This window comes from Lepisosteus platostomus, chromosome 4, assembly GCF_059453375.1.
Source record: "Lepisosteus platostomus isolate fLepPlt1 chromosome 4, fLepPlt1.hap1, whole genome shotgun sequence".
NCBI lineage: Eukaryota > Metazoa > Chordata > Actinopteri > Semionotiformes > Lepisosteidae > Lepisosteus > Lepisosteus platostomus.
This window is the reverse complement of record NC_142614.1, coordinates 27,556,847-27,845,204: the sequence shown is the minus strand read 5'-3', so window position 1 is coordinate 27,845,204 and position 288,358 is coordinate 27,556,847. Positions and strand designations below refer to the sequence as shown.

The window sequence follows — 288,358 nt, the reverse complement described above, 5'->3', positions numbered from 1 at the left end:
ATTGAAAATGTGAAAATGTTCAATAAAATGTTGGCATTGTCAGTCTTCGAGTGCTGATGTGGTCAAACCCCCCTTCACCCCTTATCTATTGAGGCCCCTCCAGGATTCTATCCAAGAACCCTCAAAGTAACATACTGTACTTAGTACAGAAGAACTGCGCAAAATGGATTTGATGGCAGCAGTAGGTTTTGCTGGTCTCTGTACTTCCTCTAACTCTTCTTAATCCCTTTTGTTAAAGTGCAAGCTAATTTTTGCTAATCAGTGACTTGTCTGAAGACAGAGATCAACAAGAAAGAGTCTTGCAGGAGAAGAAGACAAGCAGAGAGAAAGATTGTTACATCTGAGATGCTGCATGGTGCTTTGAGTAACCACTCATTTATATAACATATATGACAGAGAGAACAATATCTGAGTAATATTGTACAGTATTCAGAAATATGAAAAAAGATTAAAGGACAATTGAATACTTAAAAGAATAGAAAAACCATGAACTGGCAAATTATTTACAGTGAGAGAAGAGAAACTTTATTTTATTTTATTTTTGAAAGAATAATACAAATATTAGCTTACACTTACAGTATATAGCGCTTTTCTGGACACTCCACTCAAAGTGCTTTACAGGTAATGAGGATCCCCTCCACCACCACCACCACCATTGTGCAGCATCCACCTGGATGATGTAATGGGAGCCATAGTGCACCAGAACTCTCACCACACACCAGCTCTCAGTGGGGAGGAGAACAGAGTGATGAAGCCAAGTCGTAGATGGGGATTATTAGGAAACCATGATTGGTAAAGGCCAGCAGGATAGCCAGGATGATGAGGTACACCCCTACTCTTTCCAAGAAACACCCTGGGATTTTTAATGACCTCGGTTTTACATCTCATCTGAAGGATGGCGCCTTTTTACAGTATAGTGTCCCCGTCACTATACTGGGGCATTAGGACCCACATAGACTGCAGGGTGACCACCCCCTGCTGGCCCCACTAACACCTCTTCCAGCAGCAACCTACGTTTTTTCCAGAACGTCTCCATTCAGTTACTGACCAGGCTCACACCTGCTTAGCATCAGTGGGTTGCCAGTTGTGAATTGCAGGGTGACATGGCTGCTGGCCATAACATTATGTTGTTAATTTTCGAGAAGGAATGATATTGGGACAGACTAGCTACACTCAATATTTAGATGGGGAAACCTAGTGAGTTAGAAGCTCAAAGTGAGCTACTGTAGGTGTCATTTTATTTTATTTTTACATATTCTTGTTTTATATAATGAACACCATTTTAATTACACTACAGTCTTGTGATGTGTCTGTCTCAGTTTCCGCTAGATGACCACACCCTTCACTGCACCACGTGATTCTGGGAATTTCTGGAAGTGTAATAATAGATGCTTCACATATATACTACGTCAGGGCAGAACAATTCTAATCTTTTAAGGCTGGTGTGTGTACGCAGGCTTTCTAGGTCTCTTTTAAACAGAAGCACCTGAAGAGCTTGAAAGTAGTCCTTTCAAGCCAACAATGAGATGATTTAGATCATTAAGAGCTGAGTTGGAATGGAAACATACAAACCCTCCTTTTTTTCCCCACTGTGCTATTTTTATTTTTCTTACCTACTGTATATAAGAAATTTCTAAACAATTACATTTGTTATTACTCATCACTGAAACTTTCCTAAATCTTCTTCTATTAACCTAATTACAGTACATTCTGGTTGATGATAAGTACCTCTGTGCATCCTCAGGCAATCTCCTATTAAAATGTAATTAATAATCTATTTACACAAAGATCTGTATTATCTTAATACTGTAGACAAAGAAAAGTTTCTGTCCCAGCAATGAATACTGCAGGACTCTGTTTCATACATTTCTCAGTGCAGATACTTCTGCTTTTACTGCTACTCTTTGCAAGCTATTTATGAATCCTACATTTAAACATTTAAACTATTCAGATTGTAATGTAACAATAACATGCAACATGTAACATGTGCTGTAACAATACTTTTTGGGGGGTTAGACATTAGTAGGCTGTAAGGTTTTCTGTCAAGAAAAACATATCACTAAGAGATTTGCTCGATATGTAGTAGAAAGATTAAATTTATCAAACATTTCCACTGTTTTAAAATTTTAAAAAGTATGGACATGTCTTAAGGCTAAATTGTCAGAGGAAGAAAAATATGTATTTGGGGACAGAAACAGAAATACTGTACCTCACCAGAGACAGATTTCCATCGTAACCTTTCTAAGCCTGTAGGATAATCTCAACATTCATAATGTACGTGAGACACAGAAATAGACCACAGGTTTAATTGCATTAGTGTACTGTATATGCTACTGAAAACATTCTGTAACTGAGAAGCAATACAGTAGCACTCACTACATTACAGTAAAGATACTGTATACTGCTTCAAAACAACTGCTTCACTTTTTTCCTATTGTAAGTGTTTTGGGGACTTTTTACTTGTATGTATTTAGCTGCTTCTTTTGAATACGAAAACAAAACAAAAATAAGTTTCAGGAAAATAATATGAAAAATGTGGTAAGTGTCAAAGACCTGAAATTGTTTGGTCTGTGGTCAGCGTGGGTTTTCATGATCTGTGAAATACTGTAAGTGTAAAGGAAAGAAAATGTGTAATATTGCATGAGATTCTGAACTCTGGCCTGTCAGCAGTTCAGAACAGGAAACAACAGTGGTTAGTGACACTGTTCAGTAGTGCAAAATCCAGGTCAAATAAAAACATAATAAAGTTTGCAAATGAAAGGAAACTATTCATCCCATCTAGCTCATTTGGTTTCTAGAAGCTCTGGTTCCTCCTCTGGTTCGTGTTTCACTGTTGAATCTGAAGTCCTAGAAAACATTGACTTTGTCAAAGCCTTTTAGGATTTTTAATATTTGAATCTGGTCTTGTCTTTGTTATCCATGTTCAAAGTTAAAAGGATTTAGATCCTTTAGGCAGTCAGACAGATAACTCTCTAATTTAGATATAATTAATGCCTCTGTCATTCTATATATAATAGAATACAGACATAAAATGTTGCTAAATAATTCCCTAATTCCACCTCTTTACCCTTTTGCAAACACTTACTCCATTTTCTATTTACATATGGGATACTAAACACGGACAACCATTTAAAGACATTTTTTTTTAATTGACCAAGAATATGATCTTTCATTTTTTCTTAGTGCAGTTGGCAAAAAAAACACCCCACTCTGGTGATTTATTTGATGTGTCCATTCATTTAATGCATTTAACATTTATTTTTCATTTTCTGCCAGTTCTTTGTTACTATTTCTTATGTCTTCCTTGTTGGCGATTCAGGTTAGGTACTGTATAATGCCAAGTATTTATGGAAGGCTTAAAATCAATAGCAATATTGGTATCATTACCTTATAGCAGTTGACTGCAATGCACCAGTGCTGGTGTAGAAGATGCAATCATCTACATATTGAAAGGGCCTACTCACACCTGGACAAGGCTGGCAACACTGTGAGTATGACGTTTTTCGACTTCTCCAGTGCTATACTATCCAGCCCTTACTGCTAGGGAGGAAGCTGGAGGAGATGCAAGTGTGTGGCTCCATGATCTACCGCCTATCTGACAGGTTTGTGAGACCACAGTTTGTTAGACTTCAGAACTGTGTGTCTGAACAGGTAGCGAGTAACACAGGGGCTCCTCAGGGGACAGTTCTTTCTCTGTTCCTCTTCACCCTCTATACTTCTCAACTCAAAGTCGTGTCACCTGCAGAAGTTCTCAGACGACTCTGCAATTGTGGGATGTATCAAGGGTGGACAGGAGGAAGAGTACAGAGAACTGGTCAGCAGCTTTGTGGAGTGGTGTGGGGAGAACTACCTGCAATTGAATGTGGCAAAGACGAAGGAGTTGGTGATAGATTTCAGGAGGAAAAGGATGAAACCTACTCCTGTCTACATCCATGGGAGTGGCGAGGAGATAGTGGACTCATGCAGTACAAGTACCTGGGAGTACACATCGACGATAGACTGGAATGGTCTAAGAACATCGATGCCATCTACAAGAAGTGTCAGAGCCGACTTTACTTCTTGAGGAGGCTCAGGTCCTTCAATGTGTGTAGTAAGATGCTACATACTGTATGTTCTATCAGTCGGTGGTGGCGAGCGCCATTTTCTACACGGTGGTATGCTGGGGCTCTGGGATTAGAGCAAGGGATGCTAACAGGCTGAACAAACTCATCTAAAGAGCAAGCTCTGTCATTGGGTCTGGCCTGGACCCCCTGGAGGTAATGGCTGAGAGGAGAATGGTGTCCAAACTAGAGGCCATCATGGACAAAGTCTCCCATACCCTCTATGACATGCTTGTGAGAATGAAGAGCACGTTCAGCAATAGGCTGATCCAACCAAGGTGCAACAGGGAGCGCTACAGAAGGCCATTCTTGCCTTCTGCCATAAGACTGTACAACTCATCCACTTTGTGTCTGGGCAGGGGCATAATTGACATTGACCTGTTTTTGGACTAAACAGTAGACTAAACAGCATCCATCTCTGCGTCATGGGGATATTTCGATTTGCAGGCTTGCGAAAGTACCATTAACCAGTGAGTCCTGTCGAAGCCTTGGCCATAAGGGAGCAACTTGCATTGGACGTAAAGTGTAATATAGTTTCTTAAATGCCATTTCATATCTCTATAAATTAGTTTTTATGAAATTCTGCAACTTTCATCCAGTTATTTTCTATAGAATATGAATCTACACTTCTCAATACATTATTCTGTGGTCACTATTGGCTCCCTTTATTTGAAACTGTTCTTATTGTTTATAAAACTCATATCAAAATAAATAAGTACTAACCTTTCTGTGCACCTTTTAATATTATGCACAACAGGAGTCATTAGCCATGTATCCATCTGACTTTAACAGCATGCCCTCATGATCATCCTTTCCATTCCTTCCTTAACTATGATCAAAGCTGAAATCCCCAGTTATAACACCCCGTCTTATTGCCTATAGTCATAAATATTTTGTTTAACAAACATTTATTTAGCATTTGAATGGTGGTGTTGGCTATCCTTTTAAATATTTCTTTATGGGTTTATCCCATACTAACTCTGAAACATATGGTATGTCTATTTTGAGCTCCTGTACCTGCAGGGCATTTTTCATATATAGTACTACATCATCTGACAGTGACACTATTTTACACTATCTGGGCTGTATTCCCAGGACAATGAATACAGTACCTATTAAGTATATACCCATAATTTCTCTTTGAACCATTTCTTTTCTTTAGTGTCTCTTTAACACTGTAATAAAGTGCCAATTCAATAGTCTGTTGAATTGGCACAAACTATTTTACCATTGGCTTTCTTGAAATGTCTTCTTGTGTTTTCAACCTGTTTCTCCTGCCTCTTCATGTAACTTGTAGTTTTTAAACTGGATAACTGAGTTCCACAGATTATTAACTACAAGATTTGCTTTGGTGAAATCTATTATAGTGAGAGGTGAAATTTTAAATTAAAAAAACTATTTTAGTTTACCCGCAAATGTTTTTCTTTCTTCTATATAATAATATGACATGTTTAGAGTATCAAAATGTTTGTTTCACTACACAGTTTCCCCTTTCTTTAAGACAAAAGGTATTCTTTGTAGCATTAGTTCAGCTGTAATGTGCAGTATCTTGTGACTTGAACTTGAACTTGAACTTGAACTAACTTTATTGCCATATGTAACCGATACATGTACTGATACAATGGAATTCTTACTTACATAAAGTCTCTCGATTGTAAAACAAGTGTAAAAAAAACAAAGTGCAAACAGTGCATCAAGTCAATATACAAACAGCAGACAATGTACAAGTAAACATGTAGACAGTTTGAATGTAAACAATATAGACGTGTAAACAATGACTGGAGAAATCATGATGAGGTAGATGGTAATGGTGTAGGTGTGGTCCGAGGGGGATGGCTAAATGTGTTTGCCAATCTCACTGCTTGTGGATAGAAGCTATTGAAGAATTTAGTGGTAAGTGTCCGTATGCTCTTATATCTCTTGCCTGAGGGCAGTGGGGTGAAGAGCTCATGCCCGGGGTGGTGACTGTCCTATGTGATGGCCAGAATTCTACCATGGCAGCGGTCCTCATAGAGCTGTTTAGTCTCGGTAAGACCACAGCCGATGATCTTCTGGTTCATATTGACCATTCTCTGCAGTGCCTTTCTTTTTCGAGAAGAGGTGTTGCCATACCACACGGTGATCCCGTTGGTGAGGATGCTCTCGATGGTGCAGCGGTAGAAGATCACCAACACAGGTATTGGCATCCCCCATCGCTTGAGGCACCTCAAGAAATAAAGGCGCTGCTGAGCCTTCTTCATGATAGAGTCAGTGTGCACAGTCCAGGTTAGATCTTTAGAGATGTGAATTCCCAAAAACCTAAAGCTGGTGACTGTTTCCACTTCCGTTCCATCAATACTGAGTGGGCTGTGAGTGTGTGGCCTGTGTCTCCGAAAGTCCGCTATTAGCTCTTTTGTTTTCTTTACGTTCGAGTCCAGGTTATTGCTATGACACCACCTAAGCAGCTGTACGACTTCATCCCTGTAAGTGGACTCGTCATTATCACTGATCAGTCCTATTATAGTGGTGTCATCTGCAAACTTAATGATGCGGTTGTTGCTGTGTCTTGCTGTGCAGTCGTGAGTGACAGCAGCACTTGAGGCAGACACAGTGGCCTATAATTCTAGGAGCAAGCAATTTTTTACTAAGACTCAACCAAGACTCAACCAACCAATTCAGCAGCCATATCACCCTGCAACTCACAACTGGCAACCCACTGAAGCTAAGTAGGTGTGAGCCTGGTCAGTACCTGGATGAGAGACCTCCTGGGAAAAATTAAGGTTGCTGCTGGAAGAGGTGTTAGTGGGGCCAGCAGGGGGCACTCACCCTGTGGTCCACGTGGGTCCTAATGCCCCAGTATAGTGATGGGGACACTATACTGTAAACAGGTGCCGTCCTTCGGATGAGACGTAAAACCGAGGTCCTGACTCTCTGTGGTCATTAAAAATCCCAGGGCGCTTCTCGAAAAGAGTAGGGGTGTAACCCCGGCGTCCTGCTCAAATTTCCCATTGGCCCTAACCAATCATGGCCTCCTAATAATCCCCATCTATGAATTGGCTTCATTACTCTCTGCTCTCCTCCCCACTAATAGCTGATGTGTGGTGAGCGTTCTGGCGCACTATGGCTGCCGTTGCATCATCCAGGTGGATGCTGCACATTGGTGGTGGTGGAGGGGAGACCCCATTACCTGTAAAGCGCTTTGAGTGGAGTGTCCAGAAAAAGCGCTATATAAGTATAAGCAATTATTATAATTATTATAATTGCACTTAAGTCAATAAATCAGCCTTCTTAGAAGATCAAGAAAGAAGACAGGGTTAAAAGATCACACAGAAACATGAATTAAAGAAAGAAGAGGAAGAGAGAAGAGAAAGACGAGAGAAGAAATATGATACTGATTTTCTATCTGTGGTATCCACCAGACTAAAGTGTGTGATGATTTTTTTTTAATTAAAATTTGAGACAGGTTACAAAGACAGGTATTAGCTAGAGTATATAACAATAATAGAGACTGTCTATACATAGCATGCATCTTATCCATCCCTTTTTCTTACTGCTACCAACCCAGAATCACAAGGGGCTGGAGCCTATCTCAGCAAGAAACAGGCACAAGGAGGGATACACCCCAGTCAATCACAGAGCACATTCAAACACTGACACACCATGACCAATTTCCCCAGAGGCTACTTACAGTAACCCTTCAGTATCTTTGGACTGAGAAAACCCACATGAACATAGGGAGAATATGCAAATTCCATGCAGATAGCACCCCAGGTCTAAGATTGAACCCAGGATTCCAGCACTGTAAGGCAGCACAGCTAGCCGGAGCTACCATGTCACCCGAATATATATTAGCAGCATGCAAATAGAACCAACCAAATTAGAATTCTCTGACCTACTTGACATGTTCCAGTGATATAAAATAGTAAATTAAATTATTTTGGCAAATTAACTGCAAAGGTCGGATCTTCTTTATGTTACTAGGCAACAATGAAATGAATTAAATGCTATGTGACATGTCACCCTTTAAGAGGCACTTTATATAGCACTGTACTGCAGGCACTGAAGAACTGTTTGAGGGAAACATGGCCACTTCTGCCAAAACATTTCAGTACTGCAAAAGAAACTTGACTTGAGGACTGTGTTGATGTGTACATCAAGCAAAAAGCTCAAATCTTTCATTTATTTTGAGAAACCATCCATCAGTTTTCAGGCCCACTCTCCTGGTGAGAGTCTCAGCTATCAAGAATGAACTGTATTTAATTTTTTTAATCTAAAAAAAAACATAAAATACTTAAAATTAAAAACTACATAATTCAAATACAATATGCTTTATAGGAGATTCAAAATAATAAGGTATTGTGTAACCAGATGAACAGCTCTAATAAACTTATAAAAGAATGATTTTGACATTGGTTTGGTGATCTGTTTTAACACAGAATTATATTTCCTTTAGGGAAAAAAATAACTTTCTAGTTTTGTTATTTCTTGACAAACCAACACTAGATGTTCAGTTAATAAAATGTTTAATTTTACATTGCTGGCAATAAAAATAAATATTCATTAAATCTCATTAAAAAGGTTCTGCTTCTTTTGTACATTACAGTTTAATTTATGCCACTGTGGTATAATAAAACATATTTCTTTTATTTCAGTTTTTAATTCATTTTTTCATGTTACTGTTGTTGTTTCCATTTTTCAGTAATATTTCACTCCTTGCTCAAATGAAACTCAGATAACTTTATTATACAGTAGCTAGTTGTGAAGCAATTTCAAATCATGTTTGCTTGTTTTCTCATAAAACAGCAATAAAATCGAATAAGCAACTATTGAAGCTGCCACTGTTCTGTGTGTAAAGTATATACTATAGGTAAGTGTGTAGGGAAAAATAAATACACATTCTGCATTTGTTGCAGTTACAGTCACAAAAGCTCTAGTGAACAAAATAACCATTTGCAGCAATGACAAATGTGACTATATAATCTTGAATTGAAAATTATGGGATGTGTAAGTTTTATTAATATATTTTATTAATAAGTATCATCCATCTGTAGATATCTCCAATGTATCATTATTGTGCAAATACAATTTTTGCAACCTACAGAATTTGATTTACAATGTCTTACATCTGTCATTTCAAATATGTACAATTAGCACCATCTTATTTGATATCCTAATGTTCGGATTCACAGTTTCCATCATCTGAGGCTCAGCTTTTTTTTGATACACCCCAGCTTTAAACAGGAAGCAAGAACAGACTTTCATTTGTTTCTATTCTTAACAAGGGTTTATACATTCATGATGTGTTCAAAAGGCCCTAAATATCTCACAGAATTCAACCTCCAATATAATTCAAACTACAAACTATAGCCTGACAGTTAAAAGAAGTGATTGTGAAGTAAAATACTATAAACTGTATATAATGAATATACAGCACTTCAATATCAAAAAGCCAGCAGAGGCATAAGGAATGTGCAGCACATGATAAATAATGAGTTCTGAACCGAGGACTGAACCCATATTTCAGACTTGCTATTGCACGGACTGTTTGACAAGGCAGAAAATGTGCTCACTGTATCTGCAGACAAGCTGGAGAAGAGAATGATATTGATCTGTAATCTTTTGTGCAATTTTGGATTCACTTTTATCCTTCCATTCATGAGAAGATACCAGGCAACACACCCTGCACGGCTGTGTGACCTTCCATGTAAAAACAGGACACTTCAGGCTACAATAACAATTACACAACTTTCTCATCATCATAAACACCAAACAGAATGATCTCTTCAGGCATTTATAATATTTAATTTCCATTAATGTTCAACAACCACTTATTCCATTTACAGGTTAATAGTGCAATACTGCAAGTAATTGGGGCAAAGCAGGATATGCTCTGTACAGGATACTAATCCTATATAGAATGCACATGCATGCATTCATACACACAAAAAAGGCAATTCACAAGACAATTTAAGCAGAATGTTTTTGACAGTGGGAGGAACTTGGAGTATCCTTAGACAATGCCCACAGCCATTGGCAGAACAAATAAACATCACACAAATGGTGCCCCAGGCCAGCATCAAACCCAGGACCCAAGAGCCGTGCAGCACTCGTTTTTTGCACACGTTTTCTGTGCAAATATATTACCCCTCTTCCAAAGCAGTCACATGGTGTTATATTACAAATGACATGCAGTACCCATGTTGTTTAAATATTTCTTATAATAAATGTGTATGCACACAACATTTTTATAGGTGAAAGAAGTGAAGTCAGGAAACACAGCAAAAAAAGATCAAAAGCTAAAACGTGTTGATTGGACGAGTATTCACCCTCTGAGTCAAGACATGGTGGAGGCACCTTTGGCAGCAGTTACAACAGATACTGTAAGTCCAGAAAATTCATCTTTCATTCTTGAATTCATTCTCTTCATTCTCTCCTAGCAAATTTAAAATCGTGATTTTTCAAAGGATTCATTTGTAATTACAATGATATGAATGATATTGCATTTTGTATGATATATTGTATATGTATAATATTGCATGTTGCATTCCCAGACTCCCCTGTCATTTGTTCCTTTGCTCTTAAGCTTAATATCTTAAGCTTAATATTTCATAGCAGTATTCTGTAAGGACCAATATTTTTGCCAATATTTTAACCCAAATCATTCTTACTTTGAACTTTAGAAGGAAAGCATTTACAACGTCTGATCCTTTCAGTGTAGATGCAGTAATACTAGTTCCTATCTGCTACGCTACAGCTGCTGCTGAGTAGTGTTGCAGTGAGTTGACTGGTCAAGACCCAAGCACAAAACTTTGGGGATCTTCGAGATTGAGAACTGTCTGTGGAGAAGAAGGTGAGGAGACCACCAAGAGAGGAACTGTCTGGATAATAGGCAGCTCGGTTCACCAGGGAAGCAAAAAAGCAGTGAGTGTTCTGGTCGCCCTTGGCAACAGCCGGACACAAGCTGCTCTCAGTACAAGCATGATGGTGTCAACAGTCGTTTCCTCTGAACACAGGCTTAATAATACACCTTCCCCTTGCTTTATGGATCTAATTTGTTCCAAAAAGTTGTCCAAATAGCAAAATTCAGAATAGCAAATTGGCAATTGCCATTATTCCTTATGGGGAAAATTCCAGTTTGTTCTGTAATCCCCCAAAAGTCATCACATGAAATTTTAGCCACAACATATAGTAAAGTAATGAGAACTAAAAAATAATTTACAAATTAAAAAACTATAAAACTGCCTTAATATGCCTTACGCTGGAGCTACAGTAAGCATGGAGCTCAGTTGTGGTGTCTGAGGCTATCGATCCAGTTTAACAAAACTTTTTCCAAGTTTTTCAAACACTAGACATCTAGCTCTGGAAATACATGATCACACCACCAGCTACACTTTCAACACTTTGATTTTTTGTTTATTTTGAAATATGGTATGTACTGTAGATGAAGCTAAATTCATAGCTGAACAAATCTCTTTGGTTCTCCGACATTCTTCAATTCTTCTTTAAACTTATTTCACACTTAAGGGTATTGATTTTCTTTTCTTTTGTGCCTTAGTAATACGACCAGACATGACCTCTTCCTTTTTTTTTTCTCTTTGGGACTCATGATTACAAAATCTCAGAAATAGCACTGCAGCAGTTAGTTGATTATGGATGTTTTCAAACAAGCAGTAGACTGGGAGAGGAGTTTGGGACACTCCAAGTTGTTTTCTTCCTTCGCTGCACGTCATCTGCTGGATGTAGTCCGCAAGTTTTTATTTATCTGCACGATGGTGTAGAGACATCATTTCATAGTACATCAAACACTCTCCTATCCTTTCCACACATTTTTGCTGGCATGTTACTGTTATGCTCATAAATAGGACCACATGTACCACATCAAAAAGAAGGGTCAAAGTATAGTAGAAAAGATGATGATATTGCCTTGCCAAACTAGTGTGCGATATGCCGAATTAACATGTTATGTTTCATTTATAAGGTTATTTCCAATTTACTGTATTTTCCATTATCACGTTCCATTTTCAACAGTAAAAAGGTGATCAAAAATTATTTTGCTACATGGTGCAATTATTCACATTAATTATATTATAAAATTATTATGTCAGTACAGTGTGGGTATAAGCCCATGTTAATAAGAAGAAGACAAGCATTTCTTTACATTTATTTACTGTAATTCTTTCCATCTCAAGGGATCCCAAATCACTTTTCACCATTTGAATGAATTAAGTTGGCTAAACAGTACAAGTGCAGAGTGTATTTTATCCAGGACACGAGGTGACTACTCCTACTCTAATGAACAGTGTCATTATCAGTATCTCAATTTAATGTCACAGGCCTCCTATCCCAGTACTGCCTAGCATAGTTTCTGAGATTTGAGAAGATGACTTTCTCAGATGCACGTTTGCAGTTAATCCTCTGACTGAAAATTGGGAACAAAACAACATGATTCCTAAATCTTTGTCAAATTAACTTTTACACCTTCTGAAAGGAGTAATACATTACTGTGATTTCCAGCAAATAGCACTCAAGCTGATCACGATTTCCTGACCTCAGGCTGGTTGTATAAGTTTTTTGAGACAAGGAAATTAAACAAATTACATTTTCAACAGTTTCAAATGGCAACAGGGCACTGGATTTCATGGGAAGTACAGAAAATATGATAAAACACATCTCCTCAATCTCTTTCAGTCCCAAGACAGCATTCTCTTATCAAGGGCTGTTTTTGTTCTCAGAAGCTAATCCAGTTCTGTTCAAGAGGGTTTGTTTAGTCTCTGCCATTTTTCTGTTTTCTCTGTGTACATTTCTGATGAAAAACTAAACTTGCTCACTGGTTAACTTTGTTCCTTTTTATTGCAAGGATAGTCCATTGCAAACGTCAGCTTAAAATGAAAGAAAATGTAATCCCTCTTCTTCAGTATAATTCAAAGTTAACTTTAAAAGGTGATATGAACTTCATCTCTTTTGTACAGTATTTTACATGTATACAAAGGTTTCTGAGTTACTGAAAATTAGCCTAAGAAAGAGCATAATTTCAAAAATAGGCTAGGTAGACAGGGGTTTAGCCTCTTGTAAATGCTTTTCATTCTGCCAGGTGGCTTCAGCTCTGTAAGGCAGGAGACATCTGCTCTAATATTGTGAAATCCTGAAAATAGCCTTAGTAGATGGACAGTCAGAGCCAGCTGGTTCAGATAATCAATCAAGTCAATCCAGAGACCAGGCATAACTGCAACTTTATACGCTACTAAGCCACAGTAACTATGGCAACTGTGGAAGTTCACCAATACAAATATTGGCCAGACATGGAGTTAGGATTTCCCAAAACTGGATAGAAACTTGATGCTACATATTTGACTAAGATTTATGGGCTGACTGAATTTGCATTTACATAGAGTTCTCGGCCAAGTCATATGGTGCATCTCTTAGGCATACTGTACAATTATCTTATATTCACCTGTTGCTTGCTCATATTTAACTTCTACAGGTTTTAATATTAGTTGTTGTTTATTTAAAACATTGACATTTTTATTTTTCTAAATATCACTGAAAGGATTCATAGTGTATGTTGTGTTATTTCTTTTGGCTCTCAGGAGCATTTACTGTACCACATCAAAGGGGAGGCCTTTACTTGGCAGGGTTGCTGTGTTATACAGTACAGATGCAGCCATTCAAAGTGCGCGGTACAGACACCGCAGTACAGATACCGCAGGTATGATGACACGCGATACCGCGGTACGTGATTGGTTGACCGACAGGGGCACTCGTGGTCCGTTGGTCTGTCGTAGAAAGTATTACTGTAAACGTCGTTACTGTGCCCGTTGTAAATATTGAATTTTACCACTGAAGGGAAATCTTAGTAGCTGAGCATAAAAAGAATAGGAGCATACTGTAACGCGTGTGAAGGCCATAAACTATATTAATTTTGGAACGTAAACATACAGTATATGGCTGGTCTTGGTACTTTAAAGAAAAAAATACACACCAGTATTCCATTTCTCCCTAAACATTGTAAGCTTCGAAGTCTTTAACTAACGTGATACCGGAGTCAACAAGCATACATTTAGAATTTGATTAAAAGGGAATATAATATGGAATCGCGTATCTAAAGAATTTAATAACGGTATGATTATATCCGTGTACTGCGGCAGGTCTGTGTAGGGCTGTTTCGCCTGCCTGATCATGCGAGCTGTCTTGTAGCCTACTGGTCTAGGTGCGTGACTACCAACTGGCAGGTTGTGTGTTCGAATCCAGCTGGTGCTGGACTCTTATTTTAACAAACATTTCTTCGAAAAAATAGGTAAGCGATATTATGGACAATCAATTGACTTTTATATTTCAAAATATCGCAACATGATCGATATTTGCGATATTTTGAACATATCTTCCCTTCTGACAGCGGTTCCTGCTTCTATTGTGTGTGTGTGTGCAACAGTAAATTTTTATAGAGAAATGGAGGCTGGACAGTATGCGTTACAATATAAACATTTATATTGATTTAAATCGTGTTCTGATTTAAATCGCAAACGCGTGTTTAATTATGTGTTTTTTAATCATGATCAGGCTAATGCATTTCTACATTTTCTGTATGAACCAGCTTAGAGGTTCATACAGAAAAACAGCTTGTGTTTAAATTGAGTGTAAGGTAATTTATGCTTCTAAAGTCATGGTCAGTATTGTTGTACTGTGCTGTACTGTGTCACATTATTTTATAGCGTTTTTATTGCGTTATTAAATCCGGTGGCGCTGTGTTAGTTTCCTGACTCACATGATTTAAACTGCGACACTGATCATTCATCTCTAAATAAACTTTATTTTATATAGCGTTTTAAGCCAATAGGTAATTAGATTGCTCATAAACCTAATCACTTTTTCTACATAAACACAGCGTGATTGCTCTCTGAAAATGCTTTTCCTTTATTTTTAAAGTAGGCTCAGATTTCAACTATAGATCGTATTATTATAAACTTTCTTGGAAAAATGTATTTTATGTAAACCATGTTTGCTATTAATTCATTTAGGGCTAAAATACGTTCATTGTCTTCTAATCGAGTTGACATTGGAAGCCTGCCACACCCGGACCGTTAAACCATTGCATTAGGACGTCAAAGCCCATTGAGCCAGTATTGGCTTTAGTATCCCCCCCTTCTCCCCTCAATTCAATTCAATTCAAGGTGTTTTATTTGCATGACAGATGGGTACAAGCAGTGTTGGGTACTGTATGTATATTGTAACGCTTACGGCAGACAGGCACTGTGTAGGAGCCGACGCACCAGAGCAGCGCCTGCAATTTTTATATTTCTAACTTAGTTTTTAAAATTAGTCAAGCAATACGAAGCATCTCCTTTTACTTAGTGCCTGAGCATACTGCAACGCGTGTGAAGCCCATAAACGATATTAATTTTGGAACTTAAACATACAGTATATGGCTGGTCTCGGTACTTTAAAGAAAACATACACACCAGTATTCCATTTCTCCCTAAACATTTTAAGCATCGAAGTCTTTAATTAACGCGATACCGGAGTCAACAAGCATACTTTTAGAACTTGATTAAAAGGGAATATAATATGGAATCGCGTATCTCCAGAATTTAAAGACCAGACAATCGCAAACTCGTTTTCAATAAAATTATTTTATTCATTCAGCAGTTTGTGAGAGGGACATCCAGCAGGGAGAGATACACACACCGGTTTTCATTGACAACATTGTTTTTTTTTCAATTCCTCTTGTCTAACAGGAATGTTTTGTTTGTGGACAGACTGTTAGACAAGAGGAAAAGACCGCCTCCTCCTACGAAGCATTTCGTTGATCCGATCACGAATTCTTTTCCAGTCGTACGCAGCAAGGGTTGAGAATCTCCGATTCACCATCGTACTAATGGTTTCCCGGAGATTGCAAGGCACTTTTGCCTCTGGACCCATCGAAATTTACAGACGTGGTCCACCCCCAGTAAATTTCAAAAGTCACAAGATTTCGAAACACGAGGGCGGCGTAGCTCTTGCTTTCCCGTCTATGCCGATGCACTGCAAGTACAACCCCCCCTCCATCTCCTGGGTGATGGGTAGCAGTTGGACATCTGGGAGAATTATTCGTCCCACTGGCATCTGTGAATTCCGCTGTGCTTCCTGGGGGGAGATAGCCGGCGGGGACAGCATCAACAGATTCCTGCGCGGTGGTGAACTGAGAGGCCGGGATGGAGTGTCCTGAGGCGGTGTGTGCTCTGCGGGGGGCAGAGCTTCCGCCAGGCATTGCAACCTGTGCGGCGGGGAGAGGCACTTTTCGGGAGACAGCTGCTCAACTGTTTGACTGCTGGAACATACTGTCTCCTTCCTCTGCATTTTCAGGAGTGTCTCTAGCCTCCCAATCCTCCCCAGTAATGCATCATACTGCTCCCGCTGCTGCCGAAATGTCTCCATACAGGTGCTGCTTCTACAGGTTGGCACCCTGGCCAGTGGCCGAGAGCAGAGACCCACGGCCTGTGGCAAAATAACATAATTCATGTAAGAAATACAGTCACACAGTAGTATTCATCAGTCGCGGAACAGAAGTCAAAATAAACTTTTCTTTTTTTCCGTCTTACCGCTTTCTTTTTTACTGTCCTGGTGGTAGATCGTTTCGCCCGTGCGGTGTTTTCTTGAAGAACAGGCTACGAAGAAATAATTATCATTGAATTTAAAATTCAAAACGGCAATAATACCTTGTAATATGCGCTGTAATCTCGTATTTCAGATTAAGTCTGCTGTATTTGCTTACCCTTCGCTCTTTGGAAGCTGGGGCGGCAGAAGCACCCCGTCTCTTCCCGTAAAAGGTCTTGGTCTCCATACTGTACTATGGTCGCTGTAGTGCAGGTTCGCAGTTTTTTTTTTTGTGATGGGAGCTCACCCAATCCCTTGGTGTCTTTTATGCTATATTCACATGTACGGCTAGAGTGTGTTCATTGTCTTCCAATGAAAGGCGGGTGTCTTTTGCCGAAGTCGGGAGACATTGGGGGCTTGCCACACCCGGACTGTTAAACCAACGCATTAGCACGTCAAAGCGCATTGAGGACCCGGGCGCAATAGTTGTTTTGTCCCTTGATTTACTGATCTGCATTAATTAAATCTTGTCAGTCAGGTCTTTTTTTCTCTATTTCAATTGTCGTTTACACATGCACGACTTTAAAAGCTAGCAAGACAGGTTTCGATTCACATTAGCTGGCGAGCCTTGTTAAAAAAAACAATGACAATGTAACATGCCACTGTTTGTTCATGAACAAAGTTATACTGAGACTTCCTTAGATACGCGATTAAAAAATAAATAAAAATTTGAATCTCCTGCGGAACACATTCCATAAGAATCAGCGGTTCTACAACATATATCGCCTTTTAAGGTGGCTTCTCAAAACGCTTTACGGGATAAAAACAACCAGAACAGCAGCAACAACAATATTGTATTTCATTGCACTTTGAAAACCAAGTAATAACTTAACTCAGTACGTGCAAACGTTTTGTATGTTGCTGTCTTGAATGCCTGCGTACCCATAAGTATCTTATTTGCCTTGAGGCCTGTCTACAGTATATTTGTCCCCCTATCTCCCTCAATTCAATTCAATTCAAGGTGTTTTATTTGCATGACAGATGGGTACCATTCTTGTTGGGAATGTATACTTTGATATTTACACCCGGCGCGTCACCGAGGGAGCGTCTGCATTTATAACTTAGTTTTTATAATTAGTCAAGCAATATGAAGCATCTCCTTTAGCTTTTAAGTCCCTTACGGTTTTTTCGTATTATATTCCCTATTAATCAAACTCTAAGAGTATGTATCGGCTTGTCAGTCAGGTCTTTTTTTCTCTATTTCAATTGTCGTTTACACATGCACGACTTTAAAAGCTAGCAAGACAGGTTTCGATTCACATTAGCTGGCGAGCCTTGTTAAAAAAAAACAATGACAATGTAACATGCCACTGTTTGTTCATGAACAGTTATACTGAGACTTCCTTAGATACGCGATTAAAAAATAAATAAAAATTTGAATCTCCTGCGGAACACATTCCATAAGAATCAGCGGTTCTACAACATATATCGCCTTTAAAGGTGGCTTCTCAAAACGCTTTACGGGATAAAAACAACCAGAACAGCAGCAACAACAATATTGTATTTCATTGCACTTTGAAAATTGCATTTGAGCACGGTTTTTGACTTTCTTAAAATTGCATTTTGGGCGCGGACAGCACATACAAGGGTTAATGAACTGCGCCAAGAAATTTAAAATAGTTTTCTTTAGGTGTGAGGGTAGGAGTGGACCGCAGCAGGCATAATCAGCAAACCAGGAAAACAAAGAACAGGACAGGTGAGATGTGTATCCAGAAAGTGAGTGATCAGAAAAAGGAAATGGTGTAACGCCCAGGTTTTGTGCTAATGCGTTGGTTTAACGGTCCGGGTGTGGCAGGCTTCCAATGTCAACTCGACTCGATTAGAAGACAATGAACGTATTTTAGCCCTAAATGAATTAATAGCAAACATGGTTTACATAAAATACATTTTTCCAAGAAAGTTTATAATAATACGATCTATAGTTGAAATCTGAGCCTACTTTAAAAATAAAGGAAAAGCATTTTCAGAGAGCAATCACGCTGTGTTTATGTAGAAAAAGTGATTAGGTTTATGAGCAATCTAATTACCTATTGGCTTAAAACGCTATATAAAATAAAGTTTATTTAGAGATGAATGATCAGTGTCGCAGTTTAAATCATGTGAGTCAGGAAACTAACACAGCGCCACCGGATTTAATAACGCAATAAAAACACTATAAAATAATGTGACACAGTACAGCACAGTACAACAATACTGACCATGACTTTAGAAGCATAAATTACCTTACACTCAATTTAAACACAAGCTGTCTTTCTGTATGAACCTCTAAGCTGGTTCATACAGAAAATGTAGAAATGCATTAGCCTGATCATGATTAAAAAACACATAATTAAACACGCGTTTGCGATTTAAATCAGAACACGATTTAAATCAATATAAATGTTTATATTGTAACGCATACTGTCCAGCCTCCATTCCTCTATAAAAATTTACTGTTGCACACACACACACAATAGAAGCAGGAACCGCTGTCAGAAGGAAAGATATGTTCAAAATATCGCAAATATCGATCATGTTGCGATATTTTGAAATATAAAAGTCAATTGATTGTCCATAATATCGCTTACCTATTTTTTCGAAGAAATGTTTGTTAAAATAAGAGTCCAGCACCAGCTGGATTCAAACACACAACCTGCCAGTTGGTAGTCACGCACCTAGACCAGTAGGCTACAAGACAGCTCACATGATCAGGCAGGCGAAACAGCCCTACACAGACCTGCCGCAGTACACGGATATAATCATACCGTTATTAAATTCTTTAGATACGCGATTCCATATTATATTCCCTTTTAATCAAATTCTAAAAGTATGCTTGTTGACTCCGGTATCACGTTAGTTAAAGACTTCGAAGCTTACAATGTTTAGGGAGAAATGGAATACCGGTGTGTATTTTTCCTTGTGATATTTTAAGCTCTAGTTGAATGATAGGTGTCGCATTTTAAATCATTTTCGTAGCTAGAAATTATGAAACGCCCTGTTAAAAGCAAGGGAGTTTTTATGCCCCGTTGAAGTAAAACAAGATGCCTGACAAAGTATGGCTTGGACAGATTCCAAGTGCTTGTACAAATGTGCTAAAGAAATTATACTTTGAGTATACAGCTTGTCCAAAGTCATCCATTATTAATACTATTAGTAATATCTTCAGTAAAGGCTTTGATGCATAAATATTTCTGATAAAGGTAGGTTGTGTACTTCTGTCCAACTGAGCAATCTTGCTTTCATAATATATACCAACATTTTAATGACTGATGATTAACATGCTGTAATACACAGTTCAAAATTAAAGGCTCAAATGCTGTACATGAGAGGTTAAGCTCCCCCTGGCGGTTTTACAAGGCGACGCCGGATAGTTAGTCACGTGACACACGTGACACGCGTGATACCGCGTGATACTGTGACACGCCCACCGGGGTATGCCGTGAAATACCTCACCCATTTTGAATGGCTGCATCTGTACATAGGGGGTTTGGACTCGTGATGAAGTTCATTGAATGCATGCTCATTTTGATCAAACCAGTCTTAGTACTTGGTATAAAATCTGTCTCTTTTCAGGCATTGGCGATATTTGTCTTAAAGCCTTCACAATAAGTACAGTATGAACTACTCTTTGCACATTGCTTCTTCTATGTTTGAACAAACGGATACAATGGTGACAAGTCTTCTCAGAACTTCTGATTTTGTGACTCACTTTGTGATTCCTGGTAATGACACTGAAAAAGTCGAGCAGACTTGCAAGTGTTTGGATCATGGATGCTGCCAGGATGCTTGATTTTTTTTCTGGTCTCATTGTGCTGCTACCCGCCATCTACCAGTGAAAAAGCTGAGATATTTCAGGTGGTACATTTTCTTTCACCTGTTCTCATATTGAATCTGGTTTGCTGAGTGCGGAAGATGCAGGGATCCTAACAGGCCTTCATGATACCTGAAGTGGCTCCTGGACCCTTCTGTAATTCAGCCGGCTGAGGTCGACCCTACATTGCTCAGTGCCCAGGTTCCATGACAACAATGAGGGGATGGTCTTCGGAGCCCAAATTCAGCTTTATATTATATTCATTCACAGTATTTAAAACAGAAACACAAAAGTCTAAAAATTTTTCAAAATATGTTTAAGGTTATTTCTTTATGTGTAAAAAAGATGCGAAGTCTATGTTTCTGGGTTATAGTGGGACGTGTTCGCACCCACTTGAACACCCTCCATTGGAAGGGCAAAGAACTGGCTTGTAACACACAGTTGGGAGGTCATACACACCTCCTTCGAGTCATCCAATCAGCACATTCTAATGCAACAGAAGCCATAGGAGTGGAATTTAACCAAGTGTTTTCGAAAGGTGACCTTGACCCAATTTAGCTAAATTTAGCAAAATATATTCCCCAAAACATGCAATCACACAATATGCCCTTGAGTTTTTATTAGATGTTTTTCAGCTGTGTCTATTTTAGCAAAAAGGAAAATAGATAAAAAACATTTCTAAGAATGACTTAAATTAAAACACAGACAAAAATAAACAGTTGGGCAAATAACTATACATCTAAAAATAATATAAATGAAATAATGGTCATCCCACTCAGCTATTAAGTCATAGTTTATATCTGAAAATGTAAGAACTAAAACTTAATTATTAGGTTATAGTAATCATGTTTTTTTTATAAAGGATTGCTTGATGAACATCCTTTGCAGTATTGTGCTGTCTCAGGACTTTCCAAATAAACTGTGAGCTCTGAATCTCCAGAAGTCAGTTAAACATAGGTTTTGACCCAACTTCAGTAATCAGGAAATAAATTAAATGGATTTATTCATCTTGATTTAACTGACATATTGGTTACCATATGAGTTTGATCAGACTTTACTTTTACTTCTAATCCGTGACATTACAATAACATCTCTCTCACTGGCAAATCACAGCTTTAGGAATGCAAAATGAAAATAAAATACATTAATTAACTATTTTTAGCCATATTACAGTGAAATTCTTTTTTTTGTTTTGGTCAGTAAGTACTGCAATGCAAGAAAAACAAGTGTGTGTTAAATAAAGGCAAAGAGCAGAGGTGAACCTTAGATCGCATGTTCGATTTTAATCACAAATCAAATTACCTAGAAAGTAGTCAGACTCACTCAGATAACCCTGTATGTGAAATAGAAAATAATTCAATATTCTCTGCATAAAATCAAAATTGAACTAATCTAACTGTAATCAACTTCTTAAACATGAACCATACTGTACCATGTCTTCAACATTCAATTGTTTCTCAATATAAATTCCTAGCTGTTGCTAGTGTTTCACAAAATTTGAGAAACTATGGTAAGTGCCATATAAGGACATTTTACAAGGCACAAAAAATGGAGATGTAGTGTTCATGTATTTTTAGTAAAAAAGTAAGTGTGTAATGTGGTCATTACTGTTCTCCTGTAAGCTTGTGAGGTAATGTGGTAAATGACGTGGATACACCTACTGATCAGCAGGCAGTGCTCTGACATTAGTGAGGTTAAGGGCATTGCTGTATTATACACTGGATTTACCTTACTCGTTGAAGTATACTTTGGCTCTTCTAACTGTGGTCATGACGTTGGCTGCAGATGCCCACATGTAATAGGTAATCACTACTGGAATCTGTGTCTGAAAAGCAGCTTTCTATTGGCTTCAGTAAAAGAAGCTTCAGAGCCCAATAGGTCCATGCATGTCGCAAGGTCTACATCTGTGAGTTATAATGTGGTATTACCATAAATAATCTTCTTATGAGATTAGTACAATCTGGATTTATCATATCCTAGTTTCTGAGTGGTCATGAATGAAAATCCAGCCATAAACTGAAAGTTAAACTGAGATGTGGTGACATAATTATTATGTTCAGTTAATCCCTATCATCTGTTTTTTGTTATTGCTAATTTAATATAAGTTAATATACTCCATTAACCTTTCCTGCTTTTCCATATAAGTCCAGCGTTTTTGCTTCTTGAGAATACAAAGCTTGGAATTGTGTTTGATCTAGTAATCTTCTATGGAGTCCTTTCAGCTTACCTAAAAATTATGAATAACATTACGTTTTCTTGCTTTTGAATCTGAGCTGACCCTATGCTCTAATTTGATCATTACCTGGGAGTGCACATCAATGATAGACTGGAATGGTCTAAGAACATCTAGGCCATTTACGAGAAGTGTAAGAGCCGACTTTACTTCTTGAGGAGGCTCAGGTCCTTCAATGTATGTAGTAAGATGCTTCATACAGTATGTTCTATCAGTTGGTGGTGGCAAGCGCCATTTTCTAAGAAGTGGTATGCTGGGGCTCTGGGATTAGAGCAAGGGATTCTAACAGGCTTAACAAGCTCATCAGGAGAGCAAGCTCTGTCATTGGGTCTGGCCTGGACCCCCTGGAGGTAGTGGCTGAGAGGAGAATGGTGTCCAAACTATAGGCCATCATGGACAATGTCTCCCATCCCCTCTATGACATGCATGTAGAAATGAAGAGCACGTTCAGCAATAGACTGATCTATCCACGGTGCGACAGGGAGCACTACAGGAGGTCATTCTTGCCTTCTGCTATAAGACTGTACAACGCATCCACCTTGCGTCTGGGCAGAGGCAACATTGACAGTGACCTGTTTCTGGACTGAACAGTAAACTGATACATCTGTTCTTTTTCTTTTTCCGGTTTACAACCGTTTTTGGGCAATATACTGTATGCCAGGGACCTGTGCAATACATTTATATTTAATAATAATAATAATAACAATTGCTGACACATATAGCACTTTTCTGGACTTTTCCACTCAAAGCGCTTTACAGGTAATGGGGACTCCCCTCCACCACCACCAATGTGCAGCATCCACCTTGATGATGCGACGGCAGCCATAGTGAGTTATGAAGCCAATTCATAGATGGGGATTATTAGGAGGCCATGATTGGTAAGGCCCAATGGGAAATTTGGCCAGGATGCCAGGGTTACACCCCTACTCTTTTTCGAGAAACACCCTGGGATTTTTAATGACCACAGAGAGTCAGGACCTTGGTTTTACATCTCATCCAAAGGATGGCGCCTGTTTACAGTATAGTGTCCCTGTCACTTTACTGGGGCATTAGGACCCACATGGACCGCAGGGTGAACACCCCCTGCTGGCCCCACTAACACCTCTTCCAGCAGCAACCTTAGTTATTTATATTTATATTGTGCAATACGACTTTTTTATGTACTGTTCTGTTCTGGTTTGTTCTTTGTGTGTTCTGGTTGTATTGTATTATTATTGTATCATTCGTTACACTGTTGCTGTGTTGTCTGTGTTAAGCTGCTGTTGCACTGCAATTTCCTTCACGGGATCAATAAAGTATCTATTTGAAGAAAACGGAAAATCTTCACTTAGCCTTACTCATTTTACACTTTTAGGCTGCAGAGACAACAAAGCGCAGAAACCCAGCCAAACTGGTGAAGTTTTTTGCATTCTTTCACAGTGCAATAAGTAGTTTTAATTCTTTATTTCACAGTTGTTTAAATAAATAGGGATGTTTCCCTGTATCATTGATTTATTTGGCATTATGTAATCAACTGGTCAACAACAAAATCCCCTTTGAGCCAGGAATGTAGTTTTAAAGTTATCTAAAATCATTAGATTTCGGTCTGCATTTGAATGTGCACTTTCTTCACATTCTGCTTGCATTTTGACTGTTCATCTACCTGTTGGCTTCTACACCATCTAAGATGTAGATGTAGATACAGTAGGTACATTGGATGTTGAAGTGTTACTTAAAGAACCTCAATGTACCTCAGAGCACCTTTAGGTATCCCAAGGGGGCTGTTACGATCCCTGTCTCCCGGCTTACTTCATCAGTCTACCTATCAGTTTTCTTATTCACCACCACACCCCCGTTTCATCCTATACTTAAACACCTGTCTTTTCCTACCTCATCGCTCAGTATTGGTTTTCCTTTCGAGCTTCCTAGTTGCGCTACTCCTTCTTCTGCTTTGTGTTATTCTTGGTTTTCGGATTATGGTTTTTCCCCCTTTGACGACGGTTTTTCGGATCACGGCTTGGCTTCGGTACTCACGCTCTGTTTTGGATCTTTGGCTTCCCCTGGACTCTTGGATTGCTCTATTGTCTATGGTTTCGGATCACGGTTTGGCTTCGGTAACTCGTTCCCTGTTTGGATCTCTGGCTTCCCCTGGACTCTCGGCTTGTTTCTTCGACTACGGCTTTCTTTGGATCGCGGCTAGGCTTTATCAGCTCCTGCAAGTGGGTTCATTCACTGGTTTCGGTTTCTCTTACCGAATCCCTAACAGAATACTGAGCCATTTAACATTGACCCAGCGGAGCAAGAGGAGATTCGCTCGGTTTTGGATCAGCACTGGCAAGCCTTACTCCAGCTACAGGCTTCCGTCCAACAGATTTCTGCGCACCTGTCGGCAATGCAGCCTACCGGCAAACAAGAAAGCAATGCTGGAGCTGCCGCTTCGGATCCGCCCCCGCCAGCTCCTACACCTGCCCCTCGACCTCTTCCACTTACTCCACCTGATAGGTTTGACGGCAACCCTAAGAGATGTCGGGGCTTCTTAGCACAGTGTGCGCTGGTTTTCAGGCTGCATTCCAAAACTTTTTTTTCTCCTCAGGACAAAATCGCCTTTTTTAGTTTCACTGTTAACCGGCCGTGCTTTGGAATGGGCTACTGCCCTGCTAGATCATGGGGCCCCCGAAGTTCAGGATTATGATCTCTTTTTAGGAAAATTTTAGGGGGTTTTTGGTCGTCCCTTAGTTGGTCAAGACTCTGACTTCCGCCTCTCCTCCATCCGCCAGGGCCGCAGGTCTGCACAAGATTATGCCATAGATTTTCGAGTAGCCGCAGCGGAGACTCACTGGGATGATGAGGTCCTTATTTTTCTTTTTCGTCAAGGACTTTGTGAAGAAATAAAGGACCGCCTGGTAAATATGCTGCAGTTGGACAGAACCTTGGAGGAAGTAATTTCCCAGGTGTTGGAATTAGAGCTTAGAATTCGTCAGAGGACTACAGAAAGATCTCAGACACCAATACTAGAGGCTCCTTGGCCATCACCTACCAGAACTTTACATCCCTGAAGAAAAAGAGAGACGCCAACAAGAGGGTCGCTGCATGTACTGTGGAAACTTAGGACACTTTAAAGCTGACTGCCCTGCTTCGTACTCATCTTTGAGGCGCCGCCTACCTTCTCAAGATCCTAAGGTGAGTGAGATAACGTAATCCCCTCAGTTTTCCTCAGGATTTTCTATTCTATCTACACTTCTCTGGGGTAATAAACAGATGCCTCTTCTAGCTTTTATTGACTCAGGGGCGGCAGGAAACTTTATAGACGCCGCCATCGCTCAAAATTGAAACTTACCCTTGACCTTGGTGACTCCACCTCTTCGTGTTCAATCTATTGATGGTTCCCCAGTATCTCCAGGACTTATTAGGTTGCAAACTGAAATTATAAGATTACAGATTGGTGCCACCCATGTGGAAGACATCTGGTTTTATCTCCTTGAGACCCCAACACATCCCCTTGTACTAGGCTTTCCTTGGCTACAACAGCATGACCCTAACATTTCATGGTCCCGTAAAGAAATTTTAACTTGGGGACCCCGATGTATTAGGAACTGCTGTCATCTACCCCTAAGAATTGCACTCACGGCGACGTCCCCTTCTGGTGTTCTTACCATACCCCCTCAATATTCTGATCTACAGGAAGCATTTAATGAGCAGCAGGCCTTGGCCCTCCCACCTCATCAACCATATGATTGTGCCATTGACCTTTTGCCAGGTACTATCCCTCCTAAAGGTCGTATATTTCCACTCTCCAATTCTGAATCTGAGGCCCTGAAAGTATACATACAAGATTCTCTGAAGGCTGGACTTATACATCCATCCACTTCACCTGCATGTGCCAGTTTTTTTTTTGTGGAAAAGAAGGATGGTGGGCTCCGTCCCTGCATTGATTATTGTGGCCTCAACGAGATCACAATCAAGAATCTGTACCCTTTGCCTCTAATTCCAGCAGCACTTGAGTCTGTGCATGGGGCCAAGATCTTCACCAAACTGGATTTACGAGGGGCGTATAATCTAATCCGCATTCGGGAAGGGGATGAGTGGAAGACGGCATTCATGACTACCCATGGACATTACGAATATTTGGTCATGCCTTTTGGTTTGGTTAATGCCCCAGCAGTGTTTCAGACTTTTATTAATGACATTTTTCGTGATCTGCTACAAAGATTTATCTTGGTGTATTTGGATGACATTCTAATTTTTTCTAATTCCTTCCAGGATCATGTTCTCCATGTCAAAGAAGTACTCTCCCGGCTCATTAGGAATAAACTTCATGTCAGACTGGAGAAGTGCACCTTCCATGCTTCTAAGATTCATTTTCTAGGTTACATCATCTCTCCAGAGGGGGTGGAAATGGATTCGAATAAAGTCTCCGCAATTACTGATTGGTCCACACCCAAGAATCTCAAACACATACAACGATTTCTCGGCTTTGCTAACTTTTACAGGAGGTTTATTAGAAACTTCAGCTCTGTGGTCGCTCCAATAACCTCTTTAACTCGAAAAGGACCAAGACAAGGTAAATGGACCCCTCAAGCAGAAGAGGCATTTCAGCGCCTAAAACACCTATTCACAACAGCCCCCATCCTAAAACACCCTGATCCTTCCTTGCCTTTTGTTGTCGAATTGGACGCTTCTGGCCATGGTGTGGGTGCTGTTCTCTCTCAACTTCATGTAGAAAAACAGATTCTTCACCCCTGTGCCTTCTTCTCTAAGAAGCTATCCCCTGCACAGATGAACTATGACTTTGGTAAGCGCGAGCTCTTGGCCATTAAGTTGGCATTGGAGGAATAGAGGCACTGGCTAGAGGGTGCTCATCATCCATTTTTGATTTACACTGATCACAGGATTCCAACGTACCTTGGATTTCATCTCAAGAGACTTCTGGTGGCCAACTATGGCCAAAGATGTCAAGGAGTATGTCCAGTCCTGCTCTATCTGTTCTCAAATGAAGTCTTCTCGGATGAGGGCGGCAGGACTTCTTCAACCCTTACCCATCCCTGACCGTCCTTGGACCCACCTCTCAATTGATTTTATTACTGACCTTCCACCTAGCCAAGGACACACGACTATTATGGTAGTGGTAGATCGCTTCTCCAAATCTGCTCATTTTATTCCCCTGCCTTCTTTACTTACGGCTCGAGAACTAGCAGAATTGTTCGTACTGCATATCTTCCGTCTGCATAGCATCCATAAAGATATTGTCTCAGATAGGGGCCCTCAGTTTGTCTCCCGATTTTGGAAGGCCTTGTGTAAGTCTCTGGGCACTTCAGTTTCACTTACTTCAGCTTATCACCCTCAGGCCAACGGTCAGACGGAACGCATGAATCAAGAACTGCTGACCTACTTACGGACCTATATCTACTCCACCCATGATAATTGGGTGTCCTTGCTTCCATGGGCAGAATATGCACACAATTCGTTGTATACTGCATCTACTGGCATGTCTCCCTTTAAGTGTGCCTTAGGTTATCAGCCTCCTCTTCTCCCAGACTCCCATCCCGACACAGAGGTCCCATCTGTTCAGGACTATATCGCAAACCTGCAGACCTTCTGGAGAAAGGCCAAAGCCACCCTTCTTCGCACCGCAGCTCAGCAGATGAAGGTGACTGATCGGCGCCGTCGAATCCCACCCAGATTTCGACGTGGTCAATTTGTTTGGTTGTCTACCCGTAACCTTCCTCTAAAGCAACCTTCTGGCAAGCTTGCTCCCAGGTACATTGGTCCTTTTCGTGTCCTCACCCAGATTACCCCAGTAATTTATCGGCTGGCCTTGCCTCCTACCCTTCGTATCCACCCTACTTTCCATGTTTCCCTCCTTAAGCCCTTTCACAGATCCACCCTATCTAAACCACAACAAAAACCCCCACCACCTCGAGTAATTGATGGACTCCCTGCCTACACTGTCAATAAAATCCTGGATTCCCGATGGTCTCGTGGATCCCTGCAATATCTAGTTGATTGGGAAGGCTACGGTCCAGAGGAGCATTCGTGGGTTCCGGAGAAGAATATTCTGGATCCCAACCTAATCCGAGACTTCCACCTCAACTTCCCTGATTGTCCCGCTAGGGCGTCAGGAGCCGCCCATAGAGGGGTGGGTAATGTTACGATCCCTGCCTCCCGGCAACGGAAGAGGCAGAAGAAGGCGTAGCCTTACTTCATCACTCTACCTATCAGTTTTCTTATTCACCACCACACCCCCGTTTCATCCTATACTTAAACACCTGTCTTTTCCTACCTCATCGCTCAGTATTGGTTTTCCTTTCGAGCTTCCTAGTTGCGCTACTCCTTCTGCTTTGTGTTATTCTTGGTTTTCGGATTTGACGACGGTTTTTCGAATCACGGCTTGGCTTCGGTACTCACGCTCTGTTTTGGATCTCTGGCTTCCCCTGGACTCTCGGATTGCTCTATTGTCTACGGTTTCGGATCACGGTTTGGCTTCGGTAACTCGTTCCCTGTTTGGATCTCTGGCTTCCCCTGGACTCTCGGCTTGTTTCTTCGACTACGGCTTTCTTTGGATCGCGGCTAGGCTTTATCAGCTCCTGCAAGTGGGTTCATTCACTGGTTTCGGTTTCTCTTACCGAATCCCTAACAGGGGCATCTGAAATGTTGCGAGACCATATAACACAATGTAATACTGTAAAGGCAAGGAATGCTGTGTGATACATGTTTTACAATGGCATAATGCCTACTTTCTAATGATGTGTTTTCCGTACTGCAACACTGAGAAATGAAAATCTATAGACATCAGCAATTTTACTGACATTTTTATTGGAATTCTGCGTCTAGAATACTAATTGACCAAATTGCTAGTATAAGTCCATGATAAACATAAGAATAGTCAATGACAGATTAATAATTTAATAATAAGCAACATTATATTTTGTATCTCATAAGCTAAGGTTTTTGCCCAAATTCAAACACATACAGTGTATTCGCCTTTTCTCAAAACGTATTGCAGGATTGTGCATTATTTACAATGAATTATTTGAACAAACAATTGAAAATGACAGTCTATTGGATTTATTTAGAAATAGAAGAATATATTAAGAAAGCTAAACACATAGTACTGATGCTTTTAGTTACCGCCCACACTAATGTCTTTGTTAGTGTAATAGATCTGCTGACAGTAAACATGTTTGTGAAATGCTCAAAGACATTTGACTGATCAATAAAATCGGCTCTAGATCTGAACTTGTACTTAATGCTGTATAGGGTACTCTGCATGGAGTATTGTAGGTGTAAGGTAAATTGGACTAGTACCTTACTATGTGTTACAGGGCCTTCAGAATATTCAAATCAGGATTACAAAATCAGTTACAATCAAACGTCTGTCAAAAAAAATAGTTTCATCATAGCCTTTAATGTTTCTAATGTAAACTAGCCAGGGAGTTTATTAATGTAAATATAAATACTTCCCGTCAATAGTGACAGGAAAATTAGATTTACTCCCTAATGAAGAAATTAACATACTGTACAGTATCCTCTAAAAGATAATGCCAATTAGTTACAAAGCCAGAGGTTATTAGTTTGATGTTACTAAAAAATTACTAAAACGTTCATTGGTGTTTTGGAAAATATTTTAAAGATGCTTCCAAAGAGAACCTTAGATATCATCTAGCTTTGCAGTCCAGAAGAAAAAACAACAACAAATAAACAAGGACTCTGTACTAATGAAATATTAGGATAAAAGCAGTCAGAACTCACCAGTTATACAATAGGTCTGGTACAATGTTTCTCAAAATTAATGCAGTCATACATTGGGTGGATGATTAAAATTAATATGGATATTGCTTATAAATTGAATGTATTGTGAATAAAATGAATATTGCTTTCATATGATAATAGCTAGGATTTTTATTTGGCATTAGTCTCATTTTGTTGTTTATACTGGTTAAAGACTAAATATTATATGTATCACCTGACACTTGTTCATATTATTGTGTCTGTATACAGTATATACGACAAAACATAAAACCATGCTGTGTCAAATTCTCTACCATTGTCTATTCCAACCAATACAGGGGCAGGGGGAGTTGGTTTATGAATTGAACAGACTGTACATTGTATCAAGAACTTCCTGTATTGACTTTAGAGCTGTCACTGTCACTGTCAACAGGCCTTGGAATCCTATGAACATTAGAAAAAACAGTAAATAGTGTTATGCAATTTTAAAGAGTTTATTGACCTTAGCAAGAACGTTGTGTGCACTTCTGAACAATTCCTAGTATTCAACCCCTTGTGCTCAGATTTCAAGTGAGATTCACTGTACTGCAAGCCCTGTGTTTCTGAGGAACAAATTTTACTGCAACACACACACAAAAAAAAACTACACAATTCTGCACAATTGTTTATATACAGTGTGGAAGGTTAATATGCCTATGGTGTTCAAAATGTTTATTTTTAAGGTAAAATTAATAATTTTCAACAACATGGCTCCATTGAAACAATATTAAAAATTAAATTTAATACATTAAAAATAGCTATTTAGGTGTAAAAAACTGCCTAAACTATAGCTGATTTTATTTAGACTAACAAATTAAAAAATACCTAAATATTTTAGTATTGTAGCTCGTTACCACCCTTAAATCTTGCAAAGTTGTGTAATTTGGTATAAAATGGGATCCTACTGTATGTTATTACCAGATATTTTAGTGCAAATCAAAAACTTGTGAAGCACATGTTCCACTTTCTCATTTGCACCAAAATCCAAGTGTACTGTATGTCAAATAGGCCATAAAATAAAAGTATTTTGATTTGTCCAATTGTACTCTTATATTACAAATAGATTATCATTTTTAACATCTGGTAGCTGTGTCACTAGTCAATATAAAGTGAATTGATTATCTAGATTCCATATATAATTCACATATTTTTTCTGCTTGCAATTAAACCCAGCAGTTGCAATAAGGCTCCTATTAAACCTCCTATTTTTAAATGCAGAACAATAAAAATAAAAAAAAGAACCATTCTAATTTGCTTCTGAATTTTGTATTCATTAAATTAGAAAATTAAAATAAATCCCCTCATAACTACAAACTCAAAATAATATTCCTTCAGCTGTATAACACTATTATTGACTGGTATTACAGCATGGAAATTTCAAAATCTACAAAGGCTTTAAAAGAAAAAAACACATACTACCCCATGTGAAAATCTAAAGGACACAATGTTCTGTTAATGAGGTACAATGTTTAAATTGGCATTGATTTCCCACAACTTACCTCTAAGCATACCGACTGCTTGCTTTGCTGAAGGTTACCAATATTAAATTAAAAATCTCATTTATCTCCCTCAGGGAATATTAAAACACACGAGAACATTAACTGCCATCTGTGACAACGAAAACTCAGAAAATATTTTCTTTTTAACTATATGGTCACACTTAGGTTGATCATTAGAAAAGAATAACTTCATAAAATACAATGTATTTGTAATAAGATCATTCAAGATGCATTGTTTAAGAGATGCAATTATTTTTACTTGATTAAAAATAAGTTTCCCTGTGTGTGTTGATATCTACATATTAAGATGCTGTATTGATTCCAACCAAGCAAGAAGAGAGGCTTGAGTAACACTATTTCTATATACAGGACGGTGTTTCAGGCCAAATCTGAGGTATTGCAACAGCTGTCCTAAATGTTAAAGAGTCACTGTTCTTCTGTTTCCTTAACCATCTGGACACTAAGACAGCACATATATTCTAACACCCAGACATCTGTTGTATATTTAGATCAATAAGCAGTCAAAATTGGATTATTCTCTACTTTGTCATTCCTCTGCTTGTTACAAAGACAAATACATAGTCATCAAGGGAGCAAACCATTCAGGGGCACAGGCATAGATGTAAAACATAAACAAAATATACCGAGGTGTAATAAAAATGCATTCTGTGAGAGAAATCATTTTTAATGACTTAATGAAGAGTCCACATGGCAAACTTCTTGGCTCTTTTTACTGTATGGATGCATACGTCCATACACAACTATAGATTGGTTTTAATGTGACACATGTGACAAAAACTATCCAGGGACAAACAGGAGTGACCAAATATGCCTAAAGTGTATATGTGAAGCTGAAGCCTTGACCAGTGCAGACATCTGACAAATACATGTGGGAGAGCTGTACAATGCTGCAGCAAAGCTGAAAGGCCTGCAACAACCCTGTAATTCACCTTTGAACACAACAACAAAGTACTGTATTTGTTCCACAGATTTTCAGCTTGGGTCATATTCAATCACCATGAAGGCTAATCCAGCTCATGATCATTGCATGCATAAAAGAAAGCTTGTGTAACCAGTGGTTGTGTGGTTGTGTGTCTTAGAAAATGAGATGTATTTTTCTCCCAGTTAGTAATAACTGTGGAAGGAGGACTGGTGACAACATGTTGTCAGCATAGCACTGGGTTGTGAGATTACCCTGTACAAAAACAAGTTCTGACTGTCACTCTTTCTCTCCTTCTCTGCTTAACCAAACTGGTTCAACAGCACACACTAATTGTTCCCCCTGTCATCAACAGATAAGGCTTAAGCAATGTTCTTATTAAGCCCCACGCAATTAACCACAGAAAATGATGTCAACCGTACTCCATTGCCCAACAAAACTGAACAAATAAATGTTGATGAGTAAGGATTTGAACATTGCATGGTCATTTATTTTAATTAGGTCATTTAGAGTCCTGATGACAGCATTCTCTTCAGCTCTCAGTCTTAGCTCTGGCTCAATGTTTCCAGTAACAAAGGTGAGGAAGATGAATGTTCTGATGTATTCTTGTTAGGGTGACACATGAGGTACCAAGGTGGGGATAATAGCCATATTTTATTATCAGTTTTTATATTTTCAAGGAAAGGCATAGTACAAAATAACATCATCTTGACATCAACAATAATATTTTCTTCATTTTTTAACCAATAATCACAATTGGAGATTATTAGGAGGCCATGATTGGCAAGGGCCAATGGGAAATTTGGCCAGGACGTTGGGGTTACAACCCTACTCTTTTCAAGAAACGCCCTGGGATTTTTAATGAGCAGAGAGTCAGGACCTCGGTTTTACATCTCATCTGAAGGACGGCACCTTTTTACAGTATAGTGTCCCCATCACTATATTAGGGCATTAGGACCCACACAGACCACAAAGTGAGCACCCCCTACTGGCCCCTCTAATACCTCTTCCAGCAGCAACCTTAGTTTTTTGGAGTACTGTAGGTCTCCCATCCAGGTACTGAGCAGGTGCACACCTGCAGGGTGATACGGCTGCTTGTGGCTGCTAGATCTGTTAATTTTAGCTGACTAGTTTCTAAAGTTATTGAAAAGACCAGATACACAAGGCAGCAATTGGACAATATTCTCAAAAACTAACATGATACCATCAGAATAAAGTGAGATGCAATGTTGCAAATTTCTAATGCTGGTAGATACTGTAAGTATCAGATCAATGGAGTGCTTGTGCGAAAGGATCCAATTAAATGGAAAACAGCAGTGGGGAGAGAGGGACCCATGCAGAGCTGTGGAGAACATTTTGTACTTAAGAGCACCATCAAAGAGAGAGTTGTAAATAAAATGTCCACCATATTAATGAACTCAGTCTCTAAACCCTCATGTTCTAATGATAACCAGAAATAGTCCTTTCAATATTTAAAGTAAGAATTGCTTCTGGAGTTTCTGTATCACTGGAAACATGTATAATAGGAAGGAGAGGATGCTATCTGTCACCAGCTGGCTTCTGATTAATCCCATTTGATGAGTAAAACTAAGTCTGTTTTTCTATTTTTCTATGCAAGAGCACTTTGTCTTAGAGTGCAGTGTCTGAATTTATTAGGTAGTGAAAGCTACGCATGGATTGGGGTCCTTTATTTTTTTTGTTTACAATTAAATAATGATAGTATTGACATCTCTTGTGAAAGAGCCCCTATCTACAGCACTCAGCATCATCTGAAGTAGAGAGGGTCCCTGCTGATCCAAAAAGGTAAGAAAAATCGTGGGAGCCATACCATTAATCCCATGTATTTTGCTTTTGTTCATGACTGCAAAACACAAGCAGTGAAATCCGTGCACACAGAGCACCAGACACACTCTCTAAGAGACATACATTTCATACTATGATGTGGAATTTCAGGGCTATAACGTCAAATCTTTTACAGATGGTTTAAGCTCTCACCAAGCATCAAGCCCAAGATGTAAATCTGCACAGAGCAACAGGTGCACGGTCCTGTGAGAGGGCATTCACATTGTATCACCCAAAATGTATTCAGTGACGTCCAGTAAGTGATCAAATCCATCCGTGCATATTGACTAAACATCTTACATGCAATGCAACAAAACATTTAATTCTCTCTTCTGCACCAGTCTTTACTCTCAAAACAGTAATTAAAGAAATTTGACAGAACAAAATAAAAGCACATCACACGGTAGTGGAGTGGAAAAAGCAAAACGAGATATGCGCAATGGCAGCATCTCAGTAGGAAAGGACAAGTAGAAACTGATTCTGCAAAGAAAAGTAGAAAGGAAGAAAACAGTTTTGACTATGGAATGTTCTTTAGGTGAGACACACTTTAAGATAGTCCATCTTAGTAAGGCCTGGCCCCCACTGCAGAAAGACTTTTTTGTGTGGTTGCTGTTGGCTGAGAATCATCTGCGAAGAATCTGAGATCATGTCTATCAACCACTATCAGATGGGAATTGTGGGAACCCTATAACATTACAGTACCTGTAGATCTGTATATTATAATGTGATCTGTCCTCAACATAAATTAGGTAGTTCAGACAACGTTGTTAACATCTCTTTTAGCCTGATGTGTTCTACTTACCCAATGTAACCTCACTCAAAAACAATATTAATCAGATCAGCGTGCCTCAGATTCTTCATTTTTACTTGTTGGATTTGAAGTAGTACCAAGGTTTCTACTGGACTTTTATATCCCCTTTCCTAAGTTTATTCCAAGTAAAATATCCTATTCTGTTCATACTTTAAAAAAAACATGAACCTCATCCATCAAAGTATACTTATCCATAAATTGCTAAATGAAATATCCTGCTCCATCTCTTCACATCTGCAAGTTAGTCTTTGTAAAGGATTTCAAAAGGAAAAACACCTTTGGCCTTTATAATCCAAAAGTCATTTTGTCACAATTGTAACCTGCTGAAAGTTTACACTTCCTTATACCCTGAGGTCTGTATCTTATTGATCTTCAACAGTTTCCTCTTTTGTTCAGAATTCATAGCCTCAAACTACATCCAGTATATTTCTCAAGGATCCCAGACATTTTAAATAATGATAGTTAATAAAGTTTAGAAAACATGCAATGTATATAAAATATTACACAATCAATCCATGTATCACTTAGAAACATAATATTGAGGTGTAATAATAATTCAATACACATGTACAACAAAAGCACCAATGGTGCAAATTCATTTTATATTCTGTGTACACTGCCATGTGCAGTCTGATCTTTGGATTGTTAAATTATTTCAGATGTAATTGTTAACAGTATCTAGGTACTGTACTGCATTTTATTAGCACAATTTTCTAACTACATTTTCCAAAACACTGAGTCACTGTTCATTACCACAGAGACATTGTTTTTGTTACTTAGTGGAAAACATAATTTCAAGTTGGTTATTTCCAGTCAGCCTATTAAAAGCAGACTTAGTACAGCCAATTAACAGGAAAATGGCATGATGACATCCTGGTGAAGCCTGCTTCCATGTATATCTTAATGTTTTGTACGTTTACACCCTGTTTTATTGGAACCGTGAGATATTATCACTGAGCCATGGATTTCATGTAAAGTGCACAACTGTGATGTAACAAGAGCCATAAGAGATTTTTCCACTGAAAATTGACTTAAAAGGCAGTTAAATTCCATAACCCCAGAACGTCTTTTCTTCACAATAAATAAAGTATATGCAGGGTTATCAAAGAAGTACCCAAAATTCCCAAAATTGTGAAAAAACAAAACAAATATTCAATCAAAGTAACTTCTTCTATCAAGAATGACTTCAATTATGGCTATATTTTACTTTAAGTACATTTATGGTACTGTACACCAATATAGACCAAAGAACTGTCAACAGAATTAAATAGTATGTGCAGATATTCAAAAGCAAAAGGCCACTAAAAGTTTTGCCAAGCTCTATTTAAAACTCAATAAACACACCACTAGCGATTCCAAAAAAGGTAGATCATAAATGATTTATTCCACTGGTGCACACATGTAAATAAATCATACACTGGATACATCAACTTAGTCAAACAAACAGTATGCACCATTTTGGGTTTCAGTTCTGGGTTTAGGCCCCAAGGAAATAGAGCCTCTCACCTGCGTTGTCTTTATAACTGCTTGCACTGAATCAAAGGTCCAGAGAAGGGTGTTACCACAGTATAATTGTGCTTATTCCTCATATTTTTTTCTATAAACCAGCATAGTTGAATACTCCTTTAAGTGTGCAATTTTCACTTAACAGAAATAATCTGATCTATACTGTATGTACAGTATTCATAGTGATGGGCTTTGATTACTGGGGATATAATGTCTTATTTTATGCAATTGTTTTTTGTCACGGACGTCCAAAGGGACTAACCGTGGGGAGCAGGAGAGCGGAAAAAGACCCATATGCGTAGCGGCGAGACGGGAAAAAGGCCCGGGCTCATTAGTGCAAAGAGTTCAGGAATGGCGTATAGAAACCTATGCCCTCAGGGAGCTGACGTGGGGCGCCCTGGTGCTAGGCGGGTCTCAGGACATCCGAACATCAATGCTGAGCGAGGACAGAGTGCAAGACCCGGAAATATATAGCCCAAGGGAAAGAGAGGGACAGGAAGGACAGCAGACCGGAAACTAGGGACAGGACAGAGAAGGAGCGCCCTCTGGCTGCAGAGGGCGTGACATTTTTCAAATAAGAAACTTTAAATCAGTGGTCCCCAACCTTTGTCATGGTAACCTACATACAGTAGCTACTTCTTTTCATTACACTCCACCTTAATTACAGTGTCACAAATGACCCACTGAGCAAACGGGAAGATGAACCTCATGCGGTGCCTTAGGGGGTCTAGAGATGAGGGTAAAGTTCTGAGGGCAAGGCGAGAGGCGAGGTCCAAGTCAAGTTCCGAGGTTAGTAACAAAAGTTTTCCAATCCAGAAGAGGGTAATGCAGAAGTCGTAGTTAAAAGGCAGTTCCGTGATTCAAATGGTGAAGGTCAACAAGAAGGCTTCCAATCCAAAAGGGCAAGGCAGTAGACATGGTCGAAGGAAGGTTCATCGCAAAGAGAGAATAGGATACAGAAACAAAGGCAGAGTAGGAGCTCCAAAGATCAACCAATACCAGGCAAAGAGCAGAGGGTTCTGAAGGGTTTAAGTATTGTGCGAGGAAGAGGGTGCATTGATTGATGGAATGTCGTGGTTGGCTGATTTGCAGGAGCGGTGTCATTTGGCAGAAGCGTTCAGAGCTGGAGAGTAATTAGCATGGGTGCGTTCCGTGTTAGAATGTGGTAGGCAGAGGGCATGACATACAATAGGTTCACATAATTATGTTAATTGTCTGATGTTCACCATCTTCAGACTCAAGCATCAAATAAATCTGACGTTAATTACTGTATATATTCGGACTGCTGACAACAGTTATTGAAAAAAAAATTGAACTGAAACTAGAAAAAAACAGCAGTAAGTGCTTTCTTGCATTTAATGTATTTGAATGGGATTGTTTTATGAATATTTATAGCCTGTCATACATTTCAAGAAACAATGACAATAGTGTTATTTAGTTCATAATAATAAGTGCACCAAAGGTGAACCAAACACCACTATACTATAGGTGAACCAAATACTATAGGCAATACATTTGCTGTATTTTGCAATAACAGAAATGATGTAATCAGAGGTGAAATATTACTTTTGAAGAAATCTGTGTAATTGTTAATCTGTTAACATGATCTGATCATTGGCAGATCAAGCATGTGTTATTCACCAATATTTATCCCAGAAAAGATCTTAAGTGTAAAGATTTAAAAAGATTTAAAAATTTAATTGAAAAAGGCATTTAAAAAAAACTTTCAGTTGATTACAATTTTAAAGTGCCATGTCTCCGATGAACTGATGATTTCAGTATGATGATTAAATAACACAAGCAGAAGATACAACCTGATTGGGGGACAAACTAGCAAATCACCTGACACATTTGAGTAAAGTAATAGCCTAACTGCTTAAATGTCTAACATATTAAATGTCTTCTTTAGTTCATATCTGGCCAACCAAAATACTACATCTAGCTTTGTGGAATACTATTTGTTTAAGTTTAGAGATTAAATACAATATTAACTATGTATTCCAATACAAAATAATATAATAATAATAACAAAATCACTTTATTAACTCTTTACAATTTCTTGCATTAGGGATTATCTTTTCATATTCCCCAGATTGCTCTCCATGAGACAGATAGGGAGAGAACCTGGGGTCAGAGTGCAAGGTCTACCATTGTAAGGCGCCCCTGGAGCAGTTGGGGTAAATAAAGGGCCTTGCTCAGGAGCCCAATGGAGTAGGATTCCTCTGCCAGCTGCTGGATTTAAACCGGCAACCTTCTAGCCACAGACGCAGATCCTTAGCCACAGAGCCACTGCTCCGCCCAAGATAATGACAATGAATGTATTACACATTAAATTGTATTTAAATGCCAAATTAAGGGCCAAAAAGGGCTAAATTGAGGTTTATGTTTTATAAGCGCTTCACCAGCAAAGAGAAACTATTGCGCTTTGTTCATGACACCGTAGCATTAGCACATCTGCACCTTCACTTTCTAATTGAAAACACGTCTTTGCCCTTATCACAACTCATAGGCTGCTATGAGCAAAGGCCAATACATGTCTGAGGATTTAAGAAAGGTCTGGAAACATCTGGGTGCTTGTCTCTAAGAAAAGTGTGTAATAGATTATCTTACTGGGTTGGAAATCAGGTCTAAAACCAGTATTTGAATCATGCAAATATGACCTGTATTGATTTTAAGTCGTCTGGACCATATTGTTACAAAAATCTTACAGTTATGATTCCATTTTCTTATCAGTTGCAATTGATTGATGAGGACACCTTAATTTTTCAAGAAGGTGTTCAAAGATAGCTTTGCATTGTATGATGCAAACAGAGTATCAACTACAGTACACCGTTTCCATAGAAATCCAGCCTAATGTAAAAATGTCTAGAATGTGGACCTTAATCAGTTTTACTGATACAGTTTAAGATTTATTTTAATCCATTTTTCAGACTGTTGTATGTGAGGTTTTTTTCTGCAATAACTGAACTCTCCATGGATTACCAGTGATTATTGTGCTCTGATAAGATACAGGATCTCTTACGCAAGCCCACCAGCTGTGGGAAATGAATGTAGGGAATGTGTTTATATAATAGGGCAGTGGTGTGGTATTTTCCACTAATACTAAAGAGTCTCTGTACATTGAGAAACTCCATCTTAGAACTATTAACTATTCACATAACATTTAAACACTATAGACACTGGACAGTATAGATTGTTTTTACACAAAACCTTAAGATATAGAAACTGAATTTTCATATATTTCAGATCACTATGCACTTAAACAGGGTACAGTTCTTGCAGTTCTGCAATTTAACAGCAGAAAACAACACAGAGTCCACACAGTCCCTCTTTTTATATTCACTCATGTATCAGAAATATTTATACCTCAGCTTTAGTCATACATTATATCAAGACACTTTGCAACAACACAAATACATGTATGTGAGGTATGTAATATAGTAAATTGAAAAGATTAAAATGCTACTGTAGTGTTGGAAAGTGCTGAACAACCTGCATGTTGTGCAACAGGGCAGAAAATATGAGTGTAGTCCTCCAGTGAATTAGCTTAATACTGGGCTCTGATAGAAAGCCACAATTCCAACTGACAAGTGTTGTGTAAGGGTATAGGGGGTTAACAGTTCAACAATTTAGTCAGGATCCAAACCATTCAAGTCCTTACAATTGAGCAGCAGTAATTTCAGTTTTCCTGGAGACCTGCATCAGAATAAGAGCTGCAAAGGTGCAAGCAGAGCTTTATTCCTCAATAATAATAATAATAATAATAATAATAATAATAATAATAATAATTGCTTATACTTATATAGCGCTTTTCTGGACACTCCACTCAAAGCGCTTTACAGGTAATGGGGACTCCCCTCCACCACCACCAATGTGCAGCATCCACCTGGATGATGCGACGGCAGCCATAGTGCGCCAGAACGCTCACCACACATCAGCTATCCGTGGGGAGGAGAGCAGAGTAATGTAGCCAATTCATAGATGGGGATTATTAGAAGGCCATGATTGGTAAGGACCAATGGGAAATTTGGCCAGGACGCCCCTACTCTTTTCAAGAAACGCCCTGGGATTTTTAATGACCACAGAGAGTCAGGACCTCGGTTTTACGTCTCATCCGAAGGACGGCACCTGTTTACAGTATAGTGTCCCCATCACTATACTGGGGCATTAGGACCCACACGGACCGCAGGGTGAGCACCCCCTGCTGGCCCCACTAACACCTCTTCCAGCAGCAACCTTAGTGGGTTGCCAGTTGTGAGTTGCAGGGTGATATGAGAAAACACAACATTTCAACTGTATCATCTTCTACAAATCTGTGATAAATTTCATTCCATATGTTGGTTTGCACCAACTTTCATACAAGGGGTGGTAGCTAAGTGTGTTATTTTCCATTTTAAAAAAATACATTGTTGTAAAACATTTGAAAGTTAAAAATCTCTTTTGGGATTATTTATAACTGGCATTAAGAAAAATCAACAGGATTACCATCCAGAATATTACATACATTATAGGGGTGATCCATCCATGGTCTGATCTACAGTTCAATAAGGTAATAGAACTTTTAATATATTGGAAAAACTAATAAAGTGTATCTGAGATCTGTCTGGTAATGATGTTAGATATCATCCTTGCACTATTAGAGAACTGATGAAGAACATTTTAGTGAAATAGCTCTAGTGAAGAGCTATTGAGGAGCTACAGTATGTTGACTCTTGATGTTGAGGTTTCATACGCTGGAAAAAAGATCCTAGCACCTCTGGGAGGAGTTAAGAAGTAAATACCGAAATGTTTTAAGAGACATAAGAGTCTGAAAGTGGAGCAGAATAAAAGAAAAGACCAGTATACTTCAGATTGTCTTTAATAGTCTGCCACTCTTTTCTTGGAGATTTTGAATATTTCACTTCCTGCTGTAAACCTGAAATGGTTTTTAAAATGCAAATATGCAAATGTGAGACACTTAGATACCTTTGCTATCTCATGAAAAAAAAATAGCTTCAGCAGGAAATGTTGCTAAACTCACATCTCAGAATATGCCATCACATTTCTTTGCTTTAATGCTGAATTACCATATAGAGCATCATTTCAAAATAATTCAATTCAATTTATTTTTATATAGCACTTTTCACAACAAGGTTGCCCCAAGGTGCTTAACGATGCAAGTAACCACACATTTTGTGAATACAGAACCAAGACCAGAAGACAACGGAGGAGAAGAACCAAAAACTCCTTCGTAAGGAAAAAAAACCTCTAGGGGTCCAAAGTCAACTGGCTGCCCAACCCCTTTGAGGATGCTAACATTATATAATTAAAAAAGGAAATAAATGAATGGGGGTATTAATGTATCCATCCATCATGTCTTCTGTGTGTCAGTACTCCATGATGATCTCTGTAGAGCAGCAAAATCCTCCTAAATTATAGCTATATCCACGATGTCCCTCTTGGATCCATGGCGGTGATGCAGCGCGGGCCTGTGGGGAGGAGAATAGGATAGTTTGGTCAGAACAGATGTATCTACTTGGTGGGCCCACATAGTTGCAGCAGGCTATATTGTAAGGTGTGCGTAGGCTAGGCTGAAGTAATAGGTCTTCAGTCTGGATTTGAATACTGAGATTGACTCGGCATCCCGTATATGGGCTTGGAGACTGTTCCATAAGCTAGGGGCCCTGTAACTAAGGGCTTTACCGCCAACAGTTTTTTTATTAATGTGTGGAACATGAAGAAGACCTACATTCTGTGATCTAAGCAGGTGACTTGGATGGTATACAGAACATTAATGAGTTCCATTAGCTAGACAGTTGCCTGACCTCTGAGAGCCTTGTATGTAAGTAGAAGGGTTTTGAAGTCCGCCCTGTGCCTGACAGGAAGCCAATGAAGTGAGCTAAGTATGGGGGTTATTTGGTTGTACTTTCTGCTCCTAGTAACAATTCTAGCTGCTGCATTCTGAATTCGCTGTAAGGTGTTGAAAGAGTGGTGGGTGTTCCCTGATAGTAGGGCATTGCAGTAGTCTAACCTGCTGAATACAAGAGCATGTATTAATTTCTCTGTGTCTTGAGTGGAGAGATACTGCCTTAGTTTTGCAATATTTCTTAACTATAGGAAGCATGTTTTCGATACTGCTTTAACATGAGAGTTAAATGAGAGTCTTGTGTCTAATATGTGTCTAATTGTATCTAATATGACTCCTAGGTTACGTCCTGTGTCTTTGAGACAGATTTTGAAATCCTCTCAGTTAAGTGCTGAAGTTATAGTAGTCCTATCGGTATTGTTGCCTCCAAACAACAGAACCTCAGTTTTATCAGAGTTAAGTAACAAAATGTTTTCACACATCCAAGTCTTTACTTCATTAATGCAATTAACTAAAGTGATAATAGAAGAGTTGTCACTAGGTGTAAACAAAATGTATACAGTATTTGAGTGTCATCAGCATATGAATGAAAGTTAATATTATGTTTTTGTATTATCCTACCTAGCGGCAGCATGTAGAGAGAGAATAATATTGGTCCCAGCACTGATCCCTGTGGTACCCCAAATTGAACTGGTGACATTGACGAAGCAGTACAATTATTAGATATTTGAACACAATGAAAACAATTAGTTAAATACGAAGTAAACTACTTAAGGACGGTTCCACATAAGCCAACCTCAAACTCAAGCCTGTGTAACAAAACAGAGTGGTCAACCGTGTCAAAGGCAGCACTAAGATCTATAAGCACAAGCACTGTTACATTCCCTGCGTCAGTAGCTAACAGAATATCATTTATAAATGGAGGTTTTAATGAAAGTTAGGGAGAAATGAAGGCAGCCGAGCTCATTCGACACAGCTGCTGCAATTCTCACTAATCCTGACGTAAGCAAGCGGTCTCCATATATATCAAACGTCACCCTCTCCTCTTCCTCGTTCGTTTACTGCATGGTTCATTTCCGCCTAGCTCGAATCCGTGCTCCCTTCTCATGGATCTGCAAATCCACTGCTCCGATGAAGACCTTTTCTGCAGCGCAGGAGACTCTCCTACCCCTCTCGTCCAGTCCTCCCCTCCCGCTCCCCTCACCTCCGTCTCATCGCCTCCATCATCCGCCGTGCCACATCAGCGCCGCTCATCTTCCAGCCAGTCCTCACAAGATCCAACTCCTTGCCGAAGACCAGTTCCGCCGTCGTAGTCCCTCTCTCATCCAGACCCAGCCTTCCCGTTCCTCCACTGCAAAGTCTCCAAATAACCCCCGCTTCTCCCAAGGATGTCCCGCTGCTGCGCTTCACGCACATCTGCTCCCCCTTCTCCTGGATCATCTCTCGCGATTTCCAACTGGACCGTAGCAAGCCTTCAGAGGATACTTTGAAAACATGGCGTCCGTTTTAAAAGAAATGCTTCCAAAAAAGCTCTGTTTTCCCTGTACTTAACCGCAGTCTACAGAAAGGAAACATCAGCTACACAGCTTCCCCAGGCGCCCTCTGATGACATCACCCGCGACACCGCCACTCATCCCAACGTAAGGACCCCTGGGCCGCCCGCGCCTCTGCCTGTCGTGTCTTCTGTGTTGTCTTGTCCTGATATATCTGTGTCTGTGTCTCTTCCCCAACAAATCCATACCTCTGCTGAAAAACTGCACCTAGCCTTTTCCACCCAGCCTCCTTCCCTAAACTCCTTGCTGCCGAGTCTAAGGCCCCAGGCTCACGTCCCTCCCCCACCCCTTTTTCTGCTTAATCTAATTTCTGCACTCTCCTCTGTCTCTACCTCTGGCGTCCAACACGGCTCAAGCTCCGCCGGCTTGGTGCCTTCGGCCCCGGTTTCTTTTCTTTTGGCCCCTGCTGCTGTCTCCACGGCCCAAAGGCCATCCAGTAAACGACCCCCAGCTCAGCCAACAGGCGGCCCTTGCCCTCCCCCACCCCCTGGCATCCAAGACATCTCGGCAGCCTTCTTAGTCCTTCACGCAGCCTTCGCCCCTGCTTCAATTCCTCCTCAACAGTCTTCAGCTTCCATATCCCAAGCCACCGAGCTTCAGGCCCCAGATCCGTCTAACCCCTCCTACCACAATCTGCTTTCTGCTCTGCTTCCCTCCTCATCTTCTCCCATCCCCGGTGTCCAACACGGCTTCAGTCATCCCATGCCTTCGGCCCTGGATTCCAATCTCCCCTTTACTAAGGACTTTTCTCTCCGAACAGCCGTTCCTCTCCCAGCTCCTCCTAATGCACTAAAGTTTAGTCCTCCTCTCATTCCCTTTTCACTCCGGCAGCAAATTCTACAAGGTGGGGACATCAATCTAGCTCACCTTCTCTCTTCCTCCACTTACAACTCTGATTCTAGAACAGTCGACTGCTGCTTGATTTCCGTTACTCTCAAATCTTCCGACCCTCACCCTGCTTCAGTCCTTTGAATTTCCGACTTCTGCTTGGCTTTCGGCATTTTTCACGACATCATGTGCTCCGCCTTTCCCGAACGTCGTCAGGAACTCTACGATTACATGCACATCATCCTCGATCTATCTGTCAGTTTCGAAGGCTCCCTGTTCTACGATTACCACAAGCAGTTCTCGGCCAAGGCCGCTGCCCACCTACTCCATTGGAACCAGTGCACCTACTGGGGAGCCCTCTACATTGAGCTTTACTGCCGCACTTTCGCCGGCGTCAGAGCTCTTTCCTGCGACTTCTGTTCCTCTTGGACACATTCATCAAATCTTTGCCCAGATACTGTCCGCAAGCTCAACCCTGACTCCACCCATTCTCCTCCACAGCATCAATTCTCCCGCCAGGTCTTCTTCAAACTTTCCTGGTCCAAAGACGTTCGCGGTCGCCCTATCGTGATGATCAGAGGCCAACAAATTTGCAACAACTTCAATTCCTCGACATGTACCTCTTCCCTTTGTCATTTCCTTCACATTTGCAGCTTCTGCGGCGAAGCTCACGCTCGCTCTGCCTGCCCCCGCCGGCCCTTCCATGCTCGCTCCACCTTCAGCGTTCCCAAATGACTACTGGCTTTTCTGTCTACCCCAATCAGTATCCCCGCTCTTGCTTCCGAACTGCTCCGTCACCCCCACCCCTCTTCCACCCACATCTTACTCGAAGGCCTTCCCTTTGGATTCTCACCAGGCCCGTGCACACTTCCTTCTTCCCCCGACTTTTGCAAAAATTTGCAATCTGCGACCGCCGATCCCCAGTCCGTTGATTCCATGCTAGTGTAGCGGCAATGCTTGTTAATATGACGGAATTAAGTGTTGCTGTGCTTTCCCGAATGAGGCCCCATCTCTCTCTTCATCTCTGTGGTGCAGCCATAGAGAAACTATTCATGCAGGCTGATTTAAAGATGTTTTTTTTTATAAGGGACAGCTCCCAAAGGGGGATGCACTTAGCTAAGCCTGGCTATCATGATCAATGGTCATCATTGGCGCCTATCTGTCTAGGGAGTGCCAGATGGACATCTGGACTGCATTCCTAGGTGTCAGGAGTAAGTTCCTCCAGGTAAAAACAGGCAACACAGAGCTCCAGGAGAACTAAAAGGTGAACTATTCCAGTAGGAGAATTCTAAGGAGAATTCCAGGGGTGCGAGACAATTCCAGGGCAGGACGGCCCAGGAGCAGAAGGCTCCCAAGGGCAGGACATTCTCGCAGCGCGCCTCCTGACCATCCTGAGACTCAGCCCGGACAACCACGGAACGGCCAGCCTGTCCGAGTGCCAGAACTTTCCTCTGTTCTAAGAGTCTAGAGCGGAGGTTGCCAGAGAGTAACCCGAGGATCCACCCGAGGTTAGCATCAGCAGCAAGCCTCGTGAACAGGTCTTAACTGTGGACAGCTGAATCACTATTCAGAACTAGCGCTTCATCAGGAACGAACCGGTCTTCTTCCTGACCTGCTGGAACCCAAAGTCATCTTTTCTCCTGTGCACAAACTGTGCTAGTTAAAGCCAACACTAACTAGCCGGTCAGTGAGCATCTGCAGCGCACCGTCGCAAGCCGCACGGCACAGCCTGGCACGGAGCCAGAGAGCCCGCAGGAGATCTGAATCCCCAGAGATTGGATGAGTATTCAACTTCAATGCATTACAGCTCGAGAATTCAATTGTTATCCCAACCAGTTGATATCAATTTAATTCCTAAGAGTTATGTACTTGTTTTGAGTATCTAATGTAGAAGTTATAACCAAATTCATTTACGAAACGGTCTAAATGAATGATATACTGAACGTCCTCTTGATATATGTAACTCTTCGTAACTGATTGAATATATATCTTTTGTATTCTGATAACCCTCTCGATAAGATCTGTTAGGTTTATATGCATATTTTATGTATTAATAAATGTATCCTCGTGTATTAGTACCCGTGTGTGTGTGCGTTGTTTGAGTTATATCGCATGGTTGGATTCTAAGGCCATCAAAAGAATCATTTTGTGATTTACGACTACAATTAATAATTGTCCCCGTAAATGCCCAAACCCTACATAACTGGTGCCTTCAGAGAGCACAGTACACTAGCATCTGAAGTCGAGGATGGTTTCATGATCAGCCCACTTGACTTTCCCCTTTCCCCGCATACCGCATCAATCCCATCGGTATAGTGGTCCGTAAGTATTGCGGTAAAAAACGCCTTATGATTGACTTGTCAGCCCCTCATAACTCCCGCATGCTAAGTCTCAATAGCCTTATTCCCAGCTCAGACTTCTCCCTCCACTATGCCACAATTGACCACGCGATTTCTCTCATCAAAATTGAAGGTCCGGGTGCCTGGCTCGCTAAGGTCGACATCTCCAGTGCCTTTAAAGTTATGCCTCTTGACCCAGACTTCTGGCACCTCTTCGGAGTTCATTGGCGGAACAAGTTCTTCTTCGCAGTCCACCTTACTTTCGGATGTAGGAGTAGCCCAAAAATTTCCGATACCTTAGCCAAAGCTCTCTGCTGGATCCTCTTGAATAACTATAGGCTTCCTTTTCTCTTCCACCTTCTCGACGATTTCCTTACCATAGATTTTCCTCACACCCCACCTGCAAGAGCCTCCTCCACACTTATTTCCGTTTTTAGGAAACTAGGGGTACCTCTCGTCACGGACAAAACAACCGCCCCCTCTCATATAATCCAATTCCTCGGGATCACCCTCAATTCCATCAATTTCTCCGCCTCCCTGCCTCGCGACAAGATCGACAGGATCCAGACGTATATCTCTACCTATTCTTCCGCCAAATCTTGCACAAAGAGGGAACTTCTCTCTCTGCTCGGCCACCTCAATTACGCCATGCGTATCATTCCTCAAGGACGGTCGTTCATCTCCTACTTTCTCAACCTCGCCTCTTCCGTGCCCTCTCTTTACCACCACGTAAGCCTTTCATCTGACTGCAAATCGGAGCTCAGGCTTTGCCAGCTTTTCTTGGCCAACTGGAATGGCATATCTCTCTTCTACGATGACCTCCTCTCCGACGCAGAGGATATCCAGCTTTTCACAGACGCAGCCCCCTCAGTCGGTTTCAGAGGCTATTACAAAGGCCAATAGTTTGCGGCCCCTTGGCCTCCCGAATTCTCTTCAATCCCTCTCGCCGACCAGTCATCGGCCTTGTTCAAAATATTTCCAATTGTCGTTGCCGCTGTCACGCCCTCTGCAGCCAGAGGGCGCTCCTTCTCTGTCCTGTCCCTAGTTTCCGGTCTGCTGTCCTTCCTGTCCCTCTCTTTCCCTTGGGCTATATATTTCCGGGTCTTGCACTCTGTCCTCGCTCAGCATTGACGTTCGGATGTCCTGAGACCCGCCTAGCACCAGGGCGCCCCACGTCCGCTCCCTGAGGGCATAGGTTTCTATACGGCATTCCTGAACTCTTTGCACTAATGAGCCCGGGCCTTTTTCCCGTCTCGCCGCTACGCATATGGGTCTTTTTCCGCTCTCCTGCTCCCCACGGTTAGTCCCTTTGGACGTCCGTGACAGAATGCTGAGCCACCTACTGACCCCGCGAGCGGTGCTTTTTTTTTTGTCTTGCCGCAGTTTTTTTTTCTTGTTCTCTGGGCTGTTTTTTTTTTTCAGTTCCTCTATTCTAATCACTGGATATCACTCCGATCTTCCGTGCCTGTGAGCGGGTCCTGTACCTGGCTTTCCTCGGGTAGATCACTCCGATATCAGTGATTGAATGTTGAGCTGGCTTGCCTATTCTTATTACTGGATATCACTCCGAGCTTCTGTGTCTGGAGCGGGTTCTCGTGCCTGGCTCTTCCTGGTCTAGCTCTCTCCGATATCGGTAATAGAATGGTAAGCTTCTTGCCGTTCCTCCATGCCTTTCGCTGGATATCACTCCGGGCATCTGTGTCTGTGAGCGGGCTTCGGTCTGGCTTTCCTCAGGTTGTCCACTCCGATATCAGCGTTAGTATGCGAACGTGCCCATTTGCCGTTCCTCCATTCTTCTGCTGGATATCACTCCGGGCATCTGTGTCTGTGAGCGGACTTCGGTCTGGCTTTCCTCAGGTTGTCCACTCCGATATCGGCGTTAGAATGTGAACGTGCCATTTGCCCAGTCTGCGGTATTTTTCCCCGGGGTTTTTGTGTTTTTTTTTCTTGTTTTTTGCCTTTTGTTTTGATTTTTTTTTCTTCCTCGTTTCCCCTCCTTTTTGTTCCCCCCTGCTCCCTGTGTCTCGGAACTTTGGTTCCTACCTGTTTTTGGTTCCTATATGTTTTTTGTGGTTTGTCTCCCTGGCCTTTCCCAGGTTTTTGTCTGTTGTGTTTGTGCTTGTGTACTTTTTTGTTTTAAGTCTCCGGAGGTCTTCTCTACCCCCCCTTCCTCCTCCCAATAAAGGTTTATACCCCGGAGGAAGGGGTAGCTCTCAGCCGTGGATTCCCGGAGGTTTCCTTTCAGTTAAATGAGGTTTTTCCTCCCCCCAGTGCTGTGCAGCTCATTTGTTTGTATGGGCGTCGGGAGCCGCCCATGAAGGGGGGGTACTGTCACGCCCTCTGCAGCCAGAGGGCGCTCCTTCTCTGTCCTGTCCCTAGTTTCCGGTCTGCTGTCCTTCCTGTCCCTCTCTTTCCCTTGGGCTATATATTTCCGGGTCTTGCACTCTGTCCTCGCTCAGCATTGATGTTCGGATTTCCTGAGACCAGCCTAGCACCAGGGCGCCCCACGTCCGCTCCCTGAGGGCATAGGTTTCTATACGGCATTCCTGAACTCTTTGCACTAATGAGCCCGGGCCTTTTTCCCGTCTCGCCGCTACGCATATGGGTCTTTTTCCGCTCTCCTGCTCCCCACGGTTAGTCCCTTTGGACGTCCGTGACAGCCGCTTCTCTTTGGGGCCACAACTGGAAACAAAAATCTGTCCTCATCCATTCGGACAACTATGCAATAGTTCATATAATCAACAAAGGAAGGTCTTCATCCCAATCTATCATGAAATTTCTCCGCCGCCTTAAATGGATTTTTCTCACACATCAATTCATCCTCGTAGCTGCTTACATTCCAGGCCACCTTAATGAGATATCTGACTCTATCTCTCGCTTTCAATTTCAGAAATTCAGGAACTTGGCACCAGATGCAAGACCGAACCCATGCACAATACCTCCCTATTCGGAACTCACGTTCCTCTGAATCATCCTTTCCATCACTATGTCCAGCTGGCCCAGCAAACTACTCTCAATTCTTACTGGACCGCCTGGAAGGGCTTCCAATCCTTCCACCTCTCCACAAACGTAAAATTCCCTTCTTTCGATATTCTCACCGTATCATCCTTCATTTGCTATTGTAGAAACTCACTCAAGGTACGAGCATCCACCACCAAAGTATACCTGTGCGGCATCCACTTCTTCCATAAACTCCTTTTCGGCACGACCTGTCCATCCCTTATCCACCCTCAAATTACTCTCCTTCTTAAAGGCTTTCTGCGGCTTAAAAAACCACTTCCGAACCAACGCGCACCACTTACCTCGGACATCCTTGAATCCTGCATCTACGTTCTCAGGTCGGGTTACCACTCACCCTGGGTCGACCGCACTCTTGAATCTTTATTCTTGTTACCCTTCTTCAGCTTCCTAAGATGCTCTGAAATTACCGCTGCTTCCACATCGTTTGATCCTTCTTCTCAACCCTGCTTATCCGACATCTCCATCTTATCTTCCGATACACTGACCTTCTATCTCAAGAAAAGCAAAACCAACCAACTCGGGTCTGGCACTCTCATCTATTATTTCAAACTCTGTTCCTACATAAGCCCATACGAGCCTCTATCGCATTATGCACATCTTCACACCTCTGCCGGAGCTTTGCCTACTGACCCTCTGTTCGTAAACAAGAAGGGCCGTATCGTGACCTGCGACTGGTTCCTCTCTCACCTCAACAACGTCCTTCTAACTGCTGGATACCCTCCTGAACAATTCTCCGGGCACTCCTTTCAATCAGGGGCTGCATCCTCCGCCGCTCGCCAAGGCATACCTGAGTATCACATCAAGCAACTCGGCCGTTGGTCCTCCGAAGCTTATCACGCATACATTAAAACTAACCCCGGTAACCTCAAGCAGGCACTTTCTCTCCTTGGCTGAATTAGTTTAATAATCATTTGTTTTTTTTTCTGCACTGGTGACTAGGGGTCTTTTGGGGGTCCTATCCTCCCCGTCCAACAGCCGGGAGGTTGGCCCTCAGCCAAGCGGGTTACGCCAAATCTCCATATCTCAATAAACGATTCTAATTTCTCCCAACCTTTCAGCTGCTGTCATTCCTTGTGAAATTGAGTTTTTAATGAAAGTTCGGGAGGAATGAAGGCAGCCAAGATCATTCGACACAGCTGCTGCAATTCTCACTAATCCTGACGTAAGCAATCGGTCTCCATATACTGTATATCAAAAGTCACCCTCTCCTCTTCCTCGTTCGTTTTCTGCATCCCTCCTCCACCCCCTCTCCACCTTTGCAGCTACCCAATTGGTCGCATGGGGGTCCTATCCTCCCCGTCCAACAGCTGGGAGGTTGGCCCTCATCCAAGTGGGTTACGCCAAATCTCCACATCTCAATAAATGATTCTAATTTCTCCCAAGCTTTCGGCTGCTGTCATTCCTCGTGAAATCTTGTTAATGCAGTTTCAGTGCTGTGGCCTGGGCGGAAACCAGACTGGAATTTCTCAAGTATATTATTTGAGTCCAGATACGATAGAAGTTGGGCCACAACTATTTTCTCAAGAATTTTAGATAGAAATGGGACGTTTGAGACATGCCTGTAGTTGTTAAGAACTAGTGGATCCAAATTAGGCTTCTTAAGGAGAGGTCTAACAACCACTACCTTCAATTGATCAGGTACAATGCCTGATGCAAGGAACGTGTTCATCATAGTAATTATAGGTCCTGCCAGTACTTCGAGGGTTTACTTTGTCTTGATAATTAATTTCTTGAATTCTTGTTCATTAACTAATTGAAAAACACTAAAGAGGTGCTCATATTGTTTCTGTACCAGAGTTCTTTGTGGCTTATTTGATTGTGTTTGAAGTCTGATGGTGTTAATTTTATCATTAAAGAAGTTCATGAAATCGTCACTACTAAAGTTAGGTGGTGCTATAGAATAGGTCTTATTTGTAAGATTGGCTATTGTCTTAAATAGGTAGCAAGGTTTTTTTTTATTGCTTTCTATAAGTTCAAAGTAGTAAGCTGAACGAGTTCTATAAAGGGCTTTCTTAAATTGTTGCAGGCTATCAGTCCAATGCCGACTGGAATACTTGCAAACCAGTAGAGCTCCATCTGCACTCTAGTTTGGGGCACTCCTGTTTAAGGGATCATGTGTGATAATTATAACATGGCTAGGGTCTAGTGGTTTTGACTACCTTAGTCTTTAACGGGGCAATTTCATCAAGGGTCTGTCTGACCACTGTATTATAGTTATGTGTGATTTCGTGAACATTATTACTGGAGATAAAGCTAGCATTGTTCATTGTGTTCATGAAATTTGTTCATTGTGTTCATGAAAGTACCCCTCGTTGATGTGTCATGTTGTTATAGTCTTCTCCTTGGCAGCTATCAAGGGCAGTCGAATCTCAAAAGTATTTAAAGAGTGGTCAGAAAAAGAGTTATTGATGGGATGGACTAGTACATGATGAATATCAGCTCTGTGAGTGATAATTAAGTCTAGTGTATGATTGTATATGTGTGTTGGTCCTGTTATATGCTGACTACAACCTACAGAGTCAAGGAGAGACAAGAACTTTTTACTGAAGGTGTCTGTCTGTGTGTCCATATGTATGTTAAAGTCACCCCAATATTACAACTTTGTCTAAATTAATAACTAAATCAGAGAGCAGTACATCAAATTCAGCAAGAAACAATGCATATGGTCCTGGGGGTCTGCACACTAAAAGAATGTACAGTATGAAGATGATTCGGGTGCTATTTTAAAAATCATTGCTTCAAATGTGTGAAAGTAATTAATAGTTTTTAATTCAATTTTCAGAGACTCACTGAAGATGGCTGCTAGGCCACATCCAAGCCCTGAGCAACGAGCTTTCTGCAAAAAATTATAGCCATTAGGTGAAGGTTTCAACTAAAGGAATAGTATCAGTGGATCTAAGCAAGGTTTCTGTTAGCTACAGAAGCTGTGTTTCTGCACAGGTCAGAGTTGGTGTCATATTACCATATTATTAACCAGAACTGATTCAAAACAATGTTTTTCTACAGCTTGATAATTGGATCCTAACACATGAGCTCTACCCTTGTGACCAAGTCCTGCCCTAAAGACCTAATTTAGACTTTGCACTCACATCTTCCCTTTGGTCCTGCACATCACATCTTCCCTTTGGTCCTGCTACAGTAATTTAAAGATTATGAATGCTATCTAGAAAGCCTTGTGAAGCTAAAGTTTTAAAGTCATAACTGGCATAATTTTACTCTTCTTGATAATTTTAATTTGGATATTTTGCCCTGCTGACAAAAAAATAATTTTTCTTAAAGTTACAAATGTCATCACTGTACGAATGTCTGCATCCTCCTTTCAGTCAGCACACAGTTACAGCTGTAGCTTGATCCTTCCTTAGCCTCGTTTAAATAATCATTGACATCAGCAATGCGGTGATACAGAAAGACTGACACGTCACTAATGCCCTGTGCTGTCCCTTGCAGACTGGGGATATGAGTTAGGGATATGACTCACTTGACCTAAATAATGCTACAATGACTACCAAAGAGCCTGAAGTAGATTTACACAGGCAGGTTACTCAGGTTTTGTCAAATGGATTTCCTACAGTAACCATCACAGCTTTCTAAAATTCATTATTACAGATGCAGAATTGCAGTACAGATTCTGCTGTACTTGCTTCAGCATCATATAACAAAACATTAAGCATAGTACATATTTAAAAAACGTTTTGGTAAATATCAAGGCATTTAAAAATATATTAAACTAATATGGGATCACATAGAGGATCAACCGGAGACATTAATTCCATATTCCATTCCATAGCTGACCTGCCACTAAAGATTGTTCAGGTCTCTATGATGTAAATAGATTCACATGTGGTGAATTAGTTAATTAATTGGATAATCAGTGAAGGGCTGAGAGTCACATTCACACAAGAAACTATTAAACTGAGGGAATACACTTTTTCAATTGTTTAAAAGGTATTCAAAGGGTATTGTTAGAAAGCTTGGCATGAAATTATGTACCCTGCAGCTAATGTTGAATCTTTTATTTGCCCTGTTGATTTATGAGGGAAAGGGAATATGCACTTGGTCCATATCATTAATATATAAAGTATTTTTAAATTAGTGAGGTGAAAAACAGCTCACCTGTAATCCAAAATTGATATCAACATTCCTGTTAATACAGTACATATTGTACAGTACTCTAGTGTCTGTTATGTTTTTTTAGTGATGTAGGTTTAACTAAATGTCAGGTGATAGTCTATAAGCAGGTCCAGGTACTAAAATACTTCATCCTGTTTAAGACTGTTCCACAATTTGGAGATTTAGTTTTGAGTTTTATCTTGATCCTTTTGATTTTTGACATCGCAATGGTCTTTTCGCTATAAATTCATACAGTATACAGTTACTAACAAGCCAGTTATGGCCAACACTATACAGTAGGTGACACAGTGTGTCTGTATACACTGTAATACACAAATACAGTACATACAGTATGTTTTTGTTCTTCTTAATGTGTGGAATTGTTTATTTTCTAATATTCTGTAATGAAGGATCCCTACTTCTTAATCAACTAGGTTGTCTGTCATAAGACCTACATGAAAACAAGATGAAGACCATATTTGCATCATCTAGGACTTCACTGCCCAGATCCTTTAGTATTGCCCACAGCACTGACAGTAGAATCAGCTTCAGATGAAGGATTGATGCAGCTCACATTACACTGCAAGCTCGCTGGCATACTGTATAACATGCCACAGGGTGTCACTGCCACAAGGTGGCTGAGGTCACCTTAGCCAATCCTGTAGATACTGTTGACTGTGACTGATAATGGTCATAGTCAACTAATGATATAGCATAATTTCCCAAACAGCCCATCTCTGAGCTATAAGCCTTAGACCTCCCACTGAAATAACCTTTTTTTTAAAAAAAGAAATTTGGAATCACCAATTATTTTCCGCTTATATATATTTACAAGTTTGGAATTGTCAGTTGTTATCATTGTAACTTCATGTGACTGCATTGGGGAGAATGAGGATCTCTGGGCACACGTCTTCAGAACACCTGCCTATCTGAACCATCATCATTAACTATAATCATTTTGCATCATTGAGGTCCACAGTGCCAACAGAGGATGAGCAGCGAGACTCTCATAGACACCTCTACAAGTTCACAGGAACCCAACAGGTTCAAAGGTCAATGATGCACTTAAAGCCAGGGGAAACCTGGAAAAAAGAACAACCTCTCAGCCATTTCCATGCCATTGCTCACATAATGCTAGTCACTGTCTTCTAGTTACATGGCCCAGGCTCAACCTGTACACCTCAACAAGCACCTCTAGTATCTCTGTTAAGTCACTCGAGTCAAAAAAATAGATCTGTTGCATTGTAGACCTATAAACTTGTCTTCCTAAAGGCTACCACATGGTTCAGACAGTAAGAATACTTGTTTAGATCACAGGTTCAATGATAAGATTACACCTGTGGGTTCAATTATATTAATGAGAGACACATTTCTCCTGCAGTCAATAGTAACTATTTTATATTGTGTTGTGTAGCTTGCAGTGTGTAAAATAGTGAATTTGGAGGTGAGTGAGCACTGTCCTTTATCGTCCAGTGCTGGTGTAGGCTCGGCAGAAGCAAACCAAGTTGATTGAAAATTTTGTGACTCCCAGACGAGAGGTTAGAAAACACTTATCAATTCCAAATTTACAAAAAGAAAAAAAAAATAAACATCTTCTTGACTTGAAAATAAAATAAGACAACTGGTGCACATCAAATGTCTACAATGAATGATAGCCTTGCGGTCCAGGAATGGAATTGCAACAGGCTGGTATCATGAGGGGTCCTTCTAGTAATGTGGAACCGCGGTCATTACAAGTGCATTTCTGAGCCACGTAATTGCTGTAAATCAACTGTCTGCCTAAATTACCCTTTACCAGCCCCTGCATACCAAAACAGTGATTGCTGGAGTTCATGTTTCACACTTGAGCTGTTGAAAATCATGCTGCTTGCTAATTTGCTTGTTTATTTTTATTGCTGCAACATGGGTAATTCTATTGCTCAAACATGAATTACAGTTTCAATAATATACTGTATACAGTTTCAGTATGTATTCTGCTGATTAAAGCTTACTTTCTTACTCATTTTATCACCTTTTCAAAGTTCCTTATTATTATAATTTTCAAGGTGTATTCCAGCTGTTTGAGCATTATATGGCACATAATTTTCCTCTTTTCCTGACTAAATCCCTTTGGATTTACCTGACTGTCGACAAACTCTTGAACCCTAATCATTTTGTTTAATTTGCTTGTTCTTGAAATTACAGTTCAGGTCTGTGTCACGGACGTCCAAAGGGACTAACCGTGGGGAGCAGGAGAGTGGAAAAAGACCCATATGCGTAGCGGCGAGACGGGAAAAAGGCCCGGGCTCATTAGTGCAAAGAGTTCAAGAATGCCGTATAGAAACCTATGGCCTCAGGGAGCGGACGTGGGGCGCCCTGGTGCTAGGCGGGTCTCAGGACATCCGAACGTCAATGCTGAGCGAGGACAGAGTGCAAGACCCGGAAATATATAGCCCAAGGGAAAGAGGGACAGGAAGGACAGCAGACCGGAAACTAGGGACAGGACAGAGAAGGAGCGCCCTCTGGCTGCAGAGGGCGTGACAGTACCCCCCCCTTCATGGGCGGCTCCTGACGCCCATACAAATAAACGAGATGCCCAGCACTGGGGGGAGGAAAAACCTCATTTAACTGAAAGGAAACCTCCGGGAGTCCACGGCTGAGAGCTACCCCCTCCTCTGGGGTATAAACCTTATTGGGTGGAGGAAGGGGGGGTAGAGAAGAGCTCCGGAGACTTAAAACAAAAAAGTACACAAGCACAAACACAGACAAAAACCTGGGAAAGGCCAGGGAGACAAACCACAAAAAACATATAGGAACCAAAAACAGATAGGAACCAAAGTTCCGAGACACAGAGAGCAGGGCGGACCAAAAAGGAGGGGAAACCAGGAAGAAAAAATCAAAACAAAAGGCAAAAAACAAAAAACAAAAACACAAAAACCCCAGGGAAAAATACCGCAGACTGGGCAATGGGCACGTTCACATTCTAACGCTGATATCGGAGTGGACAACCTGAGGAAAGCCAGACCGAAGTCCGCTCACAGACACAGATGCCGGGAGTGATATCCAGCGAAGAGAATGGAGGAACGGCAAATGGGCACGTTCACATTCTAATGCTGATATCGGAGTGGACAACCTGAGGAAAGCCAGACCGAAGTCCGCTCACAGACACAGATGCCCGGAGTGATATCCAGCGAAAAGAATGGAGGAACGGCAGAAAGCTTACCATTCTATCACTGATATCGGAGAGAGCAAGACCAGGAAGAGCCAGGCACGAAAACCCGCTCCAGACACAGAAGCTCGGAGTGAGATCCAGTAATAAGAATAGGAAAGCCAGCTCAACATTCAATCACTGATATCGGAGTGATGTACCCGAGGAAAGCCAGGTGCAGGACCCGCTCACAGGCACGGAAGATCGGAGTGATATCCAGTGATTAGAATAGAGCAACTGAAAAAAAAAACAGCCCAGAGAACAAGAAAAAAAAAACTGCGGCAAGACAAAAAGCGCCGCTCGCGGGGTCAGTAAGGGGCTCAGCATTCTGTCACGGACGTCCAAAGGGACTAATCGTGGGGAGCAGGAGAGCCGAAAAAGACCCATATGCGTAGCGGCGAGACGGGAAAAAGGCCCGGGCTCATTAGTGCAAAGAGTTCAAGAATGCCGTATAGAAACCTATGGCCTCAGGGAGCGGACGTGGGGCGCCCTGGTGCTAGGCGGGTCTCAGGACATCCGAACGTCAATGCTGAGCGAGGACAGAGTGCAAGACCCGGAAATATATAGCCCAAGGGAAAGAGGGACAGGAAGGACAGCAGACCAGAAACTAGGGACAGGACAGAGAAGGAGCGCCCTCTGGCTGCAGAGGGTGTGACAGTCTGCTTTGCAGATAAAATATATGATGCTTCCAATACTGATCCATGAGGTACCCTACTTAATTTACAGTATGTATTTGAGAGTAATTCAATTTTTTCTTTTTGATTCTCAGGGTGAAGGGTGATAAAATTCTGTTGTTGTCTTTTCAGAAGGCAGAATCTACAACAAGTATCATTCCTAGGGTAAAACCAATAGGATGAAAATTTTGTTATAGGGTCATAAAGATGTATAAGGACTTAATGTGTACTTCACTACTTTTTGCATTCATTTTTACAGTATATGTTGTTCCTGTTTTTGTTTCCTGGTTTACCTTTATTGCAGCTGTGATGGTGAGGTTCCTAGAGGTCATATCCACTGTGGCTGTTCTGGAGCAGACTGGGTATGCAGCAGCCACAGAAGAGAGAGCATGAGAGTGGAAAGAGCTCCGGTATGTTGATGGAACTTTGATGTATTGAGGTTTCTCACACACCAGAAACCTCCCTTCCTACTGTTTAGGGTTAATAAACAGAACAGTGAGTACAGGTGTGATGGTTTTAACTCTAATCTTCCATTTCCTGGATTTGCGCATCCTGATCACACTGCAAACACTACATTAGCATGCTCAGAACATAGTGTACAACTAGCAGTGTTGTGTAGGTAACTGCATTGAGCCCCCACCGAGGAGAGGGCCCCTACACCTAAGAATCAGTCAAATTTTAACTTGCACTATTGCACATGGTGTTAACTATTGTATATTTTAAACAAATACTGTACTGATCAGAATTCAATTCTATACATATTAATAATATTGAATGTCTCTCTTACCGAGCTTTCTAGTTTCTTGTAATTTGCATGACCAATTTGCTGAAAATAGAAATTAGAGATTGAATGTAAGAATATATTTAATGAAAACTTACAGATCTCAATTATTTAAGAAGGTACAGTAGATTTACCTGAGCAGACACACAATGGTCAGTGGGAAATATATATCGATTGTGCTAATTAAATGTTAATTACAAAATGAAATGTTATGGGTAAAAAAGGCAGGAAGAACAAAAACAGAAACCAGTGGCAATTTGTAAAATTGGCCACAGGTCATTGCCACAATATCCAAAGTGATACTTCATTACACAAGCACATGAATTTGAACTTGGATCAAATCGTGGACAGCCACTGGGGTCCTGGTGCCAGATCTCCATGATGGTTTGGCTCAACAGTGCAGGGGGTGTTTCTTTTAGGATAATGGAGCACCAGGACACCCGGGGAGGGTTAAGGATGAGGAACCTTGTCCCTTTGCAGACTAACACCATCAGCTTGCAAGCTAGGGGCAGAATGCATCAGTGACTGGGAAGACTCCAACAGGGTCTGGGGAAGGGAGTAGTGATGAAACAATGAAGATAAGATGGGAGTGTATGTGTGGTGGGTTGGACGCCTGACTAGAAATGGAGAAAAAGTGGAACAGATGGGGTAAGAGCAGAAGGAGCAGTATTTGAGGAAAAGAAGGGGGTGAAGAGGAGGAGTGCAAGAAGAAGCAAAGAAGAAGGAGCCATTGGTTGTTCCAGAGTTTCAGGGTGAAGTAATAAGCAAAAAGAAAACTGGGAGAAAATAAAGATATCAAGGTAGGAGCAAGGAGCCAGTAGCTTTATCTGGAGAGGTCAAGGTTCTTTGACCTAAGATAGGAAAGTGACTCTAATTCCTGACATGGTAGAGTCAAATGGTGGCTGGTTTACCACCAGCATGAGTTGGTTCAGCAGGCATGAGAAGTTATTGAGGAGCAGGACAAAAAAAAGGTAAAGTCTAGCAACATGAAGAGACATGTGACTCAGACAAGAGGAAAATGCCTTTTTTAGCCATTACTAGAAAAGATGCATGAAAAGGAGTGTCGGCAGGTGAAGTATTCACACTAGAAAGCAGGAATGCAAGATCATAATATGACCTCTTCCCGGACTTCTGTTTATGAACTTCATGTGTAAACTCATTCACTTTGATTAAAATTGTTACCCAAATTTATTTGAGCTGAGCTGCTTTTTCTGCATATGTTGTTATGCTAATAGAGCACATTTAGATCAATCAAGGTCCCTCATCATGACATGATGACAACAGAGACCATTTAACTGTCAGCTTAATTTGAAAGAGTATTAATGGGATAGCTGATTTCCTTTTAATTGGTGCCTTTCCTACAGTCTTATTGTACAATAAAATTGACCAATATGTATATCCTGTATAGACCTGCAATTGAATATTGTTCATATAATGAATATTGTTGATTAACATTTTTTACATAAGATCTTTCAAGACAAGATTAAGTTTCAGATCATCTCCATTTTCTACCCCTGTTTGTATAGGATAATCTTGTTTTGTAAAAGGTCTGGGTATTACAAGTCCACTTAATTTAAATGTGCTTTCATAAATATTATCATCCATGTGTTTAAGAGGACAGTAATCTAAAATATGATTTTATATTCATCTATGACCTCCATTATTTCAAGCAGAAGAGCTGTGCTGTAGTTTCATCCAAATATCCTTCCTTCATGGAATTTAAAGAGAACCAAGGGATCCAAGGCATTTATTCATACTGTATGTGTGTAAGTGTTTGCAGCAGTTACAGAGATGTAGCGCATGAAATAGTACCTGATGATTTTAGTGTGATTTTGAGTGGATGCTTAGGTTTTAACACTAAGCTGAAAGACTGAAGTAAATTTCATTAAGACAGAAAAATCCATCCATTTTCTAACCTGTTTATCCAATACAGGATCAAGAAATAAAGAAACAATCTCAGGAAAAATTATCCAATCCTTATTGAATGCTAATTGCACAATACAGGCATCATTATAATACTGTAGGTCTTTGGTTGCTATTGCTTAGCTGAAGAAACCTTCAAACAGACAATGTCAGCATAAGCATTTTAAAATGATAGTGAAATTACCCAAATCACAGATACTGAAATACATTTAGGTTGCTTCATCTAGGATTACTTTTTGTTTCTTTGTTTCATTTCATTATTTACTACTTTATTCAATGAATATATTGATTTTCACATCTGTTAATACAAACAATAAAAAACTGTACATCTGAAATGTGGACCATGTTGTATGCTGAATGTTTTACAATTATGTACAGTAATTGCTATTATTCTTATTAACATCATTTTTACAAGTGCAAATATATATTGTAACGCCCTCGCCTGGTGGTGAGGAGGAAGCGCCCCTAGGCGCTCGTAGTACCGCTGGGCATGCTGGGAGTGGTAGCCGGGAAGAGTCTGAGGGTCAGCACGATGACCAGCGGCTGACCCTACCTGTGTAAATAATGTCCTAGTAATTCTAGTGCCCTGTGTAGTCCTGTAAAAGTAGAGTGTGTTGTTAGGTAATTACCACCCTAAATGTGTGTACGTGTTCGTCAGTCTCCTCATGTGTGTGTAAATCCTGTGTGTGGTTTTTTGGTGTGGTTGTAAAATAAAGCCAGTGCTTGGTTAATCGCGTCTCCACTGTTCTTTAGTTCTGAAAAAGAACCTGCAAACGCTACATTGGTGTCAGAAGCGGGCAGAATGAACAACTCGTGGCAGACACTACCCGATTCCATAAAGCGCTGGCTGACGCTGGAAGACGCAGAACCCATCGGCGGCGCACATAGGGAGCCTGAGCAACTCCTGGGTGCGACAGGTGGCCACAGCCCTTACCAGGGCTACCCAGTAGTGGTCCCGCCAGTAGAATTGGGGCGGCCGCCCCGGAGAGAGGATGCCCTCCCTGCCGGAGCCGATCAGCGATTCCCACACCCATCGGCGCGGGTGCGACCAGGTCGCTACGATGGTGAGGCGCCTTGGGAGACCTATGAGGCGCAGTTCCAGCTCGCGGCCCGGACGAATGGCTGGAGCCGGGCGGAGATGGCCGGCCACCTGGCGGCGGCGCTGGAAGGAGCGGCCTGCCAGGTGCTCCTGGACGTCCCGGAGGAGGACAGAGGCGACTACACGGCGCTGGCAGCAGCCCTCCAGCTGCGCTTCGGTGTAGAGGAGGCGCCGGACTTGATGCGGGAGAGGCTGGCCCTGCGGCGGCGCCGACCAGGAGAGCGACTGGGCCCGGTCACCGCGGATGTCATGTTCCTCGCCCGCCGAGGATACCCAACTTTCCCCCGGGAGGCGCAGCGGGAGATGGCTCTCCAGGCCTTTCTCAAGGCCCTCTCGCCCGAGGAGCTGCGGCGCCACGTGCAGCTGGCCGCGCCAAAACATCGCAGGAGCAGGCCTTGGCCCTTGCTACACGGGCTGAGGTAGTGTTCGGGGTGACTGGCAGCGCCAGCAGACGCAGTGCGCCCTGCCGGCTGACCGAGGCGGCGACGGAGGAATCCAGCGAGGGGGAAGAGGAGCCAGCCCGTGCAGCGACCGCCGCGGAACAGCCCCGCACGCTGATTTGCGACCGCTGCGGGAAAAGAGGACACCGAGCCCGGTTCTGCCGGGCCCCCGAACCTCGCTCTCCCCGATCGGCGTCGGGAAACAGGAACGGGGCGGCTCAGCGCGGGGAAGGCCGCCCTTGAACACCTCAACCCCCGCTCCGGAGAGCGCTGTAAAAACCGGCGCCCCTCACGCCACCGTGGGGCGAGTCGGCTGTAGCCGGGGCCTGTACCTCCACTGCCGGATTGAGGACCAACCCTGCCTGGCCCTACTTGACACCGGTTCATCAGTAACCCTACTTCGGCCGGGCGTCCTCCCCGACACCGAGGGCACCAACCCCCCAGGATGGGAGGCCTCCAGCCTGCGGCTGAGGACCGTGACGGGACAGCTCGCTGCAGTCCGGGGGAAACGGGTGCTTGCCTTCCGTCTGGGTGCAGCGACGGTGCGCCACCCCTGCTACCTTGCACCCATCCAGGAGGACTGCATTCTGGGGCTGGACCTACTGCAGCGAGTGGGGGCCAGGTTGGACTTGGACCGGCAGGAGTTGGTGTGGCAGGGGAAGCGAATGCACCTGGTGGAGGGCAGGTCCGGCGAAGGCCGAGGGACGCGGGCTTGCCGGAGCCGGGGGAACAAGAGGCAGCGGCGGCGGCGGCGGCGGCGTCAGTCGCCGGGGCAGACCAGGCCTGCAAGCCGGGGAGCGAGCGTGCCGGATCCTGCCCCTGAGTCGGCCGGGGGGCCAGACAAGGCGGCGGCGGGGGCCGAGCGTTGCGTGGAAGCGAAGCGTGCCGTTGAGGACCTCTTCCAGCGGAGCTGCGAGGGCCTCGATCAGGACCAGCGGCAGCGGCTCCAGGAGCTACTCGCCCAGAACGAAGACCTCTTTGCGGCGAGGGATGAGGACTGCACCCGCACTGCCCTGGTCCAACACGAGATCAACACCGGCGACGCTCGGCCCATCCGCATCCCACCAGGACGCATGGTCCACGGCAAGCGGACCGCCGCCGAGGAAAAGATCCGGGAGATGGCCGCAGCGGGGGTGATTGAGCCCTCCGCGAGCCCGTGGTCGGCGCCAGCCGTACTGGTTAAAAAAAAAGACGGCTCGTGGAGGTTCTGCGTCAACTACCGCAAGCTGAACGAGGTCACCCGGAAAGATTCCTACCCCCTGCCGAGGATAGATGACGCCCTGGACTACATCACCGGGTCGACCTGGTTCAGCTCCCTGGACCTCCGCTGCGGCTACTGGCAGGTACCGCTTGCTCCCGATGCTCGCCCGAAGACGGCCTTTTCCATCGGCCAGGGCCTCTGGCAGTTTACTGTCATGCCTTTTGGCCTGTGCAATGCCCCGGCGACGTTCGAGAGGCTGATGGAGAGGGTGCTGGCATCGGTCCCGCGGAACCAGTGTGTGTTATATCTGGACGATCTGCTGGTTCATGCACGGAGTTTCGACCAGGCCTTGACGAACCTCCAGGCGGTGCTGGCCTGCATCCGCCGTGCTGGCCTGAGGCTCAACCCCTGCAAGTGCGAGCTCCTGCGGCGGGAGGTGACCTTCCTGGGACATGTTGTTGGACCGCGAGGGGTGGCTACGGACCCAGGTAAGGTCGCCGCAGTGAGGGGCTGGCCGACTCCACGCACCGTCGCGGAGCTCCGCAGCTTTCTGGGGTTGGCCTCGTACTATCAGAGGTTCGTCCGGGACTTTGCCAGCATCGCCGCCCCGCTGCACCGCCTCACCGACAAGGGCCGGCGTTTTGACTGGGACTCGGGCTGTGAGACTGCCTTTGGCCGGTTGCGCGAAGCTCTGGTGGGGGCCCCCGTGCTGGCCTACCCCGACCTGCGGTTGCCGTATATTCTCGACACCGACGCGAGTGACTCGGGGGTGGGGGCGGTGTTGGCGCAAGAGGGGCCGGATGGGGCGCACGTAGTGGCTTACTATAGTCGGGCTCTGACTAGGCCTGAGCGGAACTACTGCGTGACCCGTCGCGAGCTGCTGGCGGTGATGGCGGCGGTCCACCATTTCAGGCCGTACCTGTTCGGGACCCGGTTCCGGTTGAGGACCGACCATGCGTCCCTCACCTGGCTGCTCCACTTTAAGGAGCCAGAGGGACAGATGGCGCGATGGATAGAGATCCTGCAGGAGTACGACTTCACTGTCATGCACCGTGCGGGGTCTCGCCATTTCAATGCCGACGCTCTCTCGCGGCGCCCCTGCGAGGCCGCGGACTGCCATCACTGCGCCCGGCGGGAGCAGCGTGAGGAGGCTGTCCGCACCGTGGCGGGGGTGAGCGCCGCGGCCACGGCCCGGGAGGGGCCGCTGGGGGTGGGCCTGCCAGACCTGGCGCAGCGTCAGGCAGCTGATCCTGACGTGGGCCCGGTGCTCCGCTGGAGGGCAGCAGGAGTGCGGCCTACACGAGAGGAGCTCGCCCCGCACCCGAAGTCCGTCAAGGCCCTCTGCGCCCTGTGGGAGGCCTTGGAGGTAAAGGACGGGGTGCTGCGCCGGGGGTGGCGGGTACCCTCCAGTGGCGAGGTACGGTGGCAGCTGGTGGTGCCTCGGTCGCTCCGCGGGGCAGTGCTCCGAGCGGTGCACGGCCAACCGGGTGTGGGGCACTTCGGCGGTAAAAAAACCCTGCAGCGTCTCCGAGGCCATTTTTATTGGGGTCTTTGCCACCGGGACGTGGAGCGGTACTGCCGAACGTGTGCGGTGCGCGTGGCGCAGAAGGGTCCCCCCGAGCCCTCTCGGGCCCCCCTCCAACAACACCAGGTGGGGGCTCCTATGGAGCGGGTGGGAGTGGACGTTTTGGGCCCGTTTCCGCGCACCGAGGCTGGGAACCGCTACGTCTTGGTGGCCATGGATTACTTTACGAAGTGGCCGGAGGCCTACGCCCTCCCGGACCAGAGTGCCCCCACGGTGGCCGATGCACTGCTGGAGGGGATGTTTGCCAGGCTGGGGGTGCCGGAGGAGTTACACAGTGACCAGGGGTGTAACTTCGAGTCCCAGGTCTTCGCCAGAGTGTGCCAGCGCCTGGGGATTACTAAGACGCGGACCACCCCGCTGCATCCCCAGAGCGACGGGTTGGTAGAGCGGTTTAATCGGACGCTCGCCACCCAGCTGGCCACCCTGGTGTCCCGGCACCAACGGGACTGGGACCGCCACCTCCCCCTTGCGCTCTGGGCGTATCGGACCGCGGTCCAGGAATCCACCGGGTGCACCCCGGCCTCGCTCATGCTGGGCCGGGAAATGCGAACACCGGTGGACCTGGTCTTCGGCCCGCCGCCCGGAGACGGGTCGGCACTGCCGGCTGGACCGGACTACGAGTGGGACCTGCGGCAGCGGATGCAGCGGGTGCACAGCTTTGCACGGACCCACCTGACACAGGCGGGGGTCCGGCAGAAGCGGTACTACGACCTGCGCTGCAGGGGGCCTGCCTTCCAGCCCGGGGACTCGGTTTGGGTGTACAACCCGCGGCGCCGCAAAGGCCTCAGTCCTAAGCTGGCGCCGTCGTGGGAGGGGCCCGCTGAGGTACTCATGGTGGTGGGCGAGGTCTGCTACCGTGTCCGGTTGCGAACACGGGGGAGAGTGGTGGTCCTGCACCGAGACCGCCTGGCCCCCTACCGGGCCCGGGAGGAGGAGCCGTGTGGGGAGGCTCCAGAGGAGCAGCCGGGGCCGGAGCCGGCCGATAGTGGGGCCTCCGTGGATTGCCAGCCGTCACCGCGGCGCAGCGGCCGCTCACGCAGGGTTCCGCAGCAGTTGGCCGAATACGAGTACAGCCTGAGGGGGGTGTTCGACGTCGGCGAGACGCCAGACGCTTCAGGTGGGGTCAGTGTAACGCCCTCGCCTGGTGGTGAGGAGGAAGCGCCCCTAGGCGCTCGTAGTACCGCTGGGCATGCTGGGAGTGGTAGCCGGGAAGAGTCTGAGGGTCAGCACGATGACCAGCGGCTGACCCTACCTGTGTAAATAATGTCCTAGTAATTCTAGTGCCCTGTGTAGTCCTGTAAAAGTAGAGTGTGTTGTTAGGTAATTACCACCCTAAATGTGTGTACGTGTTCGTCAGTCTCCTCATGTGTGTGTAAATCCTGTGTGTGGTTTTTTGGTGTGGTTGTAAAATAAAGCCAGTGCTTGGTTAATCGCGTCTCCACTGTTCTTTAGTTCTGAAAAAGTACCTGCAAACGCTACAATATAATGAAACAGGTAATAGGTTTATTCCATGCTGAAAAGAGAAGAAAGAAAACACAAAGTTTCGGCCGTTGAGCCTTCTTCAGGTGTGAGAAAGACAGGGCAGTAAGCAAAGGTAATGTAGCGGGAGAACAAAAGCTGGGAGAGAGGAGGGGCAGGAGGCGGGAACAGGGGACAGACAGAGTGGCCAATCAGGTAGTGTGAAGTCAGGATAGGTGAAGAGAGGTGTGAAATGAAACCTACAATGAATAGAGAGAATTTAGAAAAAGAAATTGTCTTTCGTTGAGAGAAGGGGGAAGGTGTGATCCAAATTGCAGGATAATTTTGGTTTCTGTAGTTTTTCTGATGTATGAGTTAGGAAAAACATCTTTGAGAACACAGACGGAGAGATTAGTGTGATCATGGCCGTCAGAGGTGAAATGAGAAACAATGGGCTTGGAAAAATCTTCACAGCCATACATGGGTAGCTGCGTCAGCATGCATAGGCTGCAAAGGAACAAGTAATAGGTTTATTCCATGCTGAAAAGAGAAGAAAGAAAATACAACGTTTCGGCCTGAAGAAGGTTCCACAACCAAAATGTTGTGTTTTCTTTCTTCTCTTTTCAGCGTGGAATAAACCTATTACTTATCTCTCAATTAATGCTTTTTAATGCATAAGTATTCAGCTCCTTAAGTTCCTCTTAATGTTTTTGGAAAGGTCTATACCAGTTTACACAGCGAGATGGTGTAATTTCATCCATTCTTCCTGGAAAAATTGCTCCAGCTCTAACAAGATTAGTGGGGACTAACTTGGCCTCTCAAAGACATTCACACTCTTCTTCTGTTCATTTTGGAAGGGTGCCAGATCTATATATTTTCTGGATGGTATAATCCACATCCCACTTCTTAATCATAAACCTTACCTCTACCAATTGCTTGCCAGGATAGCTCCCCCACAAACCTGAATTGGATGAAGTGGTTAGAGGGGGTGAATACTTTTGATAGCCACTGTAAGTTACCTTCTCCTGATCTGTGCCTCTCAACAACTTTATCCCTGATACGTTTCTAAAGCTCTTGGTCTTCATGGTCGATTTGTCATTCTCACTATGTGAATTTCAATATCTTTATGAGAGAATTTAATGAGATGTACAGGTACAGTATTTACTATGAAGTCAATTAAACTATTCTGATTGCACCAACTAAACATTATACTAATTTTCTGACCTTTAAGCCTTTTATTCTGCTGCACTTGAACTATTTTGGGGTTGCCATAGAAATGAAGTAGAATACTTCAGTAATTCAGAATCTTCCATTTTCTTTAAAAAGATAATCTATTTCCATAATAGTTATAAATCTGCATTTCATAGATTTACCAGATTGAAGCAGATTATGTAGATAATCATGGTGCCATGATTGCAACCTCAGTATAACATGGACACTTAATTTTTCAAGACACATTTAATCATATGAACATAACACACACACATGTACTGTACTTTTTAGCATGGAATTAATCTCTGCATGTTTCTTTATATCTAGCACAGTAACACAACTCCCTTCTCTAACTTTTGTATGTATATGTTTTTTACAGTGAGTTGCCATTATTCTTCAGGTCTCCCACTGAGCTGCAACTTAATTAGACCTGCTGTTACGACCCCAAGTGTCTAGGGGTAAAGGGGTGTAACATTTAGGATAATTCTTTTGGAAGCAGGGGGGTTTTGGTGAGGGACTAGGAAGCGTGATAAGGGTAAGGAACTAGAGTGGTGCCAAAGAAAAGAAAATAATTAACAAAATGGAGCTGGCTAGGACAGTGAGGGAAAGCTAATCTGACTACAAAAGAAAACCCGAAACACACGGTCTTCGGCGTCTTCAACACCCTAGCTAACCTGCACTGACAACCCAAAACCATACAAGACAAATGGCACTCACCCATACTAACCTAGTGTACTAATACAAAATCAACTAAGTGTGTAAAGTGTACCCAACAACCTAAACTAACCTTATATACGGTACAAAAGTTCACACAAAAACACAAGTGAACCAGCAATACAAATAAGGGAAAACAAGAGTAATCAACAGGAGCAGGGTACAAAAGAACACAAAAGTTGAACATGTAACACTGGGGCAAGGAAATGACAAAACAAGGATGAACACACAAACAAACGAAAGTACAAAGAAACTAACGTAAAACCAACAAAACAACAAAGCCGAATCTATCCGAAAATACACACACACAAACAAACCAACAAACGAAGCCGAAGCAATAACCAGGAGCGAAGCGATAACCAAAACCAAACGGGACCGAACTCAAACAAAAGGCCTCTCCTTGCTGAAAACCTCCATGTTATATGCTGAATAAGATGTGTTCTGATTGGCTGAGGGCTGATTGATGATGACATCATATTGAAACGGTGGTGTGATGGTTGGCCAATGGGGAAGGGAGAACAATCAAGGGTCAACAGTGTGGACATAACAGAAAAAACACACACAGAACACACACTGGGACGTAACACCTGCTGTTCACAGCTTTTCATCTTGTTTCATGCTAATTATCATGCTGTCAGGCTGTTTCTAAAGTTGACCTGCTGCTAAAGGTAATAAAAGGGTCAGTAATAACAGGAACCTTGGAAAAGCTCACATTGTCTGAGAAAATGAGCTGCAAAGGTTGATATTCTACCCTGCATGATGGCAGCTACTTTGATCTCTTCATAAATACAAAAGCAAATATTCCATCTGGATCCCGTCCCTGGCTGTTTTATTTCCTAGTGATCAGGTATATTTCAATGCTCAAAGTCCTCAGTTTTCTTTGAAAGCCAACTTCTTCCAAGAAGAGCCAGCAATCATACTATAGCATTAAACCTCCTGAAGGGGGTGAGGAGTGTGGGTGGTACAGTACTTACAGTAGTTAATAATTATCATTATATTTAATTTCCTATGGAATAATTTTAAAAAGTAACAAATAAGCTGTTTGAAAATTGATTTTGGGTTACAATGAAGTACTGTAGGAAAACTTTGATGGTTGACAGTATATGGCAAGTCATTATGCAAGTTGATGACACTAAAATCATGACAATACTCGCTAACTATGTATATAAGTAACCTTTGCATTATGGCTAAGTAAACAATACCTTCATGAACCATTATTATACAGAGATGCTGTCGTGATCTGAACAAAATGACATTTTCCTTGCCTTGTTGTGACATAATCTATGATAATGTTTATTGGATTCATCGTAAGATAAATTTCAAAAGCCTCAACATCTCCCTCCTCCACAATCAGTACATGGACCTTGGTTGTTCTGACCCTTGTGAAGATAATCATTAACCTAAGGTTGAAGAAGCTTGATTTAAACAAGAAAGCATTTAACTCTCAATTACAAAGTTTTCCAAAATTCTCACAAGGACAATTCTAAAGTGTCCTGTACTTAAATTATGTAAACATACCATTTTTAATCAGAGGTAATTATCCATCTATCAATTTTCAATTCACTTTTTGTACTTAGGGTTGCAATCGAGACCAGTTATTTTCTTGCACAACTATTTAATTGTATCATAATAGGGTCAGTTGTGGTCTTTGGGTATCTATATAGTCCTGACTACAGACATGCAAATTATATGTCTATAAAATTATTATAGGAGCAGGAATGTAAGTTTTTCTAGCTGTACTGTATGCACAAACAATACTGTATGTGATGTACAAAGATCACAAGACAAAACCACATTTAAAAGATTAAAGTTTCCATTTAGATTTTGAAAATGTCAAAACAGATTTAATGTCAAAACTGATTGAAGGAATCAGACAGGGTTACTGTAACACCTGAAGAAGGCTCCATGGCCGAAACGTTGTGTTTTCTTTCTTCTTTTGTTCAGCATGTTCCTTTGCAGCCTATGCATGCTGACACAGCTACCCACCTGAAATACTGTATTAATACTTAGTCCATTAATATATGAGTATGGAAGACTGTAAAGTTAAAAACAGGAAAATTCTGTTATCAGATAGGTTCCAATTTGGTCTGTTCCTTTTTGTCATGCTATTTTTTACATAGTTTTGATGTCATGACCAATAACCTGTAGTTTTATCTCAACATTATTACAATCCAGAGAGGTCAAATACTTTGATGTTAATTTACCACAGAGTACCACAGTCACTCCTGCTCAGTCAGTTTATGATGAGGTTTTGTAGAATGGAAGACTGCAAGAAAGCCACATTAAAGGCAGCCAGATCTCTGTCCACATTAGTCACTTTGTTCTTTTTTATAGCAATATAAACGTAATTCTTCAAGACAAAATTGTAGAATGTTAAATGTAACGGAAGAAAGATTCTGACACCAATTATTTAAGTATGAAGAAATAACTTGTGGTTAACATTCTATATATAGCTTGGCTACATTTAAATCTAAAATAAAGACAGGACTTTTCTAAAACGTACAGTAGACAAGAATATTGGCCTTCATCCTAGAATGGAGGGCTGAAATACACAGTTGAAAAAAGTCTAAATTTAAATGTTTTCAAACTGCAACTTGAATCACGACATCAGACCTACTGTGTGCGTTGAAACTTGCTCAACTCTCAAGTGTTACAGAAATACTTTACATAGACTGGATTGGTAAACGAGACAGACTGTCATATGCATATGCACAATACTATCATATGATTCCTAAGGAATCATAATTCTTTCACATGTATAATTACTAAGGAACGTCTTTGATAGTAATGAAGCATCCCAAATGCATACAACATGTGTATCACAAATGATACAATATGAATATGATGTACATTATCAGCATTATATGCCTTTTGTTTTTTATGGTAATGAATGACAAAGATATTTTAAATTTGTTCATAAAAAATAATACAATAATCACAAATGATGGAAAGGCCCTCTTGATAAAATTCCAATGTCAAGATAAAAAAACAAATAGCCTGAGAGCAGTGAGCTCCAAGGACTTTGTTACTGCTGTGAGCACATCTGGAACTGATACAGTTCAAGGGAGTATTTTCAAAACCTTTGTAAAAAGGAAACACCTTTTTTGCTTTTAAAATTGTTAAATATCATTGAAGAGTTTTTAAATATTCATTTTTATAAACATAACCTTTTGTTGTGTTATTACATGACATGCATTCCTTGCTTCTCATGTGCATGAGGGTTCATTTTTCTAAGCTAAAGCGGTGCATATTAATTGCAGCATGGCTCTTCTGAGCGGAGCCTGGCTCTAGCCCAAGAAACAAAATGTACTTGAACTCATTCCAGCAAAAGTTAACTACAGTGCAAAGTAAATTTAATCTCCTAAAAAGATTCACCACACTGCAAAAATGTGTCAATTTTAAAGTTAACTCCCTCCAAAGTCTTCCAAATGGTTTGGCTTTAAATTGCATCAGACATCTTGACAATTATGAGCAGCAAGCTAGCAGTTTTGCCAGGGTAATTTTCAAATTCAGGAAGCATTTCTGAACGTTAAAGAATAATATTGTGATCTAATTCTCATCCAGCTATGTTTAATCTAGGGTGAAAGTATTTTTTTTTCCATTTTGAAGGGTAAGGTATTAGTCACTTTTCATGCCAGAGGCAGATGCATATAAACAGAAATGATTGGTTAACAGTTTAGATAGAGACTTTGAGGTCTATTTCTGGAGAAAGGAATTACTGTATATTTAAATATGGGTATTCAGATCATGTTTATTTTCAGCAGAATGTATGTATGAGGATAAACATACTGTATGCATGACATGTACAGTATGTATTTAGTTGATATTACAAGACATTTACCATGTTATTACAGGCATTCACTTACTACTATAGTTGTAATGCTTTTTCTGATGCATACTAGTACAGTAACTACAAAATCAAAATCAACTAACCTAAAGAAATACTTAGTTTTAAACTGATAACTTTGCATGGCCCTGGACTATTGATAACCTATTGAGATCCATGCTACTTCTTCTGTTTGGAGGGTCCTTCATCCCCAAAAAGAAAAAAATAAATTATGATGCTCATTCTACTATTTCATTCCCCCTTGACCTCATTAACTTTTATTTGTATATCATTATTTATTGTTCTTTTTAATAAAGCAACATTGTAAGAAAGCGAACTTGTGGAAGTGACAGAGAAGATGACTCAGACAGCGGCAATCCACTGTTAGTTGTTCCATGATAATGAGAAGCTGGGATGGAGGGCATGGCTTTCATTACGTTCTGCCCTTACTGTAACATGGAGTAAAACAAAGTGCATAATAAAGCTTACTTCTAATGAAGGTGTCAACACAGGCTGCATAGCATAAACCAGATTTATTGTTTTGTTTTTGCACAAAACTCAGTCCACTGAAGAGGTAAATAGTGCTATCGCACTGTTCACATTTGCAATGGATTTAAGAGCTTTGAGGCTAGTTAAGTAGAAAATAATCTAAAAATCATCTAAGCAATTAATCTAGTTAAATAAGGCTATTTTATTCCATCTATTGTACCTTTTTCCTTTCTTCATCAGGAAACAAAATTGTCTGGGCAATTATTTCACATCGAAGTAGAAGTTATGCACATAGAATCGTCTATACCGCATTCTGAGAAAAAGAAAACAGTTTATTCATTTTGTCCATGTGGGAGAATAAAAGTGTATATGTTGCTAAAAAACAAACAAACAAAGCTTTCATCCTGTGGGAATCTGTCCTTCTTGGCAACTAGTCACTCACAAAACTTCATCATGCTATTTTTGGCTGATCACTCTTTGTGAGAATTCAACTCTCCTCTGAATTTTGCAATCTGGGGTAGATTTGTATCTCAAAATAAGACTGGGCCCTCTTTTGATTTTACAGGAGGTTGTCTAGTTTATTTACATTTTAGGAAGATTAAAGGCTTATGCTGCCTGTGAGGCTTAGTCATTGATGTCTAATTGAGCGATTCAGGTCAGAAGAAGCATGCTGTCTAGTCTTTGTGTAAAACCCTGCCATGTAGGACCTTTGACTCCATTACTGCATCATGGAAGATGACATCTGATATATGGTCTTTAATTGTTTTCTGCCCTACTTAATTGGACCCCCATATGAAATAACATTTAAGAGGATTAGAGCATTTTGCTTTGTAATACAGTAATAACCCACGAAACGGTATTACAAAACTATGGGTGCAACTAACCATCATTATTACATCTTTGGCATCGACTCTATCCATTATTAAAGTCACGCTTCATACACACTGCCTTCTAATTGTGAGCAAATTAGGACATTTAAACACCCAGTTTACCACAAATGTTGGAAAAAGTAGGCTCTCCTCTTCTGGTTTTTTGTATAGTTAGTTTCATGGTAGTAATAACAGAATCCATACTTACAAGTGTATCAACATCTCATATCTAACAGAAATACATTTTGTTCAAGGTTTCAAGTGACGCAATTTTAGTTTCAAGATCTGGAACTTTAGTACACACTTGCCCAACTTGTGTTTTGGTAAAGAAAGGCTAACTGGCAAATCTCAGTTGTATAAAAGGTGTAAGATCATTCATAAACATAGCCACCACATAAATTATCCCTTGATACAGCTATTGATATACTGTACTGTAGTTTCAGAAAACAGATTAAGTGATTACGTGCAAGCTTTAACAGCTCTAAACTTACTTTTGGGAGTGGTGTGTTGAGAACAAAATGTTATAAAATGTGTTGAGGAGCAGGTTATTTCATGTTATGATTATATTTTGTCAATCTGTTTTCCAGAAAGATTACTATCAAAATGTCATACTGTATTACGTCTAGATGACTTTCTTTCATATTAACTAATCGAAATAACTTAGATCTTGATTAGAACAAGAGGGATAAAATCAAATTTCTTAGACATGAGTGAATTTTTTAAGATGACTGAAATCAGTAATCCGTTTACATAACCGGGAAAGTATAATTATTATTTAGTAAACTTCAGGTGTTTTAATGCACTTTCTCAACCACACATACGGTACAGGATTGAGTAAAGATAGAAAAGAAATCGTGCACCATCACCATCACGTACAATATTGCTTATATACTGTATAAAGAACGATATCCAGATTTTGGGTCACCAGACCAACCGATCTTTTAAAAAAGAACTCCTTTAAAAAGATCATTTAAAAAAGAAAATTATGATTCAAATGCATGTTGACTCTTCGAACTCATTAAAACCATTGCCTTTTAATAAAGATGCAATTTAATCTGTTCCGTAAGATATTCTATTTATGTAACGTCTATTCTTTTCCACGTATTTGAAAAATTGAAGTTGCGTTACTAATGAACGTGTACACAACTGTCATTTCTGAAAGAAAGATGTGAGACAAGAAAGTCAAGTCTGATGTGCCAGCAGCGCCACCATTTGGCTTTCGCATGAATTTCAGCTTTGTGCACAAAAGCGTAATGTTACTGTAAATACTGTACACTGGTACTGCAGTTAATCGAAATCGAAAGTATTTACACTTGCTTAATTAGCTGTTTCTGATAAGAAACCCCGTTTTTCTAGGTTATTGTCTTGATAAGTTATTATCTGTATAAGTATTTTATAAATATTTTGAGAGTCAGGGTGCATATCTGACCATTTTCCAATGTGACTTACACTGTATTGACCCGGTGAAGGGCGGTGAAGCTGTTAAACACTCCACCACCAAACCACCAATAAAGAGAAAATGTGTGGTGAAAAGAGGGTACCGTTTTAATTACATAAACAGTGTCAATTAGACAGCATATCACAGAGTTCTGGATATTACTGACCTTAAACCTATTAAAAATTACACTTAAAGTTACAGGAAACAAGTTGCAAAAATGTTGCCTGCTTCAAACAGGCACATACTGTATTAAACAGTAAATCAGTACAGTAATGAGCCACCATTGCACCAGGAGAATATTTAAAGTTAAATCTCTCAAAATGTAGCAGAATAACTTTAAAGAAATAAGAGGTTACACCTATGAAAGCACTTCCAAATGCATTGTACGTTTCTGTAAAAGGGGCACTCATCCCATTATTACTGGAGGATACTGCATGTCTAGTGACTTTTTCCAGTTTCCCTAAAATCACAAATTTTAGTTGGGGCCTTTGTCCCTCTAATGCATGTACTTAATTAAATTAACCAAAAAGAATCTATTTACATAGCAGAAAGACTACTGAAACAGAGTTGAATTAATTAATACAATGTAATCTAAAGGGGATTACTAAGAATTAGACATTAGGCAAAATTAACATACTGTAAAATCATTTACTCTGTCAAGAGAGGATTTCTTCAGCAGGGCTGTCTCATGCTAGTTTAAGCTGTACTGCTACTCTCTGAAGTAAATGATCTTTAATCTATTTTACGATAGTAATACATTTGTTTTTTTACAAGGTTATCATAACATCTTTTTTAACAAGAATTCAGAGGCAGCATTACTGTAAAACATGACTTACTATAATAATTTTTGCAGTAACCAAAAATTGTGAGGTTCTGTAATTGCATAAGCAAGCGTAGTATCTTTTGTTAAGGACTGTTGTTAAGGACTGTTGTTAAGACTTGTCTGCAGGTAAACAAGCTACGTATTTACTGTAAATGTGAAGTGAAGGAATTAGAAGTACCAAGAAACTGTTAACATGATATTTAGAAAATTATCTTGAATCTTGAGCTAGTGTTCTACTGTATTATTTTTTGAAACTGTCAGATTGTATCTGACTCCAAAATATGACCCGATCATGAAGCAAGATTGAAAAAAAATATGTCCCTGTAAGATATGCAGAACCTCTTCATTCTGCATTTGTGAGATGTTTGATTAACACAGTTTCAGGGGAGAATGTTATCTGAACAAAAAAAACAGTAAAGTGACCATTCCGTACAAATAGCTTATTTGGTTACTTCTAATTGTGTTTTTCTTATTGAAAGTATCAATAGAATCGGTTTCAACACCATGATTGGTGTAATGTAAGTCAGAAGCAGAAACTATATAAAGTACTTTTTCTTTTCTCTTTTTTTTCTGTTTACAAAGAAAAGAACCAAAAGAACAAGATGCACAAAACTGCCGCCTCTCATTTTTATTTATTTTTTAGGTTCCAAGCAGAAGTCAAGAAGGTGGATAATCAATTCAGGAGAGGCAGTTGCATTTTAAATACTGTAATTTTGATGTCTAATTTGTCAGGTACAGTAACTGACAGTATGATGAAAAACATAAACAAATCTGAAGCAAATGCTATTTTAGTAATTGCCTGGAGGCCTGATGTGGCTTGATATTGTAATAGCAGACAGAGGAGAAAATGCGGTGGAGAATGTCAATTATTCAATATATCTGGCTCTTTTGGCTTTGTAGCGCTTTATGTCTTTATGACACTGAAGGTGATAGAGATCCCTCTGATGGACACAGTTCCTGACTTTTATTTAACAGCTGTGCAGCGTCTGAAGAAATGATTGAATTGTCTTTATTCTACCTTTTGCAAGGTCTTAACTATTAAAACTGTAAAAAAATATTATCTTTTTATTTTTCACTTACAGTATAGCTAGTTCATTTATTATCAAAAATAAAAATAATATTTAAAGTAGTGTAATAAAAAGCTGGGCCTATGTAACTTGTCTTATATTCTTATTTCTTCAAATGAATCAGATTAGTTGTAAAACCATTACAACAAATACAACTCCAGAATGTACAACATATACTGTACTGTACAGTGCTTCCCCATGCAAATTCACTTTTAAAACCACAAGCTCTGAGGAACTACTCTGCAGTATTGTATAAATCCATGCAGTATTGTTTTAAATCTTCTTCCTCCCCATAACAAAAAGCTGAGCAGAACCATGGGAATTAATAAACTAGATACAGTTTAGAACAGTACAGAATAATAAAGTCATGCAGTATAGTCCAGGCAGATTGAGAAATTATTGGTGGAAGGAGACATAACCCCAGAGGTTAAATATATATCCATCCATATATTTTCTAGCTGCTTTATCCAATATGAGGTACTAGGGGAGCTAGAGCCAATCCTGGCAAGCAATACAGTACTGTAAGAGCAAGAGGATACACTCTGGACAGGACACCAGTCTACCACAGTGTACACACTCAAAATAATTTTCCAAGAAGCCAATCAACCTACCAGTATGTCTTTGGATACTGGGAAGAAACTAGAGCAACTGGAGGAAACCCATGCAAACACAGGGAGAACATAGAGTACAGACTCCATGCAGATATCACCCTAGGTCTAGAATTGAACCTATTGCCCCAGGGACATGAGGCAGTGAAGCTAACCACTGCACCATGGTGTTGCCCATTTTCAAAACCTTGAACAGTGATTAGCAACACTATGGCTACATTTGTTTCCAAACTGCAGAATACAGATTTTAGTCTGAGATGTCCAGAAACAAAAGATATTTTAATCGTTTAATCCTTGTGTACAACATAAAAACTTATTTTTCTTTTATAAAAACACACAAATAAAATTAGTGCCCTTTAGTGGTTGCAATTAACTTCCACCATACCTGGAAGGGACAACTGATCAAAGTTACAGTGTGTCATGCTAATAAGTCCTAATCAAGGCAAAACACCTGTCTGTGGCTGCTGATATTGAATTTAAAGTGCCATGCAAAAGCATTCAGACTCTTGAACAGTTTTCACATTTTGTTGCTTAACAACTGGTAGTCTTGAAACCTTAAAGTAGTAATTAATATTTGTTATGTACTATACACAACCTGCATATTCAAAGCAAACCTAAATTAGGTGGTAAACCTAAATTCCACCTATTCCTAGGTATAGTACACCTGTCTTAGTGTAACCTCAGTCAGGTAGAGCATTTCAAGCAAAGATTCAACAATTGAGACAAAGGAGCTTTCAAAACCATTCAGAGATATACTGTAGGTAGTTGAAAAATATAATAACATTTCAAAGACTGTTAATATCTCATTGAACTTAAAGTTATTAAGTAGTAAAAGCCACCCTGATACTGCCAAGATCAGGCTATTACTCCGAACCGAGTAGCCAGGCAAGGAGGAAACTGGTTAGGGATGCCACAGTAAAGAGGCTCCTTTGAAAGAGTTACAGTTCAGTGGACGAGATGGGACAAAATGTACTTGGGTCAACAATATCCTTGTTACTTCACATACTGTAGGTGGCTTGTATGCAACTGGGAAGAAAACCTACATTAGGTTTGCAACAAAGCACTTAAATGATACTGAAAACTGAAGGTTGTGTGGTCAGATAAAATAAGAACTGTTTTAGTTTAAATGCAAAAGCATTGCATTAGACACAAACACAACATCCCCCAGTCAAAACCACCCCTGCAGTTAAACAAGTGATGGGGATGCTTGTCCTCAGCAGGGACTGGAAAGCTTGTAAAGACTGAAAGAAAAATTGATGGAACTAAGTACTAAGAGTTTTGGTCTACGAAGGACTTAAAACACAGGAGCAAAAATTTACCTTTTAGCAGAACAATGACCCAAAGGCCACAGCTACACTGTAGTACAGTAGCTTCAGAGTAAGAAAGTGAATGTTCTTAAGTGACCTATAGTAGTTAAGGTCCTGACTTGAATCCTATTGAGAATCTGTGGAAAGACTTGGTAGAGATTTTCCCACAACATCTGTGGCTGTAATTGCAGTCAAGATTCCAATTTTTCCTATTTTGCCCCCTCTGAGCACAAGTATCCGTATAACTGCAGTATCACTTACTCTACAACTCAATTCAGAAGTTATATCCACATGTTGTCTTCATCTTTTCTGTGTCACGACTTAAAGCAGAAAGCTGAGATAATTAACAACCAGAAAAAATTTAAACTGGGCATTTTTGAAAAAGGTTATTTCTAAGAAATACCATTTAGTAAATTTCTCTGTTGACCATACAGTATACTGTAACTGGACATAAAAATAAGACCATTAATTCCATGACACACTAACATTATATCGAAAGGGCTTCATCAGAGTGGTTTCCTCAGAGTATGAGTAAGTATTGCATGTGGTAGAATCTTGTTTTTATTTAAACTTTTTTCTAAAATATTACATTGAATATTTCTCAGTCTTGGTAGCCATTTAGGGAAAGCTTCAGAGGTTATCCAGTTTTTGACTGTATATCACCAAAACTGTAACACAATATTAGCAATAACGTTGTAAATTGTGAAATTACCATACAAAGGTTTTTTTTATTTTAGCTCGTAGCAATAATCCCGGGAAGGACTTTGGTTCAGAGACTCATAGTGTACATACTTTGTACTTCTACTTTTTGTTCCAGCTTTTGCCTTTGTACTTCCCTCCTTTTTTGTACTTCCACAAAAAACTTGAATCAGTTTATTTCAATATTGAAAAATGACAGGAGGATGGCTGCTCTTGGTCTATCTATTTTTTAATGCTTTTGTCCCAATGAAACAGACCCACTCTCAGGAATGTCAGGTGTTGAGGTAGGGACTCGAAAATAAAAATCTTTTGTTCTACTTTTCTAATGCAGTATTGTACGTAAGAATTGTTAAGAATGTTAGTCACAAAGATGTATTAAAAAGCCATTTACTATATACAATTTTTAGAAATTATAGTTGAAATGTGAATAAAAAATCCGTAATCCGTAATTGTTCAACACTGCTTGTATATTGCAATATACTGTATGTAATATACAGTATAAAGGTGCATATAATATATAGTTTTGTGTCTTTGTAGGAAAGATCACAGATAAGTTGCATTTTTTAGATAAATGCAAAAAAGTAGCTTGAGTCAAGGCAAAAACATTTTTTGAAATTAATGTTACCTTTCTTATAAATTAGGTAATTTTTTAAGATTATAGATTCTAGTGGTAGATTCTAAAAAACTGATGATTTTTATTGTATGATATACAGTAATTGCTGAAAGTATAAACTACTTAAAAACATATGTATACATTTCAGCTACAGGTCTCTGGCAGATCTGATGACAACACTCAGCTGCAAAGGACAGCGTGTTCAGCCCTTTTGGTCATAATATTAGTGTGTTTTTTTGTAACCTGTTGGGCTTTATGAGTTATGGGGTACCTGCATCACACTAACTTCCTGTAAAGACCCCCCTGAGAGATACTGTTCAGGAGAGAGCACCCCCCAGTGTAAACTGTTCAAATGATCTGATGCTCTCGCACTACAGAGCTGTCTCTGATCAAGACTCTTCTAGCCTTGTTTCTTGCCTTCTATATTCTAGTCAAATCCATTGTGCTTGGGTAGTATTTTCACCCCAAAGCAGGTTATCATATCACAGCACAGTTGGCCATGCATTGTTTGTATACTGTACATGTTTTTGACAGGAGAGTTTGTCAGCAGAATTGTTGAGTACAATGAGACAGAAATCAGGGATGTGTTAATGTTGAAATCAGTCAAACGGATCTTGCATTGCAAGTACCTGTAATTACAATGATAAAACCCTTACATTTCAAGTTAGTCTTTTATATAGTCAAATCTTGCAGAAAATCGTTCATCCAATCAGACAGATGCATTGTTCTGAACAGGTGGTCCCTGGCACTGAATACAATTGCAGTGGTCATGGGATGCAACATATTCCCGAAGAAATTCCGCCATCTACTAAATCTCTGGATTTCAGCTTCAACTATCTTCCCTCCATTTACAGCACCAGGTTTATCAAACGGAAGGGTCTCAACTCCCTTGATTTAATAAGGTAAACCACAGGTTTTGCTAAATTAAAATAGCAAATCAAACAGACACAATTCTGAAAAGAAACATAAAAGCTCACCCTACAGGGTTCAAGTGCAGGGTTTTGGTGCCTGTAAGATGTGAAAAAACCACTGGCTCAAAGAAGGGCAGGTTGATCTGCATACAGTCCCAGGGATCATAGCTGTGAGCCATGATGTGAGAAACACACTTCCAGACCAGATTTACAGTTTTAACAGAATTAATATAGGACAGAGGAATATGAAAATGCTACAATGTAAAGCTAGTTCCTCATAATGTGTTGTGTTGGCGATCTGCATTCACAAAAAAAGGTAGAAAAAACTTTTAAATAGAATAGTGCTTTTCTTCTATATCCTAAGTAGCAAGTACTGTAGCTGTCAATGTAACTGTATAATACATACCAGACACAAGGTTAAAGCCTAGAACAGAATGGATCCCAGAGTTCCAAAGCTGGTGTAGGCCATGCACAACATACTGACACAGACAAGTCACAACATTTGAGACTGTTTTGCTTTTTAAAATTTTTGTCTTTCTGAGAACAAATAAAGTATTGTACTGAATTACATTTTTGAGGCTACAGAATTCTAAGCTGAAGGAAATTAAAGAAGGCACCACCAGGAAACCATTAAAAGTAGAGCTGGGGTGCCCTGTGACTATGGAGAGTGACAAAAACATCATTGGTGTGCAGGAATTGTCCTTGTAACATCAGTTTATTATGTGTTGCAGCTGATCAGACTTTATTTTACAATACTGAGTTTAGTCTTTGCAGTGTTGCAAATATTCATCTTCTCAAAAAATACCAGACCATTTCATTTATTCATAGTCTACTGTTTAAAGTGTTTTATAAGCACCAACTATAACAATACTGTACCTCAACTCTTTTTACTACTTATCGTACTGTATAACTGCCAGTTTTATTTATTTTAAACTGTTAACAATGTTACAGAAAAGCAATGTGCAAGGAAGGAGAACAGAACACACTGGAATGATATCTGACAAGTTTAGACTTCATTGTTCATTTTTTACAACAGAAGCAATCTTAACGTTTAGAAGAAGTATTGTACAGTAGGTATGTTTGCATTTTAGGAGAATGTTGCATCAAGGAGAATGTTATCTTTTCATAAAAGGTAATATTCTTTTTTCCAAAATTGGATTTTTTTGTGTAAGCCATTTTTTTTTTTTAATTGGGAAGAATACATTATTTTGGTTCATGTAGTACCACCATCTTGGCTGATTTATTTTCAATCAGAATTTAATAGAAGCATCAGGATTCTGTTCTAACGTTGTTTTTTCTTTCTTCCATGACATATGCTGTTATGAATGTCATTAAATGGATAACAACATAAACTCCTTGCAGTACCTCAGTAGTTTCACAATGCAAAGGCTAAAGAGTCTTGATTTCGTGATTGATGATATTCAAAGAATATCAAATGTTGAGGTATCTATACCACTGGTCTCACACTAAACTTTAGGGGCAATAACATTGTTTATAATGTTTATATTGAGCCAAACGCATTTGAATCAGTGGTGGCTTTGCAGGGTCTCCATGATTTTAACAGGGTTAAAGGGACTGAGCACTAATATCCTTAATCTTGGATCCTAAGAGAGACCATATCACTCCTGATTCTCTTCAGGGTTTATGTTATATAACTGTAAAGGTGCTTAATGTTCGGTTGCAGTATTTTGAAACCTTCAGCAATGAAACCTTTTAAGTGCTTCAGTGGAGTTCAAAAGCTAGACCTTACTCACACTCATATTAGTGCATTTCCCCCTATTTTCAGAAACATGGAATCTCTCACTCATTTAATATTAAATGAAAACAGTTTTGTTGATATCTATTCAGCCTCTGCTCACAACTTTCCTGCTCTGACATATCTTTCCATAAGAGGGATTCAGAAAAATGGAAGGGTAAAATTCCAGAAAAGCTGTTTGAAGGAGCTTTCTAAACTTAAATACCTAGATATCAGCCACAATGACCTTCACACAGGTGCACAATGCTGTGGTAGGCAACTTGAAGGTCTGGTAAATCATCTTTTGAATCTTAGCTATAACAGTAAGATAGTATTAGAAGATCTCCCATTCAGCGAAACTCCAGAACTAAGGATTCTAGGCTTACTGTAAGTCATTTAACAGTGACCTTCAACTCAACTCAAGGGCCTTTTTTCCAATTTGCACAAACTCCAGACTCTTAACCTTTCATAGACTGAAGTTAATATAAGCAATACATACATTCTGGAAGGCCTGCAAAACCTACAACTTCTCAGTCTGCAGGGTAACTTATTCGTGTCTGGGGCCTTAACTGACAAAGGGATATTCAAGCATGTTCCTAAATTGGAGGTGTTAATCTTATCTGAGTGTCAAATCACAGTCATTGCAGACAAAATATTTGATTCCCTTACACGTCCCAGGTATGCTGACCTCAGCAAGAACTGTCTTGTTACATTTAATGGCAATGTCTTCTACTCTATGAAAAATATAAATTTGAATTTTGCAACAAACCAGATAGAAATGATAGCAGTTGACAACATCAAAGGCATTGAGAAAACTAGTAAAATTGATCTTAGTGTAGCTACAATTGTCTAGTATGCAATTGTTCCAATATTGATTTTATCAGCTGGGATGAGCACAACCTTGATAAAATGATAAATTCTGAGGACCAAGTATGTGGTCTCCCTGTGACATTGTTGTACTTGTAGTGCTGGCTGCCCTAATTCTTGTCATAGTTTTAGTTTGCCTTGTAGCAAAACCGTCACAAATATTCCAAACTATAGTACTTTCTCTTAACCACAGCACGCACTCATTTGAAGGATTACATTTGTTGATGAATTAGGTTTGTGGGATACAAAACATTGCAATGAAAGCAGCGATTGCAAATTGTCTTTATTCCTTTTGTTCCAATAGTAACAACTTTGAATTCCTACTGTAAAATAATTCAAAAGGGTATACCAGTTTTTTTAATACTTCAGAATGAAACAGAGTACTTATTGTACATTATTTTTTATTTAATAGAAAAATATGATCTTTTTTAACTTTTTGCCTTGAAAGTAACATCTTTGAAGTGTTTTTGTGATAAAGGTGCTGTAGACAGTTATTTTTAATTATATATTGTACAATATATCAAGCATTTTTGGATCAAAAGTAGTATACTGCATACAGTAACTGTGCATATATGTTTTAGAGAAATTAAGTATACAGGCTTTGTTTTTGGTGTCATTTTGATTATCAGTCCTGACTAAATAGCTTTTATTTAACACTTCAATGACTTTGTGACATAAACCATAAATCAAATTATCTGTAAATAGATTCAGCACAGGTGATGAGGGGACCTGTTGAATGTCAAGCCTGGTGAAAATTACAGAAAGAAAACAATACACCCCATTTATCACGAGAACATCAATATTGTGGAGGCTGGAATATTTTGAAATAACAATCAGCACACTGTTATTGGCCATTTGGGGTATTCACACCAATTTCTAATCTGGCAAGATGTTACTGTCAAATACAGCAACGGGCCATGATGTGTCAAGACTGAAACATTATCATGATCCGCTGCAACAGAAAAACTGGCTCACAAGTCATCAATGTCAACATGCCTGCACAGCTCAGCACTGCTCTCATCTGGGGCCTCACTTGCTGGTCGTCCTCGCAGTTGCTTCCACTAGAGGCCGCCTCAGAGACAGTTTTAAGCAATACATTTGCAAATAAAGCTCACTTGATGCATTACAAATGATGTAATACACACTGTTAGTAGTGTGAGGGCACTGTGCAGTAGCAAATGTTAGAATATTTGAGGAGTGGTGATATCCACTGTCTTTTAAGCTGGTATCGTTTGTCATTTTTACGAATTATTTTTAATGTGTTAGAATTTCTTTAAAAATAAAGCAGGGATACTTCATGGACCACTAAACATTTGAGTTCAGAGTATTCCATGTGTAGGTGTTCCCAGTGTCAGACAGCAAAAGGTAGGATTTTCTGCAATATGTAGTATATTCCTATTTCAGTGGTTACGTGACACTAATGAACAAAACAGGTATTTGTGGCAGCACATAATGGCTTTATAGTGTGTATGTGAAGTGGAATTTGAAATCTGTTTAGATGGTTCAGAATCCTTAACTTCTGATGCCAATAATTTTTATGTCTGAAGTCGTCTTTTGATTTAATAAAGAATCAGTTGATTGACTTACATTTCAAAACATTTAACACTTATGATAGCCTTCGATCAGATTTAATGTCCAGTGGACATTTAACTGAATTGAAAAAAAGGATTACACTAGTGATGGATTATGTTTGCTCTTTTTTATTTACAACACAAAACCTTCTTGGAACGTCACAGGCAAAACCTCAAGTTTAAGACTTAAGCTAGGAAGTACAGTATGTATCACTTCAGAAATGAGTAACAGTACCTGTGTATTTACAGTATATTGGCAGGAGCTCATTGTGGGCAGTTAGTCAGAATAAATCAAGTGGATACTAAAAACAGTATGAAGCAATAAATATGGCTATAGAACACCCACACTGATATAGATCAAAACTGACATCAACAGTACAAAAGTTCTCTGCAACAGCTAATATTTTGTTGAGCTGAGTGACAAATTATTTTTCAGTTCATTTTCTTTCACAGGCTTCTCCATGAAGAATGTTCCCCAGAATGTAGTGTGGAGTCAGATGCGCCCTCTGTCATCTCATTAGTTGTGAGAAGATGACTGGTCAATGAATCCATTTTGAAAATTAGGAAGTTGATGCTTCGAAATGTCAGCTTTGATCAGCCATCTGTGAACAAAGAGAAGATCCTCTGGATGCAACATCAACCAGAGGGAAGTGCAAAGGAAGAAACCAACCAAAGGACCAAGGAAAGTGTCATTTAAAGTTTGGAAGAACAGCCTTGGGGAGAGACTGTTTCGGAAATTTGAGACTTGATGTTTTAGGATGCCAGCAAGCAGCTTAGCTGCCTGGGTACCTAAAGCGCAAGACTTGTGTAGAGTCAAGGTAGTAGCTCAAAAAGGAAACTAAATAAAGTTCACTGGTTTTTGCCTGACTGCTACATTTATGCATTTTCCTTTTCTAAAATTCCTGTTACAACACTGCATGCCCTGTTGTGTCACAAGTTGTACAACTGTAGATAACAGTTTCACTCTTCAGCCCAAAATTTTACAATTGCATAATGAACATACTCCATTGAGATAATGCCAATATTATAAAGGTGAGTGCAGTTCCTAATCATGCACTTGATAAAAATGACTTACTGTAAATATAATTCAAAATATGCACTGTACTTGATCTTTAAAATAATTCTTTTTAAACATATTGTGATGTACATAAATTATAGTGGTTTGTGTTAAAGCAACAAAGGATGGATGTTGAAAAAATCTTTTTTTGAACATTTTAATCCTGCAAGAATTATAGTAAGACAAATACCTATAACGGAATGTACATATAAAAAAATGAGCACAAATCAGACGAGCCCATGTGAATTCTTCATGCTTTTTATTTTTAGTGTTATGCGACTTTAGAAGTATAAATATTTGTTTAATATACAACATCTATGACATCCATAGAGATTTCCTTGGGGAAAATACAAAATGCAAACACTTTTATTGCACAGATCGTAAAAGACAAAGCATTTATAAGCTGGCTCATCTAATACTAGTCAACACGTTGAGAAAGCGGAAAAAAAACATTTATAACATGACGGATCATTACACAGAGACTTGAACTGGATACCACACAGACCAACACAGTCTTTTACTTAACAGCTGGCTGGTAAAATGAATCACAGACTACACTATCACATGACACTTTCTGTGAAATTACCAAATGCAGCACAGAGATTTGGCAAAGTAATAATGCAATATACAAATTGTAAATCCATGATGTATCTGTAAACAAATGTAAAATGTGCTTTAAGAATTTAAACAGGACAATCTTCAAAACATCGGCATGGGAACCAAAAGGAGACATCCTAATGTTCTGATGACATTTAAATCAGCATTATTGTGCTACCTTTCTGTGATGTAGCAATTAAATAAAAATGCCTTTTTCCCTTCAAGCGGAAAAACAGAAGATAGAAATAGATACAGTATAAATATACCCTACGGGACTTGTATCTTGTTTCTACATAATTGTTTGTTAAAGAATTGAAGTAGGACAGAAATTTATCATTAAATTAATATCACTATATTTTCAACTAAGGTGCATTGCTACATTTTACCCATGATCAAGATACAAGGGGTCTTAAGTAAAGATGGTCTTAAAATGAAGTATGATGAAAACTACAACTACACCTGCCCTCTGAAATGTTCAGTTAATTATTTTTTTCTTGAGTGCATTTCTAAAATGCTACATGCCAGTTTTATGTACTATTCTTTATTTTTTGCTCTACCAAAGTACAATTAATACCTGCATAATCACTAATGCATCTAATATACTGGAAATATGTGTTTAATCTTTACTCCTCTCTCTAATTACAATATAATATTGAAGGAAATCTCTTTTTAAAGGGATGTTTAAACAACCAAATGAATATCAACAAAGCATAAACCAGAACAAAAATGAATAATTGTTTCCTTCCTCTTATTTTTCCATCTAAATAGTTGTAAACTTAAACTGGCACACCCTCTTATCTTTGCAACCCAGATAGCTTTAAATTGGGAACATTTATCACAATTGCAGGAAATGCTTCTCATCTAGTTTGAAAGTATTAATACATGCTGTGAACTACTTTTACTCACTTTACTTTAATCACATTTTGGCTTAATAAATTCAGATGTTTAAAAACAGTTGTTCTTAGCATAAATCAGATTTCTTCATGTACTGCACATCACAAGCATTTCCTAAGCAGTGACATAGAGCTTGGCGCATTGAAAAGACAGAGCAGGCCAATATTTTTCTATTACTGCACCTACCTTCCCTATTGGTGTAACTAAAACACATTCTTGTAAAACATTGCGTTTTCTTTTTTGAAAGCAAGAGCCTGTACAGTAGGAAATCTGTGACTCCCTCAACTATCCACTTCTCCCCCATTATGATCAGCCCCGGCAACCTCTGAGCTTCCATTTCAGTTGTCATGACAATGAGCAACTTGTATATTAAATGAGTCACTAAAGGCTCTGTTCAGTTCACTTTAAACCAGGTGTCTGTCTTTGGGAGATCTGTGTATTTTTTGCGCTGTTAAAGGAGGTGAATGAATAGTTTCCCACAATATTTCAGATAAACGTAAAAATAATCTGAACATTGGTTTTTCAGTATGTCCTGCTTCAATACAAGTCAAAATCAAAAGTCAAAGCTACAAAGTGCTAAAAATTGACCAATTCATATACTGTAGCTCTCCTTGACTCTGATGTTGTTTTCAAACAGAAGTGAAACTTACAATAGCATTTTCAAAGGAATAAAAAGGCCAAGGATCAGAAGGAATATGGCAGAACTAATTAGTTCCTTAATATACAGTACAAACATAAAACCTAGCAATATATATATAAAAAGAAACAAAAAACATTCAAGCTTGAAGTAAGCCCATTAACCCCGTTTTATACAATTAGTAGTGTCTTATTTACATTATTTTGCATAAAAATTAAACTTTTAGAAATGTAAAAGAGATGTATGTGAAAGGAATGTGAATTTCACCAAAACTTGCTATAAAAAAAGCAAGTACCACACCCCAAAACCATAAGGCCTCTTCCACTACATACAGTAGGTTTCAATGAACTAAAAGAACATTAATATGATTCGATTTTAAATTGTTCCAGGTGAGTGACAGTAAACTGTGGCTTCCTTCTGCTATACTACTACGAAAAGCAAAACTATTTTATTTTCAAGAGACAAACACAGTAATTAATGAAAACAGTTTGGTGACATTCTCTTTATTTTATTTATATAATTCCCTGACTGATGATTGCAAACAATGACATATTTAGTCTCTTCATGGTTCAAAAGTTTAAGAACACTGCAATTTCACTACCAGGAAAGTTTTTCCAAGTGAAAATAACCTAAAGTGATTAATCGGGACTGAAATGGATTTCGACAACTCAAATGCTGTAGTTTGTATTTCAGGTGGTCCCAGACAAGTGCTCAAGAGTGCAATTCAAAAAACAACTTAGCATTGGCACAATTGTTTTAAACCTTAAAAAGGCCCCTTCAGAATGCAGGTAACAAACCAATTACGCAAACTACTGACATCACTAAAATATATTTTCTTTCGCAATACAAATTTGACACAGTTTTGACCTCCCCCCCCCCCTCAGCAGAGTACTTTTTTTTTTCAGGAACTGAGTAACCAACATTAAAAATAAAAATTTGGTAAATGAAGAAAATCAGCAGCAAATTATGTAATCTACATTCAGTTTTAAATTCAATAGTCTTGCTTTGTATATTTACAGAAAACTCTCCTTATGCACACACACGCACACGCGCAGATATCATGCAGACTCTGGCATATTGGTTATGCTGTACAAATACTATATGGTAACAGTTTCACCGGTTCTTAATAAAGAAGGCATGTTGAAAGAGTGAATTTTTACTACTACAATTAAAATGATACTGTGCAACAAAAACTGCTAGTCCTGTTTGTTTTCTCGTACAGCACAGTATGGAAAAAGAAGAATAAATACACATGACAGCTGACCTGGCTGATCTTATTTCTCTTCTTCTCTCTTTTACTAAGATTTTTTGTGTGCACTGCCACGTGCTGGTTCTTTAAGTTGTTTCTGCCGACCATAGTCCTTCTCTGAAGATGTACCATCTTGTAAGGAAGAGGACATTTTTGATGTGTCTTTACGAATGTTTTTTGACTCAGGTGTCTGCTCTTGGGCCAGTTCTTTTCCTCTAAGCTCAACTGTGTCTTTTTTATGAGGGGTCAAAACCTTATCAGAACACCCTGTTTTAGAGTCTGAAGCCCCTTGCTTTAGTTCACATTTTGCAGTGCTGGCAGCTCCCCGCATTTCTCCAGTGTGTCTCTGAGAATCCCACTTAGGGCCATCAGCATGGCTTCTGACAACGCCTTCCTTGCCCATATGTACACATTTATCGTCTATTGTGTTAACCTTGACGGAAAGTGATTCATTGTGCATCTGTGCTTCTTTTTTTTTCTCCCCAGATGCCGACTTCTGCAGAGGTGCCACATTTGGAAAAACAGTTTGATCACTGCAGGGCAGCTTTGTTGACTCTTTCTGAGGAGGCATCTTACTGGGGATTAACGAAGACATTGGCTCCTTCTGTTTTGCGTCAAGCACCTCCTTAATTGTTGACTTTTCTGCACTTTTTGCATCACAAATCCTGGACTCCCCCTCTGCTTTACTGGCACTGCTTGGAGTACACAATGTTTCAACTCTCGTCTTGGTTTTGGAACTTTTTTCCTTTAAATTTGCCTGCCTTCCAGCATCTGTCCCAGACCGTGATTGAGCATCTGCTGTAGAATTACATTTTATTTTTTGCACTTGAGAAAGAGGCTCCTTATTTTTAATGTCGGGTGTTTGCCTTTTCTGTAGTGGGCTTTCATTATCAAGTCCTACCACTTTAGTTGCACAGTGCTTTACCTGAGTCCTTGACTCTATTGTTTTAGCTTTCATTTCTTCTCCAGTCTCTCCTGTCTTAGTACTACATGTCTTTGTCTTTGGTGGATTGTTTTGCCTCAAGATCACATTGGCCTCTGCCTGATTAACACTGCTACAGGTGTCTTTCTTTTGATCAGACACCATTTTGAGCAAATTACATGATGGGGTACTGCAGCTCTCTTTAGATTTAGTGCATTTTCCTTCTGACTTTGTATTTTGCTCTTTGACTTCAGCCTTCCTATCCCCAGAACCTTTAGAGACTTTTGGTTCTTTTACAACAGACAAACTAGCAGAACCAGTGTCATCTTTTAAAATTGATGTGCTTGTTTGGAATTTGTTGGTGCTTTGAGCTTTGGAATTACTATGTTGTTCCTGTAAGGCATGTGTAGTACTTGTTCTATCTGTAGAGCCTACATCTGAAATAAAATAAGTCCTTTGGGGTACTAGGGTTTTTGTATTACTTCTAACAGATTTGTGTTGTGTTTGGCTCTGTGCTGTCACTTCAGATGTCACTTCTGAGAGAAATCTCTGTTTCTCATTGTTTTTTTCCTGTCTTGCAGGAGAAAGCTTAGAACTGAGCATAGTGGTTGGTAAATCGTTTATAGTAGGCTCCTCACTGTTAATACCTGTCTGTGTATTAATGCATTGCTTATTTGTGCTTAGCTGCTGGACAGATGTTTCATGCTTCGTGCAGGTATTGGATATCTCACACTTAGCAGACAGCTGCCCTTTTGGACTTCCTGATTTAGAAGTACTTGGAACAGAGGTCTGTTTAGAAGCCTCTTTGATGTTTTCAGTCTTTAAATGAAGTCTTTCCTGGGGCTTCAGTTCTGCCACTTTTTCAACTTGCACTTCATTATGATCCTCTGTTGCTGAAGGGCTTTTCCCAGGGCAAGACTGTCCTACAGGGCTAGAAGCATTCAAATCGTGTACACCTCTCTGGTTTGCTTTTGTGTTAATCTGGGTGTCTCTGTTTGCATGTGTTTGACCTATATCAGAAGTCTCTTTCTTTGGAGGACAACTGGCTACCTCACTTGTTTGATCAATTGTTCTTCTGCTGCTATTAGACTGCCTCTTATGCTCGATGCTTCCTTTTTCAATTTTAGATTCTTCTTTTAAAGGGCTTTTGCAGTTCATTGTTACTGAAGGCTCAGGGCTCACAGAATACACTGAAACTCCTAACTGCTTCTCCACCTTTGGCTTCTGTTGTGACAATTCCCTCTCATTGCAGCCCTGCTTTGGCACCACTGAGGCCGCCAGAGTGCTGCCATTTTGGTTTTCTGCCATTTTAGACAAACAGGTTTCAGTTTTTGATGTCCTTGGCCCAGAGAGCATTCCAATGTCCAGTGTGCCTTCTAGTGGTTTTAAAGATGAGACTAACCGCCCCTCTAGTTTATACTCAGAGGAAGTCTTCCTGATGGGGCCCTCGGTAGATGAGATTAACTGAAGCTTTTCCACAGCACTTTCACCTCTCCCACTCATCAATTTTGGAGCCAATGATTCAGTGTTAATCACAGGAGCTGTGTGGACACTTCCGATTGCTCCTTTAACATGGTCCAGAACCGAAGAAGAGTCTAATTGCAAGCTTTTGGATCTACTTGCACTGAGATGAAGACCCTCATGAACTGTGGGAGTTATCCAGCTTTTAGGGATAGGGCAGATACAGTCCTCTCTTTCATCAAAAGACTGCTTCTTTCTGGCAAGTTCGATATTAGGAGCCTTGATATCCAATCTTTCAGATTTGTTGCTTTCCTTTGCTTGTCTTGATAACATCTCCACATGGTCTCTGTATTGTCTCTCTGCTTTTGAAGGGGTCCAGTCTTGAAGCACTGAACTTGATGGGGATCTACTACACTCATTAAGCATGGATACAGACTCACCCCCCCTGCTCAAAACAACACAGTATGAGCCTTGTGTTTCAGGAATATTTTCACTCACTCTTGTGTTCAATTTCTTATACAGAGTGTCTTTCAGTGTATTACTGGCCACGTGAGGTTCACACATAACTGCTTCGGGACTGCCCATTGTTCTGCTACTAGCTCTTTGAGAAAAGCATTTGTCCTTATCATCTGAACAAGTGGAGGACACATGCTCAGGTTCAAAACTGGATTCTTGCAGGGCATCCTGTTTCTGCAAGGACTCGCGCCTGTCCGCCCAGTCTTGTCTCTTCATAACCACCTTCGCCTTCAGCTTTTCCTTGTCCAGGTCATCAATGGATTCTTGCCTCCCTATTTTGCGGGTGGCTGGGCGCTTCAAACAGCCTTGCTCTGCAGGCCGGACGCGTGTCACCGTGGGAGTCTCACATGCCGTCTCCTCCAGACTCTGCAAACTGGGGTCTTTCTGAACGGGTTCTTTCTGGGACTCTTCCTGGGTCACCTCCAGGCTGTGCTTGCGAGGGCACAAGTGCTTTTTATCACTGCTGTAGGAAGGGGAGAGTTTCTCCTCAGACTGTACTCGCTTGAGCAGGGGGGACCTTGGAGGCTCGGCACTTTTGGGCCTCACCATATGTCTGACAATGGTTGGGGGGGAATGCATCTTCCCCGGGAAGGTTTGTGTTGTCTTGGAGCTTCCAACTGAGTGCCCCAGCAGAGGGGACGGTGATCGCTGAGGAGAAGTAGGCTGAGGAGTCGGGGAAGGTGTGCGGGCCAGCGGAGAAAGGGGAATGCTGCCGGCGGACTTTCGCCGCCCTTGCCTGTACCTCTGCCCAGTCAGCTTTGGACCCAGGCCATGGAGAGTGCTCGGTCTGATGTGGCCGGAGCCAGCAGGAGAGTTTGGAGCACTTGAACTGGGAGAGCTGCTCTGGGAGGAGGTAGCACCTGCATAGAGAAAAAAAACCCAGAATAGAACAGAATGATATACCCAGGTATCAACAGAAATCTTTGAGTTTTGTTCATCAATTAATACAGAATTGCAAGTTATTTACAGCTTCATTTATTATTAATGCATTTTATTAATTACATTTTATTAAATTAATAATAAGGTTATTAATTGAGGTAGAAAATGGCAGTTTAAGTAGTACCTCAAATGAGAAAGGCATTGTAAAAATGTTACATTTTTAAACAACTTGGCAGGATTGGTTATAACCAAATTCATAACTACAGAACATTTGAACTGGACGAATCATGAAGGAACGTTGACTATAGTGCTCCTGCACACACACCTGACTGACTGAAGTCTGGGGTAGAGCGGAAGGCTGTAGTGGGAGATCTGGGAGACAGGCTGTGTGTTGGGGAGCCGGGTAGACTCTCTCCTGAAGACAGCGAGCGGTTCAGTGAGGAGAAACTCCGACTGGTGTGCAGCAGAGGTGAAGGCTGCATGGCGAAGCGTCGAAAAAGGGAACGTCTCCTGTAACAGAGAAATTTTAATTGGCTTTTTTTCACAGAGCTGAAAAGAGTGAAAAGAAAAAAAGAGATATCTCCATAATTCTTCCAACTCACGGTCTAGCAAATAGACATTTCATTTTATTATTTGAAAATAACGACATTTTACTGAAAGCTACAGTGACACCCTGTGGGAAGAAAAAAAGAAAAAAACAGCACACTTAAAAGAGAGCAGCACTAAATTTCTTCCATATTTTGGTGACATCAGGAAGAACACTTCACATAATGTAGCAAGAAATGACTACTGTTGTTTCTTCATCTCCTAGTGCCATTTACAGATGTGCAGTAACAGACCAATATACTGCACAGTTAGACTTATATTTCATTACTGATTTAAATGCGTAAACATTTTCCTTGTTACTGCTCTTATTATCAGGACAACTTAAATTTAAGCAAGCATACTAAAATTTTGTTTAGTCCTCAAGTGTGCATAGAGGGTTGCAGCTGATTATTTTTTACATGAACCACCCAAAAGGTTGTGCTAACCTTTCCTGAGTCTCCTTCTTCTTGGGTTTCTTGCTGCGACGTACCATCTTGCTTCTGTAACTGTTTCTCCGTGCAGGGCCAGTTTTGATGGAGGTATTCTCAAATGGAGTTGTTGTGATGGCTACTTTGCTTCCACTCTAAAACAAAGTGCAATAAAATTAGCTGATGATGCTATGATAATATGGCACGCTGCACTTTCACAAAAACAAAAGGTGCATATTATAAAACATATACCTTGGAGACTCCCTTTTCTTGTTTAAGATATGAAAACTACCTCACCTTTAACAGCAGCTCCACAACTTCAGTATGAACAAGTCCGTGCACAGGTTCCCCATTCACGTGAGTGATGAGGTCTCCAGCTTTCAGTCCAGCTAAGTGGGCTGGGCCGCCATCCTCCACATTCTGAAACAGTAGTGTAATGTACAAGTGATCAGCTGCTTCCATCCCTTGTTATTCCTAATTAGCTTTCATTATCAATCAAACCTTTTTTGGCTATAGTGCCCTTTGCCACATTTAACCACAGAGTGTTATAAAGAATTCCATAATGGCTAATAATATTGCAGCTGACCATGTGGGAAATGAGGAGACATCGTCACTAGGCATTGCAATTTCTTATGACTTTCATAGAGACTGATTAAAGTGACAAATTGCTCCTAATTGCATCCTATGCCATCTGTAGCAAGCCGTTTACTGCATTGTTTTTTCACAGGTGATTATTTTAATGCTCTTCGCACAGGAGTCTCCTTAAGTTTCCATACTTCAGAATTTGGCAGCAAGAATACTTACTACAGTAGGTCATGTGCATTCAATGTGCTTCCTGTCAGATTTCAAATTCATTTTCAAGTACTTTTACTGCTCTTGAAAGTAGCTACTGTACTCGTTCTTTTATTTATTTATATCCCATCATGTGACCGTCACTCTAATTGTGGTTTATCATTTGTTCTCAGAATTCATTTATATTCTGTGGGTGATGGGGTCTTTGACTGTTATGCCCTGAAGCTCTGGGAGACCTTTCTAAAAGAAATCAGGGACTTAGATAGAGTCTGAAAAAACATTCAGAAATAAGTTATATCTACTGTATGCTTGCTTTGTTTTCACATGTAGGTCAATAATCTTACTTTTTAGTTTTAGAGGTTTGCAATAATGCTGTCAGATGACTGCTTTTAAAGGCACAATGTAAAATAAAGATTTTATCACTGAACGTCTGCCTTTTTCAAAGCTTCGTGTACAAGCTCCTACCTCTTTCAGAAAATGTACTATATTTTTGTGAAAAGAAAACATGATGAAGAGGAGGGTTTTGCTACTGTGAGTCATGTTTTCTGTAGGCAGAAATCATGTATTCATGTAATGGTACTGCTAAAGGATGTAATGGTAAAAGATTGGAGGGTGATTTTTAATATTTCAAGTACAGTTTGTAACCCAGAGGATATTTTTTAGACTTTTTTTCCCCAACAAGCTACCTCAAGATAAATCTCTGAAAGTTTCATCTGTTAAAATAACTTGCAATCGACTTTTTTTTTCGTTCACAGCCTCCAAATTAGAATTTTTATTAGTTTATTATTGAATTAATTAGTTTAATTTCTTGGATTGGGAGTTTTTTTCCCCTAATGTGCCAAATGACAAAAACAGAGATATATGTACATTTGAAAACAAAGGTTATGAAATACAAACAGTAAAATTGTCATGTTAACATTAAGCAGTTCAGGTGGGTAGCTGCATCAGCATGCGTAGGCTGCAAAGGAACAAGTAATAGGTTTATTCCATGCTGAAAAAACAAAGAAAGAAAACACAACGTTTTGGCCGTGGAGCCTCCTTCAGGTGTTTTACCTTCCTAAAGGCTCCACGGCCGAAACATTGTTTTCTTTCTTCTTTTTTTTAGCATGGAATAAACATATTACATGTTAACATTAATCTGAGTGAAAAGATAGATCACTAAAATATGCACACACAAGGAGACACAACAGCTAGCCTCCTTACCCAGACCATGTGGTACACTGTATAGATGTCACTGTCACAGGCGTATACTCGGATGGCGCGCAGCGTGAAGCCGAACTTCTTGCCAGAGCTGTGAATGACGACAGGCTGCCGAGGACTGACTGCGCAGAGGGACGAATCCCGGCTAGGTGACGAGTCTCTTGAGGAAGGGTCCGAGGACAGGGAATGAGGGGACATTGGGCTGCCAAGAGGGGACACACCAAAAACATCTACGGGAGCAAGGGAAGGCAAAAGGAAAGGAAACACCGTTGTGTAATTGCAAGGTTTTGAAAAAAAAAAACTCAATAAAACATTACTATGAAGATGACACATCAAAGTACATAAAAATGTTCCCATTCCATAACTTCAGATTACTGTATATTATAAATAAATCCACTGAGAAAGTTTCAACCAATTAATATTAGAAAAAGTAAAAGGAGAACTGGTATAGACATACAGTACCAAGAAAAATATTTGTTGTAAAAAAAAGGCTTCTTTAGAGTCAGTCTCAAATAAGTTAAGTCATTGTCCACAATATACTGTATAATTCAAACCTGCTCCCCCTTTCTGACGGATGTTTGTTCTAACTGCAACTGAGACCAATGGATATATTTTTTCTCTCCGCACAAATGTGAAATGAAGGCTTTTTCCATTCCGTTTTCAGTGAACTGGGATTTTGCACCAGCAAAGGTGACTCTTCAGAAGTTCGAACATGCATTTTAATAAAGGGCTTCTAAAGGGAGTCATAGCATGCGATTTCATGGCTTATATATTTCTCCTCACCTCCTGGGATCATAAGGGAGAGAGCGCTGGCGGAGACAGACTTGGTGACTTTGGTGGGGATTTTCTGTTTCTCTGTGCTTTCCGGACACTGATGAGCCAAGTGAGAACCCGGAGCTCCCGATGCCTTTGAAGCGTTATCTGGGCTTTCCACACCTTCTCCACGTGTATGGATCTGATCAAGATGTTCAGAGAAGCTGCCTACTAAAAAGAGGTTTAGAAACAAAGGCAATATCAAAATAAATCGGAGTGGCATCCTTTGTAACTTCTTGAAACCCTAAGGAAATGCTGCCTTTACCGAGTCCTTTGAAACATGCACTTAACATAACCATGTCATTCAACTTTAAAGATTAGTTATTTTAAGATGGGGGGGACTTTCAGTATGAGATTCTTCTCTTCTAGCAAATTATTTATTAAACCAGCACACACTTTTTCATGAGATCCCAAACATTTGGAAATGGTGTCTGAGCAGTTTGTGTGCAAGTTCCCCAGTACAACGGTGTTCAAACAACACTCAGTTATTAGGCAGGGAAGTGAGAGGTCAATGTACCAGAGAGAGTGGAGCCACTCAGGGTGCTGGCAGGAGTGGTGGCTTCGGGCTCATCCTGCGGCGGCTCACCAATGGTGAAAGCTACTTTCTGAGTGTCACCAAGGGCCAAGGACTCGTCACCCTCCTCCATCTCGGCGGAGATGGCAAACTTCGGCAGCAGCCCCGAGCGCCGGCTGAGACTGGTGCTCTCGGCGTCCGAGGAATGAGACAAAGAGGGCCTGTGAAGGAGAGGTCGCGTTGAAAAACTAAACAAATTCAGGTCAAACTATTATTTACCACACGCCCTCCATTCTATAAATGCTTCATTTATAACCTGCTTTACATTATTTCAGAGCCTTTCAGACAATATAAAACAGAGTGAAACATATGTTACTTCCTTCAGAGGTGGATCTAGAAAGATTTTGTCTATACAGTTGTAAAACTAGGAATCTTAGATTTTGACCGAAGCCATTGCTATACTGGTCCTCAGCATCGCAGAGAAAAATTGTGTCTCCAGTGCCAGTATGAACACCCTTTTATCTGCAATATAATGTAAAAGACTATGGCAATAGCACAATTATGCTGCACTCAATATTTGGTGCCAAGGTACTCATGTCTATTATACTATTGCAAAAATATTCATAAATAAATAAATAAACCGCCAGTCAACTTTCTTACTGGCAGGGAACATGTGGAGAACAAAGAGGTAGACCTTTACTGGCCAGAACATTCCTCAAATCTTAACACTGAAGAACTGATGAGATATACATTTCATACCACTAGCCCCTCACTATAAGCAGGGTTTAAAAACATCCTTCAAGAACAATGGCATTGTCCCACTAATTTATTGTAGACCAAGCCAACTTGAAATACATAGATGCAACTCCATCTTGCCAAAAGCCAAATGCAGTTTATACATTGAAGTCTGCTAGAACATCACTTTGGATGCATCTGCACTTGCATTCCAGATCTGGAAAACTCAAGGACTCCAATATATTGTTTAATGTAATGCTGTATTTACACCCATTTAAAACAAGAGATGGTATAGTATGTCTGCCCACAGACATATGCTGCCATGGCCATCTGCATTTTGGTAAAGATGTGCTCACATTACACAAACATGCTGGTGCTGTAGTGTGACATCAAGACAGAGCACAGTAAACGTACCAAAATGATATAGAAGTTTAGATATTATAATAAATAGCAGTTACTGGGATATAGTTCAGTGGTAGAGCATTTGACTGCAGATCAAGAGGTCCCTGGTTCAAATCCAGGTGCCCCCTCTGTATGTGACTCTTGTTTCTTACCTGTGAACACCTTGTTCATCAATTTCCCTTCAATATCAATAAAGTCTTACCTATCTATATCTTTTCATTTTATAATAATGAGATAACATTGAAATGGCCTTTTTAATTGAAGTTCCTCTTTGAAATCAAGTGTCAGAATGAATTAGGTGATGAAAGTAATGTGACGGGGTTGCTCGTTGATGTACCTCACCCCAGAGAAATCTCTCAACTTGATCTGGAAGTTCAGACTACAGACTTTTAGAAGTGACAGAGTTGTGCCAGTAAATCCAACTGTAACAAGATGCATCTTCAGATTTTGTGGAGATAAAAAGGATGCAGAAAACATTTAGTAATGTAATTGTTCAAGTGGGAGATCAGGCCTATATTTCTGTGACTTACATTTCACTGAACTCAGGCGTCCAGCTGAGAGAGTCCACAGTCAGAGGACTTCCGCTCTTCATCTTCTCACCCAGCTCTCCCTTCTCCTCTACTTGGCTGCGGGACACCAAGTCCATGCTGCTGAAGACCTGGCATCAAAATCAGACAAGACTACAGCTTTGGAGAGCAATGATATTGCCCATTTCTAAAAAGACTGATCAGAAGGATAAAAACAATTGCTGATAAAATGAAAAGCAGTCTTTGATAAGAGCTAGGACTTACTCAGCACTTATGGGTATAAGCACCCACACTGTATTACTGCTAGAAACGTGTCTAATAATCAGTATTAGCTTAGCAGATTTCACATACCTCTTAGATTGTAATAATTGTAACTAGGAGATCTTTGATTTGACATGTTTCTATTCCTGATAAAGTTTCAGTCTAAATCTCAAATTAAGCAAATGTCACTTGCTCACCTTGCACTGCTGTAAAGAGGATGATTGTTTGTGTTAAAACTTTGGATGCACATAAATCTTAAGATTTATCATCCTGTGTGGTTGACTGTGTAAATTAATTATATTAAGTGTTCAAAAAACAATACTTTATGCATGTGATAGTATATACAAGTCAGTGATTTATAGTTCATCTAGTTAACATATTGCATAACTACTGCTCAACTCATAAAGAGAATAACATGTCATACCAATATATAACTACAGACATGTTTCTGTAGCTGCAATGTTTTATGCAAAAGAAAACACAAGCTGTGCTTAAAGCATGACTTACTTTAGAGAATCTGTGAGAGCAGGAGGAGAATTGTCTTATCTCCACATTAAAGTCTTCATCATTTGTGTCATCCTCCTCCTCAGTTTCCAAATGATGGTACCTTTCTGATCGAGCTGTGTGTAGGAATGGAGTTGGTTCAAAGAACTGCTTACAGTACACATAACAAAAATGTGAAGAACTAGCAGTAACTTATTTTGTGCTCATAACAGACCTTATTGTGGAACTTGTCTCAGAAAGGAATTGCAAAATAAGATAACCACAGCAAGTTGTAAATGAAACTGAGGACCAACTCTACACACAGGTACTTACTATCAAAATAGCTGGTGTCATCTTCTGACTCCAGCTGTGGGATGAACTCAGCCTTCTGTCTCAGGAGACTGTTCCAGTCCAGATTGTAAAAAAATTGATGCTGCTTAACTTCATAGGCTCCACCTCAAAGAAAAACAAAGCAAACAAAGCAATTTCAGCAGTGTGGTAACTTAAATGAAGAAATGTGAAGAGAAGTACAGGTGATTCTCCTAAATATTTATTTAGAAATAAACAGAAAACATATACTGTATATATATTATGGATTAATCCAGTAAAACACACAGTTGTAAAACTGGGTACCTGTATATATGGAAGTCACATAGAATAAAACAATCAGCCAAATACATTCTTAAACGCAATATTATTCAAAAATAACTGAAATGCCACTGCTCTTAAAAGGTTAATATTCCTGAAAATGTCTCCTTTTAAAGAGAAGGGTCTCCATTTGAACACAGATTCTGTTATCTCAAATCTTCCCATAAGATTACAAAAAATGCTTACTGGTTTTGATTTAATCAAGTTTAAGGCAGACCGCTGACAAAATGGCAGGGTTTTTGCTTATACTCAGGTTAGGCTTAAGCATAAAAAATATTACTTCCACCAGCATGACATACATTAATGCTGTCTATGATGATCTTATCTGTTTTATGAATGGAAAAGGGAAATTCTAAAAACAATCCCCTATGTAAACAGTTCCCAATGTAATTCCAGCATCTACAGTATAAAAGGATTTCAGTAAACCCAAGAAAATGGAGAACCTGGGTCTTGACTGCAGTTTTTTCCCTTAGTGAGTGTCAATTAACAATTAACTGATCGCAAGAATGACACTAATAAATACAGCATGTATTTATAATAAAAACATAATCAGTACAACATATTTTGAAGATATCAAACTTACGACAGACTTTTAAAGCTTGACCTTGGGAAGTTATAAATGCCCTGAACAGAACAGTATTTTTGAGGTAATGGATATAATCACAGATATGTCCATTACGGTTAATCCTAGCATCCCTGTTGGCTGTTTTGGTTCAGTGGGAGTTGTAAAATATACTGTAGCTGCACTTGCATGACAGCGCAGACTTACCTGTGCCCATTCTCTCCAGAGGGTTCTGTCTGAGCAGCAGCGTGATGAGTTCCTGGGCATCAGGGGGAGGAGCTTCCTCCCCATCAGGCCAGTTTATCTCATCTGGTTGAGAACAGGCAGGGCAAAGGATGTAATTACAAAACACCCGGTTACTGGTGTGAAGAAAATCATGTTAAGCGACTTTCAAATTCGAAAAAAAGCAATGGTACAGTGCTATACATCATAACGTTGTAGAAGGATGCCCATAGTATTTAATTCAGCTACCTTAGATTCAGTTAGAAATTCACTGGGAATTTTTTCTACTTTGCTCAAACTAAAGCAGTCTGAATCCTTTTATTTCCACTTCACAGGCTTCGTTACTATCTTCCTGTGGTCATGGGTGAGTGGCATGTTCTGTTCCTGTGTTTTCACACTGAAATTACCATTGTTCACTTCTGAAGCACAGAGATCTCATTACTACTTTACTTCTTTTATCTCAAAACTGACTTAGTTCCTGACTTAGGTCACTCTCCAGTGCATGAACCTTTTAAATATCTTCTGGCATCCAGAAATGCAAGAAGACATTAGGTCATATGTATGCTGTGATACTCAACTCTTTAAATTTCTGAACAATGAACAATCACTAAATTAATAAAACATGCAGTTTAAACAACAGAAATGGGGCCCTTTTATATTTACTGTAGCAAACAGGAAAGCATTTGTATGCACTTGCGAAAGAGTGCCTGAGGACGTGTGAGGCAAACCAATTAGAAAATTGAGTTATTTCCATGATTGTCTAGCCAGCAGCTTGTACCACAGATTTTAATCAGATTTGGAAGAAAAACATGAATATGCATTTGAACCTTAAGGCCATGGCAGCAGTTCTAAGTGCGTTCTTCTTCCCTTAATTAACCATCTATTCCCTTGCCCTTTAAAGCCAAACTAAAAAAATACAATATAAATCCATTCATTTACATAGTGCTGCATAATAGGGAGCTAAACTCTGTTCCCTGTTTATACAGTTGCTTGCTGTGCTTAATGAATCTCAGTATAGCAACTGAGTTGACTTCAAGAGATTGATGGGGATTGCCCACATTGCCTTCAGGAGGACTCTAAAGATACCCATGCTGTTTTCAAAAACACAACCAGGGCAGGTCAAAATACAAACCGCTCGTGGAACACATCATTACGAGGGAAATAATTGGGCTTTTATTTCCTTCTGAACTTTGGGGGGCATACAATGGAAAGCTGGGGATTTCAAAAACTGCTAGGGAACTCTGAAAACAGCAGGTGAGAGGGCTGGGGAGTCTATTCAATTACCATCTAGCTTCACTGCAAGGCCTCCACAGCCATACGGGTTGGCTTAGGGGCTTATGTTTGAAAGGTTATTGAATTTTAGATGTGGAGGGAACAGCTGCTCCATCTTCAAACAAACAGCACTACACCCCTTTCCTTTTATACATTAAATAAACACATACTGTTTTTTTTTATTTATCAAAGAAATCTTCTAGTGATGGCTAAAGAATACAAAATTGAAATCCAGTGTTTTAAGTGCAGTTTGATTTGTATTTTATCCCTTTTTAAGAGATCATTTGCAGGAACTGAATATTCAGTTAACCTTGATCATACTTTCAACGAGTACTTAACATCCTTTTTTTTAATTACGAGTCTAAATTGTTTAACCAAAGGAAATGTAAGGAATAAAGCAGTTTGCGGTTTCAGCCGTGGAGCTCCACGGCCGAAACGTTGTGTTTTCTTTCTTCTCTTTTCAGCAAGGTATTAACCTATTACTTATTCAAATACAGTTTTTGCCACACTAGTCTCTGAAACCTGAGGCCTGGAATGGTGCTTCAAGCCCTATTGCTTTAGCTCTTGTCTGGAACCTTCAGGCCTCATAAGTGACACTAAAGGCACAATTATTTAACCTGCTAGAATATAGACTGACTACACCTTTAGAAATGATCATCTTTGCATAGCAATTACCCCAAATACACACTAGAGTACATATTATTTTAGTCTACCATCTGTACAGTACACGTACATATTCTCTGGAAAGCTCGTTCTGCATAATGAACAAGAAATGCACTTGCCACTAATAACTTGTCCAAACAGTTCTTCGGGAGTGTCTCCAAAGAAGGGCACACAGCCAACCAGAAATTCATACAGGATGATTCCCATGGCCCACCAGTCCACTGGTTTTCCATAACCCTGGCGCAGAATAACCTCTGGAGCTATGTACTCTGGAGTTCCACACACCTGCAAACAACACAACATTTACAACAAGGGAAGAGCTGGCACTTACTGACTCTTTCATAAACAAAGAGGAGTTTCTCTGTACAGTATCTTTGAGAGTGATAAGAAGACCAATATCTTACCCCTCATATCACAGCCATTTCTTGACTAGTAAAATCTAAAGAAGGAAAACGTTCCAGAAGAATCTTGTGGAATATTAAAAAACAATGGTGAGTGCAGTGTCTGTTGCTAATCGAGATGTATGGAGGAATCCAATCATTTTGGAATTCCATTGTAGGCTCATTCATAATAATTTAGCAGAACAAAACATTTATAAAAGCATTCCATTTCTAGGTGCTATTCATTAATGAAAAACTGCACTGCATTTAAATCTGAAATATACACTAACATTCACAGTAGTCAAAATCACAATACCAGTAGTTTTATCAGTTACTGTCTTGCAAGGACATTTAGAGTGTCGTTTGTACTTTTAGCAGTGCAAATAACTATATGGTGTCTAATTTGCAATGCCATTTATATACTGAAAGCAAAAGTGTGATGTGCACTAGATGGTACTTATACCTTTTAACTGGAAGTTGAAATATAATATTTGTATAATGTGCATTGCTGAAAACAGTGTGGTTAGGAGAATAATCCAGACTATAGCAATGGATGCAAAGGGAATCGATTCTCTGATGGACAGACTAGATTAATGAAGCATGGCCCAGCGTCAAAGTGCTGAACTCTTCCAGTCAACATTATGAGTGCCTTAGATTATCTTAGATGTGAACTGAAAATCTCTGTTTTTTTAAGAGTTTTGAATAACTCTGTAAATAACCTTGTAAAGCAAGTCTGTGCGACCTTGTTTGGTCTCTGTGACAGGTGCAATCATAGCCATCAGCCAGGATTCAGTTTGCATCTTGTCTAAGCCAGCATACCCCACACATGAAGCAGGTGCACTTGGTGAAGTTGGACTGTAAAGTAGTGTAGTCTTGTTGTCAACGCTGCAATCTACAGCAACAGCGAGTCCAGCGCATTAGCAGTGCAGCAGAGTGAGAGACCCTATTTTTATAGGTCTATGCATTTGAGTGGAACATAAAAAACGCATACAATAACTGCATAATGCAATGCAGATATTTCTATTTTTTATTTTTTATCCAATGATCATGTCCTAATAGCCCAGTACCCCAAACATTCTAGGATGCTTTCAAGGGTGTTAATAGTTTCCCTAAGCTGTCATTTCAGAATCTTGTGGATATAGTGCTTGATCAGCTGATGAGGTCACAGACCAGGTAGACAATGATAATGTGTGAAACTACATCTTGGATCCTGAAGGAATGGGATCTCGTAGACAGTTGGTGGGTTTCATTCTGAAAACTAGCTTATTAAGTATGCAAGCAGAATGCACATGTACCAGAAGCAGTGAATTTTGCTTAACAGTTTTGTATACTTGCCATTCCCTTTGGTTCTCTGGCTCTGTTCAATCCTGACTGATATCAGAGATCTGGGTTAGAGGAGCATGTCTTTGTACTGTACACACACTTCCTCATAACTCCTAGTACAATACAAGAGGCATCTACTGTACTCCCCACAGAACAACAGCAATAGTTATAGAGGTAAATGTATTGCTTTTTTTAATACTGCTATCTACCAAATAAAGCGGTTCACATTTTTTATTTTTTTTTGGGGGGGGAACACAACAATTCTTTAACATTGCCTTCTGATGATTCCATTTCATTCAAAGACAGGTTGAATGATAACTAATTATACAGTAGGTTAGTGTTACCTGTCCCTTAAACAGAGTATATACAGTAGGTGATTCTGATCACTAATCCCAGATGGAATATAATTTGCATTTCAGTCTTGCAGTTTACCAACTGATACACATTCACTCATCTCTTTCTTTACAAAAGGTCATTTGTCCCTCAAAACTGTTCATTATAAAAAAATTGCATACATTAAAAATGAAATTCCATTACTTTGCTTACAGTATAACTCTTTCCCAAGGTCTAGAAAATAGTTAAATATAACTCATTGTTACCTTAGGAGTACTGAACTGGCAAAATAATAACACTTTTAGGTTTATGATAATTAGTTTGTTTAACTTAGTATAGCAGTTAACATTATACATGAAATGCAGAAAAATTGTAACTTTTGTTGAAAAGATACCAGACAACTATGTTCGAAGTAACGCAAATGCATTTTGAACACTCAAAATACTTTGCTTATTTTCTTTCCTTTTGTGAAGTCTGAGGCATTGGCAACATGCTCTGCTGTCATAATGTTAAAAATAAGAGCTGTGTTCAATGATAAGAATTACAAGTTAAATGATAAATGGAAGATAAATGGAAGGTAGCTACAAGGAGAGAAGGCTTGAAAATAACTGTCAATTATTCAACTGTAAAGAACTGTCAAATGTCAGAGGGGTGAAGGTACATAGTTTTAATTTCATTTTTGACAGTTCTTGAATGAAACATCTCAACAATATTATTTTCAACATAACAGAGGTTATTTAATCTTGAATAGACACAAACTAAGATGTTTAAATATAGCTAATAATCGCACATATCCTGTAGCCAGAATTCAAGAAGCAAACTAAATGCTACTGCAATAGTACATTTAAATCAAATCTGGCACACACTAGCCAGATTTTGAAACTCTCAATATAATTTGCTCTGGGATGCTGTAGCACAAAGAGCATTTTATAAAATGTGCAGAAGACAATCACTTGTCACATTTTTCTGTTTTACAATTATACTGTACCTTAAGTCATTTACACAACATACAAAGGTATTAAGAAAGTGTTTTTGATACTCTTGACTTGTCTTATTGAATTAAGAGAATTATAATCTAAAACTATATTTAAAATATTAGCTATGCCCACAAACCTGTTTGTCTAGAAACTCTCTTGCGTCTTTCTCAATGTGCCCCTCATACAGGTTAGTTGTCATGTTCATTAATCCCACCTTGGACAGTCCAAAGTCTGTGAGCTTGATGTGTCCCATGGATGTTACTAGCAAACTAAGGAAGAAAAAAAAGATTATTATGTTAGAAAAATGAGAATTTTTTTATACACACATCCGTTAGGGCTAATTTCATTATCTAGGGTGAAGTGGTTGAATAATTGTGAACTGTGCTCAATGTGCTGCTTTAAAACTCAGGAGCACCATAGCTTAGAGAAAGCAGTATTGTACAAGCTGTTTATCCTCCTGTCATGAAGCAGAGAGACCCTGCTTCAAACTTCAAACCAGTTTCATAACCTTCGTGGTAAAAAAATAAAAAAATGTTCCTATTGAAAAGACAAGCAGTCTATTGAATAGAAGCAATTTATATACTCATGAGAATCCCATACTGGCTAAAATAAATTGCCTCAGGAGTGTGACTAATACAATCAGAGATGGAACATTTCAAAGAGAGCATTTAATGTTTTTAGTTCAATTTAAAATATAATTCATAATTCAGCATCAAGCCTAATAGAAATAAGGTTAATTCAAGGGTAGCTCTCCAAAAGGCTGAAATGTGACAGTATTATTCCAGTTCTGCCCACATGTAAAACTTAGCTCATAACTCAATAAGATTCCAAATGAAACCATTACAAAATTACTGATTTCACAGAAATGTAATTTCCTGTGTGAATGTAAGTACTCAGATATTTTAAATTAACAGACTAATATATGTAATTACACTGCCATGGTCTTCAAAAGAAGAAAAACATCAAAAATGACTTAACCCAAATCCAAACATACAGTGCCTTAAAAGAGTATTCAGATCTTTGTACAGTTTTCAAATTTAGTTGCTTTAAAGCTTACAGTCACAACACTTTGAAGTAGCAATTAATGTTAGTTATACTGTATATACAGACGTATTCAAACACTTAGATGTAGCAATCCTAAATTAATTTAGGTGAACAAAATGTATCCACAGAATTACAGTAGGTGTGTTGTCTCTGTGTTCAATAATAGCAGTTTTCATTAGTTCAGAATAAAAACTGTGAGGTTCCTTGGTCAGATAGAGCGTTTTAAGCAAAGTCCCACTCATGAATACTAAGGATCTTTTAAAGCAAGGCACTGTCATTGAAAAGCACTGATCATGAGAAGAGTACAAAAATGTAGATGTCACACTGGCATATTCTTCAAATCATCAAGAACAGAAAGGTGCATTACTGAGATTCTGCCTAATCACATCCTTTCTCTAAACTGAGCAGCCAGGTTAGAAAGATGAGGAGTTACTTAGTTCAATGGCTGAGATGGGGAAAAATGTGCATCAGTCACTAATATCCCAGTCACACCACAAAATTGTACGGCATAGTGAAAAACCCATCTGATATCCTGCACGAGGTTGCAACAAATCACCTAAGTCATCCTGCAAAAATGTGGCAAGAGGTATTGTGTTCAAATGAGATTAAATTGGCACTTTGTGCTCTAAATACAAAGTGTTATGTTTGGTGCAGACCCAAAACATGTCTCCCAGTCAACACCATCCCTACAGATATGGTTGTGTCGGCATCACTTTATGCAAATGCTTCTCCTCAGCAGGGACTGGAAAGCTTATTCGGATTGAAGGAAAAATGGACAGAACAAAGCATAGACAAATACTAAAGGAGAACCTGTTTCAGTGTACTAAAGGCTTGAAACTAAAGGCTTGGGGGTGAAAATATACCTAACAGTAAGACGGATGATTCAAAGCACAAGGCCAAAGCTTCACTGGAGTGGCATACTCTAGGAATAAGAAATGTCCTTGAGCGGCCCAGTCAAAGTCTCTACTTCAGTCCTATTGGGAATCTGCAGAAAGGTTGGAAAACTGCCTCAAGGTCTCTCAAGTTGCTTGGGGATCACTTAAGAACATCAAATTTGTCAGGAAGGATAGGCAGAAATGGCACCAACACAGCACACAGTTGGTAGAGACTTAGCCAAAAAGACTTATCAACTTATCAACAGAAACAGTTTGTTTTTAGTCTTTAGAATAAAAAGTAATATTTTAAAGTACATGTATCATTTTGTAATTTTACTAAATTGGACACCATAGCAAGGGTCTGAATATATTTTGCAAGCCACTGCAAGATTAAACAGGGCCGCAAGTAAACAACCTAAAATGCAGACTCTTTTTATTTCCAGCACTTTTTGTCTAATAAGAATACATAAAAAGAAGAAAACAGCCAACTATTTAGCAGTTCAGTTGTTTGTTTTTAGCCAGCGAGTTAAAAATCTGTGACAATAATGTTGAACAAATAATAAAGAAGAACGCAAAGACTCCAATTTATACTGTACTGAAAATAAGATCTTTAATGGATCAAAACATTCTTGACATTGGTAAAGAAATGGGTTTCTGGCACATCTCAGGCTTTGGTTTTTCGCTAATCAAAGAATATAAGGAATGCTTATTTACGTACTTGTCTGGCTTCAAATCTCTGTGGACTATTCCATAATTATGGAGGTACTCAAGGGCCAGAACTGTCTCTGCAAAATACATCCTGGCCATATCCACCGGCAGAGGGCCCATGTTCTTTAATAAAGTGGCACAGTCACCTCCTGTGGCACAAGAAAGAGAGAGGTCATTTTACAGTAGCTGTGGGCATGACTTAGCTAAAACACAAGTCTATGGGTTTCAGCAGTCTGTGAGACCACACATTATAAGATTCCAAAACGTACTGCAAGACACTCAAAAGAAAATAAAAATACATCCTATACATTTTCAGATAGCAATACTATCATTTCTACCAAAAGAAAAAAACATCACTGCATGATATGTTTAAAAATGTGACTGTGGTAGAAGTGCTTTGTGTATCTCCTGTTTAAAGTTCCCATTTTCTTTTCAGCACTTGCATGCTTTAATTGTACATAAAACTGCATAAGCAGATAATAATGGATCTTTAAAATTAATTGTACAGTTTCTGGTGACACCAAATGCCATATGCTGTAAAAAAAGACAAGAAACAGAAAATCTGACAAACCTTCAACATATTCCATCACCATACAAAGGTGTCGCTTGGTCTCAAAGGAGCAATACATGCTCACTACAAATGGATTTTCTGCAAATGTCAAGATGTCTCTCTCTACAAAGGCTTGCTGGATCTGGTTTCTCAGGATTAGGTTTTGCTTATTAATTTTCTTCATTGCAAATCGCTGTTTTGTCTCCTTGTGACGAACCAAATAAACAGCACTGCGTAAAAGGAAAAAAAAGACACATTTTAAGTTTGCCTTTACCTACTGATTCTATTTTCGATTGTTTCCTTAGTTATCTCTTTTAAGACAAATTAGCAACATCTAAACAATTTGACAACATTGTCATCCCACTTTTTCACATAAAACGTCAATTTTCAAAGTGCCTGTTCACTTCCTATTTCCACTTCACTTCCTACTTGTATACAAATGTGAAAAAAATATTTTAAGCAATGAGCCAAATCAATTAATCTACATCTTGAAATATTATATTTCAGGTACAGAAATTCTGGGGTCCAATTTCTGCAACTCATGAATGACCAGCTGAAAAATAGTGGTTAGGCTCCAGAACTTGCTGGCAGAGTCTATCCTCTATGTTTTTGTTGCCTAAAGGAAAAGTACTACCTTTCCCCACTAACAAATATAAACTACTGTACACCTAATAGTGGATCAGTCCATCTCCATTATAATTTACATTTGCACACACTGTATGGTTTATTCCACCAGATGATTTCAGAAATCTACAGAGATATGAACACGCTTACTGTAGCCAGCAACAGCTGACATACTGTAGCTCTGCATGGAAATGAGAGTAGTTGTTCAGTAGATTCATCCACCATACACTGCATTGCCTATTGCCAGTAAACCCTGAGGCTGTCTGAATTGACATATTAGCCAAATCGTTTTTTTCTTTCAGAGATACATATTGTACACAAATAATCATTATTCATGCAAGGTCATTTACAGCAGCCTTGCTTTCCATAACAAAGCACACTGAAGAAAAGCCTGGTCTCCTGTTACTTTGCAGTCCTTAAGGATCATTGTACTTACCACATGTTGGCCAATTATGTAGTGTAGAAGAAATTGGGTCACTTTTTTGGAACATGGCATTCTCTAATATTTTGATGGGGCAGTGCGTCCAGTACTTTACATTAGGAGTGTCAGAATCAAATTTATTATACTAGCAAATTATCAGGTAAAATCAATGTTTATTTTTTGAAGCATTAACCACTGCTGTGCAGTAGTTATTTTTTAGTTCAATCGATCAATGAATCGGTGAAATCAACATTTGTTGCTCTTGAAGCAACTTTTTACTGTATCCTACTTGGAAACATCTAATTTAATAACACATTTTAAACAACCATCATGAAACTAAAACACGTCTATCAACAGTCTAATTTAACATCTATTTTATTAAGAATATCAGTTATCCTTATTATCATTGTTATCATCTAATTACTTAGCTGTGCTTTTTTTATAGGTAATTATTCAAATACTGTACAGTGTTAATTTACCTTGGGTACAACAAAGTTAAAGATCCAACTATGTAAAATAAAAAAAAACAATCCCATATTTAAGTGCATACATGTTTTGTTGACATACTTCAAATGTACAGTATTAGTGACTTCTAAATCACCAATGAAAAAACATACTATGTAAATACAAGGAATTTTGTAGAGATCCAGTTTCTACTTACCCATAAGCGCCATTGCTAATCAGTTTGATCATTTCAAAATCCGTTTCACAGGGCTTACGTCGAGACTTTAGTGGTACACTAACACTCTGGGAACACAGAAACCAAACAATACACAGCAGTATATAAAACATCTTACAGTATCTGAGATATATTTGGAGCAATACTTTAAACACTGTATTTAGTCTCTTTACTTACAAAGGATCTAATCCTAAATCACAGGTACAGTATATGAAGATTATAATCAGATGTACTATTCATACAGACTCGCTGGATGTGCTCATTTTTGGACAATATATCACAGAAACATTTGAGCACAACTCAGTTACTTTGGCGGAACACAGTTCTGTAACTGAAAGACTATCTTAAAGCTGTGATAAATCCCAAAACATATTTTTGAGCTGCACTTCACAGTACAATTCCCGTGAATTGCTGCTCTTGTCTAAGAAGCAGTTCTTAGAATGTAGTATGACAACATACGTCTTCTTGTCTGCTTTAATCTCTGATTTTGCATGGCACTGTTATTACACTTCAAGACCAAGGTGTCTAAGCTACTTACACTCAAAGATTCATCAGTCTCAGGAGTTTCTGCAATTCCGCTGTCATAGCTGGCCAACTGTGCGATTTCTGAGGAAGAGTTGCAAAAGTCAATATTGGTTCAATATAGGGTTTGTCTCGTATTATAAAAACATCTCATAGAAACATTTAAGTTTAGAAAAAAAATCTCAAATCTAATATCCCACTTACTAATAATCTGTCACCAATATTTCTGTAAAAATGACATTACTAAAATTTTTACAGATAAAAAAATAACTTCTAGAAATAAGCAGTTTCTACTTTAACCTGCAATAATTTCATCTTGCTGAATCTTATGATTTACCCTAGTGCAGAAAACAGATATTCAATGTACAGAATGAAATCCATCCAAGACTATTTCATGACCCACACTGCATACAGTATCTCTTAATTAGCCCTTCTTTTTGATATCTTAGACATAACGCTTTCAAAAAGAGCAGTATTTTTACTTTTTCAAAGCACTGAGCTAGAGAAGCTGACGTCAAAGCTCTTCTCAATGAGGGCAATGGGGTGGAAAAGAGCTGAACACGTGTAGAATATCTTTAAGAAAATCACAACTCCAGAACAAATCATTATCACAAATTATCTAAAGTCTAATAGTCTGCAAACTGTAGGGAGTAATAGATGTGCCGCAGGAGCCAGCAATGCGAGTGCCAAGTTAAACGACCATTTTACTGTCCCCACAGAGACTAATACACATTTAAAATGCCATTAACCATCTGTCCCCTTTTTATTCAGTTGATTTCTGCCCTTTTGTGAAAGCTGTGCTGAAAAAGAAGACAGAAACACTCATTTGAAAAGAATGGAGAAATCTCTCTCATGGGAGCTGGTGAGCTGCAGTGCTACTTGTCTGGTAGTGTGTGAATCTGTTGAGGTATTTCTTTTTGTGGAAAGTAAATTTACAATTACCAATAATTAATGCAGCATTTCACAAGCAGAGATGAAGTGTGGTGTCAGTAACAATCTGTTCAACACAATACACACAAAATCGCTATTCACCGAGTAATCATGCTTTTCAGACTAGACACTATTCAGTCTGCAAACCTTAGCAGCTTCTGTCCACCAAAACTCAAGACACAATCTGGGAGTAAACTGGAACTGTATAATTAACCATTTTTAATCAGGAAACCTAACACTTAAAATTACAATTGGATTTCATTAGAACAGTAATACGACTGGACTCATGAAAGAGCAGCAATTCACAATATAAAGAAACAGCCAGTAGAATACATGGCTTTCTTTTCTCCATCCTGGTGAAATATAACACTGTAAACCTGAAGGACACAAACTTAAACTGCAACTTAATGTTTATAGCATTTTCTAATATAAAGAAATACAGGTATGTGGTTTAAAGTTTGACAAGATGTTTTTGGCTATTCTTAAATTTAGCTCCACAAAAAAAGTTTAACTACAGTGGAACTCTACTTGCAGATAGAACACGGGTTTTGAAATGTACTTCATAACACTTAGCTCTCGGCATAGTGCATAAGCCAAGTCAATACCAAAGAAAGAGGAGAAAATAATTAAACACAAAATGGGATTCCAAAATGGGGCTTAAAATCTTATAAAGTTCTTAAAACTGAAAATGGTAATACATTTAAGCAAGATCATAATGTATCATGGGGTGCTAGATTAGTATTACACTTTTGCTAAATACAGTAGCCTAATTAATTATTAAGCCTTCAATTAATTTAAATAAAACTGACCTCAGACATTTTAGTAGTATTAATGATGTTATCAATATTGTTTTCAATTGCCAACAATTTTAAGTATGTTATTTTATCTTAATTAAAGAACTATTGTTAGACTCCCTCCCATAAAAAAGCAGAGACACTGATCATCTATTCAGGTGGTCCAGGTTCCAGCAGAAACTGCGAACAGCCGATCGGTACTAGTTTTACTGGTCTGGATGATTAGAACCAACATGAGTTTAGCACATACATAAAGCTTTATTTATACACAAATGCTTTTCAGCTTAAAATCCCATCTCAAACAGTTACGGGGCTAACAAGCCACATGTAAGTGTGATACTGCAGAATTAGCTATTGCAATTCTGAAGTGATAAATTCAGCCCTTTTCCAAACTGAAAACTATTTTTAAACCTTGGAAGAATCAAGCTGTGCCACATTCACCACAAACACTGACTTTGTCCCCATAATGTCCTCTCTGCAGATCACTCAGAGGTGTCTTTACCTTCCAGGGGGTCCCTGGTGAGGCCGAGCTGACTGATGATGTAGCGCGGGATGTCTGTCTTGATCCCTTGCCCTTCTTTGGCGTGACCTTCCGCTGCTTCCAGGAGGTGGTAAAACTCCTCAGGGTCAAACTCCTGAAACGATGACAATAAAATAAGTGAGAAGAACAGGCCAGTCAGCATATTCTGGGGTTCATGTGGAACATAGATCAGAGCAGAGTATGTTTTACATATGCCAAAATGCGACAACTGTTTTTCATACCGTACTGTAAATGGGACTAGAGAGCTAAACAATGCTATCACAGTGGTAAGTAAAAAAAACAACAACTCAAAAACTGTTAAGTGAATGAGGTTGAAAGTGAGGTTGCCCAGCAGCTTTGCACAGTCCACTGTTACAAGATTGTGTGGATCATCCTGAGCCTGCAAATGAACATGCCACCTGGCCATAGGAACTGGCATTGCACATAGTAGATTAACAATAGCTGATCAGCTCCTGGAGACACATAGCCTTAATTTCATGTCACAAAGAGAAGTGGGGTGCAATGCTTTCAATCACGGCATGAGGCCTCCTGGCACTCAGTGATTTCGATCTCCTTCTATGATTTCTATTGACTGACAGGAACATGCAGTAGGTAGGTAAGTCCTGGCTCCAGGCTTGACAAGGATTTCTACTATGCAGGATTCAATGAGTTACTGTGTCCTTGGGTTAAAGTCTCCATACTGGTTTAGATATATGTGGAAAAGGAGATGTGTGCCGTTTCCATATTATTGATTATACACAAGGCTATACACAGTGCATTTGTGCAAGGACTCATTAACCTTACTTATTGCAATCTCATAGTAAGAGGAGCAGCCTATCAAATGTAATTCTAATACTTACAATTTAAGCAGGATCCATTGTTAAAACTACAGTTATTATTATCATTATTGTTGTTGTTGTTACCATTATTATTTACATAGTTACTTTATCCGATATTAGATGTACTGTAGTTTATTTTTAATGCTAACTTTTACTACAGAAGTAGCAGTAGATAAGGAAAAACCTTAGAAGCAAAAGCAATGGGGAGATGAAAGGAGAAATTAAGCTCATATTCCTGAAGCAGCGCTGTACTGCCACTCTGTACTGCACTGTACACCAGCAGCCTGTGTGGAGGAGGAATCCTCATTCTGCCATCTCTCAGAGAGCTCAAATGAAAGAGCATGGTAATCTGCTGCTCACTGAAAGAGCCGCATGAAGGATGCAATTCAGCACATGGCCCAGGGCCATAATGATAGGTGCTGGGGTATAATACAATTTCTACCAGGCTCTTTTGATTTTTCTGGATTAATGTCAACACAAAATCACAGATTATCAAGTGCATTTATACTAATTTTATAAAAGAAAACTATTGTGCAATAATAATGTGGCAGAATGTGGAATGTATTCAAGGATTCATATGAATAAGTAAAATCTGGAAGAAGTACTTTTATAGGATTGATTGCTGTGCACTACCAGAAAACCTTTTAAAAAATTTAAAGAACAAAGAAGGGCTATAAGTACAGTATATGACTTGAAATCGTGGAGAAGAAGCATTACAGATGTCTACTGCACCACTCTCAACGTACAGTACCGTAATAATTCTTTATATAATAGATCAGGCAGCCCTTTAACTGTTTTGTAGCTATAATGGAAATTAGCATGTTATATCAGACAGTAAAGAAGTAAAGGCTGATATATGCAAATTCATTTAAATGGAATGCTTACTAAATGAACACTTACCAAACACTCAAGAAGACGAGCAGGTCTGGCGATAACTATTAGAATCTTCTTAACCAGTTCTTTGATAAAAGCTACCTCTCCACTCTCCGAACGCTCGTGTGACTGTGCAGTGAAATAAGAACAAAAAAAAACAAAAAAAATTATACTTGCAGCATTAAATCTTAGGTTACATTAACATTTTCTTATTGGGTTTCATAAAATTAGGAAAGAGATCTCCTCAATATCCCAGTTTGTCACAGACTAGTTAAATCAAAGTACTTGCACATTTGTGATTTACAAATCAAATTAATGGTGAAGTTGGAAGGTCAGGGGTTTCCCTGTCTATCCTCTAACCTACCCACCCAAGTCATTTATTTTCTAGCACCTGATAAGAGGGTTAGTGTCGACTGCAGCAGCAGAGATTCCCTCAGTGATGTCATTGCAAACCTGAAGTTGCACAAGAAGCTGTAGGACTTTGGTTTCTTCATTAACTGAAAAGAACCTGGTTGACTAATCTCAAACCTACCTGTGACACTGCAGAGTCATGGTAAAATACTTTTAGGGGACAGTAAAATTGTATAAAGAAAAGTAGGTTTTACTTAACTAACTTTTTAGAGGGTTTTCAACAGCATCAGCAATAGATACAAACAGAGCATATGAAATAGTATATTCTTTCACAAGGCTTTTGAAAGATAAATTCCTAAATTGCAAGTGGTACACAAGGTAATGAACATATTTGAACTGAATTTAATGAATAGACAACAGAATAATAAAGGGAAAAGGCTCAAATTTGATTTAGACTCTGAAATAGTTAATGAACTAGTAAAGTTTGCAACTTTTTGCAACAAGACTTAACTAGTGATTTAAAAGAAGTTGCAAAGGAAAGTTCCTCATTCATATGACTAGACCATCGCTCAAATAAATTAGGTTTACCAAACTATCAATAAATTTAACATTTGTTTAAATTAAATAATTTCATCAATAAATGCTCTTTCTTTTGCAAATGTATTATTTGATTTTGTCAGCATCTTCTGAGTGCACATTATCAGTAATGTTTGCTAGCTTTACACTACAACATTGTCCATGACAATAACATCATATTAGCCTTTGTGTGGTACAGTAAATAAGGATTTAAATTATTAAGTTAACATAAACATGGAGTATCGTTTAGGGCTATGGTTCCCAGATTGAAGTATTGTGGATTCAAATCCCAGGTGGAATGCTGCTGTTGTGCCCTTGAGCCCAAAATCACTCCATTAAATTCCTACAAAGAAATGGTTCTCAAATTACTCATCTTGATAAAAATGAATAAAAAAAATCCCTATTTCTCATGAATGTATAGTATTTGCGAGAAAGACTGCATAATTAAATAAAAATGCATAATTAAATTGCCATGATTTATGCAACCTTTTTCCTGAGCAAGCAAGCATAGTTACTAAACAGGCAGAACTGCTGTTTTATTTCAGTTGTTGCAGAATGTGGTGACGAAGTTTGACGGCATAAAAAAGATGCACTCGCATAATTTGGGGAAGGCCTGGTGTTCAGGGACTAAATCACAGAACAGCGTTAACTCTTGCCATTGAAAAGAAGCTTTTACAAAAAGAGAAAAATACATTGGTGGGGGGTGGGGTGGGGTGGGGGGGCGTTGGTCTTTCATTTCAAATCGACCTTGATCCATGAAAAGCAAAGACTGGCACTTAAATGGAGCTCTGCAGTTCACCAGGGATTACTTCCCTTTTTCATCCCATCAGAAATTGTGATGAACCCAGAGCAACCACAGACAGGAGGGAGAGCAGTTCAATGTCATTGTGAGATGAAACAGAGGCATCAAACAGCATACACGAATCTTCAGCGGGGGCATACCAGATTTCCGCTCAAGGAATCTGTAAATAGGGGCTACAGAAAAGTCTTTCACCAGACAATTCTGCTTGTTTTTTTATTCTAAAAGTTTGTCCTTCCCACAAAAAAAGGCTGGCCACCCCCACTTGTTTTTTATATCCTGTTGGTTCCCAGGCTTTATGATAAAAGAATCTGTGAACTCATCTGTAAATATCATGATCTTAAAATTGATTTTCATTGGTCCTATTTTCCAACATTTAGATAACTATTATTAGCCAACTATATTTTTACACACCCACCTAATGCAAAATCGTCAGTTGTATCTTAATGCAGTATCTCAGCTCACACTAATAACCCCTGTATGTAGACTTGGAGAAAGAAGGGATCTCCGAAAAACCTATACATGAAGCCATTCACCCTTTAGCTCAAGCACAGACGAGAGGCCAGGTGTCTCACCCTTGTATTTCACATCAAGCCTATTGGTGCATCGGAGGGTGCAGGGGTCCTGGTGTCACTACGAGCAGAGAAAGTCCTGGCTGACTAATCTCAACCCAACCCAGAGTGGAACTGAGCCTACTGTTACTGCCACTTGGTGATTTCCATTCACAGATCAACAGTGACATGACCCAAGCTTGTACTGTCTGCATCACAGAGCTCATCCTGTGCCTGGAGTGAGCATCTTTTTTGGCCAAGTCATTCAGAAGGCCTAAATTCCATGTCAGAACCATTAAATACCGTACATTTGAAAACAGCCTCTTCAGGGAGTTGGGTTATAAGTTATTAATTAATACTAGAACATGGATAGGAACATCTATCTAACAAACCTTACAAGTAAATGTTCCATTAAGTAAAAGAACACATTTGAATGCAAATAAGTAACAAATTTCACAGTTTATGAGTCAGAAACATAAGGAAACATGGTCTATGGTATACATTTAAAAAGCCTAGAGTACAAATTAGAATGACTATTATAATAAATCACTGCATTTTAAAGAAATGTTCTTCAAAAAAGTGGCTCTCTTCTGATTGACCTAGTTTCACAGCCAACTGGGACCAACACATTACAGGTGCATATGAAAATCTGACCAGGCACATGTAGGCTACCAGCTGCCACAATTTGAGGAAAGGTTTTTTTTTTATTGTAATATAAATCTTTCATAGTCTTTTATTTTCCATAAATGAGTCACTGTCCTGAGACTTAATTCATAAATGCCAACACAAGGAATTTGTTCTATCTTTGGTCACAGAACATTGACACAAACCTCTTGGTATAACTTTTCCAGTTTCTCCTGCAGCTCACAGAAGTACCGAGATGTGATGAGTCCCTGGCGGGATTTATCCAGGCAGTCTCGTGCCAGCTCAATGATCTGATGGTGAGCAAAGCTGAGGACTCCATCTGCCAAGGGGAGCACACTGTCTGGGGAGTTGGTTCGTATAATTTCCTGGATTCTCTCTTCCATTTGAGCAGTCGCCTAATTGAAAATTAAATATATAATAATATACCTCAAAGATCATAACATCCTAAAATGTATGTGTGATTAAAAACCTCTATAACATGGACCACTAAAACACTACCACCTTCATGGTACAAAGCCGTGTTTTTCATTCAAATTGAAGAGAAACAAATTAAGAAAAGCTTATTTAACAAAAAGAAAATGTGAAAAAATGTCATTTTAAAGTACCAGCATTTGCGCTGCATTCCAGGTGCCACTCAGACCCAAAATAATGCAAGGTAGTGAGTTAAGAAAGTTTGCTCCCTATACAGCAAGTGTAAAAGATGTTTCTTTAGCGGAAGGTAATAGCAGTGATTCAAGGGTAGATGTACAGTAGGTGACATTTTATAAATTACATCCATCCACTACTTGTCTTCAAATTCAGAGGCCAGCACTTTTACACATCCTTGAAATGTTTTTTTCCAGCTTTATCCTACAAACCCCTTTGCCTTCATATTCCTTTGAGCTATAATTTGATTTCAAGTTAGAGAAGCTAAAGTAACTTGCAGTAAGTTAAGATCAGCTATACAAAATCCATCACTTCACACCTCAAAGTTCATTGCAAAGTACTGTATAATTGAACCTGATGCAAAACCTTTTTTTTCTTCATCATGTTGACTATAACATCTCACTTCATCTTATATTATTTTGCAACTATTATTAGGATAGTTTTCACTATCAACATGAACCTTCTACAAGTTTCAAGTGTGGTCTTTAATATTAGACTGCAAGGGAAAGCATCAACAGTCCTAGCCTGATATTGAAATGAGGATCTTCCACAAAATCTTTCTAAAATAGTAGTAAAATAGTATTAAATATAGAGTTGTTTAAATCACAAAAGTGGGTCATGCATTAGAGATGTCTCTTTAAGAACTCAACTGCATGGCTCTTGACAAAAGAAAATGTTTCCATTTACCTAATATGTTTTTTCAAGAACTTTATCCAAAACATACTTTTTTTTTACATTTTGTGTGCAAAAACACTTATAAAAGAAAATAGAAAACAAGTCCCACATCTTCTACTTAAGAAGAATTCTACTACCATTTAAACCCTGTAGGAATGTATAACTATAGCAAACAGAGTACTGTACATTGTTGCGTACATAAAATGTTAAGACACTTTTACAAGTTGATTTAGGAATCAAAGTTTTAAGAAACTCAAGTTCAATGGCATTTGGATGACTGTAAATAATTTTCATTAAGTAAAATACAGGATTTGTGGCTGCCTGGTGGTGTGTAAGATTCTTTAAGATGGTTTACAGCTTTGTGGTTTTAATAGGAAAATAATGCTCACCTTAGGAAACCTTTCTTTGTAGACATGATTCATCATAATAATTTCATGATCACAGCATGATGGAGATCGTCCAGGACTAGAAAGACACAAAAACAGCACATGCATTCAAATTAAATATTTATTAATCAGTTAGGAGATCTAGCCATGTTTGTTTCCATATTTGTATTGTACTGTAGATGTAGGATTTACATGGGGTTCATACAGATTTTTTTTTCTTTGTGCATGAAATGGAATTTATAAAGGCAGGATTCTTTTACCAATGGACACTACTTAGCATTTGTTTCATATAGTCAAAAGGGGGCTTTGATTGTTTTAATGATCAAAGAGCAATTTAACTACCAGTTTTAGAATAAAGATTAAAACCAAGTTATGATTGTCATCCAGTTAATACTGGCAAGGATATACATTGCCAGTATATACAGTATGAGAATATATTTAACAGTTTTTTAAAGATTCAAATTAGGTAATTATAAAATGGTCCTAAAATAAAAAATGTTAAGGTGCTAATTATGGTAACTTCTGGTTCTCCAGGTAATGTATGTGCCTTGTTACTTCAAGGTGTCACTGTAGTTTCTTATACCAGACCACACAAATAAAGACAGAGCAGCTAGGATTTATTTTCTGTAGGGACATTGTGTTTTACTGAATCTCCAGCACAATTTCTAAATAATAGGTATTTAAATGATTTCCTGTGTCAGGCTAAATCATATACAAAATTTAAAGCTTGACAGTTAAATAAAAACTGTTTCAGACACATAAATAAGGAAGAAGAAAAGATTACACCATATACAATATACTGTATCTCAAAAGCCTTTACCAACAAATTTCTAGGCTGAAGTACAATTACTTTCTGAAGATCTATTTAAAAGCAATTACAAATGTTGCAAAAATGGTTATTCCCCATGTTGTTTTTTCCAAAGGACAGTGAACTATTTACTTCCTCTACCCCAGCTTCATTGACAAATTAACACTGTGTTATACATAAGCTCTGGTAATAGAATCCTGATATTAAAAGCATTGTCATTTAAACTTATTTAGGTCCAATGGGAAATTAAATAAGGATCCAGGGGGATGAAAACTGTAATATCTTTGCAGCACTGCCGACTTTTCCATGACAGAGTGAAAAAAGAAGATTATCTTTACGTTTCAGTTTGTCAGTTTTTTAATCGTGAAACCCTCTATACTATACATGTACTGTATGGGACCTTTTATTGTTACAATAAGGTAGCTGCAGCTAACGTGTCAACGTTAATAAAGCTTTTATTTCTTGGTACCTGAGGCTCCTGGACCGCGGACGCATTGGTGTGGCTCTCCTTCGGTCATCACCGGTGATGCTCTCGGTGCAGAAATGCTTGGAAAGGAAGTGCAGCTCATCGGGCGTAGGCTGAAATGGCAGCTGGTGCAGTTTCTCCTGTGATGAACAGGATGACTGGAAATGAAATGAAAATATATTGAAAAAGAAAAGAAAAAAGCTGACTACAGTGCGGACTTGTTTCCTGGTCTAGCTAATATGTCCGAGGTACAGTATGCAGGAGCAGAGAAAGAACTGCGCGAGCAGGGCCACAGATAACAGTGTTACTGTGCGAATTCCACCCCCCTCCTTAATTACTGGTACTATCGTAGGCCTCCAACTGGTTTAACTAAAAAAGGGATTCTTTCCAGCACGCAGGCTGGGCCCTACAGTACACAGACCACTGGGCCACATGATTAACTGGTCAAGTCCAGCCAGTCTAGGCCTCTTTGGTTTGCCACACAACAGAGACCTCTGTGGCTGCCCAGGCATCTAAGAAATTGCAATATCATCAGCAACAGGTGTTCAAAAGCCCAGCACTGTTGTTTACTCTGGAGGCAAATTTACTGACGGTATGTTTAGGCCAATGTGTATTTGATCTCTTTCCATCCTGTGCTGGTCAACTTTATAGGATTTGTGGACAGAGAACCAAGTGGAGTAATTCCTAGGGATTTGTAAATTGAGAAGAAAAAAAAAGAATATTGCATTCACTGTTGTCTATTCAAATTTAATATTACAGTATCTGGACTTTTCGTCTTGGTCCTAGGTCAAATAAAAGGCCAAGTAGGCAGGTTTCTGTATTGAATTCTTTTCTCTGTGAACAGTTGTATATACAGTATGTTTTTCTCATACATTTTTGTTCCTGTCAAGCTCTGCCACTGCAGTTTCAAGACACAATGAAACACGCTTTTGATAAAGACCCTTTGGACATCCATATAATGTATGACATATTGTATATTTACAATAAAGCTTTCATCAACACATTTCTTTTTAAGTGTATGTTTTTATATTATTGTGTTTCATGAAGCCCTGATATTTGAACACCGAGCCCCATGAGAACCAATTATTTATATCTACTGTCTACCTAATAAACAATATTTGCAGTCCACAGATACTCAATCCCAGGCAGCTGTAGCAAAAACTGCAGTGGCAAAAATTATGGGCCAGTTGCTAATACTTTTAACTCAAAATCAGATAAAAAAAGATAAAGACCAACAACAATCACCATACAAACATGAATTGTATTACAGTTGTCATTCTTTTATTAGAATATTATTTTTATCAATTTTGATTGCTGTTACCTCAACTAATAGAAGACGAGATGAAACTGATGACATATTTTAGTAGTGGTGTTTTCATTAAATCATATTTTTTACTGTTTTTTTTTATTTAAAGTGTGTTAAAAGAAAATATTTTCATACCGAATAGGAAGAAGTATTTGATTGTATGCCATCCCTGCAATCTCAGTTTTTGTACCGACAATAAACAAATCAGAGGAGCTATAGAGGAGAGTACTAAGAGTGGGTTGGTTGGCTGAAAGAGAATATCTTCCAAAAAATGTTATCGCACAACAAAGCTGCTGGTGGGATGATTCACTCTTATTGAACTTCATGCTACAATCTGTTATAGAAACATCAAATCTAGAGCACAACAATGCTTACATACTCATAAATTATCTAGCTTAAATATCTCATAACTAAAGCATTTTCCATTTAATGTTTTCTATAGTACTCTTAGACTACAATCTGAATAATAATAATAATAATAATAATAATAATAATAATAATAATTTCATTCACTGTATGAATTTGATCACACATGACTATTCTCTGCTGTGAGACAGGCCTGCTAAAGTAATTTGTCAAAACACTGAGATGAAAAACAAAATTATCACAGTCAGTGGGTGTGGGATTACTGCCACACATACATAAAGTATTGTAACAGGAACACAAACATGTTTAGTCTTTTGGGAAGCTTTCAATATGTCAAGAAGCATGTAGGATACACATGAATGTTATAATATGAGCTGTAAATCCCAACTCTAATCTTCAGCGAAGACATGGGATGATTTTTTAATCAATCTACAATGACCAACCATTTTGTCAAAGCTGTAGACTCATAAATATTGTTTCCAACCTTGTGTTGTTTATGCTGAAGGAACAGTATGGGAAATCATATTTTGACTCATACAGGTAATACAAATGCCATTTCCCAACCTCTGTCATAATGGTGCAAACGTTGTCATTTGCTATTCAAGTCACTTGCTGCCTTGCATTTGGAAATCTGGACTGAAAGTCACAGCAGTTAAACATGGCAGTAATTGCAACATACTGTAGGTCAGTTATGTGGAAATAATTCACAATGAGCAATGAGAAGGTCAACAAAATTCTTCTACTTGCAAATGAGCAATTTTAGGTTGAATACTTATCAACATAAAACTGGTGATTAATTCCCTTTTAATGATTTCTTAAGTAATGTATTAACTACACACAGCTGCCTCAGCCATAAAATGCATATCTCAGTCTTCACAGAGCAGTGACTCCCAGTTTTGTTTTCCTAACTAAAGAAGGTCTCCGTCACAACTACTGTACTAGAAATAATATAAGACTTACAGAAACAGTAGAACTTGGGGTGTTGGTCCCATAACCTGAAGAGGGAAGAGATGCCAAAGACCAGCGGCGCCCATCAGTCCTATTCAGAGAAGACAAGTGTCTCATTAATGACTCCCCCAGGAAAAAGCCTGACACAAAGGATGGCAGAACATAGGGAAACACCAATGGCCATGTTGCGAGCTTTGTTAAGGTTTTTTGTTTTTGTTTTTCCTTAGACATGGCTCTGTAGCTTTGAGGAATGAACAATGATTTTCTGTAAGACTAATCCAATGGGTGCGATACACCCTGTGTGGGAATGTGTCAATCCACCCACTATCAGAAAGTTCTATTTCTTGGAAAGAATACCCTACCGTACCTTTAGTGTGAGCCTATACATCCAAGCACACAGTGACAATTCAGAGATCCCAGCTAATCTAACCACAAAGGTAAGAGGAAACAAACAAAGATTGAAGAACATGTAAGCTCCGCACAGAAGGTAGCCCTAGCCACAATAAGGCAGTTCTACACTAAATGCCATTCCATCCTGCCTCCTGGAACAAACCAAAATCTTGGTAAAACATTGATTAAAATAAAAAGAGATAAGAGGATAAAGATGTATAGTTGACAACACTGAAAATATTACTTTTAACATTCTTACAGATGATTTAGGTACTGTACACTATACAGAATTAAAAACGCAGTTCAAAGTAACATACTGTACGCACTACTGATCATGCTGTATATAAATCTATACTGTTTTTTCTTATCTTTGTACTATGGAACACTACATTCTGGAGACTCAAATGCTTATGCCACACAGATAATGTAGCTGCAGGCAACACAAATATTTAAAAAAGAACTACTAACAGAGAAGATAAAAGAGTGATTATCATGCTAATAAACTAAATGAAAACAAATGAAAGAAAATACACAGCTGTAATAATACTAAGTAGTTTGGTTCCAAGGAGAGAATTTTGAAAATGAAATGATAAAGTAAAACACAAGAAAACTATGCATGTACAGTATACAGTATACAGAAACAAACAAGACAAAATTTTACTAAGGGACCACACCGTATTTACCTGTCAGGTCTGTGGCCATGACTGACGAAAATCATCAAAATCACGATAAATTGGAAGAATGAGGGGAAAAAGAGAACAAGTAATTCTAAGCCATTCAATAAACTACAAGAGCCCTTTAAACGCAAGTTTAACTTTTAAAACAACTTGTGTTTTTGTACGGGTTGAAAATCAATACAAACCGTACCGTGTAGCGGAAAATACAAATGTAGAGACTTTAATTGGTTAAAATCCTGAATCCACTTCACTCAAATTAAAACTTAATTATCCCCCTTTATCTTTCTACAATTTGAAAGAACCTCTCTGGTCTACTTTTTCATTATCAGGTCCTTACAGATGACAACAGCATAACATTGAATACTAATTACAAATACTGCAGCTTCATAACATAGTTGCCTACTTCCTGTCTATGAAAATATGAGGTAACAGTGAAAGGGATAAGACACTACTTGGAAAAGAACAAAGCATTTCCAATGGGCAATTCATGATTCATGCAACACAAACCACTGCTCTAAAAATTCTAATTTAAGAAAAATAAAATCTCATTAATTTTTAGAAACAATAAAGTCTTTCAGCAGTATATTCTGACTAAAAGCAATGTTTTCTTAAGATTTTGTGGCAGAATATAATTTTAAATACCTGTATGCAAATTTATTTATGAGAAAATGAAGATGTGGAAAAGGAAAAGAAAACTAATGAAAATATTTCAAAATTGCAGAAAATTATTTATTATTATAAGTTATTTCTGCTAATCACTATTAGGAGTATCAAATTACATTATTAAGTTAACTTTTATCCTCTCACGCTACCTACCTGAAGACTTGACCAGAAAGCTTGTACCAATGTTTTGCAACCTCTTGTAGCTAGTTGACCATCATCAACTAGCTACTAGAAACCAAACATGCTACAGTAGATACAGTAGGCTAAATGTTCTCTTGTCCTTCATGATGTTTATGTTATTAACCTACATTCTTAACTCATGCTCCTTGTGAGGGTTGAGGGTGTGTGTGGGTAAAATGTGTGCCCACTGTGTGGCATGAGCTGGTACAGGGACGTACTGTAACTTGACTGGAATGGTCAAGTACTGTGTATACAAATTCCTGTAAAAGCAAAAAAGACAAAAATACCAACTACTGGCATTCAGTCCCTCAACTAATGTATGGAGGTAGGAGAAAGGTACAGAATGACTAGTCTGCCCTTCTTTGATTCTGACATGGAAGAGAAAGAGCAAGTAAATGTACAATACATTGAAGGAGGGGAGGGACTTCTCTTCCTTTCTATGGGAAGCTACAGTAAATAGATGTATTTGCTTGAGACCAGTCCCATGAATTAAAGCGGCTTTTCTAATCCCATTTCCCAGGATGAGTTCTGGATTTAAGACACTGATATACTGTATACTGTACAGTAGAATACAGACAGGGAAATGGTCTATGACCTTGACAAGTACTATCAGACACAAGGGATCATTATGCTATCAGATTGATGTGAGGATTTCAGGATGAAATTCATGTAAAAAGTTGCTTGCCCTACTATATACTTTAAAGTCAGTTTAACCCATCTTAATTTCTTCAAAACTATTTTGCATGGAATGTCTAAACAGACATTTATGCATGAGTGGCACTGTATTTGTTATTTTCCATTAAATCACTTGTACAGTACATACTTCCAAAATAAAATACTTTTGACAAGTTTTCCCAGGTTCAGTTAAAGTTATCTGGAAACATTTAATGAACGTTAAATGGAAAATGTTAATGTTAAAGTTATCTTATCATCAATATTGGAAATGTGTTGCAGGATTATGTAGTCTGTAGACTGCTAAAAAAAACTCACACATTCTTGTTAGTGATATAAATTCAACACAGTCAAATTCTGTTTCATTACATAATGAACAGTGAGAATAAATCAGCAGGTTTGAAGTTTAACCTGGTTTTATTTTCTATCATAATTCTAGTCTTCTGCAGGTCTTTGATAAACTTAAAGAAGATATAATGATAACTGAGGGAAAGTATACATGGGTCTTAGTGCTCCAATTAGTTGCTTTTGATAATTGATATACTCTAGCCCATGTGATAAGGCATAAGTGGATTTCTATTGACAAGTCGAATTCTGCATTCTGATAAATTAAAATGTGTTTGAGAGGATTCAATATTATCAGTATAGTTGAAAATTTTGAAGGAACCTTAAAGCCCACTCTATCAGGACACATCACAAGGAGGCAGTGTTGTCCTGAGGGGACAGGGCCAGTTTATATATACTATAACATTTCCACACTTTTTCTTTCATATAAATACATTCCCCCTACCACTTTAAGAAAAAAAACTAAACAGTTCAGAGGCCCCCCACGTCAGTTATGACATCAAGGTATTCATTCTTTTATGTTAGATGTACTTTAGTGTAATTCAGCAACTATTCTTCGTTGACTGCTCACTCTTGGTGCACTTAATACAATTTGCTAAGAAAATGTCTGAACATTCTTAAAATCCTCAAAAGGAGGAGAAAGTCTTTTTCTTACCTCCGAGCAAAGGAGAAATGGGCTGAGGCACTAGGAGAGAAATTCCTTGGACTGTCCTGAGGACTGGTTCCTACACGATGAAGCAATCAAAAAAAGCAAAAAGATTAAACTAGAAACCTCTGGGTGTAAATCTGTACTGTAAACATCCCAATTGATTTGATATGGCATCATAACACTTTGATTACAGAAAAACATAAAAAACCACTATAGTACGTAGATATATACTATATTCTTAGGTTTATTCCATGCTGAAAAGAGAAGAAAGTAAACACAACATTTCGGCCGTAAAGCCTTCTTCGGGTGTGAGCTCTATACTAGGGATTCTATACTATATTTTGTTCTGTATGATCTCTGTTATGTTTGTCAATCAGCTGGTTGTGTGCTTCTTTCCCTGCACAGTCTGTCAAAGGACCTCCCAGCACTTCACAGGGGAAAAAAAAAGCTTTTTTTTCCCCCAAGTTTCTAAACCTTTAATGAAAGTAAATAGGAAAATGTACCATAAGTTAATCCTTAGCTTATGCAAACTAATCTGACATATTAATTTAAAAACATCTTATCTATCTTGTGAGTAGTTACTGACTTGGAATATGAAATTCCACTCAAATTATTCTCAGACTCAACAGCATAATGGATTTATATGCTGAAATATATGCTGTCAAACATTTCTAGAATGTTTCAACAACAGAAGCGGCACCTACAGTACTTTGTTTTCCACAATAAGTATTCTAGGTACTAAAAAGAACGTGAAAAATTGAATGCTTCGCTTCAATATTTCTTTTATTTTCATTGTTAATTGAAGGCTACCCCTGGTCAAAAGGGTCCATTTCCATGTAATTCAGTTGGAAAATCCGACAGCCAATACCTTCATCACCTGACCTTGGTCAGTCTCCTCAGAACCGTGACTAACACAAAATAAATGTCCAGCACATACATTAAGATTTCCTTTCACTTGCCTTTTCTTTATGAAGATACCATATGTAAGGACACATTTTGCCTAAAATTTTCATTTTCATAGCTACCCATTTCATTAAAAAATGTATTGTGTTGTTTAACCTTGACCTTCAACTTTTATCATCAGAATTGACTCTAGTCTTTACACTTCATCAGGGGCCTAAGCTTGACAATTTTATACCAACCTGCAATTTTATTAGTTGCAGGAAAACCTCATTGTCCTTTTGATTGAGTACATAGCTTAAAGCTAGGAAAAACCTAAACAAAATCAAAGGTTTATAACTCTTAACATGTACTCTCCAGGCTATAATTTAATTTCACCTTGAAGACCTAGAGGTCTTCATCATATCATCATATCTTTACCTAGAGGTCTTCAATATATCTTGCTACCACTTCATTACTAATCAGACAACATGATCTGATACAGACTGCAGAATACCCATCTGCTTTCAAAATATTGTCCTGTCAGAAATCTGTAGATCAGGCTTTTACTGCAAATACAGACATTAAATTTGTGAAGATGTACCTTGACATTTAGTAACAGAATTCCAAACCACGCAAATCAGCTTCAAGACAGAACTCACTGAAGTCTGCAGCCAAATTATAGACTATCAAGCAGAGATTAGGTTTACCTCCCTTATGTCATGAAAATGCATCAATACAGAGAGAGGCGAACAGACATATTTACATTTGGCAACAATATCACATTCAATCCACAGACTTTTAAAAAATTGTTCTCTTTGTTAAGTTTCACAAAAGATATAGTATGAATCATCCCTGCACACAATTTCTGAAAAAAATAAAACCAGGCAGATTCAAAGGCTACTTTGAAACCTTTTTTTTTTTGCAGTGCAAAAAGAGTCCCACTGCTTCCACCTAAATCTGAGTGAAATTATCACTTCTATATTACCATTTTCCATATGTGTGCTATGTCTTTTGCTAAATTTGTACTTTGAAATATTTCCAAGCACTTGCAGAACACAGAGCAGCAAACTCTTTTGAAAAACTCCTTGTTATCAAACTAACACACCATTTGTATGCAGGATAACAAAATGATAGAGCATATCATGTAAAAAAAAAACAGAATAAACCTCTACTTTGGATCGTTATTTACAGGTTTCACTGTGCCCTGATTCTAGAGAAATCCACATCAGTGCCTTTACTCCCATGAGGAAAGAAGCCTGCTTTACCTGTCAAGAACCCCTGACTTTCTGTTCCCCCTATTTATCACAACTAAATTGTTATTTCTTTACAGCTCCAGATATGGCTTTTTATACACCTCAGGGCAACAGAATTTTCCAGTTGTCCCCACACCCCTCCTCTCCTGTTTCCTTCTGCCACTGGCACCCTATGACAGAAATCTCAAGACAGAATTATTGCCTTAAGAAATTCAGGGTAAATTCTCATTCATTTAATGACATGGCTGATATTTGTGGATCAGAGGTCACTTCCACTTTCAGAGGATTAAAAGATTAAACAGAAGTGCAGTCTTTCCTATTTCAAGCCAATTAGTACCATTTTCCCCACACACAAAAATAATAGCATAGATCCTGGATTTCAGCCTATAGTACCAGCGTCTTGTTCTCATAAGCTTAGGAAAAGCATAAGCAGAACCTGTTCTGTTGTAACAACATGTAATTTTTTTCTTTATTAACATCTTAGAACCACAACCAAAATGTGAAATCTAACCAAAAACTGAAAGCATTTTAAATTTTTTAACAATATGTGCTAGTGTTAATTGGAAGGCAGTTTGCCATCATTGACAGAAATATAATAGAAAATAGAAGAATAAAGTGTAATCTTGTCACAGATGAGAACTTGGCTTTGATTTAACAGGTCAAAAATACTGCCTACTTCAAGCATTGTACTGTGTGCAACCATGTTGTGAAGACATTTTTTGCCAATCACTTTTTCAAAATAGTAAACAAACTAGGGAGGCAGAATTACAGAAGCTCATGTGAATAAGAATATAATGCTGATATTTGTATGCCTGCTAATAGATGGGAAAGAAAAGGACTCTGCAAGGCAAACAGTTCAGAGGAAACAAAAATAATAGATTTAATTGCCTAGTGTGACTACAATAACCCATCGACCAGGTTTAAAACACTGCCAAACTATTCATTCATTTCTGGTCCCAGAGCCTCCACAATTTAGAAATACTACATTTACACAGACATATTTATCAATAACAGACAATAAATTAAATCTGTTCATTAAATATTAAAGGATATTTTCATTAACTGTGGCTCAGAGCAGGAGCATGAGGGCATTGAGTGATGGTCAATCAGCAGGAATAAAACACAAAATGAGTACCGCAAGCTTTTTGCCCAGGAGTAAACAGTGACTAATCAGTCGAAAGCCGGGTATGTTGAACCTAAGACTCTATGCACCCTTTATTTCTTCCAGCTGGGCTTGATGCATTTATCCAGCCATCTGCAATTGCATACCTGGGAGACATTAAAATGGAAAACCTGCATCTTCTAATTCTCCGTCCGTATGTGCTGTACTCTCTTATTAGTAGAACCCCACTGCTTCTAGGGATTATGTCTGGCAATTTAACATTTCTAGCCCCGGATGTTTAATGCACTGCAGTGATTAGGGCGGGTGTTCCTTCCCTGATAAAGTAAACCTTACTGCTCGCCCAACATTAAGAAAGTAATTAACTCTACTGCCATGGGGAGCAAACAGTTAATTAGCATATAAAAACAATAGCACACACCATGGTAGTAAAGAGGGTTCCTCATTTTTACATGCCTAGTGATCAAGGGGGCCATATTATATTTTGATTAATTCAAGTCTTTTAATTGAGCTGTGATTCATATTTATGTATACCTCATGTAGAATATATTGACTGGATTAAGAGGAAGGCTAGAGTTTATCATGATTGGAGCAATTTTAAAGATGTCTTTAGAGAAATTGTTTTAATGTACAGTATATTCTATGCCAAGGTCGACTGATCTGTGATGCACTTCTAATCATGCATTAACAATGCTCACTACTGAAAGATTATAAAGAAACTGAATGTCAGTCTCTGGCAAACTCATTCAGATATTGGACGCAGAACAGTATTTCCCTTAAAATATTCTTCTGAACTAATGTTTTGTAGTGAGGCTGTGCTTCCTTGTAAACTATAATAAAAAATGCACTGCAAAAATATCAAAAGATGTTGCACACCATATGTAGCAATGATCAATGTGAGCGAGAGTACTCATGGGGAATACTGTAGTCTGCACACACTTCAACATTTGATGCTTTTACTTTCAGAAACCATTTTGCATAAAACGACTTGAGAAAACTTTGTATCTCATTGAAATTCGATAGTTGGCATCCACTGAGGATGGATGAGATTCTGGATTTTAGAGAAACCTTCTGAATGTGCTGAAAAGGTAACTATCACAATGGAAGAACGTTCTTTCCTGATTGTGTGATGCAGAATTAAGTACTGTATATTCCAAATACAATCTTTATACTGCACATATTGCTATAGTTACAAAACCCACACTTGTCCTAGATGTGGCCAGTTTAATAAAGTTCTAAATCCATTGTCTAATCCCCTAAGGCAACTCCCAGCCATAAACATACAAATAAATAATAATGTGCACTGTGCTATATAATATTTCATTGATAAGAGTTTAAAAAAGTATTCTACTAAACAAAAGACCGCTTCTGTTAACATAAGCCGGAAAGTAACTCCCTTTCAAAAGTCACTTCTGCTCCTTCCTGCTCTTTCTAACAAACACATCCTGTAAACATCAGGAGAAGCAGTGGAGAACAGTGACCAGGGCTTTAGACTCCCAGGTGAACTTCTGCAATGCCTTTGGTTAAGATTACTCAAGCTGAATGAATGGATGCAAACTGTACATCAATTTGAATAAATGTATCAGGCAAATAAATTATGTTTAAATAGCGATAAAGTACCACAGTACAGAATTCTCGCCAAGGTGCTCTGCTGTTTTAAACATTCTACGTACACATTTGAGCAACAGACAGAACTATATATATTCAGAGGCTATGCATGCTGCTCCTCAGTCGAGCAAAAAAAAAATCCATAAAATAAAATATACAGTATAGATAGTTGAACAATCTGAGAATAAAATAGTTTTTTTGAAGCAAAGCTGAAAAACTGTGCAGGTGCACTGAACATATTGTAAGTTTAAGATTAATAATGGAAGAAACAAATGGATTTATAAACTGCAAGTTTAATCTGTCCTTCTCAAACTCGAGAAAAGTCAGAGAAATTGTTGTTCATGTTCCTTCCTTCTCTAACTCAAAAACAAGTGTATTTACTTTGTGTAATACTCAATTATTTTGGGGTTAATATATATTAAAAACTCAGGTAATTATTTTTTTTTTACAAATTTTGCTAAGAACATTTCACAAAACAGAAGTAAAATAACATGATACAAAATTGTTAGAGAGTATGTCTTTTTTACACAGAAAATACAGGTGTACTTGGGAATAAATTGAGCCAAGAATTCTGTGGCTATCAAGCTTGTCGAGACCCACTCAATTTCCTTCAGACAACAGCATGGCTGGCATTTTTCATTTATGTGAATGATACGGTATGTGTTGATATTAATGCAGAAGCATTCTTTTTTAAGAGGAACACTCTCGAGTGACAGAGACACACACCATGGCTCAAGAGCTCTGTACCTGTATGTGCAGACAGTGGTGAATGTGGTCGGGGAAGAGCTGAAGACTGTCCACTTCCAATCAGACTTTTTCTATTATTCGTCCTGCAGCTGAAAAACAAAGAAAAGTGTCAGTTGGACAGCAAGGAGAAAACATCATAGTGATTCTCTCATAAAAGGTGAAGCTGGAAACCTATAGGAATTGTTCCAAAACACACATTTTGTAATAATCTGACAGATAACACTGATTCTTCTCTTTCTTAATTCAACACAAAAATGACAAATTGATTTGTCCTGTTCATTTGCAGCAAAAGCTTTGCAAAATTGTGGATCGACAGTGTCTTGTTCGGGGACCTATATTTCCCACTGAAGAAACATCATTTTCAGAAAAATACCCAGCTATTTAATGGGTACAAATGTATGCTGCTTTGTAAAAATTGATATAATTACATTTTTTATTATAACTATTTGTGGGAGTATTGGATAAGCTACCCAACAATATTGCTGAAGCTGATACCCGAGCTTCTTTGAGGGAATGTATCACTTATCTAGCCCATTCAGTTGCAGGAGATGGATTGCAGTATAATCCTATACCTAACACTGATGAGTGTGCAAGTACCAGATGTCTTGGAAAAATTGAAAAAAATGTTCTTAAGAAATGTGTCACACTCTGGTGTTATATGCAAGTACAACATGTGAATGCATCATGAAGAATTGATACACAAAAAATAGAAACCCATTAATTTAAAGACAAAGTATCTACAGTAAGGCAAATTAACAACTGTATGCATGTGTGTGAAGGGATTTGAAGAAATTGATTTTCATTAGCCAACAAATCGATCAACACAACATGCATCACCACTTACATACAGTAATTACTTGGATTATTTTTTCACCCTGGGTTGAAAAATAAATACAGTTTCAAAACAGGTGCACATATGATTGTTTTTTTTTTTACTTTTAAACCATAAAGATTTTTTTATATTGAACTGAATACAAGAATTTCCCTAAGGATTTTCATTAAGTGCTGCCAGGGTCTGTCTCCTTTCATTTCCCTGTGTCAACATACTGAATATTTACAGATCTGTTTGCACACCATGGCCTGTAAGAATTTCACCAAAAAGACGGCCGTATCAGCAGAAGAATGCATTTAAAAACATATTATTTGAATACATGATGTTATTACAGTTTAATTGCTTCCAACAAATGTCTCTTTTGCACTGTGTTCATTTTGAAGCTAAATTGAGTACATTAGGCAGTAAGAAATTTAAAATCTAACAGCCTTTTGGATCCAGGTAATATATTGTTGAATCAATTTCTAACAAAATGTTAGCCACATACCACATAGAAGCCAAAAGTGCATAGAGAATGAGCTGGTACTAAGTACTGTATGTCACAGGTAAAAAATTAGATATACAGGTTCAGTATGTATTCTAACCCATGTCTAAGTTGTATAATTAGCTAAACACTAATCTCTCATAAATACATCTAATTTTGGATAAGTAAACAAAATATGTAGTATTCCACTGTATCCTTCAGACCATAAACCATAATTCAGTTTATATAAAAGTAGAGACAGATACAGTATCCTTCACTCTGAGGAGCCATTGTTTTAAAATACAGTATAAATCCATCTGGGTCTTCAAAAGCCTCTGCACGCACACAGTTTATAGTCATGAGCCGCATTAACAATCTTGTCATTATGACTGATTAAACAGCTTCCAACATCAGGTGACCCTGTTCTCAATCATCATTTGAATTATGAATTAACTTGTGTCAGCTTACACCAAGCTCAGATTTTTAAATATAGCAATCAGAAATAAACAGTAGAAATATGTTCTACCACTTAGAACTGAAGCCAGGATTTCCATGAAATAGAAGTGATCAAATAAGGCCACTTTTCTTGCCTAGTTGCTATGATACAGGTTTAACATTTGTGTTTGACCATGGGAATAGTATGTTAGAGGATAACAGGTCTTTTCTACTAATGCAGTAACACCATTACTTCATTTAACACCACCATTATTATTCACTTGGATTACTCCATAAGTAATTTACAGCTAGTGGGTGTCATTTTAATATTAGTAGCGTGGATAAAGGATTTTATTTTTTGGCAAAATTATCTACTGTATACCATTAAGCTGTGAATATAAAACTCATTAAAATTCATTCTGTATGGTGGGGATGCTCCAAATAGTTCCCCTTACTTCCTAATGTAAGAATTAAGAGAAGTAAAATGAGAAAAAAATACTGTTTATTAAAATGAATACTTACCAAACCTACGAATTACTCTACATAATTTGGTAATGAGGCCAAACTGAGCAGGCTACATCACAAAATTCATTTCTGTTGAAAATCCAATGAGTTTTTCTTTGATCACGTTTTTATTATCACTTCTAAAGTAAGAGTTACAACTTTATTTACCAACAAAATTAAGAGCTGTAATAACTCTATTTGAAAGAAAAATGTTTTGTAAAGAACCTGCTGCCCTGGTTTTCCAATAAAACACTCAGCGCAAACGAATGTCTTACCGTCTAACTGTCTTTTTCCACAGCTTGTGCCACTTAGCATGTCCTGTGTATTGCATTTCTCCAAGTAAAGCTAGCAAAAACTGGAACCCAACACTTCAAGACTTCCTCCTCCCCAAGAAAAGTACGTTGGTCCATTCAATCACAAATGTCTAGATTACCTTCAAAAGAATGTTTAGCGTTTTTTAAACAAGAAACACTCAATTACACTCAGCTAACAAAACTGCAGCATTCACAGTCTGTACTTCCTCTGAAGGACAGAGGCTGTGAACAGCAGTGTGTTTTAATAACATGCTTACTGTTCACAAAACAGATCCTCTTAGTTCCCAATAGGCTACACTGGATTAAAATGAAAAATTAAAATATGGCATTGCATAAACAAATTGCTCAGAACTTTATGAGTAATCACTTCTGATTTTATAATAGACAAAGTTTTAGCTAAGAACGTAAGGGAATCTGGGGAGGAAAATAAAAATATACATCAATGACAAAGCACAAAATAATGCTTCACTCTCTAATCCTCTACCTTTCCAAATGAGAGACCAGCAGCTGGACTTGATTAAATATTTCAGGATTTTGATGAAAATGTACTACTTTAAAAGATAACTTTAAGACAGAGAAACCCTAAGTGTTAAAAGCATATAATTAAAAAAAACAAACTAAAAATTTTGTTTTTTAGTGTAAAACAGTCAAGCTAAAGTACTTTATTTACGAAGTCTGCCACATCATTTCTAGTCAATATTTATAACTTAAAATTCCAATTTGAAATCAATACAATTAATTTCTTGGTGATATTCAAACAAATAAGTGGTAACTTTAAAAATGGGAGTCTGCATATTATGTTATGTACAGCAAACTAAAGTTGATTCCATTGAACAAAGAAACCTTTACTGAGAAAGCTCTGTGTTAAAATAACTAAAATTAGGGCTCATTCGTGCTACTGTTTATAGATGATCACCGCATCTCCGAAAGGGAAAAGGCCAATTAATTATCAAAGACAGCATGATTAAAAGACTCCTGATCCTCTTGCCCATGCCAGATTATAACTGATACCCTTCTTACATCACTGGTGTGTGTTGACCTAGAAAACCAATACTGCCTGTTGCTGACATGCATTTTAAGAAATGCTGTTCCTTTGCTGTGACAATGAACCCTAACTTCTATTTATCTGTGTATTTTGTCAGTGTCCAATGTTCTAGCCCTTAAATATGGATATAATCTAGGGCAGTGTTTCAGATTCAACTAATGTAAGTAGGGAGCACATTCATGCTTGGATTGTTTCCACACACTTTTAAAAAAAAAAGCCCTTTGAAAATCATTTCTATATACATATAGTATATAACTTTTGGAGGTGGTTGAAGTGCAGTGTACATATATTTAATTGAAAAAGATTTTTGATGTATTAAACAAGGGCTTGTCCTCATTTTAAATTGCTTTTCCTTTAATGGATTTGTTTCATGCTCAAGTTACAGGTATCAGGTTAGGAGCTACAAATTAGTCACAGATGGAGAACGTTTAACCAACAGTAAGAAGCTCACAGACAACATTATTCCTCTAGTCCTCAATTACCATCCCACTAACAGAAAAGTAGAGATAACTATAAAAAAAAATTAAATGCTACAGCAGCCATTATTAAACCACCACAGAGAAATGTCTCGTAGAAGGACCAAGAACTTACAAGAATACTTGGTCCATTTATAAAGCTTTTGAAAAGCACTTTTCCATTAAATAAACCAAGAAGAACCACCTGCAACTACATCAGTCTCTCCACAGAAATTAAGGCTTTAAATCCTGTTGCCACTGCAAAACATTTATGCAAGGAGTATTTGTAAAAATACAAACACCGAAGGAGCTAAAAGGCCACTCATGGAACTACTGTATACAAACATTTAAATTAATCCTACAGCATTTTTTGTTTCCTGACACCTCAATAATGATAATCTCACTGCTGAAGACATCATCTGTGGAGTGAGTCAGTGTTATGGAACAAATACTTCGTGCAAACAAAAGAAGTGAGAACTGATCTTCAAACTGAGGACACTGGGAACATCTGGTGTCATATAAAGCAATTTTTTGAACAACACAAGCTGTGGTTATATTTCATTCCAAACATTTTAAGAATTCTTTTAAATTATTTTAACCTAGCGTGCAATATGCAAAATCTTCTATGAAAGTAGTTTCCCTAACTTTAACAAATTAAACAAAACAAAACACAAACCAAAACAAATTTCTTTAATAAATTTAACATTCAACCTAACCAAATTGTGAATACTGTAGGCAGTGAGCTACTTTCAGGCAAAGTATTTTTTTATGATGAAGATCAAAATTGCACTGCTTTTATATCAAATTGTAGCTTAGTACATTAGCATTTAAATTATGCATGTTTGTGGAAGTGATTAGTATTTTTAAATTTAGCTTAACACATTGATTTCCTTTATTTTAAGTCTAACCTTTACTTACAGTAGGCTTTGATTTCATAACTGACAATGAACAGAATTGTGATGGTGTAGAAATGAGTTTATGCTGGAACAGCATTATCAATTATTTTGGAGTTATATATATGCATGGATCACTTAAGAGTTTAGTCACAGACAAAAGCTTAGGAAACACTGATATCTGATATATTGTCAACCTCAATATCACATTGCACAGTATACTCCTGAATTCATCATTTTTGCCATGGGTTGTAACAGTAACAGTGGTACAAGGGCTTAAAATGATTTGTCCTCCTTTTTATACTAAGTATAGCAAGAAAATCAGAGAAAATAATATAAATATCAACATGCACAAAATATTATGCAACCAATTCTGCACAGTATATTTACAGCTTATTAACCAATGCAGTAGATATCAGTCTTGTCTCTAATAAATATATACAGTATCCAGGGATGCCATAAAGCTTCTTTCTGCACATGTGTGTATACAGTATACTATACAAGTAAAAATCTTTATGAGAGTTGTATGGCTTCGCCATCATGTACAGTATATTAGCTTAATGTAGAAAGAACAATTGTACAAAATGTAGGCAAAGAAAATTCTTTCCACAGTTGTTGGAAAGAGCACTGTAGTATTATGTACTGTATTCCTAACACAGGGCTGCACAGACATTTTTAGCTACTTTCACCAGATTTGTCCAGCGTGTAAGAATGTGCACATCACATTATGTATATATGTGCACATCTCATGTATTTCTACACTTTTCGACAGTCTTTTCCACACGTTAGCAGTTTAAATGCAAATACTGTAGATATGCTTATTTAGAAAATAACTGCATAAAGATACTGAGGTATCTTCAGCTAAGGTGCCATACATTTTCTTTAAATATACAGTATAAAGTATAAGGTTGAATTGCATATAATAATACACAGCAGGAGACTCCTAATAAAGACAACAGAGAACCTGTTACTTCACTGCAATTTTCTACTCTTTTGAAATTCACAGCCTTTTTGCTTCCTATTTCAAAATATTGTTTGACTGTGATCCATGTAGCTTGTATACGTATGAGCTTACCTCACAGATAAAATAGAATGAAACTTTATGAAGCAGGCCAGGTTTTTAGTTGCTAGATGCCTGTATAAATCCATTAAATTTATCTATTTATGCTTATTCTCTTCTCACACCAGAAGAAGGTTCCACAGCCGAAACGTTGTGTTTTCCTCTCTTTTCAGCATGGAACAAACCCATTACTTTTCTGCTTATTATTATTTAAAAAGACAGATTCCAGTGAGGCAGTTCCCAAAGTTGTTTCTTATGCTACCAGCTGAAATCATTACAAAGTGCCACACATCTGCAGTCCAAAAGGACAGCAAATTACTTGTTTGATCACAGGCATTACAATAAATTGAGAAAATTTGAAAGGAACACAATTTTGTTCCTTAATACGAAGCTGAGAATAAAATGGCAACAAATCTGTTCTGTTTCTCAATGTCAAAAAGACTGCAGTTTAACTGTACAGGTGCAAACTGAAGCTGTCCTTTTGTCCGAATGCACCAGCAATCGATCAAATGTCTGCAGCTCCCTAGAGCTGTTCTTTTTGGCCCTGCGGCACAAAGAGATGACTTTCCAGAGCCCTTGTGATTTTGATCTTAATGTCCCTAAAACAAAGATCTATTGACACTTACTGTACTGAGACCCCTAGATTTCAGACAGCTTTTTTCTACTTTGTTAGAATACTTTTGCATTCACATCTTTCATTAGTGCTCATGCTCAACAGGCCACTAGGAAAACTGGCCCTGGTGTGAGTGAAAGAGTGAGAGAAAATTATAGGCATCCTGTCTAGGGTGGATCCTGCCTTGCACCTGTTGCTTGACCCTGAATTGGATAAAGCAGTTAGAAAATGGATAGATAAATCAGAAACATTTAATAGGACCTCAATTGATAGTAAATGTATGAATAATAGAATATCTATTAAACCTCAAAATATAAAACTTAGTCTTAATCATGACTCAAACTGAAGTTTCTATGGATCTCACAATATCATTAAAATAATCAGAAATAGTTATTAAATAATATACAGTAGTGATAGCCTGCTTGCAATCCTTTTAGTATCAGGAATTTGTATCTGGATTTTAAAAACGAATTTACATAACTGGTGACCCTGAATATAGTGAAAGCAATTGCATATGCATTTTGTATAGGAAGTAAAAAAGTATCTATACTGTACATTTATTTAGACATGAAAAGCATATCATTAGTCATGCCTGACATGAGACAGAACACTTGTTATGTAAAACATATCACAACAACATGATCCCCTGTCCTTTTCAGCAACATAAATCTGCAGTTGTAACTGGGTAGAACCTACACAGAAACAAATGTTCTTTTGCAGTAGGAATTACAGCTCTTATTCTACACCACAGCTAAATTTGCAGATATACATTAAAGATTGAAAGTACTTTAGAAATTCCAGAATTAATTATATCAAAGTACTACAAGCAGGACTGTAACTCAAGGCAATAATGCATATTTAGAAGATTAATGTCCTTTCTTGAACTGAATTTAGATATCTACAACAAGTCCATGACTACCCTAGGCTGTAATTTAAAAAAGGTGGTAATTAAAACCCCAGATATCCCTTTCTATGGACAACCTGAACATAGAGCCTTTTTGGTTATAAAACTGTTTAAAACACTTACATTGTATTGACTGAAATAGACAAATACTGTAGGAAAATTTGCTTTAAGATGATAGCTTTCCATCACTATAAATTTGGAATGATGATTTATAAACAAGTTGTCAATAATGGAGATACAGTACTTTGTCACTGTCATTGAAAATCTACAGAGACAACGAAAGGGTGTTAAGGTATTGTATACAGTATACACTATGCTTGAATGAATAAATGTTAGGACACAGTTTAGCAATCTTCACAGTTTAAACATTTAAACAGAATAACTTCAGTAAAAAAAAACAATAAATTTGATTCCAGTGATACCATTACACAAGCTGCCTTAAAATCAAACAACAAATCAAACATTTTTAACCACAACCGTGGGACATTAAAATGTCTATGTACTGTAGATATTTTGGCATGTACTGTACTGTATGTTGATGCAAAACTGAAAATCCTAAATGTATCTGCTTCATGAATAACTGAAAAACTCAAGATTTCAACATTACTTGAGAATATTTCAGGATATCTATTGCGACATATTTGAATTTCCTGTGAATTCCTGTAACATTGTTAAAAAGCAGATAACAGTTGATCCTGGCTCCACATCCATAAAAATGAAAGTCAATTACACTCGTAAAACTCTTATAAAAGTATTAAAAGACATTCCTTTGCTGGACAATCCTGTAAACACTGCATTTTGTTCCAATGAAGATTAATATGGTCTGACATGTTTCAATATATTTTGAAACTCTTTAAAAAAAGAAAACAATAGATGCTTATCATATGTTCATCAAAGACGAGGAAGAAAACTCAAAACAGTCATTAAGTGCTTCATACACTGAATGTCACATGCGGCTGAATCATTCAGACAACAGGAAGTTAGGTCTTAAGTCAGTGACATCAGAAACCATAATGTCTTGAAATTGTTATCTTTAAAAGAAAGTACAACTTGCAATAGGGCTGTTCTCCAACCTGAATACGAAATTCGCAGGAGAATGTCACGTACTGTATAGCATTATCTTAGAAATAACACACAGTATGATAATATTCTGCAAAGTGCAAGTGCATAATCAGCAATCAATCTGAATGATATACAAGTATGAAAATAACAATATGAACTTTGAAATTAATGAGGGTATACAATAGCTAAACATCTCAAAAACAAATAATGCATTTAAAACAACCAAGATTCTACAGAGGAACCTAAAGAAATCATTCAGTGACTGAAAAACAACACATACAGTATGCCAAATTCATTAAATAGGCCTACTTGAAGACTGACATTTGGGATAGTAAGATTGGAATGACAGTATCTCCCAGCACTGTCTGCAGGTGTGTACAGTACCTGCCTTATCGGAGATTCAGTTAGTATTCTACAGGCAGATACTGTGACTCACTAACCCAGTTGCTCAGACACAAGCACTGCGAGTTGGGTCTTCTTCTAGCAAGGACTTATGATAAAGACTCAGGCTCACGAAGAACCAGAATGGACCCCACGCAGACTACACGTGGTCAGAGAGATTTCTACAATACAAATAAAAGGTTTCATAAATATGCTACACAAAAACTCAAATTCAATAAATTGAACTGATTAATTAAACTACAGGGGGCACAATGGATATTGTATTAATAATAATTTCTGAATTTAAAAAAATGCAATCTGGGAATTGTTTTTAAAGGGTATGTATAAAATGATATGCCTATCTTTACTACAGAAATAACCAAAAGGACTGCTCCCAGGGGGAGGACTTGAAGCTAGCCAATGTCTGCCCCCAGGACAAATCCTGTATTCCTAAAGTTTTAATCAAGTTTTATTTTGACTGACAAATAAATTGGATTGAAAATTAGGATCATATCTAGAACATGAAAATGATGTGTAGCTTCTTTAAAATCAGGTTTGTTTTTTTTATAGGTTATGCTTTTGCTATCATTATGTACAGTAACTCTCTGCATCATCTGCCAGGTGTTTGGCTAGTTCTTTTATTCTTTTTTTTTGTGCTGAGTTGAGTTTGTTTCAACTTTACAGTGTTTGCCAATCCTCCTCTTTTGGTATCATACAGTATCTTAAGTTGACAGGAACTTTCACACCAGAATCTACATCACTGATATAAATTGTAAGAACAGTCCTAATACAGATCCGAGTGGCAGTCCTGTCATTTTACCATCTCTGCAGGAGCAATCATCCCTTCTTCTCTGTAATTATTTAACTATTAAGCCATTTTTCAAATAAATATACAGTATGACAGCTCTGTGTCTCACTTACTGACGTTGCTTACTCATAAGCTAGATGATCTAATTTAGTTACAATTATCGTTTCTACAACCTAGAAACCCTGATATGTAGAAGTAATTTTTTTGGTATATAACCACTTGGTTTAGTTTTGCAAATTGCCTATGTATAAAATATATTGTCAGTTACTCTAGAAATGATATTTCTGAATTACATTTCACTATTATATCATTTAATCACATTTTACACGCAGTGTAAGAGTGCAACTAATATCTGTACCGCAATATTTGGTCTTTTCCCGAAGCATATAACATTGTCTGGTTATAAACAAAAAGCTTGTAATTTGAATTTATCCAATGAGTTAGTTGTTAATGGAAGAGAGTAATGCAATATTAATGTAATCAAGCAATTGTGTCAAGAAATATTTCAATAAGCGGTTATTTGTTAATGAATTTTATTGTGTGGTGTCTTAAAAGGCTAAAATGTGTTCTGTTCTTCCATACTTCAGTGCACAAACAACCTCTCAACCACATAACTACGGCTTTCAGTTTTGATTCTGAGCAACACTGCCAATAAGTTAAATTTTATATGAAGTGCAAAAGCCTGAGGACAAAAGTTGATGTTCGAGTTCTCTTTAATCAGTTGCTTGATATAACGTAATGAATATTACATTTGGCACTGTAATTGCAGTACAATGTAGAAAGCAAAGTGTATGCATGGTTGTCTGGTAACCTGAAGCCCTTTCCAAACTTCCTCTTCACTATACAAGTGAAGAACAATGGAACAGCTTGTATACGCCCTATTGATTATTTTTCAACCTCAGGCAAAGAAAGGACTGACTTTCTCAAACGTCTACTGAAATTTTCCATTCTCTTCTACTGATTTATGCAGCCACTATTTTATGGAGATGATGCCAAGTTTCAGTTGTCAATGTCACATCTTCAAATATTTTCCTAGACACTTATGACTTTCATTTCCAGAGCAGCTGAAGACTCTCTCATACTAACACCTTGACAGACAAATGAGTCGTTCAGTTCAGAGGACTGTAAACGTCAATTTCTTAAGTGAAAAGGAAAGTATTTTTTCCTTTCTTGCCTATGATATGACTGGCAATTATAATACAATGTTAAGAGGTACAAATCTGGTTACAGACTTGTGAATTATCTGTGTTCTACTAGCCAAACAACAATGTGAAAATATGAAAACAAATGTTCACTTACTCTGTTTCATGTTGAATCTCTTTCAACTTACGGATCCATACATATTCTTAATGAGAAACTAAAGCATAAAATAATCAGTATAAAACCCCATCATCTATATAATAAGTAATGAAAACACATGAATCTTCACATACTCTAGTTTATTTAGATGTATACCCATACCAATAGTGGTCACCAAACAGAATAACTGCAGATCTGATTTAGAATCATGACTTAAATGATGATTTATGGTGCTCAAACATTATCTTAATAAAATAGAAAGAAATGGAAACATCACACAGTATATAATTTACCCTGATGCTCATTACGAAAGTAAACATGACCATTAACCTGTCCATGAAGCTCCAGATATGACTATTGTTTTAGAATGAAAAAACTCATTCTTTTTTAAAGTAACCTGATATTAAAGTATATTTTGCATGATATTTAAGCAAGAGAAAAAAATCTTTAATGTACGATGGCATCTAAGTGTGAAGACCAATACTTTTTTTTAACACTGGTCAGTATGATACATTTGTTGGTCACAGTGTCAGATAATATGAGTTTAACCCCAAATACACTGTAGGTGACCCCGAGTTGTCATGGTTTTGTTCCCACCAGGAGATATCTCTACGCCAGATCAAAGTCATCATAACTTAAATGCAAACCAACCTAAGGCTGATTTATACAAACGGGGTGATTCAAAACATGCCTTAAGCATGCATTAAAACTACTCAGACCACAACGCCTATTTCTTTGACATATTTTTTAATTATATTTTTTTTCTGTGATCTCCCCTAGCAATGGCAGGCTGTCTCCGTTTTTGGTGCTGACCAAATGTTACCTTTTTCAAATGAATACCCAGTTAAAAAAACAGCCTTTATAATACTGTTAATATAATAAAAGTCTTCTCCACTTTTATTGGATACAATAGCAAGCTGCTATTTTTCCACCTTTGTGTTTTGGGTAAGAGTTGAGCCTTTCATTTCAGAGGGATGAATATGATGTCCGCTTGTGTGTATTTTAATTAAGAGGATGTGTGCACACAGCTAAGCTAACCTACAGTAAGATAGCTCAGTGACCCTACAGTGTAAATACAGCTACAAAAGTTGTAAAGACCCTTGCTATCAGTCCTAAGCCGACTTTAGTCTAGGTTCACAGTACAGACACAGTATCAATGTGATCAATCTCATGTCAAAGCAGGGATTTTCCAAACTGTCAAGTTTAGAAAGGAATAAGACACTTAAATATAAAAACAGAACCAGAATCTGGAGGTGCCTCTTTGCCTGCTCAAACCAACCTAAAACACCATGACCTGTAAAATATACCCATAATAAATTTTGTTGTGGACTACAAAGAGAGATGTTAAAAGTATACAATTTTACAATTACACCTATGGATCCCAAAGTATTCTGCACAATTGAACCCCATTAAAATGGTGGGGAAGACACTTGTATCTCTGTTTGACTTCCACTCCCTTTTTAAACACATATTAAGGTACATCTATTTTTTGTCTGACCATTAAAATGTTGGCTAGTAACTTGTGTAGCCACTGCTGGACACAACACAATCCTTATATCGGTGACATAACTTTGACATACCAGTTTGCACATACAGTCACATAAGATTCTGTACCATTCCTGTACAAGCTTGTCCAGGCTCTATGAGAAGACGTCACAATGTTTCTGTTACAGTAACTGGTCTCTTGAGTCCTAGATGTCCCTTGACTCCCACGCTAATCCCACATAGGCACAATTGGGCTATTTGTGAGCATGTCATATCTATTACAATAAAAGATAAATATTGGATCAAAGACATGAAACTAGTACAGAATTATAGAATGGTACCCAGGTAATAGTTAATACAAACTACATCTAATCCTGAAAATTAAAAATACGAAATCCCTTACAAGAAAATGGCAGATTACATCTTAATTTGTTAATTCTGTTCACTTTACAACAAGATCTTTCCATCAAAACCTACCCACACAGCACGGATAAAAGACAAATGACATACATATGTACAGTACATTGTTTTAGAGGAATACAGCAATATCTATTTGAAAGGGAATTTATATGTCATATTATTGTTGTTTCCCTTAATTTAAACAATAAAGCAAAAACAAATGAGAACATTGCTTACAATGAGTGCTATATTTAAGTTAATTATTCCCACCCAGTTTCCTGATTTTATCAGATCTCAGATGATATGCCAGGTTAGACCTGGTCAAAAGTATGTGCATATGGGAGACCTCTATGGAAAACCAGTTTGCTGTTACCAGTGCAATTGGTGGAACAGTATACCACTCCATTCTCTGGATACCTTCCTGTGCTGTACGAGGTCCCGTCCTTCAGATACTATAAAGAAATCCCAACAACTCTGTTATTAGAGATCCCAAGCCACTGAATGCGAGATGATGACTCTTAACCCTGGTGTCCTAGATAAATTTCACTCTAGGCTTATACAATCTGGCTTATTTAAACTTCTGATATTATTCAATTGGTAAAGAAATATGCAAACTTTTCTAACTTTCTACCTGTTGAGCTGTATAATGGAGCGGCTGATACAGTACATGTCACACTAATACAGTAGGTGCTGCACTTTAGAAGTGGATGAGCGAGGAATTTAACAGTAATAGTAGTCTTAACAGTAATATTATGTGGAATGTTCACAACAGAACCTTTATTTGAACTACATATAAGATGAGACAAAGGCTTTGACCATCTTTTTTGCAGAAGTCATTTGATTTAATAGTCTCCGCGTGTCTGCTGGAAACATGTGATAAAACCATATCCTGATAATGACTGAAATAAATTAAAAAGACAGAAAAACACAGCAGGAGTAGGAGCTGTAGCAAAAGGAGGGATACAAATTGGTACAGCTCTGCTCATTCATGTTGTCTAAGTTAAGACATTGATATTGACTATGACTGCATTTTTATCAAACATTTTATTTTGCTCTCTGAATATTATTCAAACTATAACACAACTAAGCTCTAAAGTTCTAACCTATAGTAATAATAAACCCCAATTTAAGAGACACCATAAATAAGAATATCAATCTAAGGCCTAAACATTAGTTTAAGGTAGTAATTGAGCAGTAAAATAGAATTGATTTTACATTAACTTATACAATACTGGTGGTTCTTCACAACAAAATCTCGTAAAAATGCAGTAAAATGCCAAATGACCGAAACACCCATTATTGTTCCTATAAAATATCTTATGAGTAAAACTATAAAGTGTTTCCAAGGCATCCATTACCTATGAGGTGTATAACCTGAAAACGGCAGTCACCTTTCTTAATAAAATCGGCAATACAGCTTATAACTGACTATCAAAACCTTTACTGGAAAGTAAAATGGGGATACATTGTTAGGAGATATTGCTTTTTACTTTATTCCTGGAAAAAGTACTTTGTTATTGCCGCTATAAAATCATGTTCCATATTTAAAGTGCTTCAATGTGTTTACTCTAGTAGCTGCTGCAGCACAATGCTAGATTTTTACTAAGAAATATTAACTTCAAAAGTATCAGAGAAGTGTTTCACCAGCTGGGAGAAAGATATCATACTTGACATCACCTGCCACTACAAAAGAAAGTTGTGATAAAAGAGATGCACATCTAAATGAGGTCTTACACTGAAATGAGGGAAAAAAATAATTTAGCATCCTTCACAGAGGCGTGATTTGAGTTTTGCCTCTTTTGTGAAACAAAGCAAAGACAAAATCATTTTACATTGAGATTTTTTTCAGTAAGTTTTTTGCCACAACAAACAGAATGTCTCCAACTGAAGAAAATGCACTTCCAGAAAGAAGTTGAGTCCATCTTTCCTAAAATTTATCCTCCCACAATTTCAATAATTTGGATTTGCAAACTGTGTGCATTTTTTTAGGTTTGACTTTTGTTTTAACTAAGATTGTTATTTGATAAAATTGGCTTCTAGAAAGAGTTAACCAATCTGAAAATGGTATACAGAGCAAGAAAATTAGCAGGAAACATACAGTAGCTACTGTGCTGAAAAAAATCCAAAGAACGTCTTGGATTGAAAGAAAGAATCAGTGTGAGAATGTATGACTGACTTGCTGGCTAAAAGGTCCAATGGTTAAAATTGAGTTTAGTGAAAAATTACCATTTTTTAAGTGTTTACCATCATAGTTATTTATGAGGAAATAATCTGAAACAAATGCAAAAGATTAATGTATGTAGATTCCTCTAAATAAGACAAAGCAAGAAAGAAGTAACTCCAGAACATTGTTTTTGTGAAAATGTCATTCTTTGTACCTAATGTAAATAAAGTCAATAAAAAAGTTGTAATGATGGTTATTCATTACACCTAGTTGTTTGCCAAACACACAATACCAAAATCACTAATGTTTATCTCTTGCATCAGGTGAAAAAGAAGTGTAAACCAGCTGAAGTAAAATAATTCAAGTTCTTTTGCTAAGTTGGGCAGAGCAAACCAGTGTGCAAGATCCACTGAAAGGTCCATGAAACATTCAATACAACAGCAGATAATATCCTGTTTAAATGCATGGCATTAAATGTTTAAAGCAGTCTAAAAATAAACAGCACACTGACCAGGATTAAGTCAGCCGTCTTATTAAACAATATTTCAGAATATTGGTACCTACTATTAAATCTCACAATGTCATTTTTGCAACATTAATTAAGCACCTGTTAATTATATCAGGGAACACATGAAAAGAAATAAGCATAAGAGTAATATCAGTAATTAACAGCACTAGAGAAGAAAAATAATTGAAACACCTCGTTCTTTATACTTCGAAAAGACATTGAAAATTCATCCTCTCCCTGACCACAGCAGGGTCCGTTAAAGTCCCACTTCATCTGCCTTAATAAAGCTGCCAGGTTCACAAAGCAGAAACAGCTACACATGCTTCACAAGCGCACACCAGCTCAAATGTGCGGCTTCACCAGTTTGAAGGAAAAAAAAAAGTGTTATAGACCACGTCTCATCTCTTTACCTTCAGTGGCTCTGAAGATGCATCTTTAATTGTCTAGCAAAATGCAGTTTAAATGGAAAAGTACTAAGACACCTTGGGCTCACATGATAATTGATATTTATAACACATTTAGCAGCAGGCAGAACCTCTCTGTCACACCAGAGGCTTTAAAATTGGAATGACTCCATGCATAACGTAATCCACACAGGCAAAGTCTATTTACCCAACTACAGTTTTACTCAGAATGTCATTTTTATTTAAGGCCCTGACATACTGTACTATGCACTGTTGCAAGCATATAGTATAAGCAGTCTATCTTAATAGTGCATTGACCTTCATGGTTATTATTACTTCAAGCCCTTCTATCAAGGATTTACAGTTAGCTGAAAGAATTAAAACATTTCCTGACATTAAAATTAGTGCCGGTGACTCAACTCTTTGCACAAGCTTCTTTAAGAAGAAAAAAAAACTACCGTCAGGAAAATGATTACACAACAGAGAAAAACAGACAATATGAATAAAGTAAATGCAAAACTGTCATTACTTCCTAAGGAGTAATTAAGTATGACTGCCCAGGACAAACTCGTCAAACTGAAATAAGAGTTTAAAGAGACCAATGATTTTACTTTGTTTTTTGTACAGTAAGGCAAACAAATCCGTGACCAATTTGGTCTTAAAGGAAAAGGCTTACCTTTTTTTTTCCATTTGAGGGAAACAAACAAGTTGTATATTTCAAGTTATATCTCAAATAATATTTGAACTCGGAGCTGAAAGTGATAAAAAATGCTCATCACAGATTACTGAATGTGAAATAAAGTAAAATGAAGGCATCTATCACTTTTAAGAAATCCATCTGATGTTATTTTTCATATAATTTAAAATCTAGTATTATTACTAACAGTATAAAATCATTCACTTCTTAGAGATCTTAACTATGTTATTTGGAAACTACTAAAGGGAAGGTTGGTATAAAAAAACTTCTCTTCATCAGTGTTACAAGCTGATGTGTGCTTACTAACTTATTATTATTAAATCTCAGCTTGATTCTAATATTTCATGCCATTATCACCAATACGTAGCAGTGAGGTCAGAGGGATTATTAGCCTGTGGACGTGCACGAAGGATTCCTGAACACTTACTCGGACTCTCAATTCTTTATTATTAAGGCTTAGCACACTGAGTAATAGGCTGGAGTTCTAGATGCTCTAAAGCACGCTTGAGACAAAGGTCAATGGGATTCCTGTCTTATGAATATTTTATAAATAACAGCTTGAGTGAGAAAAGATGCAGGAAGCAATCAGCAAATGTCCCCTGCACCATTTCATGCTGAAGTGCTTTTTCAGGATAAGCAGGTGTCACTAACAGGCCCAAAGAATATCTTCTCAGAAAGAGATAAGGCAAATGTTTTGTCATTATTATTGCAGCTCTATGGTTATACAGTATGCAACATTTAACCCATTCTTCACATAACCTTATGTAAACTACTTCTCAGACATATACAATATTTATAGTTTATGAATAGTGCTATAACAAAAAAGCTTCATTCTATTAACTGTTGACAATGTTTTTCAGAATAGAGGTTCATCTCAACAGAAATCTGAGTGTCTGGTGCACTATTTCATGTAATAAGTGAAAAAATATGTATTCATGATTTATGTAAAATGTAATACATGTAAATGATTTAATACAAGAAAAATGTTTGGTTCATGCTGAGATACAGTACCTACAGTGATCAAAGCCAGCTCAAATCCTTGCTTCAGTTGCAGGAGGGACTGTGGCCAGGTAAAATAAAGACAATTTGTAAAAAAATCACTATTTCACTTGGGTGGATATTATTTTTCTTTCTATTGTATATACATATATTTGAGATATTTAATTAACACATGTAGAATGTTTCCTTAAGAATTGCTAACACAAAACAAGCTAACATTTCTATTTCCAAAGCATACCATGGATTAAATAAACTCATTGATTCCACATATCGGTTTGTTCAACTGAATTAGAACTTGCTCAACAGTGCCAGTCATTGAAACAATGATCACACCTGGGCCCAGACAAATGCAAAAACATCCCATCTGCTAAAAATTACAAGTACACAACTCAACAATTACTTTCTTTTTGCCAGAACTTTGCTTTTTCCACTCAATGAAAGACCACCATCAAGAACTGGGTCTGCAAGTTAAACTGACTTTTTCATTTAAACCCATCACTCAGGAGAATACACGCAATTGACTATTCCCATAAAGTATGATATAAATGAATGCTTATAAGAGCGTTTCAGGTATTGTAAAGTTGTTATAAAATGACTGTCCCTGGGGGACTCATCAAAATTCCTACTTCTGTTTTACCAAGTTTAAAACCAAGGCAGAAAAGGGCTCTCCTCAAAGGCCATAACCTAGAAAATATTAAAGGTTTACTCACATCATCAACACATAAAGACATTTGAAAAATGTTAAAATCTTAAATCAGTCCAATTAATTTATTGAATAATTCATAGATGCATTAAAAATATGAATGGAGAGGGCTCAACCTGAAGAGACTGTGACCATCAGGGACCCGAGTTGTCCACCACACCACATGCTAAAGTTCATCAGGTTCACACAATGGGCATAACTTTATAAAGGGTCCAATCATTAGAAAATGAGGATCTGGGGGGAGGGGCTAATTCTAAAACATTAGAATTAGGTGGGAGGGCCACACAGAAAACTCTTAGGCTAGGCTTTGCATGGAAACACCAAATACTGCACATTTGTGAAATGCATGGGCTATAGTTGCCCAGGTGTTTTAGATCACTTACAAAAAAGGTCAAGAAGGTTAGAGAAGGGTTGCCACTCTGACCACCCTTTCATACTATAGATGCATTCAAGGCCTGGCTACCTAGAGAAACTTTGAAACATCAAAATCATTCTTGAAACAAGATCATCAATATAATCAGTCTTGTAAATGCAGTTAGCAGAGCTAGAACAATAAAGAAATGCAAAAAGAAATAATATATACATTAGAATTTAATTCAAGGTTGCATTCAACTTTGCAGACAAAACAATCTGAATTTCTTTTGTAATTGCTTAATGGAAAAATGCATACACTATATTGTGTTCTATTAATGTTTTCTTATATCTTTATTATGCCATAATAGCCCTACCTTTCATGACTGTTTCTAAACACAAGAATATAACAGTTACAAATGAGAGGAGACCATTCTAGCTCATTAGTTTTGGTAGCTAAGTGCTTTAAGCACATCATCCAGCTGTTTCTTGAAGGAATTCAGGGTATGAAGCTTAGCAACATGGCTGGGCAGGTTGTGCCATAATTGCACAACCATTTAATACTTACCTGTAGGTGAACCTATACAATACAAATGCCATTATAATATACTGTACTCTGGAAAATATGGAATATAACCTAAAATATAAAAACACTACATTGTAATTCAGCCCACTTTCCTTTTCAGTATAAGCAGAGGGAGGTTGCCAGAGTCTTGAACTATAGGACTGATACACACAAATAAAAGTACTGATCAAATACAATTAACTTATTCACTACTAAAGGTGAAGGTGACGTGGAGGCAGGACAGCAGCAGTTACGTTCAAGTGTTTGTCTTGGATAGAAAGTACTAACTACTCTCTTTAAGAGAATCAGAGCTTTTCTTTCTAAAGAAACGCTTTATTTTAAGTTTAAGGCACCTGTTCAGCATTTGTTAGGTGTAAGTATCTTACAGCGTAAGTGTCAGAACTGTTCATGCTACAAAACAAATATTGGTCATACTCACTAAAAAAAGCATACTGGTCCTGCTTTGTTTTAAGCAACTGCATAACTCAGTATTTTATACTGTACATACTCAAATCAGCTAATAGAATTTAACACCCCTCACCCCTCAAACAAATGGTACAATTTACATAGTGTGTTAACCATTACCTTTTAGACCGACGGAGTCTTGTTCCTGTGAGGAAATGAGGCATAGAAAAGTTGGAGAGAACAGTCCAAAAGCTCGAGTCAGACATGACCAAACTTCATACCAGCCCAAGTTCAAGGGGATTTAAAAGCCACAGGATGAAACGCGTCCAGCGTTTGTAAGCGGAACGCCACCAACACTCCCCGCAGAACAATCAAAGAGCAACTTGATCTGTCTACGCACATCTGCAGCCAGCTATATGGTACAAGGCTTGTCAGAAGGGACACAGCGTCCTTTATTGTCCTGTAATTGCTTCCAGTGAATACCCAGCGGACCACAGCTACATGTTCTTGCCCTTTCTGTTGGACCCTCACCAGCTATACCACCGGCAGAGAACCACAACTAATTACAGATTTTTATTTTTCTTTCTCCTTCTGAAAGGGAACTGCACTGTATCTCTGGGGCTGCTTCTGCCAAACATACTCCATATCATCTAACAGGCAGCTACCACTTCACATCCTCAAGAGGGGGGTGGGGGGGTGGAGACACAGAGTAGCACTGCATCACCACCAGCTGTTGCAAAGCATATCCAGCTTAGATAACCTGGTTCCTCTTTCCTCTTCCCTGACCGCTCTTTTAAATGCATTTAATACTTAAATCTGGTGTTTCTTTGCTGTCTTCTGTGCAAAACTTCCCCCCCCCCCCCCAAACTATAAAAGAATATGCTGCTCTGCTGCAGGAGAGCTCATAGTAATTCAAGCACCTTTGATCTCCAGTTACTCTCACTCTCCTGGCTTTTTGGCAGATAAGAAGCAAAACAATGTTAAAGGGGGAAGGGAAAAAGAAAAAGAAAAAGTTTGATATCCCTTAACAAGGCTGTTGTTAAATGATCCATCGTAATGCCCCATCTGCTGTTAAGCAAAGACAACAGCAGGAAGGGTTTGTGGTTAAGAGAGCAGGCAGCAACATGCTTCTTTTCAGATGACAAGACAGGGTGCACACAATGATCTCATCCTGGCTCTTACTGATGCCTTTCAAAGAAATAAAATCATCAGAGGAAAATGGCTTTAGAAAAAAAGTGAAATATAATTTTGGTGCCCAATGCAAAAAAATACTATTTACAGCATTGGCATTCCGTAGTGAATTAGGGCATATTTAAGGCCAGTGTCATAACATGGCTTTTAAGTACTCTTTTTGGCCCCCGGGTTGTGAATTGCACAATGAAATCTAAACTTGGCTGATGTTATACCTATCCTTGATTCTTTCTCGAGTTCCAAACACTCTGGAGGATTAGGCTGGCAGAGTGTGCTCTAATTAGGCTCCAGTGTAATTTCTTTGTACTGATTAAAAAGGGTAAGTCAAAGACACTTTTTACCAAGATGCCTTAGGTGGATGGTGTGAACTCCCACAACTTTCTGTTTTGAAAAATGTGGATGTTGAGGAGTGGAGACCCAAATGGAACATAAAATTCATCCTGATAGAGTGTCTATATGCTTTGCAAACACTTTGTTGCCTATAAAAATCTACAATGAATAGTGGATAATGTTGACTATGGATTTGAATGATACATCTAAGTATGATATAGACCATTTAAAATGAGAAATCCTGATAAGATACAACTGATCCAGATACAGAGTTGACAAGATTTTCTTGTCAGCATAAAAATAAAAATCTTTTTAGTAAAAGAACAACGGTGTCCTGTCAAAATCCGAAAGAGAGGTACAGTATGTGAGTAGCTGGAGGAGTTAGTAAAGAAAGGAAGGACATGTGACTGAATTTTACAGTCATACTGCAGTTGAAATGATTACATCTCACCTGACAAAAAACTGCAGATGTACTGTACAACTTCTAGTGGAAACAGAGATCAACTTTTCTTTTGAAGCTGTACATTTTCTAAAAACAAAAAAAAGAGTTGGGATTTGGAAATCCACCCATATAAAAAACTTTTTTTATGTGTTTGGGATGGCTGAACAAGGTCTTTGAAAACCCCCCACAACTTATGAACATGTGGGCTATGATTACGGCGATCCTTAGTCTGGTACAACTCCAGCATTGCACATCTTTCAGAAATCTTTGAATCTCTAAAGAAATGTGATTTCAGCTCCCAGAGGGCCTATTTCAATTTGGGCAGTCATTTCTGCATCCTGAATGGATGAAAGTCTTGTCATTGTTCCAAAATCTCAAGAAAGATTTGTAGGACAGAGGTTTTTATGACACCTACAGAGCATTAGAATGTGAAGGGATGGTTCCATCATATTGTTTATGTTGAAGAAAAGTATTTATTTTAGAAAACTCCAAGTAACACCAAAAACAAATCTAAAATTCAACACCTCAATAGGAACAGATATGTGTCCATATCAAGCAAGTGGAAATCTCAAAGATTTTGTTTTTATCCTTAAAATTCATCTTGGCTTCCAAAGCGATTTGTAAAGCCTTCTCTCAAAATGCTATGGCTGGCTTGTTATGGTTACATGTACTGTATCCTTTCGGGAACAAGCAGTGTGTGTGAATAAAAATTACAGAGCATTAAGCAAAAACATTTGTGTGAGTGTGTGGAAGCTGTTGTGTGTGGGTGTATCTGTGGCTCATCAAACTACTCCTCTGTCACCACTGTGTTGCAACTCTTTCTCTTCTCCATTTTAATGACCAGCAGGGGGAGGCACACCTGATAAGGTGGAAACCTGGTTCAAGCAATCTCTGTAATGAAATTCTGAATGCAACACACTGCTTTTTAAAAAATAGTTTAAGTGGAAGAAAACAACACATCTTTGTTTTGCTTTAGAACAGTTCCCAGCTTACCGAAAAATTGTCACAAAAAAGGTTGTGCCTATTTTTCTTATTTAGGCTGTCAAATATCTGGCTATTTTTGCGTAATCAACTGGGAAGAAAGATACAAATCTGTATGAGACTAGATATAAATATTTCAATTATTCCTTGTAATCCTTAACATTCTAAAAGCACATAATTCTTTTCCAGACTTTTACGGAATACTGTAGTTGTATGTACAAATGTTTGCATTATTTTATTCTGTTCCTTCAGTTATGTGAAACATGTACAGTATGTCCATAGAAAACTATAATTTTTTGAGTTTAATGTAATCTTCTCTTCTTTCTGCCTAATCTGTTCAAACGCTCAAATTTATTGTCTTATATACAGTACCAGAGTACAGTTAAATGTTCATATGTGTTATCCTCACATTACAAAAGACATAACACATGACAAAAACTTGAACAATGCACTACCACAAAGGTGCTGAATGAAAAACTATATACAATAATGTATTTTTAAAAAGCTATCATGCACAGACAACTGCACACAAAGAGCCTCCCTTTGGCCTTTATTTCTTACATTGCATCTATCATACACATTTTATTTTCCCATTTCATTTCATGTGTGTCATATTTTACTACACTTCTTTCAATTTTGCAACTAGTTCCATCCTGTGGAGAACTAAAGTAGGTTTATAGCTTGAGTGAAACGCCACTATGCCTGAGGTACAGTATAATGCTATAGGACTTTCTTTTTCAGTTCTATATGAACCTTGGTCTCTGCTTTAGAAAATGGTCTCTTTATGACTCATCAGAACACTATCAACAAACAAATCAGGCCAGGCTAAGTGATTTTTTTTGTTACACAGTACTTCACACAGTCTGTGTTTAGCTGGTGTGTGCTCTCTCCAGAAGACTACATACAGTACAGGCCTACACCCTTTTCAGGTATTACTCCCTACTCTTATACACAGATGGTCACAGATACTTCAATTTCTCTGCAGCTACCTAGAAAGTAGATCATTGCAGAAATAACAGATATTTAAAAACAGGTGTTAAAGACCTGGCAAGGATCCTGACTATACCAGTTTACTGAGTAATCGGGGCGAGTTTATTGATGTTCTCAGATTACCAAACTTTCATGTTCACCTTTATTACCCTGGATTATCCTTATTTTGAATAATTTCAAGGAAATGTAATACTTTTATCTTTCAGCCTTGTGATCCATTATAAACTTCGAAACTCCTGGATTTCAGAAACTGATCTGCTCTATAATAAAGAACAATGTGTTGCTACAGTATGTGCGGAAAACCAACCTTCCATGAAAAGTACTCCCGCTTCTACTTTACTCTTGGAGTATGGCAGGCCCATTCCTGGGACACATCATGGGATTATGGTACAAACTTGCCATGTTGTTGAAGCGGATACCCTGGCTTCTTTCAAGAAAGAGCAGGATGAGATCCTTGGATCAGTTAATTACTAACAAACCAAATGTTCTCCTCTTGATAGAAACCTTTTTAAAGTTCTTATGTGTATATATATTTTTTAATTTATCTTTTATTCTGCTAAGCGCAGGTAGATCAGTGAGAGGAGTGGAATATAGCTGAGAGCTGGCAGATGTTTTTTTTTTGTGGTTCCATGCTGCTTATTCCTGTTGTTAATCTAAAATTGAAAACGTTTTTATACCAAAAAAATCAGATCTTTGAAGTTCCTTTTAATGGTGTATGGGCATTGGCTGTTGCGTAAAACATTTAATAGAAGCATTCTGAAAGGCAACAAGGTGAGCAAAAAAAGAAGGAAAATAACAGTAAATAATTTAAATTTATTGATTTTTATGATTAATACTTTTGGGTGGCATGGTGGCACAGTGGTTGGCATTGCTACTTCGCAGTGGTGGGGTCCTGGGTTCAATTTTTGGGGTGCTGTTTGCATGGTGTTGGTACTGTATGTTCTCCCTGTGTCGGCATGAGTTTCCTCAGAGTACTGAGGTTTCCTCCTACAGTCCAAAGCCATTATGTTACAGTAGGTTATTTGGCCTCTGGGGAAGTTGGCCCTGGTGTGCGTGTGTACAGTATGCATTTGTATGTCTGTCTGTATCCTGCAATGGACTGGTATCCCACCCGGGTTGTATCCTGACCAGTGCCCAATGCTTCTAGGGTAGGCTCCGGACTATCAAGAGCCTGAACTGCATAAGCAGATACTGAAAATGATGATGTGATGCTAATTTAAAAGTAAAAGTTCCATAGTACATTAGTCAAAAGTTCTCGAGGCACAACAGCATGGATTGTTTTGTGGTTGTTTACATGCCACAAGACATTACTAATTAAGCGACACTTTGGAGAGGGGACCTGAAAAAGACAGTAGAACTCGTCGGTATTTGGCAGCCATCCCTTTCTGCGGTCTTTTACCTTGCTGCACTCCATTTATCTGCAAGCTCCTGCCTGTGACTTTGACATTTCCCTCTTAACATTATCCCACAGGGGGATCAGCTTGGGAAAAAAAAGTACCAAAGACATGGCCAGCTAGAGGAGAAAAGAATTCATATGAACTAATAACCTAGAAATTGAAAATGTGGCTCAATGTGAATTTCAATGAAAACAGACTAACTTATTTTAAAGTATAAAGTTACAGTATTTTCAGAGTATAAAGTCACAGTAAAATGTAATGCAATTAGATTGCAACATGTCTCACTATACAATCATGCAGTAGCTGGAAAAAATAGTAATAGTAATGACAAAAGTCAGGAATACAGTAAGCACAAATATTAATACGTATGTAAATGTAACTTAAGAAATGGTCAATATAATGTCCTTTATATACCATATATATGGTCCAAGCATGTAACTGGTGCTACAAAGAAGGCACAATAGCACCTTTACTTCCTCAGACAGTTGAAAAAATGTGGTCTATCTTCAACTGTCCTTACCACATTTTACTATTGAGAGAGTGTGCTCACGTGTGGTATTAGTGTGGTTTGGCAGCAGTTCATTATCTGACAGGAAGGCGTTACAGGGGGGTGATCAGGTCAGCCCAGTCCATCATTGGAGTACAGCTCCCCTCTATTGTGGACATTTTTACAACTCGCTGTCTCAAGAAGGCTGGAAGTATTGCTAAGGATACCAGTCACCCTGTTTCTTTTGTTTTTCTTCCCCCTTCCCTCTGGTAAGCGTTATAGGAGCATAAAGTTTCTTCCCACAGGCTGTCAGATTACTGAACTCTACCCCTGCTACTGGCTCAGACTGATGTTTTCTTTTTCAAGATGTATGTTATTTAACTTGTTGTTGCTGCCACTGTTCTGTGTTTATGTTTTTTGGTGTTTCCTTAATGTCTTTGTATTGAAGCATACATGCAAATAAGCATTTTATTGCACTTATGCATATGACAAACTGAACTGAACTTCATAAGCAATGTATATGCATGGATTTTCATTTATATGCTCTTAATGATAACCATCTATTTAATTTTCCAAAAAGCTGGGGTAAGTATAACTCTAGCATGAATCCTCTTTCTTAACAGAAGAATAGTACTGAGATGAGATATAGTGCAGGACACTTTTTCCTTCATCATTTATCTATCTTATTTTAGCCCTCCTTATATGAAACTCCTGCAGATTAGAATTAATTTAAAATTAATTAGTAACTGACACGTAATAAAGCTCCATTTTGAACAAAGGTCTTTTAGAGTTAATTGGACTTGAGGGTGTCTCAATTTTTGACTTCCTTTCAAAAATTAGTCAGATACTTCTTATAATCATCTTGAAGGTTTTCAATTTTAGCAAAAGACGCATTATTAGCAAAGTATGATAACTGTCCATTTAGTGAACTTAAATTTGTTCACATATTCCCTCTACGGTGATTCACTGAGCACAACAAATTCTTTAAGGTGTCTCAAAGGCCCAGGAAGAGTAATACTTATTAATAATGGGGATGAGTATCAACATTTTAGTTTTGTGATATTTTGATATTGACCTCAGCCTAACAATTAAGAAATAAAATGTATAAAGTATATATATAATACAGGCATATAAAAATACCTGCTGCATGAATATTCCTGGGAGAACAACGTACTAAAAACAAAAGAGAAAAAAACTTCAACAATATTTTTATATTGATTATGGATCTAGAGTCAACATTTGCTACAAAGCAAACACCACACAGGGACTTTACCTGTTATACTGTATTTCCTGTGTCACAGTGAGATACAATTGTGTTAAAAACTAACAATGTTTTATTGGTATATTAAGGGGCAGCATGGCGGCGAAGTGATTTGCTCTGCTGTTTTGCCATTCTGGGGCCCTGGGTTCAATTACAGACCTAGAGTCTGCATGTTCACTCCATGTTTGTGTGGGTTTTCACCAGATGCTCTGATTTCTTCCCACAGTCCAAAGACATACTGTGCCGGTACTGCAGGTTAATTGGCTTCTGTGAAAATTGGCCTTGGTGTAAGTGTGCGTATCTGTGACTTTGCACGTTCTATGATATACTGGCATCCAGTCCTGGGTGTATCCTGCCTTGCATCCATTGTTTGCCAGGATAGACTCCGGCTTCCTAGTGAGCCTGAATTGGATGAAGCAGTCAGAAAATAGATGAAGGGGATATTTAGGTATACCTGTATAGTGTTTATTCAGTAGCTTACAATTAAGCATGCTGAAATGAGCCAAAGCCATGTTAACTGTATGTTTATGTCATCAAATTAACTCTATACACTTTCACATCACTAACACAGAGCACATGCAAGAAAAAAACCTGCAATTATTTTAAAGCCTGTTATCCTTTTCAACTTCAAACAGCAGTCAGTAACATATGCACATCAAAACTAATCTCTTAAAATAAAACAAAGACAGAAAAGTTTAGATTCACAAAAATTATCCAAGTTCATGAAACTGATATTGTAGGTAATGTCAATTAACCACACTCAATAAACTGTCAAACTCAAGAATAAGGAAACAAAAATGAGCTGTGGTATAGTATTTCCCTGGTATTTGACACATGGTAGAATGCTTTAAAAATCAACTATGACATATGTAAAGTACCAACAGAAAACCTAAAAATTAAGAACTTTAGAAACATACCATAGTTCCCCAACTGATGCAAGTAGTTGCAACTTAAGAATGAAAAAAATTCAAGATTCAAGAAAGAGTGCACCCCATTAGACATAATGAGCATCAAAAAAAGGTTTATACAGTAAAATTCACAGAAAATAAAAAAAAATATTTTAAATTCTGTATTTTGGTCATTCAGAACTCGAGATACTGTTGCTTGAGGAATGAAACATTTTTTAAAGAAAGCCTGGGATATACAGTAATACAGCATCCACGTTCTCCTTCACCTCCACTGCTCTAACTTGTAATGCTCTATGACATCTCTTGGCAAAAAGTTATAAATACCTTCTGAAGCCCCCTCCCTTCCTTGAATTTGTCTTTCGGCATCTCTCCTCCACCCCCTTCCACCTTTGTAGCTAAACCTTAAGTTAACGTGTCTCTCAGTAGGGGAGTCCTAATCTTCTCATCCTAAGGCCATGCGGCTGACCTTTAGTCAAGCGAATTAAGTCAAAACATATAATTCCTAACATTTTAGTAAACATTCTTCAGTGAATTTTCTTGATGGGAAATTTGTGAGGCGGTTGGGCACTTATCAGGAGAACAACACTTTCATAAGATCACTATGCCGGAGGCTGGACTAATTATGATGTATCGTGAAAGGTCCTATACAGTACACTATAAAATAAAGCCTATTAGTGTTATTATATTTATTTTTTATGGTTAATTATATCACAAGTTGAATGTTCACAGTCAGCAGTTTTATGCAGTCCATCAGCATTACATCACTCTGGGAGACCCTGAGCCAGGACACCTTGCCAAGATCAATAGGGAGGTTCAAGTGTGAGAGTCTGGGCAGGAGTGCCTGTTTGCCCCAGAACCCACATGCAGTGAATGATGATGACTTGGCTGCACAGCACCTACTGTATATTGATCACATCCTTTGTCCATACTTGCGGCTCTATCTGCGGACTCATCCCGACATGACACCACTCCAGCAGGAAAGCACACCCTGTCTTGTGTAATAACAGCTTTCGTCTGGAGAAGAGAATGGGACAGCTATGCTGCAAATGCCCTAATTGCCAAACCTGAGCCCCATTGAAAATTTGTGGGATGAGCTGGTATGATGTGGCATTTAGGGTTCAGAAAACAGTGAACAGGCACAGGCTTGTCCAGGATTAACAAGAATGATTTAGATTCCCACAGGACAGAACTGGCAACCTGGTGTAACGCATGTCTCACACGGAGATCTTACATGATTTTCAATGGTGACCACACATGCTACTAAGCCTGTGATTGTCACAGTAGACTTCCCTGCTTATTACCAATATTAACCAGCATAATGAATTTTCCTTCTGCTCTGCCTGGTCAATAAAATGTCAGTCCACCTGTTGCAAATAACATGAGTCATTTTCCTAATAATAACTTTTGGAATTTGTTGCGATTTATTGGAAATTTGATTCTTTTGAGGCTCAGGATAAAAAATCACATTGAGAAAATTATAATGGAAATTTAAACAGAATGGCGAGTGTTCTGTTCCAGCTGTGCTGCTGAAACCTGTTTGATTCTGAAAAGTTGCACTCTGCCTTCTTTCAAGAAAGACAGGGACAGCTGGAAAATAAGGCGAGATGAAGCTGTGTAAACAAAACTGAAATTAGTATATAGAAAAGTAATCAATTATAATGTAATTTTTCCCAGTCGGGGAAAACCTATAAAAATCACTGATAGTTTACTAGGAAGGTCTTCAAAGGAAATAAAAGGATAAGTATGCCAGTGACAGGCACATTATACATCATAATGACATTCCTTAAAATAACATTAATAAACAAAAAGGATAGGAGAAAGAGATATTGTATACAGTATGTCTGACATTAATACAATCCAGTAAAAAGATTTCATATTTAATTTTTAAAACTGGTGAATTCAAACAAATAAAATGTGTTCTTGAAAACTGCATTATCATTCACAAGACTAAAAAAACACATAAAACAAGACTTTCACTGCAAATTAGCACTAATATATTTGAATAACTGAATAATACTTGCAGTACTTCATAATTAATACAACTAATACTGTATAGATTAAATTGATTTTATTATATTTTAAATTGATTTTGAGTGTGGAATTTCCCAACACTTCCAAATTCAACACAAACTGGACTTTATAATTTTTTTCATTATTGTAACCAGTAATTACACAAAACAATAACGGCAACAAAAGACCAAGGTTTCATAATCCATGTCATTTACAAGGCCCGCTAGTTTGAAAGCCAAATGACAGCTTAGAGGAAGAAAAGGATTTTCTCTGGGACGTTTACTGCATCAAACAACTACATCCTCACTGACTAGGTAAGACAAACCTAAGGCGTCCTGATAACTCAGCTTGTAACAATCAAACTCCATTGTTTTGACTTCCTATGCACCCTTTATCATCAGCTGGTGATTGAGAGCTCGGTAATATGTTTACAACTTGGGAAACAACCATATACTGTAGACCTGTTTGCTTTGCTGGGTATATAAAACCGGATGGTACACACCCACTTTTGACATACTATAATATCTTTGTCTAATGTATCCACATATCCTACAGAAAAGACTAAAAAGGGGAACTGATATACAGTAATATAGTAAATCCTAAAAGGCATAAAGTAAATCCAGCAGATGTCTTCAGAATGTGGAAATACAAACCAAATATGAATGGGCACCAGTGGGAACTATGTGGGAGTTTAAAATGGAGAACTGAAGAACTTCTTTACCCAAAGGGTTGCAGGGGTATGTAACAAGTTACACAGCCATGCTGAAAAATCCATTACCCTGGTTTCTTTGAAGGAACAGTGGATGAAATCCTTGGATTAAATTACTATCAAATAGCCACTACTTGTTTGCAGCCTTTCTTTGTTCTTAAGTATAGACACCAAGTAAAGACTGTAGAAATGCTCATAGAGCATAGTTTTAGTGGAGGGTAAGTCTTTTTAAGGTGGGGTTGTTTATGTTTTATGAACCATATTGCAGGGTAAAATATTTCTGCCTAATTCTCACATGTCCAACACTATTACAGTATTTAATGATACTTTCATTTATGGTTTGTAATGAAAAGGAGATCCACGTCATTTTATGAATAGAACCACAGAAAAGGAAAGAGAAAGGAAATGGCATCATGTGCCCTATCCTGCCGTTTTAAATCGGGCTTTATAAGAATTTGAAATCAAATATAATTGCCGCAATGCCAGAAGGGGAAATTCAGGACAGTAACCACAAAAATTCTAATTCTCAGTCTGAAAGCATCTGGCAGCCGGCATACTAACACCCCTTCCCTGACATTATCTTATAGCACATGAATAATTCCTCTGCTAAATACCAAGAGCAGCTTTGGAGAAGAATGTAAAGTTAATTCTTTACATTTGGACGCAGATGTCGCCTGCTCTGTACAAATCCTACTTTTCACAAAAGATAGACTAAAAATAGATTTCAAATAGACACAGAGGGAGAGGGAGAAAGTACCAAGACCAATTTAAAAGCATGGTGACCCCCCTCCCCTCATACCCACAACTCATCAAAGCAATCTCCAATGTTTATTTTTTTTTGCCCGTGGTTGCAGTTTTCCCGGCAAAGTCGAGAATAAAAAAAAGACGATGCTTCCGATTCCACGAGTCACTACACAGTTCCATCGACAGCAGCTGTGCATGCATGGGCTTCGCTGCTCATCCTTTAACTGCTCCAAAACAAAATGGCTATTTTGTTGAGCTCTTACCTCCAGAAATGAAATGCGTGCAGGGGGCTGCATGGGCTGCAAGGACTTGTGGGAGTTGGGCTCAAGCTTCTTGGAGTGAGGCTGCAAGTTAAATTGAATTTAATAAATACGAAATCACTTTGCAAAATCCCTGTAAGCTACATGCGCAGGAAGCTCTCTAGGTGGAGGGAGTTAAGCTTCCTGCAGCACAATGCAATTCCAAAAACGGCGTACCTGATATAATCAAGCACAATGAATCAGGGTGTAAAGCTCACTTTCACATGATGGTATGGCCCATTCTTAGAGAAATAAAACTTTTAAAAAAGCAATACTCCTTTCTACTCTCAGGGGCAAAGACCATTTTGGCACTACCGAGTCAATCCTGTGGGACACAATTAAGACGTTTGAGGTCTTCTGTATTATCACCACAGAAAGACGAGCTAAGAGATCAATATTAGGACACTTCCATTCATATGTCTGCAGAGCCTGTACAATTCATAAGCTACTTTGTGTAAGAAAAAAAACCCGAAACAGGTTTAACACTTGACTAAGGAATAAGACATACGGTACCTAGGATAAGACAGACAACTTTGACACTGTGCTGAAAATCCCACAATTTAGTAGCTTTTTCAGGCCCATATAAATGGGCATATTTTATTATTGACTACTGATCCATAAATCCTGTATTAATATTGCCTTGTTAAAAAAGCTAACAGTGATAAAACAATTTTGAATGTTACTCAAGTCATAATTTTTCCTTAATTTATACCTCTAAAATAATGTGACTGAACATAAAAATATGCTAAGGAAAACATGTGACATCCTTACTTGTTTTGCTAGTGATTTTTACAAAATGTATCTCTTTTGGCTCGGTATGAAACTGAATATTATTTCTAATGAGTTTTATTTTCCCAGACAGTGGCCTTATTATGGTAACCTATCTGAACTATTTACTAGAAACAGAAGACCTTTTGTTAGAGTCCTCCACATGCTAGAAACACAGTAACCGTGGCCTACCAAACAAGTAGTTTAACAACACACTGTCAAGATGATTATGCACTGTGCGTCTGTATCATTACCGGTAAACAGTGATGTTATTGTTGTGCCTCTGCTGCAGTATCCTGGCTTTAGGCTGCCATACACAGGCAAACAGACTGGCTGATGCTAGCTGCAGTGCATTTTAAATTACTCTTCCGCCACTCGCATCTGCTGTACTCGCTGATATCGGCACTGCTGACAACATTCACAAACGCTCACAGTTTTACAAAGGTACAGGAGGCAAGGAAACAAATATGAATCCTTAAAATGCTGAAAAAAGGAAAATACTTACTCCAAGGTCAGCCCCGGAATTCGCAGTCTCTCCCGCTGGGCTTTCATGGCTGCAGTATGTTAGCTCGCTCTATTGTAACCATGATGTATTCACTGCCAGCATCCAGGCACTGACAAAGAGCCAAAATGAACTACTATAAAGGAATGGACTAACAATCTCTCCAGGGGAGGGGGTGCAAGTTTGGGTCCTTCCACTTCCACCTCTAGCTGTCAGATAAGAATGTCAACTGCCTGTAGAGGCAGGAGATCCCCCCCCCCCCACCAACACACACACACACACACCTCCCCCCAGCGGTGATTCTCTCCATCAACGCAGCAGAGCCCAAGGCACTCTGAACCCTCATACTATATGCTTATCTAAAAACTGACATATTCACATGAACACCAGATACTTCAGTCACTGCACGCATGCACAATTCTGCTCGGACAAATGAAAAGTCCTCTTCATCATGAAGACTGACAGCACTCCAGAGAGCAATTACAACACAATTGCAAGCTCCAGCGCTTTGCATTCCAACCTCTTCTAGAATCAACCATTTAACAGCCATCTCTTTGCACTTCTCTTTCAATTGAATTTTCTATTGCTGCTTCCACCATTAAAGATTCAGAGGCTGTAATGGGAAACAGTTACATGTGGGCACTTACATGTGTGCTTTTTTGAGTAGACATGAAATTTCCCCAAGCTTCTCATTCTCTTTTTCTTCCTAACGTTAATAATGCTGATCCTTTAGCTTTCTGACATTTAAAACTATTTAACAACTTAAGCAGGGGTGGATATACTGTAAAGCACAAGTGGGAAAAATGATTATTATCCCCATCACTTATATTGTCATTTCCACATATGGTTGAATATATTTGCTTGTGCACTTTTTCACTTTGTGTCTCCTTCCACAGTCCCGTTGGATTACCTCATGACATACAGAAGGAGAATTTGGGTTATTAGCTGTCAAGTAAAGGGTTACATTGCAGGGGGTGGAAATGACAGACAACAGCCCAAGGTTTCTGAGTTTCTAGGACTCATTCTATGGGATACCTGACAAATGTCCAAGAATCTCTGGACAGTGTTTATGTCTCTGTCTGTGATGGCACCGAATTAAAATGACATTTTCCTCATGTATTTAAAAACTTGAAAAATAACGTTATAATCTGTATAATTAGTTGGTTGAGAGCAGCTTTAAGAAGAGTGGAATTAATTATAATTTCCCTAATGCTCTGATCAACCCCATCACTGCACTATCTTTGACTTATGTCTGCTCAAGATCCATTGTGTCTGTATTGACATCAAAATGCTGGAATAAGACACTGCAATTTGCCTTGCCAAAGACTCAGAACTCTCTGACCCTGAACCTAAATATTCTTAGTCTTGTAGCTTGCGAGACAGACATTACTTACTTATTTTTAATCATTCTAAATTAACCTAAACTTTAAATTAAAATAAATGCAAACTACTCTCCCTGTGTTCATTGGTGCTAATTGGCCCACTTTCCGAAAAACTGTACACAGAGGAAAAAAAACAACAACTGGTTATAATCAGTTAATTTAAAAACCTTTTGGAAGCAGTTGTGGAAAAAAACTGGCAGACTTACAGATACATAGATAAAAAGGGTGTGGCTTCTAAGAAAGCAAACTCCATGGAATAACCTTTGTTTAATAGGGTTGTACATAACTAAGCATATATGAGTAAATGCAGCAGCATACCTATTTTATTGTGGTAACTGGAACTAAATTTACAGAATTTCATGGTTATTGTCTTCTGAATAGAATCTGGCAACTGAAAAGGAAGCGAATGTTCATTTACAAGAAAACAGAAATCGTCTTCTGCACACAACACAAAACCAAGGCACCCGTTATAACTGAATGGCTATCAAAAGAGCCAGGAATAGAGAACTTCAGTCAAGGACTTGAGCTGGGGAGTCATGCTCATCCAACATTTCTGGTGGAGAGGACTCAACAACAACAAAGAAAACTTGAACTCGATCCTGCACAGCTCTGGGACTCGGGATCTTGAAGATACTTTTATTTTCCATTCAGATCTAGTCTAAAATTTTGACTCCAAGGGAAAACCGGGAAAACATGACTAGTACATATTAAAAAGGCTTTGAACTACTGTAAGCTAATTATGTACTTTTCTACACTTTATGCCAGTCGTTACTGATTACAAGCGACATCAATCAATTAATGGGGTAAATTCAATCTTGAACCAAGGATTACTTACTTTTAAAGATGAAAATGTACTAAAATCATTTGAAAGAAATACTGATTAACAAAGAATGCCAGTGGATTGTACGCTACTAAATATTAGTTTTAAAAAATATATATTTGAATATTTTTTGTGACCTGAACATCCATACAACCTATTGCACAATGACTAGCCTAGCAGCAACTATAGTAAAACTATTTTTTTCATTTCATTATCATTCAAATTCAGATCTTACAAGATAATAAGAAAAATCAGAGCACCAGCAGAAATCACATTAAAAGTAAAAGTCAGAAAAAAATACAAAAGTGGAAAAGTTACAGTATGTAAAGTATTTCTGACAGACACCTCTCTCCAAAAAACATCTGAGATTGATCCACATACAATAGATACAGTATCAACTATTCACACGGGTTTCTCTATGAATAGTAAAGTTCTGGTGATGATTCAAGCATTTATTATATTCTCCTTTCATCTCTTCACTTTCTGCAATAAATTCTAAATATTTTCCATAAATTTGATGCTGTAATATTTTTTTCTGGAGGGTATTAAGTCATTATACAACATAATCATGTGTATAATGTCAATAAAATAAACGTGGACAGACTGTGACCTAACAATGCAAAATTCATTTTCTTTGCAGTTATTATATTAACAGTTTAATGAATGCTTCTAGTTAAATTTTTGAGCAAATCAGGATTGCTGGAAAACAAATCCAGAATATTTGTATTCTTTAAGACAAGAAGAATAAGAAGGAAATGTCAATTACTTTTAATTGTGTAGGTAAACTGTCCCACACAATTACTGCCAGAAACATTAAAAAAAAGAAATAATGCAGTACATTTATATTGCATTTTAATAGAAAGCCCAGGCTGACTGTGGTGCCTCAGAATGTAGGCTGGACTTGAGAATTTAAGGGTTGACTACAGTACAAGCTTAAGAAGACCACAAAAAGAGTTTAAAATGCCAATGTTCTGTAAAAAACAACAAAAATGCTGCAGCACCTACAGTACACTTCCTGGGCCAAGAACCAGAAGCAAGTAAGGCTGATGATTACTGTAAGACCTATGAGAATTACAGTATCTATACATTAGCAATTTAGCTACTGTATCTGTTTCAGTAACTTTATCACTGGGCTGTGCAAGAAAAGTCTGCATTCTGAAATTTATGCACAGAATCTGATCTTTTTCATGCTATCTGGTTCATGTCATCAACATATACATAAAGGGAAGAATTTAACTGGTTAAAAGATTTTGTTCATTTTATTAGCCCCTTTAATTAAATTACACCAGTTAAATTTAAGAACCTGTTCGCAGGTTTTGTGCCGATGTGTGAAATTATTCAGTAGACTAGCAGATGTAAAGATAAGTGCAAACAGACACAGTAAATATGTGAAAAACGAGTCACAAATGTGGAAAGCAGAGCATGACATTTTGAATTAGTGGCGAAATGACCAATGATCACTAGCCCTTCTCCAGACATTAGTTAACCTCGGCTCAAATTTGCATCAGATCCAGACTGAATTGCTCTATTTTAGCAGTGGCCACTTACCTTTAAGCATTTACATATAAAATTTTCAATGACTGCTTACCTCTCCTACTTTTTCTCCAACCTGGAATAGTTGTTGTTTTGGCACAGAGAACCCTGCATGCTTTTCTCCTGCAGAAGCATGTCTGCAAGAGTCTCACAGTGTCTGGGCAAGAGTGTTGGTAACAAAAGACGAGGTCATGAAGCTCTAAATGGCATCAACACAAGCTCCCAGGCACCTCCCTAATCACAGGGGTCACTCTCAGAGAGCAAGATAAGGATATCCTGTTAGACTCCAGGCCACCCAATGCCAGCAGTGCTTGGCCAGGTGTGTACCACTAGTTAGCCACTGCCACAGCTCAAGCTCTAACCTGCAATGGTTGGCCTACAGGGTTCTGACCACATTCCAAACTAATTTTTATTATTTAAGCCCCTTACGTCTATGAAGCCTATAACCTGATAGAAAATCCTCTTATCTATGCTTTATGGAAATATGCATGTTCAATTTCTCAATAAAAGAAAAACAACCCTTAACCTTCATGTTAACATGCCCAGGTTGTACTGCAGACACTTTAAAGTATCTGTGTATCTTTGAGAGACAGGAAAAGACTGTTTTGCATAACAAACAGCAGATGACAATCAATAAAAACTGAAAACATGGGAGCTTCTGCAAACAACAGTAGCTAAGGAAAAAACTAAATGTCCAAGCCAAATAAATTAACTCATCAACTACCAATTTCATGTCTTGCCAAATCACCCATGGGCAAAAACAGGAAAGTTTACAAAAATAGATATCATGTTAAAAAATATTTATATTAGAGAAATAAAAATAAAAAATCTAATATCACCACTAAAACAAAAATATCCAATCCAAAATGTGTTAGTGAACATTTGTACCCCATTTCTGTTACCAGATGGATGTGTCCATCCTTGGCCTCATCATCCACAGCCAGCCACTGGTGTATGGTTGGGCCCACACAGTTAACAATTAAAAAAAAAAGTTTCATCTCCAACAGACAATGGTAAGTGGGTGAACATGATGAGACTGTCAAGATTATGTGTAGTGCCCATAGTAAAACATGGAGGTGGAAAAGTGAAAGTGTACCATTTTGCTATACTGTATATATAATAAATACTGTACTTTACAGACAAAATCACTCCACTGCTAAGAAAAATAGAGTATTCCTCAGAATAATAACTTCTTAATCAAAGGCCTGTTTACCAGTATTATAATGTTCTTCAGCCTAGTCCATGCATGAAAAAAAACATGTGAAATGTATAAGCCAACTACTTTCTCAGCTGATAAGGAAAGTTCAGTTTCTTTTATTATTAGGAGAACTCCAGTATTTAAAATGTTGCAATGCTCCAACATTACTCAGAAGGCTGTGTGTCACGAAGTGATCGTGTACCGTGCTTTGCAATGCCTTTACAAATCTATGCCTGTGCTGTCATCCCAAGTTTTGGGGTGGGAACATTTTTAAAAAAGGATTCTAACATTACTGCATAGGGCTGGTTGAATCTTAGCACAAGAAAATCCTGCAACTTCTCTTGATGTCAAAACAATGTGCAAAATAGATCTTAAAACAGTTATTAACAATCTTGATAACGTAGTTACTTCATATAGCAGTCCTTGCTTTTCCTATGCTGTTGCATTATAAGAAGAGGCAATGCAGGCTGTTAAAGGACTATTATCTGTAAAGTCAACGTCATATTCATTATCACTATTCTTATTGCAAGTACTTATATTTATTCATCTATCCATTCATTTAATTTTGTTCCCTTTTCCTTGTCCTGGCGAAGATAACAGCGTGATCTAATCTAAACCATCGCATATCAAGCTTTGGTATTATTAAATTAAGTCCTTTTTAAAACTTAGGAATTACTCCTCAAATAAAAATAAAAAGACAGTGGATTTTAAGGATGCTGACATTGCTATTGTGAATTCTCATTCACATTGCTATAATGTTTTCTGCAGCAATAAGCCATTACAGCTTGTCATGCTGGAGAGGAGAGATCTTAACTCTGTAACAGCATACCCATACTAGAGTATTTTCAGAACTCTAAAAGGTTAGCAAATTCTCCTAATAAAGTTTATATCACAGCTCTTTTAGTAATTTTATAAAAGCACTTTGGCTGTTGTGGATGAAGTCACACAACCTTCATTTAAAATTTCAATTACTGTACATGCACTTACTGTTAAGAGTCTGGGCAGGCCAGAGCTCGTGGCCCTCGGCTTCCTTGGAAACCAGGCATTCCGACAAAAAGTCACATTCCATCTGGGGCTGTTCGGACTCTCTCAGGCCAGTTTTCAGCCTCCTTCATCTAATTCATTGGTTCATTCATCAGGTCACACAACTTAAACCCTGCTCTCCCTGACCCAGTGCTCTGCAGCCACTGAGATCCCTGCAGACAAGGTAGTGCACTCAGTAATAATAACCTGTGTCACCGAAGGATACTCTGCCTGAATCAGCCCAAAATATTGTTAGTCTGTTCAAATTCAATTTCTTTCTCGGCACCGGACCAGTGACACGGTTGAATGCCAGAATCCCACACAAGGGTTCAGCCCCCAACCCCCTCCCTCCCGCTGTCTGCATCTGCCCCGAAAACTCAGTTCACCTCCAGCCCTGTCAGATCCTGATCGCCATCCTTCTTCCATTACTTCGGCAATCTTCATCACTGTCCATGCACCTTCTTGCTTCAGCTATCTCTGCCTGCCTGCCTCATACTTTGTCCGAGCCACACTGGGCTATTGCACTTGGATTTTCCATAAACACAGAAGTGTCTGTCTTCATGGGCTAGCCACATCATAACACATATGGTATACAACACCTCTGAAACTTTATTAAACCCAACTTTATTATTCCTTAGGCCTTTCTAATAATAAAACCTCACCAGGCCACTTTGTATTTCCCAAAATTCACGCTGCAAGTACAAACAAGAGGCAGTAAACTAAGATTTGGGATTAAGAGCTTGAATAAAGAATTGATACCTTTTAATTGTGTCATTTATTACAGAATTAATGTTTTTTTTAATAAATCAAGCCATTAATATAGCATTTACAAGTTACAACCATGCATGCTAACGTTGATGAATTACAATAAATAATTCACCTGTCTAAGAACCATTATTTTTCAGATAATCTCCAATGTTTTTTCTACTTGCAAACAGACCTTTGGTCACTCATAAGCTTTGTTTCTTTATTCAAATTTGGTTTTGTGTTGGTTTTCTGCACTAGAAAGCAATACAAAGTCTCCATTCACAACAACTATATTCTTTACTGGCATGTCAATGTTTCAGTCCTGCTAATTGCTGATTGGTCAGTACCTTCAAATGGATCTTGCTTTAGGCATTAAAACCTTCCAAAATGACATCAGTGCTATCAGTGGTGCAATGGAAGACACAAAAACATCCTTGTGCGTTTTACCACACTCTAAAACAGTGGAGCACATTTTAAGTAAAATCACACAGTGATGGAGAGGCCCCAGAGAAACAAACCACTTATAAAACCATAAAGCACAACAGATAAATGTCTATCTTTATTTTGAAACATTTAGGTGATAACAGTAATGATTCCTACTGCAGTTTAAACCATTTCTGTCTACACCATGTTTAGATCAATCTTTTACTCAACATTGCCCAAAGACAACAATATGAACAATTGAATTAAAGCATGACTTACCTGTGAGCAAGATTTAGCATCTCAGCACTGGGAACAATACTAATTACATTATAAAGCTGATGTGTGTCACAAAGAATTCATTACCTCTGATGTATTCCCATCACCATGCCTAGTGCTTGGTTACCTAAAAAGCTCTCAGACCAAACTAGTATTTTAAATACTAATGCTCATAAAACACTGCACTGCTAATTTGAGGTAATTTTAAATTTCTTATGCAAAGAGAAAGATGAGCAATTATACAGCTAAATATTATATTTAGTGTGATTTTTTTACAGTATTTTAAAAATTGATATTAAAAACTTTTATTTTGAATTACCCTTTCCAAAGGCTGCTTTCAAGGATGCTGTGCATAAAGAAAAAAAGACAAAGTACAATAAAAGTAGAAGAAAAAAATAAACAGGAGCATACAGGACAGAGTATAGGGCAATCGGACATACAGTAGGCTCTGATACACAGGTGAATTTTAAGTTTAGAGAGTCAAAGAATTTGTCTCTTGAAGTGCCAGAGGAAGGACATTCCATAACAATGGAGCAGCAACAGAAAAGACACTGTCATCAAAAGTTCAAGATTTAGACCTGGGTACAGTGAGCAAAGGACCAGCCTCAACTGAACTATGGTAGGTAGTGTGAACATGAACGTAGAGACTTCCAATGTAGATGTCTTTAGCAATTTTTTTACATGTGGTTCAAAAGACAGGAAAGGACCAAGTGTGACTGCTAGATTCCTACAACTACAGCTGATATGTGACTAGGGAAGCCATCCATAATTATTGTGAAGCTCTCCCGGCTTTCCAGCTAGCATTTCCTTCCCACCAGTACAATTTCTGATTTTTGTCACTATTTAGCTTCAGAGAATTTGATGTCAACCAGAGCTTGATGTCATGCAAACAAGAGGGAAGTGACAGAGGAGGGGTCCGGGGGGGGTCCATTTAAGTTTTAACTTAAATGTGAATATAATCTGCGTAACAATTAAACTGAAGTTAAAACTGTAACTGTTGTCAAGATCAGTCAAAACGATCAAGCAGGAAAACTGACTGTGACGCATCCAAAGGTCATCAAATAGAAAGCAATAAAAAGTACCACAGATATACAGTACATAGGTCAAAGGCCACGAAAGTTAATTAGGTTACAGGCTCACTTCAAATTGTTACTTACAGCTGATAAACTAGGAACTTGTGCAAAGCATATTAGAACAGATGTACTGTATTGAATGGAACTACTGTACGTATATTTAAATGGAACAAGCTAAGGAAGGCAAAAAGGGAATAGCAGCTGATTTAACTGAGAGAAATTATACAAACTATACTGCTACTACTGAATTGCTGAGCATTGGACATGAAAAGTGGAATATTTAACATGAAATAAAACATAGAGCAGTAGTAGATACATTACACATACTGTACTGTGTGAAGGTCCTGAATAAGACAAAAAACGAAAATCACAAAACAAAGACATCATTAGTAGGGAATACATTCTAAACCACCATTGCAGAGAAATACAGTATATACTGTATACTGTATAATTTGTATGGCTTCTGACAGTTAAGTGTGCTTAAAAATGTATTTCACCATCTGAAGAGGATGAACACAATGGGGAACAACTTAAGCTGCCCTGCTTTGCAAGTTCTTACAGCATGAGCAAAGAATGATTTCAAAGAATGAATAAAGCTATTAATAAGATTAATTTCTAATTCATACTTTGTAGCAGTTACCATGTGAAGCTTTTCTGAAGCAAAAGGGCACCATTAAACTGGTTTTCTGCTTCAGCAATAAAAATGTTAATGTTCTCTCAAGCGGATTGAAACAGTTTGCTGCTTCCACCTGCATCTCCGGGGGGCAAAACACACAGGCAAATAACCTTTTTTCAGACAGAAAATGATCCACAATCTTCTAAAAAATTCTCATTTTTAAATGTTTTAAGAAGAGTAGTCATAATGACCTACACCCACACAGTATACAGTACATTGTCAGATAATGAGAAAAGAAAAGTACTGTGACATATTTTGGGCCTTTTAAAGCTAAAAGGATGAAGGAGTACCCTTATTCTGTATGATTAATTTCTTTGACATTTCACAATATGTTAAAACTTCCATTTTTCCTCTTCACATTGGAAAAATTTTCAGACACCCCTACTTACATTAAAACTGTACAAAAAGCAGACAGTTACCTCAGTTAACAGTGTCTTATGTCCTAGTCGCTATCCTTCCTTATCAAAGAACTGTACTAACAAATGAACTAAGCTAAGGCATTTATATTCACTCCAAGCAGAACATTATATAGACTCTTCATAACACTTATCAGTTAAACAAAGGCTTAAGAAACACCTCTGTGTGAGGGTACAGTAGGAAGAAAGCAGTACTCTTTATATACAACAAATTGATACATGCAGAATCAGCCCTTAAGACTTGGCACAAGAGATGATACTTAAGAACTCAAGATCAACATAAAAACAGGTGGCAATAAGAGCTAAAGATAGGACAGAAGAGGTCAAACATCAAACAAGGCACATTCATGGGATTGAAGTATACAATGTTTTTTTTCCCATCAAAGCATGGGACAGATTCCAGTATAAATACATAAACCAAATAAAATAAATCACTATTGCAGAATTACTTGATGAAAAAAGAGCAAAGCAAAAAAAAAAGTAAAACAGCCCTGGTACCAGCTGTTATGCTGGGCAGCTCTTGTAAGTTTTATTTTTCAAGGTGGGCAATGGTGTGGGGTGATGGCTCCAGCACTTTCCTGGAAAAGCAGATCTAAGTATCGCATCTCACCCCCTCACCCCCACTCCATAATTGGACCCACTTCAAGATTTGTCACGAGTGCTGCTTAGATCCATTGCTTGCCAGCCCCTTGATGTAAACCCTGTGGCAAAATAAATGCAACAATGCCATGTTTCTGTGTGAAACGAAACTCCACCGCTTGGTGTCAGGATCTCCCTTTAGCTCAACTGGTTCGAGCCCCAGCAGTGGAGGGCCGACCTGAGGCGGGAGTGGCGAGGGCGCATACCCACGGGAACCTGAAAGCACTACATTGGACTTGGAGCGGTAGCATTGTGGCTAAGGATCTGTGCCTGTGGCTGGAAGGTTGCCAGTTCAAATCCCGCAGCCAGCAGAGGAATCCTACTCTGCTGGGCCCCTGAGCAAGGCCCTTAACCCCAGTTGGTCCAGGGGTGCCATATAAATGGCTGACCCTGCGCTCTGACCCCAAGCTTCTCTCTTCCCGTCTGTGTGCCTGTGTTTCTCATGGAGAGCAAGCTGGGGTATGCGAAAAGACAAATTCCTAATGCAAGAAATGGTATATGGCTAATAAAGTGATCTTATCTCTTATCTTACCTTACTAGCCTATCATACATCAGATGTCTACACTCAGACCCTCCCCACACAGAAAATATCAAAGCAGCTATAGATATTGTAAATACATTTCTTAAACAGTTCTGTTTGTAATATGTTCAGGGCAATCAACCAAAATGGGCTTCTGAGTTAAGCATTTATGTTTGCTGCTTGAGAGTTACATTCTGTAAATCCTAGGGCTGAATCATTTTCATTTTTTCCTAGGGAAAAAGTCAGTCTTAACTCCAGTCCCTGGATCTAAAGTTAAGAATCCCTCATGCTTGAGTGCATCTGTGCCACAGACCTAAGCACAGATGATACGTCAAGAGCCGAGTCATCTTTGCTAAGGACTTGTTCACCTGAACATAAAGAAGTTTCACTTAGTGAAGGTGTACAGTTTAAAAAATAGCAGTAAACAAAATAGCAGTAAACACAAAAGGCAATGCAGCCCACAAAGGATTACTGAATTAACAAAATGAGAACCTGAATAAGTGGCTAAGATATCCTGCTCTGTTGTTGTACAAGGAAAGTCCCTAGCATCCAGTTTGTGATAATGTATGACCATGTTTGCATTAGAAGTGTACGTGTTGCACCACACTGGCTTAGTACACTGTGTGCTCATGATGTAGGGTCTGCATAACCTGATATACCGCTTTGCAAACCTACTCAATGCACCACTGATGTTGACAGAAATGACTGAATTATGCTCTACTCCACACCTACTCCCAGTCCATCTAGAGATGATAACTTTAGGCAGTCAGGGACAGTTCTTTTCTATTAGTAGCACTTACCATGCTAACTTGTAGGCATTTAGCAGCCACATTCTTGGAGACATACTGTATGAAATAAACTGCCACACAGACATGGTAGAATATAACAGCATGCAGACAATATGCCTGTAACCCAGATCATCTCATTTTCCATAATATGGCTAAAATCAGCATGAATCAATACCGGTTATTCTAAATAGATCATTTGAGGAAAAAAAGTGTGTCTAAATCTGGTCACTTTGCTTTCTAGTACATTATCACTTAATGTATATGACAGTAGGCTCAGTTAAATTTAGGTTTCATTCCCGCAGGTTTTAAATTCAACCAGCTGAGATTATCTTTATATTCCCAGCAGTTTTTATGTGCTAGAGGTACAGATGAATTATATGCTTCTTTTTTAAAAAGTGAGGTAAAGAGAAAATTTATACATATCTAAGATGTCTTTAGTTTAAGGAGAACTGATAGCCCATAGAATATACACACTCTGGAGAAAAGATATGATATCATGCCATTTCCATGGCAACTTCAGAATAACCGATTCTGGACTTCAAAGATATGCCATTTACAAAGGAGAGTTTTGTGCTTAGGCTGGGGTCATTGTTGCCTGGAGTTAGAACCCTTCTGCCAGAGTACTTACCCATGAAGCCAACAGACAGACAACAGGAAAGACAGTAAATCATAAGAGTGTGTTAAAGTGCTCAGGCAAAAACACACTCCACTGAAAAAGGCCTGGAATGCACACGAATTGGCACTGATAGAGGATTTATAGCTGGAACCCAAACAGTCCACACAGAGTCACTTTTATAGCACGATCTAGCCCCTGAACATAAAAGGTGATATTCCCTAATTTTTCACAGGATTTCGAGGCATAGGACTGCTTCTCTTCTTCCCACCCCCACCTTTGACATTAATGAATGAAACATCTAAAAGCAGAGCTATTCCATTAATTTCACTTGCCTAAGGTGCAAGTAACCATTCAACAAAGTCACCTATCCAACTATAGGCTAAAAAACATCCAGTAATTAAATGACTGGTAGTTTAATTACAATTCTTTGCTTTCTCTTGGCCCTCTTCTAAAAGTGTCAAAAATAATATATTAAGGACAGAGCACAGCAATAGGGATGGCATCTAAAGCATGGATGAAATATATTAATGAACACTGATGTCATACACACAATATGGATTACCTGTCAACACAAAACACAATTTTGATCATTAAATATGTCATATATATGTAGATACTTTGTCTTTGTAACACCCCTTTCACATTACAACAATAAAGCTAAACATTAATATATAAGCTGGAAGATTTCACATTTTACTGCAACTCCTGACAGATCATCAGTCTCCAGACTTATCTCATGATTAAAAAGAGATTAACCTCTGCTGGTAAGCACTGTAGCAGATAAGAGACACTGCAATTAATTTACTGTGGTTTCAAATGAAGGGCCAAGGACATTATAATGAAATGTTTTGGTTGTCATTTCCTGTTTATACTGCAAGACAGACACTAATCCAAGAAATTAAATAAGACTAACATTTTCATTTCTGTACAATATAAGACAAACTAAATTAAGTTAAACGAGTTCATACATATATAGTCACTCAAATACATACTAAATTCAAGCTTTCCAGTAACTATTACATATCAACAAATTTTACTGGATTTAGTTTCGGATGACTATGTGCTATGTGGTTTCCAAAACGATTTAGACTTATTTTTACTAGTCAATGGATTTACAAGTAACAGAAAACACGTTCTATTTTGACATCCACAGAAAGTACAGTAACAGACCCTTGAGAACTATTGCCTACATTTACATCACAACTCCAGATGCTTTCTTTAGTTAATGAAAAAAAGCTAAATGAGATGCATCAACGTACCTCATATCTTTAAAATTACCTTTTAAACAGACTACCTAAAATCCCAGAGGGATAAATTGTATTAGTATGTTTTAACAATACTTACCTAAAGCATCTTGCAATAAATGCTCACTTTTGAAGCCGATGTGATACTTTGTTAGAAATGGTGAGAGTGTGTAATAAACTATATGAAGTACACTAGTGAAACCTCATGCAGATGCAACAATATGAAAATTGGATTGTATTTGTGCTGCTGTGAAATAGCCCACTGTTTTGGAGGTAAATGGTTGAACTGATAAATAATACAATTTGAAGTGGCATAAAGAGGAGTGCACTCTGAAGCTACATTTTGAACTGGCAAAGTTGATTTGGCACTACAGTAATCCCTATAGAAACTGTTTATAAACCACTATACAAACTTTCATTCATATGCAATGTAGTAAATGCTACCTGAGCAGATTTTCATTTCCCACCCTGAGCTAGGCTCTCATAAGGCATTGCTGAGATTCTTCCTTTCTAGTTTTTTTCTCAGGTAAGTAATTTGCTTTTCATTTTTTATTACATTTGTGTGTAATAAAAATTAAAAAAATTACAAGTGTGTGTTAAGTTAATAAAATACAGAATAGTATCTAATGTTTATGCTTTTGTTAACAACTCTAACAATGGAGTTACAGTACTGTACCATAAGTGAGTGTGAATGTTATTTTCTACCTCTTGTTTATGCATCAGATAATGACTTAAAGCATGTTACTAGAATTATTAACCAGGAATATTAGTTTTCATACTTAGTCTGTGTACTGTATATTAAGGTAAAGTTTGGATGTTTGAGAAAACTTTTTTGAGCTCAGGAACCAAACGGAAATTATACCATAGGGATTAATAAGAATTTCAATTATATGAGTTTTCACCTTACAAGCACTTCAAGGAATAAATTAAACTCGTTTAAAGAGGGATTAACTTGCCTTACTCTCTCTGTAAGTAAACGACTTAGTCCACAGGGAATCATTTACAAAGGGGAGGCCTTTTGGGCCGTCTTGCTTACTTGGTGACTGGTCTAATGGTCATCTAGATATTTCCTGAACCCCCCAAAGAGCCCTCTTCAACAACATGGCTTGATAGCTTGTTCTAAACCATCGGGAGCCTTTCAGTTCCCTCATTTCATGTCCTACATGTACTCCCTAAAGCATTTTCTTTCCACAGGCAATATCAGGCAATACCAAAGGCTTCACAATGCTACCCAACATCAAGATATAAATACAATGGTAAACCTTACATGTAAAGCTGACTGTATCCCCTGACAACTGCAGAAGAACATAAAGATTACAAACAAGAGGTGGCCAAGAGATCCATTTAGCCCATTCAGTAGTTACTTGCTCCAAGGATATCATCCTGCTGTTTATTGTAAAAAATAAAAAAAACGGATTATTGACTTCAGCATTCCAGGGACATAAACTAGGCCTTGGAAATAATGAGCTCAAATTGTGAAAACTATTTTTTAGATACGTTGTACCCATTATTCTCATTTTATACGAAACATGGATTTGTGTGAGGAACACCGCACTGCAAATGGCATAACAAAGCTGATTCTCAGTTTATAATCCCTCCTGCACATGAGTGAGCCAGCGCCAGACCACCAGAATGGGTAGTCAAGCATACATTCAATCACAGCCACATCTGTCACGGATAGCACCCCATTGAACACACTGCATTCCAAGCACAGTGTGACTCTAGGAGAATTTTATTTCTGCTCACTACAGGAATCATCTAAAAACTCTTAAGGACATGCCTTTTGGCCTGTGGGAAGCAAACATAATCAAGCCTAGACAGATCTTGATCGGTTTCAGGTCAGGTGAGTGCCATGAATCAGCTTAATTTTAAGCTTTGAAGGAGCTAGCGTAAGTCAAAGAGCATCCAACATTGAGCACCTGAGTCAATCATGAAAAGAAACCCCACTGCTTTCTCTAAATGGATACATGGCAATTTCTTTACAGTTACTGTATATACAGCTCAGTGAGCCTAATGCAGCTTGCCTTTATAATAACAACAAGGTTTTTACTTCAGATTCAAAGCATTTGCTCAATGTTATCCACTAAATACAAACACTTATAACTTAAAAATTATCCATTTTAGGATAACACACATTGTTTTACCAAAGTAAAACCGTCCATTAAATTTGAAAATAATTCCCAGTTTAAAATTAAAGTTTACAAAGAACCTTAATATTTCTGTTTTTCCACTGTACAAGAAACCTTACAATTTCCTTCAATTTTCAATTAACATCTGTATTTGAATAGAGTACGTACTGTGTTTGCTGTGAGTATAATTATACTTGTAATTGTCAATGTAAAGCACTTGTTTTAAACAACTAATTAATACAAGAAATAAAAATAAAACTAAATTCTAAAACGCATGATCCCCAAAATGTTAGGATACCCAGTTGACTCCAGATTTATTCATTCCTTCAATGACATAGGAACAATGCCATTGGAGGATGTCAAGTATCAGAAAGATTTACAACCAATGACAAACACTGGATAATGCGACTTGTTCGAAATATCTCATAAAAAGGTATTCAGTGTTCTAATAGCATTGCACAAAGCAAAGTCATATTTATCAATTAATTGAATTCCAGAAAGCACAAGGGTCACATTTATTCACATCTCTAAGTCTTGCGTTACAGTACAGTATATACAATAAAATTCAACAAAAAAAATGTGCAGCAACAAGGAGGTACATAGATCATGGTTAAGGTCAAATAACTCTTCAAAGACTGAAGACAAATGGACACTGACCTCCACAATTAATGGGATAGATAGAAAAGAATCCACTCAAACCTGAGTTTCCCACTCTCTACTATAGTGGTTCGTTATTAAGAAATGTAAGGCCATTGGGATGGTGAAAACTACAGTATGAGTATGAGTAGTTTGCAGCTATTAATTCAAAAGCAGACTTTGGAGATCTCCAACACAAACTGCATAAACATCTAATGAGAAATATGCCAGGTAGCCATAAAAATAGGATCCAAGCAAAAACATACCTCTTCACAAAATACAGTGATTAAAAAAAAAGCTATAAAACCACATTTCAAAACCAAAAACAATGCTGTATGATAAATATTCTGATTTAAAAAGAGCAACCGTATTTGTGCAATGTACAGAACAAGGGGGTAGTACAGGTAGAGCAATATATCTATCAGCAGTATATTGTACACAGAACAAGTCAGGAAATTAGCAAATGTGGAACAAAATGGTAGAAAACAAGCCATGTTACTTACAAACTTCCTCTTCTTGGAAGGCTCAGTTCCTTCTGTAAAAGGAAAAGAAAAGAGTATGATGTTAAACTGATGTCAAATCACTTATCTGACCAAAAAATAAACTAAAAAAGATGAATCTGTGGTCATCATTGGGTTAATCTCGCCACTTCACCTGGTTTCAGATGCCTCCATTATGCTGGAGCCACCTCACTTTCTCACTTTCTGTCTACTGTGATTATACATGCCAAGACCACAGAGCAGGCAGTGAATGACATTTGCCGAGTGACCCACGGTTCTGGAATCTGTCAAGCCTGAACCAAGTATCCCCTCAGAGACTCACACAGCCTGAGTATGGTGTCTGAGTACAAGACTGAAAACAGCATAGAAACTTCTGGCCCTCCAGGACACACGAAGTTCAACCTAATTAAAGCTATTTCCCTTCATAAATGATTGGTCCTTTTAATAGTACTTGGGCAAGTACTATTGAGTGGGCTAAATGTTGACACTTAAGTCCTTCTGAAAAGATCAATTGTATGATAAACTTTATTGATATTTATTTTTCAAATTACTTTTTATCTTTCAGGCTTCCTCTCCTTTTAGATCTTTCTGAAGAAATCCTGGTTTGAAAGTATAAAGCACACAGAAGTCAAACATTCAGAACATAGTGGATTCAAAGTTTTTTTGATCTATATCACATAAAAGTTAAGATTTTAATTTTTACACAGTTCATCGCATAACCATTCATTTTATTGAAACCTTGAATGCTCCAACTGATGATGTCTAAGGGTAAGATAAACTACCATACTTGTCAGTACGGTAAATTTAAGAGCTAAACAAGCTAAAAAGCAATTTAAATGCAATACATAGAGGAACCTCCGTTCTGAATCAACAAAAACGATGTTCTGTAAAAGCTTACATATTTTAACAAATGACAAACTTTATACAAGCATTGAATTTGTAAGCTTTTAGCCCAGGGACCTCAATATTTGAGTATCAACAACATCACTGGCAGCAATTACAGCCGTAAGACTTTTTAGGGAAAGTCTCTACCAGCTTTGCACTCCAGTTTGGTGCAATTTGTGTGTACTTCTTCCTGGCAGATTTGATCAGGTTTTCTTGGTCATCACTTATGGACAGCAGATTTCAGCTCTTTCCACATATTCCCAGCAAGACTTTGACTAGCCAACGCAAGGACATTTAATTCCTTTCTTCTTAAGTTATTCCACACTAACTTTGGCCTTGAGCTTAGGATCATTTTCCTCCAAATTTTTGTCCCAGGTTTAGGTCTGAAGCACGTTTTCTTCTAAAAACTGCCAGTGTTACGCTTCCCAGTCACCTAAGAGGAGCAAAGCTATAACAATCTTTTTGTTTTTGATTTTTTTTTTGCTGTGAATGTGTGGAGGGGGCTGATTATATAACAAATACTTTTACCTCACAGTGCCACGACTGCAATTTTTTTAGAGAAGAAGATGCAACAACTGTGTAAGAGTGTGAAGGCTTCTGCGAGGAGTCATATGTGGGGTGGATTGGGTCTGCAGCGGTCATTCTCACTTGTGCTTGAAAAGACTGTCTTTCCCCCTTTGTGAAATCGGATAAAATGTCTTTGGAGCATAAAAAGCAGGACCACCTATTAAAAAGGAAAACGTAGGCTCTGAAGTGGTATAAAACGCACAGTAATTCATCCATCTATAAACACTAAATTGCTGCAGACTCTCAGTATTGATTGGTGGGGAGGGAGGCTTTTGTGGAAGGGAAAGCCATGTGGCCCTTCAGCCGGTTACGGTGTCCAATTCAAAGCAATCAATAGGAGCTAAAATGTTTATTAGAAACTGAAGTGACAATTAGTATCGATCCCTGGGGATTTCATGGGGCTAATGTCCAAGCCAAATGCACAGTCTTTCAACTGTGTGGTTGTTTTAAAACAGTTATGAGCTATGGGGGAAAAAAAAGAAAAAAATACCATACTGCTAAACCTCATGGTTACCACCATGTAGTGGGATCTTGTCGGATCTCAGAAGCTGAGCAAGATTGGTCAGTACTGGAATGGGAGTCCTCCAAAGGAAACACTGTTTCTGCTCCGAGTGCTGTACACTAGATGGGATTCTAGTTGGCTCAGTTTGGCTCTCTTCCCTCTGGACCAGAATTTCCCAAATCAAAGTCCCTGCATAGTCACCGGGGGCACTGTGCTGTACAAGGTGCCATCCTTCAAATGGGATGTTAAACCGAGGTCCTGTTTGCTTGGCCGTTCCAGATACCATGACACTGTTTTTCAACTCAGTTCAAGCTTTATCTTCTCCTGGGTGAAATCTGTTTCCCATCACTCCAATGCAACAAAAACAAACATCACGAACAAAGTACAACAGTGTTACAGGAGATAAAAGAGTTCTTTTACATTGAGAAGGAAACTGAAGAGGGAGTGAAAGATTTCTTTATTACTGTTACACCTAGCTGCACAGAAGCCCCTCCCAGATGACAGTGTACATTCACAGTGGAGGGGGTGTGCCACACATTCCACAACACTTTTAGCCTTCTTTAAAACCACATTTGTGGAGGGCATTTAGGTTGATCTGATCTGCCCCCAATGATTTCGCCGCTTATCTTCACTTTTAATAAAAGATTGGCAGAAAAGAGTTTGAAAGGATAAGGTAGTGAACCCCGGTTTCCTGACTAAATTCTCCTGTGGGCATGAAAAATCATCCCCAGATTGAGTTGCACTTTATATATGGATAAAGTGGGTCCCTGTATGTACAAAGCACTTTGGGAACCTTTGGGATGACTATTTATCCCCCTGGGTCCATGTGGGACACAAAGCAGCAACAATATGCCTCCATGAATTCCTCCCGTCTTGTGTGATACCTTTTGCCTCACCCCATGTAAGCCCCATCTCTTCCAGTTTAGTCTCCTGACTCCTGTGTTGTGGGTTTTGGTTTGTGGTTTCTGGTTTTTCTACTTTTCTCAGCTGGAGTCCATATTAGAGCAACCGTGGAATTCTGGGAAACAACATGCATTTTCTGCTTGTTGATATCGACACCAATCTGTTTTGCATGTACAGTATGCTGTGTTGGAGGGGAGTATGAATTGAGGTTTGGGCTGAAAAGGCACTACATAAACACAGCTAATAAAATGAGCCAAGAACACTGACTTTTTGGGGATGTTCAAAATGAATCTAAAATAAAAAGATACCGCGGAACACAGAGTCTTTCCACTTCTTGCTTTTTGTGTTTTCATAAAAACATTTTTATTATTATGGTAAAGGTATTTAAAAAGCCATTCTTATATATTTTAATGAATAATTATTTTATTATAATATAATTCTAATAATTTTTATGATTCTGAAGTACTTTTTGAAGGTTAAATGTCAGATTCATTTGTTGTAATATCTTCCTTGATACAAGTGCAACCCTTGTCAAAGGAAAAATTATCAGACCTCATAACAATGCTAGACCTTAAATATTTTACACGAGGGTATAGCCAGTTTATCATTCACTAACTGCGTAAAGTATGGGGTTGTATTACATTGGTGTGTGGATTGTTGAGTCTTCTTCAGACACACCTGAAGCTTGTGTTTTTGCTCTCTTTCAGTCTGGAATTAACAATTACTTGTATGTTTCCACCCAGAGCACACTGAAGCAACTCCCCACTCGAACCTCTCTTTAAAAATACAATCTACAATTGAGAAAGTACAATGTTTGACAAGTAAAATTAACAACTTTAGGTTTATGCAAAATTAATTTTATACTGACACTGAGTATAGCTTTAATTTGATTTTAGTAGGTTGATTTGTTAATCTTGAAAACCTTTTATGTTAAACCTGCAGTTATGTCTTAAAATTACCACATAAAAAATACAGTGCAATCATACACTTTCAGCTGTTCAGAGCACACCAAGAGGGTTTTTTTTTCTAAGCATTACCAAGAATTTTTACTTGATGTATTACACCATTAATAGCAGCAATATCAATAATTGCAATTATAACTGCATACAGTATAATACCGATGTTAGCCCAATAGAGGGCAATATTTAAGCTCTTCAGTAAAACTTTTACTAAAAGGTGTTCCTAATAAAAAAATCTAATAGAAACATAGAACATGGGACCTACATCCACAAGGAATGGGGTTTTGAATTTATCTGCTTAAAAAAATACTTGTTTTAAAACTCTTCATTCTAAAGAGAATCCCAATTTAAACAATTTAAGAGTGAATCCAAAAATAGCTTAATTAAAATGGTAAAATTAAAAGTTTTACTGAAAGTAAACAGATCAAAGGGGGTTTTTTGTGGGGAAGCAAAATGTTACATTCCAGTTTTCTTTTTGTATTTTGCTTTAAAATGTTATACAATAAACTATAATCACAAAAAGTTGCCTTCCAAATTGCAAATAGTTTGGAAAATGATCATTTGACATTAAATGTTTCTGGAAATCCAAATAAAGTACGTAATATTATATTGATCGATACTGTATACTTGAGCCCCTTATATACTGTTAATGGGTTAACAGCTGGTACTGTCAGTGGTTTCCAAGTATATACCCAGCTCTCGGTCTCTCTCCTCTTCCATTAACTTCATGTCTGGCACCACCTGCTGGTTTCCACTGGAATGGGGCAGCATTCAATAATGAAAACTAACTGCATTTCAGATTGTGCACTTACTGAGGTGATGTGATTAATATAAACTGGGGACGTTCAAAATTCCATTTTCTAAGCAAACAGGCCAAAAGGATTTATAAACGTAGTTCCCAAAGCAGCAGTATTCTGTCCCAAAAGCCCTCTCCAGCATCTGGTGTGGAAATTAGTTTGAGAAAAATTTTCACACACTATAAAACTGAATATCCATCTGTAGTGTAACCTTCAAGAGATATATTCACTTGTATTGTGGAATATAAAATAGAACCAATACTATTAGTGATTTCATCCAATTACAGTAAATTTTCTGAAATGAATAGAATAATCTTGACTTGTTAGCAAACAGAGCCTATGGGGCAAAGTGACAGTACCTGGATGTGTGGTATTATAACCCCAAGTTAAGTTTCCTTAGTCAGCCTTTTGAAAATCAGTTAAATTAAAATAGAGCCATGGTAAAACTGAAAAAAAGGATTACAATCTAAGAGACCTGTGTAATTGTGGAACCCTCTAAGAGCAAGACTCCATTCAAGGTTCACTTGCAATTGAACGCGTTTAGATGCAGCTCACTTCTCACAAAGAAAATCCATTCAAACCTCAACTTGGTTGTGTTGGGGTCACACTGCACTTTTGCAAACACTTAGCTTTCTTGCCATTTACCAGAACAGAATATGTCGTCAAAAATACTCACATTGGAATCACAGTGCGACCTGCAGTTCTCTTTGGTTACCTATGGTGTTTGTGCTGCTTACATCGATCATTAACTAGGTGTACAATGTAATTTCTCTGAGAAGTGTGGTCTTCCTGGAGGAAAATCATGAGCTACTTTTATAGAAGGTTCACAGAAAGGCACTGTTACAGAGGCATGGTCATTTTGTGTTGTCTTCCTAGTACAATTGCTCAGATTATCCTTTACTGTGCAATTACGTGTGCCATTTTGTACATCCAAAATTAATTAGGTTGTTAGAATTCTCTAAATTCACTTGTTGTAAATGGGGACTTGTAATTGTTATTGTGATCACAATCACTAATGCTATTTATTGTAGCTATCATTTGAAAAAGTCTGTGTTGCCAGTGATTGACAATGGGAAAAACACTACTATTGTGCTTGTTCAAACACATCACTTCCACAGCCATGATGCTTGTTTTGTGTGGCTCCTTCCCAACAGAAACACAATAATGGCTACACATTGCAAAAACAAATGACGAACACCAAACAGGAATACATCCCCAATAAACATAAACCATTTTAAGGGATCTTGGCCCATTTCTGATGCAACCCTCTTGGCTGTTGGAGGTTTCACATATACTGTAGCTGTAAACAACACTTCAATTTGGATCGTGCTGAAAAAAACAACTACGAAAAAGAAAATGGTGTAACCCTGCTATTACAAAAGAAAACTTCATCTGGACCCCAGGCAACATTTTATTTATTATTACAATTTAACAAAAGAAATGGAAGCTTTTTTTAAGTGTTGATCTTTTGTCCAATTCAACATCAAGGAATATATTCCTGAATTATAACCTAACATATAACCTTATATTCTACAGTACGTGTCCTCGTCTTGAATCTTTATGAAGAGTGCACTACAGGAGGTGTTTCCAATTAAAACAGCAAGCGTAGGTAGACGAACAGTTGCGTGACACCAGAAAATTGCCTTTTTGTTATCTACCTTTTAGATTGGATGAACTAATGAGAAAAGAGTGATTTTATTCAGCAGTGGTAGGCTGTTATTCACCCTCTTTGTGTATTCAGGGTCACACTGTATCACCTGAGCAAGCTGCCACTGACAGGAGTCTAGCAGATGGACTTAAGCCATGAAGTACTTTATCATCCATGTGTCTATGCTATGAGTAATGAGGCCCAAAGATGAAGCAAGTGCATATAGACTGAAGCTGTCATATCTTTGCAACAGAAAGTCATTAGTGGTTAGGGTCGCTGTCTTGTTGTTTCCAGTCCTTATAAATGAAGCATTAACTAAATACAAGGCATGGGAACACAAAGTCACCATGGGAAATTAACAAGCTTAATGACCATTTTTCACAAACTCCACATTTTCAGAAAACAAAACTTAGCCACGTTCTTCCTGGGGTGGCAAAATTAAAGAGAACCCTTATGCTGTCACATAAAACTCAATTTACTGAAAGCCAAAAAATCTGTTATAGGAAAACATTTTGGTTTAAGCTAGAAATCAAAGCAGGTTAATGCATGAAATATGAAGTAATAATTAATAATAATAATTGCTTACACTTATATAGCGCTTTTTCTGGACACTCCACTCAAAGCACTTTACAGGTAATGGGGACTCCCCTCCACCACTCCCCTCCACCACCACCAATGTGTAGCATCCACCTGGATGATGCGACGGCAGCCATAGTGCGCCAGAACGCTCACCACACATCAGCTATCCGTGGGGAGGAGAGCAGAGTAATGTAGCCAATTCATAGATGGGGATTATTAGAAGGCCATGATTGGTAAGGACCAATGGGAAATTTGGCCAGGATGCCGGGGTTACACCCCTACTCTTTTCGAGAAACACCCTGGGATTTTTAATGACCACAGAGAGTCAGGACCTCGGTTTTACGTCTCATCCGAAGGACGGCGCCTGTTTACAGTATAGTGTCCCCGTCACTACACTGGGGCATTAGGACCCACATGAGCTGCAGAGTGAGCGCCCCCTGCTGGCCCCCCTAACGCCTCTTCCAGCAGCAACCTTAGTTTTTCCCAGGAGGTCTCCCATCCAGGTACTGACCAGGCTCACACCTGCTTAGCTTCAGTGGGTTGCCAGTTGTGAGTTGCAGGGTGATATGGCTGCGTACTGAAGAAACCAAACACATATCACAGTCGAGTACATTTACAGCTTGGGTGTACAGATATAAATTGAATGCATAGTCCCTGGAATCACTGGATTAGTCAAATGTGAAGGAGATCCATTTGACAGGAACTCAAATCATGTCATTTTCATGCCTTGCCAACTCTGCATGTCAAAAGAAAACAATTCATAAACTAAAAGAAGGGTTTTTGAAAAACATCTTAGAGCTGGAAAGAAAAATAAGATGAAATAAGGTGTATTTCACATCTATTTTTGCATCACATTTTTTTAAAATTTAAAATCCGGTATAAGTGTACCAATTTCATAGTTTACACTGAGATACCAAAGGCTGTATGCAAAGGATGTTCATGACAACATACTGAAAGGCACCTCAATTTGCAAAAATAAACTTGAGTGAAATAATTTTATTACTACTCTGAGTGCATGTGTTTCAGATTGAAGTGCATACCATAAAGATAGATAAGAAGTGGATTTTCATTACTTTTGTGTGGCATAAACTCCACATTTTCCATAAATAAAAGCAGAATTTCATCTAAAGGCGATGATTGACAAAACCTCAGTGGAATTCAATGCAGACAATTGTATGCAGATTAGCAGGGTTTTTCATGTAAAATACTACTCTGGACCTACAAAAGATATCAATAAAGGCTGCCAGATTAAAGATATCTACTTCAGCGTCTATACCAATTTTAAAGGCTATAAAACACTTTTCCTGTAGTTGTTTTTCCAGCTTATTTTTATAGCAAAACAGCAGGAAAGCTTGAAAACTATTTTCAGAAGACAGCGGTTTCTTCTATGAGACTAACCTCTACAGGGTGTAAATATTCTGCAGTATTGTATACTAGATTTTGGCTTCCAGCCTGCTGTAAAGGCTGGACTGCTGTGGCAACTGTTTCAGCCATATTTCCACCATGAGAGTTGCTTTGTGTCACTAAATGACCTCCAAGGTAGAGTCCCTAAGCCCCAAGTCATGTCATCAAAGAGGCAGAAATGTCTGTTAAAAGGCCCACTCTGCAGGATTTATTAATAATTCTGCTTTATTTCTTGTTTTCTTATCTATCTAAAGAGGAAGAAGTGTACCTTGAATGAATTAGCAAAATGCTGAGTGGCCAAAAAGAACACAGCATCCCTTTGAAAACCATCATCCTCTATCCTTTCTTCATTTCTACCACTCAGGTAAAGAGACATCTCTGAGCCGCGCTTCATCTAAAATATTCACAAGAATAAAGGAACATCAAAGGCCGATTTTTTGCCACACATCTAGCTCTAAATCGATGTGCAGCAAGCAGACACTCACCAGGCTTAGCTGTCTAAAACAAGACAACCATACGATAAAATACAAACCAGCATGGACTTAGTCTAAAAAGTTTGAATTATGTGTTTTAATAAGAGTTTTAATAAAACATTTAAACCTAATGTTTTGGCCATGTATAAGAAAGTTTCTTAGCTACCCTTTAAAACAAACGGTGATGATTCAGAGTACTATTCCAAAGACCTTAAAACTGAAGTTTAATTTCATTTTCTAATGAGAAGATTTTAAACCTGATTTTAGACCTTTCAAAAGCAACAACCAGAATGGCAGAACACCGTTAATGCCGTTTATACAGAACACTTTAATTCTGTTATTTCTTTGCTCCTGAAAATACCGTAATACATCACTGAAGTATAAATAAATCACTGTAATAGTATGTGCCAGTGTTCACTATCAACAATCTGAATTCAGAAAACAACTACTGTACATCAGAAAGATACAGGGGAAGCCTTTTCAATCAGATTATCTAGCCAAGCGATGCCGGGTGTGCGCTGTCAAAGACATATTAATGTACAAATGTAAATGAAAATCTGCAACATTATATTAACAGGATAGACTTACACAAGATAAAGGCAAAGCAATGCTTCCCCTGAAAATGAGAAACCTCCCTCTGAAATCAAACTGCCAGTCATTTCCTTGTATGTTTATCACTACAATGACATACATTAATAATAATGACAGCACCTAAACAAGGATATGGCAACAAGGTACAATATGTTTTTTCTCAATCTAAGCACATTGTGGTCCACAAGCTTTAACCAGAGGGGCACTAAACATGTGGTTTGGTATCATGTTATTATTTTCAAATATTTTATTTATATTTGAGTAGAAGTAAAATCTTCAATTACCTACTCTACTCTTATCGCTGGGACATCCTTATTATTATATAGAATATAAATAAAATATATAAAATCTGTAAATATGTAAGAAATAATTATTGCCTTTGAAAAGAACATGTAAAAATGGAAAATATCAAATGCAAAAACAAACAATAATGGAACTCATTTCTTGTGCGAGAAGTTAAGACTTTCAGGCAACAGTGACAAACGTACTGAAAGGTCTTTTGAGCTGAAGTACATTGAGGCTTAAAAATAGAATCACTTCTTTTAAAAAACCACCAGCAAACCAGTTTAGATCAAAGAAAAACAGCTTAAATCCCAAGAGACTAAATACATCTCACACAACTGAAATGTTCAAGAACACATTTTGCATTCCTGTTATTTTAAAATGATTTCTGCAGCTACCTGATATTGTCATGCAATGCAGCCTAAGTATAATAATTTTCATGGATTAACAGTTGACTAGAATCATTATAAAGTTATTTTACTAAATATAGTATTATACTTAATAATACATACATTTTTATTATAAATTAGTTTTGAAAAATATATTCTAACCTACAGTAAATCTTCACATGTCCTAAAATTCTTGTTCAAGTACCATATTTTTTAAAAATAATATAGTTCAAATCACTGCAACCTCTGCTGAAGTAATTATTACAACAAGCATAACATATTAAAAGTTTGTACTTTCCATTTAAATTGAGATTAGATTATGAATACTGGTAACATGAAGAAATGGCCCGTCCTTCACAGAAGCAGCACAAAGGACTGTGCTTCACATGAGCAACTATCAGAGACAAGGCTGCTTTTCCAAACAGCATCCCTAGAGACCACCATGACTAACAATTTGCATTAGGATTGCCAAAGACGTCTGTTCATGGAAGAATCCCAAGAATTCCATTCCCGGATCATCAGGGGATCAAGAGAAGATCAAAGATCATTTAGTGAACACACTACATTTTAACATTTTTACATGTTCATTTTAACGATCACCTAACATACCCTGAAGTAGGAACTGTTTTTTAAAGTCAAATTACACTGATGATGTGTAATTTAATAATGATATGCTTACATTAAAGGGTAAAATATAAATCAATCTTAGACAAATTCCCAGCACCATCATATTTCTTCAACCAAAATTAACAGTAGAGGACATTCATTTTAAATGAAACTTTTTTTTTTCTACTGCCTCTTCATTCATTTACATGGGGAGAATTTTCTTAATGCTTCCTTTTTTAATGTACAGGTATTAGACATACAGTAAGCCTAAAACATACTGTACAGAAACTGTAATTCATGGATTATACCATTAGAGAGGGATATTGACAGTGACTGCTGTACTCAAGATGGACCACACATACTAAATAAGCAAACACACGCAGCCAATCATCTGGTCTTAACTAAGAGGTGTCTTGCCTAATAGAGTAAGGTTATGTCAATATTTATGCCACAAAAGAATTACATCATTGTAAAAGTCCATTTATGCAATGGCATTCATGAGTTAAAACGTTGTTTATTCAGTTTTTAATATTTGTAGGGATAGTAAGCGCTATGAATACATATTTTTCTGTCCCTATATGCATAAACTGCATAAAGATGTATAAGTAACTGGAAAAAAACATTGGTGTTTATTCTTCTTGAAATGTAATCATTTCTCTGTGACAGATGGGGGAAAAAAAAACTCTGTGTCAGCCGCTAAGGGCAGCAGTGAATAAGGCTCTGGAGCTGTAACGGGAAATTATGGGTTCAAATCCCAGGTGCAGTACCTCTCTTATACCCTTGAACAAGGTACTTTACTCAGACTACTCCAGTAAAACACCCTGCTGTATAAACGCACACTTGTAATTGTATAGTAGGTATTCATTGCAAATGAACTTGTCTGGTTAAATAAAGGTACATATATAATTCTAATCGGGCAGTGAAGTGAGCCTCACTGAAAGATTGTGCGATGGCACCAAGATCAATACCACACGTGATCTTCATAACATGTGATGTGGGATTTATAGACTGTAAATCCAAGCCTAGACATGCATTTTATCTGCCCCATCAATGGGACCTCTAATAAATTTCTTCAAAACGGACAATCCACAGTGTGTGGCTTGAAGCTGACAATGAAAAGACGCAACACTAATGATTTTATTTGCATCATCTTCAGCAGAGCAGAGTCATTGTCAAATGTCCTTCTTTTTCAAATTACTTTTTACATTGAGTGAATGTGGGAATCCTGTGGGGGGGGGGAAACCTTCATACACAAGACATTTTCCTTTTGTTTTATTCTAAAAGCCATTACATTACTCCCTAAATGGCTACATCAATGGGCTTCAGCAAAGATTTATAAAAGTCTTTTAACTGATACGGACAACAACAAAATGTTTGATTCCTATTTTCTTTTCTTCCCTGTTCTTATGCCTATGGATGCATGCTCCCAGAAAGTCTAACCATCCTGTTCATGGCTTACTATGCTGTCGGTGCAATAGTAGTAGAATTAATAGCAAGTACGACGCATTCAATAAAGACAGGTTGGCAGTTTAAATTGGTTTGAGCTGGTTGAACGAACAAAGCTCTTCTTCAATGGATACAAGCCAACTGTGGTTACCAAACAGTATGTCACCAATTGTGCCAAACCCCAAAACACCCCCTGTACTTGCTGATTTTTGCTATTATTTGAAGGTATTTAGTAAATAAACTGAATTGGAGATTAAAAAAAAGGTTGCAGAGGAGAAAAATAAGTCAGTGGGAGTAATTGGCCCTTTAACCTGCACAAAGCAGATGGGATCCTGACGTTTCATTGCATCCTTGGAGACTGCAGTAACCCTATTATCGGCACCGTGCCCTAAGCGTGTGTAGAGTGTGGGGGCTCTGGTGAATGATGTATGTTCAGACTATCCCCTGGCAAGTTTTAAACCTGTGACCTTTTGGTACAAATTATGCCCCCTGCTCCCTACGCTACTCACTCAGAGCCTAAAGAAATGGGAACTAGGGGCCTCTTCAGCTAGATGAGTACAAGTAGTTTCAAAAATAATAAAAGTTAATCCGAAAAACAAACCATTCAGCATCTGTATCACTTATAAGGCTTCCCTTTAGTGATAACCTTTGAAGTCATGGTGTGGGTCACACAATTAAAAGACTATTCAAAACAAAAGCCTTTCATCCCCCCCGGGGTTGCTTGCTATATTGGGTAAAAAGAAGACAAATTCAGTGACAACAAACATAGGCACCTCAGAAACCCAAAATGTAACCTTGACTAAAACATGACCTTTTTGCAATTTATAACAGACAGGGCAATATTGCACATGAAATGAAAGATTCTGCTTTGCTTCTTCCATTGTTGTTTGTGTATTAAGAAGGATATGTTCAGAGAACCACTGTCTTCAGTATCCGAAGATTTATTCAGCCGTGGGTAGCACCTGTGAAATGAATAATTTATCGCAGGCTACTCTTCGGAATGATCTCGATCTGTCTAATGTCTCTTAGCCCCGGTTCACAGCAGAGCCAAAGCAGTGTATGGGTACTGTCTTGTAAAGAGTTCACAGCCTTAAAGGCAAAAGAAAATTATCAGAAATGAACTCAACTTTATTTCTATTCTCTCCCACAGTGTCCTATTATTTCAACTACACACAGACCGAAAGAAAAATAATTTTATCTGCTGATGGGAAATAGAAAATCGATACATTGCAGGAGCACACATGCATGGTACTTCTGAATTCTTCATGTCCTGTTTTTCAAAGCTTTAGACATCATTTTCCAGTTAGAAACCATTCTAGGGAAGCATTGGAAATGCTTCACTGAACTTCTTCTGGCACCGAATATCTTGATTTTCTTTTTACATGTTAGCCAGTCAAAATTACAGGGACACAATTTTACTGAAATGCAAGTAGGAAAGGAAGGAGCAGCATAAAAAAACTGTTTTATGTGAAAGTTTATTAACCTTCTCAACATTGTGGAAGAATCTCAATTTCCAGGGGAATTTGACTCATTGTTCCTAGAAAACTGGTTGATATACACATGTACAGTAGTGTGTATACAGTACAGTATGTGCATATATGATAGATACAAAAAAGTAAGTAACTCTTTCCTCACGGTTTTATTCTTTTCATGCTTGGAAATCCAAAATCTTTCATTCTTCACAATCGTCTTATGTGCAAATTGTCAAAAGAAAGTGAATAATGAATTATCCTTGCTATAGGCAGCAATCAGCAGCTACTGCACACAATGTTAAAACTGTGCCATTCTATGGTTATCCATTGAAAGCTAATCATTACCCAAGGTGTATTTATCTTTTCCTATCTTAGCTTTTCTGTGAGACCTATCCCACTACACTACTACTGTATGCGACTTACTGTAAATTCTTTGTCAAAACCCAACTTTCTTTTTTCTATTTTTACTTAATTTGATATCCATATAATAATAATAATAATAATAATAATAATTGCTCACACTTATATAGCGCTTTTCTGGACACTCCACTCCAAGGGCTTTACAGGTAATGGGGACTCCCCTCCACCACCACCAATGTGCAGCATCCACCTGGATGATGCGACGGCACCCATAGTGCGCCACAACGCTCACCACACATCAGCTATCAGTGGGGAGGAGAGCAGAGTAATGAAGCCAATTAATAGAGGGGGATTGTTAGGAGGCCATGATTGATAAAGGCCAATGGGAAATTTGGCCAGGCCCCTACTCTTTTCGAGAAACGCCCTGGGATTTTTAATGACCACAGAGAGTCAAGACCTCGGTTTTACGTCTCATCCGAAGGACGGCGCCTGTTTACAGTATAGTGTCCCCGTCACTACACTGGGGCATTAGGACCCACATGAGCCTCAGGGTGAGCGCTCCCTGCTGGCCCCACTAACACCTCTTCCAGCAGCTACCTTAGTTTTTCCCAGGAGGTCTCCCATCCAGGTACCGACCAGGCTCACACCTGCTTAGCTTCAGTGGGTTGCCAGTTGTGAGTTGCAGGGTGACATATAGTAACATATTCAGGATTGTCATGTGGGGGAAAACCTTTATCCATGAGACATGTTCCTTTTGTTTGTTTTATTCATAGTGCATAACATAAATCGCATTCCCTCACAAACATTAAAAACTGAAGCTTTAACTTCACAACATTCTCATATCCGCCTCATTCTAGATGCACATGCGCACAGAACAAACTAGCAAAATGTCCCATTCAAATGTTTATTTGTGGAGATTAAAGGGAGAATAAAATGTTTTGACCAAAAAAGGGCATTCCTCAGTGAAGTGTTTGTTGCTGTGCTGTCTTTTTAACATTTAAAGGTAAAGACATGAACAAGATGTTTTGCTTATTTGTTAATTGAGGAGTGCAAACATCTGGAATGATGGGAAAATACAGCAGATGATAAAACTCAACACAAAAAATACTTGTGTTGCAATACCATTATCCACACAAAAAATAAATTAATTAATTATATATATATAACATAAGTTATAAAATCCCTGAAACATTTATGGACACCAAGCAACCAGTTAAATAGAAAATAGTTTTTCAATGTTAGAACTTAAAACTGCTGCCCTGATGACTTCAGAAGATCAAATTGGTCAAATATGAGTTTACACCAGATAGATTAAACAGAAACCAAGTGCCATCTTAATATTTTAACAAAATGCAACCTATATTTATGAATTTTCATATCTGCATGCATATATATATATTTTAGGCTGCAGAATAACACGTAATATGTTTATTCCATGCTGAAAAGAAAAGAAAGAAAACACACCGTTTCGGCCATGGAGCCTCCTTCGGGTGTGAGGAAGGCTCCAGAGCTGAAACGTGTTTTCTTTCTTCTCTTTTCAGCATGGAATAAACCTATTACTTGTTCCTTTGCAGCAACCCACCTGAACTATACAGTATATTTTAGGTCCATATTTTTCATATCTATTTTTGTTAAAACAAGTCAATTTCTACAGTTCATGAGAATCTTAAACAAAATATTAAATTGAGGGGTTAAATTTAGGAACTGAGGGGGACAATTCAGTTTGAAGTCATTCACACTGTATCTGCTTTGAAACTGAGAGTAGAAAGCAATGTATTCCTTGTCTATTGTAATACATGTAAAAAACTCCAACTGTATTCACACAGAAAAAAAAAAGAAAGCAAATTTAAGATGCCAGACACAAGCACTCTTGTATTGATTTTTGTATTTTCTACGGAGGATAAGGTGATCTCAATGGTAAACTGCACTATTACTGTGGAGACGGTTCTTTGATACAATATGCCACCAGTTTAACATTTCACCTGATGAAAGGTTACTGTCTGTGACATATATATCAATGAGCCACTTACAGAATCCCAGGATGATTAATCCTTATTTTTACTCCCAACAATGGATTCTTCAGCAGGAGTTCCTTCCCTATCAGTGGTTATGCTCCACATTTCTAAAAGCCAGGTGTAGCTATTTGATTTCCAGGCAGGTAATTTATCCTCCTCGAAGCAAGAGTAAAAGAAAATATATAGCTGAAGAACAAAATGGAAACCTAAATGAGCAGAAAAATAACTCACGGGAAGAAAACAAGTGAACTGATTTAATTTTTAAGTGTCATAAAGATTAATTAGATCCAAAATTAGACATACTTTAAAGGACTCTGATAATGTTAGGTTTCATTTCAGTTGACTATCTACAGATTGTTGGCTTTTAGCTGAGTGGCATTCCTTACAATAAAAATCAAAATACCCATTTGAATTGGAAACACTAAATATATTGAGAAATTATAGAATGCAGTATATAAACGTTAATATTAAATGTATGAGATGATGCACATTTTTGCCTTTTTACAATGGCATCTATTTAAAAACAATTTTCAAAATCATTTTTTTCTAAATCAATTACAGTCATTCAAAATCAAATCTTCCATTACTGTCTTAAAACATTTCATACTTTGGAAGACATCGCTCTAACTGCTGCACTTTTGCTATACTGTACAGTATTACATATATTAAATGTAGGTTAACTTAACATTAATGGAAAATAAACCTAGAAAAATGTACTGTAGGATAATATTGTATACTGTAGGAAGGTGAAACATTCTAGCTGTTAGTATTTTGCATTTAAATTCTGAGTTCTAAAAGTATTTCTCTCAGGTTTTCCCATTAAAAATCAATATTAGTGAAGTACATCAAATTCACCATGCATCTCAACTTGATTTTTTCAATATTAATATAACACTGATTACAAATTGCCTCCAGATTAAAAAGTATGAACAGTAACGTATACAGTACAATTTCAATTAGGACATAAAGAAAACAGTATATACATTTTCCTATGATGTACACCATTTCACCACGTGAAAGTGTCATTTACATTACACCATATTTTTAAGAATAGCACCAGCCAAACCACTTGTAATGGCTAACCTAGGTACTGTACCTAGAAAGCAAAGCTGTACAATTTTGCACCAAATACAATGGCGATTCATACTGTTCTCGATAGTTAGGGCTCAACATTCACTCAACGCTACAGGAAGACAGTTGGACTGTTTTATATCTGGTATAGGTGTAAAGGGGGATGAACTTGATTTGCTAAGGCTTTGTGTCCAATTCCCCTTGGGTGTGTGTTAAATGTAGAAGGATAATGAACTGCTCTAGAAATATAAACTTTTGAGTCAATAACATACTGTACAACAATGGAAATCTATATCAGTGGCTCCTTTTGGGAGAACTGTAATAATGGCAATAATAACCCACACAAAGAGTATAGAGGAGAGAGCACTACATCCCAATTTTCTTTTGACACTAAAATTGGTTTTGACCCTGCATGTCACTAAATCTTAGCATTCTCTCTTCTACTCTATTTGATACAACTAGTCTCTGGAAGCACTACCACACACACACACTTTAAAGAAATACACCACAGCTATATGTAGAATGGGAAAGCTCAGTGAATATTCTCTTTCCAAAGCAGTAGGCAAAAATGTCTCCCTGCATTAAAATAAGCTCTGTTATTCAGAAGCAAAATTTACAACTGTTGCTTTTTTCATATAATATTCTTAAAGGATCAGCTCTTACGTGTATTAAGATATTCACTGGAGTTATTCAACTGGTTTCCCTTTGGGCTTTTAGGTTTCAATATTCAGTGTGATATACTAATGCCCGTAAGGAAGCAATAAAGGAGAAATATTTAACAGTAACTTAAGCTCAGGAGATAGTGTATGGACCTTCAATGAGCTATTTCTCTTCTACAACAAACTTTAAAATGTAAAGGGGTGGGGTTTGTTTATATTCAGCACAGTATCATGCTGTGTGGCATGGCGTGTAACTGTTAGACCAAACAGAAGGACTAATGATAGTGGTAAGAGTCTGATACCAAAGTCTTCTGCACAGGCAAATAGTATCTCAGGAGTAACAAGAGCAGCTAGACACTTCTGCACATACTGTACTTCTCTACAGAACAAATTAAAACAATATGGGAAAATCTTTTAAAAAGGACGGTGTTTATACAAGATTATCCAAACCTTTTGATATATAATATATCTCTGTTAAACTGTTACAGAAATTAAGACTAATCTTTCATTTGTGGTGAATAAAAATCATTCGTTTTAAGACAAGTCACTAATAATTGTCAAAATTAATTTAAAAATGTAAGATTGTTCTTATCTGAAATGCAACTGACTAGACCTCTTCAATACTCTGTATAAGTGATTTTTATCATTGTACCTCCCACCATTTTATCTTAAAAGGATATCCTCATTTCTTCAGTGAAAAGAAATGCTGTGGTACACGTGTGTACAGTATGCATCTGTCATACTTCTAGCTCTAAAATGTAAAATACTTGAGAATGCGGGCTTCGTTTCTCCCAATTCTGTTACTTTAATTAGGCTTTGCCTTATTCATAAACTTACATTAATTTATATTCCCACTCACAGGATTTTAACTCCTGCCTAAAGCCCCTTTATCTCATGCATTTCAATTTGATTATGCCAGTCTAACAGCCTGATACCAAAGTCTGCTGCATAAGGCAAACAATCCCTCCAGAGTACAGGTAAGGGCAGCTAGACACTCTTTGCATATACTGTACATCCCTGCAGAACAATACTGATACTCCTGTGTTTTCTTCTTCCAGAATGCATTTATGTACATAGCAATTGGATTTATTCCTCAGTAAATTTCTTCAACACTTGAGAAAGGGCAGAACTTGTCACATCTTTAAAAAAAGAGGAGAAACGGGGGATATGAAAGCAGTGAATTCCCAAGATGGCTTTGATTTACTTTAGTTTTGCACTGCATGTGCCATTGCTGCCAGATGTCTTAAAACCCATCCAATTACCATCAAAACTGCAACTGCTCCATTAGCCAGAGGAGTTCCTGAACAGTCTCTGTAGGCATGGTGTACTCCAGCTCTTGGTTACACACAACAGTCCTGCTATAGATTTTCAGACAAACTGTTGAACGGAGGCATGGGGACTACAGAAAGTATCCAGAGATCTAGTTGTTGCTCACCTCGCTGATAAATGGCAGTTTTCCCCTGATTAGAATATTATAAGAGCACTATTAAGTACATTTTTTTTGTAACGATCTGTTTTAGAGGATATTCATCATTTTGGAAGCAATGATCCTATAAGAAAAGTTACCTGCCCTCTATAAAAATTCTCTCGTGTCTTTTTCTTAGTAAGAGGAACTAACCATACAGAAAAAAACAACTATGCAGGCCACAAATTACCTCATAACTCATCAGCCTCTATTTAGTATCAAAATGATGTACCCATGCAGGCACCATGATTAAGAAATTACTTTTGCCACAGCTATTTTTTTAATATCTGTTATAACAGAAAATACATTTGTCAATACACTATTGCGGTTGCAAGTAATGAAATTGATAAAGATGTGCCAAAAACTGGGGGTATTTTTACACAGTTTCCTCTGCTAAAACAAGACTTAAAATGTCAACAGTATATTCTAAAAAGCTATTAGAACAATAAATCAAATTCAATTACATTTTCATTTTCCTGTTTAGAACATCAATGAAAACATGTTCCATGCTGCCCATAATTGTAACAGTAAACCACCTGAGAATTCTAGTGTGCTTATTTCTGAAACTTTAATTATACATCTTATATCATGCAAAAATCTATTTATATTAATTAAGCTTCAGCAAAAAAGTACTGGATCTAACAGCTAGGTTAATACTAATCCTTAATGCTAGAGACTCTCCAGAGTGTGTCTGATGTGGAGCTATGCCAGTTGTACAGGAAATGCCACTGATTTCAAAAGAAAGGACAACTTTAAAGGCAAAGCAATGAATGCAAATAAACTTTTCTTTCTTGAAGTGAGTGTGTATGCTACAGGTTTTAGCCACAGTGAAATAATTGCATTAATAAAAGCATTTGATCAAATCCCCATGCATCTTTAAGATCAGGAAGTTTTTCTCCCACTGTTACAATCTTCTGTCTTAGTGTTTATTAAAATATTTCAGACTCTGATAAACAAACTCTCATGTTACCAAAAACATTGAGGCAAAAGAACAGATCTGTAGAAAACTAAACAACAGGTAATAAGCCTTGTAGAACTGTACAAATTGCACTAAATTCTAAAGCAAGAATTTGATGTGCCAACATCTTTAGTCAATAATATGAGGGTCTATGCTGGATTATACCCTAAATATACCAAAGGTTTCTACAGCCTTATCTAAGTGAAGGTCAGAGTTCTAATTTCAGCAGTGCTGAACGATACAGTGACTGGGTTACTCTTGCTCTGCTTGCAAAAATAACCACAGCTTCCTCCACAGCACAGCTGTTTAATTCAACACTGTAAAGCATTAATAATCAAAGACTTCCGCTTCACCAAGCTCTCTTCTCCTGTACAGTATGTGCAATGCATCTGGTTATAGTAAAAGGTAACACTGTCAATTTTAGTTCATGCAACTGTCAAGCAAGCTTTAAATCTCCATCCTATCTTCACTGTATAATCTATACCACAAGTTGTTGACAAGAGGAGCCATAAAGTGTTACTACTAGCTACTTGATCTTATCAGTCAAAATAAAGTATAAGAAAGCACTTTAGAAATGCAACAATATCAACTTTATCATGTAAAAGCAACCAATTAACCAATATGATGATGAGATGGAAAACGTTTGTAGAAACGATCCTCACATCTTCTCTTCTAAATCTCATTACCTCAAAGCATGAAATGGTAAAGGATGTGACAACCCATGCAAAGCAAGAAATATGTGATTGTGAGCTTGACCCTGGAGAGGGTATGTTTGCATGCGAGATCTGCTGGTTAGGCATGGGGGAAAGAAAGGGAATTCGCTATGGGACAATTTCCTTCATATGGGTCCATTCATTCATTCATGGGCTAAATGGCCTCCTCTCCTTTGTAACCTTTCCTAGGTTCTTATAACTTATACTGATCTAGGTAACTGTGTACAATTTTCCATTGATTCTGATCATCAGATTTGGTTGCTGCAATAGTCTTCCATGATGCCCTCTTTTAGTATGGCTAATCAGTCCTGTTTGGCAGCTCAACATGACTACAGCTTTCACAAATTAATGACATGTCCGATGATACTGGTAAAGGAGGCATTTTCTTAAGATTCTGATGATCACTGTCTCATTTTCATAGGGCAGAGCACAAGTGCAAAGGAGAAAACACACAACCCGGAATCAAAGTTTACCAAGGTCCATGTTTCCAGAGAGCAACACTGTTTTGATGGGAGCAGGAATGTAATTATTTGCAGTCCCATTAACGCTGTTACAGCAGACAACAAAAACTGTTACGGCAGACAAAAACTGGCTCACCAAAAAAATAGTGTTGACCACAAATCAGCACTTTTTCAGAGCATATGAAAATATATTTTAAAATAGACTAACAGGGGCAGTCAAGTGTACATAGGGCCCAAGATCTAAAATTAAAAGCACATTTTAAATGACAGGCATTAATTTCAGGAATACAGAGCATCAAACAGCAGGTCAATATTTGGTGAAGTCTGTCTATTTTTATGATAATATCTATCGAGTTATGTTTTCCATGAACAGTGAAAACAATTGCTGACAAAGCATGTTTGTTCTAGTTTAACTAGGATAATCTTTATTGCTTTTATGAGGAGATTCGGGCGATGGTGAACAGAGGATTATGTTTATGAATTCACATAAAAATCTAAAAAAGCTCAATTCTTTTTCAGGGACTGCAATTCAATTTTTTTTAAAATTTTGCATTTTAATTTCATTTTAATTTATGAGCTGCAATAAAATCACACCAACAGTAGCTTTTTTCTCTTTTTCTCCATACATATACCTACACTGAAGTCATTTCTAAGTAACCTGACCTCTAAGGACATGTGCACAGCTGGTGTGGCCTCTTATTAACTTGACTTCGGCAGGAGCCCTGTCAATGAGGGTCACCATGGCAAGGTAAAGCAGGCAAGTTTCAGTCTGTCTTTCCAAACTACACAGTTAAAATGTCTTTAGAAATGACTGTAAAAGGGAGACAGTAAAATAGTGGGACTAATACTGAGTGGTTGTAAATGTGAATACACACAGTTTAAGACACATCAGAATACCTGGCAACTCGCCAGTTTACATTCTACGAAGCAGCACAACCCTTCCAAATCAATGTCGTTAACAGACTTTTTTCTCGACCCTGTCCCACCCCCTTGGGTAAAGTGCCCAAGGAGCTGTCTATTAAAACAAAGATATGTCCCCTGGTTTGCACCAGCTATTTCCTATTAACTTTGGATCAGGGGATTCTAAGTGTTGCTTGACATTTTCATTTTTTTCATCAATTTAGAATCTTCTGTTTTTTTTTTATTCCTGCCCTGATTTCAAATAGCCAATTGCGTGTTTCTCACAGCTTGGCTTACAGACTATGAACCCTGCGACCGCAAACGGAAGAATGAGGGAGTGGATGCAGGCTTCTCTCAATCCACCCAACTTCAAGCCCATCAGCAACACAGCCCTGTGCTTAAGCCTTAGTGCCCACTGGAGGAGAGGCGCATCACTCAACTACAGCACCGCCTTTCTCCCAGCTCCAGGGTCACCATGTAGCCGAGAGCTCAGAGAGCTCCAGTGGAATAATCCCTACTCTATTGTGTGCTGCCACTTATCCCAGTCGTAATGGGCTAGCAGCATGACTTGGTTTCAAAGAGATGACCACAGAGCTCATCCTGCTCTTGTGTGAGTGTCTTGACCGTTTCTTTCACTCAGGAGGTCCCCTGACATGTTCCTGCCAGACGAGTTTCCCCGTGCAGTTCCTAGGGTATGCTGGCAACAACACTCCTTCTACCCAGGAAACACTGACAATATTAATTCGTTAAACCATCAGGCTTCATGAACTGCTTTCCTTCTCGATACACAGGGCAATTCGGTTGCAACTGTTCTTCTGAAGACAACGAACTTAAGAAGTTAATTTGTTGGAAATTAGCATGCACAACAAAGAGGAGTAATTAGCTCCTTTTAATAAAACTACCAGTTGGTAGCACCTGATAAATGAATGTGCTAGTGCTGTTCAACTTTAATGGCTAGCATGGTTAAATGCCCTATAAGGGATAAAGAGCATTTTGAAAAGCAAAACATATCTCCTAATTTAATTGTGTGAAAAAATGACCTTCAAGTTAAAAAATAAAAAAGTGACTCTGTGGGAAGTTATCTGACTTGTCATAAGCATTTTTAATAACTGAATTAAAAGTAGAAAGGAAAGGAAACATTCTTCAAAACCTAAACAGCACTGTTTACCCTTATAGTTCCTTTCAAATTTTTAGGACACAGAAAATGAATTAGGGGATTTCAAAATCAATTTCTAAATGTAAAAAACCTAATTTAATGAATATGCATTCTCCACCCCCCTCCCAAAAACTACTCCTTTATAATATACTGTATATTTGCCACTGCTTGACCTACTGAATTACCTTTCAATTTTAGAGGCTATAAGACCTGTAGTCTTGATTCAGTCACAAAAGAAAAAAATATGTTTAGTTACAAAATAACATTTAAAGAAAATGGCCAGCATTTAACTTCTAGAACCAAACAGGATTCCCCCCTTCAACCATAACAAGGATAAACATCCCATTCATAATTTTGAAATTCTACACCTTAACAGTTTTAATTGCTTATCCTGCTTTAAACTTGTTAAGATCTGTTTAAAATGCAGCTTGTGCCAAGCACAATCTGCCCAAAACATTTACACTATGAAAGAACAGCAAAAGTGGAAAAATAACTGAATGATGTATTATTAATAGTGACCTGGGTGCTGTGAAACGTGCATATTCAATACTGGCTCGGAAAATGAACGAAAACTTCTGACATAGCTGCAATATCTTAATGACAACCATGTAACAACTGATACTTATATCTCCAAATCACAAAAGAAACCCTTTCAACACTGAGACAAAGGCACCTTTAGTTCATTTACATTTATTCCAAATGTCATACAAATGTTTTCTAAGGCAGCCAAAGAATTAAAATTTTTATGAAAAACAACATTCCAGCGTCAATACTTTCACTGAAAAGGCTTAAAGAATAATTAAAAGAAAGTGTATCTACAGGCAGTGCACATTACAGAAAAAAGGGAGCAGATTTTTAGTTTGCTACATATGAAAAACTTAAGTCATTTCATGTAATGAAAAGCATTGCAGCTAAAAATGTACAGTATATGGCTCTTGTTTTCTCTCTTATCCCGCCAATAAACATACAAACTATAAAATTATAAAATGACTTCAATGTGCAGGTACATTTGCCACTGTCCCCACACACACACTTAGAAGTACACATTTCATACCACATCTGAACCAGCAAGTGTTAACATAAAGGTTTAAAAGTCCTGATTGAAATCTATTCACACAACCCACCCCCTCGCTGCACTAAGCTCCTGAAAGAAGACAAGCACACAGTAAAACGAGAACAATGTGGGCTGATCTGTTTCCTACCTGTAGCCCTCTGCGCCTCAGAATGCTCGACTCATCCATGCTAGTGTCTGGGTCCTCTCATTCCTCCCCACAACAGTATAGCCATGCTGCACTGCCTCAAGAGCTCTCCACGCTAAATCTGATCTTAGCAGCTGCTAAACACTTACATCACAGCTTATCTGATTGGAGACGGGAAGTCAGCTGATGCTCCCCTGGTTATTCTCTCCAGTAACTTCAGGACAGTGTCAGTGTCGGCTAGCAGTTGTGTTTAACACAGCAGCAAGTGGGCCCTTGCATCACACAGATACTGTCGACACACTTCTGCACCCTGGGTGACCATTAAATCAAAGGAAATCCTGCTCGGATTGTTTAGCTCCAGCAACAATGTAACTGACATCCTGTCTGACTGAGCTCTTACAGTGAACCTATTCTTTCTTCTCTCTCTATAGATGGGGGGGGGGGGGGGGTCACATTTGTGGGTCAAACCGGACAAGTAAATCAGCCAGGAGACCTTCGGCACAGAGAGCAGCTGGTCCTGAAGAGGAAATAATCACAATAAACACGGGGACACAGCTGGGCGGCCATCCTACACTTTCCCGGCATCGATGTGTTTCAGGTGGCAAGTGAATACAGGGGTCTTAGCAACTCTGACACTGCACACGACACTACAATAACCGACCATCGCTTTCACATCAACGCTCGCATTCTCTCCATCCCTCTGAAACTCAAGTCATTTGCATAACTATATCTCTGGTGTCACTTTCAAGCAGCAGAATGCACCGGGTTTTTTTTTTCAAACCATTACTCAGTCGCTGGTTATTCTAGCAACCTTGCCAGGATACATAATCAGCCTTCATATGCTGAGTGTGAGCTCTCTCTGCTGCACGGCTAACCAATCTGAATTATTAGCATTTAGAAAAATAAGTTGTGTGATTTCCATCACGCAATTTCCATCCAGCAATTTCACAGTCTGTTTCAGCTTCTGTTTTCTTTGCTCTTTCTCCCGGTCTCATTTCAATTCATTGTGACCACACTCTGAATATTAAGTGGCCCCCCTGACTTGCACTGTCTTTCCAGCAGAGCTCAAATCATTTCTGTTATCGAGTGCTAACAAGAATGACAGCCACCTAGAGCTGAAAAACACAAAAGGTCAAAGAGGTGACCTGAACGTAAACTTTTTCCCCACCTGGACTGTTTGCCCAGAGTAATAAGACTTAATATGCAGGTTCCAGATATGGAAAAAAAAGTCTTCATGAATTCAAAGAATGGTGGTGCCTAATATAAAGATTAATTTAACATGCTGAGCCTTCAATTAGATACAAACACAGATTAAGAGGACATCAGCTCTGTCTGTTTAAAGAGTTCATGACATTAAATAGCACGGGGAATGAAAAAGGATTATTTAACAGCAAATGACTATTGGCAATAAGTACATTAAATGTTCCCAAATCTCTGGCACTTAAAAGAAAAAATAGCAATGCACATACAAAGAAATCTAGAAATATAACCATTTCATGACTAAAAGAAAAATCAGTGCAGCAAATAGATGTGCATTACAAACAGGAAAACAAATCTCTTAGTGGGAGATCCTGACAAAAGTAAATTGCAAAATATTTGCAAATCAACAGTTATGTCTGTTGTTCAAAGTCTATATTTTAATGCAGTTTTCTTCCAAATTGTAAAAAAATCTCATTTGTCACAACAGAATAAATAATAAAGCATCGTCCGGGGGGTGGTGGACATTATCTGAACATAATTACAATTGTCAGAAGGGCAAATCTACTGTAACCAACAGGAAATCCCAACAGAGTGTACCGTTCATTAGTGGGCTGCTGCCATGAATTCAGACTTTTAGTGCCTTAATCGTATAGTACAGTAGATGCATTGTTTTGCACTACTTCCCTGCAATCCAATGAGAAAGGGTGAGAACTGATTTGTGAACAGGGAAGTCAAGAGCTTTGGGATCATTTCCTCACAGCGGGTGGGCTGCCTCTTCTGTGTGACGGCCAGAGTGGTTTCCTTCCACAGAAGAAAGGAAAAAGCCCTTTACACTGCTGAGCTGAAATGCGCGCCATTAAGAATGTCTGAATGAGTGTGGATATTCCATTCCCAGCTTCTTTTCTGCAGCAGTTCAAAAGTACTGCAGGAAGGGCATACCAAACAATAACAGTGAAACGGCGTGGCCCAAAGTGTCCGAGGAACACTTTTATAATAAATCTACAGAAAAATAAATGTTCCCTCTACCTATTTTCCACCACAATGCATTATGGTGATTACAAAAGGCATTAAAAAAAACATACTTGTACTGTATAGTCATTCAGATGTTTTTGGTGTAAGCCAGTTATTTTAAGATTGATTTCAAGGTTCTGTTCCTGGAAGGTGACCTTGAACAAGCAACACTGAAAGAAATTATTTTGTTTTAAGTTATGGAATAAGTGGCTATATGCAGTACTGTAAAATAGTAGCAATACCTTTCAGCTTAAGGCATGTACATCAGGTGAATGAATGTGCACATACCAGAAATATAGAAAGAAGTTCAACAAGGAACCAGAAGCAATCTATGAATATAGACTACCCTTTTCTTGTCTGATTAAACCGTTATCGCAATTTATTTCCTAATTCTGACTACTTATTGCTTTGGTAAAAAAAAAGCCTTGAAGGGTACTGCATAAGAAATATAACTTGAAAACAGTAATTGTATGAACACAGAGTTACTGTGGATTATTTTATCCTTTAATAATGCACTCCCTTCTTGTGTCAGTTCTGTTTTCTTTGTACAAACAAACCAGGAGAAGAAAGCACTATCTGTTAAGGACATCGCCTGCAATAATAATGAAGGTGAATTGGCAGACATTGATGAAAGCTCAAGATCAGGATTATGACAATCTTATCTCCAAATCTGGCATGAAGAAAGTATTGATTTCCTGTCAGACTTTATCATGGTCAGGAGTGATGCATGCTAGACTGGAAGGAGTAGTACATACTTGGAGGTAAAAAGACAGACTAGGTTAATAAAAGCAGCCCAGCCACACCACAGCAGATAAGGGGAGAAACACATAAAGCTGAAATATGTTCATGTACCTTCATGTACAATGCAAGTGACTCAAGATGCAAAATGTTTAAATACCTTTCAACCACAAAACAAACAGGAAGAAAAGCAAGTTTTAAAAGCATAAAATCACATGACGGAGAGGAAGTTGTGCTGATACATTTCAGGTTTTCCCAAAAAACAACTACACTGTGTTTCTTACTTTGGAGTTCTTCGAAATAGGAAATAATAAGGCCAGCTGACAATGTCCTCAGCCTGACATATATGCTTTTTAAACTGACATTACCCAGCTACAGTATGTGCTCACCAAAAATCCATTAACACAAACAAGGCCAAAAATATGTTTAGTTACTCAGGCGAAGGTGGTGTAAAAATAAAATGACTGGAAGGCAAAGTTATTTTTTTTGTCTCCCAAGAGTATCCCTATAACCAGGACAACCCATAATGGTGCTTGTGGATATACAGTAGATGCTATTACTAGAAATGACTAGTAAGAAGACAGTACTAGAGGGTGTACGTGTTCTGTAGCACAGACTGTCCTCAAAAGACTTACCGAAACAATAAACGGAGGATTAGCATGGTGAATCTTTCATGATAAATTGTGTAACCAAATCGTCTGCCAACTTAAAACAAATATATAGAACACGATGAAATATGTTTGGAACAGCAAAAAAAAACAGTTTTAGATGGCTAGGTTAAGATAGGAAGGAGGATTCCCTTAAAAAAACTAGCTAACTTCACACAAGTGAACACCTACAAAGGGCACAAACTAACCAGCAGAACCAGGAACATTTGCCAATGTGCCCCAACCACTTGTCATAATTCCTCTCCAAAATCTGAAAACCCTATAGCAAGAGTTGACTGGTCCTTGCTGGTCAACACCAGAGGAGCACATCTGTTCGACAACCCATACACACACATTTGCCCAGCATCAGCCATTAAGTCCATTTCATCACAACTGCATTCTCTCTGGTCCCTCCAGCCCTCCTCAGAATAATTTGGTCGCGCTCATTTCACACTGAACAGTCCCAGCGCTGAAAACCATTAACAATGATAAAAATGGGGAGTGATGTCATTATTTGCACAGGACTGAACTCAACTATCATCACACATGTCCGCTGGTAGCATGCGCTGGTGGTATTTTTCTTTCAAAATTCCAAATCTCAAGTGCACATCAGAAAAAAAAGTCTTAAACAACAGAAAGAGCTACTTGATGTTCAGTTAAATAGTTTAAAACTTTAGGTCCTAATAAAAATACTCTTTCTGGATCATTTAAAAGATGCTCAATCTTCTTAAACCTGATCATATTTAATTAAAAAAAATATTTGGGGCTCTTCATAGTTTTTTGTATTTTTCTAGAGGTTGAATGTCCTTGGGCTAAAATTCATGTTTTGCCCTGATACCCAATAGTATTGCCATGGATTTATAGTGCTGCTTGAATTTCCATGCCCATTAAAGACAATAGATTCTTTCCCTCTCTGACCTTACTTCATGCCCTGCTCAGGTATGATGATTTATGACAACTAACACACTGAATCCAGCAGCACAAAGTCTAGTAAGAAAGGACAGTAGCTATTTCAGTAGAGGAAAAAATAACGAAAGACTAGAAACATTTTCGTGCTCATATGCTGTACTTCATGTGATCAACTAGCAGACCAGCAGCAAATAAAAGAGATTGCCGCCAGGTTTGTGAGTAATAAACCACTGCCTTTGCACTGGCCTCACTACTCCCAGAAAACAGGTGGTCATCTGTGGTAACACCTGCTGCACCAGCGATTGCTGCTTAATTAGATTTCAATTTCGACATAAACCGTGCTATGGTGGCCAAAAAGGCCTGCAACCATTTTTTATTCCCTGACACCAAATTCTGATAAACCTGTGGAATACAAATGTTCTTAGAAATGATATGAAGAACATATCACAGAAGAGCCTGGTTTCTGGATCTACACACCCTCAAAACGAAAGAAAAGCTTTCAAAACATATCATTCAGCCCTATACAACATATTTTAATCTGCATGTACATACAGTAAAATATAATCTTTGTACAACTGAGATTCCATACATTCATTTTTTTCCTCATATACAGTACCTTCTCAGTAATATTCGGTTCTGTTTTAATAATTTACTTTCAGAATTATGAAACAACTTAAATCTCAAGATACATTTGTGTTTTATATAGCACCTCCTAATGGAATTTCTTTCTTCCAAAACCATGTACCCCATGCATTATACAGCATTTTGCTAGAATACAGTACAAAGATTCTGTTTAAAAATAGATTTTAAAAAATAATAAATATGAGCTTGGCTAGGAAAACATGCCAGCATCTACTACCTTGCATTCCTTCTTCTTAAGTGCAAGTATATAATTTCCCGAATGGCGCAAAGGCTATTATTTATGTACAGGTCCATGTTGAATATGCATACTACATATATATATATAATATATAATATAATACTTACAAGAAAAACACACATGTGTTTCTGTGTGCACATTTTACTCGTGAGCCACATCATTAGAAAAAGCAAAGAATTTCAGTTCATGGCCCCACATCAAGACATCCAGAGTTGCTTAAACAAAGATGACCCGTAAAACCATTTACATAAAAAAGCAACTTTACACAAAGATATTAAAAGAAAAGTGATAAGGTAAGATCACTTTATTTGCCATGTAAAATTTCTTGTATTAAGAATTTGTCTTTTCTCATACCCCAACTTGCTCTCCATGAGACACACAGACGGGGAGAGAACTCGGACAGAGCGCAGGGTCAGCCATTTATACGGTGCCCCTGGAGCAGCTGGGTTTAAGGGCCTTGCTCAGGGGCCCAACGAAGTAGGATTCCTCTGCCGGCCGCGGGATACGAACCGGCAACCTTTCAGCCACAGGCACAGAGCCTTAGCCACAGAGCCACTGCACTGCCCAAAAAGAATGCTTGTTTTGTCCGGAAAGCACTATATTTTAATTGTGTGTATTTATGACAGATATACTGTAAAGTAATGTGGTTTATAAATACAGAACTGAAAGAATTCCAAAGGGGTGAGGCAAAGAAAATTCAAAAGCGTTTTGTGGTCTCGCATAGAGACATTCCAACTGTAGTTTATTGACCCTGTGCCTTCCCTAATTATTAATTTAAATCTAATCTTAGTTATACTGTACATTTTTCCCCAAGGGCTTCTGAGATTGTATTGAGGCTGTTTGAAGAAAATCAAGCATGGTCTTCCACATCAGGAAAACCTCTCGTTGGTAGCTGCCAGATCTCAAGGGGACAAAATGACATTAAGAACCTCAGTATTTTCCTATATACCTATTTCAAGGTATTCAGCATCTCGAGAATTTGTAAGAAATCATCTTAAGTATTGATGAAACATTCCTGGAAAGCCTATGGAATGAGAATTTCATTAATAAAAAATGGTCAATGGTGGCAGGGAATTTTTGAAAGAACACGTTATTAATTCTTACAGTATGAGGAGATTCTGCTTTCAGACATGGTTTAACAGACATCCACCTAAAGTTACAGTCACTTATCATAGCTGCAGAAAAAATAACTAATTAACAGATTCTGTAAAGCCTGAAGGCTTGATCAGAAGATTGGGTTGGGAAACGGCGAGGAACTGTTGAAACTGAATGGTGTTTACTGAATTATAAAAAATCTGAATCTATGTGTAAGTATTGGACAGATTTGCAGGCATATCTAAAATAATTACTTTTTCCACACAACAAAAATTACACATTAAGCAGCAGCTTTGAACAAAGATGACTACTTTTCAATAGATGTTTGTCTGGAAAGTAGTTTGCATATGTCAGCTTGAAGCATTCAAACAAAATGTTTCTGTGAATTAAAACAATGTCAGGCCATTCTTTAATTGCCTTAAAAGCTTTAAGAATGATGTACAGTAATAGTGAGCTACTGCACCAAACAAGTAGCAGCAAAAAGCTCAAACGTAGGTTGACTACCCATGAAAATTAAGTTTGCTACAGTAGGTACTGTATAATATATAAAAGTATCAATGAAATTATTGCTCAGTTTAACTGGAAATATTGGTTGCTGATGTTAACTGCTATGAGTTATTGCATAAATTGAATTGGAAGACAAAAGCTAGTTCCCAACTATCTTACTATCTTAGTGTTTTTTTACTACAATCACATTTACCGACATTACTTCTTGGATCTTTTTCTCAATTAGCACCATCATAAAACTGCATGCCAATTTTCAATTCTACATTGCTCGTTCAAAAAAGTAATAAAAGCTAAAGAGACAAGATTTAGCCTTGACTAATGACTTATTGAACTTTACACTCTCTATTTAACTTAGTTTCTTTCATTTCTAAAAATATATATAATTGAAAAACAAATCAGTCTGCTTTACAGCATTTCCACTCCATCTGCACAGGAGATGTGCATCACACATAAAATCAGAATGATTTCCAAAAGCTTTAGAAAATCTTTTATGCAGAAGTGTTCATTTTAAATTTCAAGTTTAAGATGCATTAAAACATTATTAATCTTTGAATAATCGTATGTAACGTGTGAAATCTGAGAAAACCTCTAATGCAGTACCCATTCCTAAAGTATTGTTACTTATTTAATTTTTTTTCATAATAAGATATACCAGGAGCTTTTATATTTGATGTAATTAAAATTTAATTCCATTTCCCTCATTATGCTTTCAGTATCCACCAGTTAAAGTTGTACAAAATTTTACTTTTAGGATTAAAACTGTTCAATGATTATTAAAATTAGCTCTCCAATGTCCACTGCAAAGAAGAAAAACAATTTCCTAATTACAGCATTTCCAAATAATCTTATGTCCACCAGATAGTGACTGGATAATTATTAGTCCATCATAATAAGAATAATTGAAAACATTTTTTACTTTAAACTAAAAGTTTCTGAAAATAAACGCAGGCTGAAAATCAATTAATTTTTTTCATAGTAAGCAAAAATAAATTAAGAAAAGCTTATTTTTTAAGCATTCAGTACAGTTATTCTGCATATTTTAGAATATATATTGTACCATGGTGACTAGTAAGCATTGGGAAAATAAATACTTTGGCAAAACTTGGATTAACCCATTTCCTTTAACTGTTTAGAATTTACCTGATGGTACCTCTGCAAGCTACTGTACATGTAATCATCATACACACGTGACATAACAGACTACTTGTGTCTGAGACCAATGGAATGTACTTATCACAGTAAATTAGTGATAATCTCCAAATACAATTACAAATTCAGTTCTAATAGAAACTAGTACTCAGGATGTGCATCTTAGGCTTGCTTTCTCAAGGCACAATTTGAGTGTTGTCAGAGATTGAGTATGACAAAAAAACAAACCCAAGGGTACTTCAAAACCTAATATTGCATGTAAATTTACAATGCAAATAGGACTGAAAGGAAAACTATTATGAGAAGCTTAATGGAGGCTAACAAAGTGTCTCAAACAGGTTGTGCTACCATCTGGAGTAGACAGTTTTCTAATTTTAACAAACAAACTCAAGAATAATACAAAGACATAAACTGCATTTTACTAAAATCCCAGCAATATGTACAGTAGCTGAACATTACCAGAGATAGGTCACCCTCATACTGCATTGATTTGGGGGTGCAAGCAAGAAATAAGGCTCTCTGGATTTCCCAGCTATGAACATATATGAATTAACCACTAAGGTCATAGTTACAGACTACTCATGTTTACTGTTCTTGTAAATGTACAGTATAATATAAATATTGTATAGTGGGGAAGCTATTTCCCAGTCAGAAATGGTATACAGTACATAACATTAATTCATAGATACAAGCCTTCCAAAACCACTGGTGCTGAAAACTGGAGTTAATGAATTTCAGAATAACTGGCCATATCTCAAAAGACACAGTTTCCCTTAGTTTATCTACTGTAGTCTCATCTTTGTGTGTGCAAGTCAGACTTGCTCAGTCCTGATCCTGGAGTGTGGTGTGCCTGTGGGTTTTCATTACAGCTCATTTCCTAATGAGCTAAAGAAGACAGATACTGGCTTAATTGGACCAATTTAACACCTTTTTTTCTGGGCCTTCGTGTGCATTTTTATTAAAGAGACCTAGAAAATCTGAAGACGCAGGCCGTTCAGGACCAGAACGGCACAGTCCTGATGTGGGGAAGTAAGCCATTTCTTCTAAATAGCATTTGGCCTTTGCAGAGACCATATTGTCTCAAAGAAATGATGGAATATACTGATTAATATCAATAAAACAAAGTGGTGATGTCCACATGCCTTTTCTGACCACAGATGCCACTGACAAAGAGAAGCTCAGACAATCTTGTAAATATTCACGTCTTTACATTATATTTTTTTTCATTTGTATAAATGTTTAATTTTACCCATAGATGAAGTTAAGCATTCCCCAGGTGTAAGTGCTCTAAACAAAAATCTCCCCAAAAATCTCAATACGTCTGCTTCATATACTCCGTGGATATAGCATGCACTTGCGCCCTCTAGTGTGGTCTGTGGAAATTACCAATCACTCCACACCCATGCAAGCCATGTCCATCAATTTTCTAGTCAAGTCATTCAGTTTACTCCTTTGACTGTTTTGTAAACACCTTGTGCTGCTGTTCCTCATAATCAACCCGACAATCAATAGCAATTTATTCCAATCAGTATTAAATCTCATAGCTCATGCAGCTTCCAGGCCTTTACACTGATGTAAAAAATGCACAGCCCTAACAGGAATATTGCTAGATTGCTTTTTTTCCCTTAAATTACCTCCTCAAGAATGGCTTGATCTGTTATCTGGGCTGTGTGATCAATTTAACCAACCTGACACAGGACATTATTAAAAGCTCTGTCATACTGAAAGCAGTATTGGACATGGACTTTAAAAGAGACTCTTGCAATCAGATTATGCAAGAAAGGCTCCTAAGCGGATTTCCTCCATCTCTATTGAATGAACTAGTGAGGTAGTAAAAGATATTATCATTGATGGAAAAAACAGCTTTTCATGGCTTGTTATGGCATATCATCTATAATTTAAGTCTCTAAGCTTTTGTCATATTTTGTTCTATAATGTACTACTTTACAGATATTTTGATGATTGTAGACTGATAAATTTTGAAACTTTAAAACTATAGAGGAAACACAAACAGCACATATTCTAATAAAGAGGCCTCTGAAATTACCTTAGTACTTAGATACAGAAAGGGATTTAGGAGAAAATGTTTTAAAAAATGAATACTGGATATCTATGCTGAACTTTTTAGGGCTCAAAGCTGTGGTATGGTACCTTGTGACGAGAGTATCAAATATTTAAACCTATCTACCAGCTTAAAAAGCCAAAGTCATGAAAAGACCAGACTTCACATTCAGTGGCAAAAGAAACTTCGAACACTGCAAATGATAAATGTTCTGAGTTCTTCTCAAGATGATAACTGTTGCAATCACATCACTAGACAAATATATCTGTCACATGAATTTGGAACGAAGCTTTTTTTACTTCAATAACAGCGGTTCACAGGTATAGGAAAGTGAAGATCCAAAGCAGCCACATTTCCTTGGTAGTTGCACAAAAAAAAGTGTCAGTCCTTTCTGTAGGTTGATTCATAGCTTGTCAAAACTCTCATTATGGCTTGCTGCCTGGCGATGTCAAAATGCTTCGATGCACGCTAGCAAATTCAATTTGTTTTATTTTTTTTGTTTGGCCTCATGGGTAAAAGGAAAAATAAAATGAGGCTGGAATCAGCACCGACACATGGTGTGCTGCACCACTGCGGACAATCCATACATCTAAACCACCATGGGTCTTCATCATTTAATTACAACACTTCATTTTAAATAATGTAATTTCACTTTCAAAAGCTCAGTTATCACGGCTGTCATTGTGCTGTAGCTATAGTGGGGCAACACCCATATTTAATTTGTTTTCCAGTCCCACTACCGTACCGTAATTAAATATCAATCAGCAGCAGATCGTTAAAGTCTTCGTGATATCTTTTAACAATTCAATTTTTTATGCCTGGTCTATAGTCTAATTGCAAGTATTTTTCTTTGACTACTAAAAGCTATGCTTAAATTTTATAGTTTTTTTCAATGGTAACCAGACTATCTCTTAACAGTACGTGCATTAAGTAAAATGTGTATTTTTCATTCTTTTGCAGATTAACCCTACCGCATTTTCAAAAAATCAAAACGGTAATGTAATACAATACTTCCACAGAGGCACATTTAGTTCAATTACAGTAGCTTGAAATATAAAAGTAAATATAACTCGTATCATTATACCTATACTTTAGCAGAAAAACATTTTATCAGCTTTTTAAATGCTTCAGTTGCAAAACTACTGGTAAAGAGTCCCACTAGATTTTGTAATGAGTTAATTGCAGGTTGGGGGATCACATATTATAGTCTTTAGGTCAGTTTCACTGAAGCTGCTCAAATTAAAGTTTGAACTTTAGACTGAAACATGTTTTAGTCCATCACTCTAGTTCACTTGCGGACTGCAGTGGTCTATGAAGTATGGCATAAAAACCCAGTCCCCTCCACCATGTCAAGACTTATCTCATGTCACCAGGCCGCTTGCATGTTGTAATATTAGGAAATATCTGCTGTAGCCACCACTTCAGAGAATATCAAAATGAGGTTTTGATTTATACATCAAAACCAAGAAGATTGTTTGGTAGCTCAGCAGAATAACTTGATTAGTCTACTGGAGATGAAAAGGCAGTTTCACAGCAGGGACGAGCTGCAAGCCATAATTCTCCTGGCTCTGTTCTGGAGAAGGAAAAAAATCGGGTGAGGGCGTGTCTAAATAAAATGCAAGAGAATAGGCCGGGGCTTTCACTGCGACCTCTCCACAGTGATGGGCATCATCGAAGTGGTCTAATGAGAAGGGGAGTATACTTACCAAACTGGCAGTGAGAGAGGGTGCTGACTGGCCCAAAGTCTGAGAACGCATGCGGACCAAATTGGAGGTCTCTGCTGGAGTCAGCCATGCCTGCTGAGCAGAAACGTAGGGTAGCAGATACTTCCCTGTAACAGAAATCAGAGACATTATATAATAAGATGAGAGAAAAGAAATAACCTTTTATAATAGAAGCAATACTAATTATCATTTTTGATGGGAGCACCAATTATAAATCCAAAGCACACTGGCTTATAAGTGGACTTGGCCCTGTTGTGAAGTAATGGCCTGCTAACTTACTGCCCCAGAGACCCGAGATCCAATGCAGCTGGCCCTCTGACCACTGAAAAACACACTGAGAAGCCAGAATCTGTTACTGAACATCATCACTATGCTTCACATACTGTAAACACTGGACAATTGGGTCTTGAAACCTGTGAATATAGCCTTCGTGAATTTGCTTATTCGTGGTTCAGTCTGTCTGACGGGGTCATGAATGGGAGAAGAGCAGAATGGGATGAAAACAAGCCGAAGGTTGCCAAGATCAACTTTCAAGTTAGCAGTGCAAACAAACTCAGGATTGCGAGATAAAGCCAGCAAGTGAATAACCCTCTCCATACTCCCTGCCCAAGTACGTACTACCCAGAATCCTCATCTCAACCAGGTTTTGTTTTTGTAGTATAAAGACCTGGCTCAGGGCCAGCACCTTGCAGAATCACTTCCTGGAGACAACTTCATAGCTCACTGACAGTTTTAATGTCCTCTTCGTTAAAGTGCTATTCACGGAGCAGGGAAATAGCTGGTAAGACAGAGAGAGAGTGCAGGCATTCACAGGATGCAGAGAGACTCATGTTGTTTATTTTAACTGATAATGTACATGTAAGTTTGTGATTTCTATCATTCATTTTAGTTGGCCATGTTATTTCAATTAAATTGAGGCCAATGCATTAGAACATTAATTATCATATAAAGGATAAGGATTACTTATGTCTTTTAAGCATAGATACTATATACTGCCATACAGTACACACTATATACTTTAGACAAATTCACATACTATATTGTCAAGAATATCGAGACCCTAATGTACAAGGCTAAGAGCAAATTGGCGCTTAGGTTACCCAATAGTCCTCAGACCCATGCAATAGTCTGCCGATAAGAATCAGTTTGTTAGATCTAATATTTTCTGAAGAGTACGTGTAGTATGTGTTGGTTTCTGGTTTTCCAGGGTACATTTTCAATATCACACCTGACCACAGCTGGCACATCTGTGGTCTTGATTGTCCAGATTTGTCTGATTTTAATCTCCAAGTCTTCCTGTTTGGTTTAACTGTCTTTGATGAAAGTGTCCACCTAGAACACAATATCCTTATGACTGTAGCCAGCCATATCCCACAATATGATGACCTCTTCACTTGATTCAACTGTGATTAAACTACAAACAAGTCAATCAGAACTTAACAAAACAGGTCACAGAGTTCACACATACAGATCGTATTTAATATCAACAAAATAATGCTGCATGCCATTATATCAAAAGATAACAGCTTACAAACGCGAATGAAAACAAACAAGACCAAATGTATTCCTGATTTAATGTACATCCTGGAAAACACGAGATTGGATGCACTGTAGTATGTGACTTCAAGAGCAGTCATTGCTTACAATATACAGTATGTATTGAGGTTAAAATAAAGCAATGGATGCCCTTGTGAATGACACAGTTATACAAAAACAGTTGGTAAGGATGAGCAATTAACTATCACGCATCACTAAACATAAAAACTGTGGAAAATAAACTGATTTTATTTTTAAAGCCTAGAGAGAAAGGAATAACTTAACTGAGTATCTCAGAAGGGCATCTGAGATTTAAGCACACAAAAACAGCTACTGCTTTTGTCTTGTTGAATACATTACTTTAATATTTGTACATAAGTTTTAAGGAAATACACAAGGCACTGCTCTCATGTCTAGTTCTTGTCAAGAAAACTAACAAAATAGGGGGCTTGACTGTAAATTTATCGATTGTTATTCCTATCCTGAGTTTTACACACTCAATGAAACACACCATCTCATTAGAGTTCATGGTTTTCTGAGAAATCAGGATGCTAACAGCCGATTTTGAATTGAATTTAAAGCTGTAACTTCAATTTAAATGTGTTTGTGTGCTACTTACTGGAGTTTTACTTATGAATCAAAAGAGCCAAAAATTACGTTTGCCTAAGAAATCCCTAAAAAAACAGCAGAGAGAGTACTTCTACAGCAGGAGCATGAAAAATCACAAGCACAGATGAAGATCAAGATGGTTTGGAAAATAGTAAAAACGATAAGCTAGAATGATGTCTTCACAACAAATAAGGAAGACAAAATTTAAGTAATAGGTATCTGAGTCATCATGGCCCATCAGTACAGAGGCTATCCTGCTCTCCATGCCATCAAGCAAAGAGAGAGCATGTGATTCCCCACTGGATGGGATTTCAGTCTACTGCAGAACCTACCCTAGAAAAGCTGATACCCATACAGCTGGTTGAATAATAATAATAATAATAATAATAATAATAATAATAATAATAATAATAATAATGTTTCTATGAAAACAGCAAAATTCCATGCAATTGTCTCACATAGATATTCAATGACATTGAATGTACCATTTCAAGCAGAATTCCATGTAAAATGTCATAAAAATGCTTATACATATCTAGCAGCAATAAGTTGGGTTTTATAGACTTTGAAACTCCATTAACAGAGCAGCTACGGTCATTATACCATACTATATGTGATAACCCTGGATTTCCCATGGAAATTAGCCTGCAACCCTTAACAGGAAAAGTGGACTGAAATGAAAGAATGACTAGAATATGCCACATTTCAAACAGTTCTGTAAAGGAAAACTAATAATTATTAATAAAGCATGTGATTAACAAACCACAGATCTCCTAAATCACATATGGCTGAAATAGGAAAAGCTGAGTATTAAAGATAATGGTGACAGGGTATGTAGGCTCAACTTTCATTTTATGTTTCTATCATGCACTTTCTCATTTAAAAGCAATTTTATGGACACACAGGGTGTCCAAGTTTTCAAAGCTACAGTATGATCAAAAACCACATTATATAGACATGACTTAAATGAAAAGCAGTTGGTAAGGATGAAGAATTTGCCATCACAAAGAAACTGTTTCATTAAGGATGTGGTTGTAAATGACAAAGTATTTTAATCACACAAAAGGAAATATTACTTCTAGATACTGAAATATTAGGTTGCTTAACTCATTAACTTGCTATAATTCAATTTAAGACAGCATAATAAGCACGATTACAAGCCATATCATTATACAGAAATTATGATGAAACCATAGGGGTACACCTGTTTGTAAAAGAAAAACATTTCTCCTTTTTTACTTTTATCTTAAAGGGAATAAAAGCCACTAGCTGTGGAGTTTTTTTGTCCCAAGGTCATACTTGACCATAGATCTTATACACATACTAACTGCAGGTCAATGCATGGGTGAATCAGTTTCCTACAGTTTCTGTCCTGACAATGCATAAAGAGTATAAAACACTCCCTTACAGAATGTGGAAAAAACACATCATGAAAAACCTGGCACATCACGAACTGAAACTGCTGCCACTCAGCTGGACAGATCATCTCTCCATGCTAATCAGTCTCTCTTTATAAGGGAAGTTAGTAGACAAGAACAATAGCCGTCACTGGGGGGTACCCTGTATCCACTCTTTAGCAAGGCCAGACGGGTGTAACAGTAATGAGAATAAACAACAAACTGAGATTCAGTTCCTGCTAAAGAGAATAAAAAAAACATCATATTCAGAAAGCAAAACATAAATGACATTCAGCTAAGACTTAATATACGAAAAAGCAAACCATTGCTTCACTGGTGTCACAAACAGAATGGTTCCTATACTGCCAAAAAAAACATGCAAATTAAAGAAAATTGTTCTGGAAAGAATCTTTGTCAATGAACTGCACATTCCCTATGGTACATATGTCTCAAATATGAACTATGGTACATAACCCAGGGCTGTGCAAATAAACCATGAGGATTATTCAATTTTACCTTCTTCAGCATACATTTCCTACAGATTGAACTTTAGGATTGAGATATAGTGTTTTATTTGGAAAAGCAGTAATTTAGATTTAAAAAACCCAAACAAAGACATTTCAATCAAATTATTTTTTTTTCCCCAAAGGGAAATGTTAAGAAATAACGGTGAGAAGAACAACTAAAATTAGATTTCAAGCTGTAGTTAGTTTCTTTCTAGAAATCTGCATGACAAATGAATTCCCTAATCAAAAAAGCTACAGTACAAACCTATAGTATCAATTTAGGTAAAATGATATAGAAAAAGAGACTATTACATGAAATTTAAAGAAAATAAATAATAGTGTTTGCTGGCATATTTGAAGTACAAAAGTAAAGTGTAGTTAAATATTCTTGGTGCCATAAATCTTATCCCATTTGTAAGAAACTTATGGCAGCCAGGGGGTGCAGAGAACCCAGCTTATATCTTCAAAGCTTTCTGACATCTCCAGACAAACAATTAAAAGGCACCACTCTTTTTGGTGTGACATACCCCACCCTTCAGACACATCCTGTACCTCACCGAGCAGTTGGCTTATTAGTGAGAAAACAGGATACAAGCGAGGAAAAGTCAATACTTTCGCAGTGTGAACTTCTGTCCTTGCAGGCATCCATCATACCGCAGAGCAAGGAAATCCTTCCTTATGATCTGCGACGGAGCTGCTGTGCACCCGTCCCAGGCTTAAGAAAAGCATGCACTTATAATTGAAAAGAATGCACAATGTCCGATTCATCTGTGCAGTCTTTTCAGGTCAAAATGAATTCCCACAAGAAATGGGTTTCTCGAAGGTGCAAGACGACAGACGGTCAAAAACACACAAAAAAAATCTGACAGACCATACAATACAGACACATGCATATACCAACAGGCAGACTAAGACAAAAAATATTGTTTGTAAAGACAGAATAATAAATGAGCATAAGTATGAACAACGGCAAGCTATACAGTATAAACGTGCTTCTGGAACCTGTGCTTAACACCCACCTGTCAGGGCTCCTCCGAGACTCCCCCTGCGCAGGTGTTTTCCATCTTCGCTCAGTTGCCGTTTGAATTTGAAAGCCTTTCCCGAGCCGTAGGACACCTCAGGGTTGCTGGACTTGCGTACCGGGATGGAGGGAGGATGTAAGATGTGATCCAACTGGGGAGACAAGGAATAAAACGCATCTCAGTATGAAACTCACACGGCTTCCCTGACAGAAAATAGAACACAAAGGAGCCCTTCTGATATGTTGTCAAGGGGCAAGAGAGAAAACCTGTCTTCTGACACTCAAATTAATGTCTCTGTTATCAATGTATTTGTGCTTTCAGTTTTTAAGTATTGAAGAGCATTTTGCATTTCCCTGTAAAAGGATTTTAACACACTATTGCAAACCCAGTGATACCTCTGTCTAACTTTACCTTGTGTAAACAATTTGACAGAGTAAAAAATGTATCTTCCTCCTTGCAGCCTTGAAAACCATGAGGAGCCCTAACAGATTTGTATCTTGTAATAGAATATAATTTGCCTGGTTAAAACTGATGTCTAGGTTCATAGATGCCATAACTACCCATATTTATGTTTGACCTCTGAAGAAGAAGATAAATGAACTTTTCAAAGCCATCTTTTTTTCCTGTAGCCCAAGATTAGAGTATAAATTTCTTTCCTTGTTACTGAGTTAAAATACATACCCATCAGTTTTGCTTCCAGCCACTGAAATACCATAAGTAATGACAAATGTCTCTTTAAAATGGGCAGAAATAATGTGCTGTATGCTATGATTAAAATTTTTCTACAGAAAAAAATATTAAGGGAACATTTGGTCAAAAACAAATTGTGCAAGAAGACAGTTGGTATATTTAATATTTAAGTCTCTCTTCTGTAAAGGTCCATCATATCCACTTTTAAACTAACACTAAGGCAAGAAAATCAATATTATTTAATATATTCAGTAGTCACATACTGTAGCTGTTTATATCCTACTTGGAATAATCATGCTTAAATATGAAAATGTTTCTAATCTTAATTCAGTCTAGGATTTTCAAAATATTTTTGGATGCTTTTCAACCCATTTGGGAAAACAAAAGTTGAGTTAAGAATTCAGATTTAATTACTGACAGAGACTAATCAGTGTGGCAGAGGAGTTTTGAAAACCACAGATCTTCATCTACAGTATGTAGTACCTTCAGCAAAAAAACTGGATGCTTGACATTCTGAAACCTGCATTTTAAAATTCCAAGTATAATTGGAAACCGAATTATCCTCTTTTTGGTCTAGAAATACCTCTGCATTTTCTATTGAGACTTTCTATCCCATTCACTGATCATTTACTCCAGCTTCAAGTGCACATAATTGAACCTTAACTTCACGAATGTGCAAAATATCTACAGTATGCTAAAATGTAGCATTGAAAAAAAAACAATTAAGAAATGTTTTATAACAAATATTTGTACAGTATTTGCCCTATAATTTCTAGGTAATATGTAAAGATTTTGGATAAATGTTAAAAATTGGGATTTTAAGTGGTTTCCAACTTAATTAGTAAGACTAGGGATCCAATCATCCAGTGTGTCTGTGAAAGGAAACTCTGACACATAAGGGGATTAATTCACATCCTGAGGCCACTGGAAATGAGACAAGAACAAACCATCCTAGCCATTTAAGCCCTAGAAGAAGTGTATTTAAATTCTGAATAACAAATATTTATAATGCTAAAAGGCAGACATTTTGTGAAGCCAAGAACACAAAAAATAAGCATTCAAGTAATGGGTTATCTCAACGAGATAGTTTAATCTCTCTTTCCATTTACAATAATAAACACTTAAATGATTTAACATTAAACCTTCTGATGGCCTCACAGCATCATCTCATGCTTTTAATCATCCTAGGAAGCAGCTTTAATCTAAATTCAACATGAATGCACACAAATATCCATTCAGCCTGACTAAACCTCCATTTGTAAATATCATGCACACGTAGCAGAACACGTTATGAAAAGATACTGATTGTTTGAGTATAGTTATCCTATTTAATTTCTATTCTATTCAAACTCACTCCTGCAGAACCAACTATTTCCTCAAGAGCTCATACAGAATGAAGGACTGGAGACATCAATGGCCATTTTCATGTTTCCATGAAATGTGGGAGAACTCGAAATGATAGTATTCAATAAAACACATCATACAAAGTAAGATAGTTACAGTTCTAAGCATCCTGACAAACCACATACATTTTGCCTTATTTTCAATTGTAAACGACGAGAAACCTCACACGTAGGCTTAGTCTTAGGTGATAGTAATCTTTCATTTTTGGTATAACTTCTTATTCTGGCACCTAACCAGGAACATTACTAGTACACTTTTGGATAACAGGTAATAAAAATAAGAGAGCTCATCGTGCTTCTTTAGCTTATGAACACATCAAGTAGGAACTGACTACAACCGATAATCCCACTGTACTTCAAACAAAAACAATTTCAAATTAAAATGTAGTTGTTGTTTTTTCCTAGAAATGAGTCAGTTACATAGAAGTACATGCAGTCTTTTACTAGGCTGTTATGCATGAACAAACCTGGCTAAAAAACTTTGTCTCTAAAGCCTGGTCTTCGGTATAACTGACCAGCATTAAGTACATTAAAATAACTAAGATCTGAAAAGTACTGACATTCAACGGTGCATTAAAAATCTAGAATGCAAGGAGAAGGGCAGCTGTGGAATAGTACTGTGCTGTGATCCTCTTCCCTTCAGACCATTTAGCAAATGGAAAGGTAAACTGGGGAAAAGGGAAAGTGATCCCTCTATGTTCTACTACCATGTGTTACATGATGCACATTCCAGAAGGAAGGTGGAGCAATAGTGGTCACATACAATATCAGCGATCCTACAGTATCACACAAGATCTCATTATTGCATTATTACTGGAGTATCTTCTCCCCCAGATTCCTTGAAATATGATGATGCAGTAAGGAATGATCTAATTAGATTGCCTACTTTTTGTGGAAAATCTCATGGTAGACACTCATAACTACAGAACTAAAGAAACAGAATTCCTGCTCACTGCATAAGACAATACAGCTCATAAAAGCCAAAGTGAAAAGAAAGTACCTGATTTTTTCATCTTTTATTTACCAGTTCCACTGTATTCCGCAGAATATTGTTTTGCTTATATAAAATGTTGTAAAAAAGCATGTTAACTAGCAGTAAAATATCTGCAAACATATGTACAGTATATATAATATTTTAATAAAATGTACATCTATTTGCTACTTCCTTGATATTAATATTCTCAACTTGATATTTATAACAATAAAAAGTGGCAATAACATTCAGCAGTAATTTCTCTGACAGCTAACCATTATACTGTATGTAATAATTATATATAATTATGTCCACATAAGTGATACAGTATTTCTTCTGTTGGAATGAAGGTTCCCCAGTTTATTTTGCATTAGGATTCGATTGCCTTTAACAAAACATAACTAACAAGTTATGGATAGACTGGAATAAAGAAAACTGTTTTCTTATCCTTCCACCTACCGTACTACAGAAATGAAGGCAGGGGGACTGCACCTTGAGTTTGTGGAGGGACTGACTGACATCAGAAGGACTATAGGGATACCCTTGAAAGAGCCAGATTCTCCAACTTATTCTAGTCTTATCGGGAGGAGTCACAGTAATCCTACAATCTTTTTCTTCACAATCAATAAAATGCTGAAATAAGACATTGAGTCTGCCCCCCTTCCCCCTCTTCTGAATAATGTAAAATTCATGTGATCGTTTCAGACCAACACAGATAATATGAAATATTAAGCAGTGGTCAACTTCTCTTCCTTCAGTTAAGTGAACAGAGAAAGGTCTGACTGTTCATCTGCAGGCGTAGGAACAATATTAGTAGACCTTTCTTCTGTTACAGTCGTAACAAGTGAAGCTGCTCTGTCCTCATTTCCACCATCAAAAAATGTTCAAACCAGCTTGTCTAGCTTTCCTCTCTATGCAAAACATTATAACATACAGCATTCATTAAATTTATTTTACACCAAAATACATCATATCCATATCCAACTGCTGACCTCATTCCTTGCACTCATGAGCACTGCTAACACTTGAATTTGAATTTCTCTCACTTTATTTTTCTTGATGCTGTCTAAGAGGTAAATAGAATGTCTTATTGTTATCTCATACTTGTTATACAGTAGCTACATCCAAAAACAATGTGTCCTGGGTCCTATCCCTACAACCTGAACTCAAAGCTTCTGTTATCAACTTCAATGGATTCCTGAGATTTGGTTTTGTTTATATAGGCTTAATGTATGTTGCTAATAAAAAATGGCTTGTGTTTAAAAACTATCATCCTAATTCCAATTTGCATTTTCTTCCAAATATTTTGGGATGAGCAGTGATAAAATTACAATTTTATCTTAAACTAAATGAGACTTTGAACCTTGTCAGTCAGACAATACTGAAAACTTTAATCATTTGCTGATGGCTTCCAATTTGATTGCTTTACATTCTCCTTCTGGGCTACAGTTTTCACTTCTGCCAATGACGATATCATTCTGGATGGCTGATGCTGATTTACATGCCGATTAAAACCGATAGCTATGGCTTCTGCACGTTTCAAGTCTCTGACAAAAAGATATGGATACAACAAAACCATGTCTTCGACCTTCATAGCAAAACCAGAGTTCTGTCATGGTTTAGGTTCATAAGCTCCCAACATCTGCCTCATAAAGATGGTGACTTTATGGCAGTTGACAGTGTTGGAATAAAACCACTGATGGAAGTAAAAACCTTAGTGTTGTCATTTGAAGCTCATCATCGAAACATCACAAGAGTATCTTTTTTACGGGCGGAGCGGTAGCTCTGTGGCTAAGGATCTGCACCCGTGGCTAGAGGGTTGCCAATTCAAATCCCCCGGCCGGCAGAGGAATCCTACTCCATTGGGCCCCTGAGCAAGGCCCTTAACCCCAGGTGCTCCAGGGGTGCCGTATAAATGGCTGACCCTGCGCTCTGACACCAAGCTTCTCTCTACCCCTGTCTGTGTGCCTGTGTGTCTCATGGAGAGCAAGCTGGGGTATGCGAAAAGACAAATTTCTAATGCAAGAAATAAAGTTATCTTACCTTATAACTATGTAACATTACTCAATTGAGAACCTCTTTTGTCTAACTCTTGTGTACCAACATAGTAATACTTGTGTTTAATTCATAAAGACAGGATTAATATAATGCCCTTCTTCCTGGATTATCTTCTGAAGTACTAAACAGATTTCAGAATGTCCAATGTTCCTGTGAAATAATAAAATAGTTCTCCCATCTCCTCATATTCAATGTACTGAAAGATCTTGCACCAGGTTAAATTAAGGACTTATTGCATATGTAAAATTCAAATGTTAAATTGAGCCTGTTTCATCAAAGACCAGTTAAATCATCAAAGATAGAGTTTTCCTGTGTGCAGCTATCACCATGAAACTCACTACCCTAAACCATTATGGAATAGATGTTAATTCTTCTTAATATAAAATGCATATTAAAATGTATATTAAATTATTTTAAAAGTATGTTTACTTTGTGTATTATATTTTTATGAATGTACAATGCTCTGATATTCTTGAAAAGTGTTTATAACAGTTCATTTTCATTTTTTAACTAATTTGGGAATCTAAAAAGAACATGTAGAATCTATGTACTGTAGCTTATGAATGCTTCTGTATAGATAGCCAAGGAAATATTCTGCCCAGTAGCTACCAGTCTTGTAGTATTTCAACTGAATGCATCTGGGAACTGTAAATTAACAACTTACAGTATCCTCATATCATTTCACAAGTGATTTTTTAACATCTCCTTTCCTTCTACAGTTTAAGAGCTTTAACCTGCAAATTGATTGTGTGTTCATAATTTAACTGGTTCCTGTATGCTGCTCTAGGGCTGTCTAATTTAATCTCTCCACATAATAATAATTAATATTAAAAAAAACTGAAAAATGTCCCTATCTTATTCAAAATCTTGAGATGGGAATGTTCCTGAAATCTTACTTATCTTAACATGGAATGATTCTAAAATATTCATGTTCATTTATATCTCCAGTGCAATCCTATAAATGAGAATAAGAAAAAAGGCTGTCATTTGATCTGTAACGAAACAGCATGTTTTTAAATCTAATGAAAATCGAGTCATTAAACTGTTTGAATGTCCTTGATATTATTAATTGGCATAGAGCCCCTTTTCTTTTTTTATGAGCACACTACATACATTAAGTCAAGATCTCCAAGGAAAAAAGAAAGGATTTGCATGTTATTTCATTCTGATTAATGAGGTAATACTACTGTATTTGACATTTTGAGTTTAGAATGAATACATTAAACATCAAAAAACATTTTGAAGCAGCGGTGTGGACCAGTTGTTAGGGCTCCGGTAACTGGACAGCTTGAGTGAAATCCCAAGCGAGACACTGTTATTGAGAAAAGTTTTTCAGTACAGCAGACAATACAATTGATATTGAATCAATTTTGACCAGTTAAAGAATTTAAACCTGTTCTTATTTACTGCAGTTTTTTTTACATAATCAGTTCAGGCAAAGCACTGTTAACTGCAAGATCTGAGGCGTTACACTTGTTTCTGAGAAAGACAGAAACTTAAGCACCTTGCCAATATTTCTAATGAAACAGTAAAATAACATACAAGTCTAAACACCTGAAAAGTTAAAATGCAGACAAAATTTGAAAAAATCATTGGTATTATTTAAGTCAAACATTTAATTCCTCTTCCTTTCAAAGACATTCTTAGACCAACTTAGAAACACTGGAGTTTCTTATTAAACACAATCACAAATGGGTACAGGGCAGCAACTCTTATGACATGCATACCTGACTGCGTGATTCCATGTTTATACATCAACAGATTGTTTGGAACCAAGTTCTGTTGTTATTTAAGATGAGATCTGAAAATGAGTTTGCGTGAAGGAAACGCTTAAAAACCATGGTTGATTTAATTATGAATTCAATCATCTTAATTAAGACATACCTGTAAGTTGGAACAAAAATCAGAAGGCACAAAAGTACTCATCATTTGCATCATGACTGCAAAACTAGACTTAGGAACGTTCTATTTCCATACCTTAAGATGTAAATATATCAAAGTAAACCACTGACATTATGACAAAGAACTATGAATATGAATGTATAATATATAATTTGTGCCCAACATTTGTATACAACACAAAACACACAACATACAACTTTTGTGCCCATTTTTGTTAAAGAAAGGGATTCAATGATAATATTCAAATATAATAAAGGTGAACACAGGGAGAATGTCTCCTGTATCACATCTTTGCAAATTGCAAACAGAGATGTCTGCTTACAGAACGGGATATAATTTGTGAGCTTTAAAATACACAACTTATGGCCTATTATGAAATATTCACTATATAAATTATTTTGGTACATTTTTGTATACAATACAATTAGAATGGCAATGTGTAAATATTAACTACAAAGTGTTTATTGGCAGTGCAGTTTATGAAGAATAAAGAAGATCCTTTGGCTTCCTTTAAATTAATGTATAATTACTACATAACTCATCAAGAATGATAATACAGGTATCTAAAAGTGACATTTTAAGGATTTAAGACTTTGAAATAATGATGTGTTGTTTGTGGTGCGACATGTAACAAGATAGAATTTTGTCAGATTGCATTAAACAGAATACAATTAGTAGAATACACAGTATGTAGTAAATGTTTCATTCATCAATTTTGATTGATTTGTTAATTTAAAAACATTGCACGACATGAGAAAAGCTGCAGAAAGCCATTTTCAGTTAGAAAATTCATTGAGAGCACTCTGCTTTTAAAACTTAGGGAAAAAAATAGTCACAACTAACAAGTTGTTTTAGTTTTGTTTACTGGCCAGGGTGGCAGCATTCTAATTTGTGAATGGGCAGGTCGAGTGAAAGTGGGGGGAGAGAAATGGTTTTAAACTGTTCCGAAATATAATTCTAAGAGAACAATAATAGCGAAAAGGAAGAGGACTTCCCTTATTACACAAACACATGGAGTCAGACACTGGCTGATGTGCCGTCTCCGTCTGGTCAGGAACACCCTCTCCTCAGAGACTATTAATCACGTCCCGTTTGCATTCGAGTCAGGCCGCCTTGTGACCTGTGGATACTAAGGTACAGTATGGCAAGGAGACCAGAAACCGTAACCCAACAAGAGCCAAATGGAAAGAAATACTTCCTCTAGGAGTACCTTTCAGTTTAATGACTCCATTGTGTTACAAACATGTCTTACATGTGTCCATGCATGGCAGTAACATCAGATGAAGCTGGATAAATGCTGACAACAAGACGGAGACTTAATACAGAGTTTTGTTTTTTTGAGTCCATTAAATCCTTATTAAGCTCCACACAAACAAGTGCTTAATGTGTTTTTATCACAGTAAACAAAGGCTTTCAGTTTATTGATTGATTTTTTTTTAAAACTGATGCGGTTTTTTAACATCCTATCTATTGTAATATTACTACAGACAATGGTTAAAAAAACTAATTTAAATTAGTAGCATCTGACCCTCCAGTTTCGTGGTATTTCTTTTAGTGTGGTGATTTATTATTGACGAGATCTAAATTCTTTATTATTAAAAATAAGAAAAAGTATATATTTCACAAAGAGATTTAAGAGATGTTACAGTTCTTTTAAAAGAAATGAGCATTATAATATGGTGGTAACTTTACTGCTGGCATACAGCCTACAGTGTGCTTCCCCAGAAACATCACTAACTCCAACATAAAGGATCATCATGTTAACATCATGAAGGCTTTGTGAAGGATCAATTTACAGTGAACTTCAAATCAAGCGAAGGCAGCACAATATCAGGAATTTCACAATAAAAGGAAATAAAACCTCTTCACACCCTACAGAAGCCATGCCGGCGTTTGCGGTACATGGCAGCTCGGCTGAAAGAGAAAAGCCGGCTTTATCTGAAACTGCTTCAGTTACTGCTTCACAACGTCCATTCAGCAAAACAAAATGCAGAAAAAAAACCCTCTCAAACACAGAACAAAAGCACTGTGAGAGATAAAAGAAGGGGCTTCTCCTCCACGGCTTTATGCTTATTAAAGCAATCACTCTCCAGTCTGCTGCAGACGTTCCTGACTAGAATACTGGCCAGTAAATATCAGTAGACAAACAACATTATTCTGTGGCAATAAAGAACAATGCTTGCATACAGTCATCTCAACAGTGCTGAACATCATCCAGGCTGCATGACATTTCAAACTCATTTAATAGAAACAGAAACTGGGTAGACAAGACATTAAGATTAGGTAAACTGAGGTAAGGAACTTGCATTTAATTAAAAATATATACATTTACACTCCCTTATTTACAACTCCATTAAATAAATTTCACAATTTTGCAAATTAGCAAGAAATAGCAAAAGAGACAGATAGACGAAAGCGCCTCATGATTCTGACATTCTGATGCACCTTCGCATACAAAAGAAAAGAAGTTTTAACAATAGCTACAAACAAACCATTTGAATGGCTTTCCATTGACATTAAATACTGAAGTAAAAAAAGAGGTTAGGTTTCTACAGAACAGATGTAACCTACAAAGAACAATCTATAAAAATTGTATGAGTCTTCAGCAAAAACAAATTAGGTCGGGGCTCATATGTTTTTAGTGATAAACAAATGTGCTTCAGGTCAAAGACAGTAACTGAACCCTAACAAAAACATACAGCAGTACTGATGTTTAAACTGACAGAACTACAATGAATATACTCATATTAGCCAGATTTTTAAAAACTCAGTGTTGCTGCATCTATAAAATGGTTTTAGTGTGTGTATATGGAAACTTAACTATTTCAAATATGCTGACTGTGAAAAAGTCATGTTTCATGTTTGCCATTTTTTCTACTGAACAACCACCAGGTGGCAGTACAGAGTTTTTGAATCAGTGCTTAGAGTAATAAATACCACACCAAGTTCTGAGTATGAGTATTGTAATCAGGAAATATGAAATAATTAATATTACTAACTTTACACATTTAATTGGATTCTCCCTAAGGCTTGATAATTAAAGTTATACTTCGGAGATAGTTGAAGTGGGACCCCTCTACTATACAAGCCCTTTGAGATTCCATCAGATTGAAAGTGCTATACTGTATAACATTAAAGCATTATTAATTACTACAAATTGCCAAACACATCAACAGTGGTCTGAAGTTTGTTAGAATTACTTTCATTTTGAAAACCTGCTACTCTGCACAAATGATTCCTGTAAGATGTTGATTTGATTAAAATTAAAAAAAAGGTAGCCCATTCAGGCCACTGTTGCACTTTTTCCACATGAACAGGCTTTGAAAAGAAGCAGTTAAAATGTGTAGCTAGCTTCAGGTATCACAATGTCCTTTTCAGACATTTCAAGATTTTGTCATAGCAATTTACACTAAGCCAGCATGAAGCAAGGTTGGAAATCAGCCAAAGATCAAATCAAAAGGCTTAGGTGTTCTAAAGAGAAGGAGTTTTTGAAAATGTGGTCCACGTCACTGGTTTGGTTGATACTACTGCACAAATGTCATGTCAGTGAAGCAGGTTACAGAATATCAGAATATTTTTGAAGTTGATCAGTTACCCCGTGTTCAACGACAAGCAGACTGACAACTGACCACTGCCAATCAGGCAACCCACCACAGACTCTCACATGTATCATCTTGTATAAATACAAATGCACATTTATAATTGCATTATGAGAATCATACCTACAGTATCTAATTTAAGTGTCCCTTGGTGAAATGGGAATCGAGAATTTGACAGTTCAGTGTAGTTATAATTGTAACAAGCTGGTGAGAAATAAAGCAGAAGTAGGTACAGGTGATGATGCCAGGATTTCACAACCTGCCAGTTTAATCAGTGCTACAATCCCCCAAAAAATGATTGTGAAAGGTTTTGTGATATGTGTCAGGATGCAATCTTCATTCATATACTGTAGGTTCTCAGTTTATTTCATCTTACACCATGGCTCTAGAACTATGCCTGCCAATAGGTCTAGATAGACTACATGGCGATTGAAAGTGGCAAAGTGGCCAGTTTGAAATTTGAAGAAAAAATCCTTGCAAATCGCTAGGAGAAGCCTTATAAGCTGGGTCAGCTAGCTAATCTACTGTCTTTGTAGCTCTACAGTTCACCGTCTCTAAAGAGCACGAGACTGGTCATGCTTTTTTATGCACTGAACGATTTATGTGCACCCCATTAATTCTTGGAAAGCACTATATATAGTATTTTAGCTCCGCCATTTATATGAAACCACAGCATTTTCTTAGTTTTTTTCATTCTGGCAATTAAGAAACAAGTCAAAGGATGTTTCATCTTTTCCTTAAACTGCAAAACAAACAAGTGGAAAGGAATATTTGTACAATCTGCCTCTGGATAGCAGCCAAGATATCTCATGACTAGCATACACTTGCATTGGTAACGCCTATTGATAGTGCCTAAAGAAGAAGATTAAAACAATGTTGGCACCAATTGTCAACCAAAAAAAGATATGAAGATAGAGAAAACAAAGTTGCCTTTTCAAAGATACCTGAAAAGCATTCTAGTTGTTTCTTTTAATGAAACAGACATTATACAGTAAGTGAGGTAAATTCAGAAATTCTAAGAGAACAGGTAGAAGATGTGTCTGTACCTGCCTAAACTTCAAGATAATAATAATAATAATAATAATAATAATAATAATAATAATAATAATTGCTTGTACTTATATAGCGCTTTTCTGGACACTCCACTCAAAGCGCTTTACAGATAATGGGGACTCCCTTCCACCACCACCAATGTGCGGCATCCACCTGGATGAAGCAACTGCAGCCATAGTACACCAGTACACTCACCACACATCAGCTATCAGTGGGGAGGAGAGCAGAGTAATGAAGCCAATTCATAGGTGGGGATTTTTAGGAGGCCATCATTGGTAAGGGCTAATGGAAAATTTGGCCAGGACGCTGGGGTTACAACCCTACTCTTTTCGAGAAACACCCTGGGATTTTTAATGACCACAGAGAGTCAGGACCTCGGTTTTACGTCTCATCCAAAGGACGGCACCTGTTTACAGTGTCCCCATCACTATACTGGGGCATCAGGACCCACATGGACCACAGGGAGCGCCCCCTGCTGGCCCCACTAACACCTCTTCCAGCAGCAACCTTAGTGTTTCCCAGGAGTTCTCTCATCCAGGTACTGACCAGGCTCACACCTGCTTAGCTTAAGTGGGTTGAAGATGAATTACTGCAGCAACAGCTTTTGATACAGAACACCAAAATAAGTTTTACAGTGAGCTTTAGGCTTTTACTATCTGCAGTTCATTCCTTATTGACTTATGTTTACATACTTTACCTGCCCTGCATCAGATCTGGCTAGAGTTTTTCTGATCTCTGCCCAGCAGCCATCATTTTCCCAGTGGAGGAAGAGAAAAACATTTAATAACACAAAATAACATCTAAATAATCAGAAGTTTCATTGGAAATGTATCACCACAGACATACTCTGTACAGGCAGATGTTGCAGTCTTTAGTCTGCAATAATGACATGAAAGCTTAAGAATACCAATTTATTTTTTCAAAGCTGGCTTCCAAAAATTCAGTTCTGTTATATAACATCCAGCTGGTGGATTAATCGCCATCTCAACTCATCAACTTTATGATGATAGGGAATTTAGTAAAAACAATGCCATAGAAACAAACAAATGAATGTAGACATAAGTGGCTTAGCTGCAGAACTGACAACCAGTGAAATATCTGGGAGAGATCAAACAGAATACTCTGATAAAACATAATGCACACCTTTAAAGGAAACTGGAAATTCACAATCTCCCAACTACCCCCATGTGAATTCCAAACAACAAAATACACCTTAAAACTCTGGGGCACAGTGTAAAGAGGACAAAGTCATTGCACAAACTGACACACATAACAGCTTTTGAATTGGATGTTACAATTGATGATGGGAGTAGTTACTGTAGTGAGAACTGCTTTAATTACAACAAAAAAGAACAACCATATAAGCATCTTGTTTAAACAACATTCAGTAAAGTGTCAGATTCAGAAAAACAAGACTGGAGTGAGCCCTTTACAATCATGAAAAATGCATTTAAAAATTCAAAGAAAATGACTTCTGATTATTTGATAGAATTCTTCAAGAACTATCATAATTAAAAGTTATTATCAAGATAACAAGATATTATCACTTGTTTCTAACTTTTTGCTACATACACTATGATTTATTTACACTCATTGTAAGTTTGGGGACAATTAATCTGTTTTTGAAGAATGTCATTAAACTATTAACTTAAATTTATAACATAAAACCGAGACAAAGCTTTATATGACTTGAAAAAATGCATAAAGTTGATGCTAAAAGTTAATGCACAATAGAAAATTCAGGTTAAGAATTTCTTCCTTTCAATGTTTGTTAGAAAAAGCATCGACGTTTGACATTGATGAAATTGCTCAAAAACGTTTTTTTTTCCATGCTTTAAAGGCCAACATTTTTCCATCTTACTCAGAATGTCTTTAACACACTCAGACAAGTCAGAGTAATGTACTTTACATTCTGCTATCCTTTGAAATATTTTGTGCATACATATTAATGAAGATGACTAATAACATGTACCATGTGCTAATATGCCTTATTAGGATTGCATAATAAAGTACAGCAAAGCCTTGAGCTATTTTGTTAAGGAAATAATAAAAGGGCATTAAGTAATAAATTGCTCCATAAGCAATTAACCCATTGTTAAATGTATTCTCATTAACTTTGTAGTCTATATTTATATGCTTCTACTGTATCCTTTATATAAAGAATATTTGCATCAATACAGTATTAGAGATACTTCACATTTTGACCACATCTACAGAAATCCTCACCAACTCATACTGAAACGGACAATGCTGTATAGTGTATAGTGCTCCACCTATTCGACTCTACTCAGCTAACTTGCTTTCAACCTGGAAAGCTTTTGTTACCCTGTTTATTGAAGGTATCTAAGAAAACACTGGGCTGGCATAATAGTCATAAGTAAACGATTATTAGAGAAAAATAGTTTCAAACTTGGCCAGGAGGAACAATTTTATTCTAATAATTTTCCATTAGTCATGAGAAGTCTCATTGTGCAGATTATCTTATCTAGTTAAAGGAACTAAAGTCCCAATTTCTCAGACTGGATATTAAATCTTGGTAACAAAATAAATGTATTGACTGTATCGCAAATTTTTACGAAATCCAAATCAAGCAAAAAATAATTAACTTTGTAAACGTACTGTATGACTGCCATGTTGGTCGCAAACCTGTGGTCTCGCCATGGGCTAGAGTGATAGTTTGCGAGAACTGTGACTTAAACCAGCCCCTGAGGCAGCACAGTTAGATTCTCATTGCTGGACTTGTCTCTCAACAGAATAAAGTCCACACTTTCAAATTAGAGCGAGGCATTGAAAAGGCTTGAGGAAGCTTATTACAGCTCATTTCTTCTCAGATGTGTCTGTCCATTAAGAGATATTTTCAAGACTGACTTTTCTGTGTGCACTGCAAGGATTTGTGGTAACAGAAGGAATTATAACAGAAGGATATAATTTTGCTACATTATATTAAAAGATTAGAGTTCACCTATGGTAAAAGGCAACTCCAATCAGTGCTGAGAAAATTATACAGCTGTTAACTATATCTGCCAACAGCCAAAAACAGTGCTGATCTATAAGGTGTTACAAGTTACAATTCAAAAATCTGCACTGTAGTAATTAAGAGAACAAGTTGTGATTAAGAGCTTGAATCTTTAGTATGTTCCACATGTTATGTCATCATTAACAGGAGCAGAGAGCTACACACGCTGAAAAACAATTTTCAAAAATACATTCCTATGAAATTTTTTTCCCATTTGAAAACGATATTTTTTTTTACTTTTTAGCCCCTTGTAATTATTAACACATTCAAAGATAAGGTAGGTATGAAAAACATTCTGTAGATTGGCTCATTCCTGGAATGTAAAGAATGTTCTGTGCTAGAAAGCTATAGTCTAGGCCATCATGAATCCTTGGTCGCCTAGAAGAGCTGGTCCCATCTGCATTGCGATTATGTGTTAAATGCTGCACTTGAGAGTTTACTGTGTTGGTTTTCCTCAAACACTGCCGCACTGTAAAGGGCAAACTGTGTAAAAGGACTCAAGAACCTGCTACAGAGGGTGATGTCAGTCACCCCTTTGTAAACTAAAGAGTGTAGAAATCTCCTCTAGAAGGAGGCCCCGTCTTCTGGAACAGTGATCAAGAAAAGGACTCAAAACAGCCAGAAACGGTTGTGTAGCCAACCATGCTTGGAGATACAATGCACAAGTTACTGTAAAGAACAGGCAGGTGTTCTGGTAAGATTGAGGCAGTGCAGCAACCGTGCCCCGCTCCCGGGTATACTTCTTGCTAATGTTCAGTCACTGGACAATAAACTGGATGAACTGAGGGCAAGGCTTGCTTTCCAACGGGACATCAAGAACTGCAACGTGCTGGCGTTCACTGAAACCTGGCTTGACCCGTCAGTTCCGGACTCTGCTATCCTCCCGGGAGGATTTTCTATTCACCGTCAGGACAGAACCACAGATTCGGGTAAGAGCATAGGCAGCGGAGTATGCTTCATGGTAAACAATTCTGGTGTACAGACGTGGAGATTATTTCAACATCTTGCTCTACACATCTTGAACATTTGACAATAAAATGTCACTCTTTCTATCTCCCGAGGGAGTTCACATTGGTAGTTCTCACAGTGGTGTATATTCCGCCACAGAAAAATTACACAAAGGCACGGGAAGAACTACACTCTCACATTAACAGACATGAGAATACACATCCTGAGGGGGCATTCATCATAGCGGGTGATTTCAACAGTGCGACCTTGAAGAAAACAATGCCTAATCTACATCAACACTGCCCGACCCGCGGAACAAACACGTTGGACAATGTTTACACTCCCTTCCGGGATGGTTACAAAGCCCTCCCCCAACCACCTTCCGGCAAATCCAATCACGCCTCCATTCTGCTACTTCCCGTTTACAAGCAGAAGCTTAAACAGGAGAGGCCAGCGTTAAGAACCATTCAATGTTGGTTGGATGAATCGGATTTTATACTATATAACTGTTTTGCTATCACTGACTGGCAGATCTTCCGTGAAGCTGCCAAAAATAATATCAATCTCTATATGGACTATGTTACTGGCTACATCAGTAAATGTATTGAAGACGTGGTTCCCAGGATTACTGTTCGCACATATCCATATCAGAAACCGTGGGTAAATGGTGAGATACCCGCCAAACTGAAAGCTAGGACAACTGCTTTCAATTCTGGCGATATGGATAAATACAAAAAATCCAGATACGACCTCAGGAAAGCTATCAAAATAGCTAAATACAACTACAGAGTTAAATTAGAGTCATATTATCACGGCTGCAACACACGGACCATGTGGAGTGGTATATGCACCATTACAGACTACAAAACGCAACCCAGCTATATCGCACAACAGTCTGCCTCTCTTCCTGATGAGCTAAATTCATTCTATGCTCGGTTTGAGGTCAGTAATGCAGATCCAGTCAGGAAGATTCCAGAAATCCAAGACGGAAACCCACTGATCATATCCATAGCAGATGTGTGTAAAGTTTTTAAAAAGACCAATCCACACAAGGCTCCTGGCCCTGATGCTATCCCTAGCCGTGTTCTGAAGGCATGTGTAGACCAGCTGGCAGATGTCTTCTTGGACATTTTCAATCTCTCTCTAGCTCAGTCTATAGTTCCTTCCTGCTTTAAGAAAACCACCATTGTCCCTGTTCCTAAAAAACCCAGAGTCAGCTGCCTAAATGACTACCGCCCTGTTGCACTCACATCAGTTATCATGAAGTGCTTCGAGCGGTTGGTCAAAGCATACCTCCTCACTGCCTGACACCCTAGACCCACTGCAATTTGCGTATCGCCAGAAAAGGTCAACAGAAGCTGCTATTGCCACTGCCCTCCATACTGCCGTCTCACACCTGGATAAGAAAAGAACATATGTGAGAATGCTGTTTGTTGATTACAGCTCAGCATTCAATACCATAGTGCCCTCAAAGTTGGTCATCAAGCTCCAGGACCTGGGATTGAACACCTCCCTCTTTAATTGGATCCTGGACTTCTTGACGGAACGTCTGCAGGTGGTGAGGTTGGGCACCAACATATCCTCTACCCTGGCTCTAAACACTGGGGCCCCCCAAGGCTGGGTGCTTAGTCCTGTCCTCTACTCCTTATTTACCCATGACTGTGTCAACAGGCATAACTCAAACTCCATCATTAAGTTTGCGGACGATACAACAGTAATTGGCCTGATCACAGATGGTGAGGAGTCTGCATACAGGGAGGAGGTTGAAACCCTGGCAGCATGGTGCCAGGAGAACAACCTCTCTCTTAACATTAGTAGCCATATCACCCTGCAACTCACAACTGGCAACCCACTGAAGCTAAGCATGTGTGAGCCTGGTCAGTACCTGGATGGGAGACCTCCTGGGAAAAACTAAGGTTGCTGCTGGAAGAGGTGTTAGTGGGGCCAGCAGGTGGCGCTCACCCTGTGGTCCACGTGGGTCCTAATGCCCCGGTATAGCGATGGGGACACTATACTGTAAACAGGTGCCGTCCTTCGGATGAGACGTAAAACCGAGGTCCTGACTCTCTGTGGTCATTAAAAATCCCAGGGCGTTTCTCGAAAAGAGTAGGGGTGTAACCCTGGCGTCCTGGCAAAATTTCTCATTGGCCCTTACCAATCATGGCCTCCTAATAATCCCCATCTATGAATTGGCTTCATTACTCTCTGCTCTCCTCCCCACTAATAGCTGATGTGTGGTGAGCATTCTGGCGCCAGGTGGATGCTTCACATTGGTGGTGGTGGAGGGGAGACCCCATTACCTGTAAAGCGCTTTGAGTGGAGTGTCCAGAAAAAGCGCTATATAAGTGTAAGCAATTATTATTATTTTATTATTATTAGCAAGACAAAGGAGATGATTGTGGACTATAGGAAACATCAGGGAGGAGACCACACACCTATTTACATTAATGGGACTGCAGTGGAGAGGGTCAGCAGTTTTAAGTTCCTGGGAGTTAACATCTCAGAGGACTTAACCTGGACCCACCACACCAACATCATGGTCTAGACAGCACGGCAGCGCCTCTTCTTTCTCCGCAGGCTAAAGAAGTTCGGCATGCCGTCATATATCCAGGTCAACTTCTACAGGTGCACTATTGAGAGCATCCTGACTGGTTGCATCACTGCCTGGTATGGGAACTGCTCTGCCCGGGATCGCAAAGTACTGCAGAGGGAGGTGAAGTCAGCGCAGCTTATCACCAGCTGTGAGCTACCAAGCATCCAGGATATCTACTCAGCTAGATGTCTGAAGAAGGCCAGGTCCATTCTCAAGGAACCCAGTCATCCCAGTCACAAACTGTTTTCCCTCCTACCGTCCGGTAAACGGTACCAAAACATTTGGTCCAAGTCCAACAGACTACGGAACAGCTTCTACCTCCAGGCAATAAGACTGCTAAATAGTCAACCTGCAGCTCCTTTAGCAAATCATCTGTAATGGCTACATGGACACACAGTTTTCACTGTATTTAGCATAACTGCACTACATGTATATATTGCATACACCATGGACACATAGCAGCTCTACTCATATTGAGGTTTATTCAATTTCAAAAAATGTAACCTCAATTTTGTGATTTTTGTGTTTTTGTGAATTTTTTTATTTTTGCGATTCTTGTGATTTTTGTGAGCTTGCAGAAAAAGACATTTCACTGCCAGCAACTACTGCTGCACGCTGTATTGTTGTGCATCTGATAAATAAACTTTGATTTGATTTGAAGAACCGGTTAACAAGAACCAACAAAAGCAACTGTAAACCCAATGGCAGAGACCATAAGAAAATGTCAGGGGTTTCTATATTCTTCGTTTTGGAAATGCGGAAGTCGGACAATAACCAAATTAAATTATGACACTGATGTCAAACCCCAGAGGCAAACGCTACAATTTCACATTTATGGTGAAACTCTGCCTTATTAAATCCGTAATACCTAGGACGCTTATCACTTTGAAGCAAATAAATACAATTTTAATTTGTTTTTCCAGAGCTCCCCAGAAGTTCCTCAGTCCTGTAGCAGGGGAAAAAAGAAAGGGACAACGTGTACATATTGCCTTTATGTATTTATAGGGGATTTTTCCATGTCTTTCTAGATTAGTTTTTAAACATTGCAGCTTCCCAATTTTTATAGAGATCCATGCTGCTTTATAACAGCTCTTATTTCATCTTCAGCTGATTAGAGAACAGAACAATAAATTCCATAACGTTAACAACTTTTTTCTTATTTTAGACTACAGTCTGGATTCAGCACCTACTGTAGATGTGAAGCACAGCTATGATTTTTCTGATCAGAGCACTTAAACGTACAAAAGTAAAAGGTATATAACAAAAAACTGAAGCTGACAAATCTAAAATAAGTATTTTTCCCAAATGAGTGCATTTACAGCTAAAGCAGTATTTTTGGACATTAATAGTTAAGGATTTATCATCTCATCTGAATTGTTTTTGTCAGATCTTACATACCTCCTGCTTTTAAACACTTACACTAGGTGCTAAAAGAAGCGGAGAAGAAAAATCAGCCTTAACTTTACATTAACTAACACAGCACAGACTTTCAAAATTTGGGGTTTCCACTAAAGTCCTAATGATATGTTTCATTGTTAAACATGTTTACATGGGATCCAAACTCTCAAGAATCTAAAGCAGTACATGCACTCATTTGGAACAATGCTTGGTTATCCAATTGGCCAACTGTGGGAGCATGATTATACCCTGCTGGGGTTTCCCCAGATAGCCATGCAATTGCAATCCTTGGAACCTGCCACCCAGGAACCAGTGATTCTGCATTGGCAACAACAAGAAGTGCAGAACTCAAGATGTGCGGATTCGTCCCTACAGCATTTCAAATGTCAAACAGCTCAACAATGGATGTGTCAGGAGACGGCATTCGCAGCCCTTGTCTCTCCCCTCCCTCTGCTCACATGGTATTCTATTATCCTGATTTTAAAAGAAAAAAACACAATTCCAAATACCTAAAGAAAAAATAGAAAATTCCCAAACTTTTTAAAAAGAATATTTACACCAACTTTTGTTTACACAGATGCGCTCAAATGTAATCAATCAGCCTTAGAATGGATGCAGGTTACATAGTCCTTGGAATAAATAAACACGGTATTGATGTGTCTTTGGGGAATAGCACATTATTAACCTGAGGTGAAGTTCAAAAGCAGTACTACAGTAACACGCCAACACTGAAGGACAAAATAGACGTGCAGATATCAGGAATGCCTGAGGGAAGCTCCCGTGAGGTGTAGATGCAGATGTCAAAAGCTGTCAGCTCGGGCTGCTCCCCCCCAATATCAGACACTGGAGTGACATTTCTGAAGTAATCCAAGAGGAACAAAGTTTGAAGCTATTGCGGTGTGAAGTAAACCGTATAGTAGCAATTTATGTTTTTAAAAGATAATTATCGAGGGTGTGAAAACAATGATTCCCTTGATGCTTCGCTGAAAGACATGGCTGAAAAAATGTATAGCCACCCAATTTAACAAAGCAGTATTTCTATGTGACTTTGTTCTTAACCGTCTCAACTGGCCTAATATAAAATGCTGCCTTCATTTTAAACATTATAGTTACAGCACAGTGTTAATCAGAAGGATGACTTAAATCAACATGCCTGCCAGGATCTACATTGGGATCAGTAGACACATGCTGGGTTCCCACATCCAAACATGCAGTATTCAGGCAACACCTTTTGTATCAAGACAATTCTTGAGTTTTGTATTATTTAAACACACAGCTATGGATTAATAAAGATAGAAAAAAAATCCACTGCCTTTGTGTAACTGAGCATTTAACAAAAATAGGGTGCTTACAGGTAAAACATTTTTACAATTGCAGTGGTTTCTGCTATTAGTTACTTGATGAAGTGACTTCTAGAGTATCTGCAACAGCACATACAGAACAACAACATGGAGAAGTTTAGACCTTTAATGGCATTTTATTCATATTTTAAAAATACGGATGTAAAAAACATACAGTATACATTTATAAAGAGGTTTGATTTTAGTAAAAATAAGTCAGATAAAACTATTAGTAGTACAAAACTTCTGCAGGGAGCAGAAATTACTATTGTTGATCTACACAGAGTCTTGGTGTTTAAGAAGAAGCTATATCTCTGGAAAACAAAGATTAACACTGAGTTTTCCATTGGTGTCTTTGACTCATTACATTGAGGAAAGAGAACTTAAGTTAGCTTTTAGCAAAAGTGTTCTGAAGTCAATAAAGGATCACTTGATTTTTTTCAGTGCCAGTATGGACAAATATTTTACAAGAAAATACAGCTCTGAATGCCTGGATTTTGCATTCCGCAGTGAAGACATTGGCCTTATCCCTTTCAAATGACTTTTGAGAAGAGCCAATTGAATTTGAGTGAAATAGTGAATTTGGAAGTGAAATAAAATAATGACACTAGACAATCAATTTTAAAAACAGTCTTTGAGTGAGTCTGAGTGAGTCTGTGACAGTTGATCAAGTGTAATGAACAATGCAACAATTTTGAACATGCACAGGGGTCCTTGGATGAAAATGGTCCGATTTAGAACTTTCAGCTTTTAAAAACTTTTCAGTATCAAAAACTCAATTTTAACATAGGCCTAAACTGGCACTTTCCATGGCTGTTTTGAAGGAGAAAGGTTACTACAAGCCGAAAACGTGATCGCTTACAGAGCTTCTCAGTCTATCAGATTATAAGGAGTTTCAGTTTCCCTGCTGACCTCAAGCCAGCAGCATGTCTGGCTGAGTGCCATCTCACATAAAAGAAACCCAGACTTTAAACTCAGTAACTCCTAGAATCAATATGGCAATTATAATGAAGTACTGTATTCTGCAGTTTCAATACCAATTTGAACCAAACTGTTTAGTGTTTGTTTTGGTGTAAAATAAACAGGAGAAAGGTTACAAAAAAGAGACCATTCGGTCCATCTAGCACATTTGGTTGCAAATTTAAATGATCCAAGGGTCTCACCCAGCTGTCTCTTCAAAAGCCAAGATACCACCTTCAACACCATGGCTGGGTCACTTTTCACTTGAAACGTCCATTGCAGCTGTAAGGGCGTACTTTAAGGATTCTTTTCCTACTTAAGTACTTTTATGGATAAAGCCCAGACTTCAGTAGGTATTTTTTAAGCTTCTTGAATGAATGTATTTCTTGCTTCATAATATAACTTAAAGCAGACATTTTATTACAGAGTAATGTAATATTGTAGTCAAAGTTAAAATGTATTTAGCAAATTCAAGTTTTTTTTTAGTTAAGAACAACCCAGAGAACACAAATGTAAACCATGGGGAAAAGCATTTCTTTTTAAACAAAGGACTGTGGGAGTCAACAACTATGTCAGTACTCCAGCATCTCAAGCCTCCACAATATCCTCGGACCCAAGCAGTCAAAAGCTCCATATATATAATACTGAGAAACAGACAGGATGCAGTAATATTGCAGATATGCAGATATACTGATGACAGGACAGGGATAATTTTGAAGACTAATAACACTTGCTAATTTTGGAATTTAGTCATAAACAATAGGAACAAAACAACAACTCCTTGTGGTGGAAGATACCACCCTCATTTTTTTCCTCCAAATGTACCGTTTGTACATTATCATTCACGTGTTTTGCGTAAAGCAAAATGCATCTGTGACGATCATTCACACCCCTTGTTTAATGAATTCCAATTACTCCCTTCAGAACGCAGATTCCGACTCCCCAAATCCCAAACCAACAGATTCAAATTCTCATTCATACCTGTAGCCCTATCCTTACGTAACACTTGGTTTTCAATGCAAATAAATGTATGTTGTTATTTTTTTTTCTGTCTGTACACCAACACTGCTGCTATAAAAACCCTCGGGGATATAACATATAACATGTTCGAGTTAAAACTGATTTGGCATCAAGCCTGTTTTTTTTTGTGGTCAGTAATACTGTTTCTACAAAAGTTACAAAGTACAGTGAATATCTTTTTTACTCAATGCCTAAACAAATGTATTCAAATATGCAGACTGTTTAAGATGAGCATACATGTATGCAAATGCATATTTTTAATAGTGTTATTTACTCTAATGTCCTTTTTTATTGAAAGCATCATAAGTTATAAATGTATGAAACTTATTATGCTCATTACTCTTACTGTATGTTCTTGTTAATATGCCACACTTCTTTATGTAGCTGACAAAAACAATTAATCAAAAAGTAATTACTGGCTAAAGATTAATTTTAAGCAGCCAGTTTATTACTTTTTAAACAGTGCTTTGACTTGACAAGCTCAACATATCTGTTTACCTTCCTAGTCCAACAGTGCTTCTGTTTACACTTTTGGCTTGCTAGCAAGTAGAGGAGTATTTTTACCCACATATTCTGGCTAGTAAAATGATATAACTGTTAGAAGCTCTGGTCCTATAACTGTTGACCCTGGACAACATCTAAATGGTGGCCTAAACGTAATTCAAACCAGGGCCACCTTGTCATTTTTCCATGTTCACACTAGAAAAAACGGCAACCCTGGGATGGTGCAGGGCCGAGCTAATACTGTACACAAGTATGAAAGATCTCTATACACTATATCGCTTCCTGACATATATCAGAATACCATTGGGACCTAGAGATTTCTCTATAACAACTAATGAATAATAAATCTAGAACAGAAGTATTCAACTATTTATTTGATTGTATTTAGCTATTTATTGTATTTTACTTACTTCACACAGGGTGGAGCAAACCCCTTCCATTGTACTCGAGTATACAGTATATCTGGTGTATTCAAGATATTTGTATACAGTAGCAAAATCTTCATACTTCATTTCTATTGCACTACAGTACATAACGTAAGACATTTTCTGTGATTTTATTTTCCTTTGTGTAAATAAAGCTTTTGCATTATAAAAACCGAAAAGTTTCGACGTAATTTTGGACAGCCTACTGAATAGAATCCTCATTTGAAAATAACAGCCTCATTTTCTGCCAAGCTCTGTAAAATCCAGATGGATCCACACAGCAGCGCAGTGGAAGATGAGGTTGGGAATGGTTTTAAACTGTTCTGCACGTGCAGGGAGCAGCAGTGACATTTGTCCTCTGCCATTCCTGCCCGCCTGCATTGCAGAACATTGCTGAGTTGTGCATTTTCAATGCAGCCCTCAAGAAAGCTGCAACTTCAGACACATAACTCTTTGTTTTGAACAATCAAGCATTTATTAAGTTAAAATACTGCCATTTCTTCAAAACAAAAAATCCGGCCTTGTTGACAGCCAAAACACAAGGGATATGAAGTCAAACCTAGGAATACAAGGTTTAAATTGGCTTGATCTACACAAAATGATGCCACATCCCTATTATTTTAAAAATGTACCTTACAATCATATTGCTCACAGCTGACAAAAGCTGACAAAGTCCCTCATTAAAAAGGTTTGCTTCAATTTCAGAATTGTAAACTAACTAAAATGCATGTAGGCAACATGGTATCCGATTAAAATAAAATGCATGTCTGCATTTAGTGTGCTCATTTCAAGCTCTGCTTCATTTGTGACATGACTAAAAACATTCTGGATTGTTCCAAACATCAAAATTGATCAAGCATTCAATGAATTTTTATTCAGTGCTCCAGGGAACTGAAAAGTGTTGTCAGAGGAACAGATAACCAGACACATTTAAGTGGAGATAGAAGGAACCGTGGGCTGTGAATACTTTTAATATTTGATACTGAAGGAACATTGTCTTTCTATTGTCATCATAGTTTCCTGAACCATGATGCCCCTCTTGACAATTTTATTTCACTGTCAATATTGTCACAAAAATGACAATACTATTACAAAATTACAACTTTCTTATCAGGGTTTCTTTCACATGAACATTAACTACACAACAGCCAATAGGGGAACCAAGAATATATCTGCATTAAATACGATAAAACAGATTTTCAGGTTTTAACCAAAATACAGCATGATATTTTATTTAGAGACAAAAATACCATTAAACTCACAAGGGTAAAAAACATAGAAGTATAAAGATTTTGATATACAACTATCTTGCTGCTACACTATGTGCACTGGATGTTTTAACTTGTGTTTATCACTTTCTAGTGGAAACTTTCGATTCCCCGATTCCCCCATTTTAAACTGGATGGATTAAAAGTCTGTGGGAAAATGCAGTAGAAATCAGCATTATTATAGGACAGAGCTTTTAATTGGATTCAAACCCTGGATGAATAACAGTACTGAAAAGTACTCCTTGCAGACCCAACCGTCACAGAAATGCGATTCTCATACTGTAAGTACCCTGCTGATACTATGGCTCAGAATGAAAGAATTAAAAGAGGTAAACAGTCATTAACATGCTGTTAGGGACATTACCAAGCATTATTTGAAACGGCAATGGTTGTCAAGTTATTTTCTTTAACCACAACAGTCTGGGTTTAACCAATATAGGCAGTTTTATACTAAAACCAAGCCCATTCATAAAACGAAATGATTAAATCAATTCTTGTGTTTGATCCTCAGTTTAGTGATCTTACAGGACCTGGGATGGTCTGTGGATTTTCAATATGCCGGAGGGAGAAATCAATTTGAAGATTTTCGTTCAGCACATATTGGGAACATCAGCCTTTTCATAATCTTTTGATTTCAAAGTAAAGTAGATTTTTGCTTTTAAACCCCCCCCCCCCTATTTAAATACCTATTATTTGGAGAAAAAATGTTTGAGTTAATTCTTCAAAGTCTGGACTCTTTTGTCAATCTATTAACTATCAGTAAAAAACCGCAGGAGACTTTGTGAGGTGACATCTGATCAAAAGCTTTGTGTGTGCTCAGTGGATCTGTGCAATCTAAACTATTTACATAAAAGGGCCCCGAGACTGAAACATAACAAAAAGCCTTACAGGGTGTGGTGGTATTTAAAAAATAGCATATAATCCACATTTTATGGGGTATCGGCTGTCTTTTAACCGTCAACTAAAAAACTTTCTATTTACTACGGTAACAACTCTCTAGTATTTTAATAAATAAAACCAAATTCCGTCTGGTACAGATAATGTTTGACCATCAATTATAAATCACTGCGTAAACCTAAAATTCAGACCAGTCAATAGAACAGTAAAATCAGCTGCGGAGCAGTTTGCTCTAGAACTTCAAACTGCAGGGTGTGAAATAGCCTATGCATCTCCCATGCAGGGAAATCTTCAAGTCATGATACTGGGGCAGAACATGGCAGTGTTGAAAACCCCACTAGATGGAGACTTGTATGGCATAAAATGCTGCTTTTCATCTGTCTGTAATTGAATGGGCATTATGAACAATATCTCTAAAACCAGATACAGATGTTATCATGGTAGCACAGGAGAGGATTCTGGCTGGTGATGCCTTCACAATGACAAAACATCAATCGTAAATGGAGACATCAACTTCAAATCTAATCACACGTAAAATCAAACGTCGATATGCAAAATGAGAGCACATTTTACCACCTGGCGTCCTTGACTGGACAATGCCTAATGCTTATGTTCACTATGTCATTGGGAAATCCCTAGTACACAGACAATTATTCTTAATCCAATATCAGGTGCAGCAGAGATCATTCTGTAGTTTTGTAGATATTTGAATATCCAATAAATCTTCTACCAATTACCCACTGATCAAGGTTGGAACTGCCAGTGGCTTATTATTTTGGCTTTATGCAACATAACCTGTGCCACACTGAGTGCACACTCCTCTGATCTGCTCACTTGTCACAGCCATTCAGCATTTCTAGGGAGACAATATTTCACAAAAGGTGAAGATGAGATGTTTGCATATTTCACTGCCTGGGGTCATGGGAGCAGGTCAGCCTTCTACCTTAAAGATTTTGCTTTCCCCCTCATTAATCAATTCCTGTAGCAGAGCTTGGCAGCTTTTCACTGTGCAAAATGAGGGGCCGTTGCTATTTTTTTTCCCCAAAAAGCCAGGAAGCCCTTGACAGATTGGACTGGACCCTGACCCAGGAGATACAAGGCATGGTCACACTAGTCCACTGACAGACTGCAAGCTATGTACAATATTTTCTGTCAGCAAAGCTAATTCTATGCTGTGCAGAAAGTCAAGGAAATACTGGTTCAGCTCTAGGCTGCCCAAACAGCTAAAGATGTATCCCAGTCTCACACTATCTTTAAAATACATATAAATGTATTTAAATCCATCTAAATCATTCTGTTATGAAGCAACAATTCAAGTTTGACTGCATAAGACTTATTAATTCAGCCACCCTGCACAAAAGAAGAAAAATAGTCCCATAAATTAAAACTAAGAACACTTCAGAAATATCAGTTTTCTGACTACACCATAAAAAAGCTTATTGAGGAAGTATATACCGTGTATGTCCTAAAAAGGCCCACGTCAATCTATTTTGCATCTATTTTGCAAGCATCAGTGGGAAACACACCACAATTCTAATCAAGCCTCCAGTGAGGCACTTTGGAGCTACATATCAAATGATAAATGACTCAGACAGGTGGCCTCATCCTCTCCCATGCAGTATAGTGTTTGTAGCTATAAACCATATTGAAGAACAATTGGCACTTCCAAACTAAGAAGGTATAAAATGATTAGCAATTCTTAATTCAAGAACAGAAAACAAATTTCTACAACCAAGGGCAGAAAACTGCAGGAAATAAGATGCATCCCAGGAGGATCTGTCCCTCTAATATTGATTTTTCCACCCTCCAGCTATTTAGAAGCTAAACCATGTTTGTCTGGTTTGATATCATTACATAAAGGCAAACGTATTTTGTTCTCAATGTGATCAGGGTTTGTTTATTTTGAAAGCCTAACAGCATCATAGACTGGTGCTGTTTGGGACAGTGGTCATGTTTTTGCAAACATTACAGGTGAAAGGTTAGCTCAACTCAGAACTTAAAACAATCACAGAATACGCAACCTAAAGTGGACGAGATTAGGAGAGAAAGAGTGTAGATGCAGGTGACTCAACTTGGAGTCTACTCACTACAAAAAATCTGATGTCAGAACCTAGCTTTAGACTCTCAATAAAGGGGTTCAAGGAGGTGTCCCACATTGTTGTACAGTATTTAGCACACTACTGGCATACTCGAAGACTAAGGGTGTGAAATATAATTCTTTAGATACATTTCAAATACATGTAACCACTGTACATGAAGCTATCAAAAATATTCACCCCCTTGGACTTTTTCACATTTTAAGGCCTTACGTAAATATTGAATCACAGTGTATTTATGTGGGATTTTTGCCATTGATAACAAAATGAAGAAAAGAAAACCATTTCTGCTGAAACACTGTGTTTCTTTTCTTCTCTTTTCACTACGGAATAAACCTTTACTTGTTCCTTTGCAGACTATGCATACTGACAACAGCTACCTACAGTATTCGGACTACTGATACAAAATACTCTATAATGTTAAAGTGAAAACAAAATTCTACAAATCCTCCATTTATTATAAATATAAATATAAAACAGAAAAAATGTGATTATATACATATTTGCTCTCTTTACTATAACGCACATAAATAGCCTCTGGTTCAACCAAGGGTCTTTAGAAGTCACATAATTTGATGAACGGAGTCCGCCTGTGTGCAATTAGGGTGTTTAACATGAGCTGAGGATAAATATACCTTAGTATAGCTCCCAATAAAAACTACATTATGAAGACAAAGGAACTTTCCAAATACATTTGGGCTAGGGTTATTGGAATGCACCAATCAGTGGAAGGATATAAGAATTTCCAGAACATTACATATCCCCCAATGCACAGTAAAGTCCAATATAAAGAAATGGAGAAAATATGGCTGTCCAACTTTGAAGAACAGGGTGTCCCCAGAAACTCAGTCTGGGAGGCCACTTATATGCCTGTGACAACGCTAAAGGAATTACAGTCTTTCATTCTAGATTGGGAGAAACTGTGTATATAGAGTATGACAAATACCTGGATGCGTCACATATCTGGGCTTTATGGAAGATCAAATATCCACTTCACATTCCAGAAGGTGTGTGGAAGAAGACTGTATGGTCTGCCATCATAAAAATTGACCTTTTTGGCCTCAACTGCAAGCGTGATGTTTGTCACAAATGTAACAGTGAACTTCATCCTGATAACACCATCCCTACTGTGATGCATGTCTGTGACAGTATCATGCTATGGGGAAATGGGGCTTGGAAGACTTCAGGAAAAATAGAAGCAGCATGAACAGAGAAATCCTGAAGGAAAACCTGCTGTAGTCTGCAAGAGACATGCGACTTGGGAGAAGATTCATCTACTTCTAGTAGGACAATGACACAAAACATATAGCCACACAGCCAAAGCCATGTTGGTTTAAAAAAAAAGGTCAATGTTCTGGCCCAAAGAAAGTCTGGACCTCAACCATCAAGAATCAGTGGCAGGAGTTGAAAACTGCTGTTCACTAACAGTTGCCATCCAATTAGCAAGTTTGCAAACAAGATACAAGTGTCCAAATGTGCACAGCTGGTAGTAAAGAAGACTTATAGCTGTAATTGCTGTCAAATGTTATTCTACTAGATAGCATCTCAAATGGGGTGAATACTCATGCAATAAGGTATATTTTAATTTTTGTATTTATAATTAATTTAGGAGGATATCAAGAATGTTGTTTTCACTTCGAAATTAATGATGTTTTCTGTCAATCAATAGCAAACATTCCCAGTTAAATACATTATGATTCCATATTGTAACACAAACTGCAAAACAAATGTTGATAGCCACTGTAAAACTAATAGGAAGAGTGTTTTGTGCAGTTGGTTACAGCAAGAAAAGTAAAAAAAGCCCTAATGCTTTTCATTCAGTTTAAACTGATGGCAAATTAAGCCACAAGCCTCGGTTGATGTGGGAAAGAATATGGATTGAACTCTTATACATTGGTTAACATTTCTTTTTTTCATACCCACACTGCTGCAAGATATTGTGGAAATCAAGACAGACTAAAATTTAAAAGTAAAACATTTAGCAGACAGGTTATACCTACTGTATTATGCAGAGCTAACTCTTTTAAAAAGGAGCGAGTATTTTATTGGATACCATCAGACCTTGAAATGTAATACCCACAAATGTAATGGAATTAACCATTAGAAAATAACTTTAAAAGTACTTAACAACATCACTCTGCCATTATAATTGAACACCTCTCCAATAATGCAAAACCTTGAACAGTGTCCACTGTGATCTTATCTTACCTCAAGTACCAAGCATAATAATGGCACATATGGCACATTTCTCACACATCCACTCATAAAGCCAGCTATAGCTTTCATTTTAAACATCACCCCCACTGCCTACAGAGCACATCAATCCATACAGTACTTTGATATGAGAGTGAAGATCAAGGTTAAAGCCATTATCCATGGGTAAATTGTGCAAAGTGAAGAAGCCTGTAATGAACGGCATTCTAAATTGTTTACTGTGCTCACTGTTAATGTGAAATGTAAATATTTTCTATAGCGGCAAATTAATTCAATTGATTTTCCAGTAAGCCATCCAAGAGGTAATGGTCAAAAGCACTGTGTAAGACTACTGCAGGCTACAGGTAAATGATGTATGATATTATACATTTATATATTTTTAGCGATCACTATAGGATTTGTTAAATTGAATGAATGGAGGGATGCTTGAAAGAACAGAATACTACTAGGGTCAGCTTTAATTTATGAACATGGCTTTGTCCAGCAGGTCCACTGGGAAATTAAATTCTAAATGATTTCTTTACAACAGAAATGGTAAGTAATATATTACTTTACAAAAGTTCACAAGAAAAAGTCAATTATTCTTGCTCTTGGTTTGCTGTATGTGCTCTGCTCTTCCATACTTCCAAAAGAGGAGGTCATAAAGAAGTAAATGAAAGTGGAAGCCATCTAATCTAAGCAGTTCCTTCAACACAACTGGAGCACCTTTAGTGAGGACTCAACTCTGACTCGATCACCTCAGGGCTGCACACATCACCAACACGAAAACCGTCATAAGATGTATGTTTTTGTGCATTTTAAAAAAAGCAGACACATGCAAGTTTTTTGCTTTGAGTTTCATCATGTGAAATGGAGAAACTCGTATATTAACCTAATCTGTGGTTCACTCTCCATTTCAGTCCCAGGGGAAAATGAAAGTAACTTTAAAGTTGTAGTCATTATGGCAGAACAACCGATAATTTACAGATTACTTCTATTGTTCAGTGAATGATGAAAGAACATTGTCAATATATTACTTACCATTTCTGTTGCAATCACTAACTTGAAAGGTGTTTGGATTTAATGGACATGAACCGAATCATGTGATAAATGACATATTTAAAATGACTATTAAGTGTTAGCATTTCCCTGGCTACAGAGAAGCCAAGCTCAGCAGAGTTCAAGCAGATACATTAAAATTTCCACACTATAACAGTAAAACAACTGAAAATACTATACACAAGCTTATTAAGAAGGGAACATTTTTTCTCATTTAATGTTTTGGACATATTTTTACGGAAGAAAAATGGAATTATTCTCAATAAGGTAACTAGTGTGTGATAAGGCTGTTTTGTTTTCAGGACTGAACTTAGAACTTAATGCCTCCACCTGTCTTTAAATGAGAAATACTTTTAATTCAAACCAATACAATTACCACTTAGAATGTGTATATAACTACTGTGCATTGGAAAATCCACACAAATTAATTTTCAGCGACACAGCTTTCTCTGTGATTGAATTATGAAGCAGGAAAAGTTCAATTACAGGATACAGTGCATTTCTGTTTTATTTCAAGAGTCTTTTAAATGAAAATGGTATTTCAAAAGATGCTTCAGTAAGTCCAAAGCATTTCATCTCATATGACAAATTTTAACAGTTCTGACACCTGCTTCATGTAAAGGATGTACTGTATACATCTATACATACAGTCATACGTAATTAAATTGCGTATTAATTAATTAAAGTAGCATGTATTGAAAACAAGGCATCTACAGCCTGGCTTTTCTTATTTCCGGCTATGGTAGGCACCCACTGTATGTTGCAGTTAGTTATGGTGTTCTAACATTACAGAGAGTGTTCAAAAGTCAGATATTACCATACCGGACAGGGTCAACCACTTACCTTAGATTTGTGCTCCATCACAGCAGGATCAAATGTTATTCAACACACTCTGAAGTCACAAGTACAGAATATGTTCCACAAGTTATGAATGAGAATTTGCTTTCTGTGGCTATCAGTTTCACTCGACTTCTGTCTTTTGCATTCACCAACATTAAACCTGGTCACTGTTCCCTCACACATATTAACTAAATGTGAATTATCACTACTGAGCTGCAATAGCTGCAATTATAAATACTACCAGAAAGTGCTTAAATCTGAATATATAGGGGGGGAAAGTGTTCAGCAAAAACAAGAACATTTAGGGCCAACAAAGTGGTTTCTTAGCGACCCTCTCTTTATTGCTATGGTAACTACTTAACTAGGTAGCTCATAACAATGAACCTAATGAATAGCAAGTGGACAGGAGAGCTGGCTTTCTTTGATCTACTCTCCTGATGTTCATCCTAGACTTTGTTTCCCCCAAAACAGGCGGTTATCTATTGATTTTATTCCAGCCTTTCATTCCATTAAAATAATTCTTTATGAGAAGTCTACAAGGGAAGAAACAATAGTTCCTTTGTTTTTTATTTGCAATAGCATATGTATTTATTAACAAAACCCTGACAAATGAGTCAACCGTTTTTTTCCCCATAACACATCTGTGCTCAGCCTATAAATGTCATCATCTAGCATGAGCATCATTCAGGCTCTATGTCTTCTACTGACAATGAGTCTGAGAACTACTCACAGAAAAAACTCATGTTTTGGTTCCTAGTCTATGGCAATTTTAACAACTGTATGAGCCCCAAAAGCTCGTATTGTTTTGTAAAAAGTAGTCCAATCGTGCCAAGTCAGGTAATTTGGCTGGCAATGTTAGACCCCATATTATTAAAACAAAGGAATGTTAGTGGACTCACATCTACCAAAATAGTTTGTGTAAAAAAATACATGTACAGTATTGGACCCTTACAAGGACATATGAAAATGGATGGATAGAACCAAGCTACAACCTCTTCTCTCCTATATTAGAAATGTACTGGATACCTTTAATGTAACTAAACATAAATGTGTACTCAAAAGAGTACACAAGGCTCAATAAAATAAATTTACATAAATATGTAATATTTCCATAAATATTTTGATATAAAAACACCTACTGTATTTCACACATGCATTTCAATCAATGGCATCATTGCCAGCAGCAGTTAAAGAACAAAAAAGTGGGTTATTGTTACTTTTGAAACCATTGCGATAAACATCTAGTACAGCAGTGCCAGTAAACCACTGTGACAGACACCTAGTACAGCAGTGCCAATAAACCATTATAATGCACACTAGTACAGCAGTGCCAATAAACCAGTGTTACAAACCTAATACAATAGTGCCAGTAATTTAAAACAAACATTATGATACACACATAGCAAAGTAGTGCCAGTTAACCACACCTAATACAGTGGTAATGATAAAGGAGAGAAGCAAAACCAAAGTTGTGCACATAACCTAAAGCTTTTGTTCAACATATAGACTATATGCTTCTCCCTAAAAAGGTCCAAGTTTGACCACATTTATTGTATATTCTTGGGAACATACAGGCACATAGAAACAAATGATGCCCACTGCTCACTCTACAACTTTGACAAAATTTAATCAGCTCGGCGATGTACTGTAGCTTATACAGCCTGCAGTGTTAATGAGTCCCTCCGGGATGTAGCTCACGCCTGCTGGCAGGACAAAATGGTTAACTTAATACTCTATGTGTGGTTTATGCAGTAAACTTTAGAACCGAAAGGCTCTTGATTTAATCCTGTCAATCCAAAGTCTTCACTGGGAAGTTCCAACATAAGAACATGCAGGCAGAGAAACAATGTGGTTATTATTAGAATCTGGGAAGTGGTGGGAATTAACTCAAATATTTTCTTTTGTAGCACAACACAGCTGTGAACAACGGGGTTACCAGCCCACTAGGGGGCCTAAGCAGGCAGATTTTTAAACCCCCTCCCCCAAACACACACAAACAATGCATGTAACAAAACATTCAACATTAAATGGGATAAGCAATATACTGTAGGAAGCTAATTAAAACAGTCGTCTTTACACATCACATGGTGTATGTAAGTCAGTGTAAACCACTGGTTAGGACACAGTAAAACCACAATACTAAATGATTCAGGTGGGTAGCTGCGTCAGCATGCGATGTCTCACTTGCACTGATGACAGGTTCCTAGAATAAACTACACCTCTCAGAACACCGTAGCATATTTTCTTGCAAAAAATACATGGTAAAAATGCTAATCAAATAATTGTATTTACTTTTACCCAGTTTGTGACAATTTACCCTTTGCATTCATTGCATTTAGTAGCAGAGAAATAAAATTCCTAATGCAAGAAATTGTATATGGCTTATAAAGTGATCTTAATGACATGAGATGTGGAAGATAACATGGGAATTATAATTCACACTTGATATTTGCTTGGGTTAGAACATGCTAAACAACTTCTCACTTTACAACAATGCACAGGCCCACATCAACACATACTGTACATTAGGAGAAATATAAGCTGAACGAAAATGCTTTACAAAATAATTAAAAAACACAAGTTAGTGTTAAACACAACTCTAGTTAAGGACATGAAGTAAAATGAACTGAAGGATATAAAAAAGGATATTAAAAAAAGCCAAATGAATGAGAACAGACTATTGCCACTCACAACTGCCTATTCAGTTCCTTCAATACTATTATCACACATAAGGACCTATTTCAAATGCTAATGTCTATTCATTCAAAACACTCAATTTTATCTTCGGTAACAATTACACGTCTTTATCGCAAATGGCTTTTTCCATGTGAAAATGCAATGAAATTGAACTGATAATCACTACATCTCCACACAACAGATTGTGAGGAAACAGTAGCCGTCTGTGACGACCACAGAGGAGGCAGACAAAAATGGACGTGGCCATGGTCATGCTTTGGTTAAGCTCCTGATCAGCAACAAATATACTGTATCAGCGTGTTGTCTCAAATGAAAGTAGAGGAAAGATACCCGACCATGCCATAAACAGAGATCGGACAATCTGTGCAGCTGATTCTGATGTCCAACTAAATCCCAAGATGCCAAGCGTAGCCTGCAGCAGAATATTTGAAGAATCAAAACGTACAGTATATAATACTGAAATTACTTGCGCTATGTTATGGAAACTGCTGAATGTTCACATGGCCAAGCTGTTTGTGTGAAATCACTGTATTTGCATTGCACTTCTGAATTTCAAAATATAAAGCACTAAGTAGTAGACATGACAGAGCAAATGCTAAGTTGAAATAGTCATGGCATAGGAATGACATCTGCTTAAAGGACATCCAGTTCATCATCATTACACACAAAAACGCATCAAGAGGCTGGTGATATCAGCATAAACAATTGGATGCATTCTGAAAAGCATCAAGTAACTATGATTATATGTACTTGGTGCCTTTTCAAAGAAATGAACTTGTGGAGGCATTGCAATGTTAACACATGTAGCAAGAAGCAGACATGTTGGAGGTCTTACAGTTGAACAGAGAGATGTTATGTAGATAAATACCATGTATACTGTATGTTTATTGGTATGTGATCCATGTTCTACAGTACAATAGGGGGCTTGTGAAATATGAAACCACATCAATAGTGCTTTGATAAAACGGCCTCGTAGTCAGAACATTATTGCCAGCTGCCATAGTCAAGGCTGCCTGGGCAGCATAGAGTGAACATACTGTAATGTATTACATACAGTACATACTCTAATGTGTGTTGCCATAATTAGACAACGAAATTCTGTGTTGGGGTTAGTGCCATACAATTTAGTCCACACGTTGCATTTTCTAGATGTTCCGTAGAACTGTTTTGTACATCTACATGCTGGAATTACCTTGATCATGATCTGGGATAATGGGAACTTCCATCATGCATTGGTAAGACAATACCACCCTGCTTCTCATTTTTCCACCCTATTAGGTGAATCTGTTTGGGCATGAAAGCGAGAAGCATGTAAACAGCACCCTCATGAGTAAACCAGACCAGGATGAAATGTGTGATGATATCAGAGGGCAGCAGGGTCAGGGGTTAATATGATTTTTATCCACATCAGTTGCCCTAATTAGCCGTGAAAAATCCTCTGATCTTATGCTGAAGAAATACTAAATAAAATCAGCTCAACATTCAACATCGTACCTTAACGTGTATATACCGTATAATAGTTTGAGCTATCATGCTTTTGTATGAGGTAACTTAGATCACTGTGAGTATCCTGAGTTTATATTATGTGTGTTCAATTGAAATACAAATACAAATACTTTCATATTTTTGCTTCAAAGATTAAAACGAAATGGATCAAATGTCCCATCTTTTTTGGTGCTGTTATGTGCTTGTGAATGATGTATTTAAAAAATTTCACAACTAGCACTGTGCACTAGTAATATGTTTTTCATGTAGGGTATACTTGCTGGAAGTAGGGGATATTGTTTTGCACTCAGTTGTAAAAAAATTCAAATTTGCATAAAACTGGGGTTACACTGTACATGTGTGTATGTGTGGAGCAAAAATAAATGACCAATATACAGTAACATCAGAAACAACGAGCTTGAATAAGCAATTTGAAACATACTTTATGTATGTACATATGTTTTCTAGACAATGTAGGAAAGTAATATAAAACTAATTTAGAATAGAAATCAAGGAATGTTTAGTTAAAGCTGTAAAAAGCACTAGTAAGACATTAGTGTACATTTTTGGGCACAACAGAATAAATGTAATCACTGCTTTGTAAACCGTCCAAAGAAGAGCAACCAGGTACATTCTGGTGTTCAAAGTAATGTCCTGCTTTTACAGGTTAAAATAACTGAATGATTTTAGTCTTGAACAAAAAATACTACAAAGAGGATTCAAGTATTCCAAGTCCCCAAAGATTGACAGTTAACGCATTCATGTCTTCAGTGAAACACAAACCAGACAACACAAGCAGAAACTAAGCGAAAGTGCTTTCAGTACCGAGATAAGTAGGTACAAAAGGATTTAGTAATCTGGCTGGGAAACTACCCAGCCATATTGTCTATGCTGATACCCTACCTGCCTTGTCTCAACAAACAGATCAATTGGACCCATTAGCTACTAGCAACCAAATGAGTGAAGTGTGTATTGTTTATATACTCCCATCTCAAACAATTGCAAAGTTAGTTTTTGAAAATTTAGTGGTGTTTTATTTGTTGACTGGGACCATATAACAAACACACAAAACCTGAATCTACAGTCTACTGATCTATGCAATTTGGACCAGCCCACAGCTCATGAAGAATGAAAATAATTAGAATTAGAATAAAATGGTACACAAAGCCATATTTAGTACCACAAGTTAAATGTGCATTAGGTACTGTATAATTCTTTATTCAATGCCAAACTGCCAATCTTGAGAACCACTTGAGACGCAAACTGTCAATTACAGAGACAGTTTTGTTACAATGGCCACAGACAGGGCTTAATGCACATCTCTTGCAAATACTGTTTGACATCTGCTGATGACACTGTGGAAGACAGTGGATTGACTATCTATCATTATCAAAGAACTATCGTACAAGTGACATACTGTACGCAACATACTGTAATACTGTCATTGAATGGAAGACTTGATAAGCAATGGCCCTGTGTAAGAACACGTCAGACTGTAAATTCTATTGCAATACAGATTGAACAAAACAAAATAATGTTACATATGAAAATCATCATTTTCAATTTTCAACAGAGAATGTAATTTTAAACTACTTGCAAAATTATTATTTAAATGCTTCACCATTTTGCAGGAAACTACTTTTACATTTTTATGAAGTTTATTGAACATGTGATTATCTGAAATAAGGACAAAACAATTACATAATTCTCTCTTGCCACCTGTCTTATGTTTCTTGTATACAATCATTTTCACCATTGTTTTTTAGCCTAGTGCTTATCAGAGAAAAAGCAGTTTCAGTGATACATTGCTCCAGTATTCCCTAAAAAGTAAAACATTAACTATTCCTACATAAGTGCGGTAAGAACAGAGCATATTTCTGTATAATAGAGAGCTGATAAGCACAATGTTTCAGATATACAGAGTAAACAAAGTGCCCTGTTCTTCCTGAAACACACTGAAACAGACCTTGTCAAATTCTAGTAAAAATAAAAAAACATTATCCTCCAACAGAATAGCTAAGTGAATTATTGCATTTGTTTCAGAAATATAAACCTTTATTCAACCAGTTAAGTCCATTAAAAAATATACAATTATGACTTGGGTACTCCCATTTAAAGACCAAAGCATGTTACCAGAGTAAATCAGAGTAAAGTGCTTTGCTAAAGGATAAAACAGCAGTGAACCACCCTGGACTTCAGCTACACAACCTTCCAGTTACAGACAAGTCCAGAACCTTAACTACTTCTCCACACTCCGTCAGTGGCCAGGTTATCATTCAATAAACATGATTTAACACCTCAGTCACGTCTGGTTAAAGCACAGCTGTAGCTCAAGTAATATGATGACTACTTGTGCCCCAGAGTAAACAAAATTACAGTAGACAAAACACAATTTAATCAGAAGGATATTAGGAGGAACAAGATCACAAAAACGCTTCAGTTGGTCGTACAAGAACAAATATTTCCTGAAATCAAATTGTCTTTCCCAGGTAATGCATTCTTTGATGACCAAGCTGTCCTAACCCAATTTACCTTGCAGGGAATCCTAAAATAAGATGTTCACATTTTTACAATACACTCTGCCAACCTCAGATTCTGCTTAACAAAACCAAAGAAACTTGCTTACAACATGAGCACACCGAATGCAAATGCGTCATGCAATTAAATTGCTCAAGTGTTTCATTATTAATGATCTGTTACGAGTGATTTCATAAAATGTCACGAAAAATGACATCTCATTACATCCCTAAGTCTCCCAATTGTTCTATTGAGCTTTTTCCAATGTTTCAAACTAGCTCTGAGAAGTCTAGTAACCATCTTTACACTGCCATACTGTAAAAAGGCAATCAAGAGAAGAAACGTATTATCTTAATGATGTTTAAATCATCAGCATGTCTAGTCAGATTCACATGTTCAATACAATGAAACTGTTCTAATGCCACATTAAAACGCAGCAATCATTTTGTATTTTGACAAGCGCAAAAAGAGGAAGAAGGCTGAGTGTTTCCCAGTGTCTGTCCTAGGTGCTGACAAAACAAGAGGACCTGCACAGAAAATTAAATGAGAGCACTACAGCACAAAAAAACAGACAAATACATTGATATGCTACCCAACGAGTAAAATTAATATTTTTTGCTTAAATACATAATCCAAGCCTATATACTGCATACTCCATACTATATACAATTCTCCAGAGAATTACCCAATTTCCATTACATTATACATAGAGGTCTCACACATTGCATCAGCATAACTAGGAGTACAGAATTACTTAAATAGAATACACTGCAATTAAAAGCTGAACTTCATTAGCTAAACCGGCCTTAGTAAATAAACGCACAAGTGATTACATTACATTACACTGAAAAAATTAAAAAAGAAATGAGGCAGGGGGCACAAACAGAACCCACAACCATTTTTTTTTAAACTTCTCATTTTAAGTGTCATAGCAATGGTGATGAACAAGAGCAGGCCATTGTGCCAACTTAGCTCTTTTGGTAGTGAGCTGCCAATTGAACCAAGGTGATCATCCAGAAGCTTCTTTCTTACTCCCATAAGCCTTGGGGTTAAGAAGTGCCTCCCAATCTCCGATTTAAACATATATCCACGCAGCTTCCACTCGTGTCCTCTAATTTGTGTTTCACCAACTGTTCCGGAGAATTCTGAACTCTGCTGGGAGATCTTCGTCAAAGCCTTTGACGATTTGAAAAGCTTCAGTTCCTTTACCCTGTCAGAGGAGGAGGTTGTTTTAGATTCTTGAATGTGTGGCAGCTCTTTTTTGAAATTATTCCAGAACAGAAATATATTTATTGCTACATGGCAACCAAAATTGCACACAATATTCTAGAAGAGCCCTTAGTAGTGCATTATGTAATGTTAAACATAACATCTCTTGATTTAATTTCTAAATGTTGACTAAATATTCTAGCAATTTTGATTAGATATCCCAGACTAGAAAATTGTCTTTTTTGTCTTTATGAATTGTTTTTGTCTATCCAAAATTCAGATAATGTAAAGGGAAAGGAAATTAACAGACTTCACAAATATCTCAATATATAGCTTCTTTAATCCCTTCAGGTAATACAGTATTGAAAAAATGGTGGCAGGCACAAAAATCACAGAAAACTGGATCAAGTTCATTTATCCCTGCAAGGTGTACTATGAGACAGAAAATCCATTTCAATTGATACAGTATGTAAACTACGACCAAGAGCTACAACCTCTATAGACAGGAGATGTGTATTAATCCAGAAATGAATCAATATGCATTTAAAAGGTTTATATCATAATTAACTCAGATGAACCATATTGCTTATTTAGAATACATCATGGATTTATAATACTGTATACTTCAACAGTCCATTTATACATACTGACAAACTTGTCTTAGAGTTTATTTACAAATGTGCTTGGGGTTTTTAATATTTAAAAGGATTTTCAGTTTCAAATTGGCTGTAACCAACAAAAAAAAACATTAGTTTTATTCTTACAACTTCAAAAGCCTGTTTTTTTTTTAATTAACATCATTCACTCCTGTTGAACTTGAAAGACAGTCAACCACAGCAAATCCCTGTACTCTGTTAACCTGCATGGAGAGGAAACTCACAACTATGGCACCTGGATGTGACACATGCCAGATTGCCGACATCTTTCCTAAGACTGTGCGGATGGGTTTTTCTTCCAGACTTGCCAGTCCTGTTGCAGCACTGGTATAAAAATAGCCTCTGGCCACAGGAGCTACGGTAACATGAGTCTGCCCATTACTACTGGAGACTTCTCCCAGCAGGTGTTTGCCGAGTTAGATTTACAAAAAGAACATAAGTTACAAACTGGAGGAGACCAGGAACCTTACAGCCCTTGAGTCTTGGATTTGAGTCTGCCCTGGGGCATCCTCTGTGTAAAGTTTGCATGTTCTCTCCGTGGCTGTGTGGGTTATCGCCACGCGCTCAGGTGTCCTCCCAACATCCAACAGCATTCTGTGTAGGTTAACTGGAAACTCTAAATTGCCCTCCCCTGCAGGTGTGTGTTTTGTTTTCCCTGCAATGGCCTGGCGTCACATCCTTGGCGTATCCTGCCTTAAACTCATTGCCTGGATTAAGCTCTAACTCTCCGTAGCCCTGTATTGAACTAAACTGATTCTGAAGAGGATTACATCTATAGGTTGCTAACTAAATATTTGGGGATATGATTGATGAACAATACTAGACTAATCTCCAAACTTACTTTTTTGAAAAAGTTTTTTCAAAAACAAAATTATCATGCCTGGTGCCAACTTATGTCACACTGTTACGAATAATCAATGGTAGGATCTCTGTATTGTTATATTGTTGCCCCATGGAAAGAAAAGCCTCCAAGAGAAACCTTTACACTGAAGCTGCTTACACTAATTACACACAGCAGACTGTACTGCTGAGAAGCAGCCGTGCAAGACTTAATTAAAATAAGACAGCAGGCTTAAAGGCAACCCTGCAGCATTTTCATTATGTGCTGTTTATTGATTAAACACAATTCATTAATTCAATCTGTACCTTTGTTTTGGTAGCAAAAGATGAAATATAAATCACCGCATATTACCCTAAAAGTCAATTGCGAAGTCAATTTCAAGAGAGACAGAGTGCGTTATTACTAAATTAAATGCTTTGTTAACCTGAGGTTCCCCAGTAGCTCCGTTGGCAGTTCCACTCACTGGAAGGGCAGGATGAGTCCTGTAGTACAGGAATCTGAAGTAAGAACCTGTCAGGAAATGGCCCTGCCCAAGCAGTAAATCGCAAGGCACACCAACACAGAACAGTGAGAAAGTGAGAAAACACAACACCCGTAAAGGGTATCTTTTTTTATTGGAAAGTGTTATAAAAAAATAAAGGCAATAAGAACAGATTTTAGCAGCTTCCCAATTCTCTGATCTTTGATCAGTTGAACTACAGTACTGGTGCATGCTATGCGTCACTCACAGGGATGGATAAAGTGGGTCACATCCCATATGTGATCTTCTGTGAGGAGAAGTGCTATAAAAATGTAAAGAACTATTGCATCCTTTAAGAAAAGTAAATGCTGCCGGATACCACTGGAATCCACAAACACTACCCAATTTTGTTGTTCACATTCCTGGATTGTCTGATACAATTAGCAATAACCAGTAAATCCTCTTCTGTTCTTGGATGGTTTCGCAGAACAGTATTTAGTGCAACATGTTAAATACTCCTTTAGCTATGATAATCTTATTTTGTAGTACTTACAAGATCTGACATGCAGGCTTGGCTCAGCACAAGGAAGGCAATCTGATGCCAGACCACTAGAATGATGAATTTGGTTATAACACTCCTGATACGTACAGGTCACCCCATAGAAATAAATCCTAGCACTGGTACTGTTTTGAGCAACATCACCTGCTGTACTTCACACAACCTGCAGTGGGCTATTGTATCCTCTCCACCACAAACGTCCTCTTTTAGGTATGAAATGCTGTTACACAACTAGGAAGCAGAAGGCTCAGAACTGTATCTCACACTAAAGGCACTCATGGCCTCTACTTAGTGCTTTAAATGGAAATGCGTTCACTTTAACTAAAAATAGCCAGATGTAATTAATGGCAATGGTCAGGAAAGCAAAGACAGCAGTAAACCACTTTGAAATGGCAGACCGCAGGATCCTTATTTAATCAAGAATTAAATACTTTTTTTTATTTACGCACAAAGATTATTTATAAAGTACAAACATAACTTGTCAGGCCGCTCAAACCTGGTAAACAGATTTCTGCAATGTCTGAGACTAAACTGTTTTTTTCCTGACCCCTTTCAAAATGAATCTCTTGTAGTGCACCAAATACAGCAATAAATAATTAAAACTCAATCACTGAATAATGCACGATTTTTAGGAAAAAAATGTAGTTAGCCTCATTTAAATTAATATCATAAATACATCTAATAAATGAAAACTGTTTTGTTTCTGATGTAATATACCCACGGAGACAAATTTACTCATTTACTAAACATCAAAACTGAACTAAGCAGATCAAAGAATACTTTTACATCACAGTTCTCTGAAACCAACACAAAACTGAGCATATTTTATTATTCTAATACCCTTTTTGAAAATGCAGTGAAAAAAAAGATCATAAAGATAATATCCCCAATATCCTCCTGTTTCATTGTAGAAATAATATGAAAGGAAAGATACAAGAAAAAAAAATGTGACTCCAAGCTATGGTTCTGAAATGACACCTTCTAGTCCGTTACACTCCAACACAAAACGCCCTATGTTTTAAACACACTATTCAAAACAAAACGCTATCTTCTGGTGACCAAACTCCAAAATGATCTGAAATGAAGCCATAAACAAAATTCTACTAGTCTTTGTGAGACTATTGACATTTGCTCTGTTAAGAATGTGAAACTAAATGACTTAGACAAGAAATAACCCCGTGCCACTTTTCACAAGCAATTAACAAGAAATACACTCAGCTCTTAGGAAAAAAAAAAACATGAGGAAAAATATATTATGGTGGAGCCAGGAATTATATTTTATAAGGGAATTAATTCTGGTTGCTTTCTGCTTGTTGTGTGCTCGAGAAATAAGAAATGCAAACATGCAATGCAAAATTTATATAGAAATAGTCAATGAAAATGCTTACTAATGGGTATGCAGATCTTTAATCAGACTACAAGAATCTATTGCATATTTAATTAGGATGAATAGTTATTGAAAACCCAGGACACCACTCCACTTTGCATAATATTATGCTAGAGAAACTCAAATCCCTGGCTAGAGACTAGTATTCTAAACTTGATGCATTTACTCAAATACTACCATGATTAGTCAACTACATAAGGCTTTTACATTGCATAACCCTTCTCTATTGTCCTTATAGTGGGAAAAATTATTTCCCCTGAAAGCCATCAGCTCTTCACAGAATATTGGGGTTGAGAGAAAGGAATGTCAAAAGGAATTGGGAATTAAAAGCATATGGGAAGTGAGCTGTTATTTGTCAAATTTTTATTTATTTATATATTCACATATCCCTAAAGATATTCTGGAATTCCCGTATCTGTTTCTCAGGGTCCATTACATACCATATGGAGCACCTCATTGCATCTGTTCAACTTGCTTTCCCGATTTCTCTTCCACCAAAATCCCACACTTCTGTCAGAGGTTGGGGGGAATGTTTATGCTCAAACAGCCCCGATCAATCCAGCTCTAGTTAAAAAAATCATGTCTCTCAAACATTATCAACAGAACCTTTTACAATTTGGCCGTTATTTGGATCAGTTAAGGACACCGGATTTCTATGGTAAAAGTGAAGATGCATTATCCTCCTAAAATGCCTCTAGTGGGATTTGAACTCTGTGCCCTGATACTCTCAATGGGAGATTGCTTCCTGTGTTAATCTAAATGATTACTGAAAAAAAAGCAGTAAAGAGAGCCAGACTCCTTTGTGGTTTAAACTGAATCCGCTAGCTGAAAAACATCCCAAGACTTGTGTGTCCCGATAGCTATCAAATAGAATTATTGTCATGTGAAAGAGTCATCACTACAAGGACAAAGACAGACTCGTGAAACAAGGAAAAGCCCTACAATTTAGCACTGGTAAAGCTTTTCATAGGATGGCTAATGTTTTCAAAGGTTTTGCATAGTTGTGTATTTAGTTTACTACACAAGGATTTCACAAGTACAACTTCTGCTGTTGCAGGCCACATGATCCGTGTGCATTGTACTATGCCCATATGTCCTTGGAAGAATTTAATCTATTGATATGACACAGATCATCCACACACCTAACTATAATGAATGAACAGGTTTCTCTTCTGTTGTTTTTTTCCCCACACTGGGGAAGCTGTAGGATGAAAGGCAGAAATTGTTGAAAAGGTAGAAATCATGAAAATTGAAGTGAACAGTTTTTAATTTTAAATAAAATCTATCTTTAAATAAAGGTAATTTGAAAAGACCTAAAATATGTATTGATGAATAATCAATATTTCCAGGAACATTGGCCAGTCTTATACATCAGAAAGTTGATGAGAAGGATGTCGTCACAATCATGTGATAATGGCTCATGTCCTTTCTTGAGTATTACACAACCAAAAACAAAATCATACTTTCACATCCTTTTTCTACGAGTTTAATGAAATGTGGCGACTTCATTGTTTCACATTTTTTCTCAACAGATGGTTTTCCTGAAATATGTACTTCTGCATTCTAATTGAAGTTTGTGTAGCATTTGGATTTAAACACAGACATGCTTCACATTTTCTTTTATACAGTATGTTCAGATGATAGCAAAGGTTACAATTGCAACATTTAAGTCCAGATTCAGCAATAAATATGAGCTTGGTTAACCATTTTTTTTACAAATAAATACTGAATAAAATCCCTCAATCTATGTCTTAATTAATTTAAGCTTTCACATTATCCAAGATAAAAATCACCAGACATAGGTCACTTTCCTTATAGTGGTCATTGGTCTCTCTTCTAAGAAGAAGACTTTTCTCTCTTCTTGTTTATACCAGAGGAATTGAACCAAATGAACAAGGTCATGTTAAAAAATGAAGGGAATGTACACTGTTCTTGGATGGATAAGTGCATGAGCTCCTGTATTTTTGTCTCAAAATGCATTAGCTAACAGTTCTGCCTTACAGCAAATACATTTAATAAATATTGTAGAAATCACTTTCAAGTTTCCAAAATTGCCAACTTACACAATGAAGAAGGAATTCAGGAAAACCTCATTTAATACTGATTATCTGAGTTGTCAGATTTTACTGCTTATTTGAGATTTGAAGCACATCCATTCCTTTAGTATAAATTTGTAATGAGTACAATATACAATGTTTTTCAACAACTAATAGAAATGCTTTGTACAATAAAAGAAAACAAGGCTATTTGGTTGTATGCAAATGATAGACAAAAACATTTTGTTGCATGTTTAGAAGTTTCAATACTGCTTACCTGAGCTAACAATGTAAACAAACTCAGTCCACACTATGGAGAGACTCTGGCTCTTGATTCAGATTTTTCCACTCATTTAAGGATTTTCAGTTAATATAGAGCACACACAGATAATTACAAACATTTTCTACCTTTTACCAATTTTTGGAAAAAATGATTCACAAAATATTTACATGCAACATCAACAATTCTTTTGCATTCAATAGATGAATACAGAAAATACTTAAACACTACAATGATATAGTTTCTCTTGTTGTAAATATATATTTCATTTGTACTGCTGCATAGCTAATTAATAAACAGCAAATAGATCAAAAGTCATACCTGTTGGAATTTATCAATTTCAAAACACATAGCCCGTGAAATCCCATTAAATATTATGATATAGACATAACTGAATATCCCTTTTAGGATCTTGGTGAAGCACCACATAATCTAGTCCATTTCCATTTAACTACTGTCCAATGCTTGTCAAGGTGTCTGAGTGAGACCTTTAAACCAGAAACAGGGTAAGACATTAATACAGTTTCTGCCTTGTACAATTCCACCCATCACTCCACATTCTTACCTTACAGCCTTCAGAAGAAGCACTGTTCCTGAGCAGTGCCATACCTGGTTTCAGATGGCCTCCTCTGGCTTAAAATAAGGCCAAGAAACCACAATTCACAGCAAGAAGCAGGAAAAGAATTTTAAAAAAATCATGGCATGACCACCCTGGCAGTAAGAAGAGACTTAAATGGATTTAAGATAATCTCCTTAACGCATAAGCCATTGAGTGACCCCGTACATCCCTTTTGGGAAACTCTGCTTTACCAAAATACAATGCCAGCTATTTAAGAATGTTCTAATGCTACACTCTTATCCTTTATTAATATTTTAAATGGGTAAGTTTTGCAGATACAAAAGGCTGAAGGTTTTTACCCTCTTTTTTTCATGCTCATTAATTTCAAACATTTACAGTAAAACATAAAAAAGATCCAAGATCACCAACGCTTCAATAAATGTCTCTTGTCATTTTATAACTCCGATGCTTTCTTGCCTTTAACTATGTGAAACCATCTTTAGATTTTGGGAACTGAAGTTTTACATCCACTTAAAAAAAATAATGTAAAAATAAAATGCATATACAATAAAAGGCAATGTCCAGAGATGATAGTAAATGTTCTACACTGAACACAAAGCTTTACATATCAGCCTTAAAGTTTCAATTCACATATGGTAAACTGTACATTACATTAATATATTGGTACATACAGCAGATCTGTTTCTCCATTAAGTGTTTCAGGATGTCCTCAAATAAATGAACATGGCTTAACATAATAAAATGCAAAACATTGACAAGAAAAGCATTACAAAAGCTTGACAGACATTTATTTCTGTATATTTTAATCTATTAATACAAAATGCATCATAGTGGGGTTAAGAGTTGCTGCAAAAATGCCAACTATTTTGAACAGTATTTCACAACAGAAGAAAGTCCTTAATGTGATTTATCAAAAAAATATCTGGAAAAAAACTATACAAAAGAATTAAATATTTCATCCATCTATCAACTTTCAGATACACACAATGTAATTTAAAGCTCTCTGAACAGAATTCCATGATAACATGCTGTGTATGTGTACAGTGCAGTTTCTCCAGAAAATCCCAAATGAACATACCACAATCTAATTAAAGAAGACACTAAATGAGTTTATTTTGTGCTACAGTTTAATATCTATCTTGAAAATGGAAATGGACTAGATCTCATAATATTAGGCAAGCAGGGCATATTAGGATTAGGAACTAAGGAACATGTTACTACAGTATGTGCAGCTGTCATACTGTAGGTAGCCACTTCAAATTAAGATGACTGGTGTACAAATTAACTGCACACTAGGTGAAATGTCACATAAAATTCAGTATTCACAGAGCCAATGAGAAAATACTGTGTATTGGATACAAGCTGGAAATAGAATAACAAAAATTCATTAGAACTGTACTCCAGTGAATAACATGGCTAAATGTTGAGTTACATTTGTGAGGTCTTATTTTACAACGGCATTTTGAATTTCTGTAACAGAATACACACAAATATAATGTACTGTATAAATGAGTGGACATGAAATATATATATACATAAAAAGGTGGTTGGTCACTCTTACAATTCATTATGTTGATTAGATATTTTTAAGTTAATTTGCAAATTTAAAAACTACACATTTTTAACTAACAAACAAATCCAACCACTTGCATGTAATATTTGAAATCTTCCATTTTGATTGCAGTGATACTTTTACTTTAACCATTTGTTCCTTTATTACAAAATTAACTTTATTTAATCAGTACGTACAAACAAATGGAATTAATATTAGATTTCAAAATGGCTGGTTTCCTGTGATAAATTTCCTGTAGGTACTTGGGTTCTTTGAAGACTTTATTGATAAGCTGCAGTACCGTAATTTTATTCCAGTGCAATTAAATCCTTTTCAACCAGTTCCATAATCAAATATCTTTTCTACAGAATGCTAGAACACCTTCCATTTTGGTTTTGTATTGAATCATTAAAAAGTAGATTTATCAAAGAAGAAAATTATACAAAATTGGGGGTAAAAATGAATGATTTTGCAGTTTCTGAACTCCAAAATTACACTGTCACAAAATTAGTTTTTTGATTTCTGACATTTCTCAGAAATGTATTAATCAGAAACAAAATACCAGACTCCCGTCTTTACATTCACAGACATCTGCAATTTTATGTATAATTTAAAAATCAATTCATGCTCATTACTTCATTGCTCCACTTTCTTTTGTAATATCTTGTGAATATAGGTAATTCTGCTTGAGCTGAGAGTGGTAAAATTACACAAAAAGAAAACCTTCATCCACACAAAATTTCTTTATAAATCATTGCTGACCATGATAAGACCATTAAAGCTTTTTCCAGATGGAGTCAAAATTCATCAGCATATTTTATATACTATAATAGCATAAAGGTTGTGCCAGCGTATCCCAAAATAAATAAATCTACTTTTTAATATAGTATTTCTTATCACATTAGAAAAGAAAAAGCCTTTTAAAACCGTTTATTCTGACTGGTGTAATACAGTATGTAAGTGACAGTTTCACTTTCAAATACAGTACCATTTTTAAACACTTTGCTTAAAACAATCAGAAATTACTATTAACTATGGATGTCTTTATATTTTGTGACTGTCTGTGGCAGGAATGTATAGCTGTAAGCAACTGTAGCTAACAATTTATGTATACATAATGGCTATAATCAAGCAGTAGAATTCAGCATTATAGCCACATCACAGCACTGAGATTAGGCAGGATTAAAAAAGTCAATAGTCTCACACTTGGAAAATACGTGAAGTCAGTTGTGGGCCTCAAATGAATGTCCTGCTCTGACAGGATAAAGGAACTCAACCTTTTTAGTCTTGAACAGAGAAGATTGTGTGGGGATCTACTTCATGTACTGTATTCAAAACAAAGTCAACCATATGGTAGGTAGGTACAGTAGGTCCCTTTTCAGGTCACAAAGGCCCATGGGGGAATGGGGGCAAGGGCCACCATTTTTCTTGACCATCCAATACTGAAGGTGAAGGTTATGTGGTCAGCATCACACCCCGGCTTGCCTGTTACCCCCCAGAAGGATTAACCCCCGGTACTCACTTGGAAAGCAGGCTGAGGTGACCTGGGAACTGTCTGGAAGGAATTAGAGCAAGCTACATTGCTTGCCTCTACCTGGGATTTAACCCAGGACCTTCCAGTCAGGAGCTAGACGCCCTTGCCCTACCATATGGGCTTCTTCAAAACCAACAGTGAAACATACAGTAAACCAGAGAACACAAGAAGTAACTACATGGAAGTGCATTTGAAGCTGAAAACAGGAGGAGCTTCTTTACACTCAGGGTTGTGGAAGTATGGAATAAACTGCTCAACCATATTTTACTAAAACCCTGGCTTCCTTTATGAATTGCCTTCATGAGATTCTTAGATCTTCAACTACTGAAAAAAGAGATAGCAGGGCCAAATAAACCATTCTTAAGTTCTTGCTTTTTGCAGGCTTTCATTCTGAAAGAACATTTCTATTACTTAATTTGTAAAAGTTTGCACCAGACGCAGGCAACTTTTAATCAAATAAGTCAATAACCAAGTAAATTGGTTCAATGTAGCAACTGGACCATTAAACACCCAAAAAAAAGCTGAGCACACCATCAAGGACGCAACTAAACAGTACCATCTGAATAACTCTCATAAACAGTGCATGATAAGAAAGGCTTCCAGGCTAAGAGTCAAAGGCTTTTGACAGTTGCTACTATAAAATGAATTTCATTAAACTTTTTAAAACATATAATTGTAGTTAAAATACAGTCTGCAAGAGTCTACAGTATGAGAAATAGGAAAGAAAAGGATATAGGAAAGAAAATGACATGCACAAACTACGTCTCTCAAAATGTAATTCCACAAAGGCCCCTAAGAAAGACTATTTAATTTTTTTAGAAAAGAACAATATGAGGGGGCAGATATTCGTCAGGTCACAGCAGAAAGGATAAGGAAAACTGTGTCCTTTAAACCCAAGGGTGAAATGGTGGCTTAACTTTACTAATAAGACCATCTGCACACAACAAAGAATGCAAAACCAGAGGCCCATCAGTAGCTAAATAAAAATGAAATGACCTGTGTCCAGTTCTGCTACAGAGTCTGCAATAGTGCCCCAGTTAACCTTCACAACAGGCCTTAGAATTTTAAGCACTGCAATTTAATCAAATCACTTAATCTTCTTTGTTTTCCCAAAGACAAAAATACTGGTATCATTAACCTGTCTGTATATAACAAAGCTAGAGACCAGGAATATATATTTTTTGCTCTTCTTGGAACTCTTTTTAAGGCTATATTTGTTGTGATTTGGTAACCAAAACTGAAAAGAGAATTCTAAAAGAGATCTTTCTGGTGCTTTGTAGCAGTTGGGCATAACTTCCCCTAGTAGTTCAAGTAGGTAGCTGCGTCAGCATGCTTAGGCTGTAAAGGAACAAGTAAAGGTTTATTCCATGCTGAAAATCGAAGAAAGAAAACACAACATTTCGGCTGTGGAGCCTTCTTTAGGTGTGAGGCTCCACAGCCGAAATGTTGTTTATTCCATGCTGAAAATCGAAGAAAGAAAACACAACATTTCGGCTGTGGAGCCTTCTTTAGGTGTGAGGCTCCACAGCCGAAACGTTATGTTTTCTTTCTTCGATTTTCAGCATGGAATAAACCTTTACTTGTTCCATAACTTCCCCTATACTCTTATTCAACACATTTAGTGCTCTGTACCCAAACATATCGCTGGCTTCTGTATTCAACCAACTAGTGGAATTCAGTTTATTCGAGGAAAACCAGTCTATTTTACTTGGCTCAGTGTAATTTAATGGTTGTTTGTCCATTGTTTTGTTTTTTTGTGCTTTATTAAATTACACATTTGAGCTGCATTACCAGAAAACACATGAAGAACTACATTCATAGTACAGTATGGGTAAAGCCATATATCGTAGATATTTAATTCATTCAGAAACCACCCTTGAGCTAGAAGGAGTATAGAAAGCTATCAGTCCCATCACATTGCATCATGCTTCCTGGGTAACTCAGGCTGCTTGGTGGCTTAATGATTTGTCAAAATGCAATACTGATCAACCTGAACTCTTCACAGTACTTTAATGTGTTTGAGGTAGAATTAAAGGGCACTAAAGGTCAGATTAAACAGTCAAGCCCACATTTGAGAAAGGAATGATTTATGGTGTTCAGAAAACACTGTATTAACAATCACCCAAATTCATGTTTTCAGCTATCAATTTAGTTATTTACAGCTCTTAATCTCACACCACATGTTCCAAAGTACAGGTAATAAGACACGAAAAGAACAATGTGCACTTAAAAAAAACGTTTTCTTATCAGACCAAAACAATCACTGCTTTGGACTCCATCTAAACTATAATATTGTATACAATACCTTGACCTTTACGGGCTTGAGTGAAAATCTATAAAAAATATAAGCTTGAGCTTTAGCTATGTCAAGGGTTTTTTTTTCCATTGATTCATTCATTGAAATAATACTTGGAACCTTCTTTTGTTACCACCATCTGTGCTGTATGCAATCTGAACTGACGTCAGTGTATCTGGTAACAAGAATAACGAAAGGAAATAAAGATATAGTAATTTAGGTCAGCAAAGCAAGCAAGCAAGTCATTTGCAATAAATGTTACAAGCACTCCTGTAGTCAGTACAGTTACATCCAACAACAACAGATATAATTTATAATACAGTCTAATGTGATAAAATCAGGGATATGTACAGGCAGAACTGTGGAAGATTTCTTTCTTTATTTGATATATTTCCAACATCCTGCCACGCTCACAAAGTGGATACTTGATCCTTTAGCTACTGTATTAGCAACTAAACAAGCTAGTTCTACAGTAGCTATGGCCTGATTGTAACAGTTCTTATGTTCAAAGAGTCAGTCAATGGCTCACCTTGAGTAGGCTGTACAGTAAAAGTTGACCATAACTTCATATTTGTACAGTATATACTGAGGTAGTAGTGCCATGTATCGGAAACATGTTTGCTCGTTATTTTTTGCAACACTTTGATCATCACTTCTTTTGCCTCTAATCTTAATCTCAAATTTTATAATCAGATTTAAAGATTAAACCTGCAACTGTACGGGACCTAGAGGATAACGCGTGGCCCCTTTGACAGCTCTCAATAGATTCAATTCCACTACTCTGAAGTGCAAATGTCAATGATCCAAATCTCTGGTAAAAAATTCAACTGCAGTGAGCTACTAATCTTGGCTTAGAAATAACAGAACGAAGTTCCGATTTTCTCTTTTAAGAAAATGTTTCATTTAACAGCCACCTGGTAGGATCAGGAAGAGAACCCATAGAATGTAATGCATATTCAAGAGGCTTAATATCTGTACCACTCACAGTACAATGATATACAATACAGTACAGGGTCAGAAGAGGTTGTGGCTAGACCTCATTAGCTTCTACCTTCCCACTCTCAAGGGTGGCAGTAGAGGATAAAGCTGGAGTCATGCAATCCAAAATGCGAAGAGAAAAAACAAAACATGTATATTTGCATTTTAAAGCCAACATCATACCTTTTAAGTATTTCCAAAAAACAATTTTGAATTCAGAGGATATTCCACATAATGTACAAAATACTAATTGGAGAACCAAAGCTTATCTCTAGAGCAAATTCTAATGGTACTAAAGATCTCCTAAAAAAAAACCTAAGAAGCCTAATGAAACATTAGTTTATAAAATATACATTTTGTAATGTATAAATGTTTTCTGCCAATTACATCTACACTTTTTTTAAAGAACACAAACTTTTGAATGAAAAAGAAACCCAGCTTTTCATTTAAATATTTTTTAAATATACAAAAGCAATTTATCAGATGTAGTAAAGCAAAGAATAAGAACTGTTTTCATTGTTTGTGTTTTATGGTAAATTACAATTCTCTATGTTTGAGTAGACCTTCTATATGAAATAGCGCAAACCTGAAAACATGCTTGTGCCAGTTCATGTACAAGATCATCTCAAGTGTGTATTGATGCATCTACTTAATTTACTGCATACAACAACACGGGGACATACAGTACAAACCTGTCATTAGCAGATCTTAGATTAGATTCCTATTTTTTTGTTGTTACAATTTTCTTTTGACATTGGAAAACATAAGATGGAAAAAAGAAAAAAGAAGATCTTTGTTTAGTGTGGCAAAGAGGCCCCCCTAAACATAACTTATTCCACAGCTGAGCACACTGGAGAAACCATACAAAGAATCTTGGTGAACTGGATTTAGTAAAGGACAAAAGTCTTTTTTCCCCCCTCATGATGAAAATCCATAATCACTGGCAAAATATTCTGGGATTAAGCGTATCACAGCAATCTGTCTATAGAGACTTGCATGATAAGAACACAAGAGAAAAGACAGACCCAGTACACCACTTGCTCTTTAAATATCTACTATACAATAACAATGCTGACTTTTGTGGTTAATATCCCAAAGGACAGAAATTCATCTGTTATGACAGGTGAACATATTCAGGGTTATGGATCACTACTTATACATCACTAAACTGAAGAGGGTCTTCAACAGAAATGTTACTAAACCAAGGTGCTCTACCAATTGAACAAATCAACCACAACAACAAAGTGACAGTAGTTCAGTTCTCACCAATAAAAGATAAAAAAAATGTCAAATCTGCTAGAATTATCTTTAAATGCTGAATTAAAAGTCAACTTTAATGCTGCTTAAAAGGTATACCTAAGACATCGATCAATTCTGTACTAATAATACTAGATAGCTGGAATTTGTACAATGACATTCATTGTTGATGACTACCCACATTCAGCAATGTTGTTTTAAAACATACACACAAACTTACAATTTTTGTAATCAATTAAGAAATACTGAATTTTGTAACTTTAAACCATTCGTTAATCCTAACAGCAATACACCTTTTCGAGGCGCTACGCTAACACCCCAGGTTTCTATAATATTACTTAAGTTCTTCGAATTCATAGAGCAAAAACGGACTTGCAAGTTTCCATAAAATAAGGAAAGCACAATTAACCGTTGCAAAATCTGCTTTGTTGTAATCTTGCACATACTGCGACGATTTACAGTATAGTCATCATGTTTTAGTGTGGGTATAGGCGATAGCAATTCTCTAACACTTGCTTAGTGACCTTAGTGATAAGACTACGGAGCTGACAATGACTGAGCCTTAAGTTACTTAATATCCAATAAACCACAAACATAAAAACACCACCTATCTTGTGTTCCCTAGTAATAATAATAAACTTTATTTTATATAGCGCCTTTAAAGGTGGCATCTCAAAGTAGGAGTAGGAGTTATGTTTCGCTCAGCTACCTAAATTAGGGGCTCGCTATTGTCATTAAATATTAGGTATATGAAAAGGGACTTAATTTAAAATTTTCACTTGCAGATAGCACGCAGCCTAGAACCCCTTAGGAAGTTAAACGCTGGAGAAAAGCGTTTTGTATGCGACAAGAACACCTTCACCACTCCATACACCACCTGGTGATCAGTTGTAAATACCCTATCTAATAATGAAAGCGCTATTCCTTAAACACTGCAAGACATTTCACGGACTTTGAAACAGATATTTGTTTAATTCCGTTTGTTCTGAGTGTTATTTACTTCTTTCACTACAGTATTTGCATTGCTTTAGAAATCACAGCTCACCTGTCCAAGCCCCACCCCACACACGCGAGACGATGCTAGAAAATAGCAATGCACTTCTTTTGCACTAGTTTGTTCGCAGTTATAAAATATGCTAATTGAATATAAATTACCATTTCGTCTTCTTCTTCTTCGATGGGATCTTCCTTATTTCCAGAACCCCCGTTTCCCAAGCTCTTCCTCATTTCTCTTTTTTCGCTTTCCTTCCCGGTTCTGGCTTGCGATTCGGTGTCTGAACAAGAGTCGCTACAGCTACTGTTAACATCCTTATCATGTGTAGCATCAGGACAAACATGCTTCATTTCGCCTTCCGAAAGGGTATCCGAGTCCGAAGAGGTCTTGCTTTCATTGCTTTTACCAGTAGCGAACCTAACGCAAACTTTCCCGTCCATTGCTTAAAGAAGTGTCGTGCGGCTTGTTAATTCCGAGCACTGCATAGGCAACAGAAAAGTTGTTTTATTGTTTAACTGGGCCCATCCAGATAAGTGTGCAGGCCGTGAAGGGTGCCGATTTCATTTTCAGCATTTCAGCGAGTATTCCACGCTCGCAGCAGGTATGTCCAGCTCATAACTTAGTTCAGTCACGGAGCAACACCATCTGATTAACTCTGGTCTGAGCAGCAGTGCCGCAGCTACTATGTTTCAGATCTACTCTTATGAGTCTCCGCCCACGGGACTTGAGCGAGGAATCCTCGTAGAAACCCACAGGCAGCCTGCACAACAGTCAACAGGGAATAGGCACGCCAGCGTTAAAAAAGACTGCTGTTAAGACTTTCAAAGGCTGCTCTTAATTATTTTATCTACCAGTTGAACCGAAAGTTAGAGCAATGTATTAAATAAACTTTAAGCCAAACGTATTCTAAATTAGAAGATATATTCTCAAGTGAAAACTCTCCACTCTTCAAAGAAATAAACACATGTTCTGTATGGTAAATTCTTCAAGTGCTGCAAAAACATCTGTGGCTTTCTGCGTTTGTGATTTTTAACCTATCTGATCATTATCACATTCTAATACAATAACTATAATAATCACCACTGTCATGAAGCATTACAGCATGCAATATGATTTTGTAGGACTATTCCCAAACCACAATGCTTTCCTCTACAATGCAGCAATCACTTTTTGATGTACTTGAGGGTAAAACAGTAAAATTAATGATGATTATTAACCTGCTTTCAATTTGAAACAGCATAATTAACATTTATTTTTTTTACATTCAGTGCTGATGGCATCATAAAACAACCCAACATTTGCAGAGGGGCTGTTGCACAGTACAAAATCTTCAGTTAACAACTTAATTGTATGAGTAGCCACACAATTCCCACACTAGCATTTAGTACAGATCTGTTGGAATTAACAGAGCTCCCAAAAACAACATATTTGTTGTAGTATTGGCTGTTCTCTTTTAGCATGTGATACTCATGTGACAGCTTGAAAAAGAAATCAGTGCCATATATATCGAGCCTTGGGATATTTCAAACTGAAGTCTGGAACTAACCAAGCAAGTAAAGGTGTGGTTAGCATGAGCTGTGACCTGTTTATAAGTACATAGCTGTAGAGGATTAGCAATGCCCGTGGCCCCTTATGTCTTTGCAGATAGGAAAAAGAGAATTTGCCCCCCAAAAAAGCATTTTATTAGAGTTGCATCACGCAGATGGAGATTAAATCCCTAACAGTAATTCCAACAGCACGGGAATTTCATGTAAAACTTAAATGAAAATTACAAAACAAAGATTATCTCTACACAAAGTGAATCCCTTACAAGCCAACACTTAAATGTCAAAGGATTTAAACCAGCATTACCATTGCATGTGAAATGTTTAGTGAGACGGTTTCTTTTCTTCCAGCCAAAGATTAACCTGGCTTGTTTGCTAATGGTGGAGAACTGGCACTGAAAAGTACTTTGCTGGACCAAAAGACACAGAGCAAGAGCATAAAGAATACTCCCAGTAACACCAGGTACAGTATGTCTCATGGAAACATGTTCTTAGCCATAATGTAAGTTTCTACAGAGCAATTTTTCTCTTTTTGCTCCTTGGTGCCACCATATTCTCAAGTGACGCATCCAAATCACTAATGTTTGTTCTGCATTTGATGCTCTCTAAGTTAATGATGAAGATAAAATTCCACAAATGTATTGAAATAAGATAAATACAGTTTGTATATTCAGTTTAGATATCTACTGTATATTGTTGGGTGATAGAATGGCATCCTGTCCAGGCTGTATCCTGCCTTGAGTCCACTGCTTGCAAGGAAAGGCTCCATCTCCTCTGTAACCCTAATTTGGATGAAGCAGTTAGAAAACAAATAGATAAATGTTGTTGTATTGCTTGACTTGCACTTTTTAAGGTTTGAAACTGCATGCTGAAAGTCAGGAGAGACATCTGTTGTGGAGCTAACAGTTCTGAAAATTGCCCCGTTGAAGTTTTAGCTGGCTGATCAGTTGAACAATTCAGAGCATTTTTGTTTGTTTCGTGGAAGGGTTGAAATACTGAACATTATTTGAAATGAGGTTAAGTAATTGGCGTCCAGTACTGTTGAACGCATTTTTTGTATTTTGGTGAACAGTCTTCCCCCTTGGATTCCTGTTAACATGCAGACAAGTTAAATACAGGATCTGTATTAAAACCCATTTTTGGCAATCCCAGTTTTATTTTGAAAATGTTCTCAAATTAGGAATGATGCAATTCTATTATTCACAGAACTAAAGACACTGAAACCATCACCAGTTATTTTAAAGAACAATTCCATCACCATTTTTTTTTGTTATAGCCTTACAACTTGGAATATTATTCACATGTCAGCTTGTGCTGCAGCTACAACCCCTGCAGTGTAGGAAGTGTAGGCAGACTCCTCTGTCCTGTCCACCCTCGAGCCACTCATCTTTGAACACATCACAGGCACTACAGCCCTGTACCAGAGAATCAGTGCCCAATGGAGTTGAGGCACATACTGTACAGTACCTCGCAGGTACTGTACCACATGCCTGCAAACCCCCAGGTGGCCACAAGGGGCCACTGTGTCACTGAGAGCAAAAAGAGTTGAGGCTAATTCCACCATAACTGTAGTAGTGCTCAGCCAATTCTGCACTACCACTTGGGGAATCCCAGTCACAATCGGCTACTGATACGACCCAGGCTCAAACCTGCGACCATAGGACCGGCTGTCAGTTCAAAAGGTGCCTTCAAAAGTTGAGTCACTATGTAGGAGACACAGTTTTTAAGCAAACTGTAACAGACTCCAGTTTGGACAGCAAAACATTACAGACACAATAAAATAAAACAATATGTAGCAATACAAATTGCAAATTAAGAAATTAATACCAGCCATCAGGTTGTCAGCAGCACTGCTGCAATCGGTGACCAGAAGCAGAATCTGACCTGTGCTAGTCAAGTCTAAATACAACGCTAATGAACTGCAGACATTAAAGCAACACAAGGTCTTGCTGTGATGCCAGATCTTTAAAACTGTGTTCTGCTCTGCCTGAGCAGCTGCTGATGGCTTGCTACAATGCACTGATGTTTTCTGTACTGATCCCCATAATAAGATCCTTTGACCTTAATTACTCTTTTATTCTCCAATTTTCCTTTTGTAAAAATGACTACTAACAAAAACTGAAGGTGATCTATAAACATCTGCTAATATAACTGAGGTGCATTACAGAGGACAGACCTTTTTGCAGCACTAAATTGTACAAAAAACTCGAAACCGCCATCTATCCTTTGCAAAAAAAAGGATGGAAAAAAATAAGCTCTGCAGAAATGAACTACAATGTTATGGGTGTTATGCTTCACTTGGTACGTGGTATGAAAGCTGTCAGTCTACCCATTTTTCTGTCAGTCTCCTTGTATGTTGTCCCCTCTTCTCTGTACACTAAAACTTATTTTCGCCATTTCCTTGCTGCTTAATTTCATGGTTACTCTACATTGTTGCTCCTGAAAAATTTGCCTTATGGTATTTTCATTGTAGACATTGCATTTACAAAAAAAGCAATCAGCTACACTAAGCTCACATGATACATTACACTTTAGGCAATAAATTAATAAAAAAACATCAGTAAAGTTCCATATGATTTTTTATATGATCCATTAACTGCCTGAAGTGTAATGTATAATGCTTTTAATCTCCAAATATTGCTCAAGCACATTCTTGTATTTATGCATGCTTATGCCATAATAGCCATGTAAGTACAAGTCAGAATGAACCTGGCACACATGAATGATCTATGTTATTAAAATCTATTGAGATTAATATTAAGTGGAGCGTTTTAAATAAGCTTGAGGTTCTAGTCGTGATTACTTAACGAAATGCAGGCTGGCCCTAAAAATAGCAGCCTGTCAGCTTGTGATTTAATATTTTTCATCAAAAGCAATTGTGAAAGTGGAATTGCGTATAGATGTTTTGTCAAAATGGTTACAAGACCATAATCAATGAAAAATAAAATAAAGAAACAACAAATATATAACTGAAAGCTTAATCAAGTCACATTTAAACAATTAGTGTTTATTTTTTGAATGGTTTAAAAATGAAAGGTTTAGTATTTTAAATTGTATCATAATTTCATGAAGGTTGCCAATATTATTTGATTTTCCTGTTCAGATGCTCATGCTACACACAGTAGTTCTGCAGGATTATCTTAACTACCAGTAATTATCATGAATGGGAAGCTTGTTTAATTATGTAGCATAGTCACATAGCTCAGGGATCCATGTGATTATTTTAGTCCATGGCCAAAATGTGTTGTTTTACCTCTCAAACTACTACAGTTGCTAAAATGCATATCAAAAACCGTCTGGAAACAAAAGTGACAAATTAAGAGAGTGTTTAGTTTGGAATCATTGGGAGTACGCAATTGAAAGAAAAAAAAGTATGAAATTAATCAGAGGAGACTAAAACGAATGTGCATGAGAACTACAGTCTAATTTATATTCAAAGCATAGAGTTAAAGGATACTACATTACAAGTGCACAATTCTCTAATGAGACCTCCTTTAGATTATTATAGTCAGTTTTGGTCACAACAATACAAAAAAGACATTGCTGCTCTAGAATCAGCCCAGAGAAGAGCAAGCAGGTACATCTCCAGGCTCAGAGGAATGACTTGCAATGCACTGACACCATAAAAGAACAATATTCTTTTAGTCTCTTACAAAGACTAAAGGAGCACCTGATTCAAGAACTGTATTCAGAATTCTCATAGGCACTAATAAGGTTAATGAAATGGACTTCTACAACAGCCAAACACAAACCAGACTAGAAACTACGTGGAAGTGCATTTAAAACTGAGAACAGGAGACACTTTTTACATAAAGGGTTGTGGGGGTCTGGAACAAACAGCCATGTTATCAAAGCTGTTACTCTGCCCTTTTTTAAGAAACTATAGTATGAAGTCCTTAAAGTAATTGGATACTAGCAACTATCTGAAAAAAGCTACATGTGTGGAACTGCCAGTATTTCTACAGCTACCTCCACCATTGCTGCTAGTTTTCCTTGAGTTTTTACAGTGCTTTTCTTCCCCAAATCATCCCAGGCTGCTTTAAATATATGATTGGACTCTTTAATGATTTCTGCTCCCAAAAACCAACAAAAACCATAAAATGTGCCAAGCACCCAGTGGCAAAACCTTTACATAGTTGAATATATGCAAATAAAAAAAAACCTTTAATATAAAGTATCACATATGCTACTCTATCCAGATTCCCTTACTCAAAGTCTATCTGTCCAGAGAGCAGGCTCTTTTCTATAATCTTCTATTCTCTTTTCTATAAGCCACCTCCCTAAAGGCAAAGAGAGCCTTTTTTTATGCAAGAATCTACAGTATAAAGACAGCCACCTCCAGAGGCTCTGTTTCTTTTGTGCCTAAAGAAGAGGATGTAAAATGATGGATGCTGTTTGCTTATGCAAGTATGTATATAATGTGTGGTACATTAACTTCTACATAACAGTGTATCCAGAGATCAGCTTTGAAATAAATCACTAGATACCAAGCAGTAAAAGTTAGTGAGATAAATTAAGTGTTTATTAAAATAGTGGCCTTGTTGTGAAGTGTATGTAGTGGTGTACTGTAGGAATGCTACAGTGGGCAGGGGACAGAGCATTCTGTCACAAGCAGACTGCATTAAGTCCTGCATGCTGAAGCTGTCTGAAATAATATACTTTAGGGTATTTTTGAAACTATGGTCTAAGTACAGAAAAAAAATCTAAGCAGATCAATTACATGCACCAGTTAACACTGGTGATTACAGACCCCGTTGCAGTGAAAATAAGGAGACAGAGCAGTCTCTTAGGACCTGGGGTTCCCAGTCACTATAGTGGGGTATTGGAGAGCCACCTTCTGGTTCATCAACAACTTGTACAAGACAATCCTGCCTTTCCTTTAGAGGTTACCTACTCAAGTTCTTACCAGAACCAGGCATGCTTAGCTTCTGACATCTGTCAATATTAGGCTACAGGAAGAGCATAATGTTGTTGCTGTTCTATTTTTGTTACACTGTACCCTCCCAGTACCTTGGAATAGCCAGTTGTTTAAGACTTTTCTACATGACTGTGACTGTGACAGTACTGCGTGGAAACATGCTTGTTTGACAAACACCTGTCAGAACCATTCCTCTTTTGACATGTTGCCTGCTCAACAGTGCCTTCTACAGAAGTGTCAACTTCAATTTGAAGAGCAAAACATCTCTCACTGATGTTACTGCAAGTCGGCAGGTGCCTGGCAAGTTTGGCTGAGAGTCAAAGTGACCCCCTGGTTGGCTAATACTCACCTTACTCTGGTGGTGCTTGGCTAATTGTGCAGTCACAGGTGGGTAATGGCTAGGCCGAGGCTCAATCCAAGGACATTGGGGCCTTTCGGTTCCACTGTAGCTGAATATACAACAGTTTGGAGAAGAAACCTAAATCACAATAAAGCCATACTCTTAGAAACTACACAAAACTGGAACTGAAGTAAATATACAGTATGAGCCACAACTGCCAGTAGGCTCTGTTCGTGGATCGTAAATTTTAATGTTATCACATGAAATGTTATAACTGTCTAAAGTTTATAGAAGGTGTCCCATTTATATTTTACACATTTTTATTTAACAAATATATTTAACGTATCTGAGCATAGTTAATCATTGACTCGTTTTAGTTTTTTGTTTTACTGGTGACATTTAAATGATGCATCTTTATCATGTGACAACACGAACAAAACTTCTTGAACTCTACTTTAAGCATAGTAGTATTGTAGCCCAGCAGTTGGAATGGACATCATTTAAGGAATGGATTGTGTTTAGTGTATAGTAAAAGAAGACTCCAGCCTCTGTAGTTCAATGTATGGGTTTTTTTTATCAACCTTTGCTTCATTACACAAATGTGTGTCATACAGTATATACAGTACATTAAATGGGGCACCTTGTATTAACAGGGAGAAGTTTGAAACTAAAAAAAGAATGAAAAAATATTACAAAGTTTTGTCCATGGAGAATTAACCTCTATTTGTTGTTTTGCAGCCTGCACAATAACACAGCTTGCAGCTCTAACTTACATTATTTTTCTTCTAAATTTATGGCTTAATGCTATACATTTGTAAACTCACATCATTTCTTGTGAAATGTCATTTGCATTTGTT

The 288,358-nt window shown here is 37.9% G+C and overlaps 2 protein-coding genes, 1 non-coding gene and 1 pseudogene across 18 annotated transcripts; 3 read left to right on the top strand and 1 right to left on the bottom strand.

Annotated features, from left to right (window-relative positions):
• Positions 1-45,488: 45,488 nt before the first annotated feature.
• Positions 45,489-50,609, top strand: LOC148673078 (uncharacterized; annotated as a pseudogene).
• A 29,753-nt stretch (positions 50,610-80,362) lies between these two features.
• On the top strand, positions 80,363-84,785 carry cd180 (CD180 molecule). The gene is given in 5 exon segments (XM_088627273.1): positions 80,363-80,456; positions 81,521-81,687; positions 84,110-84,266; positions 84,269-84,361; positions 84,777-84,785. Coding segments are annotated over 5 exon segments (441 nt in total). The 5' UTR covers positions 80,363-80,441.
• Positions 84,786-87,168: 2,383 nt separating this feature from the next.
• Positions 87,169-281,377, bottom strand: mast4 (microtubule associated serine/threonine kinase family member 4). 16 transcript variants are annotated; one of them, XM_088629312.1, is made up of 31 exons: positions 280,861-281,377; positions 225,144-225,297; positions 220,059-220,183; positions 183,698-183,729; positions 165,750-165,830; positions 134,289-134,377; positions 128,685-128,754; positions 126,176-126,196; positions 125,115-125,193; positions 122,486-122,640; positions 121,212-121,287; positions 119,688-119,897; positions 116,608-116,709; positions 114,851-114,983; positions 112,641-112,708; positions 112,085-112,170; positions 110,400-110,608; positions 109,839-109,977; positions 107,338-107,470; positions 104,308-104,473; positions 102,239-102,340; positions 101,155-101,277; positions 100,846-100,958; positions 100,081-100,208; positions 98,417-98,634; positions 97,870-98,070; positions 97,090-97,316; positions 95,392-95,514; positions 95,113-95,249; positions 94,407-94,591; positions 87,169-94,062 (listed from the first exon to the last, which is right to left on the bottom strand). In XM_088629312.1, the coding sequence occupies exons 1-31, from the start codon at positions 281,137-281,139 to the stop codon at positions 90,353-90,355; spliced, it is 7,674 nt and encodes a 2,557-aa protein (XP_088485438.1). In that variant the 5' UTR covers positions 281,140-281,377; the 3' UTR covers positions 87,169-90,352. The 16 variants fall into 16 exon arrangements, with proteins under 16 accessions (XP_088485438.1, XP_088485439.1, XP_088485440.1 ...); XM_088629313.1 differs by having other exon boundaries at positions 97,870-98,067; XM_088629314.1 differs by having other exon boundaries at positions 122,486-122,622.
• trnac-gca (transfer RNA cysteine (anticodon GCA)) lies at positions 99,607-99,678 on the top strand. The gene has a single exon. It is a non-coding gene; the product is annotated as a tRNA-Cys (tRNA).
• Positions 281,378-288,358: the final 6,981 nt, after the last annotated feature.

What these genes read in the sequence shown, in the direction of transcription:
- mast4 (XM_088629312.1), bottom strand. Translation starts at nt 281,139, where the DNA reads ATGGACGGGAAAGTTTGCGTTAGGTTCGCTACTGGTAAAAGCAATGAA. An exon ending in CCCCAAGTTCTACTGTTTCT is followed by an intron (nt 122,641 to 125,114) that starts GTAAGTCTTATA and finishes TTTCATTTCCAG; the next exon opens with TCATCCTGTTCATCACAGGA. An exon ending in ACAAAGAAAGGTTTCCTAAG is followed by an intron (nt 119,898 to 121,211) that starts GTGAGCATTATT and finishes ATTTTCAATTAG; the next exon opens with GCGACTGCTCAAATGGAAGA.